This window comes from Apteryx mantelli, chromosome 2 (genome assembly GCF_036417845.1).
Source record: "Apteryx mantelli isolate bAptMan1 chromosome 2, bAptMan1.hap1, whole genome shotgun sequence".
Lineage (NCBI taxonomy): Eukaryota > Metazoa > Chordata > Aves > Apterygiformes > Apterygidae > Apteryx > Apteryx mantelli.
The window spans coordinates 142,884,283-143,152,293 of NC_089979.1; the positions used below are offsets into that span (position 1 = coordinate 142,884,283).

Below are 268,011 nucleotides of genomic sequence, written 5' to 3' on the forward strand. Positions count from 1 at the left end.
GGTATTTTATAATATTTCAAAGGTCTGTAAGAGGATCTATATGTAGAGCTATAAGAAGTGTGATCAACCCTTGTCATTCTGTTGTCTGAGCACACATGTGGAAGCTTGGACAACTCATTCCCCTGTTGAAAATTCCCTTTCACTCATGGGGATAGACTGGATCTTATTCATTTCTGCATTCATCATAGTTACCCAGTTGGTGCAAGAGCTGGAAGACCAACCCCAGCTGTATTGTATATTCAGAAGTGGAGGATCTGATGCACATACCAACAACTTCTAGTCAGTCCTTGGAAAGTCATTCAGAGGGTCTTCTGCTTTATCAGGTGTGTATATCATCCTGCAGACTTTGCCTGCATATAGTAGCCATCATCCTCTCAGGTGTGGGCCAGGTTATACAAATCACTGTTGATACTGACGTGTGCCAGTGGCCTTGCACAGACTCAGCAGAGATTCAGCAGATTCTTGATGCTGCAAGTTTCAGTTCTTGCAGATTCAATGGCCTCTGAAGCGTAGTTTGCGTAGACTTTCACACACCACTTCCTCAGCATGTGCTTTTCCTCTCTTTGGCCTGCTGTTTTCTGGTAGCTCTTCCTTCATCCACACTTACAGACAGGCATAGAACCATTCACAGAAAAATAGACTTTTAGGACATCCCTTTCTAGTAGTACATGCTCGCTGGAGATAGCGGTAGCCATCCACTTCTCTCATGTGATTGACTTGATGTAAGCTGCTATTCCTCAAACCCCTTCAGTTTGCTTCTCTGTTAATACAACAGCACAGCATCTCCAGGACTCAGTGGTGCTGTCTGAGGACAGGTATGGGGCAACAAGCTGGATTTGCACAAGTGTGATGTGCTGCGGGTGAGCTCTTTGCACAGCTGGGAACAAGTCCACTGGGCTGCTGCCAGAGGCAGAGGGAGCTCCCAGCAAAGACAATGGCAGTCACCTGGGCAGAGAGGAGGGCAGTATCCTGCTGGCCCTAAAACAAGAGATCTCATATCTGATTTATATGCTGATGTTACTAACTGCTCCTTTTCCTTACAGCTCAGTGTCCCAGTTTAGCACCAATGCTGGCCTCTAGTTGGAAGAGCAGGCCAAAACCGCATCAATTGAAAATCTCATGCAGCCAAACCACTAGACTTTAAATCGCAAGTCATAGTCCAGCTGCTTCTTTGAAGAGTCATTTTAGACTGCCATTTATGCTTGTGCATTTTATCAGCTTAACCTAGTGTTGCTGAACTCATAATTTCTTCTTTTTTAGAAGGAATAGCTGTTAAAAGGCAGCACAGCTGTAAGTACTCTGGAGAACCTAGCCATGCCAATAATTTGGAGGAGGGTTTCAGAACAGTGGCTTTGGAGTCTCCCTGCCACAGAGGAGGGAAGAGCAGTCTGATTTACCCACCCAGGTGGGTGATCAGACTGCACATACAAAAGTCGTTATCTGCATTCCAGGTGTCTGGGGAGATTAATAATCCACTCAAGTGTGTCTCTGGTGGCTGAAAAAGCACATCTGATTTCCCTGCTATGTCTCATGACTACACAACTGGGAAATACTCAGAAATACTAAGCACAAGTTTTGGATGATAGTGGCATGCATTTGTCAGTTTTGACTTGAATGACATGATAATGAAACCTTAAAACACACAAGTCTCAGGTTGAGATTCCATACTAGTGTCTGGAACAAAGTGTAAGGGGAATTTAAGGCACCTAAATCACAGAATCACAGAAGGTTGAGGTTGGAAGGGACCTCTGGAGATCGTCTAGTCCAACTCCTCTGCTCAAAGCAGGGTCAGCTGCAGCAGGTTGCCCAGGATCATGTCCAGTCGAGTTTTGGATGTTTTCAAGGATGGAAACTCCACAACCTCTCTGGGCAACATGTTCCCGTGTTCAACCATCTTTACAGTAAAAAAAAAATTTCTTATGGTCAGACAGAATTTTCTGTGTTTCAACTTGTGCCCATTGCCTCTTGTCTTGTCAGTGGATATCACTCAGAAGAGTCTGGCTCTGTCTTCCTTATTCTCTTCCATCCAATATTTATAAACATTGATAAGTTCCTCCACTGAACCTTCTCTTCTCCAGGCTAAACAATCCCAGCTCTCTCAGCCTCTCCTTGTGTGAGAGATACTCCAGTCCCTTAATCATCTTAGTGACCCTTCACTGGACCTGCTGCAGTACATCTATGTCTCTCTTGTGCTGGGGAGCCCAGAACTGGACCCAGCACTCCAGGTGTGGCCTCACCAGTGCTGAGTAGAGAGGGAGGATCACCTCCCTCAATCTGCTGTCAACATTTTTCCTGATGCAGCCCAGGATGCTGGTGGCTTGCTTTGCTGTGAGAGCACATGGCGGGCTCATGGTCAGCTTATTGTCCACCACGACTCCCAGGTCCTTCTCCACAGAGCTGCTTTCCAGCAGGTCAGCCCTCAGCCTGTACAGGTGCACGGGGTTATTCCTCCCTATGTGCTGGACTTTTCACTTCCCTTTATTGAACTTCATGAGGTTTCTCTCTGCCTTTTTCTCCAGCCTGTCAAGGTCCCTGTGAACAGCAGCACAATCTTCCAGTGTATTAACTACTCCTCTCAATTTTGTATCATCTGAAAACTTGCTGAGGGTATACTCTGCCCCAACGTCCAGGTCATTAATGAAGAGGACATTAATGGACACAATATTGACCTCTGGGGTATACCATTAGTGATTGGTCTCAAGCTGGACTTCATGCTGCTGCTCACAACCCTCTAAGACCACCAGTTCAGCCAGTTTTAAGTCCACTTCACTGTCTTTTATCTAGCCCGTCCTTCATCAGTTTATCAGTGAGGATGTTATGGAACAGTGTCTAAAGCCGAGATAAACAACATCCTCTGCTCTCCCCTCATCCACCAAGCCAGTCATTTCATTGTAGAATGCTATCAGGCTGGTTAAACATGATTTCCCCTTCATAAATCCATGCTGACTACTCCTGATCATCATCTTGTTCTTCATGCTTCTGGAAATGGTTTCCCGGATTAGTTGCTTCTCAGGGATTGAGGGGAGACTGACCCACCTGTAGTCCCCGAGATTCTCCTTGCCCTTCCTGAAGATAGGAATGACATTTGCTCTTTTCCAGTCCTCAGAAACCTGCCCTGATCACCATGAGCTTTCAAAGATAATCAAGAGTGATGTTGAAATGTCATTGGTCAGCTCCTTCAGTGCTTATGTGCATCCTATCAGGTCCCATGAACTTGTGTACGTCCAGTGTGTTTAAATATTTCCTAATCTGATCCTCCTTCAACAAGTGTAAGTCTTTCTTGCTCTAGACTTTCCATCTGGTCTCAGGGACCTGGGACTCCTGAAGGCCAGACTTCCCAGCAAAGACCAAGGTGAAGAAGGCATTGAGTACCTTGGCCTTTCCCTGGCCTTTCCCTGATCTTTGTCACCAGGGCCCCTGCCCCATTCAGCAGCATGCCCGCATTTTCTCTAGTTTTCCTTCTGCTGCTTATGTACTTTAGAAGCCCTTCTTATTGTCCTTCATGTCCCCCACCAGATTCAACTCCAAATGGGCTTTGGCTTTCCTAATCCCATCCCTGCACTCTGACAGTGTCTCTATATTCCTCCTGGGTCACCTGACTCTGCTTCCACCTCTTGTAAACTTCCTTTTTACATTTTAGTTTAGCCAGGAGCTTCTTGTTCATTCATGTAGGCCTCCTGCTGCTTTTTCTTGACTTCCTGATCATTAGGATGGATCATTCTTGAGCTTGGAAGAGGTGATCCTTGAACATCAACGAGCTCTCTTGGACACTTCTTCTCTTCAGAGATGCATCCCATGGGATTCTTCCATACTAAACTGTCATATAAAAAAGACACCAGTCAGTTAAGAACAGAACTCCCTGGACACCTCCCTGATGAAGGCTCTCCAGGTGCCTAGACTGATTCTGATTTGTGTACCCAGAATTGCCCCAGTCAGATCATCTTGCAGCCTATTCCATACCTAAGCCCAGCTAAACATCATACCATCTAAGTCTCCTGAAGGCATTGCCAGATTCCACCTCACACACAGGCATCAGATCAGGCTCCTCTGAACCTGTACTGACATATTGGCAGCAAGATGGTGTGGCTGACTCATTAGTTGACTCACTCATCTAGAGGGGGAAAATGGAATTCCCTCCTCTCAGAACAGTTTGTCTTATACATGAACAATCATTTTCCAGTTAATGCAGGGCTCTTTTTTTTTAACTTCCTAATCATTAATCTCCAGTGTCATATTCCCTCTTGTGTGTTCTCACTTTAGCCCAATGAACCTTACCTTTTCTGCACTGTGGGTGAGATCCACTGAAAAGGGAAAGAGTGCCCGATGCAGGATAGCCTGCCCACCCATACATTGTCCTGCACAGTGAAAGGTGGGTTTGAACTGCCTCAGACTAAAGTATGACTGAACGCCATCATCCATATAGTGGTGGCTATTGCAAAGCAGAGGCAGTACTGGTGTAAGACCTGTCCTCAGTATTCATGATCAGCTCACTAAACAGTGACTGAATGGATTGTGCTCCCATTCTAAGGCATCAGTCTTTCCCCACGTATTTTATTGGGAAACACAGTGCTTCTTACAGGACTCTGTATTTCACCTAAATCCTACAGTGAATCTGGCCTATGGTTATTTTTATTTGTCTGCAAAGAGCAATCACAGCCCTGAAATACACTGAGTGAAAAGGTGGGTAAACATCATCTTTTTAAAAGATCATCCTGTTAATAAAATTGCACTATATGAACAAAAGATGCCTGAAGACAAGATGATCTTCAATCAGTTTCTAGTAATGAGAAATACAAGTCAGCTGGACTTTTTGAAAGCAATAGCTGAACTTTGCTTTCAAATCTGCATGACATCAGTGCTGAGTAGGGTGGCCTCCCATGTTCATTCAGGAACAGGCTCAGAGCCAATATCATTGTTAAAATACATAGATCTTTTCAAGATTCAGGCTTTAGTTTCACAACCACTTTATCAGAAATAAAGTCAATAACTACCTTATGTGGGAATCCCTGCTAACAGTTATATTGATTATGATCTCTCTTGGATTTGGGAAACCTGCTCCATGCAATAAGATGACACTGTAAAGAAATCAAAGACAAGGTCTCTAATAAGTTGCTCTTACTTCCTTGTCCTAGTGAATGGTTCTAGCACATTTGGGTTTACCTGATAATTACAGGATGTTCTTAAAATATCAGTAACTCACTGTTTGTTCTAACTACTTGATATTGGCTTTTAGGGAAGAAGTTAACCTGTTAAATAGACCTTGAATTAGATATTTCTTTTCCAAACTCCAGTGTTAACACTTGAAACAGTGATTGTGCTACTATCACTGCTTTTGCTGTAGAGCTTAACTATGTGCACTTACATCATGATTCTTTTTTCCTCTCTGAACCCTGCCCGGTCACAAGTTTTGTGTGAATTGATGCTTACATCTATACTGAGTCTTGCTGAAATCATGATGGGGTATGCAAGGATTAGAGATGAGCAAACTTCCTCATTTTAATATTTTATTTATAGAATGTTATGGGATGAATGTCAGTGAATCTTAATGTTCATCAGCGTATATTTATGAATGGATGAATGTTATGTTCTTTGAAATTTTTCAGCCAGAGCTAATGAAAAGTTTTGAGACTGGTTTAACAAAAAGTAAAAAAAGAATATAATATTTCTTTCCTTTTCAAAATGTCCCTACAGTTAACTAGAAAAATTAACGTTAGAAAGAGCAACTTCTTTTTTCATTTGCTTCCTTTACAAAGAAAATTCTCAAATCTGTACTGAGAGAGGTTTTTCACAGACCCTTCTCCAGAATAAGCTCCTATGAAAAAGCTGTGCTATACAATAGAGGATATATATGTATATATGACACAAATTTTCTTGTATTTTCCTAATTTAAATAGGAGCAATCAAAATAGTCCCAAAGGTCCTTAGCTTCACTGTATTTTAGGCTGGATTTATAAATTAATGAAATTTTGTAAAGAATTCTGAGCAGTGTCTATTTTTTTTTTCCATTTATAACTGTGTGTGGATCAGAGTTTCAATTTTCTTTCATTATGGGGAAATCCATTTTTTTTTCCTTTTGCTATTACTTTAGGGAAATTATTATTTCAAAATTCAGTATTCTTTCCCCATTCCCAACATGAAAGGAACAAGAGGAATGCATATCATACATTGCTCTCTGAGAAGTCCAGATTTGCCTTTCCTTTTATTGAGGACATATTTTAGATTTGCTATGGTTTTCAGGGAAGCTATTGCATTGGCTTGTTCAACATTTTCACAGAACTTCTCTTTATTCTCGTCCCATGACTCCTGGCTGATCTGACTATACACATCTTCCACTACTCAGAGCTCTAGAGAAGGTCTTTGTATTGCTGTATTATATTAGCCTGTTGTATTATATTAACCTCCAGGCATTTCAAGTAATTAAAGAAATAAGCTGCTTTTGGAACAGCTCTTTTGGGGTGTAGTGACTGTGGCAGCTTGACAAAGACATAGGGGATTAAGCATTCCTTTCTTCCATGAGACATTTGGACTCCAACATTTTTCTGCTATTTGGAGCCTACTTTCTAGGATATTTCTTGTAGCAAAACCCTTGTCTGGAGGACTGGCAAGTTTTGAAGGTGAATAAGGGTTATGTACTCAGAAAAGCTATTTATAGTAATGTAGATCAGCTACCTATTAATTATGCTGGGTTTTTTACTTTCCTCACAAAGCTATAGTGTTTGCCTTAGAGTACAAAGGCAGTCCCAAGTTAAAGATAATGAGATACAAAAGATAATACTGGTAGCACCTGAAGAACCTGTATATGTTTCTAAAAACTGTTACATATATTCAAAAATTAATGATTAAAGCAGGTCAGAAAATGGGCTTTTTTCTCTGAAAATTTTTGTCAAAAAATCTGAAAACCAAAAATGTTTTTGTTTTCATTAATCCAAACCTGAAAATAGTCAATTTCTGGGAAGGGGAAGGGGAAGGGAAGGGAAAAGGGAAGGGAAAAGGAAAGGGAAAGGGAAAGGGAAAGGGAAGAGAAAGGGAGGAATACATTAATTACATTGCATTGTCTGGCAAAAAAAAATTCCCTTTATATGACAGAGTCAGATTACCCATCTGTATAGATTATCTATCTAATATATCTATAGCCCATCAGAGACTGGATATAGGTTTATACATAGATAATCTACCCAGGCCACCAGTGTACAGTTCTTTTGAGACCCTCTCCCAAAGCCTGATCTCTCCATCTTTTCAGTCCTATTTCTGCTCTATCCTGCCCACTCTCAACCTTATGATCTTATTTTCTTTCTGATCAGGTTATTTTTCTTTCTGCCCCTTTTTTCTATTCAACAGTCTTTCTTAAACAGAAGTGTTTGGCTCTCTAAAATATATCTTCAAGTTAGATTATCTGTCTCTAAAACCAAACAGCAAAATTGTTGTGGGATTAATTGCATCTACTTTTGCTTCATTAAAATCAATGAATATGTGCAGATAGGGTGACTGTGTGCAGATATGGTTAAAATGACTGACAATGGGGTTATAAATCTCAAGAACAGGAAGTAGAAGCTCTGAATATCTCAATAGTGAGAGACAAGAGAAGAGGGCACTGCCAGCTGCCTTACCAAAGTAGGGTAATGGATTTATCCCCAATTCATTCTTAAAACTGGAATGAGGAGGGGAAGGCTGGAGCAAGCGAATGGCATTTGTCTCCTGCCCTCCAGAGATGTAAGGGAGACTCTTTGGCAATGCTGATGATTCGGGTAAGGGACTTCATTGGGGACTAAGGAGCTTTAGCTATTTTGCAAATTTAATCTTCACCCTGCAGAGAGTATTCAGTGTGCTTCTGGCCTGGTAGCAACCACGAAGATGCAAATAGCTGCATATGATGGAAAACATGACATGATCAAAAATTATCAGCTGGAGCTGATCAAGAAGTGTGATATCTGTCTTATCAAAAAAAAAAAAAAAAAGCAGATTAGCCCTCAGAAAGCAAGATAATACTTATACCAAGAAAACACTATAGACTTGCTCTGAATGAACTTCACATGTTGGTTAATGAAACTATCCATTTATTATTGTCATGGACCAGCTCAGCTACAGCTTCACAGAAGGGAGACCCACAAGCTACATCTATGCTAATGTTTACAGATTACTGCAGAAACACCAGCCAGCTTTGCATTTGCAATTATATATTTTTCACTTGGAATTATCTATTTCAAATGCACAAAAGCATAGTTTGTTTGCACATTAGTCTATTTGTGCAAAATTTAGGCAGGCATGTTTGAAAACTTACCCTATATCATATATCCCCATGCCAGGACAGGGATTTTACCTAAGTGCGCAACTGAAAAGGCACTATTTGTTGTAGCGAAGGAAAGAATCTGTCGGTAACAGTATCAAAGGCCAGATACAACAGTTGTTGCCAGCAGGCTTCAGTGTTTTGTAAGTCGAAACTGAGTGTCCAAAGCTTGCAGTGGTTTGAGTCAGTTCCTGTAGAGCAGGATACAAGAAATTTACTACAGTCTCTAAACTACAGTACTTGTCAAAGTATTGTTTAATTTTCTACCAGTTTTACAGCTAACAACTTGTGAAAATGACCTGATAATAAAAGACAAGGCATCTATTTTCTTTGCATGACGTTTAAATGGAGAAGAGTTTTTTCTGTGCTTTGGTCCACTACTTCCTCTATGGAGAAAAAAAAATGCCATGCTTTTATCTTTCCCACTATTCTCCTAGAACCTGGCTATTACTTGGTCAGTGATTCTTAACTCCCTTATTGGAAACAATAAAAGATGATTGTTGGCTTTTTTGATAAATGGGAGTAATTTTTATGGTAAATCTGCAAAGTCTCTTTTGTTGCCAAACCTAATAAAAGCTCAAAAGGAAAAATATTTCTCCTAGCTGTAGGCAACCAGCTATAAACTTCTGAGATGAAGACAAAACATGTCCAGATTAGAAATTTTTTATGTACTTCTCAGCTCAGAGTGAGCTCAGTCACAACTTGGTCATTGCTAATCAAATCCTTACTCAGAAGTATAACTTCATGCCTTATAAGTGGGTAAAGCAAAACATCAACCAACTAATACTAGCCTGTGTTTCACTTCTTAGTCAAAAGTCATAGAGAATATAGATGTTTTCCAGATTTACCTTCCCTATTTTCAGTCAAATTCTAGATACTAGGTATGAAGCTTCTGACTGTAAACGAAGCAAGCAACAAGCAGGAAGAATATGACCAATAAAAAATTGAAGGTTAAAGATGTCTAAAAAAAATGAAACTGAGGGTAAATTCTGTTAGTAACAATATGGAGTGGGTTATTAAATCATCTTAAATCAAAACACATTTATATGCTCCTAGATGACTACTAACGCTTTTATACATTACAGTAATCTACAGATACGGTTATATAGTTTCATGCATCAAAATACATTGATTGGAAAATCCAAAGGGAATTCGCTGTCCACAGAACTTGCTGTGAGTAGAAGACAACGAGTGGCACTTGGTGATGAACTTCCAGCTCAGGAGGAAGACATGCAGTTTTCAGATGCTGAAACTAGCACCAGAAGTCTTATATGTTCACCCTTTCTGGTGGTCCTGTGCACAGGTGATGGTCTTTCTCAGGATATTTTTAAATTTAGATAGAGATGAAATGGAATACAGAGCACAGAGCAGGCTCTGCTAAACTGCTAAAGCAGTTAAAAACCCTTGCAATAACGTTTTCTATAGCGTGTCTGTAACCCAAATGGTAAGCAGAGGTAGGAGGCCTTATCAAAATGGAATAATTCTCCCTCTCCATTTGAGGAGTAAGGTTAATCTAACAAAAGCAGTCATATACACTGATTAACTTTAAGAAAAGCATCTGTCTGACTAAGTGGTTACCTAGAGAAATAATTCTCTGATCAGCTATTTACATTTTCCAAGCAGAAGTGGATCAGACATGCTTATCAGTAATCTCTCTTTTATTGAATTTCCACATTCTCTTCAGTGTGTGTATATATTCCCATAACTTACTGAAACGAAGGCTCAGACCTCACGACTTACACTAACGACAGTGTGATCAGCAAGTGACACACTGGAGCACACAACAGTATGACAAACTAGAACACAGCAAATGGCAGTATTTGAGGTGCTGCTTCTCACAAACAAAAGGATATTGCTTTAGGATTGCTTGAGGGACAAACTGTAACTTCTTCAAATACACTCCAGTTACAACAGGAACCTGAAGTTAACATGGATTTTTTCCTCTGCTAAAGAAGTGTGAGACCAGAACATTTGCTGCGATGTCAAAAAACTCAAACGTAATAAAAGACCATGGTATTCTCCCTTATTATATTGAAGAGAAAAGACACTGAACAGCTCTTTCCAGCCTGGTCTGTCTCAAAGCACATAACCAGGAATGAAGGCTGCATCATACTAAAATCAGAACTGCAGAAGAGAAGACCAGTATAAATCACAATATTCTTTTCTGCATTGCACGTACATCCTACTTGAGTCAAAGACACAAAACCAGTGCTCATTTTCTTAATGGGGACACAGAATTATTGTACAATAGAAACATGAGAGATGTGGAAAATAAAGGCACCATCCAGAAATACTATGGTTCAAAGACAGAATTTTTCAATATTTTTATTATTTTTTTGTCCTGATCCTCAAAAATATCTAAGTCATTTCTTTGAACACAGATAGATGGCTGTCTGCCATAACAAATTCAGTCAGTATGGGAAAGCATAACCTTCCATTCCCCTCTTTTCTTACTGTCTATGCCTTTCCTTCACAGTTAGGTAGTTATCATCATGATATTGGTGACCAAAACTATGGATATAAAAGATACTTTCTTTCTATCACACCAATTCAGGCCCCTCTAATTTTAACAGCTTCTTTCCCTGTGGTAAGTTAATTCATTCCCTAGTTAGCTGGAACTAGAGACTGCATTTTTGTGATACCCTTTTCCTCCTCAAGGCACTGTTTGCAAGTTTGCACTGTCAAGTGAGGCAGCTCCAAGTCTAACAGAGCCATAGCCTTGCAGTTTGGAGGAGCTACCCAACACATCCTTCCTCAAGGTGCCCTTTCCCAATAATTTCAGTGACTTTCAGTTTGTTATTCCATATTGTCCAATTTGTTTTAACTTCACTAATCATGGTAGCCCATTTCCTGACACCAAGTAGCCTGCCATTATAATTCTTTTAAGCAATTTAAAAAATAATAATAATAGTTGTTTGTGGAAGATGCTGGATTCATAACTTCAGAGACTTAACTTCTGTTTCTCCACTTTTCCCACATTATATGAAATAGCAGAATAGTGTAGCAATAACACTATATATTTTGTATGTAGCCTGAGACATATAAATATCAGTTCTGTACCCATATAACCCAGTTGTTCTGCAATTACACGATGTACATGCACATATTAAATAATTGTGTATGCACAATTGCATGCCTGTCCCTTTTGAAAGGTGGTCTGTAGTTTGAGAATAAAATGCTCAAGAAGTGAAATATATCAGCACACTCTCTTTTGCTATGGAATTCAGGCAATGATTTGGAATGTTTTTGGAAGTCTGTTGGAAAATGTGAACAAAATCCATTGCACTTGGATTATGAGTAAAACATTTCTCTTACAGATACTAAAGAATTGTACTGGAACCTGTTAACAGCAGGTGAAAACACATGAAGAATCAATGATGTTGAATCTAAATCAGCATAGAGAGACTTAGCTGGTATCTTGGTGTATTTAACTTCTGTTTCTTGCCCTATTTTCTCAATGGTAACAATCTCTTTTAAAACTGAAGTATGAATGAAGCAGCTTCTGTGTTATACCAGACCCTTTTTGTAGCTTTTTTAATTGTGTATATAATATTTCTCACAAAAATTGCCACTGCTGCTCTAAGATCTACTTGATGCTTTGCAGAGTATCTTGATTATACAAGTATAGACTGAGTACACTTATATTTCTGTGGGTCTAATCTCCATGTGTCTAATCATAGCCTATACTCCTTGCATTCTTGATTGATAATCAACTTCATTAAAGCAAAATTTGAGAAATTACAGGAAGCCTAGTTGCTGGATCTAGGAGGAGAGATACAAAAAGGCTGTGACTACCTGATGAGTGGAAGAGCCTGTGGGACAAGTAAGACACACCAAGAAGTAATTCAACCTCAGAAGAAAACTGTGAGGTGAAAAGTAATTGCGGTGAGGCAAGAAATGGGAACAAGAAATTAGAAAGAAGAATATTTCTAAGACATCACAGTGGGAGTTAAAATATCTATGGTTCATAAATGAGTTTGGAACCTAAAGTCTCTTGAAAAGTCAAATAAAAAACTGGTTAAAATGTCAAATTACTGCAGAATCTTTGGAGCAAAGACCTTATTTTAATATATGATGTATGGTTCTTAGTACAGCTTGTCTATGATCTGGTCAGTCTCAAGTCTGAGCAGCAGAAATCATGTTAAATAATAATAATAATAATAATGATATACAGAAAATCAATTAATAGGCAGGCTGTACTATGTTAAAGAGAGGCCAAGAGACAATGAATCTGTCTTTTTGAAGACTGACAACACTGTGGCAGGTAAATAATCTTTTATTAGGAGGAATGTGCATCTAGCTGAGCTATGATGAGAAATACCAGTTTTGAAAATATTTCACAGCCTTACAGACAATGCATCTCATTTTAACAACTAAAGGAAAAGAAAGAGGAGGTAAAAATGCTCATCACTGCATGGAAAGGCAAGTAGCAAATTTCTCCATATTAAACCCACCCCAAGTGGGACTTTTACAACAAGTATTGCATGTGTAGCCTGTAATGGGGTAATTGTTGTAATTAAGTCAGGAAGTGTTGCTCCTGCAGCATTACCTGCTCAACAAGCAGGCACCAGCCGTCCAGGCCCTCCTGTCTCCCTCCTTGGACATTAGTGACAGGTTTCGGCATGTGAAGACTCCTTCCATGGAAATGCAGTAAAAAACTGAGCAAAAAATATTGCGGCATTTACGATCTAGTAATGCTGTGGTCTTTAAGTGACTGGTTTGCATGCAATTTCCCTGTGACAATGTTAGTGGTCACACAGCAGGATTTTTGAGCTGTGGGAAGAGCAAATCTGAAACAAGACACATGGATTTTTTAAGTAGTCTTTTTAAAAAGGATGCATTACAGAGTGGCATTCTTCCATGTATATCAGTCAGTGAGTCACAGACTTTATTTCCATCTCATTTTATAAATTTTTCCAAAGATAGACCAGAGCAACTTGATATAATGTGGAAATTGTTCCATTCTATCTTTTATATTAAAACAAAGGAAATACCTCTGAGATATAAAATCAATTGCAAATGAATAAACCAACATGTAAGGAACAACCAGGTAATGAAGTATCAGTTCTTAGTTAATGTGTATATAAAACCATGAATCAACAAAATAAAATAATCACAGAATCACAGAATCACAGAATCACTGAGGTTGGAAGGGACCTCTGGAGATCATCTAGTCCAACCCCCCTGCTCAGCAGGGTCACCTAGAGCACATTGCACAGGATTGCATCCAGGCGCGTTTTGAATATCTCCAGAGAAGGAGACTCCACCACCTCTCTGGGCAACCTGTTCCAGTGCTCCGTCACCCTCACAGTGAAGAAGTATTTCCTCATGTTCAGATGGAACTGTCTGTGTTTCAGTTTGTGCCCATTGCCTCGCGTCCTGTCGCTCGGCACCACTGAAAAGAGTCTGGTCCCATCCTCTCGACACCCTCCCTTCAGATACTTGTACACGTTGATAAGATCTCCTCTCAGCCTTCTCTTCTCCAAGCTAAACAGGCCCAGCTCTCTCAGCCTTTCCTCATAAGAGAGATGCTCCAGTCCCCTAATCATCTTTGTGGCCCTTCGCTGGACTTGCTCCAGTAGTGCCACATCCCTCTTGTACTGGGGAGCCCAGAACTGGACGCAGTACTCCAGATGTGGCCTCACCAGGGCTGAGCAGAGGGGGAGAATCACCTCCCTCGACCTGCTGGCAACACTCTTCCTGATGCACCCCAGGGTACCATTGGCCTTCTTGGCCACAAGGGCACATTGCTGCCTCATGCTTAACTTGGTGTCCACCAGCACTCCCAGGTCCTTCTTGGCAGAGCTGCTTTCCAGCAGGTCAACCCCCAGCCTGTACTGGTGCATGGAGTTATTCCTCCCCAGGTGCAGGACCCTGCACTTCCCTTTGTTGAACTTCATGAGGTTCCTCTCCGCCCACCTCTCCAGCCTGTCCAGGTCTCTCTGAATGGCAGCACAGCCCTCTGGTGTATCGGCCACTCCTCCCAGTTTTGTATCGTCAGCAAACTTGCTGAGGGTGCACTCTGTGCCTTCATCCAGGTCATTGATGAAGAAGTTGAACAAGACTGGACCCAGTACTGACCCCTGGGGGACACCGCTAGCTACAGGCCTCCAACTAGACTCTGTGCCACTGACCACAACTCTCTGAGCTCTGCCATTCAGCCAGTTCTCAATCCACCTCACTGTCCACTCACCTAGCCTACACTTCCTGAGCTTGTCTATGAGGATGCTATGGGAGACAGTGTCAAAAGCCTTGCTGAAGTCTAGGTAGACAACATCCACTGCTCTCCCCTCATCTACCCAGCCAGTCATTCCATCAGAGAAGGCTATCAGATTGGTTAGGCATGATTTCCCCTTGGTGAAGCCATGCTGACTACTCCTGATCACCTTCTTTTCCTCCACATGTGTGGAGATGGCCTCCAGGATGAGCTGCTCCATCACCTTTCCAGGGATGCAGGTGAGGCTGACTGGCCTGTAGTTCCCTGGGTCCTCCTTCTTGCCCTTTTTGAAGACTGGGGTGACACTGGCTTTCTTCCAGTCCTCGGGCACCTCTCCTGTCCTCCATGACCTTTCAAAGATGATGGAGAGTGGCTTAGCAATAATGTCCACCAGCTCCCTCAGCACTCGTGGGTGCATTCCATCAGGGCCCATGGATTTGTGGGTGTCAAGTTTGCTTAAATGATCTCTAACCCACTCCTCCTCCACCAAGGGAAAGTCTTCCTCTCTCCAGACTTTCTCTCTTGCCTCCAGGGTCTGGGGTTCCTGAGGGCTGGCCTGAGCAGTAAAGACTGAAGCAAAGAAGGCATTCAGTAACTCTGCCTTCTCTGCATCCTTCGTCACCAGGACACCCACCCCATTCAGCAAAGGGCCCACATTTTCCCTAGTCTTCCTCTTGCTGCTGATGTATTTGAAGAAGCCCTTCTTGCTGTCCTTGACATCTCTAGCCAGATTTAATTCCAAACGGGCCTTAACCTTCCTTGTTGCATCCCTGCATACTCTGACAATGTTCCTATATTCCTCCCAAGTGGCCTGTCCCCCTTTCCACTTTCTGTATACTTCCTTCTTCTGGTTGAGTTTTGCCAGGAGCTCCTTGCTCACCCATGCAGGTCTCCTGCCTCCTTTGCTTGACTTCCTACTCATAGGGATGCACCGCTCTTGAGCCTGGAGGAAGTGATAATAAACCCTCCTAACTCCTGAAACAAAATACTTCCTCTTCTGCAATAAATGTTCAGACATTTGCAAGTCCTTAAACAAGTAGCTTGGAAAGCTGCACAAAAGAAAAAGAAAAACATGGTCTAGATATAACTGTACCTTGGCACAGAAATATCAGTTAGCCCACTTTCAGGCAGCATTGCTACCCAAAACTGTAATTGCTATTTCGAGACAAGATAGCAACAAAACCTGATAAGTAAAATGAAGTCAGTCATTGTTTGCACCACTTCAAGGTTGATACCCTTTTTGATTTTTATTTTTTGAGATTAGTTCTTTTATGATCAATGTTACTCTTTGCATTAGGGAGCAAAATTTGCTCCTTCATAGATTAAAATATTGCATGTGAAGAAGCAGAGGGGAGTAGCTCTAAAAAGTCATGTTGTTCTTTATGATTTAAACAGAAGCTTGAGAAACCAATCTTTCTCCATTGTGGTTGATGAGGCTGTTCAGATTTCTAGCTATTTGATGATCTGGTCCTGAAAGTGAAAAGGAAACAGCTGAATACAGAGAAGCTGGAGATTGTAAGTAAACTTTGTGGTGCCTTGAAGCACAGTTTCAGCCATTTCAAGCTACTGATAAAATATGACCATATCTGTAGAAACAATCTGTATGTGGTCCTTCAGTCAATACCATCAAATCTGCTGCCAGTTAATAGGATCAGCTGGCAGAGGGATGTCTACAAAGGAGAAACATGAGAGAAGTAACACACATTAAGTGAATATGGCAAATGGAAACTGAAAAATATTTGACTGTTAAAATTAATGTCATGAGGAATAAGGCATTTCAAAGACATTGCTTTTTGTTGGCTCACCTGCTTTCTTCCTTTATCAAAATTGATCACACAATAACATGAGCAATATGATACTATCATGGCATTAGATTTAATAACAAAAAGGGATTTTGAACACAGTGGTTCAATTAGCCTTGAGAAAATGACTAGATAAGTGAAATATACTGAAACTGAATAGTACATTAACATAAATATTTTGTGCTTTTTCTAGATGGAGTTAGAGAGCCATTGTTTGAAGGGTGACATCAATATTCAAGGAGGATTGAAATCTGAGATTTTACAACTGCAAAGATAGTTTTTCTGATAATAAGAAAAGTCAGAGTTAGCTAAACTGAAAAAGGGAACCATATGAAGTTGTTCTGAAAGGAGAATGGTCATTACTTCTGGTGTTCCTTCTCAAAGTAGTCTACTACTTCCAGGCCTTACTGAGAGTGGATATCAGTACAAGAAGTTGCAGATTAGTTCACCTACTTGGAAAGGCATATTAAGATTAATACATTGACTGTGTGATAGAAAGTAGGTATTACCAGTATGGAGTATAAGCTAGATCCTCAGCTTCTCTGACTAGAGAGACAAATGGGAATGAGGGGAGCAGCTCGTAAGGGTCTGTTTCTCATCTTATTTTTCTTTACAAAATGCATCACTTACAAAAGGATAAGGGCTGAATAAGGTGTTACTAATTGCCCAGTCATTTCAAAGCTTGTAAACATGTAGTGAAAATGACTTTAAGAAAATCTAATTTTGAATCAAAAATTGACAACTCATATTAAAATGTTTGAATGGGCAACACTTGTGAGGCAACATTTGTAAGACTGTATTCTAGATGACACAGCTGGTAAAAAGAAGAATGCTTTTCTGTGTTCGAAAAGAGGCACATGCCTTCAAGTCTGGAACAGAACCAACACATTTCAAGCAAAGTACAGATTGTTCAGAGTTGAAGGAATGATGTTAATCAAGTTAAACAGCTTGAGAGACGAGGATAACTAGCATTTGTGGACAAGGAGTAGATACGGTTTACAGAAAAAAGCAAAACAGCAGTCCTAATTTGTAACTTCAACATAGTAAGCCAAGTGGAACCACAGAATGTAATAACTTATACAAAATATTTATCCAGAACTGAACTCCAAAACTCTAGGTCTTGCAGGCAAAGACATTTCTGCATAACTCTATTATGGTATTTTCCATAAAATACCATGATGACTGATGAATAGTTATCATATCCTCAGAGAATAATTCCATTGAGCAAGATTATATGAGCTTGTGGAACTGAAGTCAGTGAAATTAGCCTGAAGTAAAAACAAAGAGGGATTCCCATCTAACATTATAACTTTTGGGCACAACTCATAAACTACTTGTTTATTGCTGTAAACAGCAATAATGACTATAAAATTAAACAAATCATCATATCTTTAATCCATTTTCTCCTTAAATGTTCCAGGGCTGAACAATCAAAAATACAATACCAGTTGTTCTACAGGCAGTGGTAGCAACAGATTCTGGTTCCTACTGTCCTACATCTCCTGCACATCTCCATCCACACCCAATACCACTAAGTCTCATGTCTTGTCTCCTCGGGTGGTCCGAGCTCCTTCACATGCACCTTCACACTCACATGCATTTAGCTAAGTAAGTACCAGCATAGCTAGTACTAATTCAAAGTTACACATGCTAATTGGTCTGCTGCTCCCCCTTCAAATATATATTGGACAGAATTAAAACATCCTTTTCTTCAGTGGTATCAGTAATTTGGATCTTGCTTCTCTACCCAACCACTGATTTTCATCACAATGGTTAGAACTTAAAATTTTTGAATATACTATCCACTGTCAATTTTGGCTGAAATCAACCTATTATTTTAAATGTTATATAAGGGGGAATAAATGGGCTAACAAAGAGACAATATCTCTCTCTTGTTTTGTTAGGGAACCTGACTGAGAAGTTATCACAAAAATATTCTAGGGCATCTCACACTCTTTCCTGTTATACCTCATCATCTCTGATCCTACCTGCAGCTCACCACCAGAGCAAAAGACATCCAACAAACTTGAGACATGTTTTGCTATCTACCTGATGTATTTACCATACGTGAACAGTTTCCACATCTGTATCCCAAGCACTATACTTACCCTTCAAAATAATTTTTTGTTGCTAAGGTAAGGGCAGAGACTGGAAGCTAGATAGCATTAACTGTTATTTATAAATTGCTCATCTAGCAAAGCACTTCATTACCAACTGAACAGCTAAGACACATGATAAAACCCAAAAGTTGTTGAGGGCCAAAAGCTGAAACACCTTCTGAGATCAAGATTCAGATATACAGAATGTTTTACTGACAAAGCAAAGATGGGTCTTGGCCTCTCAGGGTACTCTGTAATAAAGAAAATGAAGAGGGAGCACCAGCTGGAGGTAAAATTTCCAAAGCAAAAGGAAGTACAGTAACATTTACAGATTTTTATAGGTTTTTTTTTTAGTATTTTCCGATAATGTTATTTTTCCTGTTAGCCTGAGACATCAGTATGGCCTGAACATAAATACTAAGTGATAAATGGAGTTTGGTAACAGTATTTTGAAGGAGGGAAAGTAAACTATAATGGTAGAGGGCTCAATAAAGGACAGTAGCATGGAGAAAAGCTCAAAAGTACTTGTGGAAAAAGGATGTGAAAGGGTGTGAAATGAAATGACACAGAATGAACAAAAGATGACTGAGAGTACCTAGACAGAGGCAGGGCTTCCCAGAGCTCTGAATACAAAGATATGTTGTCTGACCATTTCCGTATCACGGGAGTCAGCGTGCCCACCTTGTACTACTGGCAATGGTAAGGAGCAGTGGATCTTCTCTTCAGCACATTGCCACCAGACAGGTACTTCACTGCTTAACTGCAGATACAAGTTCCTCTCATACACTAGAGAGAAATCTTTTTGTTAGGAAAAGGAGACTTTTGCTGCCAGAGCTGTTGCATCTCTTTTATCCCTACATACACATCTCAACATTTTAGTGAAAAGGCAGATGCCATAAAAGTGCAGCTGTGTGGGCCATGTTGCTCAATTTTACGGAGTCTGCAACAACTCAAATAGTGTTGCTCCCCTACTGAAGCTACAGAGAACTAAAATCAACCAATATGATTCTCTTTCAGTCAAGGCTTTTAGTGTGCTGTTCAGGTTGGAGATGTTAAGAGGTGAAACAGCACATGAAGAAGAGAAGGGAGAGAGCACATGCAATAAAGCAAGGAAGAAGAGCAACAGCTGAAACTCTTAACCAGCTTTGAAAAGAGAACATAAATTTAAATGAGTCTTTTGTCAAAGGGGCTCCACAGTTCAGCAAAATTTGTGCAAAGAACACCGACTACCTACTGACTATCTGATCAGAGGGAGCTCCATTTATTGTTAATCAAGAGCTTGTCAGAGGGCTCTAATGTGCAACTGACCTCACCGGAAAGTAGGTGTAAAGTAGGTCAGACTCCCCCCATGAGTTTTAAGAGTCCCTATACCAATTTGCTTAGGAGCAAACATTTAAAAGCAGGTGAGAGGTATCCTATCCTTGATGCTTTGACTTGGACAACCACTATCAAAATCCATTTGTCTGGAAAAGTGCCTTATATACTCCACTTTAATCTAACAGGTCAGACTCAGGTAGTCCTCATGAGAAATGAGACCCAGTTGTTTTGAACTAACTTGAGTAATATCCAAAATAATCAATGTAATCCCCTATTTTATCCTCAGCTTGGTTGTTCTGAAGACTAGAATACAAAAACCGCAGAAACATTACTTCTACACATCACCTTCTGTGCGCTGTTGTCTGCCCCTCAGTGCAGGTGCCAGCATTTCCCAGAGCAGCTCTACAGGACAATTCTGCTGCAAAAGGGGACCAGCGCTCCAAAAAGCCACCTCACAAAAGGGAGGCTCTGCAGCCCTTCACACTACAGAGCAGCATTCAGTATTTTCTTAGGGGAGATAAGGGAAGATGCGTAACAGTCGTGTTCTCATCAAGAATCTTATCTACCTTTTGTGAAGTGTTACAGGTTATGACTCAACTGCTTGAATATCTCTGAGGCAAATACAGACTGGTTTTCCGATCACTTTGTGTCCTGGCCATAAACTAAGGGGAGAGGATTCTGTCCATAAACCAAAATCTATTCATTTAGTTTCTGTCTGAAGGATAGAAATGAGACCCTGAAAATGATATTTTTCACTGTCTACAGGATACACCTGTAGTTTCCATACTTCAAATAGCATAAGTTTTGTTTGCATTTAGTCTTTGTAGCTTTTTAAAAGGCCAGCAAACCACAGATGTGTCCCATATGAACTGTGAAAAATGTAGCTGTGAGGCGTGAGTTTAACCTCGAAGAAAATTTGGCACAGCCCACAGGATATTACACTGGATCAAGCCACAAACCAATATAATATCCAAAATGCTATGAGGGTCACAGTTGTGTTTGTTGGAACAAAAACAATCAGCCATCTGATTTCTGTTGGGAACTGACAACCTGATTCTGACATTCTTAATACAAATAATGTTTTATTTGGTAGAACAATACTCCTGAATTCAAGCATGTAATTGGGGTCCCAGAAAACACGAGGCTAGATCTTCTGCAAATACAGTGTAGCTCCAGTGACTACAAACAAGCAAAAATCTTTCAGGCACAGACACTGACAGTGGAAATGAGACTTGGAAGAAAAGAGGAGACATAAAGGTAAGTGATGAACATAGACCCTGATGTTTAAACAAGAAGCACACTTTGCTCATTAATACGGACTCTTACTTTCTGCACAATGTTATTTTTTGTTCAACACCATTTCTGTTTAAAAAGGTATTTCAGCATATATGCTGCATATTAGCTGCTGGAGAACACTGAGCTGACACCAAGTATATGCCTGCTACTGATGGCGAAGGAACAAATTATGAGTTTCAAAAAATGTTTTAAATAAAAGACTAATTCTTATTGGGAAAGAGGTCGATCAAAATAAGTTTTCAAACAAATTAGAAAATTAAGTGAACAACAAGGTGAGCAATATATTCAAAATCAGCTGAAAGTCAGAAAGAGTTTATGAAAGATTGATTAGTACTCCTAACAAAATTAGATACTATGATATCATTCAATACAATGGCAAAAACAATGAAGAAAAATGAGGACAAAGTTGTAATATTTTAGATTCAGATTCTATCCACAATTTTTTTTCAAAAATACACACTTTCTCAGTTTGTCCTAAATGTCCATATCTCACAATCTTCATGCAACATAACAATGGGTTTTTGGTAACTAAGTTCCTGATTTTAATATATATTCTTACTTCTTTTACAAAAATAGAGATAGAGAACTATGGCCCATGACATCATTTCATATGCTCTGCAGCCCTATCATTTTTTTCAGCATTAATATTGGGTAACTTTAATATATGGGCTGCCAAAGGAGTTTGAAAGACATATACGTTCTCTAGCGATTAATAGGTTGCTAACCCCTGCTTTAGATTATGCATTGAATTGCATTATGAATTTCTGTGATTCCTAGTCTTTCACTATTTGAATTTCTTTCAACCTAGCTGTAAGAAATATAGTCTATTCAGGTTCACTCTCTGACTGTCTGGCATTATCAGAGCATTGCAATGTAAGGGTTACAAACACTTTAAGAAGTTGATTTAATCCAGCCAAAATATATGGTTGTTTTGAATATTTTTTTCTTCTCTTTGGGAAGGACTGCAATAGATTATTTGTGGAGATAGTGGAGTCTTCATCATGAGAAATCTTTAAGAACAGGCTAGGCACATACGTCAGAATCACAGAATCACAGAATCACAGAATCACTGAGGTTGGAAGGGACCTCTGGAGATCATCTAGTCCAACCCCCCTGCTCAGCAGGGTCACCTAGAGCACATTGCACAGGATTGCATCCAGGCGCGTTTTGAATATCTCCAGAGAAGGAGACTCCACAACCTCTCTGGGCAACCTGTTCCAGTGCTCTGTCACCCTCACAGTGAAAAAGTATTTCCTCATGTTAAGATGGAAGTGTCTGTGTTTCAGTTTGTGCCCATTGCCAATCACAGAAGATTTTAATTTGTAAGGGACCTCTGAAAGCCATCTAGCTCAACCCCCTGTTCACAGGAGGTCTAACTTCAGCTTTAGATCAGATTGATCAGGGTCTTGACTAGCCCGACGGTGAATATCTCCAAGGTCAGGGAAGTGACAGTCTCTCTGGACAACCTGTTCCAGTGTTTAACAACTTCCACTGTGGAAAAAATTCAGATGAAACTCTTGTTCTTATCCTTGACTTGAGTGCTGTTGTACTTTATATTAGAATAAGACCAATAATGGGCCGTTTATCATGTACATGGACCTGAGCCTCTTTAATTATATTTTAAACTTTATCAAGTTCTCCTTTAAAAACACTTGTTCCTGTAATAGCTCCCTGTCTTAACATTCACTCCCTAACAGGTCTTAGACCTTAGAAAGACTTCAGAGGGCTTTAAATTCAATCCCCAGCAGTACATAGCAAAAAGATTTGCTCTCATGCAAAGCATAGATGAGTCACAGCAAGTTTTTATCAGTGGCAGTTCTCCCTGTGCTGAAGGTCTTTAAAGTCATCAGTTTTTCTAAATTGTGCTGGCAGATTTTTTTTCTTTTTTTTCTTTTGTCTAACTTATGGTGCACAATAATCTGGGAGTTGACAGTGTGGTAAGAGTGCTTTTAAAAGGATAACTAGGGAATGAGAAAATGATTTTGAGTTTTCTGAGTGTTTCTTCAATGCCTCATTTTTAACTGATGGAGTGATTCTGGAGTGGTCTCCAACAGCAGATACTGATACTGCAAGTATTAGTTCTGAAGACAGCATTTTACTGCTGCACAGGTTTTCAATTTAGTCTCCCAACTTTTGCTAGATTTGGAGACAACTTTTGAAGGAAACAGGACAACGAAGGACAAAGTCCTTGGAGACATTTCCAAGGATCCTAGGGGACTGAGATCTTTGCTGAGGTATCCGATTACCTTATATGATCCCCTTCAAAGCTGTTAGAGAGGCATGAGTTTACCAAGGGGAAGAAAGGAAGCAGAGAGGGAAAGGGTTAAGCAACTTAATGCATATCTTCCCATCCCCAGAACAACCGCCCAATTTAATTCACTTCACACTCCAGAGGCTGAATTGTAGCAGGAGAGTCTGAAATGATTTGCACCAAGTGCCTATTTATTTAGACACGCACCTGTGACAGTTCACAGGCATTGCCTACTTTCTGCTCTTGCCGCAGCATCCTCAGGGCTGTCATGGCCTCATGCACTATTCTGCCTTCTGGATGGGGGAGCAGGACTGATGTGTGTTCCTACAGTACAGGGACCTCTGATCCTACAGCTGACAATAAGCTATCACCTCCACACAGTTATATTGTGGGCTACGAATGTTGTGTTAGTTCATGGGGTTTTCCAACCTTTGTATAAAAGAGAGTGACTAGATGACCAATCAGTTGGGATGCTAGCTCAAACCTGTCTCCAATTATTTTTCACAGAAAATCACAGAAAACAAAGACTGAAAAGAATCTGGAGAAGTCCCCCAGCTCATCGCTCTGCCTAACAGAGGATCCACGGCTGTGGCTGTCCAAGAGCTGCAATCCACAACGAACATTGATGGCTCTTTTGGATCAAGGATCTGCTGAAAATGCCTGTGCCTCCTTTGTGGCCTGCATACTTTGCTTTACTTTGCTTGGAAAACAGGTCAGGAAAAAGGAAGAAGAGGATGATTATTTTTTCTTGAGATGGAGCCAGGGCATAGGAAGGGCTCACATTCAGACTTAGGAGTTCAGAAACACTCCTGTGTCCTGCAGTGTAGACCATTTTAGACTGTATAACCAATTCTTCAGATTGTCCAGTCAGAGAGATGTGACACCTCCACAGGCAATCTATTCCTATACTTTACCCTGCTTAGCATCAAAAAATATTTCTTGATGTCTATCTCTAAATCTCTGTTACTTAAATTTAAGACTATGATATCTTATATCTTACCAGCAGCAAGTAAGTAGTCATAATTTACTTTCCTTTTTGCAGCTGCCTTATATTTGGAGGTCCTTATTTTTTTTCTCAGTCTTTTTTAGACTAAAGAAATTTCCTAAAGTCTTTCTTCTAAACGCACATTTGTTCAGCCTCTGACCGGCTCTTTCCTGATCTCTTTGCATCCGACCATTGTTTGATGGACGCACGGTCTTCAAGAAGAAGCAGCTGCCTCATTAAAGGCTACAGTCACGGTTCACCTTCCTTTCTGTCTGGTTATGACATCTGAAAGCTCAATGACCATGGGAACAGGATAATTCCTCACTACACTTAGCCACCTAAAGAGGGCTAAGCAGTTTCTTCTTATTGTTTGCAGAAAGGTTTGAATCATTTTTTTCTTAATGAAACCTGCTTTGAGTTAAAGCAGAAAATATTATACATTTATATATATATAAATATATATATACACCAAATCTCTGGTCATTTTCCATTGAATCAGAACAGCTATTCAGGCATAGCATTTTTGCACTCCCCTACATAATCATTAGTTAACCAAATCTCTCCTCAGGCCTGAACTCTGGACATCAGCCATCAGCTGGCATGCAACAGCATAACTGCACATTTGAGACACTGTATGTTCCTGTTTTCATCCAATTTTCATAAAAAGCTTTTTCTGTGAAGGTTTTTCCCTTAGTTAACTGTACTTAAAATTTACTCTTTTCCATTCTTTGTACTGCCTGGATCCCGCTGGGTCCTTTTGGTCTAAATAAGGGTGGCCATTTTAACCTGTTATATTCAGCATTGAAAGGATTCCAAAGCAAGTGGAAACCCTTCTTTCTTGGGACAAGATGCTTGGGAGGTATTGCTGGCTGAAGACCAGGACCTGCTGCCTCTCCTCAGAGCATGATCCACAGTGTCCTCCCAGTGTGAAGGAAGCAATCCAAAGGGAGCAGCTCCACAGCACCAGCAGGAAGCACCTGATTGCCCGGGTCTTGTGTCTGAGAGGCAGCAACTCATGCTGAGCTCCTGCAGGCATCCTGAATGCAACCGCTTTCTCCCCCAAAAGAAAATAGGCCTAAATTCAAATAGAGAGGGTGTAGAATATTGTGTTTCAGTCTGCATGTGGATCATGCTGACAGGAAAGTGTCAGATGTACAGATTCAGTGAGTGAATCTACCCTCTCATTTATACTGGTGCAAATTAGACAGAACTCCTTTGAAGTTAATAGCACAATACCTATATAAAACATCAATATAAGGCACACAAACTGACCCCAGTGAAATAAATCCTGAGTCCCATCAGCAAAAGCCAGGTCAGAGTGATACCCATCAGCACTGAGGAGAAAAGAGACCCTACAGAGAGGTTTTCTCAGCTGATGCATTCTGAGATGCTACAAGGAGCAGAGCAAGATCATTATACAGAAGTGTGTGGGGATTTCTATTTTTCTGCAATCACGGGCTGCAAAGATGGTTCAAATTCACTCAGTTTTGCATATGCTTTGCTTGAAAGCATGCATATAGAGCACATATTGACTAGTTTTTATTTCCAGTCACCAAATTTACCAATTATGACAAAAACTGTCCGAACTACCCAGCATTTTCCACAGAAATATCTCCTATGAGTATAATGGCAAAACTTCCTGTAAGAGCTGCATCAGCTGCCAGATTATGACAATGTTAGAAGAAGACAATAGAAATCTATATTTATGAACCATAAAACACAAATGCTACAGAGCTAATTTTGAGGACCAGGGCATAAGGGGGAAAAAGGAAGGGAGAGAGCACATCCTGAAGTTGAAGGAGGTACAAAATGCATATATTTGGGGCTTGAAATGCAAGAAGAGTTGGGAGACCTCTAGAGGCAAATTCACGCCAGGCTGATATGAGTCCCTTGGGTTGTCCCTCCACAATTTAGGGTGTGCTCCCTGGTGGTTTCCACCCTGACTTGTTCACAGCAGGACACAGAGTAGTTGTAGTTCAGGAGTCAGAAATCATCTTCGTGAAGAGAAAAAGCCTTTGGCCCATAAACAACTAAGCTTCTCTCTTTTAATTCCTATCTTTCCCAAGAGCTTCTCCTACATTGCTAGCACACTATTTCTTTCTGACCTCAAGCAGCTCCAAAGAACATTAGGAGGAGAGGAGGGCATAAAGAGAACAGGATACAAAAGAATTCAAATACAATGACAAAGACATGTTAGAGAGATCTTATATGAATGGTGATGAAAATGAAAGGTTATGGGTCTTTCAACTCATGAATGCCAAATTGGAAAAAAATAAACTTTTATTTTAAAAAATTTACCAAATCCTATCAATGATCTCTTACTGCAGGTCTGGATTAGGATCTTCAGAATGGCAAGCCAAAGCTGATGAGAAAATGAAGAGGAAGCTACTACATTCAGCATGTTCAGTGTGAAACAGCCTTTAACCAGCTAATGCGTAAATATAAAAGAATGGGATGATTTCTAAATCATTGCTTATCGGGGATCTTAAGTGTTACAGGGAAATGCACCCAGATACTCAGATTCCACAGTCCTGAGCCTTCTGCTGAAAGGAGTGGTACTGCCTTTTCTTCCAAGACCATAAAACCTTTAGGAGGAAGACGTACATCCAAGGCGTGAGAGTCATGTGTTAGGTTCTTACCTTTTCCTGGGAACTTTCAAAACTGTATCTCCCATCTCTTTTATTATCTGCTCAGGAATCCTTAAATCAAGAAGCAACCTAATTCCTAGAATAACAGGCAGTGATGGGAAAACTTGCTTTCTGGTCCGTGTTCTAAGGAATAAATGGCATTTTAAAATGTATCAATCATTTACAGAAGCAATGATACATTTCCAGGCAATAGTAACTACAGGGAGCAGAACCTAGAAAGAACCTGATTTTTGAAGCAATTTGCTTTTTAGAGCACTTGATACATTCACCATCCAGCTACAGTCTGCTATGATTGCAGACAGTATTGCAATTAATGCTCAGACTTTCAGCTAATCAGAACCCAGATGTTTTATGAAAATGTTGAACAGCCCATTAATGGCCAGCATGCAAAATGCTGTTTAAGTAGTTTGCTAAGCATTATCTAGTAACTCCCTGACAGCAGCAAGAAGAGTATGTCATTCTCCAGAGGCAACAGAAAAACATCTTTTATAGGAATTTACATGCTGCAGAAATTTGGCAGTGTGGAGTAAAAGAGACTGGTTTTATAAACAGAAGATAGATGTTCTCCCAAATTTGGCAAAAGGGGAGGTAAAGATGCTTTCAGGAAAAAAATGAAAAAATGAAAAGGAGATAAATAGTTGTAAAAAGTATATTCGGTGGTCTAAAGTTAAAGTTGCCCAGAGAACTATACACATTTCTAAACTTTGAGGCAGCTGACCATATGCAATAATGTTATAATATTTGACTCCAGTTTGCTATATAAATATTCTATATCCTGTGTCCTGCTAGTAAAGCAGTGATGATGAGCAGCAGGGAGGAAGATTTATGGTGTTTTTGAGCCCAGGGCTGGAGAGCAGGGGAGTCCCAAGAAGTGACTAAGTATGCTGAGCCTGGACAGCCTTCTGCACTGAGGCAGGTGGCAAGGGAGATGGACTTCAAGCAGGAACGCACAAAGGGAGACCCTGGCCTGAGCACAGGGTAGGTCTGAAGCCAAGATGGCAAAGTGACACAATGAAAGATTTCTTCTGGGCTCCAAGGGGGCTGCTGCAGTTTGGTTAGCCCCGGGAGGCAGTGAATGCTGCTAGACTGCAAAGAGGGACTGGAGGAAAGGACCCAACCTTCAAGGACACAACTGGTCCCAAGGAGCTTTCTGTTTAATGTCTCACCCAGAGCATCAATATTTACCCTACTTGAAGGGGAAGCTTATTTTACTTCAGGCTTTTTCGACCTAGCAAAAAGATAGTAATTGGAAGCCTTTTGGTGTCATTTGGGCATCTGTAACTCAAGAAGGGAGAAGACAGTGTTTTCACAAGGTGCTGGCAGAGTCAGGTCCTGCCACACTTTGAAACACATGAGTCTCAGATATAGGTGAGAGTCATCTCCTGCTGTTGAAAAATCAAGAGAGTAAAGCAGACACAACATTATCGGAAACTTTACAGAACCCTGGGTAAGAAAATAACTAGGACAACAAGGAAGGCAAATTCTGTTCTCCTTTGCAGCACCACTATGGCCATGAGCACTGAATGACAAAGAGTGAGGAAGCAGCATGGAAAAAGGAGAGCAGAGAAAGCTTATGTACATCCAGGATGGAGCACGCACAGGCACTGTAAGGATGCCCAGTTTGGTTAGCACACAGGCAGTGAGAAAGGATAGAATGTGCTTGCTTCAGATGATATCTTCAGTGAATTTACTGCTAACCTATTAAAATCCTTTCTGTAGCATGCAAGAATGGAGATTCTTTCCATTCTTCCATGGAGGTTTATAGTTTATTCAATATTAATTCTTTTTTTCAGAAGGACAAGTAAATCTCTGACATCTGTGCAGATCATAAGTTTCAACTCCTTTCTCCAAAGCAGGAGAAACTCCTGTCCTATTCTCTGGGCAACTTTAACTTTAGACCTCTGAATGTGCTTTTTACAATGATTTATCTCCTTTTTGTTTCTTTTCTTTTTTTTTTTTTCCTGAAACAATACTTATCTCCTCTGCTGCCAAATTTGGGAGAACATCTGTCTTCTGTTTATAAAAACAGTTTGCCCAGGACAGGAGTTCTGATCAGTGGAACAGTCACAATAGCTGAACACTACCAAATCAATGTATTTTTCCCAGGAGCATAATTTTAACTGAAACTCTTTCCCAGCTGCCCAGAAAACTCAGCTTAAGGCAAAGCTGAATAGGTACTCAGCTAGCAAGGAAAGTGTCAACACAAATAATTAAGGAATAGCAAAGGGTCTGGGATCTGAAAGCATAGTGTGAATACAGAGTGTGCTGTCAGTTCTATCTATAAAAACTGTCTAGATGCCATTAACTTGAAAAGCAAAACTGCGGTCTTAGTCATGAGAGTACTAACGCAATACAAAATTGGATAAACTAGCTTTTAAAAATCTATCAGATAGCATGGGTTGTAAGAGGAACACATTAAAAGAGTGCCAGGAGCATTCTTCAGGATTTGACTCTACTGTTAAAGAGGGAGTTTACAAGTATGACATCTGTCATCAAAATGGAGAAAAGGAGGAAGAGAATAAGACGGAACAGAAGGGAAAACATACTACAAATAAGCAAAGAATAACAATCTGTAGCTAGAGATCCCACTATGAAAAACAAGAAAAAAAAAAAAGAAATGGATTCTTTATTCTGAAGCTTGTCTAACCTACACAGCTTTTATACAAGCATAGATGGTAGTAATTTGCACATGAACACAGAACAGAAATGAAGTGCCCTGTCACGGAAGCCAACGGGACACCTATGAAGAGAAACTAGTACACAGGAAACTGCAGCAAAAATTCACCATGCACTCACGAATCCAAGCTAGAGCCTTAGTGACAGCTTTAGTGCAGTGAGTGCCTTTGTGCCAGGTCACTTACTGTGCTTTGAAAACAGAGAGAACTATCTTCCCTTTTGCACGGTCTAAATGAGTCTCAGGGGAAATCACTGTGTCTAAAGTAAGAAGTGAATATTCAGCACAATAGCTACTTCAAATGAACTTCCCTGCAAGACAGGCCCAAACAGTCAAATTCCAGGCATCGTCACACATCATCATGCCTCTTAAAAATAAAGAAAAAAAAATGTTTTGATTTTATCCCAAAGTTATGAAGCAACAAAATGATGACTAATGAATTGATTCTGTTCCAAGTGAAGTCAGTGTTAGTTTGGGCATGGGCTTCAGGTGAATCAGGACTGGAGATGGGTTACATAGCTTAGTTTAAGATCTAGCAATAAGTTACAAAAATCATCACTGGTACAGTCCCCAAGTTCTACTATATTAAGGAATAAAAGCATCATTTAATTCAATGAAATGAATTTTCATCTAGGACTAGCTCCATACGAATTTTCAAAAATGTTCATTCATTTTGGAATATATACTTCTAAAGCAATATTGTACTGTAAAACATCATGGAAATCTTTGCATTTTGTTAAAGATGGCTGGCTGAGGCACTGTGAACTATATTTTTCTTGATTCATTCAGAAATACAAACACCTGGAATAACCAATACATTCCAAAAACTTGAAAAGAAAGCAAGTCCCGGTGGACTTTGTACTAGGCAAGAATACCTACAATATGGCTAAATTCCACCAGCCTAGAACTTGGGAGGGGAGGCAAGAACAAGATTTCTCTTCTCCCCGCTTTTCCTTTTCAATGAGTTATCAGTATTTGTTTCCTACATCTCTTCTTTTTGTTGCATGTTAGCTAGTAAAGCACACATGCAGTTGATCTGAAAGCTCACCAATGAGTTGGTAAGATATGTCCAGTTTCATATAAAGATCTTCAACTGGCTTTATTCGTCACCCATTTCCTAGAATACAGCAATATCAGTACTCTAAAATACAGCACATTTCCTGCTCAGCATTTCCATATTCCTCAGTTCATTCCTCTATACAGACATAATGAATTAAAAGGAACAGCAGAAGTTACGTTCTTGACCTACTGTTCTCAGTAGGGCACCCAAATCTATTTTTAGGTAACTAAATAAAAGTGCCTTGTTTTTCAGAGGTTGTCTACCACTGATGTTAATTGTCATCTTTTACTAAGATATCTTAATTAGATATTTTTGTTTTGCTCCACTAGACTGATGATTATTATGTTTTGGGGCACTTTCTTCCTGCAGAGCACTTAATGGTAACGGTTGGTGGATCAAAAGATAATCTCCTGCTGTGATGGTTGTGAATTCAGAGAAAAAGTTCCTTTCCCACAGTCCATAGAAATGGTCCCCCTATACAAACCTCCAATATCTGGATTTCTGTATCCTCTGAACCGAGCACATTTTTACAGTAAAACAATTCATCTTGATATAATGACATTCCTCTGGATACAAAGATCTCTTGCTGCTGGATAGTAACTACTAAAAAGCAAAAGATAATCCCATAAAGTATGTCCTGCAGTCTGCCCTCCTAAACATTTCTGTATTCTAAATCTTATCCTGCAAAGAAATCAAAATGTAAAGCAAAAGCAGCAAAAAGAGTAGAGTCCTTCACTTTACAGGAAAAAGCTTTCTTGAATCTAGAAGTGAACAGCTGAAAGAACATCTCATCAACAACTTATAGGCTGTGTTGGAAAGTAAAATGAATTTACTGCAACAAGATCAGCCCACCGAAAATCGTGGGCGTACTGTTACTAAATGAGATATATGATACTGTTGATGTGTGACTAAAGTTATTTTGGGAAGAGGAGAACTATACACTGTCTGACTTCCCTTGGAAGGGATTGGAAGGAACTTTTACATTCATTTTCAGGTTTTTAGAAAGAATTGGGTCATCTGAAACATATATCTGATATGCTTTGCTTTGTAAATAACAATGCCTTTAGAAAGAACCAAAATCATAAATGCTTCAGCTTTTCTTTCTGGTTTAATAATTACGGAAATAATAGTAGTATTAAATACTTTATCTGGATATTGAAAGTTATTGACTAGTTTCCAACTCAGCTTCTAATTCTCAGATCTTGCAGAGATGTGGTTAGCCAATTTCCATGTCTCAACAAGATTCATCAATGCTGAAATCTGGTTAAGTAAACCACTAGCCTGCAAACAGATACAAGCAAAGGGAATTCAGTGAGGTTCCATTCAGACAGATGATGTTCACATGCACAAAGGATCAGGATTTGCATTGGATTTATATGCATTCAGACTGGTCATGTTTTATATAAAATGTGGTCCTTGGAATTCACCATGTTCAAAAGAGAGCATGAAGACTCTAACTTTTGAACTCATACTGTGTCCTCAGACTGGGAGCAGAAACTTTAAGCATGTCTCTCATAAATTTCTGTGATTTGCAGCCCTCTTTGAGGACCTAGCCATCACTGACTACATTTAGTTCGCGTTCACAGTTCAGCTGGTGAGATTTAGCTGGACAACTGTTCCTGGAAGAAAAAAATCAAATAATGGATCAATAATACTGCTGGAATAAAGATGTAGTTGTGTATGTGTGTAAGCCTGAGTGGTGTGAAGAGAAGTGAGAGCCACTGGCATACTTGCTGTTTGAATATGAATGATTTTCACACTGCTTTGTAAAATTGCAAGTTAAGTGATAGGAATTGGGCTATGACCAACTTGAAAAGATGGACCTTGTTAAACCCCTATGAGGTGAAGCATAACTCATAACATAACAGTGCTGAAAAACATGCCATATTTTTATTTTTAGCACATGGCTGCAAACAGCAACAGTTGAGAAGAGATTTCAGTTTTAAAAATCCATTAAAACACATCTTAGAGTAAGTTATGGCAGAAGATTTATTTTCCAATTGCAATTTTTTGGCTGAATAAAATAGAAATGTGTAATTTAAGTAAAAAAATTATATTTTTTCAAACTTAATGGTATCTGAAAAAAACCCAAAAGTTTATGCCAATTTCTTTAAGAGCCAAGGTCTAAAACTCAAATAGAAAAGACATGGGCCAAGACTAAAATGCATTGGCAAACCTCCGATTGAAAACTTCCAACACTCTTGCTTCTCAATACATGGCAACAGCTAAAATGATTGTTTTGGACTTACCAGGTTGAAAGCTCCTGCATCTCCTCCATTTCTAGTATTTGTTTTTTCCTTTGGAATAAAAATGTGTTCAGAAATGTAACGCCAAGGATTATAAAAGACATGAGTAATGGCAAAGAGCTTATGAGCAAAGAGCTTCCATCTGAACATGAGGAAATACTTTTTTTCCATCTGAACATGAGGAAATACTTTTTCACTGTGAGGGTGACAGAGCACTGGCACAGGTTGCCCAGAGAGGTTGTGGAGTCTCCTTCTCTGGAGATATTCAAAACCCGCCTGGATGCAATCCTGTGCAATGTGCTCTAGGTGACCCTGCTTGAGCAGGGGGGTTGGACTAGATGATCTCCAGAGGTCCCTTCCAACCTCAGCGATTCTGTGATTCTGTGATGATAAGACGTACTAAGGAGAGGGCTGTGGCACAAAGCCATAAAATACATCTAGAATGGGACCAGAAAAAGCAACAGAGAAAACGAGGTTCTTCTTGTTATATTTTAACATCTGGGAGCTCTAGAGCCAGACTCTTCTGTCCACTGTGTCTCTGAGTCTCCTTTAACTGGCTGAAGAAGGACCAACCTTACAGTGCTTTCTCAGAAATACAGGACTGACATAGAAGCTTTGTATGTGATTTCACTTATGAATCATGAGGAAAGGAAATACAATTAAGGTAGATCTCAGAGGCACAGTGAGGACTGCATACCAAGTGAATCATTAGGTTCAGATGAAGGTGAGTAAGAATTTTATGCTCAGACATTTCCCTCAAGACTTTTATTCTGTGATTTGCACCATCTCTGAGCATCCGACCCTCAGTGACTACATTTAGCTTCTGTTAACAGTTTGGCTGGTGAGATTTAAATGGGCAGCTGTTAATGGAAAACAAATGTCAAAGACAGTGAAACAACAGCATTCTGGAATAAACGTGTATGTGTGCATGTATGTATGCCAAGTGGTGTGAAGAGAAATGAGAGAATAACACTGCAAATGAGAAGGTGAACCTTTAAGTTATATGAATCAATACTCTCAGCAGACACATCTTGTCTCTGGAGTGCTTTCCTGTTAGTTCCCTTCTCCAGGCTGGTGTTAGTTCATATCACATGCAATCCCTTATTTGTCCTGTCATCAGATCCTAAACTTAAGTCCTTTGAAATGCAAATATTCTCATTCTACTGTCTTTAACATGTGCTGTATATTTCCAGACCTACTCAGAAGTGACATTATGCTTCACATCCCTTACAGAAAGGTTAAATATAAAGGTAGTAAATGATCTTCTTACGCTAAGCAAACTCAGACGAATTATAATTATGATGTTGGATGTGGTGCTGCAAATTAGTTCCTATTCCACAGATTTTACAAACTGAAAAAGAAAAGACTACAAGGGAAGACACAGGTGTCTGTTCAGAAGCATTTGACCCTTTACCCTTTCTACTCAGCTCATCTGTCAATATTGTATAAAGATGTTTTTGCAATACATATAAACAGCAGAATATGGAAATGATTTGCATTCCTGTTGTGAAAAGAAAAGCAAACTAAAATCAAAATTAATTCTTTAGAAATAGCTGCATCTCAGCTTAAGCAGTTGATTAGAGGTAGGTCCACAAACTACTAGCCCATAAGATGTAAGATCTCCAGCTATGAATGGTACAGTTGGCTCCTGTGTAATTTATATTTATGCTCAAGTAGCCCTGAAGTTCACAGCTAGATATAAGTCATGCTGATTCATTTCTACTGCCTATATTAGAAGGCCTAGCCAGACAGAAAAGTTACCAATCTGAAATGAATTCTGCCAATTTCACCTGTACTTAAAAGTTCAAAAAATAAGCTGTGAGTACTTGAACAATATGATCAATAGCATTTGTAGGTGACCCAAGTCTCGAATCATTAAAAACAGTTGTTTGGAGGCAAGAAAAAAATCCAGAGGATTTCTTTTCTAATATTTATTTGTGATAACAATATAAACCATTGCTGTGGAACAAAGGCAGATGAAATATCTTCCTGCTTTCCTATGCTTTCATATAAAGACATTCTTATATATCCTTGTTTGGAGGGGCAGCACTTCATTTTAGGCATGTCAAACTGAGTGACAAACTGATGGTGACAAAAAGAATGATTAAGCCTACACTTACTGACAAGAGCCTGGTTTTAGTCAGTTATGAACCCATTACAGTTATATTTTCCTAGTGACATGAATAACATGCTGGTCAGAATTACAGACGTAATAAAAAATTCTTGCTGTTCACAGGAGCACACAGCAGAATAAAGATTTGAGGTAAAATTCACCAGTGTTCACAGAACCAACATAAGCCTATGCACTACTTTAGTTTTACTTAAAACTTATTTTGAGGGCATAAGTAAGGCCTGAATGATGCACAGGCCCCGGGCCATTCTTACAAAGATATGAAACTTTACCTCTATAAAAGTACTTAGATGTATTTAGGTATTAATAGGTAGACTCTTGCATTGTGTATAACTCCAGATAACATGAAGTTTCTCATATGAAAAACATATTAGTGAAGCAATGAATGTAAAGGTTATGCTAATGGGACTTGCAAGTATGTTTGATTTATGAAATATGCCTGCCAGTGGTTTGTGTAAACTTCATAGCGCTCCTGGAATAATTTCCGAAGAAGACTTGTGTAACCTATAATATTTAATGATTTATATACTGTACATGCAGTAGTGAAGACATTTCTAGCTGCTGTCGGTGTATTTAATTCCCCTGAAAAGCTCTTTTTGTGATGCTTGGCTCAGATTGTCTCCAGAACACAGGCATACCTACTCACCGGCTTGAGTGGCCCAGAATATGAGCTCCTGCAGCGTGGCTGGAAAATACCTGCTGATTCCGAGGGAATCAGACGCTCACTCTTTGGAAACCGTCCCATTGCCTAGGCTTTCATTATCCTGTTTGCTTTCTTATTCCTTATTTCTCTTCTTCCTCTGTAGGGGCAAGCAAACCACGCTCTGTTTCTGCCACCAATGAAAGCATATATTACTATCTACTAAATTAAAATAGTCTCTTCTACATGGAAAACTGAATAGAGTATAAATACTAATAAATGAAATTTCTACATTAGGGAATCTATTCATTTTTTCCTTGTCCTGTGAAAACACGCACGCAACTAATGTTCTTGTCTTTTTCATCCACCCCCCTTTATTTTTTTTAATTTCTCTGTTTCCTAATTACTGATTGAAGAGATTTGCCTTCAAACCAGATCTTTCAGAGGCATTTGTCTCTTTTTGCTTTCATTTCAAAACTGTTTTGGAAATCCTCTAGGAGTGTCCTGAGATATGAATTGAAGAACCAATACTTTGATAGAGTAATTAAGGTAAATTAAAACCAGACATTTAAGTAAGGAGGAGAATGTAAATACCCACGTTTTACTGTACATTAAGAAGCTGGTTGAAATAAATCTATCATGAGAGAAGGCAATTTGTACATCATTTTAATGAGATGTTTGATGTTGGATAAACACATAAACCTTGAATTTTGAATTTCTAAAAGCAAGGCTAACATAAAATTAATCCATTAATTTTGAAAAAGATTACCTTAAAAAACAGTTACTTGGAAGATTTGATGGTTTCTGGGATTAGTAATAAAACACCCACAATATTCCCGTCACTAGGCTGTTGTTTGCAACCCAGATAAGGTCTCCTCCTGATGCTTCCACAAGGCTGTTTCCCAGTTACACCGTTTCTTTCCTCAGAATATTTCTAAAAATCAATGCTTTTGTGTGTCTAAATAGTTAGAGGAATTGTCCAGACATGTATTCTTTTCCATTTCTCACATCCTTTATTCTAACTTTCTCTTTTGGTTTCTCTAACACCAATTAGCTCTATCACATCTCCAAAAATGCCGTTCCTGAGACCTTCTTTCTCCATCTTTGTTACCTTACTGTGGAGAATCAGAGTTTCAAGATGGATAATGTTTTACAGAGGCTACAGCGGCAGTAGAAATAATATGTAAGTTATAGCATAACCAGAATAAAGCATTACCCAAGCACAGTGGTTCCGATATTTCAAGAACAGACATTTGGCTCAATGTGACAGTGCAATGCGTATGAAAATTAACAACATTTTGCTGTATGGGAACTTGTTTAACATAATACAGAGCTTCAAATACACATGAGGCTGATGACTGTTATTGTCTACTTGCTGAGAGAAGAAAGATATGGGGAAATGTATCTTTAAAGACACCTTGTATTATGTCTTGCAGTGGCTCATCTTACCCTGTGCTAAACTGTTAGACTTGACAATCTAAGCGGAGCAATGTATCAGAGTCCTAGACTTCTGAATAACTCACACACTGTGCTTCATTTCGATTATCTCTATTCTCCTTTTCTGGTTTTACTCCTCTCCGTTCATCAAATGTACTCACATGCCTGCCTGTAACAACTTTGCTAATTACGTTTGTCTCTTAGGGCACAGCACCGCTCTGTCCCCCTAATAACGCTGGTCTGAGCTGTCCGTATGCCTTCCAGCCACCTCAGCATTTCTACCCTTTCCCTGATACTGCCCTATATGCTTAGAGTGGGCTTCCTCGACTGGCAGTAGCTTCATGAAGCTGATAACTTGTCATTCCTCAAATCCCTGATTCCAGAGTGACCTCTTTTCTCAAAATTAAAATAAGTTATCCAGTTACCCAGAAGTTACCCTGGCTGTGCCAAATGCACGGCCTGAATGGCAGCTATATTGACCGCACACATTTCCCTCTCACAGGACATATTTGCAGGCAGGCATGGTTAGGAAGCCTGCATTGCTGCTGATAGTGCTGTAACTATTCTCAGATTTTTCAATCCAGTCTATTCTAGGAGCGCAAAGCCACGATTACAAAGTCATACTTAACTTAAATATTCTCATGGAAGACCTAATGGGTCTGATTTAACTTGTACTCAAGGTAATGGGAAATTCCCCATTCTCTTCACCCTGAACTGGATTAGGCCAAATTTATTATTACCATCTTTGTTTTGACTCCTATTCCTTCCATTTTGTCTTCCAAAACAAGAATGTAGCCTGTAATAAAATTCAATATGTACAATCTGCTTATTGAAGGGTACAGCATGGTTATGTGGTCTTTTGGAGACAGCTCAAAGCTCACTATTCTTATGCTCCAAACCAACTAGATGTGAACAAATCCTTATCTGAAGGCACTAAACTCCAGATAATCCCTGTGTGGTGCACCATGCCGCTTAAGGAAGATGTACAGACCATGGGTGGAAATTGTTCACCTCCAAACAGCTTGTAATGCAGGCCTCTTCACACTAGATTGTGGAAATACATCTATCCATAGCCTCACATGAAAAGTTTGTGGGTTCGGCTGGGAACCGCTTTGATTTTCATTCCAAATTCTGCACCTGAAAAATAAAATCAAGGCAGTGTGAAAAAGTACTGTTATGACTCCTGAGCACAAATAGAAAAAAATAAAACTATCAAGGTGCGGTTGATAATAGATTTCCAACAATTATTTACAGACCTGGTCAGCACTGCACGTGCATGCCAAATAGCAACTATTCATGCCCATGGGGCACAATGGAATTGCCTACAGCAGAACAGACCAAATCACAAATTGTTGCTTCTGTGTGCAAAGCAACAGTTAACAAAAGGGAGTTTATGTAAATTAAAAAAAAAAAAAAAAGAAAAGCTATTTCCAGATGATGGGATGACAGATTTATACTTCAGCAGATCTACAGTACTCAGAAAGAAAACAGAGCAACATAAAATCTGTTCTCAAATAAGTATAAAAACAGTCATTGAGAATGTGACATTTTCCAACCATAGAATGAAAACTATTAGCCAAACAACACAAAAAAATAAGATGGATCCACTGTGGAAAAAGCCTTTGGTAAGAAATCAGTTTCTTGCCTTCAAACATTGAGAAAAGCATGTAGTCCAGCTGCTTTCTGTATCTTTTAAAGCAATCTGTACTTAATTGGTTATCCACCCATCCACCTACCTCTGCAACCACTGAAAAAGAGAAAATATTCCAGGCTACCAGGTATAGGAAAATGTTTCCTCTGTGAGCTTATTGTTACAGTAAAAGGGAGGGGAATTCTCCTGCTATCTCTAGGCTTCAGCTCATGGTTTTGCTTCAGTACTTCAACAGTTCTTCCTACACAGACATCTCCAGCATGTAAAACTGTGACTTAACTGAGCTCGCCTAAGGTCAGCTGGACATGACTTCTAGTGGTCCATAGGGGTGCTCTGCAGTAGTTCTAGAATGAACGAAAACCTCCCTTAACTTCACTGTTTCTGCCTGAGAAAGCTCTGAACAGTGAAGTAATCATGGCATTTTGAGATCTCATAAAGGCAGCTCCCACTGATTCTCCTTGTTGTCTCCACAAGAAAAAGTGTGGAACCTATGGTGAAAGTTTAAATCCAGGGATGATGGTTTGGATCAGTATTCCTTGAGCGTCTCATCACTGTAAGTCTCTCTCCAACCCAGCGAGGACAGATTTCTCTGACAGTACTATCTAGAGCTAAGCTTTTATACAGTTGCTGGAAAACATGGCAATGGGTTCTCCTTCATGGAAACTGCAGTGTGCTCTCACAGCCCAGTGTCTCCTTCTCAGTGCTAAGTTCCCTTGCTTCCCTCTCTCTCTCACTCCTCAGCACAGCTCCTAGCTATGTGGAAGCAGGTAGAAAGGCAGTCTGCTGTGTTTGCATGCAGATTTCTAGAAGGACAGGCTGAATTTTGCTGCAGGCTCTATGAGCAACTGAGTAACAGAGTTTAGCAGTTTTTAAAATTGGGAAGCATGGAACACCTTTTCCAAGAAAAGCATTTGAGAATCACTGCAATAGGAGCTAACTTTCCCTTCACAAATAAGTCAGAAGATTTAAAAGCAGATGTCAAAGCTCCTTTTATTTTATAGCTGAAACGTCCTTCTTGCAAGGAAACAAAAGAGTAAAGCTATTCTTAGCTGGGTGGCGTTACCTTTTTAGCAAGCTTGTTTGCTTCCTGACTCCATCTGCTGGGAAGACACTCTACTACCTGCTGTCTGCACTGCCACATTTGGAAGAAGTGCAGAGGTGAATCACCATGCTTTCTCTCAGACTCTCTTACTGTGGCTCAGTGGATATTTAAATATTAGGCAGCCTGGAATAGTTAAGACAGAGAAGAAGTCCTCCCGGAATACTTCATGCACAGTCACTAGATGCTCTCTTGCAAAGCGGGCGTTATTGGGTCAGTTCCTTCCTCTGGTTTTCCGTGTAGCAGGGGAATGTTCTTTTAAGGAGGCTAGAAGCTATCCCCAGCCTCTCTTTTTGTTTAAAATGCTTACATAACTTTTGGAGCAGAAACTGGAATTTAGATGTCTTTGCTGGCCGGTGAATGTTGTAGCCACCGCTTGTTCTTCCTATCTGGCTCAGGGAGCGGAGAGGGAAATAGTTCGCGCAAACGGCAGCAAGCAGAGAGGGCAGCGAGCAGACCGTCCTCCCCGAGCGCGGCGGACGCGGGACGGCGCCCCGGGGCCGGCGGGGGCTCCCCGCTCCGCTCCGCTCCGCTCCGCTCCGCGCCCCGCTCCGCTCCGCCGATGGCGGCGCCGCAGCCTCCTCGCCCCCCGCCTCCCTGGCTTTGCTCCTCCGAAAGATGCCCGCAACGGAGCCGGCGCGCTGCGCTCAGGTTAGAGGAACTTCCCTGTCCGCCGCGAAGGGGCAGCGCGGGTGGCTGCGCCGGGCCGCGCTCCACCGCGGAGCCGCCGCGGAGGGGAGCCGGGCGCCCCGAGGCGGGCAGGGCCCCTCGCAGGCCCGGGCGGCGGGGCCGGGGGCGCCCCCTCCGCGCAGGATGGGCCAGCAGCTCCCGTCCCACGCGAGCTGAAAGCGCGCGCGGCCGCGGGGAGCCGAGCTGCGCCGCCGCCTCGGCGCGGAGCGGAGCGGGGCCGGTCCCGCCGCCCCGGGAGGCGCCGTCCCCGCGCCGCAGCCGTGCGCCGCTCCCCCGGGGGAGCCGGCTGCCGCCCGGCGGGGCCGCGGGAGGCGGGCGCGGGGGAGGCGCTCGCCGCCGCCCCGCACCGGCGTCGGCGCGAAGCCCCGGCGGGCAGCGGCGCGGTGCGGCGCGGGGGGCGGGCGCGCCGCAGCCGAGGCGGGCGAGGGGAGGCAGGTGCCTCCCGAGGCACATCCCCTCCGGAGGGGCTCGGCCCGCCCGTGCGCCGGCTGAGGCGCTCGGCCCGCCGGCCCCGGGCCGCCGCCGCGCCCCGAGCAGCCCCGGCGGTGCTCCTGCCCCGGCGCCGGCGTTTCGGGAGCCGCCGTGCCATGCTGCCGGTCGCGGACTGACTGACTGACGAGTGAGTGAGTGAGCGAGGGGAGTGCGGGAGCTCGTCGCGGAGCCGAGGCGCTGCCGAGGTGGCCCGAGGTGACGGGAGGCTGCGAGAGGCGCCGCGCCAGCGCCCGGGAGCGATACGACCGTAAGTGCCGGCAACTTCGCCCGCCGGCCCCGGGGCGGGCTCCGGCCGAGGGACCCCTCCGCGGGCAGAGAGGGGCTCTGCTTCGGGGAACAAAGCCCGGTTCCCAGCATAGCGAAAAAAAAAGAAAAGAAAAGGTGGGGGGAGGTGTAGGAGGTGTGAGCGGGAGCCCCAGGTGCAGCGTGCGCGGTGTTGCCCCCTCGGAGGAGCCGGGGGCTGCCGGCTCCGGTGCGCGGCGCTGCCCTCCCGCGCGTGGGCGGGAGCCGCCCGAGCCTCCGCCGCGGGCCGGGGCGGGCGGCGGCGCTGTGCGGGGCCGCTGCGCGGGTTCTCCGCGGGTGCGCGGCGCCGGCCGGCGTGCACCGGCGGCCCGGCCGAGCGGTGCTGGCCCCGGCTGGGTGCCAAGGGGTTAAGTTGCGGAAGGGCGACGGGAAATTATGAATTCTCGAGTTTTACTTTAGCTTTTGCACTGAGGAGCAGGTCGCTTCCAATACGGTGTAAATTGTAGATAGTAGCAGTTCTCCATCCTGGAAGTACAGGGCATTTAAATGACACCTGAGTCACAAGTCAATGTTTCTCATTCATGTCAGATGTCATTTCCATGTTATTTTCTGTCTGCTCAGCTGATATCTGTATTTCCTTTGTCATTTGACACTGAAAATGTAAAAACATTATTAGGTTTCAGAATATTGCCATTGATGACAATACATTGATGTATGAGACTATTTACTTTATGTGTGCAATTGCAATAGAAATGCTTGCCGGTTTTGTCTTTAAATTGCAATATTGATTTCATTATTGTGGGCTTCTTGACAAGGTTAAGGAATTTGACAATTTGTAAAGAAAAGAGAAAAATTTCGGTTTTATTTCAGTTACAGGATGTCAATTGTAACTGAAACAATGGAGGAAAAGTCATTGATAAAAAAGAGTAAATAGCAAGATGTGTATCCTGAGACTTCCTGAAGTCGATATCTTCAATATCTAGCAAATGCCTTCCTGCCATGCTTTTAAGTTCACTGGCTATAATTTCCACTTCTTAAGGGTAGTACAGTACATGATATTCTTCCCAGGACCATGCTCTCTCCATCTTAAAGGGAGTTAAACAATCTGAGTAAAAGGAGTTTCGAATGAATTAATCAAGTCAGTGCATCAAAATGCATTTGTCTTTTTGTTGGTACTGAAGTAAATAAAACTCTTGCTTCTCCTTCTTTGGGGGGAAAAGTGTTCATAGGACAGTATTCAGGACCCCTGTGCTTAGGACAGTATTTGAGTGGAGAACCTGTGTCACTGGAAGGGACCTTGCATTTCTTGAGGGCTGAAAGAGTATCAGTGCTGACCAGGGTGAGGTTTCGCTGTCACAAACAGCTCAAGCTGCAGGTGATATTTAGCTAAAGAGGGAATTTAATTCATCACTCAGAATCCTAAGCATAAGTGTGAGGTAGATAAAAACATTAGAACAAATAATTCCTTTAAATTTTTTCAGACATCTGACAACCTTTAGCAGTAGGTAACCTTTGCTAAGTTATCTTTGTGATGCCTGCTATAGCTGTCATATACTGGCTGACATGAAATCATTTTGAATGGACTAAAATGTTTCAGTACTCAGCTATATGCACTAAAATATGCTAACTTTGTAAATCTTGACTAAAATTTGGCCCTATTAAGATCAACGGCAAAACCCCAATTAACACCTCCAAAGACTGGGTTTCACCACCTGTCTTCATTAGCATTTTATGGCTCAGTGCCAGCCAACTGTGGTTAGAAATTCAAGTGGCAAAGTTTAAAATGTGGGTAGTGATGTCGCATACAACAGCGCTCTGTAACAGTGCTTTATAATTTGGAGGAATAGCCACACAGGTGTTAACATATTAAAAAAAACACTGTATAATAAATTGTATTGTGCTTTTGAAAAGAGTAGGCTGTTCAGATTTGCCTTATACTTAGATTTTTGTGAATACTTTCATCAGAATGGATCGTAAATAAGTCAGATTGCAGTTTGGGTATGTACCATACTTTAAGAGAGGTATTCAGACTGTGTTGAGAAATATCATCAAAATATGTTGATATGGTAAATATGTTAAATTTATGACTTATTATAAAAATGTCTGCAAACAATAGAGCTTTCTTACAGTGTAGCTCTCTACAGCTTATAAGCTTTTATGTGAGATGAAGGAACAGAAGCATCTTTTCTAAAGAACTTGTTGAAATATTACTGCATAATATTTTTGCAAGAATAAGCTTATTAAACTGAGTGAATACAGTTTAACAAACTTTTTCCCCTATGTCTACAACAGAATGGTTTTGAAAGCATCTGAAAAAGTTGAAAATTTTCATTAAAGATGAAAATGATGATCTACAGAATGTTTTGCAGAATTATTTTTCTTCCAGCTCTCCTCCCAGATCGAAGTAGAATGGAACAATGCTTAAAAGCTAGCCATTTAGTATTATATGTTTATTTAAAATCTATATCTATGGTCCTGTAGGAAACTAAATGGGCATTTGCTTATATACAAGTCCTGTTATATAATAATACCAACATGAACAAAAGAGCTGCTATTAATTCCATTAATTTTGTATAAGCAAAAATGGAAGAAGAAAAAGCATATCATGGTTTAGAGTTCCTGAAAATCATTAGATAAAAGAAAGACTTTTCTATATTTATTTTTAAAGTGATGTGTGCAAATTCAGATCTTGAGAAAATGAATGACTGAATCTTGTCAAGTGAGCTGCACTTGCCTGAAACCATGATAGCAAGTAACATGAAATTCAGTTCTGAAAATGCCCATCAGTCCCATATGTTAATAAGCTGGAGAGGTCATTTTTATTCTACTTCCGATTATTCAGGTTTGAGGTCCTGACTCTGTTGGCATTAAAGGCAACTGAAGTCAAGCTGCTAGCTCAGCTCATGCCTGAGCCTTTCCAGGGTGGTGTGGTTATGTGCTGAGCACTTTCAACCACTGCCCTTGTATTACAGTGGCATGCAGTCAGATCCCGGCCTGGGAGGACAAGCACCCACTAGGATTCACTCCTTTGAAACATTCACAATCGAAACAGCCAAGAGGCACCAAAATGCCCTGCCGAAGGCCGTGCAGTAGGGCAACAAACAACCTAGGTCTGAAGCACGAGTGCTCTGTACTTAGTGAGGGTACACTGAGTGCCTTTTAACAGGATTGAGCATTAATTGATCCTTTGATGAAGGCACTGAGGAAGGAATAACTAGCCCCTAAGGTTGTATGTTATTTCCGTCTGATCTTGTTTACTTCAGTATGAACATCAATGTTTACTTATAATAGCCTGCCAAGTAACAGCATATAATTACATATTGTTTGTTCTGTGCTGCTTTTTGGTCTTTACACGCACTTTCCCTTTCGGCATTGCTTTTAGTCACTTCGCTGCGCAGCAAGGGGCGGGTCTGCCTGCTAGAGGCCTCTCTTACAGCAGCGTGAGGCACGTGCCGGGGGTGCGAGACGTGCCCCTGTGGCCCAGGCCTGAGGAGCACAGCACTGGTGTCGGGGCGGCTGCCGTGCATATGTGACAGCGCTGCTTCGAGTACCTGAAATAACTGCTCTGGAGCTAGCCCTGGGATCTGCGTGGCACCCGGTTGTAGAGGTGGTGTTTTGTCTGAGGAGTACTTCTACAATACAGATGTTGTAACAAGTAGTTCTGATGTATAGTAAGCCTAGCTACAAATCTCCTTAAAATGTAATTCGCATTCTTCTGAAGTGCCTATGAAAGATTAGACTGCTAAATAGTGCTGTTAATTTAAATAAAGATCTCTGCTTGAAGATCAGTAACGCATAGACCATAGATATTTCGGGCTGAAGCTTTTTTGTTGTTGTTACAGTTATGCTCCGTGCATGGCTTTTGATGGTGCGATAAGCAAGTGGAAAGAATAGAGAATCTGTGTACAAGACTGTTTTTAAAAGTCTGTTCTTCGTATTGGATGAAATTTGAACTGGATTTGCCAATGAACTGGAGAGACACTGGATTGCTTGTATGTAGTACTGGCTAATACAATACGCATATAGCACAGTGATGTTGGCCTATCTCAGTTATTCAGCAGCAATAGTAGCAATGCTGGATTTGGTATTCACCCAACAGTAACAACTGGGAAACCCATGCCTGATGCTAAAGTTTGTATTTATGGACATGTTTTACCTGGATACCTTTTTAATTAAGATGACACTCATAAATGTCAAAAGAGTCTTATTTTGGGTGGTCTGCTGAACAAATTGGTGACTTTTTATGCCTCACCAGTGAGCAGATGAGCCATTTAAGTGGCTCCATAATTTTGAGGTGAAGCTTAGATAAAGATATGGGTTCACAGGGTGGGGAGGACTTGGGGCTAGTAGTTACCTTTTCATGGAGGGCTCGACTGCCTGTGCACTAGCTTGTATGGGCGTACACAAAGACTTGCCATTAAACAAGGAAGAACAAGAAATGTTGGTACTCAACCACAAGGTGAAAGTGGAGCCATTTAACATATTTGCTAATAAATAGCACTGAGAATGAGAATAGATATAAAGCACGTCAGAGCTATGCTGCCATGGATTTTTCCATGGTTCCCAAAATACCTTCTGAAACAGGATTATATTGCAGACAGGCGAGTCAGTACTGGCTTTTAGAAAGCTGCCTCCTGAAGTGCTGCAGTCCTCAGAGGTGGATTACTGCAAAGATCAGCTTAGTCTCTGCACCTCAGACCCAGGGCAACCTGCAGGGATCTCCTGGATCCAGGAGGAGGTGGACTGACAGTGCGGTGCTGGTGTTCCTGCTTGTACAGGTAGTAAAAAAAAAAAATTGAAAAATATGGTTTATGCAAATGCATCTCATCCACTGCATCTGAATACAATTGCATTGCACCTGTTTATTCACTGTAATCCTGTCATGTTCAGTAAAGGTGACATGGAATGGCATCTATTTTAAAATAAGCTTCTGCAGTGTGACTTCTTGATGATTTATTTCAATTATACGTAATAGAAGACCTGGCACAGATTTGGCAGAATTGGTTATTTACACCACACTTTAATAGAGTTTTTGAAAATAAACATTTTGTTTCATGTGACACTGTCCAGCAAATGTTTTCCTCTTTGGTTATATACAGCAGTGTATATAAGAACCATATCACCCTTTGTCTGTGGCTTTTGATGAACATTATTTACTATTACCAAGAGTTAGATGAATAATACACTTGATAAATTTTGCAATATTTTTGAATCTATGGTTTCACTGGTATTTTATTTATAGTAGCTCTGGTAGTATATACTTTAAAAGAATATAAAGATAGTGATGTATGCTTGTTGGTGGCTTTCACATGCTCACTGTAGTTTGCAATATGTTCATTAACTTGGGGCAAAGCACAAGTTAGAAAATTGCTATTGTTCAGAAGCAGGTGTTTGAAATGCCTTTCTCTTCTGGGATGTGCTACTAAGTGCTGAACTGCCTCTCCACAATTAGAAAAGCAGATTTTTATTCTGTTGTTTTGTCCTAGAAATTGGACACTTCTGTGGGCAATGCCAAGTGAGTTCGCAGACATATTTTGAGGTTGCTCGAGTCAAGATGAATTGTATCTTCTCACAGCTAAGCTGATAATAAAAAAACTCTTTTAAATGATGTGAAATACTACTTAAAACACAATATTGTTATTAGAAAGATGTCAAAGCTCTATAGTTAAGATTGTGCTGAGATATACTTGCAAAAGAAAAAGAGGCAAAACTTCTATTTTACTATTTTATTAGTGACTGGAATAAGACTCCACATTTGGCACAGTATCTCTTCAAATGTTGACTGAATTTTATGTGTGTGTTTTTTATGGTGAAATACTTACTTAGTTTTCTGTGCTCACATAACAGAAATTGCTGTAATCCATGGCACTATTTACAGCTTGATGGAAGAATGAGAAAGGTAATCAAAAACTAAATAAATTCATGGGAGTGAATTGGCCACTTCCATTTCTCTCAGGCAATGTTAAGGCCTAAATATGGGAAAGCTCACATGACTGCAACGTTGTAGCTGTGAAGTATGCCAATGGATTACTGTTAGTGTATTAGTTCTGATTTCTCTCCATCTTCTATCAGTCATGAGTGCTAACTGCATAGAAAAATCATAACATGTTTCATTGATATTGTTTGTACTTGGATCGCCACTGCAGGATGTGTGTGCTAGAGCAGTTCATCTGTGGCAAATCAAGCTATCCTCATTGCAGTGAGTTCTGAACAAGTAACATGATCCCCCAAAGTGATTTGCCCTTTTAAATTTAACCCTCCACAAAGCAATACTAACTTGGTCATGCTCTACAGTGTCTTTGGTACAGAACGCATCTGTGTCTCACTTTCTGTTGCACAGGCAATGTTCTCCTGTGCAGAGCTCCGGCTCTTCCTTATCTTTGTCTCTCCATTCATGTGTCTATAGTCTTTGTTACTTGTGGCTGTGTAGCTGCTTCATCGCTTGGATCATCTCTTATGTTGCTCTCCCTTTTGCTGTATATCAGCTAGCAAACAGATGGTAGGCATCTTTTGAAGGATGAGTGTAATTCCTTGCAGAAGAGGAACAAATGATGTCCATAAAGTTACTGTTCTTCAGCTATTAAGGAATGCTGTCTTCCATTCACTGGAGCATAAGGAACAGCAAAAGTTATTTGATGCTCTTTAGATTGTCATGATAGTCCTCCAAACTACTATGCACAGCCTGAAACACCCTGTGAGCATGAACATTTCCAGCCCTTAAACAAGCTAAGTGCTATCTCCTCCAACCATATATGCTCAAGGCCAGGGGAAAGAGGTTACTTACACCTTCGATACCTCACCCGATTACCTGGAGAAACTTTTCGTAATTGTTCTTGGCTTTGGTAATGAGAAAGGTATCTAAGACTGATGACTTTCCTCATGAAAGTAGTTAGATCTTTTCTGGTGAGAACTCCTGTTCTCACCAACCAGTCCAGCTCCTACTGGGACCCTCATTTTCTTTTCTCTGCAAATCCCTGCTCCCCAGAAAATATGAAAGTATAAGTGAGAGGGAAGGTTCACTGCTGTTATCCTTTACTGTGCTGCTGGTGTGGGAACACTATGAAGACTGAAGGGTATGAGATGTAGAAAGAAGCAAGTAGAGAAGACTAGACAGAAAAAAAGGAGAGGTGAAACACTGGAAAAGAGAGTGCATCCAACAAGAAAAATATAGAGAAGGAGGTGTTTTGCACAACAAAGAGAACACTGTCAGATGGAGGGGGTGCCTTAAAAAATATGTGCACTTATGCATTTAATGGTAGTCATGACTTTCTGGAAAGTTACATTACAAAATGCCTAATTAATTAATAGAGAGCATTGTCTTCCAGTATATATTTTAGCAAAGGAGATTTTGTTTGTGCTCCAATATTAAATTTTGCATTTACAATGTATTGATATGACATATCATTCATACTGGTTTAGTCACTTACACAAGTGTTTGAAGGGATTATTGAATCTCAACATTTTATATTGCAGCTCTTCCAGAAACTGTATTTCTCACAAATGAAAATGGCAAATAGGACTAGCATGAGGGTCATCCAAAGGATGGTTTAGTCTGACCAATTTAGAATATCTCCAGTAAGTCCAGTGGCTTTGCTTCAGGCCATTTAAGAACATTTTTTGAGAAACTGAAAGAGTAACACATAGTCTGCTGATCCTGTTTCTCCTCACTGTGCAGAGTTGTAGGGCTTAGAGTTTAGAAAATCCTTTAAGTCCTGGTCTTGAGAAAGACTCAGTGATGAGGAACAAACTGGGTGTAGGTAGACTTTCCTTTAATTTTCTGAGGGCCACTTCCCCTACTACAAGCTACTTGACTCATTTAAGTCCTTGAGCTGTGTGCATTACAATATAAAATTTTCCCCTGTGTTTAAATGCTGCCAAGTACATTTTAGGTCAAAGTAGCATCAAGTAATAAATAATAATCATTGTTACCATATGTTCTCACAGATCTAGCAGCCTCAGTATTTTCTACTCTGCTTTTTTATTGTAGGTCTCATGGTATTTGGTAGTATGTGCTTCTTAAAGGCCTAAGTCTGGAGTCATCTCAGCACTGAAAAGAAAGCACGTATCCATTTAGATTTATAAGTGTTTATACTCCTGCTAGCTTTATTGACAGTGCAGCCAAATAGTCAGTGTTTTGCATGGAATATGTTCATCCTGTGAAATGCCTAATATAATCAGAATTCATCACTGGAAAAACCTATAGATAGTTACCGCATAACTGTATCATTTCTTCTCTTTCACTTACCATCCAAAATAATTCACATCTCCAAGATCCACATCCAAAATAAAAAAATAAAAAACTCCTGCCCACTACAGCATTTTGTCATTGCTGTATTGCAACATCATTGCAACTCAAAGCTGTTTGAATTGTCTGCACAGTGACAGAAATGAAACAAATCTTTATATTTTAGACCAGTCTACGGTGAAATAGGTTGTAGAGTGGCAAAATGGCAGCAGGGTCCCTTTTATTAAGGGGGAAAGAAGTGGGGCTTAGTGGCCTATGGAGTCTGAGAAATGGGTACGACTAAGCAGGAAGAAGGTGTATAGACACTATACACAGAGTCTTGTGGAACCTTGACGATTACCTGAAGGTATCTTCATACACTAACAAAATACTGGGACAATGTTTCATCAGTGTCAAAGTCTACCATTTCTCTGCTTACATAAATAACTTGTGCTGTGTGGTCAATATCTTACTTATTATAATGCAGCTCATGAGATGCATTATAGCCATGTGACATGTATTCAGAATATGACTGATAACAGATTTCTTAAAGCGATGAATTGTGGTTTTCATCGCATATATAACTCCACATGGAGAAATCACAGTGGATATAACAATTAAAGATAGTTAGATATGCCAATTACTTTTCTGTGGATTTTTATAAAATATGTTTCAGAACTAATTTTACTGTTCAAAATGATCCATTTTTTCAATGAAAAAGGAAACATTAATGAATGGCAGGAAATTTTTTATAGCAACTAGATTTTTATTTCTCACTGTAAAATTACTTTTGCAGTTGAGGGGAATCTCAGCTATGCATAAAGGTATTTTATTCATTGTAAAATACTATTTTAATTCAAACAAACAAATGCACCATAATGTAATAAGTGTCTTGCACTCTGGATGGCTATAGCTTTGGTGGACAAAGATGCAACAGCCTGGAGAAGATACCCAGCCCTATTCAGGGTGCATACTTACAACTTTGTTTTGAGACATCTGAGATCTACTGTGTGACTATAGTAAGGCTGAATCTGGTTAGCATTATGTTTCCTGTACAAACACAGGCACGTAACCGTGCATGTGTGTGTGTGTGTGTATATATATATGTATGTATGTGTGTGTGTGTATATATATGTACATACACACATGTACATATATGGTTATCTATATGCAGTGTACAATGGAATTAATGCAGATTCATACTTCTTATCAGAAGTCCCCGGTTTCCTCAGCTTACCACTTTGCTAAACTTTCAGCTTTTGGGCTAAGAACTTCTGCAATCTGCCTTTGGATAAATTTATTTGAAAAATTTAGTCAAATAATTTTCATTGTCTCTGAAAATCTTGTCTAGTGCAGGATATATTGTTTTGCATATGTCCACAAGTTCTGGTCACTCTTTTTCTCTGAGAAATTCTTTTACTACCATGCTGCAGAAAATGGACTTGGCAGTAAATAGTTTCTGAGTCAGGGCTGAATTATTTTTTGTGTAAGAGCACACACACACACACACACGTGCGCACATGCACATGTGCACAGACACACACACACACACACACACACACACATTTGTACAGTCCAGAACATTGTAGAACTTTGGTCTGCAATCACAGTTTTGAAGTCCTGTAAGGCAGTCTACGCTGCCTAATTGAAGGCATATAGAACAAGAGCCAAAGCACAGAGGACGAGCAGAGAGAAAAGGAAAGTAAAGGAGATGATGACGACCTGAGGGCCGGGCAAAGAGATTCATACCTGTATGGCAGAAATCTTTGAAGGGCCTAGGGTCTGGCTGGGAATGGTGAATGGTATGGATGAATGGAGAGATGAAATGAGGTGAGAGGAAGCAGCCAACACCTGGGAGACAGGAGTGGAAGAGAAGAAAGTTTATAACGGAGAAGATCAAGATGAGGGAGCCAATGCCCATGACAATGTCTCTAGTCGTACACGCTCTTTCTGAGTCCTACCAGTCTTCTGATATTCGCAAATATTTGTGAAGATCTCTTGTAGTGTTTCATTTTCCTTCAGGACTTATTTATTAAAGGATGTCAACCTACCACTGCTGTGAACAACTCAATGCCATTCACAGAGACCTGTTCAATGTACCTAAAGGTTCCAGTCCCTTTCATGAAATGTTATATTGTCAAGTGTAGTTAAAATGCTGATGCACTGACTGTTAAAACGCTGGTATTCACTCATGTATTTATTGTACAGAGCTTCAGAGGCCAAGGTGTAGACACAGAAAATCTGAATCTCTGAACACCCAATTAATTTAAGCAATTCTGTTTAGTTCACTATATTTAGTGACCAAGACTGTGAGTCTCATTGTCTTTCTGGGAAAAATCTGGAGAAAAGTTTCATGTTGCTCACACGAAGAAAGGAAAGAAGTGTACAGCTTCTGAACTTCTAAAAAGGATGCATGCAATGCACAGGTTGAACTGATGGAATCAGTTTGGGTTTTTTTGTTTTTTTGTTGTTTTTTTTTTTTGCAGGGCCTCAGGCAGAGAGGGTGAAAGCTTCTCTTTTTCTCATATTCTTTTGTACAGACAGATGACAATGTTTACAGATGCCTGTAAGGGAGAGCTTACTGAAGCAAACAAGAAATTTGGATGTACTTTTGGAGCTATTTGAAGCATACTGTTTCAGAGAGAAGAGTTCTCCATTCAGAGAAGAAATCCTAGGAAAGCTGAAGACCTGCTGAGTCCTCTGATGTGAGTGAATCAACTGGCTGTAACAGATTAGAAAAAGACTGTTATTGCAGAGGAGAGTGGAGTGCAGGAAACTCTTAATGGGATGAGGCAAAAAAGAAATGGAGGGATGTATGTTAGTGGAGGGCACTTGAACATCCTAAGATACCACTAGAATGGCTAGAGCATAAGCCATCCAGAGCAGATGAAAAGACACCTCAGTAATGATGACATGTAGACGATAACATGCAGGAGGTCAGCAGTCGCTCATATGCACAGTCCCAGATAGAGGCATCAATCACAGTTCATGTCAGAAGAGAAGCCTACTGTAAAGGCACAAAACCAGCAAATTGCCAGTGAATGTAGATAGTATCACACAATCGAAAATGAAAGCTGAGTGCTTGAGAAGATTTCTGTTACACACTACAAAGCAAGCTGAGGAGAACAAAGCCTTCAGTGCATGCAATTGAAGAATGCCTCTGGAGAAAGCAGCAAGCAGCAATGCTGCAGAATTCTTTTTTGTCTTCAGTATAGAAAAAGGAGAATAATAGTGGTGAGACAAGCAACTTTTCTAATAAATCTTGAAGAAATAGCTGTAAAAATCAGCATCAACATTGGGGTACAATTTTGGGGACTGACTATGGGAAAAATTGAACCTATGGCACAAAACATAACAAGACTAGTAGAGTACAAGAATATCTATTCTATGTAGATATAAGTCAAGGAAAAAGTAAATATCCAGGTGTCTGTATAATAGCTTCTCCAGCAGAATTAATTTTTGGATTTCAATTTTAGCTATGTATTAAATTTGTTAAAAACCTTAAGGGCAATGAAAACTGGAAAAGGACACAGCCTGGCAGACCTGTGTAGTAGGAAGTTTTCATGTGTGTTTGAAGACAGAGAATGTCAACTGCTTACTGCAAAATCTATCTGTAAGGCAGTACCAGTAATGCATACTCCACTGCGATAACTATTATCTCTACTTTGAGCCCCTTGGCAATAAAGACCTTAATTAGAAAAGTGAAGAAGACATGGGAAAGTGTACACTTGGTGATGACATTAGAGAAGAAAAATGAGGATATTCCACATATGCTCAGATATTAAAGATCTTTAAGGCAAAGAATCAGGAACAAATCAACACTAGAACAATCAAGCAATGATACAGGAACAAAACAACCCACTCATGCTGGATGACATCACTTCCAAACCCTCTCTAACAAGCATATTCATTATGCCTGATGCACAATTTGGTATTGGAAGATGAGCTAGGACAAGGAGGGCAGCTAATTAATGCCTTCCAACACTCTATCTGGAAGCCAGCATTTCAAAAATGCCTGCTGACGTGTCATCTGCACAAGATACGTGGAAGAAGAGAGGCCTTGCAATAGTAGAAAATCTTACCAGAGTGAATGCCACTAAAAATCAATAGTGTTAATCACTCAATACAGGGGTCATTTCTAAATCACAGTCAGATCCAAATTGTTAGAGAGCAGATGAACGAGAGGCTGTGAAATTTCCATCCTTGGAGATTTTCAAAACTAGCCTGGATGTGACCCTGAACAACCATATCTAATTTTGAAGCTAGCTCTGCTTTGAGCAGGAGGGTTGCTAGATTATCTCCAGAGGTTCATTCCAGCCTAATTTTTCCTGTGACTCAGGGAACTACTGTGGTCTGGAAAGGAGGCATCCAATCGGATCCTAAAGAAAGGGAAAGAAGAAAGGGTTGAAAGAGCCAATCACCTCAAAAGAACTGGAATTCAGATTAGGGGTAGCAATTTATCTACTAAATAGCAGAAATAATAGCATTTCTATAAGAACTGGAAGGGGGAAGAGAATCTGTTGCATGGTCCAAGAACTTGAAAAAATGAGGGCACAGTTCACCTGGAAATAAAACTAAATGTTCCAAGGGGAAATGGAGAAATAATCTGCAAGAAGTGCTTCATGAGCTGTGGGACATTGTGCTGGTGGTGCTCACACCAAGAACCTGTATGACAGCAACAATACACTGTCAAATGTCTTCTTAAGCATTTTTCCTCCCATGTCTGCATCCCATATTGCATCCTCATCCTTCATACACATGCTGTGCTGAGCTACAGAGAGCAGGGAGTCCTTTTTTTTAATGAAAAAATGTCAGGGTCTCAAAAGGAAATGCATTGGCTCCTCATCTGTGAAATCATGATAATACTATCTCTCCCCAAACAGCGGTAGTTTGAAGGTAAATTGTCAGTGAAGCATTTATACTGCAGTAATGAACACCATAGGAAAAACCATATGGGGAAATTAATAAATCAGTCTGCCACGCAAGGTTTGATGAGTGTACAATAAATGAAATTCACTGAGTACCTGTAAAAAAATAAAGTATTGAATCACTTATTCAGTGGACACTGTTCATCCTTAGCAACCCAATGAGGAAAGGATTCATATGGAAAAATAAGTGCGAGGACAAGAATTAAAAATTGTAATGCATATCCCTGAGAATGCTAAGCTAAGGGTACATAAGCAGTTTCTAACTTTTGAGTTACCTTTAGTCATGTGACTTTATTACATGCATTTAGTTTTAATAATGTAGTTTCAAGAGATTCTATATGAGATGAGGGCACCAGCACTTTACAGACACAGGCAAGTATGGTTTGTTTTTGTTTAAAAGATCTTGTAACATCACTGAATACAGGGTTTTTGCTAAAACTTTAATACATTCGTAAAATTAAAGGTGGAAAGTAAAGACAATGCAGGTATTTAAAAGCTTTAGGTTACACTTAAGCACATACAAGTTTCGGAAAGCAAAAGCTGATATATTTAGGACACTACTGAGAGCTAATATTAAAGTGGTCTTAATGCTGCTGAATAGTTAAAACTCATCAGTTTTAAAGAAGATGGCAGTATGGCAACCAATCTATTATTTTTCATGTCTAATGCTAGCCCATGAAGAACTCTCATTTTCTCTGTGGAATATTATCATTAGACTGATCCAAGAGGTACACCTCTGTTGTTCATCATCTGCTTCCTTGTAAGTTTTCTTCTTTTTTTAAAGAATCAATTACTCACACTGCAAACAAAATGAATTAATGCTAGGGCATGAGTTAGCTTCCATGACTGGCAGCACTGCTATCATGTCAGTGTGACTGAAGTGTGTCAGTAGCTAGTTGCTCCATGACAGGAGAAAATATAAGAAGAGATCTGTTATTCAAGTAGTTAGAAGATCTAGTTGTCTAGTAATTAAAAAAATACATATTTTGCGTTTCTCTTCCTATAATTTCTGTCATCTTCGTGCAGAACCCTCTTTTTCAGTGACTGGCAAACAATGAATGCATAATGGGCATTTCCTCAAACAAGTCATAATAACTTAAATCACTGTCCTAAATTAATGCATTTAAATCAATGGCTACATAGACTGGAGTCAGACCACCTACCTTTTATGCCTGGAAGTAGAATGGTAAAATACAATAAAAATGCATGTCACAAAATTAATCTCCTTAGTGTCTAATGAGGTGCCTGGACTGATCTGAGGTGCTGTCAGTACTGGGACTATGTGTGGTGACCTCAGAAACTTCAGCCAAGGTGAGCTAGATACCAGGAACCCATTTTAGATTTTGTCCAGGTGGACACGAGACACACATGGGCCTGTTGCAGCAAAAGTGCTCATATTAAGGCCTTAATTCTTATGTAAAAAGAGTTGATTTATATTAAGTCCTCTTTACACTATGAATGTAATGAAGAGTGACCATAGTGAAAGTGAGAATGGGGCCTAATGTAAAGAAATATAGTCTGCTTATTTAATTAAGGTCCCTTTGCATTAATCTGTTAGTGAAAAGGAATCTAGAGATGGTAGGTGTAAGTATAATCTATGTTTGCTTCAAAGCCTTTTAACTCTGCTAGAATGGTGTAACTGGTCCCCAGGGTAAACGAGAATGTGGCCCTCTGTTTTGTTAGTCCTTTAACTAACAAACCACACAAAGAACTGCACACATTTCTGAAGGTTTATATTTAATCTTAGAGACTTTTTAAACTCATGTCAGTTCTGCAATTTTTTCTGGTATTTTGCACTCCATGGTTGCAAGGCAGTAGTTCCCTATGTGCCTGCTAGTTTCCTGCTAAAGAACAGTATTTTAAATATAGAACAAAAACAATAACTTTGAAACAGAATGTAGCAGCAGAACAATTAAATAACACAGCTAAGACATAATTTCCACACACACCCCCAAAAAAGGAAATATAAACTCAAAGCCAAACCTCATTTTTAACTTTTCTTTTTGACTGCATGCCAAGTAGAGCCTAAAGCAGAGTCTGATTTTCCCTTGAAGTACGATATTAATTCCATCATGTTTGCTTGTGTGCATCTCCGCATGTGTGTGCATATATTACATCTTTCAATTGTTTTCAGTGGAAAGCCTGGACAATGCCTGTTAGCCTAAAGCAGGGAGGAGACAGGAAAAAATTGCTGAATAGATTGTTAAGAGGCAGCCTTCTCAGTAGGAATATGGGCACCAGGAGGGGAAGAGTTAAGAAGAGAATTTGATGAATAAATGCTTATGAAGTATTGGTATTGTTGCTGCTATTGCCACGAGGAAAAAAAAAAGAAAGGATGCATCAGAAAGCTGGCAGAAAAGAAATCAAACCATAGGCTTTTGGGAAATAGAGCACAGAGAGCTATTACCTTATTTTTTTCAGCTTTAGGGAACTTTCTTGCAAGGCAGATTTTTTCACAGTTTTCTCAGTCCCACTTGCTTACCTCTAGTCTTATTTTGGAGGTTGATAAGATGTCCAGTAGGTGGCATCCTATTAACACAGTGCTAATGTGTCTTCACATTTTTTCTTAAAAACATTTTCCTGCAGAATTTAAATCGACTATCACAGGGTCAGCACATGCAGAAGTTACATTTATGTGAAGACTTCAGGTCAAAACCCTCAAATCTGGATTCCCCAAGCTGCAGAAAATCCATATTTGGATATCTAAATGAAAAAGAGAGCAAGAGAGAATGTGTTTCCCCCCAGAGGTTTGAGGGGAACCCAGCTTTGAGGGAGTTCACCACAAATGGCAGCTTCACAGCACCTATGAAACCACTCCTGTTTAGATGTATGAGTTTTACCCTGACCGGTCTAACTTAAGGACCAGTTTTAGGGATGTGGCGATTAGGACTTCATGTTTACATTTAAGTGATCGATTATAGAGATTGTAACATCTTGTTCTCCACATTTAATCTACCTCTGTTACATGTTGATCATTTCTTGAAATGTGCTTGTTTTTTCTTCCTAAGAAATAGCCTTGACAATGATAGCTAGGGAAACAGGTGTTGTTAAAAACTATATCTGCTTATGTATCTACATATACTTCTGATATGAATAATTGTCATCATTACAAAACACATATGCCAGGTCACTGGAAATGATTTGAACAGGCATATGCTTCAGGCTGCTAGTGTCCAGCATGAGACATCAGTACCACGTACCAGCTAGCCATTTGATTAGCCAGTACCCCGCCTGACACCACACTAGATAATTCACAGACTGACTGCAGGTAGAACACCAATGTGTTAAAGTGTTTGGGAATGTGTAGTGAATCAGAATACTGAGTAGTCAGGAATGTCTCTGCTTGGCATGAGATAGCATTTTTGGACATCTGTTCTTCAAATTGAACAGCCACCTACGGCTCTGCCTGCAGGTCCACCTTCCTTGGAGAAGTGCTTCACTCCACAGTGCCTGGAAACAACCAGAAAAAATCACGGTCACTATCTAATAACACAAGATCTGAAATAAACACAGTTGATAGCTGAGTAAGTCTTGCTAGTTCTAAAGCCCTCTTTACACAGAATAAAATTGACAGATCTTCATCAAATGGATCATAGACTGCAATTTTTGAAGCATTTTTCTCCAATTGAGTCCTGTGAAGTTTGCGAATTACCCTGGGGATAATGATGGCGTGCTGTACTGTATCCATCTGCAACGGATCAAGTGGTATCTCCTAGTCCTGGTGCTGTAACAAGTCAATTATCCAGTTAAGTTACATGAGATTGCGAGGTCACTCTGAGAAGAAAAGTTTAAGAAAATTAGGTTGAGTTACTGACGTATTTTCATTCCTTCTTTTATTTGGGTGAAAATTTATTCTGAATGTTTTTCATCCCAAATTATGATGAGGATATTGTTTTAAGGGGCATAAAGCCCCTTAATATTCACTGTACATGCTTGTTGAGTGTTGTGCTTCACGCATGGAGACTTATCAAAGAGTCCATCTCTGTAACTTCTTCCATCCTTGTCTACTCAGCCTGAGACAATCCTGTTTTCTGTCTTTGCAGAGGTAAAACTCCCCAGAAAGACAAAACTAAAAAAAAAGTTGTTGAGTTATTGCTGACAAATGTTTAAAGTGAAAGAATATTTCCAGGGTTAGGAAAATCCCTTTTACAGCAAGAATATGGGAAAAATTTTCCTAGTGAAAGTGTCGAAAAGCAATACCACATTAAATGAATGTCTCTGATGTTTACAAGGGTAATCTTTTAACCAGGTATAACCTGCAAAGTCATCTTCCAGAGTCCACAGGCACCATCTCAGTTTATCTGCTGCCAACCATAACTCTCTCAGGTTGTAGCAGACTGAAATTCATATAACGATAGCTTCATACCCACCCTTCAGCATGCAAGTGGCAAGAATCATGCTGATTTAGAAAACTTCTGCCACTTCTTGGAAAAAGCTCAGAGGAGCTGTATTCATTTCTAGGGTCAGAGGAAAGAACCCAATAAACAAAGTTTAAGACTTGGATAACCTAATAAAGACACTGCCCTTCTAAAATAACCAGGAGACTGGAGGAAAGAGAAAGGGCAAAATTCTTTCTCCCTTGCAGCTTACAGTAGGGGTGGAGTTTCAATATCTTAGATGCATGTTAAGGAGAGAGAGATAATAATGCGAAAAACATCCAGGACAGTCCTGTCTTAGAAGTCACAGCATACACAGTCACAACAGACTGACATGTTTGTCTCAGTACTTGCTGACTGATCCTCCAAAGTCTCTTTAATGACACATTTTCTGTGCTGACGTCAAACTGATAGGTGTCTGGTAACAAGGACTGTGTGTAACCATAACTCAAACTCTGGTGCAGTCAGCACATCTGTCACAGGTTAATACATAAGCACAAAGAGGACCGCACTAACACAGGAACCTCCATAGTTCCCCAGAGATGTTTCAGGTCTCTGTGTACTGGAATTTGCTCCTATCTTTAGCGGAGAGATGTGCAGAACCAAACCACTGCCAAGCAAGGGCCTGAGGAGGGCCACATGAGGAAGTTTCTTTCCTATGCTGTGTAAATAAAAGGTATTTATTGCTATGTTAATGAGTGGTGTGTAGGACTGATACCCCACATTTTCAGGTAAACCAAGGTCCACTTTGAAGAAAGGAACATTTTCTGATGTACCTCAGTGCATTATTAATTTTGTCAAATTCTATAGGAAACTGTTACTCCTATGTAGTATTATTACATATTTAAATTACACTATTGTCATGGGTTTGAAGACAACTGTTCAGGGCTTTACAAACACCAAACCAAAAAACTGTTCCTATGCCAGAAAATATACCAGCTAAGCCAAAAGACCGATACGGTTATGTTGATCAGAACAGTGCTAGTTAGGATGATAGGCAGCAGATAATAGGAACCTTTTCAGTAGTACTATGACTTTATTTAGAGTGCTTCTTTCCTGCCAGATGTTACAGAAAATATGACAAAGTTTAATTATATAGTTACAGAGTTAATTAAGAAATTATAGCAAGCACTGAGTGAAATTAGGAACTGTAATCAGGAAGAAAAAGGTTTTTATAGATCAGCTTTGAAAACAGAAGTGTGAGTAAAGCCAAGGAACAAGAGATAAGTAAAGGAGACTGAGTTATTGTCAGTCTGCTGTCCTCAGTAGGATAACCTAAGTGGACTCCTGATGCAACATAGGCCAGTTTGGATAGAGGAAACATGAGAGATCTAGTACTAGATACAAGCAAATGTGAATGTTAAAGAAATCCTAAAGTTAAAAGAGAAAATACAAAAGTCATCCAGAAGATAGTCTGGAGCAAGTACCTGGAAGGTTTTGAAACGTGAAAAGTAAGTTTGAAATGGATCCAGAAGTGAATTAGCAGTCAATGAAGTTATAGGAGGATAGAGGGAATGGGTATGGCTCTTTAGACATGTCATAGCAAAAAAAATCTCTAGAAAGTTAAATTTTGAAGAGTGAGTCTTGAAAAGAGCTGCAGTAAATAGTTACACTGGATAAACTGACAGAAAAAAAGAGAATTGTGTAGGCAGTAGTGGCTTCTACGGCTGCAATCCAGTATTTACTTTTTCACTTATGCTTTTACCTTTTTTTTTTTTTTGCTTGACTATAATATTTCTTTTAAAACATTTCAGTATTTGTTGACCTCTAGGTAGATCTGTGATTGTTGATTGTGATTTTATACACAGTAGACTACTGTGTTTTTTCCTATTTTGCTTTTTTGAAAATGTCCCCCAAGTTTGTCTTATGTGTTATACCCCTTAGAATAAAACTTTGTAAAAGTATACTTCATGAGTGTAGTAGCATCTGCTTTATAATCAATATTTGATCCTATATTTTTCCATTGAACCTCGTAACTTAAATTACTAAATCTAAGTAATTTTCAATTACTTTATCTTGTTGGAGAAGATGGCATGGTCTTGACTCACAAAGGGCAGCTATGGATGGTATGGTTGCAAAGTGGCACATGGTTTAGAGATGCAAATATTTACTTCAGCTGGCATGTTTGTTTTCATAATATAAAGCACTGAGTATTTAATAATTAACACTGGCTAGATTAAATTAGATACGTCATGGTCTTCATTTTAGACATACTTCATCTTGTTCCTGCTTGCATATTGGATTTGCTGTTTGATTACACCTTAAGAGTCTAATTGTCTTCCAGCTGAAGTCAGCACTAAAGACCAACACAGTTACAGTAGATCAGGCAGGTTCTTAACAGCTCCGTACCACTCCCACAGTAGATAATTCTGGACAGAAGTGATTGACCTTATTATCAATTTCAGTTATGGATCAGGAAGTATGCAAGGCATAAGTTAACCATAGAACTGGGCAGTGTAGAGTGCAACTTCCCATACTTTGTCACGTTTATCTATTAATTGCATTTTCTACAACTAGCGCTGCTTACCAGATTGGCAATACATAAGCAAAAGACACTTAAAACCATTTTACCGCAAACAGACAGAGATAATGAGCTCATTTCTATGGAAATCTTTCCAATATTGTTATTGTTGTCTCTGTACCAACTGATTTATAAACATACTTGTCCAAATTCAGTAGCTTTTCATTTATCTTGAAAGACTGAAAAAATAATAGCATAAAAAATGGATAGAAGGTAGTTGATTCATAAATATGAATCTAAAGTTTGGCTTTTTGGAAGATAATTGATCTGACCTTAATTCAGAAGAAGGATTAATGAAATCAGTTTTAGTGGGGTAGAACATGTAAGAGAGAGAACTGTCACCCATAAGAGCAACAGTTACGTGCCTTCTGTATTCTATTTTTTTATCAGTGTAAATCCATTAATCTTTCTGAAGGTGATCTCACTCATTTTTGACAGAATACATAACTGAAAATACAATACAAAATACCTTTGCCTTGAATATTATGATCTGCCTGAAAAAAAAAAAAAACACGACAAAACCAACTCTAAATCTAATCATATTTGTAGTTTTTGTGACATTTCATTCTTTCTGAGGGTGAAGGTATGCATCACACTATCTGTCTGGAAAATCAGAGTGAGAGTCAAGCTATAGATGCCCAGAAGTGAAGGCATAAAACACAGAGATTAAGGGGCTCATCCAAATGAATTAAGTGGTGCCTATGCACTGTTCCAGTTTTAAGTTAGTATGGACTGTAGTTCCCAGTGGTTCTTCAACCATTCATCTTTTTAGAAGCAGAATTGCCTCTGCCATTAATGAAAGTTAAGTCTCAGGTTAAGTCTCAGAAGGTGGAGTGCTGAGCTGATTTGACATCTGGTGTCTCAGACTGTGATTTCATCAGCTTTCAGGGTTTTATTGGGTACAAGCTTGTTGAAAACACCATAGAAAATCAACAAAGAATACAAGAGTGTAGTGGGTGGTTCATTAGATAGCATTTTTATTCAGAATCAATACCGAACTAGTGCTGCAGGGACTGTTGGTGGGTAAACACAGAGAGCAGCCTAGGATGAGATTCTGATCATATATCAATGGTAGTTAAGGACACTACCTAGTTTCTTTGTTTGTTTGTTTGTTTATGAGATTATTGGTGGTAACTATGCTGTCTAAAAATAATTCCCAGAAAGGGAGCATACAGCAAAAATCTGCAAAACATTTGATTCCTGCACTGTCTCCCTCTGATCCAAGCAATAGTAGGCAGGAAATTTTTGAAACTTTATCAAAAAAGATTTTTATGATTCAAGATTCATGACTTTTTCATGATTCAAGATTCATGAAAAAGTATAGGATCCATCTCTTGTAATTACATAGCACCTCTATATTTCTTTTCTCCATGCAGTTTCAAATGTGAATTGCAGTCTCCTCTCTCTGCCGTCCTAGTTCCTGGCCCAGTGAAATGTTTCCTGTATTTGAGGGCTCCCAGTTAAGTGTATGCAAAAAATATTTGCAAGATTAGTCCTTAAATCATGATGTGGTACTGTTGTGAAGCATTAAAAGTCTACATTGATACATCATACTAATAGCAGATGGAAGGTGAGAGATTTTGGTATTTAAAGGTGTAATTTGGAAAGCACATTAGAACCCTTTGAAATTAAAAGTGGCATACAAACTGATATTTTATCTCTCCTGTACAAACAGGTGAGGAGGAAGCTTCCTCTGCATAAACTGCCATAGTGCTTGCTGTATTTTATCATGTGTGTTCATAATACAGCAGCTAGTTTCAATACAACAGAATTAGAATATCAATTGCCTGTTTTTATCGGAGCACATAAAAGTGTTTAACCAAAGTGAAATTGATTGCATTGAATTGCAAATTTCAGATGGGAAAAGCAGTTGAAAACAAAATTAGGATCACTAGAGAGAAGTTAACATGCTCTTTAGCTTTACTGTGCAATAATATTCTATTATGAGTTTGAAATATGAGTGCCTATTCTGCTAAAATTGGGTTAGAATGTCAGCTTTGCATAGTCAGCTTCACACAGTCTTTAGGCTGTTTCCTGAAACATTTCCAGGTTATACTGTCACCAGATTTGGCCCATCCATGTCTGCCAGAGGGCAGAAACATGTCGTAATGCCAACCCTGCCCTAATCTCCTTCTGGTCTTGCCTTGAATCCAGAACAGCTGGAATGAATTTCTGGTTTTAGTTTACTTACACGGCAGCTAACTTATAAAATGTTCACCGGTAAACCTTACTACATGCCTAGTATAGACACAAACAAGTATAAGCAGGCAGCACATTTTAATCTCATCTACTGTTTAGAGATCTCCAAAATACGATACTCTTCAGCTTTGCCAATTACTGGCTCCAGCTCTTCTGTCCAGCCTGCTTTGCACTCTCCTGATATTAGAGGTATCCCAGCCAACTGCTCATATGATGGAAACACAAATCTCACTGAAGGTATTGTTGAGTCTGATGTAGATTTTTCTCCAGAAAATGGAAAGGGAGTGTTGGCTGGCACTTGACTGACCTGTATTAGAAGGAAAATGAATCATATCAAAATACTAATCAACTAGAATGACCTTTCTATTGTGCTCGTTTGTAGCAGTCAGTAAATAGTTTTAAACTTATACCATATTGAAAATGAACAGCAGAAAAACATGGACAGTGAACAACAATATTTTTAGGGCACAGAACTGAAGAACTGCCATTTTAAAACTATTGTTAATATGAAAAGTTTTCTAAATGTTTGAAATAAATAGAATAATAGAAACACTGAAGAAAGAGGTACAATCCTTCCTACCCAATTGTTTTATGAGGCTTTGGTATTTCGTACATCTCAACTTTGCATCAGGAATCATCTAAAACCACATCTGAACAGTCTAGCTAGCTTAACTAATTGTGAGTCATTTACATGTTGTAAATTGCTATAGTACATTATAAAGGTTGTTACATTGGCTTATAACTATTTTTCTGCTTGCCAAATTAATTAAGGCCTACAGCCCACAGTTTCTGTAACTGTGGGCCATTCGCTGTCTATAAGACTATAGAAGGTGAAATAAGGTAGAGTGTGAAATAATGGCCATTTTTGCCTCCAGAGTCTCACACATGCAAAAGAAACCAACTGGGGAAAATGCATGAACATGCAAAATTGAACCTAGTTTTCATCTGTAAAATGAAAAGCATTTTTTTCCAAGATGACCTCCAAGTATTTCTTCAAAAGCTCCTTATGCAAATAACAGCCAGCGGTCTACAGCATTACAAATATGGATTAGGAGTACCAGAAGAAAAAAGTGAAGAAAAGTGTGTCCTAAATGAATATCTATACATGCACATATTTGCAATTTACATGAAGGTTTACAATCAAATATTACATACTGCTAGGAAATAGTGTCTTTATTCATCTGACATCTCAGGAATTGTTAAAGTTACATAAATATGCATGAGTGTGCATATATATATATATGTATTTACTTTATAGTTTGTCTGAACATATTATAAAATTATGAAAAAAATGACATAATTTCTAATGACTTATAACTGCAGGATTTGACAAGCTGAAGTTCTCATTACTAGCTGGCAAATTGCACTGTCTTGGAGTGGTCTTGCTCTCCCACATTGACATCATTTTCCAAATGTGATTGTACATATATAATTTTAGATATTGCAAAACATTGCACTTCTGTGGTTACTTGACTAATATAGCGAATTTGCTTTAAGTAGAAATATAGCACATAGGACATGCTATTTTTTCAATTTTTACAGTTCAGTTAACATGGAAAGAGCTATATTGTTCATTGTTCATGCTAAGGAAAGCACAGCATTTGAAATGATTGCCAGCATATCAAATTAGTTAATAGCTAATTAAATAAAATCTAATTAACATATCTAACTTGCTGGAAAACACAATTACCCTGATGGACAATATGAAAAGTAAGGACAAGAAAGATGATAGTAACTAAGTTGACTAATTTAGAGATGGAGATGATATTCATGTCAGTATTCAGTGGAGTGAATATAATCAAAATAGGCTGTTTAATTACAAGCCCATCAAACAATATGTCTTCCATTCTTGGCAGGCTTGAGCACATACTCATGTTCTTATGTAAGACCAGGAACAAATCACCGCAAGGAGGAAAAAAATCTGCAAGAGATGCTTCTTAGTGTTGCTTGTTACATCCAAAAAGTTGACATGGTCCCTCATCAGTCTTGAGGAAAGGATATCTTGGAAAAAAAAAGCCATGGAGAACGTACCAGGAAGGGGTGTACAGAACGGTTATTCATATCATTGTCTTTATTCCCTCACTGCCTATTGAAAAACCCATCACAGAACAAGCAGAGTTCTTTTTCCTGTTCTATGACAGATTTCTCATATAAATCACTGACTTCTAAAAATAGGATGATAACAGAAGCCCTACTTCATGGACAGATATGAAATGAGTCTTATTGCAGTTGATAAGGCAGTCAGATGCATAATATTAGAGATATTAGCAATTATTCTTAGTTTTCAGTAAGATAATGTGAAACACTTTCTTTAATATTCCCCATGAACTGTTATAGCTGAGGGTCTATGAATCAGAGCAAATAGTCAGCACCACTGCAAATCAGGTAGTGAACTTTGGACAGAGATTTTTTTTAGAAGTGCTTTCAGAGTAAATGTAAAACATGCAGCTTGTTTATACACTTTTCAGGTTTCTCTTCTCTTTTACTATTTCTTACCTCCTGAGAGCTTTTTGAATGCATTACTGCTGCCTAATGGCAATTACAAAAAAGCAGAAGGTATCCTATACATGTTTTGAAGAGATATACAAGTATCTGATTCTGTTCATTTTAACTTTAAAATTGCGAACAGATTCTTTTCATTCTTTCTAGAAACAATTAAAGTGCATGACTCATATTATGTTTACTTATTTCCTTCATCTCCTTGCATACTATGTGATCCACCATGGAGTGGATGGCCTGCAGTACTTTCCTCTGCTTCAGCACGGAATGGCTTATCGGCTGATGTGGGAGCACTTTCTTGCTGACAGCTGTGTGAGAGGAAGCTGTTACAGCTGAAATTACATGGTATGTGAAGCCTGATTGGATCTCTGGGGATGGCAAAAGTTCCTGGAAAGCATGTCTGGCTGGAGAAAGTTATTTAAAGTTGTACCAATACTTTCCTAAGTGATGTCCGTATGGAGTACAGGGTGGCGTTCTCATGGAACAAGCTGTCCTTGTTTCCAGCTGCTAAGTCACATTACAGTCAGCTAAAAATACGTTAGTTTCCTGGTATTAGTTTTTTCCATGTGAGCAATTGATGTGGCTATCATAGGGTAAATCGGATTGTGAGGAGGAATAGAAGTGTTTTTTGAGGTTGCAAACAGTGTAGGATTCCAGCTGTCAGATTTCAGAAATGGGAAGGAAGATGAAGTCTGTGAAATCTTGAATAGGAAGGAAGTTGATCTTTCAGGTCACACATAGGGAAGTCTGTTCAGATTCTCTTTATGTTCAAAATTTGTTCTGGGAAAAAAAACTACCAGGGCTTGATAGCCAGAAATCTAAAGTGCCTATTTAATTTATATGCTGAAAGAAAGGTTTTGCTCAACCCAAGCAGTTGTTGTTGTGCCTGGACTGGGGCAAGGGAAGTGGTCATTCAGTCAGTGCAGCAGTAAGAGCTAGTCAGGTTCATGATCAGAAGGGAAGCTGGAGTGTGTTTTTGGCATCTGTTTTAGGTGTTTGGTTGTAATTGATTCTTAATTAATAACAATCTGTTTACATCAAAATTTAAATTGAAGACAACTGGCCATTATTAGATCACTGCAATTGTGATCACTCACCTGTACAAAAAGTACTTTTTGAAATTCATTTTAGCAAAACTTGTAGAAATTATAACTAGCCTCTTGAATGTCTAAACAGCCTCTCTGAAATCTTCTGTCAGTAAAAGCTCATCAGAGCTCCCTGCTTATATACAAGGAGTTAGATCATCTCTGCCAGAACAAACCATTCCCAGTTTGTGTCTTGCACCAAATCATCTTGACCAGCTAGGGACTCTGGTGCAACATTAACACAACTGGATTTCTTTTGACTTAGAAAATCCTTTACTGTTGAGAATTGAGGGGACATATGTGACAAGGTTGCCTTCCTTGGAAGCATATGACCAAATTGTCCCTAATTTGAGTATCTGTCCATGTAACACAGTACCTGTTTTCAGTCTGTCAGGCCTGCCTATGTGCTGTCGTTCCTCTTCGTTCCCAAGGCTCTTTCTGGTTTTCCCATGTGGATTACATCTTTTTGACTCCAGTTTCTCTCCTAGACCCTTTTCCCTTTATTCTCTTATTTGTTAGCTTCACTGTAAAGCATTATATTGCATTTATAGTGGCCATCATACTCATCTGGTATAAATCATGGCTAAAGCCACAATATTGGTGGATTTTTGAAATCTAATCAAACATCAGATTCACATTGGACTCTTAGGATCAGATTGAATCAAAATAACAAAAATATCCTTAGAACTTTTCAATGTTTTTTAAGAGCTGTTCAGGGGAACTGGTTGTAACCTATGTCCTTACACTTCCATGAACATAAGTTTGATAACAATTCTTACCATGAAAAAAAAGTCTTAGAGAATAATGTTGTTATGGTGACTACTGCAATTTTGTATTTTGGGTGAACTGGTGTCTGGAAATGTTATTACAAAGTTACTTCCTAAGTCACCCTTCTGTATCACTGATAGGTGACATCATCAGCATTAATGAACATGATTTTGTTATTAACGCAAGTTGAGAAAATGGAAACTTGACCATTTCCCAGCTAAGGATCAGTAAAATTAGAATTAAAATATCTTATATTATCCATAACTTCTTTTTCACTGTGTATCAACACTCAGTCTTGCAACAACTTATTAACTTCCTCACAGCTAAATATTCTGGGGTAGTTTAGATTATATTTAACCTTGGTTTTAGTTTGACTGAACTCTTCATTTTCAGTTTGGTAACAAGAACTATTTTCCCCTCTCATCAAACAGTGCAGATTAAATTTATTTTGATTATTATAGAGATTTCTCTGTAGTATCATTTACATTCAGGTTGGGCTTGGATGATTTAATACAGATTGTGTCTGAAGCTAAAATAAAATATTGAAATCAGGTAGTCTGATTTTAATAAGTTTCTCTAGGGAATAGGTTACAAAATCTTTGACATTTTTTACTGAGTGTAATGTTACTGGTGAAAAAGAGCCCCTGTGGCTCATATTTCTCTAATGAGTGTTTCTAGTTTAAAGCTTCTGTCCATCATCATAGTCATGGTTTTTATTCTATAATTATATATGTTGCTCTGACAAGAATACTAAAAGAGTCTGCAGGCATGGCAAAAGATTTGTATTGTACATAGTGATATCAATGAAATGAGTATATCTTAATTATAAAAAATATGTCTTGCTGAATTTGCTATGGTGAAAGATTTTATTTCTACCATTTTCTATATGGATCATGGACAGCATAGAGAAGAAAGCTTCTGTTTGGGTTTGTGCTTGTGTCCTGGTAAAACTATACTGAAGAAAAATGGTTTTGATGGCTTGTATATGTCATAGGGTCCTATAAAAGCCTAAAAATTGTTATTAATGACTAGCTAAATTTGCAGAGTTGGAAAATTTGTCTATAACATCTGTGTGCTTGCGTGGATTTAAGTGAATATATTGGATGCCAGCACAGCAGAGTGGCATTAACAGTAATGTGATTCAGGTTGTCTTTTTGACCTGCTTTATCATTTTGCACAAATAATTTTATTTCATCAAGCCTGTCTGTTATTTCTTGTGCTCAGAGGAGACTTGTGATCATATAATCAATAGACTATTTGAAGTTCTCTGAGTAAAATTTGATCATGTTTGTCCATTCTGCTTCTTTCTTGTCTGTCCTACTAATGAAGTGTGTTAAAGGGAAACATTTTGCAAGTTTCTGTATTAATTATAGGCAAGATAATTTGATATTGGTATTAATGTAATCAAAAGCAAAAAATCATTTGCACTGATAAACCTGGACCATATCTTTGACTTTTCTAAAGTGTCATAGGTGTAACTGAGATCAGAATTTTGAACAATGTACAATGTTACAACAATAGAATCAATAATTTTGAGAAGTCTATTAATTTCCTTTCATGGTTTTACCAGACAGATAAGAAAAATGGGTCAGAAAGCTGTTGGGCAATCAGATTTTCTATGGTGGAAAATTATGTTAATTCAGAATATTCATAGAAGTTTATAGGGAGTGAAAAGTTCTAAATAACCATAAACCAGAAATGTCAATAGTTGGCAGAAACAAAACCTTTTGATATCCCCAAATAAAATGTTTCAATGGTTTATTGAATGGAATTAGCTCATAGAGGAAAATAAGGACATGGGGAATCTGATCCACAGATCACATGAGAGTACGGCAGCTCGGCCAGCTACAGATAAATGTCAAGGTAATCAGACAAGAAATGTTTCATTTTAATTTAACAACAAAAATAATTTGATACTTCTTTTCCCCAATGTGTCCCCACAAAAAAGTATTTAGATTTTCCTAAGGGAATCATGATGTTTCCCAATGAAAAATCAAAATTCTTTGCTGAAATAACAATTTTGCCGTGGAAAAATTGAAGACAAATTCCTGACCCACTCTAATTCTAGAGTAGGTATAGTATTCTGTGGGTAATTGCTCTTAGAGGGGAGAAAAATCTTGAAAGATTGAAATTAAGAGTTATTGTGTCTTATCTAAGCAAGACTTCCCACCTCACTCAGATTATATCACCCTCCAGTGGCTTCCTGATATGATAAAAAATTGCATGCTTGATTCCTATTTATGTGGTTCTGACACTTAATTAACTTAGAACTTTTAAGGCTTTTTGCGTGTGTAAACATTTCAGCCTATGTTCCTGGGCACTGGAACGTCATCATACTTAAAACTGTTAGAGCAGCCCCTGGCTCAGTTTTGGCCTCAGCCAATTTAGACCTCTCCCAAGAGTTGCTGGGTGCAGTTTGGGAATTAGCATGGGCCAGGGACATTCACAATAGGCAGTTGGGGTGTGGCCATCCTCTTTTCAAAGATAAGAGAGTGAAAAGCAAAGATGAAGGTTATTGCATGCCTCAGTCCCAGGGAACTGTCTTGGGCATGTTTAAATTACTGGTATAAAGGTAATCATGGTGTCCTGAATTGTGCTACATTTGCTTCTTGCTCATTCCAACATTTCATTAACAATTTTCTGTTTCTATAGGCTGTGATCTTGAAAAGAACATTTTTAATATTGCTATACACTGTGTACATATATATCCATCTTTTTAAGTGATTCTTGCTAATATTGATCCAAATTCAAAGCCTTACAAATACCCCATGGAATACAGCATTCTACAATTCTAATTCAAGGACTGGACTGATAGGATTTTATCATAACTTCTGAAAGGCAGAATGAATAGGCTGAATTTGTCATGCTCAAATAAATCTTACCCTGGAATCCTGCATAGAAATTCTGTCAAGTTTAGCGGAAATGTGTTTCACCACTAAGTCAACTATAATGAGGAGGATCCATTTCTCTTCTTTGTGTCCATATGGATATCTGCCTTCAGGGGAAATGAGACCATCATGAGACTGAGAGGGTAAGATTTAGAGAGATTGTGCAGGAGGTCTCCTGCCACTACAATTTGTCTCATCTTTTATTCTCAGTAAGAATGATTTGTGAATACCAGAGACCTGAGGACTAATTCTTTTTCACTGAGTCAAAAATCTTTCTTTGCAAGCGTTTATTTTAAATGCTTTCACTCAGCTGCACTGGGTAGACTGACCCAGGACTGGTGGATCAGAAAACCCAAGAGCTGAGGCACTAAGAGAGCCACTTGCATGAGGGCTCCCACTTGTTTTCTCCCAGAGTTGAGAACCTAAAAGCTCTGTGGGTTCAATCTCCATAGTCTGGAGCCTGAAGGACCTGGGAATACCTGTTGGGATCTTGGGCTGCTGTGAGATCAGGACTTGGAGGCTGTACCTCCCAGGGCAGGAACCCGAGCGCGTGTTTCTGGGACAGTCAGCAGGGCCTGGCTGTGCTTCCGCTGGCCGGAGGAGCCCCAGCAGCTGCTCCGGGAAACTGACATTGGTTATTAGCAACCGTGAAACTAACAAGAATGTCAATTTCACCGAGCAGCTGCTGGCTGCAATGAGATTATTTCCTTTAGGAAGTCTCGTGTTGGTGTTGTCAAAAAGAAATGCTCTCTGAGTTTCCAGTTCATGGGAAAATTAAAAAATATATTTTTGGTCTGATTCAGACCAAAACCAAATAACCCTCCCTGCTTTCCCCCAAAACTTTTCCACAAACCAGAAGTCCTGCTATTCAGCCAGCTTCACTCAACAAACAGATCAGAGTCTTCTGAGAGAATACCTGTTTCTCATTCTTCAGCTGAGATCCAGTTTTGCAGGCCAATGCAAGGTTGAAGATGTAAAACTGATCTTAGGCAACTTATCCATGTAATACTGACCTTCTAAATCATCTGGTAATTTGTACATTAGATCAGTTCTTTCCTCTTCACATATGGTATTAAAAGTCAGCTCAGAAAGCAATACAGAAATGCTGATCAGAATTCATCCTGATGCTTTTCAGAAAACCAAATTAACATTTGGATTAGAGAGCCTGATACCAGTTCCCTGAATGTTTAGAATATTAAAACTCAGCTCACACAGTTCTGTTTTTAAATGTCAGTACTAAGAATAATATCTAAATTACTTGAATCCCAAGCAAAGGAGATATCCAGCTGATGGATGCCTGCTTTCATCTTGTGACAGAAAGGACAATCACATTCTTTTAGGGGGAAACCATAGGTGTGGAACAAACTTCCTCAATCTATAAATAGCACCTAAGTAGCAGCATCTTCAGAGTTTCTTGCAAGCGTGTTTGCAGAGCTCACTCTGTGCCAGCCAGTAGAGGAGATTCATTTTTACACCACTCACTATAGAGGGCTGACTTTTTAGTTTAAACTGCAGTGTTTATATTCTTGGCCTTGGCCATCCCTGGTTCAATGCCTGATGTGTTGGCCAAGAAAACAGCCATTCCCATCAGTAGGGGCTTGTTTGGGATGCATCTGGGATGCATCTTAGGACAAGCTTTTTTTTAACAAAAGAGATATGTCGCTGTCTGTTGAATTTGTGGTCTAATTTACAGAAGGTGTGAATTGTTATACTCCTCTGCCATAGTAGATTATGCATTTAGTTCCTGAGGTCTCAGCTCAGTCCTATATCCCAGCCAGGAGAGTGTTGTCAAATTTGCAAGACAAACATGTCTAGACAAATAGCTTTTACCAATTATAGTTGGAATGTACTAATTACATTAGCACTGAGAAACCAGCCAGTAAAATGTTGTCGTTGTCAGAGATTGTTTGAAAAGAAAGTTAAGTTCAATGAATCATCAACTATCACAAGATATGAAACTCACAACTGAAATTCCTAATATGTTCAGAATAAGCATCGGGAGTTCTTGGAAGATGTGGAAAAGGTGAATTCTGGTGTCCTGGGGACCGCGACGGGTGCTATGCCTCTGTTCTCTGGTGATGCTATCTTGAATCTGGGAAACTGCTGCTACTGCAAGCAACCCAGGTCTCACTTGCAAAATGCATGATTGTCCTAGATCCCTGACTTCGTGCTGAACTGCGCCTTCTTATGCAAGTGCCACTGGCTTCAGGCAGAATATGATACTGCTAATTTAACATGGAAAGTGGGCAAAATCCAGCTTCAAGTATTTTCAAATATTCAGGTATTTTGGGGGGTATTTTTGCCAGCCTTGGCACCTTGATATTCTGTTTTATTTGGGAATAGTTTCTGATCTGTTCAGGAAAAGAGCATAAAAATAAATCCCTTTCCTCCAGAAGTAAAGAGACAGAGAGGAGACTTTTCTGTATATGCATTAGTTGCTACAAGGCAGTAATCAGCAACATCCAGAGGGTACAATAAGGAATTCTTACTTACCCTCAGAGAGCAGGTTGAAGTTATGCTGCCCCCAAAATAGGACAGTAACATAACACAGCAGAATCCTATGTGGACTCATCTTTGCAGTTTGCTGATATATTCCAGAGGGTTTTCCAGATTTTATTTTTTGATGTGATAATATCAGGGGTTTGCAGAAGGTAAGACTAGATCTTTTATGTGTGTGATTTGGTTTGAGTCTGTGGGGTTACTGTTTGTCTTTATATTAGCAGTGATTGGTACAGCCATGTACTACTACGTGACATATGTTTCTGCTGAAATGAACAGTGATAATTATATTTTTCTAAAAATTATGGAACATTATTTGGCTACATAATGAGCACCAGGAATAGCACGCATTCTTCATGGTTACTCTTGGAAGACATTTAATTTTACACAAAATTTAGACACTTCAGAAAATTAGCTTTTTGAGTTTCAGATGCCTTCCCACTTCAGTTCACTAGAGACATACCTCTGTTTTCTGGTTTTGTTTTCAAAATCAGTATTGAAGTGATTGCTTTTTGCAGGGAATCTATGGCACAAGCAGATATCTTTTTCTAAAACTCCTTGAGATATTTTTATAAAATGTCAATGCAAATCCCCTTTCTCTGCCCCCCCGCCCCCCCCGCTATCAATCCTAGAAGAGCTGAAATCTCTTAAAGCTTTGAAACTCAAACCAAAGTTGTGTTGGGGCCTAAGGAGTCATTCTCAGTCTACTAAACTTCAGCTCCCACATAACTGCATGGCTGATTCAGCACCCCCTGATGTCAACGGAGAAGAGTCCATCCAGATCCTTACATAGCAACCTAATGACATCAGAAGATGACAGGTGCTATAACTCATGTGCAGATTTAATACAACAGCTGGTTCAAAAATGGAAATGCACTAGTATCTGATAAATTGCCTTTTAAAGTTGTTCTCATGTTGGAGGTTTAAAAGTGCAGCCACTTTTGTGTGGGGTTTTTCCAGCAAAAATACTTGGCAAATTGCTTAAGAAAGCAGTTTTGAATTTTCTCAGCAAAATGGTTCTGAAACATTTTCATTTTTCAGGGACTCACTTCTGGATAAATAAGTCTATAAAGAAGAGGATATTGAAAGGCCAACACTTTGATTAAGAAAATAGAAAAAAAATCACAATATATTTAATTGTAAAAACAAAATTGAGATTTTTTTAATGACATTATTGGATAAAATGACATTTATCCATTTGCTGGAGAAAGTACAAACAGCACTATTTAATAATGGGAATCACTCAGTTAAAAAAAACAAACAAACTGAAAACACTGCATTGATCTGACTTTGCATGCCTTCCCATCCCATCTGTCAGCTTCCTAATGCTGATTGTGAGAGCTGTTTTAGAAGTCACAAGAAAAAGACAAAGAGGAACTGGTATTCAGCTACAGCATCTTTTATTTGCATGGAGATAACTGAATTGCATCAGCACAGGGTGTGGTCCACGGTTGCCTTGGTGAAGACATATACTGCCTACTTACTTCCAACTCAGATTCCTACATTTATTTAGCTGGTAATATAGTAATCTAATGTAAAGACATAAAACTCTTGGGATGACTCCAGGTACATAATACTCAGAAATTCTGTTGTAGTTCTTAGCAAAATATATTTTAGGATTATAACTCTGAGTGTTTATAATTGTAATCTTCAGAGTAGCTCAAAAGCTAGCACTAGTTATACCTGCTAAGTCTTAAGGGCAGGTTCTTCAGTGCTTATTGAGGAAAATTGTTCATTGGCTTCAATGGGAATTTAGCCTCATCAGTAAGCACTGCAAAGTCAGGCCCCTAGAGAGTGACATTTCATAAATCAATTATAATTAATTCATCAAAGAAAAAAAATACTAATACTGATGCAGTTTATAACACCCAGTCTCATTTCAAATCATTAGTTACCTAACCATGAAGGAAATTAAAATATTGTTAGAATTAATCATGTGTGACTCAGCAGCCTGAAAGACCTTCAGCTAGCAGATCGAGTTAAAACTTTCCATTGATGGAATATGCTAAACATAAATATGACTGGGGATTTTGTTAGATCAGATCATCTTTTCTGCGTAAGCTGTTGTGAGGTAAGTCAAATGTATCATTCTTGATAAGGCACAATGAGGAGAAAGCATCTCTGATAAAGGATGTGTTTATCTGAGGAAAACAAATGCTATTAAGATTAAAATCCTGCCTTTCCATGGGGAAGCTGTGTTGACAGCAGAAGTGATGACAGCAGTGTCTGTCATACCAATGCCATCATAAAAGTGATGAAGAAGCTGCCTCTGCTTTGCAGTGATGATCTTTGCTTATTTTTTAATAAAAGTACTGCATGATGTTTAACATAGGAGATACATTATGCAGTGGAGCAGACCGGTCATATTGCTTTAGGACTATAAAGCAGTGGTTGATGCAGCCATGCTCAGACAGGAATCTGCTGGGCTGCTTGTCCTTAAAAAAACTTTGTCCCCTTTTTAGAACATCTAGACAAATGCAGCAGTTTATGGTCCTACCTGTAAACAGGACAACAAGTCAAACCCATGGCAACTTGAATCCGCTTTATTTTTTCTTTAAAATAATTCTCCACAAACTTTCAGAAAGTCAGAATCAACCTCTGTTTATAAAACACATCAGAGCTGCACAAATAAAATGTCTTCCTCCAGCAATTATATGGACATCAGGACAAAAAGCACTGTTGCTGACTTCTGATTTTGTACTATTGCAGAGTCTCTGTTTGCTATGGAATACATTTGCAGCCTAACTGTAATGCTGCACTGTGAGTTTGACTGTAAACATGAAAATAAAATACTTCATGTGCAGTGTGGCTGAACATCCTACTGCACTGGAAGAGGTTTTTGTGTCTAATGAATCGCATTTCTATTGAATGAATTCAGCAGGTAAATACTTCGCTTGCATTTTGATGTCCACATCTCACTGAAGAGATTGGGATTTGTTCTTTCCTTTTGTGCTGCTGTTGGATCAGATAGTTTTCCATCCATAAAAGAGAAGCAAGAAAGTGACATCATGTTACAACCTAAGTTTAGCACATAGTAGTTTGTATATTCAAGGGTAGTAAGAAAGAGATGTGCCTAAGAATTTGTAATTACTAAAAATGTTGCACTCGTTGCTTGCTCTGTTTTCTGCTAATGCTCATGGAATGTTAGCAGCATGGCTGCGGTTCCACTAAATACACATAACTAATTTCCTAGGACATTGGAGGTAATAAAGCCTTCATATGAGTGTATGCTTTCTTAATTAATTATAGTTGGTTCTGACTAGTTAGCTTTAGTTTCTTTGGTATCGATAACAACAGAACCTCAGAAAGTGTCCTTGCACTTGAGGTGCTATGGATTTCTGCATGCCCAATATTAATGATGTCCCATGGGAAATATCGTAACACTCGGATATTTTTGTTTTGAAAATAAAATGTAGGATATTAGCAAGCAGTAAGGAAAAAATGTGCCAAGAAAAATCCCATTCTTCAGTGAGTATTGCTGTCTGTGCTTAGAAAGTTAGATGAGGCCCTTGCAAAGATATTCTGAAAGTATGCTCAAAGATGTATGAAAGTATACATACTCTACACAAAATCTAAATACTAGTTGTGCTTTACATTTTACCAAGGAGGTCTAAATTCAGATCTTCATAGTAATGAACTTCTTTGTTAATCAGAATTAGCTTAACCCTCTTGAACCTGAAGCAAACCTAGTCCAAAATGATATAAACAGCTGCTGTCTGTACACTCCAGTGGCAGGGACATGAGACAAACACTTTCAGGAGGGCTTTCATCCCAAATTTCTGTTCCTGGAAAACAGGTCGTATATTTAAGGTATTCACAGATAAATTTCCCAGGAATCTCAGGTCATTTATAAAACTTTTCCCATCTCAGTAAGTCCTATATACATCTTATGCAGGAAATAGATACACTACCTAGAATGAAATCTACCATCTACTCTCTCTTTCTTGGGACGAGAAAAGAGAAGGGATCAGGATCTGTCTTCTCCCACTGCTGGGGAGGACAGGAACTTGAATTCTTTTGTGCTTTCCTTTTTCATTTTTAAATGTATATTTATGAGATTAATTGTCATTTTCATTGTAACTTTCCTTCTTCTTACTAGATGCTATTTTGAAAAATAGCTTTGAAACAATAAAACTCTACAAATTTTGTGTATGTAACTGACTGAATGGCATATTCAGGTCTAAACAAAGACTTGTGCCAGTGAACAAGGATTCAGCAATCCCACTTTCAGCCACGCCTGGAAAATGTCAGTCAGCTAAAGTCTCTTCTTGACGTCTCTTTTTGGCAGTTGTGTTGGCTCTTAATAGCAGAATTCTGATCGTCACCCAGAGCCATGGGCTCCATCCCGCATTTGATGAAGTCAACAAGAGCTTTCTCATTGTGTTTGGGTGTTGACTGGTTCCATTATTCCTGCGTAATAATAGTCCGAATACAGCATTGGAGTAATCTAAAGGCTACTGAAGTCAGAGAAAAGATTCCTGATGATGTCAGTGGGCTTTGAATGAGGTTTCAGAACTTCCAGCATAAAGCCAAATAGCAGCTTTCACTGGTGACAGGAGACTGCTTACAACATAGAAATAGTCATTTGAAAATTGTTAAAATCTGACTGTACACCAACATTCTAGTGCACCTTCATTGCTAATGAATTCAAAGGATATATTCAAAGGATATATTCGACAGATATATTGCATCACACACATATTGCAAGCTAGCTATTCAGTTTAAAAGGACGCTTTAAAGTTTTCCTGAGTTATAAATCAATCACAGCTTCTTTAAAGTGTCTGAAACAAGTAGTTTGTACTTGATGACTTCAGTGAAAAAAAGTGAAGTTTCCCAAAAAATCCATACTTGGAAAAATAGATTGATATACTGCCACAACTTGTTTTTAGAAGGTTTTAGTATGAAATCTGAATTCAGCTAATACTTGTGTGACACACTAATGAATGCTATGGGGCTTCTTGTATAAGCAAATATTATTTCTGTGAGTAATGGTTGCAAAGACTGAGGCATCTGGCAGCATCTGACTTCCTTTTGCTTCTTAATGTTTCAGTTCCCCTACTGTGGTAGCTAAATAAGATATTATAATTAGGTACACTGTACCAACAATGTATTCATTTTTGGAGGTCAAGTTCTGGACACACTCTTCTGATAAATCTCCCACTACTGTCTGTGGGAATGTTATTTATGTCAGGATTAAGGTCTTTATTTGACTGTTCATTTCATGGCACTGTTTTGCAGAGCCTGATAATAGGAAAGCTCATAAAATAAAGATGCACTTAGCTCTATGACTAAACTCTGAAATGCATGTGAAAATTGTTTTTCTTTTTATAATTACAACTGGCATTTCAGTGCTCTCTGCCAGGTGTCACTTTCCTTCATCCACATCCCCTTTATTTCTTCCCTGGTATTGTCAAAGAAATTGATTTGATCACTCCCAAGACATTTATACAAAAGATCTTCCATAATTTATAGCTGGTCCTGACAGGACTGCTGAAGCTAGACGACAGATATATGTCCGTATAACTGCATTGACTTTCATTCTGGTTTATGTTTGCAAAGGGTACGGGTCTAGATCGGTGTTTTCTTTCTGTCTAAACAAACAGATAAGGATATTCTCTTTTTAATGCATTATGAAGAACAGCAGTTACAGCTGGAAATGTTTTTCCTACCAGCTACATATTGCAGCTGTAGGAATTATTCATCACTCTGAAAAGCCCACATTATTTATCTTTGCTTCTGGCACACAACAAACACACCCCTCCATTTCCTGCATCTGCTGTAGTGAGAGACCTGTCAGTCCCCTTACTGATACCTGCGTCTACATTAGCAAGTAATTTGGTACAACAGGAGTAAATCAGTAGATCAAAGTAGCTGGTGCCGAAATTTGCCACATCTTGCATTACGTATGTTTTGGGGGGGTTCTTCAGTTTAGGGATATTCTGGTTCCCTGACCAAAATTCATGCACCACAGATGTTTCAAAGCTATCCACAGACAGATGAATGACATTGGGAGACAAATCATCCAGACACCACTGTTGCTCACAGAGACGCATTGAAGTGCCTTTTTTTCTGTTGCTGCCCATGATATTTCATTTTTTTACTATTTTTTGTTCTTTTCTCAGGGTCTGTGTCTTCCTCCTCACAGTAGTGCTCATTCTGTACTCTTCAGGTCCTCTTTGTCTATTCATCTTCTTCTCTTCATCCTGTCCTCAGATCTTGCCTGAATTTGATCATGATTTCCAGCTGCATCTCTATCTAGTGTTCAGGCGCTTTTTTTCTACGGGTTCTCTCAGGCAACACTTCATGCATAAATAGCTCCTATTAAGTACCCACTTGATGGTTAAGTACATCCTGCAGCTTCTGCATTCAGTCATCTGCAATTATTTGGTCTCATCTACTGCTACCTTAGTTGACATTGGCTTTTCTTCCCCGTCTCTCTCTTTTAAGGAAAAAACAAATGTCAAACACATCTGTTTACTGCCTCCTGTTTAAGGGGTTCCCATATTCAATGTCTGCTTGCTGGTTTAAGCATGTTGCACAGGACAGCCTCACTCCTTCATTTAGACCTGGCAACTAGCTGCTGGCCTTCTGTGTTCAAACAGCACGAGCTTTTTCATCCTTCTACCTGTGAAGCCTTTATTCTGCTTGCAATGCACAACCTTCAGAGCACTGTGCAGACTCGATCCAGGCCATGCACTCTGCAACCTGCAGCTGAACAAACCTCAAGGACAGCTCTTTTCTCACCACAGACAAGTCCAGTGCAAACTGTCCTGTTTACACTTTTGCATTTGATATTTTTATTGGACGCTGAATTCTTGTGAAGCTCTGATGTTGGTTGAATAAGATGCTTTATTGTAAAGCTGTGGAGAAGCTGTTTGGAACTGCTGGACCTGCTTATTGTCCGATAGGTGAGCAATGTAAGTAACATCACAGTTAAGAAAGGGATAACCTTGGACACAATTCTTGGACATGGACAATAGTAGTTTTTTCCTCCTGAATTCAGCATGAAAAAACTTAATTAAGAAACTGTTTTTCTTGCTTAAATGTCATGATGTCTGCCAGGTTTTCACTGGGAAAACACTTGTCTTTTTTTCCCCCAGATGCTGATTTTCAGGTAACGTAAATTGGATCACATCTACTAATATTAGCGGGTTTTGCTACCTTAAAAATATGCCAGAATTCTTAAGAACACATTCATATGTTCTTTCAAACCACCCTTTACAGTTTGATAAGTTTGGCTGCAGTTTTAAAATTCATGTTTTGTGTTATGGGAATATAGCTCATTTTCTTAAGTAAAATGAGAAAATTAAGTCTTCTCTTTGGAGACTTCCTTAGTTATAACATGGGTTTGATGATATTCACCCTTTAATAATGCATATAATTTATTTCAACATTACTGTGACGGCTGAGATATGCAAACTGACAACTCATAAAGCATCTGCTTAATTAGCACTTCCAGTCTTCTTTGTCAAAATGAACAATTCCACTGAGTCTTGGAACAATAAGATGATTCTAATTCAAACTACATGACCCAAAAGAAACTAGAAGAATGCTGAATTCTTTCAGTAAAGCCTACAGAATTATATGCTAAAACTTTAGCTTTAAAGCAATGAAGAATCATAGAACCATAGAATCACAGAATAATTCAGGTTGGAGATCTGAGGAGGTCTCTAATCCAGCATCTTGCTCAAAGTAGTGTCAGCTAGGAGATCAGACCAGGTTGGTCAGGGCTTTATCCAGCTGAGTCCTGAAAACCTGCAAGGATGGAGACTGTACAACCTCTCTGGGCATCCTGCTCCACTGCTTGACTGTTTTCATGGTGAAAAGGATTTTCTTATATCATGTGAGAACCTCTCATGTTTCAAATTATGCTCATTGTCTCTTGTCCTCCCACCATGTATCACTACAAAGAGCCTGGTTCTGTCTTCTCAATACACAGGAAGGCTGTTATTTGGTCCCCCTGATGCCTTCTTTTCTTCAGGCTTAACAAATCCTCTTCCCTCAGCATCTCCTCATAGGGCAGGTGCTCCAGCCCTTGACTGCCTTGGTGGTCTTCTGCTGAATTCACTCCAATTCATCAATGCCTTTTTTAATTGGGAGCCTAAAACTGGATGCAGTATTCCAGATGTGATCTAATGAGGTTCAAGCAAAAGGAGATAATCGCTTCCCTCAATCTGCTGTCTATGCACCTGTTAATACAGCCCAGAATACCATTCACCTTCTTTGCTGAGCACACTGCTGGCTCATGTTCAGCTTGCTGTCTGCCAAGACCCCCAGGTGCAGGACTTTGCATATGTCCTTGCTGAATTTTATAATGTTCCTCTCAGTTCACTTCTCCAGTTTGATTAGATCCCTGTGAATGACAGACCTGCCCTCAGCATATTGACTATTCCCCCCAGTTTGGTATCATCTGCAAACTTGATAAGAGTGCACTCCATCACCTCCTCCATGTCATTGATGAAGATGTTAAACAGGACAAGTCCCTGATGGACTCATGTGGTAATCTACTTGTTAAAGGCATCCAGTTAGTGTATAACCCCTTAACTATTAACCTCTGAGCCTGACCATCCAAACAGTTTTTTTATCTCTCTAGCTGTCCTTTCATCCAGGCCATAAATTCCTAACTTAGATACTAGAGACAGCATGGAAAACCTTGATAATGAAAAGTTGTGCTTAAAATAACATTGTGAGACAAACATTCACCCTTCTTGTAATTTTTAACTTAGGACTGAGTTGAGTCAGTAATGCAGAGATTGAAAAGTTAGCAGCTCTGGTATCTCACTTCATGTGCTGGGCCTGTAGAGGGAAGCCCTGATCCCATGGGGTAGAACTGTCCCTCGAGATCTGCATCAAGACGGTCTCGGAGAGTGTTAGTTTACAAGAGTCAAAATCATGCCAGGATACATTCAAACAGTTAAGAGAATGGGTGATTGCAAATCAATGCTTGGACTCATGCTCTGGCCCTATTTTAATTATAAATACAGATATAGTCACAGTGGACTCTGGCAGAGGAATTAATAAATTTTGAATGTTGATTAGGCTTAGATCTGAGATAGGCACCAAGTTAGTTGTTCAGGCATGTCAAGAGTTGGATAGTCACAGGCAGGCACAGATCCACAGTTCTAGGTACACTGGGACTTGTAAAGCACGTAAGAACAATGTCTGTGAAGTTCAGATGCTTCTAGGAAGTGCAGGTTTTTTCAGACTGCGGTTGTGCCCAAAAAATAAATGTCTGAATTCCACTGGATCATGCTTTGTGCACCTAAGTCCTTTTCTGACTCTTGCCTCAGTGTCCACTTCTTTTTGCCCAATATAATAAGTAGCAGTGGAGATAGAGGGTGTGTGCCTGTGAACAATGCAAAGCCAGAGAAAATTTCTGTGGATGAAAATGGGATTTGGATAAATTCTGGATCAGGACCCTGCTCATGGTTTACTTTCCCTAACTGATTCAATATATTTTCTTTTTAGTGCATCTTTATGGATATGGGAATAGATACATACTTATTGGTGTCAGCCAATGACAGATGTATTTCTAAATTGACAGTCTTCATTGATGATATACATAAGATGACAAGATGCTTTGTATATGACAATGCTTCTTGTGTAAAGAAATGATTAGATAAGGAATGTATTCAAACAAACTTCCACAAAATAAAAACCTGTGCCAGAAAGGACTCTGGAAACCATAAAATGTAACAAATGTTCCCCCAAAGTATATCAGCTTTGTTTCTTATTTGGTATTTGATTTTACAGCTATGTACCTTTCCGTGAGTGTTATAGGTTATAGATACACAGAACTTAAGGGGCAAAAGGATATGAATAGTGGCTAAAATTTAATTATTTGAAGATTGCTGAAAGATGTAAAATGGTAGGTCTTAAGCTAAAAACAAAAGTAGTTTTGTAGTAGTTTTGTGTGCTTGCAGAGCCAAACATCTTATCAGAATGAAATTCCATGAAACTTTGTCAGTAAAAATAATAGACCCAGAACCTTAGGCCAGCAGGCCAGCTGATTGTCTTTCTGTATTTCTTCCATCCTAAATGTTGTTGCACCAAAGCATTGCTAATCACTGTCACAGCTTCTGTTTTTGCAGAACCAACATGCAATTTAATGCTACAGCAATAAATGATTTTTAAGCTTAGAGTGGTGTGATAGTTTAAAACTTTGCAGCTGCTGTATAGCATCATAATTGGGCTTCCCTCCACCTGCCTTCCTCTCACCTCCTCCCCCAAAATTCACAATGAGTGTCTTAGGCCAGAAAGAACAATATTTTTCTGAGTTTTGAGCTTCTGATGTTTTGAGCTTCCAAAACATCCACAGAATTGATGAGCATAATAACTGCCTGCCATCTCTGAAGACAGAAAATTATTTTTTATTTATTTTAGAGCTGTGGACAACTTAATGGTTTATTCCTTGTTAGTCCACTTGAGTCCTTTGCTTGCTCACCCTTCTTCACAACTGGAGGTGTTTCACCATGAGGATGGGATGCAAACTCTTTCAAACTTTAGAAACTGGCACAAAATGACCAAGTATCTCAAAATGCTTGTGTCATTGGCAATTAAAAAAAAAAAAATCTTTTTTGACACGCTTCAAAGTGACAGTCCTGTGAATAAGAAGTAAACCTGAGACATGTGTATGTGCTTAGTACAGCAGGGTTAGTTAAGTGCATTCAAGTTATTAATTCCAAGAAGTGGAACCTTGCTATTCTCCTAGGCTTTTAATGTCATTTATAAACTGTTCTCTGCAGCTAAGGGACACTCGCACAGTCTGTTGTATTCATCTGTCATTCATCAAGGGACAACAAGGATAAACAAAAGATGGTGTCATGGCTGTGCATCCAGCCATCACAAAGCTACTCTGCTAAAGTTGTCATCTCAATATGTCATAGAAATAAAAAGTACACCACCACTTGTAGGCTAAACGCTTAGTAGGCAGGGACTAGGGGACTTGAACGGCAGTACTGTTTTTTCCCCCATTATGTGAGATGGAGCAAAGCTGATGCTAATCAGGAAAGCCAGAGCCCCATCCAGCCTCAGAGCCATGTGTCTATACAAGTCCACACCTTCATGGGATGCTCTGTAACTGTGGTGATACAAGTCCTCTTAGTATTTAGCTTTTTTGTAGTAAACTCTTAGAAATGATTCTTAAAACTTCACATTTTGTTTCTTCATAGGAGTTGCCAACATTATCCCAATGCATTATTCTGAGGATATTTCTTTTCATTGTCAGATCCTTTATATAACATGGTTTGGAAGTAAATTTGGGAGATGTTTTCTAATGCAGTTCCTTATTCTTTTTCTGCTACTTTTGTCTCTTACTGGTTTGGGGGATCTGATTTTCTTTAACCAAGAAGTCTCTCTCAATTTTTAGGAAGTGTATGTGCTGTTGTGTCCTCAACCTGTTTGCTGAGACTGCCCACTTGTCACTCAAGGGCACCTTTCATGTAATACCAGAACTGCTTACCTAAGTACTAAAAATATGCAATGAAACTTAGTGTAAAACTACAGTGAAAACTGCAGTTAGGAACAGGACTAGCTTAAATGCTCAGCAAATGCAGGGGGGAAGCTATTCAACCTCTACCATTTCATATGACTTCTTCCCCTGGCTGAATTGAAAATGCTGATGGGGGAGAGCTATTGTTGCTTCAGCTCCACTCCCATTATCCAAGTATAATTCTGCATCTGGTTATAATGCTGCAATGCCCTCTTCTGTTAGTTCTTAGCAAAGGGATATAAATGGCATTTTTTTTTCTTAAGGAAGTAGGCTCAACTGATATTGTAAACAAAAGGCCAAAAGGCAAATGACATGAAACCCCCAGCCACAATATTGATAGTGTTGAAATGGGTTATATGAAGTGTTCCTCTGAAATGCAGTTAAAGGTAAATAGCATGTTAAATAGTTGAACAGGAAGATATGCATTCTTTGACATTATGTGTGTGGCTTCGGCACCATTTTTGCTTATTATGTTTTCCCTGAAATACAGAATTGTATGACAAATGTGGAAGACAAGCCATCGTTTAGCTCAGCATGGCTACAACATAGTTTGTAGCCTTCCCCACCCTTCAAATATGTTAGGCCTTGTCCCCATCCTGCCTGTCATCCGAATCCATTATCCAGCAGAAGGTAGATGAAGACCTAAGTGACTGAAGCAGCCACCTTTTCAGGAGAAGCTAAAATAATTGGAATTCTTCAATTTGGAGAGGAGAAAGCTGTGGGGATAGGTTCCTGGTTTACAAAATCATGGAGGTGGTTGATAAGATGAATGCCGAACTCTTATTCACCAAAACCCACAAAACTGGAAATATGGAGCAGTACTTTAAAACAGATAAAAGCAAGTAATGAACTTCTGGAAGTTCACTGTTGTCACAGAAGGCTATGGAGCGCAAACAGTACCAGCAGGTTCCAGAGGTATGAGATCTATTCATGGACAGCAGGTTGCTAGACACTAAAAGGAAGAGAAATGGATAGGGAGATATGTGCTAAACATCTCTACTACAACATCTTGGGTAGGAGGGAGAAAGAAATGAGGGAACAGACTGCAGAGCTAAGCTAGATGGGCCATTGGTCTGACCAAGCAGACCATTTCTTATGTTCTTATGTCTTCTTCTGGAGTCACCTCACTTTTAGGTTTTTGCCTGGGTCTTGAAGATTCTTTGTTCATGCATGGCATCTGTGAGTTATGACCTTTCCTATCCAGTCCCAAAGCAGTACTTATCATGTAGTCTGTCACCAATGTGCTTCTCAGATACTAAGCCCGTAATCTCTTTTCTCATGCAAAAAGGCACACCTCTTCCTATTAATGTAGAATACTAAATGATTTTCCATAAGGGCACCAGGATACCTACCATAAGGATACCTATTCCAGTGCTTTCTAAATGTACAACTGGAATACTTTTTCTGCTATGTAACCAAATCGCTGTGGGATACTAAGCTGATTGCCTCTCACCCTATCACTTGTGGACAACAGAAAACTAGACTCTTTTTATGTACTTTATGTATTTTAAAATGCTCCTGAGTCTTTGCTTTCCTAAATTCTTTCACCAGGTCTCATGAAACAGCTTTCTAAAACTCACTCTTTTACATCGCTCCCTCTGAACAACCGTTTGTCCCCATTTTTCTTAAAAAGCTGGGCTTACAAATTGTTGGTCTAGTACCAGTATCTTTTTGTATATTGAAGTTAGGCTGACTTGTATAATCTCTCCAGTGTCTTCCTATTTCCTATATTTATGAAGAGGTTTTCTTCCACCATCTTATGGGACATCAGCCCTGCCCCAGTTTCTCAATGGCAGTTCAGCCTGCTCACGCTCAGAGGTTTTTTTCCTTCACTTTCTCTTCTAGGCCTGTACTGTGTAGCAGTCTGATGTGAGTCTCATCTCTCTGGCATTACCATTCTACTTTTAAATAATCCTGGTGCATTAAAGTACTGCACCAACCACTTGTTATGTGTTGGGAAAAACCCTTCATTCTTGTTTCCCGTACTGTCTCTCCTCCTTGGAAGGATCCCCCAGTGAATACCTGTTTTGCTGTTTTCATAGAAATCCTCCTCTTCTGTGATTTTATTTAACTTGGCAGGGGCTAGGCTCTTGAGACCACTGGCTGTTACACTGACAGTCTTCTTCCGTGTACTACACAGTCCTTCTGTACTGAACTGTTTCTCTTATCACATACTTAAAGTTAAGTTGTTTGGTGCATGGACAGATTTTCCTTTGTATGTTTTTACTTTGCTAAACAGAAGGAGTTACTGATCTATGACTAGGTCTCCTGGATATTACAATAATACTAATAGTGGTTAATAATGGTTAATAATAGGGGAGTTGAGAAATCAGTCTACAAAGTGAAAATAAAATAAGATATGATTATAGTAACTTGCTTAGTATATTAAATCTCATAGTTTCACAGTAAAAAAACAAACAAACAAAACAAAAACAAAATGTGAATTCAAAACAGAAGGTGTTATTTCATTACTTCACAGTGTGGTGAAAATGCACCGTTATCCATAGTACATCCCTATTTCTCTAAAAATACAGTTTGAGTTCTTTCAGAATTCTTCTGGATCCCAATAATATCCAGGTGATTTGGATAAATCACACCATCTCCTAACACTACACTGTACCTTTGTAAATCAGTTAAATCAATTATGACATGATATTTCAAAGCTTCTATATCATTTAAAATAAATTAGCTCCTGGCAATATTAGTATATCTGACATATATTAATATATTAATATTCCTGGGAAAAATATTTTCTTATAATTTGTCCCTCTCATGACATTTCTATGTAATCTCATTCCCTATCTGTATTTTTGCTTTCAAGAATTATTGCAGTAATAGTTAAAACAAACAGTCTTAAAATCTATGATTGTAGACATGTTTTCTACGCTTTTATGGCAGTTCTCACTGTTAGAAACACAAAATTTTCCATCCTATCCTAAATATTATAGATAGCATAAAAATGCTGTGCTCCACTACTGTAAGTACCATAGTTTTTCTCGCGTATTTCTTTAAAAAAGCATAAATCTGTCTCCTCAGAAAAAGAGAAAATAAGTGATATTTCTGTATCTTTTATACAGTTGCAAACATCAGAAGATCATATTAATAAGACGTTTACAGCACAGTTGTGTCTTCTCTAGCAGTCAGTCAGCTTTTGAGCAAGTAAAGTTTCAATTAAGTTGTTTACAATTGCAGGTTACTCTAAATTCATTTATTTTGAATTAAAAGCATAGAAAACAGAACTGAACCTATGATGGCAGCTTGAACAATTTCGGTTCTGCTGTGGGACAGTGTTTTCCCTTTCTTCAACATCCATTATGCCATGTCTCAAACCTAATCTCTGCTGTTCAAAAGTAAAGCTGCTCATTTATTCCCCACATTTTTTTATTCATTAATAAACTCTTTTAAAGATTAAAAAACCTGTCGTTATAATGTTCTGGTTTGGTTTTAAAAAGATAATTATTCCTATGATCCTGAGAAACAGTTGGATGAAATATCTCTGTAGGACTGACTGAAACATTTTTGATGAAGTATTTTTCTGTTAAAAAAATGTTACTCTGTCAAAATCCAAATATTTCATGGAAATGTATTCTCTTAATGGAGTTAATTGGGAATTGCCGAACATGACCAAGGTTTCAGTCATTCTCATTCTATAAAATTCTATGGGTGTGTGGATAACTGCTAATTTGGACTGGCCAATCCAAAACAAGCTTTCTGATTATCCTTTGTGAAATATGACCTCTCTCTGTATGGCAATTGTGAAGAACATTATTTGTGTAATTAAAAAATACTCAATTGAAAATGTCCTTGACTGCTTGAATTTACCACTTTCAGAGATTTACATTTCAAAAGTAAATATATTCCAGAAGTTTTTGTTTTGATTTTATCTGAGAAATTTGTTCTTTTCCTGGGAGTAGAGGACCACAGATAAGAGTTTTAAAATTACTATGTTTAGAGCAACTACGAATAGCATGCAAATTTGTTTCAGAATGAGACTGGCATTGTTGACAACCAATTTGAATGCACTGTCATGGCAGTACTAAGAAGGCTTCTTTCAATCTTCCCAATAAATTAAAGAGAAAAATAAGGTGTCTGTGACTCAGCGGTGGGGGAATTTTTAAAAATACATTGTTTAAGGCAGTTCATTATTGACTTTAGGACAGTGCTGTAATCAGGACTTCCATTTTCAATCAAATATGTGCTTCTGAGCTCTACATGCATGACTAATATTAGTCACCTGCCTAAATTTGTTGTCTGAAGACTGAGTCACTCCAAATCAGAAGTCACTTTTGGAAACACTGATCTAAGTTTTTATTCTTTGTGTGGAAAGAGTCTGCCTTTTACACTTCTGCTTCCCCATGGGGACCTGCTAGAAGACGGCACTTCTAGTTCCCAGGCAGTGCTCCATGGAAGGCACCAAGAGTGACTACCAGCATCAGTAGTGAAAATTAATAGCTCTGGATATAGCTGGAGAAACAGCTCTTGCATCCCTGTTGTGACATATCTGGTCTCTCAGCTCTTCTGCCTGACTGCAGGTTTCCTGGTGAAATGAGGAAAAGCTAATCTAGTCCAATTCTTCACTGACATTGTCTTTCCAACAGGGGTGTTGAAATATGGGATTTCAGAAAATTCCATGGCACCTGCTGAAGTGCAAGCCATGCTTTCAAAAGATGTGGGGTTTGGTAAAAATAAAGACTGGAAATGTGGAAAGAGTTTCTTTTGCAAAATCTTGGCTCTATAGACCACTTCTTTGCATGAGGAGCAAAATAATAAAATCTGCCTTCCTACCTATTTGTATCCTGTTCCCCTTACTCCTCCTCCTTGCACACCACTGCCAACACATCTCCTTTAGCATCTCTTCCAGGTAGCCACATGCCAGCTTGCCACTGCCAAGCAGATGCAATGGAAGCTGAGTTGTGCCGGTGTCTCCCTTCATGAACCATTCATTTCAATCTTTCTTCTCAGATAGACTACTAGTAGTGACAACACTGGTAAGAAACAAAGCTACATCCCTAGGCAAATTGAAAAGGGCACCAGAGACAGAATTCAAAGGTAGATCTTGGTTTCCCTTGCTATGGAGGGATAAGATCTGGAATTCAGGTTGCAGGATATTTCAGTAGACAGTAATATCTAGAATATTTCCCCTACCCCTGAAATACAGGCCAGTCATTTTCACATTCTTTCCTTTTATCGGTGTACTAAAACCAATATTATGGCCAGACATACACCATTCTGCTCCAAATATTTGCAATGAAAACATCAGGATTATGTAATTCACACTCCTTAGAAAATCAGGCTTAAAAATGTTTGATGTTGACCTGAAAATAAAACTATTAGTTGTATTAAAGAAACCATCATACCAGCACCAACACATTATTGCAGTTTGATGAAAGCTTTTCTTTCTTTTTTTTTTCGGGGGGGGGTGTCATTATTATTGCCTCTAAGCAAAATTTGAAGAAAAAAATCGTTTTAAAATAAAAGGTTGAAACCTTCTATTTTCTCCATTTTTTTCAGCCCAAACTACACAACAGAGTCAACTCAGTTTTGCAAATAGTGTAAATGAGCTAAAAATCCTTTTTCTGGTGAATTAGTGGTTTGTCGGAAAAATTTTATGCAATTTTAGTAATTTTAATGAACCTATTTTGGGGTTAAATTGACTTTTTTTTCTCCATCTATCCTTTGGTTAACAAATGTCAGTATCCAGCCCAAGAGAAGTCAATCACTGTGCTTTCTGCTGCTTCTTCTCTGGCCAGCCCCCTCAGCAGTGTTCCCCTGTTTTCACAAATGCCACACTGTTGAACACTGTTCTGGACCCCACTCACCAAGCTAAAATGAAGTTTGAAAAGCCCATTCATAATTCTCCTTAATTTTTTCAGTGTTCTTCTACTAAATATCTAAAAGATATTTTGGATTTGCTTTGGATTGTTTGAAAAATAGTGACAGGGTTTCGGTGACTCCAGGAATCTCTCATAACAATTCTAAAAAGATGGTCCTCCTTCTAAGAAGCTGAAAAATTTATAAGTATTATACAATTTTAACAGGAGGGTGTCACTGAATACATGAAAAGCATGCATATGGGGGATGTTTGCTGTTCTTCTTTGGTTTGGTTAGGCTGTGCGAGGACTTGTAGACTGCCTGTTGAAGGAGGTGTCGTGCAGCCATGCAGCTGAACTGATGAAAGCATCATGTGTGTGCCGCAGCTGGCCCTGTCCCATGTCGCTGCTCATCCCTTCCCATGCCGGAACTCAAGGTGGACTCTGGCCCCAAGGGAGGCATGGGTCCTGTGAACACAGTGTGCCAGGGAAGCAGGCCAAGGAGGGTGTCTGGCTGAAAAGAGCTAAGAACAGACACCGGGGTAATCCTCTGTGGTCTTCCTAGTCCTCCACAGGGGATGGATATTATAGCTTTTTACTTGAGGATTTGGTCCCATTTCCAAAGTGACAGTGCATAAAAAGTATCAAATCCATTTCCTTCACTTTTGCCTCACTTCCCATTTGGACTCTCACTAACCTCATATAGTATCAGTATTTGCTTCAGATAAAGTCACTAAAAATTTTTAAATGGACTTCATAGCTCTCCTTACAGTTAAAACACTCTCAGTTATGACAGAATCGTGAAAATTTGTGCAACTACTTTGTCAACAACCGTTCATTCAGCCTCCCGGAAGATTTTAGCTGTTTCTAAATTTATCATTCATTGTAGCCCCAAGGCCACTGAGCATATCAAACTTTTAAGAAAATTGATATTAGAAATATAGTTAAAAGGGAGATTTCTTCCTCAGTTAGCTTTAGCACTTGTAAAGGGAAATATTTCTTTCCAGGCATATCAAAACTAAAGCAATGTGAAGTGTGTCTATTGCTTTTCTAATATATCTTCCTTGGTGTATAAATATTTACAAATAAAATTCCCTCAGTCAAACCTCTGTGTACAAATTCACTTTTTGGAAATATAAATAAAAACAAACCAACATGAAAATAGGAATAAAAAATGTCCTATAGCATGTGGCGTTCACTGAACACCATTCCTGGCTCATCATGTCTATCTTAGTAACTTACTCTCCATCAAATCTTGAGCAAACAAAGGTAAAATAGTGTATTAGGAGACCAAAATGTTTGCTTTAGCAGGCTGATCGAAGGTATAGGTCTGAAAATGAGTGGTCTGTTTTTTTGGAGGGAAGAGTACTAGATACTACTGTCTAACTGAAACACTGCAAACTAAGTCCCAGATCTTAACTTTCCATAATGTGAGAATCCAATGTGTGGGTCAAAATCTACATTTGAATCCTGTGGCTAGAGCTCTCTTTGATTTTATCACAAGTTGAAAATGTAAATATTTGTTGTTTAGAGACTTGACATACTGGAGAGAAAAGTGAAATGCCCATCAGATGCCATGATGCATATTTGAAAACAAAGTAATTAAAGAGCCTAAGTGTGGTATGACCTAGGTTTAATTTCAGCAGAAATCAGCTTCAAATTGTGACCTTTTAACACTCCTGTGCTAGTTTTATGCAAATAATCCTTATTATCTGTGGTCATTTAGCTATTTCCCACAAGTGCTTTCAGTCACATTATAAACAGTTCGATGTGACTAGAGAGGGGCATACTGGAAAGAGCTGCACTCTGCCCAGGCAGGCCTGCATTCCCAAAGCTGGAGGCAGCTCCAGCAACATCTTCACAGGCTAACCATTGCTTTGGCACACAGAGTGCTTCTATCCAGCAAATAAGGGTTCCTGGTGACATGAAACTGTGGAATCAAAACAGTTGCCAATACACTTTTAAGGAAGAGGTTACGGATCAATATAAAAAGAGTATTTTGAAGCTGTGCTTGCTGCCACTTCTTAATACTGGTTTATCTTGGCCTACTCCCTAACACAGAGAAATGCTTTCTTGAGTTGCAAAGCACTCACAGGGATTCAGGGGCCTAAGAGAGACTGCATGAAAATCTGCCTGATTCATGGTTAGCACCATGAGTTGCAACTACAAAAGTTGGATGAGGTTAAACAAATAGGAATAGTATATGCATATCTCCTAGTTAAGACAAGCAAGTTATTTAACTATGAGACTTACCATGCATGCAGAAAACAATGATGGTGAAGAATGGCAGCTGAACAGAACCTGAGTACTGTATGTGTGTATTAAATATTTCCTATCTCTAAATTAAGTCAGCTGTCATTTCCTCTACTTATCTATTAATTGATTCTTACAAGCCCTCGTGTTGCATGCTCAAGGAAAGATCTCCAAGGAAAATGTGATGAGATAAGAACGTGAAGTACAGAGCAGACAATGCTGAATTCAAAAATATACAGTAATGGCCCAATTCATGGTCAATAGTACTATTAAATTTGGCTCCTATTGGTTCCAATTTAGGAAAGCACAAACATGCAGGCCTAAATCTATCTCCCTTGAATTATCTCTGTCTTTGCTGATTGCAATGAGACTTCAATGCATGGTTAGATTTAAACATGCATTTACATCTACTGATTAAGGTTTTCTTTTTTCCTTTTTTCCTGAACAGGACTATTTAGTAAGAGTATGCAGAAAATGGCTTTGTGACATCAAAATCTATAATCCTGTCCCATCTTTTACTACTAGTTACCGTGAGTTATAAAAGACTTAATCCTAGGGCAAGGGATGTCAGCATGTGGCTTTCTCTGTAGTCAGTGAACTGCAAATCTGCAGGTCTAAGGAGAAGAACTGAACTCCTTCTTTGTCTGAGAGGGTGCTTTGGCTGGTAGAACAGGCAAATGCCTTTCCAAATCTGCTTTTACATTAATCAGTCCTTAGTCAACATGGGGTTATATCTCTACTCATGGTCGTCACCACACCGTGGAGACAAATCTATTTCCCCAAACTGGTATTCCATCTGTGGCACAGCTGGTTGAATGAGTTCTGCATGGGTAGATGCTAGCCTCAGAAGGAATATTCTTACAGAGCAGCTTCCAACTGACTTCAACGGATACTGGAAAATGACCAAAAACATACAAAAAAGGCCGAGCTTTATTTAGGCAGTCTCACTTTTTTGGCCTTCACAGTTTCCTGTTTTCTTCTGAATAAAGAAAGAGGGGGCAAGGCTAATGAGGTACAATTTCTTCTGCTCCACTCAGAAGGGAGATCAGTCATGCTGTACCTCTGCTAGGGATTTCATTTGAACAATCAGGTAGTTTTGCAGCATCTCCTTCCCCCTTTCTCCCTCTGTCCCATTGTCTCTCTGGTTTGGTTCTCAAATGTAATTTTGATGTGCATGAACGAGGTGTCCTGCACAAGAAATGAAACTGGAAGCTGTGCTCCAGTGCTTGAGGGGACATTAGGGTCTGAACATATGAGTAGGCTGTATACCCACAAGGTCCCCAAGGGCATATCTAATGTGCATGTGTCCACAAAAGGCTCTTTAACCATCAGCAGCTCCCAAGACAACCTCTTATGCTCCATAACAAGATAAAGAGCCATGTATGCTTTCCTCATGTAAGTCATGTATGCCCTTGACCTTAAGAACTCAGTGCTTTGAGACTACTGCTCCAGCCTCATCCATCCATCCTTCTAATCTGAAATCTTCACCCTTCTTTACCTTCTATATCTGTCCTCACATGCTGAACCTCTTATTTTGTCACTTTAAAAAAAATTATTGCTCTTTTTCTGTTCCTTTCCTGGAATGGTGATATCTATGGCTCCGTCCAGTCTCAGAAAACTCATAAAATGTAGCCTACATCCTTAGGGAAATAGTACAGCTCATAAATCTGTACACTGAGAGAGCCAGATATTTCTCCAGTGGCAGCATAACCCTGTGGCAACAGCGGGAGGTTGCTCCTCATGAGCACCAGGAGATACGAGAGGACAGCTGAGCAGTGCCATGCTGCAGTCAAGAAAATCAGCAAGATTGCATTCTTGATGATGCAACTTTGAACTGCACTCTGGGACTAATACAGCAGACATGCCCATTATGGAGAGACTGTAAATATCTTTGCATGGGAGCATACCACAATGCCTCCTGCTCATCTGTAATCCCATGTACGGGGCCCCAGGACCACCGTGCAGGAAAAACTAGAGGAGAGCATGTCCTCCAGTGCCACTCCAGGATTCCTCTCTTCCTGGCTCTCTCTGAAGACTGCTACAAGGCACATCGAGGGACCCCTCTTTGGCCAGCTCCTGCCACTGCCAGCATCAAGAATCCATGAAGCAGCACTCCAGAGTCCAGACCAGGTAACTGAATTATGTTTTTATGCATGGCTTTGGATTGAAAGGATAGGGCAATGCCTGAGGCTTCTAGTGGAATTTGGGTTTTGAGCTTAGAGCTGTGGCAAACAAAACTCTGTATAAGCTGCGTGCCTAGCAGGGATGCTGTGCATTTAACAGCATAAAAAATGCATTTAGAAGCATAAAATTCCCCTAGGGCTGTGAGCTATGAAGGAAATCTTAGTGTAGCTATATTAGAAACTGCCTGCTATGTCTGCCCAGCTCTGGCCTTGCCCTGTGCAGTATCTTGTGATAATGTAACCCTCCCAGGTTTCCATACAAAGATCCTGTCTAATGGCTCCTTCTCTCTCTAACACAGAAGGTTAAGGACTGATGACATGACATCACATGTGGTAAAATTGCAGACCCCAGTCCTGTCCCACAAATGCCAAGAAGAACGAGCAGCTTGGGAGCTGCTCTTGTTTTGGAGTCCTAGGCAGATGGAGGGTAGAAATAGCACTCAGTTGTATTACTGTTCTTCCCTCTCCCTGCAAACACATACCATCAGAAAGTCCCAGGGTCACCTTCCTTGAGTCTGCAGCTGTGGATAGGCAGCAATAGTGCAGCCCTGCTCCTGAGACCTCTTCACCCATTCCCATACCTCCAGAGATGTTAGCTGGCACTGAATAGCCATGACAGTGACAGGGGACCAGCGTTTCATGGGAGGCCGCTTCAGATCTCCCCCCATGAGAGAAGGAGATGAAGGCAAACTTTTGTGTGGGCAGAAATACCAGGTAGTTAATTGCTTGAGGGCTGCGGAGAGCCAGCCCATGGTGTTGCACGCAATCCCCAAAGCACAGCTTGGTTGTTCCTCAGTTTGGATAGGCAGTTAGGGGTGGGAGCAGGGTCACAGCAAACACTTGCATGGACACTCTTGCTCACTCAGGCCTTATCCACTACCCCAGGAGCACCTGGAGCGGCAGGAGGCTCCTGGTCCCCTCTCCATCTAGTACAGGTTAAAAATCAAAGTGAGGTTTCAGTATCCCTCTAGAAGCCTCTTGCTGCTCTCACTGATAAACACCTACTTTCCACCCTGCTGTTTCCCCAACACCATAATGCCTGAAGCCTCTAGTTCACCTATCCCTTGCTACAGAGGACAGCAGTTTCACAGGATACACAGTCTTCTGGGGCACAGCACTGGCCATGGCACAGAACTAACCTACCAGTACATGGGGGTTGAGGGCGAGAGGGTCATCCTATTCAGAGCCAAACTTCATCTGCCCTTCACAGGGGCCGATCATGGCAGAAATGGTTTGACCCCACTCTGCCCACACCGAGTCTTTGAAAACCTGGGGGCTGTGCCACAATGGCCACAAACAGTAGAGGGACACTCGAGGACCAAAGGTTTGCTTTTCTCTCCTCTGCAGGTTCTTCTGATGAAGAGCAGGGTGAAAGGAGCTGCACTTGCCCCTTCTCTTACGTCATTACCTCAACTCCATGCTGCTGCAGGCAGTCAACAGTGCCTGCACCAGGAGGCTGGAGCCTTGCAGCTGGGGATGCACTGCCAAGGCAACAGGAGAGAGGGAGAGAACATGGAAGCTGTGAGTGAAAGCTCCCTCGAGACCCACAGCACAGCTGGCAGCAGTCCTCAGCCTACCTTGATCCAAACTGATAGAGTCTCAGGAGCAGCAGGATCTTCAAAGGTGGCAGAAATAGCAACTTTCTGTGGATGGCCCTTTGGCCCAGGTGTTGGGACAGCAATAAGAGGTATCAAAAGAGAAAGAAGTTTGGCCCAGAGCTGAGGAAAACCTCAGCAAGCTTTGGTGGTGGCTGCATGGGCTCACACCAAGCCCTTACCTAGACAGTATCCTTAGGCCTCTGTTGTTTTTTCCAGACCTTCAGGTGTTGTGCATCCTCCTTTAGTTAAGCCATAGCAGTCAAGATTCTGTTAATACTAGTCCTAAGTGTGGCATGTTCCTGTTTGTACTGTTTGGCCATGTTACTTCCCACACGCTTCTCCTCTGGACTCCTTCCTTATTTCTCTTCCCCTTTTCCTGGTTTCAAAAGCTCTAACACTCGCATTTTCCAGTTCATAAGTTATGGGCATGTTCCGTTACCCTTCTATCCCTCTCTGACCTTTTAATAAAGTTTTTCTGTTGACTTGAACAGTGTTGGAAACCCATTTCTGTTTGGGTAAGGGATTCTTCCTATTCAGATTCTTAGTCTTTGCTCAGTTTTTACCTAAAGCTATGTGCCTTCTTTTCTTATATCTTATTTGTGAAAGACACTACTGCAGGGAGCATTTTGCTGTGGAGTATTGATGCCTCAGTATAAGGCATAAGTCATCCTCGTAATATTTGGAAGTTGGCCTCTAAGCACAGGAGAATAGGTAGTTTCTGGGACTGAAGAGATCCAGTTGTAAGAACTCTCTGAAAAAAGGACCTTGGGCCGTGTGCTGTTGATGGGATACCAGGAGGCCCATCAACAGGTCACTATTAAAGTATAACAGACTATTCCAGCTTAATGTCTAGGCAAAGGACAGGTAAGTAGTTTCTCCTGAGAAAGTCTGGGACTAGATATCACAGGGGAGGCAGGTATTAACTCTGGGTTTATTGCAAACAAGTTTATTGAAGATGGCAATACAGTGTAGTCATAGTAAGCAAATCTTACTGCACATTTGTTACTGCCTGAGTCTCGGTTTCTTACCACTCCAACGGTTTCTTGTCAGAGGTTCTCTTAACTCTTGGAGAGTAAGCTTGAGAGGCTTCCCAACTCAAGGGGAGGTTCACCACCATGCAGCCCGCTGCCATGCAGGAGAGCTCAGTGGACTCTAGGCTGCAGTGCTATTTATGGGCACAGAATTTGACTCATGGTCATACAATATTTGGTGTGGAGATATACCTTTTTTGCTGATCTCATGCCATGTTGGGGAAGAGGTACCTTTTTGTTGATCTCATGCCGTGTTGGGGAAAATATACCCCTTTTGCTGATCTCATGCCTGTTTCTGGCCTCACCAGTATCAACCTGTATCGCCTCATTCCTCCTGGTCAGTACTGGGCGTTGTCAGTTATTTGTGGTCAGCTGGGCCCAAGATGGGGGAGGGAGAGGGTAGTTGCGCTCCACGACACTAAAGCTGAAAAAGATATAGGTGTCTCGAATCCTTGGGGGTGGGGGGAGGAGGAGGCTGCTGCAATAAATCTGCCCATGTCATTCATCAGAGCCAGCCTGACAACAGGGTGGTAGTTCCTGTAGTTGCTGTAGTCATAGCTATCCCAGGCTGGCACCAGGTGGGAATGTGGATCCCATAAAAGCTTTACAGAACTCTGTAGACTTGGATATGGGAATATGGCAGCTGAATTATTTCCTCCAATTATTTAGATATAGTATTTATATTCCCAGAAACCATCCTCAGCATTTCTACATAGGTACAGAGATATAGTCTGCATGCACATCAGAAGACTGCTAAACATAGCAGCATGTAACTCAAATAAAGCTCTTCATTTTAAAAGTTGTGGCTTCCTTTCCTGGTTTCTTCCAAAGTACAGTGTGAATTCAGTATTGTTTTCAGCTATTCCACATCATAAAAATATGCAAGTCTTTTTACCCCTTTGTCTTATTACCACAGTCTGTTATTTTGGTAAGGCAGCAGCTTCAGTTTCATCTCTGACTCTGGTTAAGAGGTGATTCTCCTGTGAAGAGCAGGAGAAGAGCAAGTTATAGGTCACTACTTCTACAGGATGGATATTTCTGATGTGCCAGTAGGGCAATATGTTACAGAGATTTCCCACAATTCAGCTGAGGTTGTGGTGGGAAGACCCCATTAATACTTGTTAAAAGCAACAAGTCTATATGCAGTGTTCACATAGAGGTCCGGGATCTCCACTCTTGTTCCTGAACAACAGTCAAAGCAACCCAGAAGCAGAGGTTTTTTTCTGTGAGATATCAGCTGAGATCTGGTCCTGCCATGCTTTGCTTATCATTCATCATAAGACGAGAAGAAAGAAAAGGAGATGATCCTGCATTATCTCAGACCTCATTAGTTTTCCTGAGTTATACCAAGAGCAAAACTCCTCCCATGAATTGTCACCTACCAGTTCTCTAAACAAGTGAAAGTTCACTCATCTGAATCCAAGGTCTCTAGTCTGCTACTTGTCTTCCTCACTTCCCTCTGGATCTTAAACTCATGGTCAACTCATGGCTGCCATCAGCTGTTACATCCCTGACTATTTCTTCCTTATTTCTGAGTAGCAGAGCCAGGAGAGCACTTCCCCTATTTGGGCCATCCAGCACCCACACCAAAAAAATTGTCCTCAGCATTTTCCATAAATCTCATGAGTAGCTCACACCTCATCATGTTGTCCTTGCAGCAGGTATCAGGATGGTTGAATTCCTCCTTGAAGATCAAAGCCTGTGACTATGAGGCTTCTTCCAGTTATTTAAAGAAGGCTCATCCACTTTTTCCTCTTTATCAGGCAGTCTGTAGCAGACGCCTACCACTTCTCGTCAGCTTCCCGTCTGATCCTGACACATGAACTCTTGACTGCTTTGTCACCAGTGTCATCGCAGAGCTCTCTGCATTTGAAACACCCCTGTAGGGCATGACCTGTGCCATGTCTTCCCTGGTCTTTCCTAAAGTTCCTAAGTCTATCAATTGCAGCACTCCAGTTATGCCAGCTATCCCACCACATCTTAATTTCTTTAATGCCAGTAAAATCATAGCTCTGCAGCTGCACGCAGACTTCTGATTCCTCCTGTTTCCAGTGCTGTGTGTGTGTGTGCGTGTGTGTGCAGGCACTTGAGATGGGCTCTCAGTGACATTGTTTTCATGTGGGAGTGTGAGACCCTCCTGTCTCACACGTGCTCCCCCCATTGCCTTTTCCAACCATTTATCTGTGGACTTTAGTCTCCATTCCTTGATGAACTTCATTTAAAGCTCTCCTTACTACTCTAGTAAGCTTGTTAGCAAAGATGTTCTTGTGTTGCTTTGTCAGGTGGATCCCATCCCTCCCCAGCAAACCTTGTCCTCAGAGAGGTTCTCATGCCTACAGAAGTTAAAGCCCAAGGACCAGACAAGTCCCACCAGTCTCTCTGCCATGTTTTGTGCTCAAGCCTGAAGCAAGCATCAGACCTGAGTCAACGGGTCTGGTCAGCAGGTGGGTTGGAGTCTCCAGCCACAAGCATCTGTCACTTTTTCTGATCAGCAGGTTGGGCATGGCCAGCCTAGACACCTCACCTGACAGATCCCATTCCTTCTGTTGTGGTATCAAGGCCCCATACCTGTTTGAACATCTGCAGGTGGAGGAGCTTCCTTGTTGCCAGAAGTCACATGCTTTCAGCTTCACTCATGATGGAAGTCCCCATCCTCAGCCTCTGGCCATATGTCCTCCTGTGCAACATGGGCCTTGGGCTCTTGTCCCTACAGAACCTGTCGATCTCCTGTGCATCCTCGCTGATGCTAAGCACCTCCCTCAGCTCCTTCCTCTGGCAGATCACCTCCCACTGCTGAGGCCACTGTCACCCTGGCCCCGGGGTGAGGGAGGGCCACTGGGCTCTCCCTGTATTTTGAGATGTGGATGGGTGCATCTGCTCTGAGGAGCTCTGTCCCAGTCTAGGACTCTGACTTACCAGGGGTGTGACTTCTGCCACTTCTAACACTTTAAATGGTACACACTTCATAGCCTCTTATTATACTACATCAGTAATGCTGATGGTTTCCAGAGGCTGCTGTATCTCATTTTTCTTTGGATTTGTTTACAGTAAATACCACTCCCATTCCTAGAATTATTGCTGTCATATTTAGTACTAAAATTACATATTAAATGGTAGAGCAATGTATTTTTACAACATTCAAAAATAACAGGGTACCAGACTTACAAGATATCAATCTAAATATACTGTGCTGAAATATATTCCAGTGATTCAATTCTTCAAATCTGCCTATTGCATTAGAACTGAATTCAGGCTGTGATAGGCTTTGGGAAAGGATGGAGATTATATCAGTGTATGGTAGAAGATAGTCTTGTAGCTGAGGGATAGGCTGAACCTCTGAAGATAAAGATATATTTCCCTGCTGTGCTAGAGATTACAAGTACAAACTGAGATAAATCATTATAAAATGCCATTGACTTCAATAGACTGTTATAACGGCTAGTTCCAGCAAAAGGATTTAGGCATTATAAACATGAGCAGCCATAGAGATTGCTTCTATCTCACCTATTTGTACCTGTTCTGAGGGCTGTCATCCGTCCTTCTTCCCTTGAAACCTTGTCTTAACCTGCTGCTGAGACACCTTCTCTTCCTTTTTGTGAGGGTGTTTAGGTTCTGGGGAAAAGGCCTTAAGATGCAGGATGTTTTCAAAATAGAAACCTGAGTGTTGAACTCTGAGGCATGGATCAATAGCTGTTGAAAACTCAGCTTACTATCATATTTTGCTAATATTATCCCTCTCCACAGGTTCTCACAAAGTTCACAAAAGTGTCAAAAGAAGATGCAGTAAACAAATCTATCTTTAGGTCTTTCACCTCCTTCCCCTATTTGCTCCAAAGCTCTTCTAGGGAACAGATGAAGTGATATTATGCTGGACTTTTTTGGAAACCAACCTACCGGAAAAGGGTTGTAGGTTGTGCTGACTGTAGTTCTGGCTCAAGATATGAATTCTAATTTCTTGAGGAAGTATCCTGAATTCACAAACATGAGCAGGCTCTGTCTGGCAGGGCAATACACACACACACACACACACACACACAGACTCTTGTATTTGTCTTTCAGGGATCAGTAAGTCCCTTTTAACTCTGTTCACACATGCTTTGTGCTCCCCAAAGCTCATCAGGGAGGGCTTGAACTGTCTGTACACCATTCTGCCTTTCTCTGAGGTTGTGGAGAGATGTGCTCTCACTGCGTTGGATGTAGCAGAGGTATATCAGCTAACCAACTTTCTTTTGATAGTGTGTCAAAATGTGAAATTCTTCATGAAGGCCATGATTTCTTTTTCAAAGAGAGATCTGCCACTCTTCCCTTTTCTATATATATTTTGATTGCCAATTAGGGGGAGTTCAGCAAACTCTTCTAAGCAACTTTGGAAGTTTTGTAGCTAGAAGCAACTCAATAAACTTCAAGGCAATGAAAAATCTTTACCAAACGCTTAATTTAATTCAATATAACCTCTACATCCTTCAAGTCTTCTTAGGCAGCATAGTAAATACAAAGGCATTGTAGATTACACTGTTTGTTTTGAGCAGCTCTGAAATGCATCCACTATGTATAACAATAAACAATGTAAACAACCAGAACTGAATACTACTGTTATAGAATTTGTGTAGCTGCAACCATCTGGTGGGTTGTGAGCTATGGTTGTTTTATTATTCTCTTTTCTTCCTTTATTTTGTCCACTTGTGTCTTATATAATCTGTGTCCTGTTAGTTATTTGGTGCTCTCTAAAATAAGGTCTACACTAGTTTGTATCACAATTATCGTGGTGGGGCTGTGGTCCTAATTTTGAGGCCCATGTCATTACTGTAATGAAAAATTAATAGCCCAGTAGTACTCATGTCCTAATACTGCTCACATTGTTTCCCACCCTGAAGCAGAACCAGTCATGAGCTAAATGACTGTATCATTTGGACTGACAGCAAATTGGTGAACTAATAGAATGAAAAGCCATTTCTAGAAATAAAACAATTCATTTAATCTATTCTCTGACTGTTTTTCAGGTCTACAATGCTGGAGTTACGAATCTGTCTTTGGGGATAAGGCAAACTCTTTGTTTTGTTTTGCTTTGCTTTATTTTCAAATATTCAGAGGCTGTCTAAGGATTAGTAGTTCACACTTATTTTGTATCCCTCTGAGTGTAAAATAAGAACTTTGGGGATACAAAGTAAGCCTTAGAGACAGCTAAATATTTGAACTCCTCTTTCCCTTCACTGATCTACCTTATCCCGATAGACAAGTCCCATTACCCAGCTCTTTCCCAGGGAGGAGCTGTGCACAGCAGCCCATGGGAAAGCCCATGGGAGGAGGCTGAGCAGAGCAGCTGATCCGCCCCGGCAGGGCGACCGTTCATGGTCTGGGAGAGAAAGGGTGAGGTGAAGAGCTGTTTGGCTGCAGGAGAGTTCATGCAAAATGATCTTCTCACATCTTGGGTTACAATTGTTTCACTGGCTGGTTTTATCACTCTGGGCTGTACCTCCAGGAATTAAACAATTCTTCCACTTTTCAGGGATGGGTATACACATGATATGGACTTGATGTCATGCACAGGTCTAGAATTTTACTAATTATGTTATTAGTAGCCAACAGGGTGTGAAACACTCAATTGTGTGTGATATGTGGTTTATGCACAAAAATATAGCAGCAGTTTCTCTGGAAATGTTTAGGCCTTTTCTTTCTTGTCTGCATTTCATGTGATCACTAATACTCATCAGCCTCACATGATTAGCCTAACAGCAGATTACTTATTTGCCATCAGAAGAACATAAAAATGCTGTATTAGAGATATTCCAGACATGAATGTGCAAAATCTTGAACTTCTTTGGGACCCCTTATTTCGTGTGCTTTTTATTTTTATATCTTACTTATGTATTTGACCACTGAAATTGTCTCTAAAAAGTTATCCATGGATTAGCTGCTTATTTGAATGGCTTTGTTCAATGAAGTTTCATTTACTAATATTTGAATTGATTTTCTTTAGCGCTTCCAGCCTACTGAAGATAGTTGCTCATCACTAATGATTTAATCAGAGTATTATAGTACAAATGCTATATCTAATCAGCAAAGTAGCATTAGGATTGCTGTTGGGTAAGCTGTTAAAATACTTCATTATAGTTATAAACTTATACTACATATACTTACAGATATTGAGGAAGTCAGTAACCAGTACTGTGGTGCAGCAATCTCTTTTGTGTATCTATTCTTACAAAAGCTGAAATTCAGTTAAATGATAATTTGAATTAATTTATGGCTTCAAGTTCTCAACTGGCACAAATTAGTAAGAAACTGTAGAAGTTTGCACTGAAATAAAATTTGCTGATGACATGTAGAGGATGCGGATAATCTTGTATTGAAAATATTGTGAAAAGACAAATGAAAACATGTTTCTTTTAAAATAGTAGTTCACCAATAGCAGTTAAAAATGACAAAATGATAGAAAGATTTAAACTAAACAATTTATTAATCACATTTCAGAAGTAGCTGATATTTGTATTAGAAAATTCATTCAATGTTATTAAAAAAAAGATCATTTTCCATGTCTTTTGGCCAAATTAAGGCCAACCAGTTCTTTCATAAAGCAAAAAAATGAAAATCCAAGTTGTGATAAATAAATGCTGCAGGAGGACTATTCTATTTTATTATCCTTGCAATCACAAGGATTGTGTCTTTTAGAGAAAGATAAATTGATTTTGTTAGATTGATTTTTGTCTGGGAACTTTATGTGGAATTGTTTCAATAGGTCAGAAAACATAGTTCAAATAAATAACTCTAGTAAGAATAAAATTAATTTATAAATATAAGACATTTAACTACTCTGATGGACTTATTTAAATAAGTGTTGGATCTGAGCTGTGCTTTAAGAATAATATGCAGAATATTTTCTTCTACTTTGCAGAACATTAGACTTCTGAAAGAATTTTGCTTCTTCCATAACCAAGAAAAGGTCACCTTTCTGAATACTTTCTGTTAAAGGGAACATAATCTTTATATTATGTTAGAAAAATCATCAAAGAAACCCTATGTGCTTGCTTCTGGCTTGTTCTGAATTCTCATAATTGTGCTTAGCAACATTCTGTTTTTCTCTTTTCTTAACAGCTCAAGGCTTTTCCAGTTAAAATAGGCAGGTAACATTTATAAGAAAGGAGGAAAAAAAAACCCAAACCCACAACAAAAAAATCTCCAGACTAACTTTTGCAATCTCCACGACTATTCATGTTCAAATACCAAAATAGATACAGAAGTGCTTGCAGATTTGAGGACTAAAAATGCTCTTGGCTAAATTCTATTCAGGCTTTACAGATTTTACTAAATTCATGCTGAGAATTGCTTCAGAACTGAGTAAAGACATTAAGATTTGGCCCTTGTCACGCAATCATCTTTGTCAGAATACAAAGTGGTATTAAGAATAACTACCCTGAAATAATCAGAGTGTGAAAGCTGGAATAGGACTTCATTATAGCATTTTGTTCTCTTAAAAGGAGGAGCTGAAGATATTCCTATGGAACTGATATGACTGACATTTATACCTTCCAGGCTTTCAGTTCAGGCACAGGTTAAATATATAATTTCAAGGGCTCAGTGCAGAGATAGTGTTAATGAATGAAACTTATGCTGACATTATCAACAAGAAATTCATCATATGACATTTTTATAAATACGTTTCTTGGAACTCACTATTTTTCAGACAAACCATAATTAAAATGAACTCACTTTCATTTCTAATTTTTCATTTTTCCTGTTAATAGAACCAAGACCTGATGCCAGTTATTCTTGGTCTAAGCCAGGCACACTGCTGATGTAAGTTCAAGGCAGCCTTGTCTTATCACATCCTTAGCAGAAACTGCAGGCTTTACACCATAACTCTGCCCCATATGGAAGTGTACCTAAAGTACAAGAGTCTTGTATTACAGTCTGTTCAACTAGCAAGTGCAGCTATTTAATATCACAACATATGTCCTCTTGTTTACTTCAAAATAAATATACCCCAAGCTTGACCGAACCAATGGCTCCTAGGAGAACACTTGACTGATTCATGAAATGCAACAGCTGACTCCAGAATGAATGTTGCTTTTCTCTGGAGTACAACTGTCACTTGGCAGTGTTTGCCTTTCACTCTTTGCAACTTCTTGACATAAAGAAAATTTCTGATAGGCAGGGGTTGGACTTGGAGAGAAAAATAAAGACTAAAAAGATGAAAGAAGGTTAGAAATGGCATACCAATTCTTGGTCTGGTAGTTCAGCTTGATGAACAGTTATTAGCAAGCAAGAAAAGAATTACTTTATCTCATTGGTCTCCCTTAAATCTCCTGAGATGGAGCCAATTACAGATTGTATTACTGAGTTTATATGCTATAGGATTCTAATCTAATGTTTCACCTAATTAAATTCCAGCAAGATAAAAGAAGAGCACTGTTCCATAGAGAAGGGTTGGTGAATATTTATAATATTTGTGTATAATATGCATCACTGACTTTAAGACAAAGCTTGAAGTAATTGGAAAGAAGTTCTGATAAAGCTGTCTGAATATTCAAAAAGCCTTTCCTATATCTATGATCAAATAATTGTTTTATCGCTCATGTCATAAACCTCACCATGATCTTTGTTACAGCTGGAGAATGTGAGCCCTGGTCCAGCTTTCAGTGAAGCAGAAAGGCAGATTCTGACTGAAGGAATTGGGTAATGCCTGGAAATGAAGTCAATAACCAAAATATTCTCCAGATCACACAAATTCAAATTAGCAAGTAAGGCATGAATTAGATGCCGGATTTAGGCAGTCTCACTTGAGACATCTCTTGAGAGGTTACAACTAAATCCTCCACAGGACATAAGTGTCTTCCTGTCTCATGGGTAGCTCCCATGCACCTGAGGGGAGAACTGGGACTCAGAACCAGGTATCACTGAAAGGTACTGAGAGGAGTTACCTGTCTTAGTGGGAAATGCCAAATGTCAGAGCCTAGCTCTGTGGTAAGATGGGAACTGACACTCTTCACTGACCAGGAGTCAAGTCTTGAACAACCCCCTGCGAGCAGGGCCTCACGCCAACTCTTCCTCACAAAGTTCGGCTGATCCAAGCCTTACACTGGTTGCAGCACGTTCGCGTACAGACACCATTGGACAACAGGCGATCCTTCCACTGGAGTAACAAGTAACATCTTGCTAAAGATGGCATCCTCACAGTGCTACTGATATTAGAGGAACCCAAACTTCTACCAGTGTTCTTGCATATTTGGCACTGTGGATAAGCATCACTTACAAATATAAAAGCCCAGAATACTGGTTTTCCCATGTATCTGTGGTAGTTTGCAGCACGCTGCTTATCTGTATATTTACATATCTATAAAGTCCTATCTATGACTCAGATTTTATAGGTACCTAAGTATAGAGATAAGCAGTATGCCACAAACTAATACAAATGCATGGAAACTTTGCCCATAGATACTACAGTTTTATCCCAGTTTTATTTTACCACAAGTTAGCAGCACAGTCTTTACCTCCTCTCTTGATCTGATCTGACAGAGTGAAAAGAGCTGTTCACAAACCATTCAGATATTCACAGATATGTCTCACAAATGCACTTGAAAGAATGTGCTATACTCAACACCATGCACCCATCAACCATGGGATGAAAGCAAACCTGAAAGCTGCCAATATCTTTATGTACAGCTGTTTGTCCAGCCACTGTGACATGTTGTTCTGCTTTTTTTTTAATCTTCTTCATCTGCAGCAAATAGAGCTTGAAATAGAGCTTTATTTCCATAAAAACAGAGCATCCAGAAAAAGCTGCCTACTCATGCAGGCCTGCTGGAGCACAAGTTTCTTGTCTGCGGCTTATTGTAGATCACAGAGTGGGAGCATCTGAATCTCCAAAAAAAAAGCAGTATTAAAAATGGTTTATTTCTTAGGAAGTTGTTCTTTGATGTTTTGGTTTCCAGATTTCATGAGCTGAAATATAAATAGGGAGAAACAGCTTGCTTATCTTTATGTTTCACCAAGTGAAATCTCAGTTGACTGACTGAGGTGAAGTTGGAAATCGATTGGAGGCAATGCCAATTTGTTTGTTCAAGTGTTTTCAGCCAGTCTGTTTAATTTCAGCGTTATTGTTACACTTTTCAAAGGATCTGTTCTGACAAGGGGCTACTTCTTCAAGAAAGGAACAAAAAAACAAAATTCATAAGAAAAAGGAATATTTTTGACAGAGAACCCTGTCTGTAAAACTCTGCTTTTCAGTCCTTGAAAATCCAAACACCAATATATTTCTAATATTAGAATAAATGCCATGTTCCAGAAATAGCATCACATCCAAAGCCCATGTTTCTGTAAGTGGAGTTCTCTATAAATTGCCCTCAAAAATTGCCAGCAAAAGTTTACAAGCTGTAGTTGCCTGACTAAACAGCGTCATAAGAACTTAAGTTTATGGGAACAAAGCACCAATCCTGGAGTCAGGACCTGCCACCAATTTCATTTTGGATTTCACACCAGCTTAATACATAATGTTGCATTTTTCTTGGACCTCAGCTTCCACACCCTAAAAATTAGTGCAATAAGTTTTGCTATTTTTTCCACAGTGTTCAAGGAGAGTAATGAACTAAATAATGAATTGTGTCTCAACAGGGAAGACTAAACTTTCTCATTGGGGTTAGGCCACCCTGCTGGGACTCATGACCACGTAGCTGCTCCTGCCTGCTCTGGGAAAGCTTCTAGTGCCACAGAGCCCTCTTGGAGCTCCTTCAGCTGCAATTTCAAGCATAGAGATGGGTGGGGAAACCCCAAATCCTGCTGGATGGCCCCAGAAGATTCTTTTAAGCAGGGGTCTGCAGACTGTTCTAGTACCAGCGCAATATCCAGCAGCATTTATCATGGAGGAATGCAAAGATGCCTTTGAAGCTATTTTTGATCCTGTCATTTTCACCGCTTTGCACATTTTGGCCTCCCCATAAAACTTAATATCATCATTGGCACTGTGACCTAGTTTTCAGTGTTGCATATCCCACTGTGCCCACTAACGCTTTGCAGCTGAAAATAGATATATCCATGAGACAGAAGGGTAAACAATGTCACATAATGTATAATGCATAATTGCAGTGCAATGACTTTCTCACCATTAAATGGCATAGAATAAATAAGAAGATTGCCAAGTCATCCATTTCTTGGTATTTAATTGGAATTACCTGCAAAATCTTGAAATAATAGACCTTGTGAATTAACATTGAGAAGTCTGGACTGCTGTTTGTTTATTAGAGCTTCCTTCCTGCAACACTCATAAAATTGTAATTTTAATGGAAATTGTTTCCACTAGGAACATAATAGGCTAGGTGAAATGAATGAATGAAAGCTCTGTTCAAAACAGTTCAAAAGGGTATTGGAAATCTTTGATAGAAATACAGCTTCTATGCTGTGCAGTCTATTTGAAAAATGAAATGAGTATTTTTACTTTAACCAACAAACAAATTATTGCTGGACCCTTTGACAGTTGAGTGTGGTGATGGAATGCAACCATTTCTTTCATGTATGGTCTACAGATAGCTCATTTGAGGTTTTAATCTCATAAAACTGCATTGTAGTAAATTGTTATAATTTATTTGCTGTCTCCTGAGTAACCCTGTATACCTGAGAATGTAAATATACTTCTAGTCTGAATCAGGCATAGTGGGATAATGGGACTTTCTGCTATTTCTAAAACTGTTGGGGTATTTTTATCAAAATGTTTTGATAAAACATTTCTGCTTCATTATTTTGTTGGACAATGGCAATTTGTTGAAATAAAAAACCTGCAGGAACATACAAGTTTCAACAATTTTCTTATAGAGAAAAGTTCCTCAGGTTCAGGACTGACCATCTATTCAAAAACAGAAGGGGGTAGAAAGACTACATGTCTTTGCTAAAATACTGGGATGTGACAGATTTCAAGGGTCTAGTATAGTCAGACAGGTTGGGAAGCTGGAAATAAGTCACCTACAACCTAGGTGCATGTGCTAACCACTTAGTTCTTAGCCAGTCTTAGTCCTCCTTGCTGAAATTCTTACCATTTGTATAAGCAGTGAAATATTAATTGGACCAATTGAGAGAGATGGATTCTCATGACTGCAGAAAATAATATTTCAGCCTTGTAAACAATGGATAGCAAAGCCCAGTGTGAGATCTTATGGGAGGGGAGGGTGATTTTTTTTTAAAACAAAACTGATTTCACTCAGTCACACTCTCATACCACTTACACACAAGCCCCAGATGCATGTGCCCAAGCAGTCTGTTCAGCATGCAGACACCACATTGTACCTGGGTGCTCTGTCCAAGATTTCTTGCAATTATATGGAGGACAAGGGATGGCAGCTGTCAAGTCCTTCTCATGTCTCCTGGGTGCTTCTTAGCTTGTAAACCTTGCTCATATTGGATCTGTCTATCTGTACCCTTTAGGAGCTGACAGTGATTGTGGGTTTTTTTGTCTCTATTCTGCCATCTCTGTGAATCATCAGGGTTTATTCACTGTTTTTTGTCTCCTTCTATGGGTGTCTTATGCCTCCTACTCTGTTCACTGTCTTCCCACCATCATCTCTAAATGCACTGAGTCTTTGCTTTAGTCCATGTGTAGGCTGCCTTTGTTTTAGGATGTCCCTTCTTTCGGTCTGTTCCTTGCTGCTGTCATCTTGCTAACCTGCTAAATAAGTGCCATCAGCCCATGCCATTCCCATAGCCCTCCTCCTGTCAGTTGTTCATTCTAGTTCTTCCAAACCCAGATATTCCCAATCATTCTCCATTCAACCAAACTTAACATTTCCATGGCAATTCTCTACATGATTGGGTCCTTGGTCTACCTAGCATGAAAGATGTTCGGGCTGCGCTGCTGTGAAATGAAGGACAAAGGGCTGTAGCTGGGCTGCTCAGTCTGGAGCTCACAATAGGCTTAGCTGTCAGCTGTGGCAATCAAGTTCACATGTATGATAAATTATTTAAATACCTGCCCCCTATTAAGAGAAAGAAAAGTTCAGTGGTTAGATGCCTTGCCTTCCCCAGTTGCCTAACTTAGGGATTTTCCCTTTCTCATTCAGCTGATGGTATCACAGTCCAGGAGTCAGCAACCTTGCGTAGTAGGTAGAAGGAATTAAACAGCATAAGAACGATGGCCTAAACTGGTCTTTATTGCCCTATTAGGGGAATTGTATAGAGCCTCATATCACTACATCTTTAACCACATAGCTGGCACTCAGTTGTCTGGCTATTCTCTTGGAAAAAAGTCTGTTATTTGAGTAAACTCCAGTTTGACATCTTCAAGTCTATTATACTATTCAAAACCTTGATTGCAAACATTGGTATGGAATTTATTAAAGCACCCTATAGTATCAATCAATGACAATGCTTGCACAGAGGTCCCTGAGTAAATGCTCTATTGAAGTTTCATCAAACCCAGGGAATGGTGTTCATCTGACTATTGTATTTGATATAGAAATAGACACTCAAAGGGACTAATTTATATCATCCTAAAATAAACATTTAAAATAAAGTGTGAATGAATCATGTCCTATTTATGCCCATTTCCCTTGACTGTGTCTGCCAGGAGATTTGGATGCATAGCTCAGCTATAGCCAACTGCACGGGATCTGAATCTCACCTGGAAGTTGTAGTATTTCTAACATTCCCCTTTTTAAAAGAACTGTAACAAGAAAGGACCTCATTGTGCAAGCCTCATTCAGAGAGGGGCATTTAATACTTCTGGGTCCATATCTTAACTTCAGGCATCCTTCAAGAGTGTCTTTGTGAACGGAAGAGAAGAGAAGGTGCAGAGGAGGACAGAACATGATCTTATAAACATAAGGGATCAGTCCATAAGATCAGAGAGATCAGGTCCAAATTTATTAGCCTAGTCATTTGAACATGCCTGGTTTGTTCTGTAATTTTTAAATTGCTCAGAAGTGTTACTTATTAGAAAATGACTGCTAGGAGAAGCATTATTTCTTTTTCTTATAATATTGTACTTTTCTTCAGAGAGAAATGGACTTTCTCCCTCTTCCACTTTTGTTGAAGTATAAGGCAACACAAAGCTGCAGCTTTCTTTATTGACTTACTACCATAATTTGCATTACCACTGATGTCAGGCACGTTATGGGAAGACATTTTGCTGAAAGAAATTGTGCTCTTTCTAGTATCTGAATACTCTGACTATGTCTGAAACATCAGGAAAAAAGAAATGCTGGCCAGATCTCACTACCTTAGCTCGTGCTGGATTGGCCTTTGTCCTTTAAATGGTGAAACTGAAATCAGTGTGTCTGCCTGGGAAGTAAAGTACTCTTCAGCATGAGTCACAGTGTCAGAACTCAACCTGAGAGATCAGTTCTATTATGTTGATTAATCATCTTCATTTAGCATTAGATTAAACCTGCGCGCTTATGTCTGGATAAGGACAACATCACAGGTGTTTCACAATAGGAGGAGCTTTGGGAAGGAACAATGATTAAGACTGACCATACCAGCCAGCCACTTTTGTTTGTTCTTGAGAAAGAGTCTATTGCATCCAAGTGTTTTTTTCCCCCCATCTTGGTGAGGGCACTGCTGCTGGTCCACTGAAATGCTGAAGCCAAGTCTCCAACTTTCCAAATTCAGCTCCTTAAAGAAGGAAGGTTTGGGGGTGTACCGCCTCTGCTTGTGTCCAAGCCAGGATGTATCAACATTAACCGCATTGCAAGACAGAGATGTAGGATTTCAGAGATAACATTAAAAGTTAAAGCAAATGAAAATAAATTAGAAAGGGTAAGGGACATAAAATCTAAGTAGTATTAGGTCCTCACATTTCTGCCGGAATCAACTGCTGTCAGAGAGTTTTTCCCACCACTGCCTGCTGTGATAGCCAGCTTTTGACACTAATTTGAATTTCATTGCTATTTTACATTTATAGGGTATACCACTTGCCAAGATTTGCTTGCTATGAAAACAATGCACTGACTTCCTATCCCAATTACTTAAATCTGTCTCCTATGCAAAATAGTAATAAATGATAGTTAACATAAAGTCCCCATTATTTTACAGTCATGAGTAGGTGAATTCCCAGAGATTTGTCATGAGCAGGATTTAGGATTAGATATACAATGTAGCTATGATACAGTAATCAAGATGATAAGCCAGCACAGTTTATGTTTTTATTCTGGAAAAAAAACTTATTTAAGCCATGTCCTTTTCTTGGCTGGGAAAATTCTCCAGTGTATAATGAATGGATTACAACATGCTTTACATTTCAGGGGGAAAGGAGGAAATCAGACTGTGAAACAGCGGTCTCTACTTAGAGATTCATATCAGAGATTGTAATTAAACCCCAAGGAAGATTTCTGAGAACTACTCATCATGCCTTCATTACTCTGGACATGCATATTCTTAGATATAGCCAGAGTTTAATTAAGGGATCAAGCACTCTAAATTGTGTGCTTTAGCCTAGCTGAAAAGTGGATCTCTGCAAGCAGTGGGAATACCACCTTGTATGGAATTAATTCCCACCTTACCTAAGATAAAGGATGAGTGTCTGTCCTGTTATATTTCAGATTATTCATATCTTTTTTTTCAAAGGCAAAGATTCTTTGTGACACTGCAGGACTGGTACTTTTTGACAGGTTGTAGCACTGATTTTTTAAAAAAAGATTTTGGCATTGGATGGTGGTAGTTTCTGAACAGTGCAGTTTGGTCGGATGGATATACTGGCAGGAAATTGAATAAAGCATGTCAGTATACATCACAAACCCACTGAAGCAAGCTTTCTGTGCTGATAATTCACTTTACCCTGAATGTACAGAAAAAGAAAATAGAGCTCCCTTGATTTTTCTGTAATTTGGGGATTGACTATAGCTGGAAACTAACTGATGTTGAGGGCTCTGACAGATGAATTAGAAAGAAATGTTAGAGAGAAAGAGAATAAATTTGTTTAACAATCTGATAAAAAATGAATGCCTTGGGGGACTCTCTTTCTTCAGCTCTCTTTGATCTGCTTCCAGAAGGAAATCGTCTCTTTCTTGCCTTGAGTCCCCTGCGGGTGAGATGTTCGCCATCCCGCTGCAGCTGCAGTGGTGCTACACCATATGCTGGGGAGCCCAGGGTGGCCTTGCTGCATCCACTTCCACGGCATGGGCACAGTGCCCCCTTCAATCCCCTTATACAGCTCTCATCGGGACCACTTGATGTGGGATGTAGCACTGATCAGCTGCCTCCATATAGGCATGGACCTATCCATGCTTAGATGCATGGTCCTTAGATCCTGGTCCTGGTCTTCTCTCCATCTCATAGTGCAAGAAGAAACCAGAGCAGAAGGCAAATTTTCTAGATGAGGAAAAGGAGAAGTTAGGCAGCTGGTGCCCAAAAAAGCTGAATTACTGTTCTGTTTTTGATGGCCCTCATGATGTATAACTCCTCCTTCTCCATATGTAAAGCAAAGTAGATGATCTGGACTGTTATTACTCGTCAGCAGTAGGAATGACTGCGTATTAGGAATTAAATAGTTCCCATATACACCACCCACAGAAGACAAATGTTTTTTTAGTCAAGATTATATTTTGGAATTTCCTACACTAGGTCAAATACATTTCCACTAGTTCAGTGACTTTTCTGCAGCTTTTACTGGCAGTAGATGTTTCAGGAGAAATAATGGCTGTCCTTCTGCTGTACAAAGGAAAGTAGTTAAATATGGGCTAGAGACATATAGGAAAATTTACACTGTTTTTGGTTCCTAGCCTGTCCAAAAAAGCAGGAGTCTTACTGACATCCATGCCTTACACTGTAATTTGCACCACAACTTCTGCATGCAGAATAAAAGCCCCAAACCATGGGACTTTTATTGGGGCTTTATTAAAGGGCATTCCATGGCCTTTTCATGTGTCTTTTCCTGCCTCACCAAAGATAAGGTTATGCACAGTGTGAGAAAGGTATGTAAATCAAATGAGACCAGGAGATTCACTAGTCACCTAGCTAAAACCCATCGGCATCATCTGAGTAAATCTAAAGAGTGCAGGTGAGGAGACTGTGTTGAAACAAAGTAGGGAGCAGTCATGTCCCTTGCGCTCTTTATGGCTTGTTTAGTAAAAAAATAAATAATTTTCAAAGAGAAAAGATATTGATCTCAATCAGGTGTACGAAGCCTCATTGTGTTTACAAATAACAGGTGAACAGGAAGAAATTTTCAACTAGCCTCCAAAATGTCCCTGTTACTTGCAAACACATTTATGTATATACCCCAACACATCTATTGGTTCCAGAACACTACACATAAAGTGCTAGCTAAAAACATGGATCGCTACATGCATAACATTATGAATATTAAAGAGTTTGCAGATAGAAATTTAATCACTTTTGACTGCATGTTTGTAAGTCAATTTAAAATTTGACCCAAAAAGTAAAAAGGAATGTGTATTCAAAATTAGAATAATAGGGAAAACAGTACTCTACTTCTTGCTTGGGAACCAAGTCTCCTGAGATGATACTACCAGTGTGCACATGTATGGACCCATCTGTCCTCTATTGATAACTTTTGAATCTGTTTGTCGGTTTTTCCCAAACTGGACATGCCCCAGGGGTCAATATATTTCTGTACAAGTTTCATGAAAGTAGGTGGATGAGTAGTTAAGAGAAATCCCAGTATGGGTGTCCTGTGAGTGTATTGACTGAGGAGAAAACTGCAGTGTGTGTTCTTTGTTAGAAAGTACAGTATCCACATGCAGCATAGTAAATGTCTCTTCATCGCAAAAATCTATGTTCACAAGTTGTGATTAATCTTAGGACATGGAATCCTTGAGGAACCAAACATCATTAATTCTGACAGTTCAAGAACATTTTGTTTGTGGTTTACTCTCCTCATTTTAGGTATACATTCATGAGGTAGAATAAGGATTGTTTTTCTATTAATTTAAAACTGTTTCAGTTAATTTGGTTAAATTAAATAAAAATTTGCTTCACAGCGGCACTAAAAAAATTAGATTTCACTGTTAAAAATTATTATTTATTCTGTTTTGAGAAAGCAAAATGAGCCTTCTATGTCTCTCACTTGGCTTATGTTTATTTAAACATTTAACTTTTTCCTCTCAGCTGTCTTCCTGGCATATTTGTTAGTGAAAAACATGATTTCAAAAGAGTATGCTGGATTTTTTTTTCAAGGATGGATAGAAACCAGATTTGACAAGAATTTCTTATATTGCATAGCAATGCTATATGTTACAGATGTAATTTTAGTTAAATAAAAGGAAATTATTTAAAGATAATTTCAACTTATTTTGGTCTTAGTTTTCAATTTCCTGTTAAAACTCATAGCTCATTGTATCCTGTCCTCTGTATTTCCCATTCTGAACAAGTGTCTCTGTAACGTACAAAAAACAGATCAGAAAAATACCACCTTTCCCAGCATTATTCCCTCCTCAGTCAAGAGCTCTACCCAGTCCCCTGCCCCTCTGTTATGCCTATCCTGAAGTAGCTTATCTCTTTCCTTGTATAGAGAGAATAACTGTGAAAACTTTAAGACGATATTGGAGTATGAAGGTGACACATGATTTGCATCCTTTATTGTGAAAGAACTATGTCACCATGGGTGGAAAAGTTATTGTTCTCTCAGCGTTCATACCTTCAAAGAACATATAGTATGCCTGAGTCCCACACGTGTTTTCTGCAAGAATGCTTTTTTCCCATGATTTAATTCTTTAAACGATTTTAGTGACTGGACTCTCTAGGTAGCCTGCTGTACCTAAGCAAGATATATCTCTGTCTAACTTTGTCTGTCTTTGCCAGGTTGTTTTTGAAGGTGGCATTGTTATTAGGAATGCTTCAAATGCAAAAATAACCCTTTGGTTTTATTTGCAAGGGAAAGCAAGAATTTTACACAACTTTGTTAAAAAACAAGCATCAAGGCAGAAATCACAGTCTGTTCATATGAATTTAGAAAGGAGTTATACAAGCTCAGATGAATTTAGTTTAACTTCTAGTACTGATAAAGTATGTTTAATGTTATTATCTGATGGAATTATATCAGTGGAGAATTACATTGGTTTTCATGGTACTATTTCATTCCCACTTTGGATTTTGTTTTCAATCTCAAGGCTGGTTGGGAAGTTTTTTCAATATTTTTTTACTGACTTATCTTGAAGTAAGGTACAACATCCTGTTCAAGTCACAGATAGTAAACTGAAAAAAAATCCTTAAATTGTAGTCAGGAAAGCAAAAGGAAATGGCTTATTTCATGTTGTGTGGTGGTGTTAGAAATCATAACTGTTCTTTTTAATATTATACTGTCACAATCCACAGAGTCTTTTCATCTTGTCTTCTCAGAATAAAAAAGAGTATTTCCATGTCTGACACCAGACTTTGGAGAGCTGCCAGCAAATGAGTTTGGCTTGTGAAACAGAATTTCAAGAAAAAGGCCAATACAAGGATTCGCATAGACCCATCTGCCTCTGCCTGAGAAACCTGTATCACCACTGATAGTTTGTCCCATGATTCTAGCAAACGGCAGGAACTAAACTCTGGCTCTGGAGCCTGTGTGGGGCTTTCCTGGAGCTGCAGTTTGCACAACATGTGGAAGGAATTGGGAGCAGGAGAACAAATCTGTTGCTGAGTGGAGTGGCAGAGAACCTGTATGGAAGTTTTGTTAAAGTTTGTAAGACTATTTAATTAAACAGGATAGTTAGCTCTCTCCCAAGCCCTCATTATTAAATGTGATTGAAGCAAGGCATGGTCATTTCTGCAGACAGTGTTGTGTCCCCCAGCTCTGAACTGCAATTACCAGGGAGAACAGTTTAGCCAGAAATCCATGATGAGTAAAAGTGTTTGTCTTTTTGTCAGTTTTGCTCACTGCTGGAGACCATCCACCTTCTTCTTTTTCTCTGTCTGATCCAAACTTCTTTCCATTGAAATCAATACCAAATATTGATTTTGAATAGCACCATTGGCCCAAAGCAAGGCCAATATTTCTTATAACTTCAAAAGTGATAGCAATTAAGAAGTTGTTACATTTCATTTACATTTTATGGGTCAGATGCTTATTGCTATTTAATCAGCAGTATGTGATATCTTTAATGACTGACACCTGGGATTAAATCCTGAAACAACAATGCAATTAAAATCACTTAGAAATTAATCTATTTTAAAATAGTTATCAATTAAAAATCAGTTTAATTAAGAGCATATGTTCATTCATTTGGAAATAAATAGAAAAATAATGTATCCCAGAAAACTGGCAATATTTCAGATATTTTACATGTCTTACAGTCTTTATTCCTCCTTCACAAACTTAGAATCAAAAGTTCATGCTGCCATGCAGTGTGTAAAGTCCCATACTGAGATTGACTTGAAGAACTTGACATTAAAATTGAGGTTGCCAAACAGTCTTGCCTAAGATCATTATTTCTATAATTAAAATGTCATATGAGATATTTATAGAGCTATAAACATCTGCTTGAAACAGTGACCTCTGTCCTGGCACAAAAACTCACAGTAGGACCTAGTATATATTGTCCTGTCAGCAATACTTATCTTGCAATGGTTAATAGCTCCTGTTCAAATATATACAGACTTGCTCCCAAAAGATCAGAGCTCTGCCCTTCCAAAAATGAGTCCTATCAGATACACCATTTTTCCAAAGAGCTGTCACAGCAAGCATTTGAAAAGGGACTCAGTGTTTAATAAAGATGCAACACTGAGGAGTTCTGCTAAGAAGGAGCTCTATATTCCTTCCAGCATCCAACATGCATCATCACTCCAAAATAACATTATCCCTTGTGAGGGATAAGTATTCATTGCCCTTCCTTTGAAAATAAAAATGAAATGCAAGTGCAACTTAATGTTATTTAAAATTAACAACACTAAGTATACATCATAGGTTGTTTACACATTGCAAAGGAAGTTTCCTAGAAAAACTTCTAGGTCCCTTGATAGACAAAAGGATTATTTTGCCACTTTTATCCATTTGTCAGTAGCTCCTAAAGTATCTCACAATAGCAGAGAAATTTAATGACTTTTTAATCAAGAGCTGTAGAAACAAAATTAAAAAAAAATTCATCATGTAGGAAGGTGCAATAACGTGACCCTTTAAATAACTCTGTCCGTGGCAGAAGTGAGAAGACTGATCAGATGCACATCTTTCAATAGATCAAATCAATAGAGATTAGTGTCTCCTAGTAACCTGTTTCTAATCCTCTGTTTTTAATAGTCTTTTATGTTATTAATATATCAAAACACAGTGAGATAACTGATAAGAAAATAACACATTTAGACTTAATTATTTATCTGGCAATACTACAAACTTCAGATCTCATAGTAGTAGGTGCTGTTGGAGGACAGTATTTAGAGCTCTCAGCTAACCAGTGCAGAAATACAGAAAGCTAACAAATGTGCCACAAGGTAATACCAGTTCATAAGTAGTCTGAGCACCAGTTTTGTACCAGCTTAATGTCACTAATTTCAGAGGAATTACCCTAAATGGAGAAAGGAATATCTAAGTCCAAATCAAACCAGGAACATTTAACTGAAGCACTCAGTAAGTGCTTTGGTTGGAGCTTATCAGCACAAATATTTAAACCAGTCTATTCATGAAATGTCTTGCTCACATTGTTTCTGCTCAAGGGCGTAATGTAGGATTATTTGATCATGTCCAGATTGATATTATCAGTCATACCTACCTGAATGAAAAAAATAAGTCTTAGTCACAGAGGAATAGTATTGCATAAAGTCTCACAACTGTTTTTACTGAAATCCAAGGGAAATTTACTCCTCCCATTTCAAAGAGATTAAACTCATCTACTTCTATCTGAAAAGAAATAGGTTCAGTTCTGTATTACTCTAAAACTATTGAATGTTGCTTGAGCTACAGTATAGGACCAAAACAAAAATTTTAAAGCTAGTCTTTAATGGAAACTTGTAATTGTCTCTAAACTTTGTTTCACTTATTTGGGTTTTGCATTTATTTAATTTGTGAAAATTGGACATATGCAAGATGGATACAGGGCTAAATGATTTTCCCCAATCATTTGTTATCTAATCCTACAGCCAAATTGTGTTTCAATGTCTATAAATTCAGAGTGTAAAAATCTCAGCTGAACTAAGTTGAGCATGTTTGTCTTGCTCTGTATTTTACAGAAAAGGAAAAAGATAGTATCATTACTCTGTTTCAAAAGGGATCTGAAAAGTTTCTAATCTTCCAAGCTGAATCTTTATCTTCATGTAAGCTTTGCTTCATGTCTTTTGTTTTAATCAACAGTGCTCAGTGTCATAAAACCAGGCATTTTCTACTTTCAGTTATGAATTATTAGTTAAAATTTATTTGATATGTGTGGTACTTATAGTCTAAATTATATTAAATAAAAAAGGAAAGGTAAAAGCAGTTAATTTTTTATGAAATTTGGTTGAGGACTAATACTCTTCTCACAGCTCAGGGACTGAATATATGATTGCATAGGATTAATATTCAAAGCTTTGACACATCTGCGTTATTGTAATGTATACTTGGAGCTTTTATTAAGAACTCTTTTGAAAGGCAGGACCACTGCCTTTTACACCAAGACAAAAACAGCAGATGTATTTCATATGCAATAGAGTACCTTTGCTTAAACATCCCACTGAACAGCATCAAAGCACTACCATCCTGACACCCAGACAAGCAACCACGGTCCTCTGATGTGTTGGTCAACCCTATGTCCTGCCCCTTAGTGGGCAAAGAATTTAAAGCAGGGAAGTCTTCCATCCAGTAACAGCAGTGAACACACAGTGTACTCACAGTCAGGCAATATCCTCTGACCTCAAGCAAGCGAGATCAGATGTCATCAAAAACAATAGCATCTGCATGTGATGGAGCCTGCCTAATTGTTCAGTACTGTAGATGGCATTCAGCTACTGATCTGCTTCTGCTGCTTCTACCCCGTGAAAGGTCTACAGCTGCATAAATAGAAAGGGATAGAGCTTGTAATGCCGGGCCTGGTGGGCTTGGGGTCACTTCAGGAAGCTAATGTAGGATACAACAGCCATGTGTACAATGTCTACATCTCCAGAAATATCACCATCATAAACCAGGTTAAACCTTTAAGACAGGAACATTAGCCATATCAGGATACCAGCCTGTATTGCATATGTTTAGCTGAGCCATCAACTTAAGGAGTTAATTCAGTATCTGCTACCAGAAGCCTTGGCAGTGACTGGGAGGTCCCAGCCACTGTGGACCCTGTCTAGTGACAAGAGCTCCAAGTATCTGTCTTCCTATCTTCTTCTTCCAGGACTTATGCACCTGAATTTCCCTGTGAAAGTCTGGTCTGTTGTTATTTGTCTTCAACTCAATATTTTTGATGTTGCTAAAGCAGCTCCTGTCAAGGATTCTCATTTCAGCATGAAAAACATCTCTTGATTTTTGCAGTTGTCAGCCTGAATGCACAACCTCTCCCAGGGTTCCTTCCAACCTCAGCATTTCTGTGCTTCTGTGCCTCCAATATAGCCAAATGAAACCTCCACTATATCTGTATTGTGTTGCTGGTATTGGTTCTCTTTCATGTGTGGTGAAATTGTCAGACCCTGAGCATGCCCTGACACCCTCTTTCTATCTATTCAGTTTCTGGTGAGGCACCCTGTGACCGCAAGGTGGGCAAGAGAGGGTCAGATACCAGTGAAGAGAGACACTCAGAGTTTGCGAGGGGTTAAACAGGACAGATTTAATAAAGGACTTTTACGCTCCAAGCTGCATGGGGAGCCCTGGGAGCTGTGTGGATGGGTCGCTGATGGGAGGCTGCTAGAGGCACGGGTTGGTCTCCCAGGTCAGATGCCCAGGCGGGGCTCAACTCGTTGTTCCTAAGGGCCCCTTAAATCTCGTAGAACTGTTTCCTTATCTCAGCTGTGCTAACCTGGAGTAGCTACTGCCCAGGAAGCAACTAGACATTGTTGACCGAGTAGAATATGCATGCCTGGCCCTGATGGCAATTTGATCAGTGTGTAGTTTCACACACTGGGCCTGCTACTACCTACTCTGCCAGTCACTGACTCCTCGCCAGATCTTCTGCAGGTGTTCTCACTACACACCCAAAACTTCAAGAAATTTTTGATCAACTTGCTACACAGCTCAAGGCAGAAATAGATATAACATGGATGCAATCCTCATAGATTATTTCCCTACACAGCAGAGAGAGGAAAGGGTAGCCATTGTCTCTGCGTACCCTGTTCTTGACCAGGAGCTCAGCGTTGACCCTGGTAAACACCAGAATATGTAGTACAATGGCTTTCTCTCACGCAATGGTATTATGCTAGTTTCCCTAAATGCAAGCTAATGGTCTAACTTAAATATGTTGTATACACGTGATTTTTATAATTGTCATTGGCTGGGTTTGGAAGTAAGTCACAGTGGACAACCTCAGCTTTTCTGTGGCATTTTTACCAAATACCAACTGACTAAAATCTGTACTGTGACAATGAACTATATTAATGGCAGAAGTGTGTATTCTTAACATGTTTTATGCTGGTTTTGAAGTCAAAGGTGATGTTCGTAGTTCATTTCATGTACAGGTTTGTTTCATGTACCTTTTGCCTTTCCCGACAAAATTCAGGACGTAAAATCTTTCATGAAGATAATGTCAGATTTGTGCTACTGATTGTTAAAGACTAAGTCCATGATACAGTCACAGGTGTCACAGCCTTTCAGCCTACATATGGCATCTGTTGGGCAAAGTAATACAGAGAAAGAGCAGGTTTCCAGATCTATTCATTAGCTAGAGTTGTTATATTGGCAGTGCTATACCAAAGCAAAGATGGTTTTACTGCACATACATTGGATCACTCAAGAAGGAAATGATATGAAATCATATCATATTAGCGGGAAAGCAAAATGAGTTGATTGTTTGATTTTGGACCATAATTTTAACCCAAATGTCAAATAAGGAAGCTAATTAATAAAATTACTCAACAGGGATGAATGGCTGGGCACCAGGTCTGCTTACAAATTTGAGGAGCAATGAGGGCTCCATCTCTTGCATCATAGGAGCAGCATGATTTTTCAGATACTCTCCCATCACTATTGGCATGGTAACAGCAGATCAATGAAGCAATGATTGTCATAATTACTCTCCAAAACAGCAGCAAATCCATAAATTTGCCTAGCCATCTCTAAGCACCGCCCATTTCATGACTATGCTACAGTACAAGGGGAATTTTAGGCATCCAGGGCTGGCCAGGAGTGACACAAATGTGAAAGATCAGTATTTATATGATTTGTGGTAAATTAATGAATACCTAAAAGTAGTGATAACATTCCCTGTGCCCATGCCTGTTAGCTGTTCTGTCTATATTGTAACCTGTAATTGCATGACAATGATGGTGTTACAGTGGCTGTCTGAAAGCAGCCTCATGAGAGTGGCAGTTCTTACAGAATTGTACCTAACTAGACTGTCAAAGAAGGATGTACCTATTTTGCTACTCCTTGTATAACAGTTTTTACAACTTTACAATTTTAATGTCTTTAATCCCTTGTATAGCAGATCTTTCAGAACTCACTTGCCAAAGTAGGGTTTGCAGAGTTGTTCATTTGCTTGTTTTTTCTGCTATTAGTATTTTCACTGTTTCATTTGAACCGATTTCAAAAGGATTTCAGGATTCCTCACTGACTGCAACTGAATCTGCATTACTGATTCCATTTGTTAAGGGAGGAAGTAAATTCCATTGACTTAAGCGTGATGAGATCCCTGGAGCAAAAATCTATAACCAGAGTCCAATAAGCCAGCCTAATTCTATAGCAAAGGGCTGGGGATTTTGCAGACGCATAATACAGCCAGCTAGATACACTGTAAACTTTTGAAACAAATTCCACATGAGAGATTTACTGAATTAATATGGAAATCAATCAGCACAACATTAATTGACATTAGATGGAATTAACGTAATGTACCATATTTTCTATTTCCATATGCTATGAAACTCTTACGTTGTCAGTATAGGACTGCATTATGAATATATGTAAAGAAGGTGGCAGTAGGATCTTCTGGGAAGAATGCATCTGAAAAACGAGATAAAGGATAATGAGAAAGTGCTAAATATGGGGGAAGGAACTATGACTACAAGGTCTGGAAGAAGAGGTTTTAGGACATCCTTGGAAGACCAAGTTCTGCTACTTGCTTCTTTGCTTTGAGTTGGATTCCTGAATAGGAATGTGTAAGATGTTTCTCCACAGCTAAAATATTAACTCTTGTGCAAGACTCATTCTGCAAAAAACACTGCTTTTGTAGATGCCTCCATTCCTTCCTTCCCAAACAAGACCACCCGTTCACTCTCAGATCCAGACTATAGAGCTGTGCAAACAGTATTGGCATACAACTTCATTTGCCAGTGCTAACCCTGCTCCTGAGATCATTTGTAGCTTTACAGTGATGTTTTCCTCTGTTAAGCATTACTTTCTCTTTTCCTTATAGCTCTGTAAAAAAAAAAACCACTTAATTGGGGTCAGTGTGTGAGGCTATGCAAGTGACATTACCTTGCACATACAGATATCAAATGAGTTTACCAAAAAAAAGTGTATTTTTCTCTCAGTAAAAAAAGACAAAACAAAACAACCAACCAGTTGATGTTTGTGGTCATTACAAATGAAATATGTGGCTTTTACATTGCATTTCTGCCTGTGTATGTGTGATGTGTGAGCTATATAATATGCAAAGCTAGATTTTGCTCCAAGAAAACAGTGAGAGCTGGGCCTCTCAGTACCTTGGTGAAGCTGGCCCTGTAAGTGTGGTGCAGAAGATACCTAACTTCCAAAATTAGAAATGTTTATATTATTTGAGAAAAATACTCTTTAGACAGCTTTTTAAACAGCTTGTGTCTGAAAAACATTCTGCATAGAAAGGTCAAATGCTTCACCAGGATGAATATATGGCATGCTTTAGGCAAAAGCTAAAAATTGCTTGTAAGCAAATAAAAACCTGAACTCTCTGGATCACCAAAAGGCCAAATCAACCCCAGAAGAAGGGCAAAAAGTCCCCAGATGCAGTCTCCACATATCCTATATGAACTAGGTTGTGTTAAACTGCCTACATCTTGAGATTTTGCACAGCCCTGCAGAAGCTTACACATGCATACACACACACACACACGCCCTGATTCAATGAGACAGTCTGGTTGTCAAGCAAGGTCAGTCCCAGCTGCTGTTGAAGAGACCGTTCTGACTTCTTTCCAAAGCCCTTAGAAGATTTTTATGAAGCTCAGTGCTCATCTGAATGGACTTTCCTTTTGTCCTCTATGTGCTATATAAAGTACTTTCCATATGAAGACACTTTATCTGGCAACATATTTTATGGAAGAGACCATCTATTATTTTTCCACATGAAGCTTTTGATCATGGATGGATATTTCAAGTCATTAACAGCACCAAGAGGCTAAAGTTTCAGGTCTTTTTACTCATTGCCAGTGAAATAAATACTAACTTTGACAACCTATGGTGTAACGGGAAAGATCTTGTGGAGAATTACAGACTACTTCCAGGTTTTTATTTTGAAAACTCTACAAATAGGCTGCTATATTGGAGGGATTTCTTTTCCTATTTAACTGTATCATTTTTGGTCCAGATTATTCTTTGTTTCTGCAGCTAGAGTTGGGAAGAAGATACTGGGGCAACCCTAAGCATAGCTGTTACAAAAATGTCTGAGTGCTCTATAGGCTAAACTGGAGAACAGCCCCATGGCACCTGCACGGGTCTGGGCTGTGGTCAGAAAAGAAAAATTGATTCAATATTTTCAGCTGACCCAAAACTCGGAGGTTAGTCCTCATTAGTGACTTCAGCAGACATTTTGGGGTTAGGTCCGAATTCCTTGTGTAATGGAGCCAGAAATTCAGTTTTGCAGCCCCGGCAAAATAAATCCCTGCTAAGGACAGACTGTAGCCAGCATATCAAGATTTTACCAAAAGCAAACCTTGGCACAAGGAAGCGTTCAGAGTTAGTTTTGGCAGCTGTAAGAAAAACATGATGTTGGAAGCGATCATAAATGAGCTTTGACTGACTGAGTTGCTTGAGAATTGCAGTAGCCCGAGAGGCTTTCGGAGACCTAAGAGCAGAGCAGGTACTAGCAGGTACTATCCTGTCTCTTCGTCCCTGGCTAATAAGATGCTTCAGGCCAGTTCTCTGCTCCCCTCTGGTGCCCTGACCAGGACAAAATTAGGCTGTATATTTATCTGTCTGACTAGAATCTCATGTAAGAAACTTATGCCTGAAAGGAGAGTAAATCAGAGAATGAACTGAAATAATCACAGTAGTAGCAAATGGGACAGTGGCAAAGCCAAGAGGCTAAAAGCTTTTCTGCATTAAAATTAGCAGGTTCTGAGGAGCCACTTTTGCCAATATTGGTGACAGTAAATATTCCCAGACTGTGCCATTTTCCTGTTTAAGGTAGGTTAGCTTCCCAGTGCTGTCCCACAGCTCTACTTAACATGTATAAAGGAGGAAGGAAAACCCAGGGCTCACAGAAAACCGTCCTGCTGTTTTGTGTCTCTGTTTCAGACACACTGTTGAAGGCAATGAAAACCTTAGCACCTTGCAGGATCTATCACTGAGATTGCCCCCAGCATAGTGGGAAGGAAGAACAAAGTGTTAGTCTGTAATCTGAGAGATTGCCCAAATTCCCATAGTAATCCTGAGCTCCTGTTGTCCTCAGAATGCAGGATAGGAAGAGATCTTCAATAACTATGGTTTAATACAAGCAGAGCTTCACTAACTCCTTAGAAACTTATTCACAGTAACTCATCCTGGGGAACACTACCTAGATAATTTCCACCTAGTAGAAAGATGCAAAGACCCACGAGTTCAAAACTTGTACTCTGCCAATTGCAGGATCCAGCATCTTCCCCATCTGGCATGGTTCTGGTGCAAAGGCTTGTTTCCTTGTTGTACCGCATGTTCCTCATGCCTACTTTGTGATTTTTTGGGGGAACACTACATCCGCCTCTGATCCACCAGAAAATCAAGCCTTTCTTCCATGAACCTGAATACTCATGTGCCAATACAACTTCCATGAGAGGTGTTTGGCCATTGATATTCAAGTGTATTCAGGAGCTGTGAAAGGTGTCTGAAAAGACTCTAAACCCCACAAGTGGATAGGCTAATTCCTCTGTTTATTAATATATAAGAGCGACAGGACAGATCTGTTGTTTGCCTGGCATGTGGACAGGCAGCTGATTTCGCCAGAAGATTAAAGATGAAGTTGGTAGTAAGTCGTGGCGAACCCTTCAACTCAGAAGGCATGTGCACATGTTCAGCCACCATCTATTTTAGCCATCTCTTGGTCCTGTTTACTTGTGAATACTTTTTGTCTCACCTGGACCCAGCTATCCCACTGAGACACCTGGATGAAACTCTGGACTCCAGACTGCAGGCCTGAAAGGGTGTTTGGGATGAAGGATCAAGGGTTTTCTATAAGTTTTTCTAGGAATGTGTGAGTTACTAACACACGTAATGACTTGTCTGGCTGTTCCGGTGATTTCCACTCCCTCATCTGTGTTCCTTGCTAATCCCCTCTAATTTGCAGAAGAAAAGAGGAACCTTAAAGAAAATACTACCCTTCTCTCTGTAAGCCTATGAAAAGACCCATTTTCCCCCATTTACTCTAATCTAAGCACATGTGTGTTCATTACAAACATTGCCTGCCTAGTTATCGTGAAAGTCAATCTTTCAATGTAAGTTTCCTATAGAAAGTCTCCAACGTTCATAGTTCATTGTTCATAATTCAGTTCCATAGAATTGTTATTTAAGTGGCTAATAGCTACCTCTTGGTGCTTTCAGAATTAAAATATCAGTTTGTAGCAATTTATCATATGTAAATCACCCTGTTAAACTTCTGTAATGAATGTGCAATGCCATAGTGAGTAATGTGCTGATTTTGCCCTAATTGAAACTGGGAATTTAGATTGTTGCACTCAGTCTACAGTGCTGTAATTCCTGACAGAGACAACACAATAAACAAGCACTACAGATGTGATATTTAATTAATCTATAATTCATGGAGATAATCTTATTGTTACTGGCTTACCTGTGCTTCCTTATTTCTGCATTTTTCAGAGATATCATTAGATCAGTTGCAAAAATATGCATAAAATGCAAAGGCATCTTTGGATGACTTGCTATTTATCTTACTTTTTAGTGTAGGTGTGGTAATAGAAATATCAATGTTGCAGTAGCTGTATTAGTTTAAGAACATAGGCAAGGCAAGATTTGCCATTAGAGATAATATCTATTTCAGTAGACGAGCTGGTGTATCTGTACTACTTTCCAAACTCTCAGACACACAAAGCCGTCTTCAGACTCTGTCCCAAAATGGCTTGCATGCTCAAAAGCTTGTCTGTCTCTACTGGTTCATTTAATATGTTAGATACAGCCTTTCCAGATCAGTGGTAATGCATCTTTACCCTGACTTCAAATCATAATCAGGATTTCTATTCCTTATTAGCAGACCTATAAAATTAGAACCAGACTTAAGAAAAAAGTGTTAGTGTTTCAACAAAGGCTCCTTTTTGTCAGGATGGAAATGAAACCCACATCCAGCTATAGCATAGGTTATTCTGTTGCCAAATGGGAACAAAATGGTGTAAAAGTGTGTCATGTGTCTTTGATTTATAACAATCCGCTCACATGATTTTTCACACATGATTTTTCACATGATTTTTTTGTATGATTTATATAAAAACAGTGACATAATAAGAAGGTATATTTTTCTTGTTCTTTTGCCCACCCCGTAAAATATTCACTTTCCTTAAATAATCTACAGGAATGTATGGTTACAAAAAAAGGACCAGTGGGAATTTGCCTGAAGAAGGATAGAATGGAAAGCTGAGAAGGAATTGGCCAAAAGTGAATATTAAATAACTATTTTTCTTTCTAGTATTTGATCTTGTACATATATGCTGCAGCAGAAAGAAAATTTGTAACAAAAATCCCAATATATGGAATCAACAAGGTATTGACCCAAGAAGGGAGGCTGTCACATATGAGGTTATACTCATCTCCAATTAAATGAAGATTTTTCTAATGTGGAGAGAATGTAGGAGCTGGGAAAAGGAATACTCTTAAGTTCAACCCTCATCCTGCAGCTTTTCTTACCTCGTTTAAACTCTTCACCCGTGCTTCCAAAGTGCATCTACAACAGCATTGTCACTGTATTCTTGTTTCACTGAACTCAGTTACTTATTAAAATATTTCTAAATGAATTCACTGGCATGGACTGTACTGTACATACAGCCGAGGTCTAATGTACAGTGCAGTCATGATGCAAGTCAGATTAAAGTCATAAGGCAACCATGAAAGTGACTTTTTCCTTAACTCACTTAAACAGTTTTGACTTAACCACTTGCAGTCACTTTCAGTTTATTTAGCTCTCCCCCTTATAATTGTTGTTGTAAATTATACTAATGTTATTAATATTAGCCACAAAGATTATTTTGCAGATGATAAATACTCTGAAATCTCTAAGAGAATTATAGATACAGATGATATGTTAAAGATCTGCTTTAATTTTGCAGGCTATGCAAAAGATTATGATCTGACATAAATGTGTGTGACTGTTGAAGTCACTGCTCTACAGCAGGCTGGTACTCATCCCAAGCTTCTGGATGTGTGCAAGCTGAAGTGTGACCACACTTAGGTAATTGTATACCTGCTTGTTTTACAAGTACTGCTGCAGAGACCTCAAAAAATTGTAAGCACTTTCCAAAAGACCTTTCACAACTATGCCTAAAAGACTAAAATTATATTGTCTTACTGTGTGAGATCCTAAACCACAGCTTCACAGTGTGACTAAATGGCATGCTTTGAGGAATGCTTAGTGATGAACTTGGCATTCATGCAGTGCGGTTGCTTTCATCCATCATGTGGTAGACCACTAGCCAAAACTTCTTCATTTAATCCCTTTATTCAAGCACTCTTAGAGTAGCAGAAATGCTTTGCTACAGAATTTAGTCCTATCCTTTGTTATGTAGCTTTCTGCTGCTTTGTTCTATAGCTTAACTATATTTGACTTTAACGTGATAACATGTTTACTGGCATTTAATAGTTGGGGTTTTTTTATCTTATTATCCATTACTGAAAATAGAGCTGCTAAAATCTGAAGTGATGCTTCAGAAATTTACAACTTCTTATTTAACATTAGTAATGCAAATCTGAATGTAAAAAAAGAAAACCCTCTGCACCGGATATGAATGAAGGTGCTGAGAGCCTGACTTAATTCTCATATGAACTATCATTGTTTCATTACAATGAGTTTGTATTAAGAGCATATCCTTGAATATTGACTGAGGAGGGTGAACTCGTTTTCAAGAGAGACAGTGCGATCCGCTGTCTGTAGCTCATTGTGGCTTGAGTACAAAGTGTAATCACACACGTTGTTCAGTCACACACTGCAAACACGGTTGCTTCTTTCACCGTGAAAGCACAGAAGTCAATTTTTTTTAGTTCAAATTCCACAAGAGCTTAAACTGATCTATACCAGGGCTGTTATGTTCCTGCTACTCTCCCTCTCTTCCCAGCTAAGTATATGCGCCCCCTTCCTTTAACTGGTGCTTGTATCACCTGAGCCTGTGGTAAGTTCAGAGAGTTGCAGAGGCAGAAAACCAGTCACTGGCATATGGCAGTGTTCAGTTTCTGCTGGGATAGCTACTTGGACCAGGTTTTCACAACACCAGCACAAAGGAAGGCTGGAAACATGTAGCCAAGGCCAGAGTACTCCAAAAAGCATGAGATGTGTTATTTATAGTAGCATTAAGTGCCTAACATTTAACTTTAAAGATAAATTCTGCAATATTTTTTTCTTTTAAATAAAAGTATTTCTTACCTGGGATAAATTGATGTCCAGCTTAATCTGAAGACCCATTAGTATTATTACAAAATAGGGTCTTAGGCATTGTTCAGACACTTACTCCTAGGTAAAACAGAATGGTTTTACCAGCTTCATAGAACTGAAAGTGCAACAAGGTTCAGGGAGTCCTGAGGAACCTAAAACCCAGAAATGCTAGGAACTCCTATCTTCAGATACTCCTGTTAACACTTTGGGCTAAAATATTTTATGCTTTATACCTCCCCAGAGTGCATTTGCAAAAGTTAAAAAATAAATCCTTTTGTAAGAAACCACACAGTGTACTTCTTATAAATGCTGCAAACTTTTGCTACCATCAAATCCATTAAAATACTTGTCAGTCCCTTCCTGGAATTTTCTTTTCTTTCACTTTCTTTTAAGACGCCTAAAACCTCTTGAACAGCCAGAAGGGGGATTAGAGATGCCTTCCTAAGTACTGAAAAAGTAGTAATTTTCTGGCTACTAGTATGGTAGGAATCACATCCCTTAGCATTAGTTATTAGAGGATAAAAAAGTACTGTACCCAGATCAACATATAATACAAACAGGATTCATCTAACTTCAGGGACCTGAAAATTAGATACTCGTATTGAGCTAGTTATACTGCCTCCCCTTTTAGTTAATGGAAACCTCCCAGGGGCCCCTCACCCCAGCTTTCAGCAGGTGACTGTGACAGGTAGACAGTAGAATCAGCTTCATTTAATGCTTAAGTGCCTTTGGCCTAATAAAAAGGTTCAATCTTTTCTGAAAACATTCTGGGTAATTTGCCTTGCACATTATTAGTTTCACACAAATAATTCTCATTCGAAGCACATTCTTGTGATGTGGCATCTGTACTTTTTGCCCTTTCAAAGTATAATCCTGTCATGTGACCCCATCTAACAATAATAACCTTCAGTTTTCTCTGGAGTGTTTGTGATCACCATTGGCTGCTCAGATCTGTAGTGTGGGAGCTTTTCAAAACTCTGTGATTACCTTTAAAGTAAATACAGCCAAGTTTGTAGCTGCTTTCCTGTTTCTTTTGATTTTTGTCTGGTTTATTGGCAAGGATTTGCAAAAAAGAGAAGCCTAAGGTAAAATAGCCCCTTCTTGTTAAATAGTTTTCATTAAGAAAATGAAGCATCAAACATTGCCACTTCTATGTAATCCAAATGAATCGATAAAGTAGTTTTATTTAGTCACTTGATCTGTGTAGCTCTGAAATTGCCTCTTTGCCGTAGCTAATAGTTTCCATTTGCATCCACTCAGCATTGCAGACGCATTTCACCATCTGAGCCAGGCAAACTAATAGAAATTAATGGTAATCTGCTTCAGTAACAACTAGTTAATCGTCAAGAAACTGAGCATTTCACTCCCTGACAGTGAAATCACAGAATCACAGAATCACAGAATGGTTGAGGTTGGAAGGGACCTCTGGAAATCATCTAAGTCCAACCCCCCTGCCCAAGCAGGGTCACCTAGAGCACGTTGCACAGGATTGCCTCCAGGCAGGTTTTGAATATCTCCAGAGAAGGAGACTCCACAACCTCTCTGGGCAACCTGTGCCAGTGCTCTGTCACCCTCACAGTGAAGAAGTTTTTCCTCATGTTCAGATGGAACTGTGTTTCAGTTTGTGCCCGTTGCCTCATCTCCAAGACTACCAAAAGGAATAAGATAAGATCCTGCAAGTGGCCTAGATGTCTATAAATTACACATAGCAGTGCCTTTATGTGCCTGACACCTGAAATGGAGAATCTGGAGCCTATATTTCTTAGGATATCTCCTGAGATTGACAGTCTCCAGCCTTCCCACATATTTGAATGAACTGAACAGGGCTCACCATTTCCATTGGAAATGTGACTGTCGCAAGATCATGGTGCCAGTTAAACATTTTGCAGACCATTGCAGTCTAATGCCTAGAGCATGTGCTTAGGAAATGGTAGGGTGCTATTTCCTTCTCTTAGGTTTCTAGGAGTGTGATTGCACAGCTGATTCCTGGCCCAGAAGGTGAACCATTAAGCAGAAGTCTGATTTAGGAACCCAGTAGTAAGATGTACAGCTGGGAATGAGGGGATGATTTTAATCCTTTCCCCCAAACTGTTTGTGCATTTGGCAAAACAGATGCAAACAGACCTGCAACCCCCTCCTTGGACCCAAGTTTCCTAGATACTTAGCAGCGTGGTCTGCTGGCTTCCCTGCATCTTGCCCAGGAGCCTCTGCCTTGCATTCCTGCTCCAGGGTTAGCACAGGCAAAGCAGGTTGGTATCTGTCTGTGCCAAGTGGCAAGATGCTCCTGAAGAGGATCTGCAAGCCTTCCTATAAGCTTAGAAATCCTAGAGACCTTGGGGCTGGAGGAGGGTACACAGCTATTCACAATGGGAAAACTGCCCTGAGCTGGAAATCAAGGCATGGAAGGAACTTGCAAGCCAAATAAGGAGGTAGCAAGTGAATTGTAAAAGCTCCTGGGGGTAAGGCAACTACAGAGGAAGGGATATTTTTGCATCACACTTCTGCACTTAGTCACAAAACCCCCAATCCTGTTTCCTTTTCTTCATCCAAAGGTATGTCAACAATATTGTGAAATATGCATGGCAGAATAATTAAATGAGAAGCTTCTCCAGTTCTTCCTCCAAAAAGCCGTTCTTTCTTGTATTTCTTCAGACCTCAGCAAAAAAAAAAAAAAAAAGTTGCTTTACTGCCCTTCCTTGAATCTTCTCCCTTACACCTCTCTAACTGAATTTGACCTTCTTTATTGGCCAGCTCAGGCCACTTGTGCAAATGGCTGAGGGGGGAGGGTTGTCCCACCTTTTGGGTAGTCCTATAATAACTGTAATTAAAGCCCTAATTGGTTTAGTATTACAGCTTTAAAAATCAGGGTAGGGCCAAAAGAGATGCCACTACTAAATAGGATGCTGTGCTGGTCCTCAGATGAGCTTCAGGACCAATCCAAAGGGGTCAATGATATTATTATAATAATTGAAGCAGGAGGAATATCTCAGCACATGATAAGCCATGCTACATTAACAAAGAAATGAAGTACAATATTCTAGTTTTAAAAGCAGACTGGGATTTCATACATAACTATTATAACCAACGGAGGATGAAGTTAATATGATCATGGAAGAGGACTGGGCTTTAACAATGTGCTTATGATTAATCACTAAATATGGATGTTATAAAAGTTAAATATGTGAAGCACATTATATTAGCATCAAGCAAGGATATTGCTAGGCTTATGGAAAATAGGATAAATAGTATAGAAACAGGAATCAGAACAACACATAAAATCCGCTTGCGAACTTCAGCAAATGAAACAGATTTTTGTGTCACTATGAACCATATTAAAGAAAAATCCCCATTCTTATGTTCACTCCATTGACCACAAAAACTATCACTTTGGCATTTATAATTCCTGTTGTTTTCCTGCAATAAGCATCATCTGAGGAAAACTTCATGCACACCTAGAAACATCTGCAATGTGGAACCCTCTAAAATACCAAAGCATAAAACAACTTGAAAGATTAGAATTTATTGTTCCATCTTCTGTACTGGTAACAAACATGTATTCTGTTTAAAAAATATGCATTTTTAAATTAATTTCCCAATCTGCTTCATGACATTGCCCCAAACAGCTGTGGGAGTAACACAAGTCAGGATGCAGCACATCAAGAGATGCTGCTGCAGAGGGGTTGATAAACAGTGGAGGTGGGCTCTCACTCCTTTTGAGGTTGCTGCCACCAAAGGCGGTATGTGGCTAATCATGGTATGAATATGGCCGAGGGACCGGATTCATTTCTGATTTATCCCTCCGTGTTCAGGGTAGCGCAGCCTCAGAGCAGCTACACTCTGCCTGAGGCTGCTCTAGGCTGCCCAGTCTCTATCAGATTTCCATTAGACTGTCCATAGGTAGTTGTGTGAGTTGCTATAAAAAAGTGATATGTGTAACACAGGAGTCCCTCACCCCAGCACACTTGAGTGTGCTGCTTTGCACATCCAAGTCTACCTTTTGTGTCAGACTTGAACATGGGTGGCAGGAGATGGAAGCAGAGCTGTGGTGATGCTGATCTCCTGGTCCTCCATCTGGAGGTTGACAGAGTCTGTCTCCCAGGGCTCCCCTTTCTGTGAACCTTTCTGCTTGCCCATTGCTTCTGCCCTGTCCTTTCATCAATGCTTTTTACCTGCACATACCTTTTCATCTCAATGTGATCATCCTCCTTGATTCAATAGTGATGCTAACCCAAGTGTGTTGCAATGCTAGGGCCATTCTCATGGCCCATAAAGTAATAAAAAGTCACTTCTCAGTCAGGAGCTTTTTTACTTGTGTTGTTAGAGTCTATTCTATTTAAACTGTTGTCACTGGAAAAGACTCCTGTGGAAGAGGAAGAAAAAAGAGGAACTGGATTTTATGTAGCGTGTCAGCCATTCCTGTGGTTAAAGTTGGCTAGAACAAGAAAGACTAGAAATATCAAGACTATATAAGATTTAGTGTGGGAAATAATTCTTACTCATTTACTCAAATATAGTAGCATATGGCACAGTCATTGTGGTTAACAGAGGGGAAAAATAATGTGTGAAATATTTTACAGATGACTTTTTCTTATTTGGGAGGAGAGATGGGAACAAGAAACATTTTAAATAGTTCTTTTGGCACATAATAACGAATGTTTGCTAGGATCACTATCTCACTAGGGTAAGATTTACCTGCAGCTACAGCTAAAACCTCAAATAATGCTGTAAATACTTCCAACACAGAGTACAGAAAAAGTAGATATGTCACTGATAACTTCAACTGCTATTGATTTTGCACGTGCTTTCTAGATCACAATGTAGTGTTGATCTCTAGTAGTCAATCAATAGTGTCATTGTGCTATTCATAGCAAATGATGCATATTTTAAAACTATCTATGAATCAGCAGCTTGTAAGGAAAAGTCCTTTGCCCACAATTTCTCACCTCCCTGCAGATGCAGCAGAAGTACATGAGACAAGAAAGAAGAATATAAAGTCACCTACAAGACTGGCGTCTTTACGCTACACTACAGAAGCATTACATTACACTGCATAACCACGTGGACACACACATCCATGCATGTGTATCTGCTGATTGGGCAGCTGACCAAGGCCCATATTTTATCCACTCATGAATCTTTTTTACAATTTTGAACCAATACACATTGCAGTGAATATTCTGAAGAAGATGCAAACAATTCCAAGCATTTTCCTCTGATATAACTGTCCAATTTTTGCTTCAATTCAGTTGCCTGTCATTGCTGATCAAGTACAAATATGTGGCTGACAGTGTAATTGCATATTACTTCTGTGTCATAAGCCTGTCCCATTACCTCTGGCACACCAGAATGGTTCTGGCAAGGCTCAGACAGTGATAAGGCTACTTATTATCAGAGGCAAATCCTTTGAACCCTCTTTTTCATCAGTTTGTTTTTCATGTAATCTCAGTGACGTATGACTGCAACACTTCCATTCTGATCTGGTAGGAGATTACATCCACTTAAGTTACATTGCAATAGAAGTGCTTTACACTCATTACATCTTGAGATATTTCTTCTTTAGATGAGAAAGACTACAACTGATCTCATATTTTACTTCCCCTCTGTAAATGGGTGACTTTCCAGACCATTTCAACATGAGAAATGTTGTTCCAGTGCTGTTGTTGAGACAAATGTTGTATGAGTGTTTGTATTCCTCATTACTTGTAAACCAGACTGAGCGTCCAAGTCTGCGTGCCCTTTTTGCATTAAATTTCTGGGTTTCAGATACTTAGAGTGCTCACTGGATTATTTGCCCAGGTATAAAACACCTCACTCTTGTTTTCTAAGTTGTCTGAATAGCTAAGGTATGACAGGCTGCTTACTTTCTTACTGTGGCAGAAGATGCTCTATAGTCATGTTGCTCAACTTGTGGCCTATGCACCATTGGTGGTTCATAAGATATCAGAAGGTGCCGTGCCTTCACAAAAGCGGTGTTTCTGACTCTAATATGGAAGTTCGGTTTTTATGAAACTGAAAAGGATGTGCTAATGCAAAGACCTTGACTTGCTTAAACTCCCACAACTGCCAAACAATACGGTGATATAAGGTGACACATGGATATTGTTCCCAGAAAGGCCAGAGGGGTGTTGATTAAAGAAAAAAGAAAGAAAAAATGAAAAAAATCCCAAGAAAAAGGTTGCCAATCCAGTCCCATCCAAGCCTGCGGAGCCTTGGCGATGCTCTGCTTCTCCTGTCACTTTGTGCATCTAAACCAGTCACTCTGCATGGCTTGAGGGTTATCTGTAGTGTGTCTATCTGCAGTCAGGCTGAGCCAGACGCATCGAGGAGGGTGAGGTCCCACCACAGCATTCCTTTGTCCCTATTTCTCTCTCATTTCCTGCCCAACTTGCTTGTTCATCTCACTGGAGTTTACCCAACCCCCGGCTTTATCTAGCTCCATAAATATGCCTTTTCTGCTGCCGTTAGGCCTTGCCATGAACCAGAGCTTTCCTTTTTTTTTTTTAGGTCATTTTTAAAATATCCAAATTTTTCATAGATCTGCAGCTGTATACCTAGGTTAGGAGCATCTGAATCAGGACAGCCAAGGTAGCCTCCAGTAAACAGGGAGAAAGAGCTTAAACCAGTTCTGCTGAGGGAGTAGTAACATGGAACCGTACCTTAAATCAGCTGAACTTACAGCCAGGACATCCATAGAGGAGGCGGAAATAAAAGCACACCAGGCTCCGGTGAAATCAAACACAAGCACACACAAGGGTGGAGGTGCGCACACACACACATGCACACACATACACACACATATACAGTGCACTTTAAGTCTAAAAAGATGCCCACACATAAAGAAAAGGAGATTATCAGAACAAATAAAGTCTAATACTGTTTTGTTGTTGTTGTTTAATTCCCAGAAGTGTCAGCTACAACGTGTCTCTCCAGAAAGAATCCACAATGAAAAAAACAACCCACAGTTGCTTCTTACTGATTATCCTTCTAATTGTAAGTATGAGAAAAATGAACTGCTCATGACCCCTGCCAAATTTAAACCTGTGGTGACGTTCAGAAAAATAGAGAGTACCGAGTTATATTTCTTGTACATCACAGGTCAAGGAATGAGTTCCATTACTGAGAAATTTTTGAATAAAGTTAATAAAGTTCCTAAATAAGATATCTCATAAAAACTTTAACTTGAAATCAGTGTTTCTTGGTGATACAGAAATGGAAGCCTGAAGAGGTAATGCACGTGCTTTTTGATTTCCATGTTTTACAGACTAAAAAGTATCAGTGATGTGGAAACTTATACTTTTGAAAACATGCATAACATTAATGTGTGAGACAGACTGACCTAATTAATTGTGGGTTTTCCCTGTTTATAGTTATTCTGCTCTGAGGAAAGCAACCAAAAGGGAAAATAACAGTATAAAGATTAGTTATTCACTTCAAACTCTATTTTCAACTGTTTAATCTCAATACTTCTGTTATTCCAGTATGTGCAACATGGCTGAATAGCTGCTGTTCTAAATATGTAGCAAATTGGTTTCTATCTCACTGAATACCTCTCCTGTAAGTGGAATGCTTTCTCTGGTCTCTGCTTGATAAACTTCAAGAGATTAATAATTATTAGCCTCAGTTGTAGAGCAGCAGGTATATATCTGAATGATGCTACTGGGACTAAGCACCTCTCTGCCTCAGTGTTGTCTGAGTTACTTGGATGCCTGGTGCCACCTTATTCCCCAACTAACCATCTACCTTTGTGTTCCTGAAGAAAACTTCGAATGCCTGCTCTTCTTAATTGCGCTGTGTTTGTTAGCTACTCGTGCCCCAGTAGCTGGGACTCAGTAGCGTACCCTCGGTGCTGGAGCACTCTGCGCTGTGCACAGTCTCAGTGCTTTGCAGAAGAGTCTCTCCCATGTCCCTCATTGAATGTTTTATCCTAGACCCCAGTTATAGGGTGTTCTTAGACCCCCCTCCCCACACTCTGCAGCCTTAGACTGATCACCAAGTCTTTTTGGTACTTTCTGATAGAAGCCATCTCTCTTACATGTTTCATTTTTGCATAGAATAGATGATAGCACTTTACTCTTCTGTGTAAAGGCCACAATCTCTCCTTTGCCAAACAAAAGCTATTTAAAAGCTATTAACAGAAGCTATTAGTTCTGGAGCACCAGTTGCTCCAAAACTCATTTATTAGATATAAAGCTAATTTCTTATTGCCTTCCTCTTTGATGACTTCCCTTGTTTTGGATGCAGAGTAATGCTGGTGTGCCACCATCACCAGGTATTCCCCTGCATTTCAGATAAAGTGAATTCCATTAGAAATTTTAACAATTCTTCTCAGAGAATATGTCTTAGTTCACTTTATGCCTGATATTGTCATTTTTTCGGTTAGTATTCAGAGCCATAGAATCTGACTGAGGATGTGATCTTATCCTGTAAAAGAGGATTGATGAAGCAGGTTTTCTCACATAGTCCAATTTTGTCATCCTGGGCCAATCACAAAGTGCTTAGTAAAGACAAAATGAATGCTCCAAATGAAGGTCACACCATTATTCAATCAGATCTGTTAGACCAAGATTGTATTTTAAAATAGATTCATTCTGAGCAAGAAACAAGTTGCACAGGTTCATTAAGTCCAAATCTGTGTAATCATTAGCAAGCCTCAGCCACGACAGAGTCAAGTCAGATCCTGAAAGGCTCATGAACTCTTGAAATAATTTCCACTCACAAAACAAGGAAAAATAGTTAAGTGAAAGCCTAAAAAGCAGCTTGTAATTTTATGCAACTGCACAAACTGGCGTATTTTGGAACATGATTACAAAAGGTTTAAATCTCCAGCAGCCGATTAGTAAAGCATTTGCCATTGAATGAGGGCACTGCTCATGGTGTATCCATCTGATCGCTGCCGCTCACAGCTGTGAATAGGATAGATGCCCAGGAGATGGCAGCCCACCCGTGCACTCCACCAGGCTCCTGCCACCTTCCCAGATCAACAGCTTTACCATGAGTCTCTAAAAGCCACATCCGCATGGGCGCTGTGAGGCACATAGCAGATAATTATTAATGAAGCCATAAGCCTTTCCCTGCCTAGACAGCAGCTCTTCCAGCAACTAGTCCAGAGCAGGTCTCACCCATCGCTGGGCCAGAAGGAGCATTGCAGATTTGTCGCAGTCTCCCCTGGCTTCATGAAACACCTTCCTCCCCTTCTGACTTTGTTCGGAGCCCAGCGGTTTCTCCCCTCAGGACATATCCAGCTGACAGTCTGGTTGGTCAGCTGTGCTGGCACATCTCCATCTGCCGGCATCATCAGATCATCGACTTCTTGTGGTCTGTGGGTCACACCTTTGCTAGCTGCCTTGTTGCCCTCCCACCTCTTCTCTGCAGGGACAGAGCCTCATTATCGGGGATACTGCCTTTGAGAGGGATAGTCTGAAGTGCATATTTCCCTCTGTAACTGTGGATTTTTGCCAGCTGTAGGGAAGTGGACTTGCAAATTCAAGAGCTCTGCTTACACAAGGAAAATTTGTGAAAGTAAATATGTTACCTATGCTTTAGAGTTGTTGAGATTTAATTTCAGAACCAAACTGGTCATGGCTTTCCATCAGGGAGAGGAATGGCAGCTTCTAAAAGCACACAAGATTCGGGGGTGATCAGTTTTGTCTCCATTTTTACCTTAAAAAAAAAGAGTTAATGTTGCTCTGCAGCTGATTACCCTAAAAAGGACTCTTAAAAGATGATAATCAGAGCTTCAGCCAAAAGTTATGAAGCCTCCTGCAGCCTTCCTTTAAGCCCACATTTTCCATCAAGTTGCCCTGGGAGTAAAGCTTCCTTGTGTGCACAAATACTGCAGCACTGGAAAAGAACTGTAAGAGATTCATGAGTTGTTTTTAATTAAATGTGTCTTGTCTTCATCTGCTCATGATGTCTTCCTTGTTTAAACAGCTGCCAAAATCTGCAATATAAGTTGGATGGAATCTCAATATGAGTTAACTTTCCATCCTGCTTCAACAGCAATTGAGTATGCAAAGATTTTAACATTCAATGGTTAAACAAAACATACCGTGTTGAGGTATTTCTCCAAAGAAATTGTCTGCTTTTTTCAAGCACATTTGTGATGGATAAGAAATTATTGTTATGTTTACTGATTACCATGCACTAATGACCTTCCTAAAGCATCACAGTGTTTGGTTTTTTTCACTGTGTGTTTTTTTTTTTTTTTTTTTTACTACTGCTAGTAGCTGTGAAAAGCAGTTCAAACACAATCAAGGTACAACAGGGCTCTGCAACTGGGCTGAGTCATGCTGAGCTCTCACTCAAGGATACAATGTTTTGAGGAGCATGAGTTTAGTGACCCACAAGGTGGTGACTACTTATGGCAGTTTTAAAGCAAATGTTCAAAATGTATTTTTGAGCTCTCAAAATCAATAACGAATAGTTGCAGCATCCAAATTTGAAATATCTTTTGACCGAGCTCAGCAATGAGTGTTGCAAAACATTTAATGGAAGCAGGAAAAAAAAGAAGGAAAGCAAGCCACAGATAAATACTTTCCTGTCCTAAATGTCACATATTGTTAACAGTTTGTACACTTTAAAGTTCTTCATGGTAAAAGAAAAACATTTGGGGATACTTGTTCATCATGTCCATGTTTTGTGAAACAACTGAATTTTATTCTTGCTTTATCTGGATTATGTCTTTCAGAAATGGGGAAAGTCTTTCATGGGTTAAAAAGAAGTGTCTGTCTTACAGAAACTGGTGCACTAATTGGTAATTTCTAATATAGATTAATAACAAATCCAAATTGTTTTCTCTAGATTGCTTCATCAATTCTAGGTATAAAGTGATCTTCAGCATTCCAAGCAGTCTGTTCTTTCTCTTTGTAATGATAACTCATCTTATAACAGTCATTTGTCACGTGGTGGCTTGGTGGTCGTATGTATGACGTCATTTACTTGGACTTTTAGGAGTGACATCATATGTACGGCTGCTAAACTGCTGCATGGGACATCACTTATACAGTTTTCTTCAGAAGAAATCATACTAATCATTTTTAAGCTATGCAGCACATCCTGATTATTAAGTTGTAATTTATTTATTTCTCTTTAATAAAGAATATTTTTAAATGAATGAGGCATTCTACTTTATTGTATCAACAGCGTTTACACTTCCATCTGAAATAACAGATGGAAGAATGGGAAAGGTTTTTATCTTGCAGTAATGGACTATGAGAATTTAGAATTTGTTCAATACTGTAGGTACTAACCAGGTGAAAATGGTTTAGTCTTGGCTTTTTTATGGTAAAAACATATGCTTTAAAACTTTATTCCCAAAATATCTAGGTGTAATCATCAAAATGTAATAAAGAGGTGATTCCTAATCATTTTTTTCACTCGTGTGTATGTGGGCAGAGGGACATTCCCAGTGTCTCACATGAGCATGCTATGCATTAAACTTTTCCCCCTGTGCAGTCATGCCCAGGCTTCTTCTAGTTCTGGTAAGAGAATAATGACACAGATGAATGAAAATGAATTCCTTTCTGCTTTATTTGCCCTTTCCAGACTCCTAAGGTAAGGAGCTGAAGAAAAATAAAATTAGTAATAATATCTAACATCACAAACCATACTAAGATTTTTGGCTGATTAAGTCCCAGATATTCAAGGTTGGATCCTAAGCCCGCTGAAATGAATGGGAAGACTGCCATTAGCTTCAGGGAGTTTAGGTTTTAGGCTCTGTATATCAAAGTGGTAGTGGACATTATTCTCCTGTGTACTTTAGAAACCACTAATATTGCAAATGGAGGTCTTACTGCTTCAAACTCCAGCAAGCCACTACATTTACTTTTCATTGGTTAGCTGAAATGCTCATCAGATTTTAAGACAGAGAAAATATTATTCAGACTTCCATGGGCCAGCTTTTCAAATGTAGCCAAATAGAAGAGAGTAATAGATATCAAATGGAGGAGTACATTCAAGGGCATATCTGTATGAACAATACTGGTAAGACACCTATGTATAACTCTTAATTTGACTTCCCACACAAGATATTTGATTACATTAAAAGTGCATGGAAATATTTATGTGTGACTACCTTTAAAAATCCGATTCTTTGTGTTTGGTAATAAGAGAAAAAATAAGTTAATTTAGGAGATAGCTGTAATCTAATATTAAATATTCTAGTCTTTATCCAAACATGCTTTATATTTATTGTAGGCTGTTAAGTAATTTCTGCTGGTGAAGTAATTTCCATAGAGCTTTGGTGACACAGTCTCTGTCTTTTTAATCTCTCTGACTGAATTCCTGACTGAAATGTGGGCAATAGAAATTTTGCTAGCAGTTTCAATAAGGCCAGCAATGCCTTTCTCAGAGACCATAGAATCATCTTCATTACATGATTGAGTACTTTAAATAATTTGGTGCAAAATACAAAATTCTTATCCCATCCACCACCACATAAACCTTCTGCCGCCAAATATGAAAATATTCTCCTCAATCTATACCCAGTGAGAGATAACTTCTTCAGGAATTAGATTAGCCTCTTACATATAGCAAGTTATGGAACTGGCTTTTAAGAGTAAGGTGTCTTCACTCTCTGAATTGTATCACACCCTAAAAAATTATGATCCCCAGTAACAAACTGTTACATCCTCACCAGTTAAAAGATATAATTAGACCATTTCTTTTCTGCTGGCATTTGTCACTTTTGATGTCAGTTTATGATATGTTTCTATACTGTGCAATCTTGTGGGAGTGCACTGTCATTTTAAAAAAATTCTTTGTAAAAGAGGATCCAAAAATCAGAAAAAGGGAAGGATGTTCTGAAACACTTAACAAGTACTTATACTTTCTGTCTGTATATCTGTAATTTGTGAATTATTTTGTATGTGTTGTGCTTTATTCTGTACAGATAAAGCAAATGAAACTGCAACAGCATTTATGAGCAGGGACCCTGACCTTTCTGGTCTCTTTGTCAATGTGAATTGACTTTCTTTGGTCAAACATATCTGAAGAACAAATAAACTCCTTCCTAGAAGAAAACAAAAATCAAATGAAAACATTGTTTCAGGGGAAAGAAACTTGGTGAAGTTTTCCCAGCATAATCAGATGGTTATGCTTTCAAAATACAGACGTCTTCCCAAACTCACCGGGAATGACAGAGGCAATCCCATGGAAGCCCTAGCTTTCTTGGATTATACTGCTATTCTATTCTTGAATCCAAACAACTTGAAACAGGTATTATTCAAAATAAGCATGAAATATCTGTGGATCATTTCAGGGAAGCACTAAAGCCCATGGAGGTACATGGACACAAAGGGCTGAGACAGACTCAGGGTGGATAACCTGTCTGAGGTCCTCTAAAGGGCATCCTTTGAAACTTGTCTGCACTTCCCTACACCACTTGTTCAATATGGGACATTGCTCATTTGGTCTTTAAATGATCTTTATGGACTCCAGTCATTCTCTTTTATCTTTTCTTGAATCACGGATCCCAGATATGCTTGGTTTTGCTTCTGCTGAATTCTTCTGGCTTTCTAGATGCTTGATTCTTCACTTGAGTGGCCTGATGAAATGATCCAAATAGCTTCTCTATCCAAGCTTCTCTGGATATAGTTTTATATAGTAATATATATATACATATATATAGTTATATATGGCTATATGTAGTTCTACAGATATATAGATATATACAGTAATATGTAGTGATATATAAATAAAACTGTATCTACTAGAAAGTATCTTCCTTCTTATTCCTCCCATTTTATATCAAGTAATTATTAAAGTTCAATGATATAAACTGCCTTTGCTATCCTCCACGGTCTTCAAATAGCATACAGGAGAAAATGAAAACGTCAGTATCAGAAGAGATTAGATTAGATTAGATTCCAGAAAATATCAGTTAAATTTAAAAGTATAAAAAGATTAAACTGTGATTATTTGGCACAGAAGTATAATGATAAAGTAATCACTTTATTTTGTCTAAGTCAAACATATTGTCTTTGTTATGTATTTTACCAAGATGTATTAGTTGTTCTAATAGAAAAGAAAGTAATGTATTAATGGAATTGTTTGTGGGATGAGATAAAGAAAGGAAAAGCACCAATTTGAGAAATAAAATGATGTTTGTGCTTTGAAACCTGTCATGTTTTCAGTTTGAACAAATGCTTGCTTGAAGAACTATGTACTCATATTTGGTGCCAATATAAATCTCACAAATTTGAATGTGCTCTGAAGGTGACCAATATAATCTGAAGAATACTAGAAATCCTAGACACCCCTTTCACACTGGGAAAATATTGCAAAAATAATAATGTTAATAACTCTGTTTACATGACTGTTGTCTAGGGAAATCCAGGCTTTGAATAAGAAAGATTCCCAAGAACATCAAACCTGTGTGCTTGTGTGAGTCTCATGTTTTAAAGCAGCCTACAGATGACTCTGTATGTGTTTGTGATGGCTTTAGTACAGCTTTACAGGAAAAAAAAGTAGCAGATCAGGCAGGAAAAGTGCCACAGCAGCTTTGCTTTTGGTTGTGGAAGCAGAAGGACTAATCCTTTCCTATCACCCTCATGTGGAGAAGTGGTCTGACACAGGATTAAGGCATAATAGAATTGAACCAAAGCTTCCCTGCCTCACAGACCCGGGCTGTGCAACAGAAAGACAAAGCAAGCATCTAGGGATGGAAAAAGGTCAACTCTCCTCTAACTGACCTATCTACCTGAGATTTTGCCTACTGGAGGCAATGATCCTTCTGTATGCCCTGCAGGGAGCTCAGAGTGGAAAAGGTCAGAAGATATCAGTTGATTGAAGGGGACTTTTTCATTCAGACTCCCAAATTTAGGAACACTTCGCTTAGGTAATTACCTAAGAGCTAAGGTCAGACAGTGAGGTTTAAACTCTTTGCCTTATGTTTCTATTACCTTAACAGCTGAAGGAGCTCAAAGCAGGTGATGTAAAATATGAAACAATCAGACAATTTCTAGGCTGTGTCACTGAGGTATTGTCTGGGTAGCCTGAAGAGGAATCAGTACCAGTAAGAGGAAATAGATGGGTGTAACTTTGGTGAGATACATACAAAATTTTTTGCAGACTTTTATGCCAGATGAAAAGATTTTAAAGATTTAAAAAGGGCTTGGTTAAAATCTTGCATTTATAGTGAGGTAAACTAGTAAAAATTCAGCATTTCCGTTGCAAGCAGTAAAAGGCCTATCATAATGCTAAACAGATGTGCTTGATAATGCATAATAGAGATTTCTGATCCTCACTTTGTTTATCCTACCTTTTATTCACTTGTACTAACACTTTTTCCTTTCTGTACAGAGAATGGTTCCAAGTCTTACCTCTACGGTAAATTACACTGATCCTACATTAGAGCCTGTAGTAACTGAAAATTCAGTCATACGACAGAAGATAATAGATTCGCAGTTCAAGTGCTATGAGAGAATGAACAGAGCTCCTCCATATAGGAAAAAAGGTAAAAAGCAAAAAAAAATCTGTTTGTATATTGCCATGTTTGCTTATATTTACTACTATAAAGAAACATTTTCTTCTGTATATTAATACATGGTCTTCCTAAGGATGACACTTCCTTCCAGTAAACAGTAGTCAAATTCACACTAAGTTAGCATCCTCTTATTAGCCACAGAAAGAAGAAGCCTAGAATGAGCACAGGGAGTGAACAGGTTTTCCTTCCTCCCCATGCAGAAAATACCTCCATCGCATAGATGAAGTACATTTCTGGCTCAGTGTTTTGCAGCTTGAATATCCAATGTTCTTGCTTAGGGAATATGATTCTCCAGAACTGTCAGTTCGGTACCTTTCGCTAAGCTCACACAAAGACCTAATTGTGACAAATGGTCTCTTGAACATAAGTGTCATTTTATTTGCTACCCTCACCATTTCATTTTACTGTCATTTGTGTATTGACTGATACCTGTCTGTGCTCTGTACTATCACAGATGGTCTATGTATTCCACATTCAATGGTAACACTATTAAAAAGAAGTTTATAAACCACTGAGGACATATCTTTACTGAATATGAGGCACACATTAAGATTAATAAGGGAAATGGCAAATAACAGTGATGTTACAATGGCATGATATAAATCAAGAAGCATTCCTAGCTGGGACTGAGTGTTCTGTTCTGGTCACTTTTTCTCACAAAAAAAATGGAAAGAGTTATGAGGAACTAGAGAGAAAGTATTGGAGGCATTGTGGGAATTTATGCAAGCAAAGAACAGAAAGATTGAGGTAACAGTTTAAAGAGAAGATATATTAAAGACACATGATAAAGGTACCCAACATAATGAATAGGGTGTAGAAAATGTGTTTTTTTAATAATACAAGAACAAAGACATTTCTATAACTCATTACCACAAAGATTTTACTGATTTCTGTAAGACTCAAAGAATGATTAGACGTTAAGATGCTCAGGGTTTGATGTTTTGGAATGAATAGAGAGATTCCCATTGCTTTAAACAGGTTTTCATTCAGGCCAATAATGGGAAAAGCCCACAGGTATTCAGATAGTGTTATGGAATAGAAACCTTCATGTTTCAGACATAAACAAGCCTTTAGCTGCTGGGCTTGATAAGGAAAAAAGTTACTATCTGCTCAGATTACTCTTTCAGTCTCCAGCTCTATAAATACGTAATTTTTGCACCCATGGATAGTTCTACTGGATTCCCCTTTCTTTTGATCCTTGATCATGTGAGTAGTTGCTGAAGCATTTGCCCTGCATGAACTAATTCTCATTAGATATGAATTCCTTGTAGTTTTCTCAAGGGAGATGTTGCCTCAGGACAGTTATTGTAGCTATTGTAGATCAGCAGCAACCTGACACAGCACAGCAATTCTTGCATTCCTTTAATTAGCAGCTAGATTTAAGAGATGCCATTGGGGACTGTTATGTTCATCGCAACATGCTCTTAATTAATTTATATCTCAGAATGAAGATAATGGGCAATTAGAGAATGATGCCAACACTACTGAAGCCATCTTTTCACTGTAGTTTCTATAAGTCACAATTAAATCCTTAACCACCCTCCAACATTTATACCTCCTGAAGTGCTGGAAATGAACAAGGGTCTAAATGTCTTGCCTGCAAATTTGAAAGAGAGGATGGGATGAGATGGGGAATTTTCCTGATGCAAAGAATAACTATGGGACAGCTGAGGAGAAGAGCCTGACATATTGGTTGAAGGGATATACCAATTACAAGGTTCCAGCACAAACAGCTGTGGAGTTTCTGTCTAACTGAGGCTCCCAGGAAAGCTCAGGAAGGCTGGTACTGCTCTGAGAGACCCTGTCCAAATGTGTCCACATTTTTTCTGGGGCCTCCGCAGCCCCTAAAGTAGCCAATTTCTGTACTGGCACAAAGGTGGTTTACATCCATCATAATCCTGGGGCTCAAAGTTGATGAGTATGAACTGCAGAGAACTGCACAGTCTCACACTCAAAAGCCAAAGAGTTGGTGTAACATAGACGAGTCGCAGCAGATTAACAAGTGGCCATGTGTCAGCAGGGTTGAAGTAACAAACCATGTGTACACATTTGTCTTGCCGATTTGAAGGTAGAATTGATTGACACCTGACCATCCCTCTGGGACGGTGCTGCGTTCCCTCCCTCCCCATCCATCCAAAATTGTAATCTTTTCAGCCAGTTGCAAACCAGTATTCTGCTCCTCTTCCTTTTCTGTTTTATTGCTTATACTGGCTTATTTCCTGCACCAGTTCTAAAAATAAGTATCTATATCCATTTATCTACCTTGAAAGACACATTCTACAATGTATAGATCAACACCAATGAATTTTTTTTCCTTATAAGGCAAAGCAAAGACTTTAAAAAAGCCAGAAATTCCTAACAAACTCACTCTGCGGTATCTCTCAGATACAATGCTCAAGTTGCATCCATTTTCTACTCATCTTTTTCATTGATATTACAAAATAATCCCTAAAAGTCTTTCAACTATATCTCAAAGCCAGAGCAGAACATGAGAATGCCTGAAAGAAAGATAACAAACTGCTGATATCATGGTTTGTTAATGACCTGAGCAAGTAGCATTAGCACATTTAACTTGGCAATGGGAAAATATATGTCCATAAAATCTTAGCTAATGATGAAAAAGTCCTCATAAAATATCTTTTTTGCTATAAACTAACCTGGAAAACATTAATTTAGAATGTTTTATGCTTTTGATTTTTAATCCAAAGCTCTTTTGATTTAAAATAACAGGCATCTTTTTACAGCTTTCTAAATCTGTTGTAAATATTGTTTCTTAAAGAAAGCTTAAAGAAGAAAGCTTATCTGAGGATCATTTTAAAGGCACCAGGAGCAATTAGCTGCCTATGTTTTATTAACTTTCAATGGCTATTTAGATACTAACTTCCTTATGAGTCTTTCAAAAACAACTTACATGATCATAACAGCAATTCTAAAACTCCCTTGGGACCAGAGGATAAAATGCAAGATGTGTTTTCTCCCTGTATTTCTCTTTGACCTGATAGTCATGATGATAAATATCTTTTCTCCAGTATAAACTGATTTTAAATGGGAAATAATGAAGAAGTACAATTTTTCAAATGTGTTACTTGACTAAATCTGCAATGACTGAGGCAAGTGTGTTACAGCAAACAGTCTTATCATACAATTTCAGTTAAGCAGTATGTAACCTCTCTGTAATGGGAATCAGGAATGAGCTGTATAATGTATTTCTAGCATGGTGGGGAAAAACAAAATCAAGGATATTTTCTTCTCTTCTTCTTCATCTTTTCGGGGGCTGGGAACAATGCTAGTAGGGGACATAGCCTGGACAGTGCTACCTTCCCAGAAGGGGCATGACGAGGACAGGATTTATGTGCCTTCCCCAGGCAACCTCAGAGGGCAGAGTTCGCCTGTTGCAGATAGCTGGAAACACCCTTTGATCTTATGTCTCACTTCACTGGATCTACAAGTTATCACAGCCCACCTGTGGTCTTGGTATCACAAGCCATGACTTTAAAGACACACGCTAATCTTTAGCGTTGGGCAATGCAACAAACTTACAGGGACCAGTCTTTGCAAATGTTGCCTTTATGTGGGACAGCCTTGCAAGCTCTTCCTAACTTTGCATTTCAAAGACTTGGTCTTCAGACCTGCTGAACAGCAGAAAGTGAAATGAAGTGTGGATGTCTGTAAGGATCCAGGCAGCTGAGGCCCCTTCACCACTATTGCATGTGCTTAGGGCTGAAAAGGTATGGGAATCAGGACCAGGAATCTATAGGATCAGACCTACATTCAAAGTTCAATTCAACTGGTTTTAAAACATTACTTTCCAGTAAAATTAACACCACTGATGACAGGTCAGCAACCACAAGTACCCTGTAGCATGTGAAGGTCACTCAAAGTGTAGTAATAACAAGGTTTTTTTATTGCAAAAAGAAAACACTTTATTATCTGCAGATGCCACTGTTCCTTGGGAGAGTAGAACAGAATGTGTTCAAAATGACTATTAAATTAACTGCTGAATTCCTCTTGAATGTCTAGGTTTGTTCTGTAACCGAACCTGGGACGGATGGTTGTGCTGGGATGACACACCTGCTGGAAGAATCACTGCTCAGAATTGTCCAGATTATTTTCCAGACTTTGATCCAACTGGTAGAGTATTACTTTTCATCATATTATCTTTCAAAAGAAGCCTTCAGAACATTCATGCTATTAAATGTAAGCATGTTTCTAAAGGCATTTTTGTGACATTATGAAATCTCCGAGAGTTTGTCTGAAATGAAAACATATACAGTCATTGGGTTGCATAATTTATATATTTTAATTTTAAAAACATTTTAAATGCATTTATTTTTATATAAATTTTACTCATGGATTTCTGAAATCTATTTTATGAAAACATTGACTGTTTAGTAGCAATATCAAAACAGTTTTTAAAACTTAATTCTAATTTTTTCTGATGAAGAGAAAATGCTGAAAATATTATTCTATGCATGAAAGATATATCAGCATTTTCTCTCTCCTGTTTTTATTGGAAAAGACAGTTTTATGGAAGAAAGCAAGCAGAAATAATGTTCTTTCAGCCACAGAGCTTCTGTTGTTCATTGAATTCTTCATGCAGATACTTGCAGCCTTTTAGACTAAGAGAAGTAAATCAAGAACATTTAAAAGCAAATGAAAGGAAAAATCAAGGTTAGTTACCTTTGCTGCTGATAAATACTGATAATGCTGATAAATAGGTATGAGGAAATATTAGATACAGTTAAAATGCCACAAAGCATATTATCTGACAAAAGATACAGTTGCGTGTTCCAAACCCAGGACATATTGCTTATGGGCAGTGTTTCATGCTACAATGTGCTAGATCAAGCACAGACACAGTCTGCCAATTGCAAATAAAAATTACTGTGGGGAACATATATATCTAAATATTTTCAACAAGGTTAAAACAAAATTTATGTGCCTGATTGGAAAGTAAATAGACTACTGCATAGCTGTAAGATAAAGTGTTAATTATCCAGTCCAATAGTTAAACTTTTGGTTTGGGTGAGCTTTTTACCTGTTTAGAAACAGAGGAGTTTCCATGTTGGATCAGACCCAGCATGTATTTAGTTGAATTCCATTTGTAGTAGCAGCCAGATTTGTCAATTTTTCTGATCTTTAAAAATCAAGCTAGCCGTGGTTAGAGAATTCACCCAGCAGGTGGGATATTTCAGTATCAGTCCCAGTTTGCAGGGATTCAAATCCCCATCTTCACTTGGATGAAGGAACCTCCCCCTTTTCACTGAAAATGGTCACTGGACAGGAAAGATTGAAGGATTCATTGTCCCAGAAAGCAAGTGAGTGAGGCTGCATGGGAATATGCTCTTATGGAATACCCCGAAACCTACAGCACAATTCTTACGGTAACCAACATTCCTGGCGTACTTCTTGAGCACTGAATCACAAATTCTTGTCTTTTGTGTCCCTGTTTACTTTCTGACATGCTCATTCTTGAACTCTTTTCTATACATTGTCATAGTTTCAAAAGGGAATTGGAGAGTCTTGCTGCAGGGTCAATCTCACACACTAATCCCTGATGCACCCTGATGGGAGCTGAGACCCCTCCAGCTAAGGGGAGCCTTTCACCTGTGTCTCCCATTCCACAGACAAATGCTTTAACCATTAGGCTATTTGCACACAAGATGCTAGTAAGAGTATTTTGAAAGAATTGGACAAATTTCATTCAGTTCTCTAACAGAAGTGCCCACGTTCAGCAGACTGGACAGCTCTGAAGTCCCAGAAGTCTCTCCACAACTTTTAGATCATCATCACACAATGAATGAGAGTGATAATAGAGCAACTCTCCCCCTAGTTCTCAGGACACCTATTACTAGCTCTTCCACCAACCTTCTTGTCTCCAAAGCCTTGTTCTGAACCAATCTCTCCATTACAACAACGTTCTTCAAAGTAACACTTTAAACCATCCATAAAGCACCTCACTCTTTCTATTAATGCTTATTAATGCTGAGGTCTGTGACTCATCCAGCTGATTGCAAATGACTCCTTTAGGTACTTACACATGTGCTGCAGAATCTGGCCCTCACTGTGTAGGTACTATTGTTATTCTTTCTCCCATTTTTTAAAGCTTGCATATTTTATAATTTTTTTTTAAATTTCTGTTATCTCTACACAGCCACAGGGGAAAAAAAAAGCCTCTGGTAATTTCTTGCTATTTTTGCTGCTGTCCTGTTTAGGAACAATATCTTCATTTGTCATATTGACGTACTGACAAATACTGTAGCACCTGCATTTCCCCCCCGACACATTTTTCTGCTCCTTTGTCAACACCTCTGTCTGCCTCTTTGCCTGCATCCTAGTCAATTGACACTGTTTCCGTGACACAGTGGCAGCTCAGCAGCTCCTGCTTCAGCCAGAGTCACTTTCCTAGAGTATCTATTAAGTACCCCAGCATGTATTACAGCTACTGCATAAAAACAGCAGGTAGTCGGCCTTTGCTTTACAGATGCCTGATTGTCACATGGGGATTTAGTAAAGTGGGAGGGAGACAAAATTTTGTGGTGACTAGAAATCTTCCAACTGCTAATGGAAGTGGCTGCCACTTAGAGGTGACCAAAAGCACAGGTTCAACCATCTTGTGAAAAGTCTGTCAGATTTTGTATCACAAGTCATTATTTTCTTTGGTAATTTATGCTTGTTAAGCAAAATACAGCTAGATTTGCTTCTGAGAAACAGAAATTTAATCCTAAAGAACAATAGTTTTACAAGGTGTAAACTGCAGTGCCTGTCAGATTTCCTTCTCACTAAGGCTCCACGATATCAAACCATCTCAGCATATATTTTAGATATGCAGGTAACTCCATTGACTTCAAAAACAAGTATTTCGTACTGTGCTGCTTTGGGCTGCACAATCTGCAAAACTAGAATATATCAGACCACTGATATCTAAGCTTCTTTTGCTTGGGGCCATATATAACTTTGAGTCCTAGAAAAAAATTCTTTGTCAAGCTTTCTTTTTGCACTTTGATACTTACTTCATTCATAACCGGAAAAATGAAACAATGTCAGGCAACATAAGGTCTGATCCTCCAAGCCATCTGCACCTGTGAATGTTATATAACAGACCTCCATATCCAAACCCCCAATAACATCCAGTATCGATGCCAAGAGAAAATTCTTACAGTACGTTAGAAAGTAAATAAGGTGAAATCATATTCTGGAGGAAATTGTTACAGTATGTTAGAAAGTAAATAAGGTGAAATCATATTCTGGCAAAAATGGCCCAGAAGCAAAATGAGAGCTCCAGCATGCTTAGTGCTCAGTCCATTTTCTGCCTGACAGCTTCACAACCAACTCAACCTGATGTAATTCCACTTATTTCACTGAACTTACATTAGTTCATACTAAATAGAAATCTGAGTTCTGAAACAGGAAAGGACCACTGTAATAATCTAGTCTGTTTAATTAGCTAGGGCTTCCTACACTTCTTTTCCCACCTGATGCAGATCTATTCCATGAAAGGAAATTAGTATCTTAAAGCAAACAAACATACAGAAATCCCTCTCTACAAGCTGGGACAACTGTTGCCTTTTGCAGTGATCTCTATCTCACAATGACCATCATGCGCAATATGATAATGCATAAAAACAAATCAGTGTTTTGGGAGAACATACTGAGACCTACTGGGTTAACTCCAGTGACAGCAGGAACTTCATCATCATCCCTGTCTGTGAATGTCTGAGCAGGGCTGGATTTTATACTCCCATGTTCAGATATCATATACAGTTTCCCTTGAATTATATCTTATATTCATATTTTATCGAGGTTAATCTTTAGTGTAATTCCTTGGAATAATTCTCAGTCATGCTGAAAATGATACGAATTGCATTTGATAAGAATATAGTACATAATTCATTCTGGTAATATTCTTGCTAATAAAATAGAATGAAAATATATCGTGGATATAATGGCCTTCCACCAAGATGGATTTACTGGGGGCATTATGAGGTGCAGATCATCATTGCCCCATGCAATGCACAGGCAGTTTGCTTTATGGTAGGGGAATGTTATATTACCCACCTCACTATCCGAGCTTTCTGCTCATGGTCAGGATGAATTTGGTTCAATCACATATAGCAATACAGCCTAATGTACAAAGTGCATTATGATAGTCACACCTTTTCACTTCATTTTCACTCCCTTTCCTCTTTTGGCAAAGCACATGGTTAAGCTCAGTAACAACCCAACGCGAAGCTAGCCTGGCTGGCTCACAGGCAGCTGGCTCACCCAATGATCCAAGGCCACTTTTACCAAAGCTCCATTCAGTTCTCTGCTTAGTTGGGTTTATTTATGTCTTTGATTTCATATTACAAACTAATTGCTCATAACTCTCCACATGGCTCCAAGAGCAAAGTTTTTACAATGACAATTCAAAAACATATATATATACATAAGCAATTACATCAGAGGAGGATTAATATCTTGTTATCCCTTGTGACTGAAAATCATGGAAGTAGAGCCTTACCTTATTACTCTGACACTGACCGGAAGGAATGAGGTCCTTTCACTCTGCAGCATGGATCGTGGTTCACTCCCTACTTTTATTGGGATCTGAGGAGCACCCTGGCAGTGGAGATGGCAAAGGCACAGGCAGTATTTTTGTTCACTGCCACTCTCTTCTTGTGCCATTTGGCAGTCTCTGAAACCTTTTGTCTTCTGTAAAAAATATCTTCAGAGGAGGATAAATGTCCTGTGCAGAAGAGGGGGAACACACCGAATAGTTCTTGTGGCTCCTTCTGGACATAGCAGCTATGACACCGATGGCTTGTGGCTACAAGAGATTGGATATGATGGGCACAGACAGGTCCTTTCCTCAGCTGGCAAAATGCATGAAGCTGAGTAAGATACCAAACCGACAGGCACAGTCATTGCAGATGAGAAATCATGACCTTACACAAACCAGAAAGAGAGAGACCTTCTGGGTGCCAGCTCCATCCCACACCCCTGGCTCAGGGCAGGCAGGGAGGCCATTTTCACAGGTATCTCCCACTTCAGGCAGCATCCTGACCGCAGCCCCCTGGCTGGAGGCAGGAGGACGCAGCCTCAGGTGCCCTGGAGCCACAGGGACCTGCTAGAGTGCACTGAGCCACGCAGGGAGAACTGTGCCCTGGATAGCCCTTCTCTTCCTGCCACAAAATCTGATATTATCTGCTCTGACAAAAAACATTCAGCTCTGAATTTCTGCAGGTCCTATTTTGCTGTCTTGAAGTGACATCATTTAGACAGTGATAAATAAAACAAGTCTGTTTCTTCAGCTGGATTCTTTGTCCAGCTGCTTCTTTCTCCACTTCCCCTTCTGTGTGTTTCTATCCTGCTTCTTAGCAAGCTTGATAGCTACATTTTAAACATCTTTTCTTATCTCCACAGTGCACAACATGACTCTGTTATACAGATTCCAGTTCTACTGACTGAGGCATTTTGATAATATCAGTCTTCAGTTATAGGACCCTGGAGCTGAAGTTTTCTAGGGGCTCCATTGTGTTATATCAGATTTTTTTTGTTTTTGAAATAATTTCTTCTAGATATTTTACCAAGGATATAAGTAAATCAGATGTGCTACAGAAGTATCAGCAATTCCAATTCCTCATCTGAAAAACTAAGTACTATACAGCTCTATCTAAAGAATGGCAAACAATCCAGTGTCTGGTATGTGCTGAGCATTCACTGCAACAGAGGAAAACTTCTGTGAGCCACCAACATATAATTCAAAAATAAAAAAAAGGTGTTGACTCTTTTAGCATCTACTAGCCATAGAGTTGATCTAATTGTAAAAAAAAAGTGACTGATAGAAGTGTCATGTTTATTTCATACTCATTGGGGTAAGATATTTGCTATATATAAATGACTGAGTTTTGTATGAAAATATGATTCATAAAAGTACTATCGGTAGCTCAAACCCCATGCAAAATTATTCTTACTAGTTAATATTTTTAGACATTTTAGTACTCCCAAGAAACTTTCATTGTGGGTGAGATTTTTCTCATCTGGTGCCCAGATAACTCTTAAAGTGTCTGTCATTTCAGGGAACTACAGACAGCCTGCACAACTACCTTTGAATAAATGTATAATTTAAGGTACCTAAAGTCAGGTGAGATGAATCCCACCCAACATCACAATTCCTACACTGAATAATGTGATACCCAAGTGATCCAAGCTGATAGGCCATAGTCACAACCTAGAGGATTACTGTTCGCATAATATTTTAATAATCTTAGAATACATACTTCTATTTTCCCTTGATAATATTGTCTTACCCATCCTTACACATTTGTGCATTTCTTCAGAGCTTACTACAGCTTCTTATGTCAACTTCTTCAAAAGCCAGTCCTACTGACTAAGCCCATCGCATCTCAGGGTTACCCTGAGTAGAGGAGACACAGGTGCCCAAGACTGATTCTCTTTATTTATAATCCTCCAAGAGCAGAGAACAGTAACATAAAAAATTATCCTTCGTCTGAAGTTTAGCCAGTGCCATTTATCAAATTAACTACCATCTTACAAAGAAAATTTGTAAGAAGTTATACATCATGGTTAGCGAGTCTATCACAATCCCATATTGTGATAACATCACAGTAAGAAATTAGTGGGCTGTGGCAACACAAGCAGCTTCCAAACTAGGCTCAGCTATGTCTGTCTGGATTCAAGGAAAAGTATGAGGCAACAGATTTACCTCTAATTTACAGAGGCCATATCGAGCTGAGGCAGAAAGCCTACCTAGACGTTAAAGTACAGAGATGATAGATGATATCAGCATTATGCTCTATAGCATATTAACAAAAGCCATGTACATTGCACAGTACATAGGAGAGTAGGTACAATGTTTGTACACTGTGTTCCATGGTAGAGTAACCATTAATCTTTATCTGTGACTGAAAACTTTTTCCAGCTTTAGATAGTATCTGGCAAAGAGTACAAGGGGAACATTGCTGCACAGGCAGTCTAAGATTATCTTCAAGCTGAAGTGATGGAAGGCTGAGATAACATGTGCTGTTCCTCTCGTTGTTGAGGCACGTATTGATTTTCAACAAGTCCCCCCCTCCTCCCCAAAATGATTTGAAACTCACACTAATTTCAACAGCATGCTATTTTCTGGATGACTAAATTGTCCTTTTTTTGCAATGGTACTGTATAAAGTTTATTTCTAGTCAGAGGAAGGTAGCACAGCTTATACAAACTTCACCTTGCCGGTATGATCAATAGCTTTTCTTAATTAGGGTATAAAGAGGGAATATGAATCTTCCAAATTAATAGGATCATAAATCATCATTAAGAAAAATAAATGCACATCTTGAACAGAAAAAAGGCTTGTGTTCAGATGGCAATTGGCTCTGTAAAAGTATTGTGACTGGAAATGCTCATACGGTATGTATAGAACCAATACAGTTATAAAGATAAAATAGGTGAAGGGAAGTCAAGGTAGACTTTTTGTACTTTTATATAAAAAGTCAAACTTGCAATACTTTGTTTTCATAAAATAAAAAAAACTGTACCACTATCTAAGAAAACATCAACTAATTAACATTTCTGACTTTATGCACTTCCTGCTTTTGTTACTCAGGCAGACTTTTCACTGACTCCCATGTGGCTAAGTTTGAGTAAAGGCCAAAGGAACAAGTCCAGATCTTGACAGGTGATTAGAAGTGACTGCCTGCGCTTCAGCTTCCAGGGTTTCCCAGGCAGAAATTAATGCATGGCCGAGAGGACACATGTACAGCACACATCTGTGCTTCCAGACATCCCTCAGCCTAGTCAGAGCTATATATTTCTGAAATCCTTAGAGTCCCTCTACCATAGTAAAAGGACACGTACAAAGAAACACGAACCTGATGAGCTATCTGTACTGCACAGCTCTAGGAAAGGATGTCAGAGCTACCTGTGGTGCAGAAGTCAGCCCCTGATGCACACGTGGTGAGGCCAAAAACATCAGATTATTTAAACGGAGCACTCTGCAGCCATTTGAAATTAAACTGAACACTTGGGACCTGTGCCAAAGCGTCCTTCCATTGCAAGTATGCTTCTCTGTATGTCTGCATGCTTTACAGTCTCAGGGCAAATAAAAAGTGCTCCCGCTGGCCTCTGGCAGGCTGTAGCCAGCACAGACGCTGGGCAGGACTCTTCACCCATTTGCGTAAAAGCGGTACTAACAGTGGAACTATATCACCATTTCTCTAATTCCTGGGCTCCACTTTAAACCACTGCTTGCTACACTTCCACCACACAATATTTTTAACTATTGATTCAAAAGACTGTTTCAAACCACCGTGGCACTTTGTAACGATATGTAATGTTTGCCCAGCTCAGTCTTCCAGGGCACCTCTGTGCAGAGAGCTGCAGAGCATCGCGTCAGGACTAATGAGAGCTAGTTTCACTTATGGCTTCTCGTTAGGTCAGGTATTCCCTGTAACACATGAAACCCTGCTACAAGATTCAGTCCATTTGTGTTTGTAGTGATAGCAGTGTCTTCTTGTGAATGAAAAAAAAAAATTTGAAACCAAAAACTTTTGATTTACATGCTAGCAAGTGCATGCATCCATTTTCCAATGTTAATATTGTAGGCTGGCATGAAAACTGTTGATATGCAGACACCACTGTGTTTCATGTGTACACCTTGTACAGGTTCTGTGTCTGAGCTTAACATTACTTTTTCTTCCATAAACAGTTTTAAGAGCCTCTTTAAATTAATTATTATCACAGAAATGATTGATTCTGAATGAAGGCTGATAGCTATGCTCTACTGCATTCATTCAAGACCAAAGGAGACAGATAAAAGACAAGGACATTGACAGATAAATCTCTGTGAGGAAAAAAAGAAACATAAAAATATACATTAATTGGACAAGCTGAAAATCCTTTGGATTTTGTTACACAGGTGTTTTATTTTCAAACATGTTACTTATTTTCGATGAATGCTTAAAGGCATTATATGCACATGCTAAAGTAACTATTATTGCAATTTATCTTCAGAAAGGGCTTCAAAATATTGTGATGAAACTGGAAACTGGTTCCGACATCCTGAGAGCAACCGAACTTGGTCCAACTATACTCTGTGCAACTCTTTCACCTCTGAAAAACTGAAGGTATGCTACAGTTAAAAAGACAGCGATTGTCTGACAATGGTTTGGGGCTGGGCTAGCAGCGAGATACATATGAGAGAAGTCAGAATAATCCTAATCATTCAGCTTTATTTGTTGCACAGGAATTTAATAACCTTGTCCTTGAGATGCTAACTTATTAAAATTATTTGATGAATATTCAAACCTAAATATGGGTTTGCTACAGGGTGGATAATTTAGTAGCAATTCATATAATCAGTTTTGCAGTATTTTTCAAATGCATTTTTAATTACTGTCATTTTCCCTGATTGTCCAACAGTTATAAAGTGATCCTTTAGAATTTCATTTTTGCTTTCTGTAAAAAGCATCTCCCAAGCTGTTGATGCCTTCTCTGCAGGTTTACAAATTTTGACATCATTTGAAATTACTTTTTATAAGCAAAGCGTATCACCCTATGCTCACTCCCTTTGAAAAGAAATATTTATGGAGATACCATTATGGTAGAAATCCTACAAGCCTGAACACATTTAACTTTAACAGTTTGACTGAAGTCAATGAGATTACTTACACTACTAAATTAAGCATTTGCATCAATATTTCCAAAATCAAATTGCTCAGCTGAAAGAGGAGAACTAAGTATAAAAGCACCAAAAGAAACAAGGAGAGAGAAATCTGAGAAAAGCTTTGAAAAATTAATTTAGGGAAGGTCATGAAAATAAACATATTTCTCAAATGTGAATGGAGCTCCAGGAAAATCTGATTACAGATTCATGACAGAATAATTTGTGACTTTTTGGAATTGTGGAAGGAAAAGAGTCAGAAAGTGATTTGATTTGGGGTTTGTGTTGGAGGATCTTTATTTACGCAGCCAAAAAGCAGTCTGTCGTTATATTTAGTAATGATCCAGCTTAAAGTGCCTTGGAAAAGGCTACTGGACTAGATGGGAGGTAAATCCTAAAAGTTCTTGCGGTATGAGGAACCTTTGTGGTAAAATGGGGCTCACCTGTGTAACAAGGAGAGAATAATAGTAACAATCTGAGATCACAAAGGCATTAAATGGAAACACCGTAAAAATTTAATTTTTCCAGATGTTGGCCCATGTGGGGATGCAAAAAATGTACTTCTGTTACCTATTATCCATGCCTTCCAGAAGAAGAATTTTGAACATATTTCAAGCAAAGTGGAGATAGAACACAAAGGAAAATTATACGTACATTGAGATTTTTCTGAAGCAAAAAATAATGGAAAAAGCAGAAAGAATCTAACTTTACAGTAATGCCAAGTTGGATTATGACCTTTAATCCAAGCCTTCAAAACCCAGGAGTATGCTTTATTTCTAGACTATTTCCATGTACCTACAGATAATTTAATTAACTGAGTAGGAGGCATTTCTTTTGGAGAATTCTCTTTTCTCAAGTGGAGAATTCGAGGGAAAAAGGAACATTTAAGTGTTTCTTTTAGAAGTTTTCCAAACCCAAGATGAAAAAAGCTGCATAAACTGTAAAAAATTGGTGAATCAGCATGTTATAAATCCTATATGGCAGAAGGGATATGACAGACTGATGTTTTAAGGAGTGCAGGAGCTGACATAACAGTTTATTATTTGTTTGAAGTTAGTAGGAAATATCAATATGCTGTATTTGTGAGATAAATTATTTAAAAAAACATATTGCAGCCGGTTCTTAAAAGTGCAGTGATATACCGTATTCTTTGTTATTTGACAATTCAGTCCATTCTGGTCTGCCTTTGTTATTATTTTTGGAAAGCTTTTTTGAAGCTTACAATAGTAAGTTTACATGGAGTAATCAAAAATGCTATTGTTGAGCCCCAGGTATCCAGTTAAAATGATTTAGCAGTTGTATGATGAAAGACAGATAGTTTGAATAACTATGAGTCCTTCGTGATGCACACACATATACACTTGCATGTAACTACCCAGAATCCTTTCCTACTTTATAGCTGTTTCAGGCAACACAAAACAAAGATTATGAACAGTTGGTGTGTAAATAAAATTCAGACTTGGAAATTTTATTCAATTTAACATAGTGAAAAACCATAGCAACCATTTAATGTGCAGTGAAAGAAATGTTATGTGCACACATGTATAAGCCTCTCCTGCTACACCATATTCGGAAGTTGTCTCGTCTTCCCTGCAGGCTGGTTGACCCTACCTGCAGTTGCTGGTGCTCTCAGAACAACTTGTCAAGCATTTGCACTCATTAGTGGTACTGTGGTTAGTCACTGCAGAGGGAAACTAGGAAACTTAGAGTTTTTCCAGCTAATATTCACGGATTTCCATAACTTTGTGAACGGTATTTATACTCATGTCCACTCTACACGCCAGAATGGTGTAAATGTGACTTTGGTGTAAATATGAATCAGACCACCACATCACCTATGTTAATGAGAGCAGAAACTGATTCCAAAGTTGTAAAATGACAAAAGAATAAACTAGAAGCTTTACACTTGTGCTAAGAAGAATAGATTTCTTTTCTGAATTTTATTCATCCGTGTTTCCAACTGAAAGTTTAAAATGAGTTGGAAACAGCAAAAAATTGTGACTGGCAAAACTCAGGACTACAGAAAGCAATTAGAAGTTAGCCAGATATTAACTGAAGATGTCTGAACTGAAAAAACTGCATGAAACATGCCTTATCCCTTTATTCTTCTCACTTTGCTGAAGACACACAAAAGAAGCGAAGGAGGAGGAATATAGAAACAGTGCTTAAAATGCTCAATGGTACTTGCAAGCTTTTCAGGGAGGAGGGTGGTCCTAAAAGGATTCATCTATTCATTGAAAAGAAAAATTACCCATGCATAACACAAGAAAAATGAATGAAATTGAGCTAACAAAATAAACCCAGCAGAGGAGCTAAGACCTACTATCTAGTAGTCTCTTCCACTACAGGCTGATAATATGTTAGTGATCTCAGAAAAGAAGAGAACGGCAAAGCCTGGCATGCCATTAGCCTCCTGCAGCCTTCTGACAGCTGGATGATGCTTAAGACCTTGACTGAGACCAAAATATGACATTTAAATACCTCATCGTTCTACAGCCAAGGTGCTGTCCTGCGATTTTGTTTCACTGTTGGCATACAAAATATAGATGGGCCTATCTTAGATTTCAGTGATATTAGTTAAAGTGAAAGTCTGATTCCCTGTTTATGCACAACAGTTTTACAGCAATGTAAGACTTATTAGCTAGTTGCCCTCTAGCTAGATTTGTATTAGTCTCAAAAACAGAATTTGTCACAGGTCTGTTGTTCTAGAGTGGTAGGAGCTGCATAATAGTTTTCACTATCCATTGCCTTCACGACTTTGTGGGCCTCGGCCATAAGCCCCCTCTGATTTCTTCTTTCCAAATGGGAGAATCTCAGCATTTACAACCACTCATCATAATGGAGCTGCTCCAGCTCCTTAATTATTTTAGTTGCCTTCTTTGCACCTTGTCCAGCTCCACTGTGTCCTTCTTAAGGTGCAGAGATCAGAAATACACAAGCATTTGTGATATGGGAGTGCCAAGTTTTAAACAGCGACAAAATGTTGTTCTGTTCTCAGTACCTTTCCTGATTATGTCCAACATTTTGTTGACCTTTTGACTGTCACTACGCATTGAAGCAATGATTCAGAACTGTCCAGGATGACACCAAAATCTCTTTCCTGAGCTTTAGTTGTCAGTTCTGAGTTCAACATTGTGTAGGCATTGTTTAAGTTATTTGTCCCTAGATGTATTACCCCACATTCGTCTGTTTTGAAGTTCATATGGCACTCTAAGCTCACTTAGTTTTTTGAGGCCTTTCTGAATTCCCTCTCTATTATCTGGAAGAACTAAGCATCATGTAGAAACTTAAAGATTTCTCTGCATCCTCCTGTCACAGGTCGTTGATGAAGATCATCATGAAGATGTTGAAAAAAAAACAGCCTCAATACCAGTCCCAGAGGCACCTCACTGCTGACTCATCTCCATCCCCAAAGTAGCCATTAAGATTTTTCTTCCTGTTGTTTAAGCAGCTTTCAGACCATAAAATGACCTGACAACCTGTTTTCTTTAATAATTTTTTGATGTGGAATCTTATCAAGGGCTGTTTTGAAAATCCACATAAGTTATGTCCACTGTGCTTTCTTAGAGCTCTGGAAAGTTAGTGAGGCACAGAGTTAACGGGTATCTTGCCAGTGGCTTCAGTGCAGAAGACAGCAGAAACAGATCAACTTATATAAGAAACACTTATCTCATCTGTAGACCTTAACCAATGCTATTTAATGTATTACTGGCATTTAAAGTATATTGCAAAAGAACCTTTGAAAGTAAAGAAATATAAAACAGGAAGTTGATTTTGTAGATTCTTCCTCAATGAAAAATAAATGAGTGCCTGCAAATTGTTCATGTTTGCTTTGTCTTTTTGTTAAATTGCAGATGGCGTTCATACTTTACTATATGGCGATCGTTGGCCATGCTTTGTCTATAACATCCCTGTTGATTTCCTTGGCGATTTTCTTCTATTTCAAGTAAGTGTTTTTTACAGACACTCTTCTTTCCCTGAGGGATCTTAAGTGTTAAGGAAAGAAAAGCTTGGAAGGGGACATGGCAGTGAGAAGCAGCTCTTCTCAGTACTTTTTTATATAATCCTGGTAGAAAAGCCTCAGCACAGGGTCACCTCACCAAAGGGACATCTCTCAGTGGGGTGTGGCCAAGAGCATGCAGTTACACTTATCAAGACTAACATAAAAATGAGAAACAGTGTGACTGGGGATTCAGTAAGCCTCCTTCATTTATCAGTTGCCTGTAGATCCTGGAAGGGTATGGCCAGCTGCTGCAAAGTCAAACGACAGTGAGGGCAGTAGTTTGGAGCCCACTGCTCCCTGAGGGATGGGAATATTCCCATCCATTGCTGAAGGACTGAGGAGGCATATCCAAGACTCAGCAGTAAGGGGTGAATGTGAGACCTAGTGTGTAGCCTGTCAACATCATTAGGAGGAAATAAGTGATGTTTTTTATGAGAACTTTAAAGGAGGCTGAATTATCCTATATTCACAAAAAATATTTGCAACTACTGTATGAAAACTGAACTAGAGTATTTAAGTCTTATCCTTTAGAGAACCTGCTGCACACTATTTATCAGAATGTGTCTGCAGTGAAGGAGCAGAGGGAGGCCAGTTTTGCCCTCAGACATGTAGTCACAGATTCAATTGCAATAAGTAGTGACAGGCTTTCTGTGAACGGCCTTCTGTTTCCAGCTCAGGGAAACAGTAAGCACTAGAAAGCAACAAAGCACCACATTTCTAACAGATTAAGGTCTCCAGTTATTTCTTTTTTTCAAATCACATGAAAAGCTGATGTGTCTAAATCATACTCCAGCCACAGAGGATTTCTCAATGGCAGTCACGGTAAACACATCTGTATGTTAGATGACAGTGGGAGATTACTATGGGGAAAATATTCAAGAATAACCACTTGGCAAATCCCTGAGCCATTGTACACAGAGAGCTGTGAAGACTTGGATAAAGTATATACTTCTCGTAGCTCTTAGGCAATCTTTTTGTGGTATTACACTTTCATTACACCACTATAAACTGTAAGCTTCCAGGACTGATAGCAAAGTTCAGAAATTGGTGTTGTAATGTCCATTTACAGATATTCTGATGCAACAGAATGACAAAGACAGGATTTTTTTAAACCTGGTAAAATGACCCAGGCAGGATGGTATTATCTTGCTGATTTCAGCAAAGGTACATCAGTTATCTGCAATCAGAGGGCCAGATATTCACTTCATGACCAGAGACAGGGAAATGCTCACCATCAGTAGAGGTTTGGAGATGGTAATTTAGCCTGCCTGTAAGAAATTATTTCAAGTTAACATTGTTGATTATATCAGAACACAGATATGCCCACCTGCAGATGACAAACTATCATGTCATTTTTAATATTCCTAGTCCTGTGATGTGTTTGGAAGACAGTTTTAAAGCCATGGAAGTTGTTTTGGAAGACTTGTTCAAAAAGATGAGGCAAATCTTATGACAAAAAACAATGGGCTGAGGAAGAGAAAGTAGTTATTCAGGGAAAAAATGGGAAATAGGTGGTTTTGGAAGGTAATGACAAAAGTAGTTTCAAGCATGGGAGGAAAGGTCCAGTTAAACAGGGACTAGCTCACTCTTGGTAGCAGTTATTTGAAACTTTTGCTAAGAGGAATAACAGCTAAAGAGAGCTAAAGCTTCATTTTTTAGACAGATACTCCGTGCAAATCAGCATCTTCTTTAACTACTTTGATGTTAGGCTAATTTACACTAGTTAAGATTTTGGCTTTGTATCTTTAATGGGCAAATTAATAGAATTATGCAGATACATGAACAAAATTAGGTCTGAATTTGCACATACTTATTCGACTGTAGCATGACTAAATTTGTTCAGGTCATGAAACCAAATAATCCAAAACACTAGATTGATTCAATTAATTAGTGTGGAGGTACTTTTATTTCTAAAGTAATTAAAATTAAAGAGCAGATATAAAGAAGGCTGAGGGGGTAGAAAACAAAAAGTAAAGTGCTCTGAGGATGGAAAAATGCGTGATACTTCAGAGATGACAGACTTTTGAAGAAACTTTGTTACAGGTCAGTATTTCTTCCTCATACAGAGAAAGTAAATTGTGCAGAAACCAGAATGAGTGGTTTTAATATTTTTGTTTTCTAGGAAAAGCTATACTCACCATAACAGGCCTTAATTTTCAGGCACAGCCTGATCCTGTAAGAAGGTGCTGTGTGTTATCTCCTCTCACTATCTCTAACGCGGGTCAGGTTATTGCAGTCAGACTATTACAGTAGTACTAAGCATCCATATGATTGTCAACAGGATCGAGCCTTGATGAGCAAGCACCTCCTACACAAGGGCAATGAACTACTGAATCCCATTCCCATCTATGTAGAAGTTAAAGAGCATGAAAGCACAGCCAGAGAAATGTTTCAAGAAACCTGGGAAGAGCAAAGTTTAATCTGATTTGAAATCCTATACCCACGATTCAGAGCTGTGTGGGACAGGAGAGATAGGATCTGGTTAAACTAGCTATCCAGAATGATCCCAGCAGGTGATTATATCCTATTGAGACCTTGCAGCTAGGCAGGCGGGGACCAGGCTGTCTGACTCACTCCTTGGCCTGAGTCATGGGCAATTCACAAGCCTGGCCATTCCCAGACTGCGCCGAGAGACTCATCTCTTCAACAGGCTTCCTGACAGGCATACACCTCCTCCTCCTCCTCTCTCTCCTGCTCTGCTTCTCCTCTCCCTACCATGACTAATCCCTTCTACAAAGGTTATAGGAAGAAGTAGAGAAAGGAATTAAAATAAAGCACTGCAAAATGGGAGGATGAAGAGGAAACCAAACTAAGAAAATGAGAATCAAGCTGTATGGGAGCAGGCCTGATGATACGTTCAATTGTTTTCTATCATCTGGATATGACAGTGATGGATTATTTGAACTTCATTAGAAGGTAGGCTGTCAATCAGATAGCAACATCAGGTTTCAGAGCTGTGCAGCATAGCCTTTGACCATAAGGGCAATGGCTTACAGAGGTTGTTTCAGAATGTGAGAGAAAACTCTTCCCACATATAACAAGTCTTTCCTGGCAGAGATTTATTTTCTTTTCAGTTTTGGGTATCAAGTTTCATAATGATCTGGTATCACAGATGTTGCAGTACTTTGAGAAGGGAATACTGAAACGGTAGTGACTAGCTATATTAAGCAATACTAACTCATAACAGAAGACAGAGTATTCATAAAGTGGAGTCTCTAACAGTTACATGCATCATATTATCATTGCAATATTTTTATAATTACAAACTGAGACCCTATTATCTTATATGATAAAACACAAAAGAAAAAAAGGACTCCTGGCACCAAATCATTTCCAGCTGAGTTATTAAAACAAAGACATTTGAGCACAGACAGATGGGGAGTACTATATGACTAGATTTGCCAGAATAATAGATGGTGTTGTCAACACACCTCCAGTCTAACTGTTGCCAAAGTTTTTAAAGGGATTTGAAGAAGGATAATGAAGTCAATAGTTTTGTAGACTTTTTCAGTGAGTTTTCCCCAGGAATAAGGAAGAGCATGGTAGAAAGCATGAAAATAATTGTTTGAAAACTAAACAAAAGGCTAGAAGATGGAAAATAACTGACTGAGGGTGAAAATCAGTATTCTGGATATTCATGAATGAGAAGTAATGACAGATTCACAGAGCAGAAAGATGAAGAAAATAATTGCAATAATGCCAAAAGTGCCTTGGAAGTCAATATATCATAGATGAAATAGAGAAATGAAGTTAGGAACTCAAAAGGTAGGGTGATTCTGGAAATATAGGAGGAGCTGTATCTTTCAGACGAAACATAGGAGACTCAAAGTCTGAGACACAATACATAGTGGCATAGTGACACAGAGAAAGCCACAAGGGGAATCTAGGTTTTAGTCCTGAGTAACTGGCTTGGTGATGTCTCTTTGCATACTGATTAATAAAGCACAGTAGGGAACATACAGAAAGATGGGTAAGGGATGAGGAGGATCCTTCAAGGATGCAAGAGTGATTAGGGAGGCAGGAAGAGGCAAGAAGAGAGCCAAGAAAGGTGAGACAAGGAGAAAATCACAGCTGGTTGTCAAAAGCAGCAGAGGGACTGAACAGAATAATGGTTTGGGTTTTGCCCAGAAGAGAGTATCACAGACTCATGAGAGCAGTTTCATTTGTGGGGCAAGAAGAAAGGAGATCAGAAAGATTAGAACTGAGGAAGAGGATTACGAGGCAGCAATTGCAGGCAATTTGTTGAATGAGCTAAGAGACGAATAGGAGAAGGGACATAAAAGGAAGGAGGAGAACAGGAGATAAGCTGGGCTATGGATGCAGATGCAAAATTAGAAAAGATAAAGTAAATTTCCATTATGAGGGGAGATCTTGAGAAGGGGGAGGGATGTTAAAGAGAAGACTGAGGCACTGAAGGGGATAGGATGAGATGGGCTCACAGAAGTAAGCGGGAAGTTAAGACAAGGAGAGTGCCTGTAGGCTATTCCGTATCTGTGACAGAGAGATGCTTGTAGAAGGAAATAAGGAGGAGAAAGAAGTCAATGACATGGGAAGGTCACATTGTGTTTTGTCGGTTTTCCAGGGAAAAAAGGGTACAATTCTGTGCCCAGAAAGATAGAAAGGAAGAGGGAAAAAATAGATTGGGAAATAAAAGTAGGTGTAAAGATAGTTTGGGCTGGAAGTAAGGGATTAAGGAGGTGGAATTGTTTAGCTAGGAGATAACAGAAATGAGGGCAAAGAGAATGATTTTATAGTGGGAGAATTCAGGTTCACCAAAGGATTTCCGCCAGAAAACTGTAGTACCCGAGCAAAAGCAGAAGTAGTAAATATTGGGGGATAGTGAGATTGGGGAGCTGGCAGGGTGGACTTTGAAGTGGGAAGAAGAGCAAGAGTGAATGGGAAGAAAGCAGGGGGAGAATCAGTAACCAAACATCTCAGCAGGATTAGTCTGAGCATAATTGATGGACTGGGAAGGGCAAGTGAGAAGTCACACAGAGGAGAAGAGAGACTGTGAGAGAAGGAACTGCAGCAGGCAGAGCAGAGGAAAGGAAGTTTTTGTCTCAGTGCAGACCAAGACAGGCAGGTGCCTTTGCCATTTTGATGACAAACACTCAGGGTCAAATGAAAAAGCAAGATATGGAACTATACATTTAATGAGTCAGATGAATCCTTAACATAAAAGCTGGAGTCAAGGAAGAAAAGTAGGGGAGACTGAAGAAAGGAGGAGAGCAATCCAGGAGTAATATTAGGAGAGGAAGACAGACAGGGAAAAGAATCTGGGCAGCAGATGATGGCAACATGTAGGGAAACACTGTTCAATTTAATAGAGGAATAAGCCAAAGAAGAGCCAGGAGGAGCAGTGATAAATAACAAGAATGAGGAAGGAGGCACACATACATGGCAAAGACTATCACAAAAGACAGTTTTGCTATACCAATAGCCACGTAGAAAGGCAGCTGGAGAGGGAAGGGTCTGTGTCTCTGTGGCCAGGAGCTGAAGAGACTGCTGTAATTGATGGGGAAGTTCTGATTTCTTGGAGATGGATGGGAGCTGCCAGAACAGCAAGAAAAAGACAGGAGGGGTAATGGGCACATGGTAGTGTCCCAAGACAGGTGGACTCAGTAGTGTAGGTGGATTATGATGATGGAGATCTGGGGAGAAAGGAAGTACCAGGACTGGACAAATATCACCTGAGGAGCAGAAAAAGAACATAGGTGTGGATTTGTGCTGGGGGGAAATACAGCTGGAGTAAGCATGAGAACACACTGTAGGAACAGTCATTCCAGAGAAAGATCTGTTTGGCCTAGTATCCCATCCTACAGTGGATCAGACTGAAGGGGCACCTGGCTCCACATCTGGTGCCCAGCAGTCACCAATAGCAGATGCTAAAGGAATAACATAAAATCAGGGCAAGTGTAAAGTGATACTCCCCCTCCTAGCAAGTGACCAGCATCCCATGGACATCCTGAACCAAAGAGGATCTCTTGGTAATTAAGGAGATCAACAAAAATGATAAGCATTGCAGGATCAAGATGTGACCAGCAGGATGGTCTAAAGTTGAAGGAAGCATTGTGTCCAGTGACTCAGAGGAAAGGTGTGAGGAGAACCAAGAATAAATGGCAGATGACCAAGGAACCAGAAAGGAGAAAAAAAAAAAAGATAAACATAAAAGAGTGTAGCTGTTTAGATTAGCTTTCTCTTTTTTTATAAAGTGCATTCTGCACTAACCTGCACACACCCAGCAGCAGAAAGTCACAGCAGCAGTCAATTCCAGACTGTAAAAGACTCCTAGTGCACAGGGTGAGGTTTTTCTCAGCGAGGCAGCAATATTTGCTCTTCTCAGCTGTTCTTTTACCTACTCGTTTTGCCTGCTTGCTCCCAGTGATCACTGAATGCAGACATCACAGCATTATCTCACAGCTCCATGACTGCTTTTCTGCAATCACCTCCTGGCAGCCCCAGGCTGAGCTCCCAGGCACAGAGCGCTGTGGAGGCGTTCTCCGCATCGCAGAGGTAGCTGAGGGGGTGGCATTAGGATTCAGGTATGAATTAGAAAAAGGAGATGGTTCAGGTTTGAAACTACAGCCATGATTTAGTTGGACAAGAATTCTTTGAACTTCTCTTATGAAATTTTGCTACCCAGAATAGCAGAAAGCCTGAAAAAAAATCAGCCATTCAGAAAAGGTTGCCGCTCCCTCTGAACAGGAAAACAACCTCTTCTGGTTTGGGATCTCAGCTGGACTCAGAAACATGCAGGATACCAACTCAAATCTCCCTGAAATTTAAGGGGATTCCAGTCCAAGTTTCCCATCCTGTCTCACCACTAATTCCTAAAGTAGCAAATAATTTTCATCTGAATATTTGAGATATTGAGTCTCCAGGGAACAGTTACTTATGAAGCAGTATTCCTAAGGTTCATTACTTGCATCATGCGCATCTGTAATAATTCTCAGGGTTCTGCTTCACCACTTAATATCTCAATTACCATGAAATAAAGAAAGGCATCAAGGGCTGAGAATGTAACTGGATGGCTCTTTACAACATGGTCTGAAAAGCATGCGGTACTAAACAGGTGTAAAAACAAAAACAAAGAAATTGTCAGGGGTTATGGCTGCAATGCAAGGCATGTATTTTCCGACTATGCCTTGCCAAAAAGCATTCTTGAGAAACTGCTGCCAGAATGTGCTTGCTAAAGTGACATCAGAATTAAAATACTAATTTACAACGTGTGCTACATATTTTTCAGGAGCCTCAGCTGTCAAAGGATAACGCTGCACAAGAATTTGTTTTTTTCTTATGTGCTGAACTCCGTGTTTACAATTGCCCACCTCATTGCTGTTGTGCCTAATCCAGGCCTTGTAAAGAGGGATCCTGTAAGTACTGCATGACTCCTCTCTGTCTTGACACCCAAGTAAAATTACTACTGCCACTCCAGAAACAGCCATATCCCTTCATCAAAAAATGATAGCCATCTGGTGAACCCCCCAGCAAGGGCACAGGTTATGTGAACTTCACTCAACCCTACTCAGATCTTCACTGAGCGATAAAAAAAATCTTTGAACAGGAGCAAAAAACCTCAGACTTGCTCCAGCCTGCATGTCCATACGGACTTGTGTCAGATCCCCATTGACCTCATCAGTAGCTACCTGACATTTGCCAACAAAGTCCCTGAGGGGAGAAATCCTCTTGCTGACGCCCTGTCCTTTCTCCCAAGCAAGTACTTCCTGTAGGGGTAGGGATGGAGAGCAATCTGACTTCTGATTCCAAAATTCCAACAAAATAATCTATTCACTGCATTTCTTCTCCAGAGGTGGTAAATCAAACCAGTAGATCGGTTCATTCCTGTTAGCCTGTGATGCAAATTGTGCCAACCCCTCAGCTGATAAATATGTATAGCATCTCTAGATCTCAGTAACCTAAATCTGATCTGGCTCACTAATGGAGCAATCGCATTGTGCTTGACGTTGTTACAGCATCCCAGGCTGATATGAAACTAATGGAAGTCTGGGAACCTCTGAAGTTGTATCACAACACTGATCAACTTGTCTTCTAGTAAGATCATTTGCTTATGGTTTAATCATTTATCTGCTTCTAATTTTGTGAAAGCAATTAAGCATCAGCACCTGATATTATCAGGTCACATGTGTGTTTCTCAAACATATGCTACCAGGTAAGTAAGCTAATTAAAGCAGAAAATGTATAGACTAAAGAAAACATCACCAGTTCCAGGGACCATCTGGAGATCAAAACATAGAACAACAAAAGAATATTTTAAGAAATCACACATTTTTCTTCCTTACTGCATACCACCCTATGTACCTATCTCATGCAAAAGATATGATGAAAATACACTTAATATTTGAAGATAAAAAGTTGGCGCATGATATCAGACACCTGAATTCAAGTAAGATCTTACCTCAAGGCTAAGAATGGTACTTCCTGATAGCAGAAGTAAATTGTCTGAACTGAAGTGGTTTAAAATAAAAGTTCAGGCCCCAGCCAGGACTCTTGTACTCCAAGACTTCATAAAAAAGCTGTGTTGTAGTGCCTTTGAGCTAGATCCTTATTTGGAATGAAATTGTGACCCCAGTGAAGTCAATGACAAAGCTCCCCCTGGCTTCAGTGGACTGAGCTTTCTTGCTGTAGATCCACATAGCCACAGGACAGAGAGCAGGACATTGAACAGCACCCACTGAAAACCCCAAACTCCATTACTACAGCAACAGACACTATAGAAATGACATAAGTAGCTACCTTTGGAGCCGGCAGAGCCCCACAGCAGTGCAGAGGTTTCTCTTTGCAGACAGTTTTCAGATCTCAGACCATAACGTAAAGAGGACCCTTAACGCTGAATACAGGCTGGAGCCAAAAGAAATAGACAAACAGAAATCATCAAAAGCAGTATATTTCCGCTGATATTGAATATAGTCATATTAGCAAGCCTGGCCTCAGCAAAATATCTAGGAATATACTTAATTGCTTTGAAGAGCAAAGATCTTATTTTGCATTTTCTTCTCCCAAACAAATTTGCATGTGTTTGACAGTGAACTCCTGTCAAGAAGCTGAGATTTAAAACCTGGGGCCAGAAGACCCAGGATTTTCCATTTTTATTCTACAGTGAAGTATGGGATGAGAGCATGTGCATTACTTGATCTTACCCTACTCTCTGTATCTCCCTTCCTGAAAAAAGGTGATATGCTAATATGTGCAAAGTCTCTCAATATTACTAGAAAGTGTATTCTGCTCTTTTAGTAACATAATAAATTTGCAAATACATGGTTGGGAAAAGAAAATGAATTGCTGGGGTAGGTCCTTAACACATAATGATGACACGTACAATCTACATATGATTATAGGAAGAATTAAAGGATTTATGTTTAAATGTTATTTATTTCACCAGACAGATTCCCTTAGTATTTTCATATTAACACTGCTTAACAGAGCAAAAGAAGACTTTGTAGTTTGCTTTTGTCTAACCCTGTTATACCTTCCATTCTATTAAGTCCATTTGAAGAAGACTACTACTGAGTTTTTGTAGTTTGCTGCATTTATCCACTTTCCTCCTGTGTGTCTTCCGAACTTAACAGGTTCATGAGTGCGGGTCTCCTACCTCAGAAATACAGAGAAATACGGAAGTGGGTAGAAGGAATTTCAAAGTCACATATACCCCTTATTTAACGGCAATATACAGACATGAAGTTGGTGGTATTTATTCTGCACAATAATAAATGTGTTTCCACCCCAATAGCTCCTGCTTTTTCCCTGCCTAAAGTTTCAGAAAACAATTTAAATATGCAATACTAGGGGAAAAATGCTTACCATGTATACATACTTATGAGGATATCAACCAAATCCATATTATTTTGAAAGAAGAAAGAAATTTCTGTTATATAATGAACACTCAGGAGGAAAGACAGGACGAACAAGAGATGAAATTCATCCCTAAGACCAACACCCCAGATTCTCTCTGTATCAAGATACAAAAAATGTGAGACAATCCAAAGAATCAGTTACATGAAGAGAGGTCCTATCCTCACTCACATATATTTTACTGTCATGATCATTCTACTCATGCGAAATGGTAAGTCAAACTACTTTTTCCATATATCTTAATTTGCTTTTTTTCTTGTTTGTTCCTGCTTTCTGGTTATATAATTATTTTCTCTCTCTCTCTCTCTCTCTCTCTCTCTCTCCCTCTCTATTGGATTTATATGGACCTGAAATGATGGAAGAGAAAGAAGCTGTGAGTCCAGGTATCTGTATAGGAAGCAAAGCAGCAAAGCAAAACGTCCAGAGACGTGTAATTTTTTGCGTGTTGTATCTAAATTAACAACTGCATTAAATATACTGTTACTGACACAGATATTACAGGATGGTGTATCTTCTATTGCATTCTTAAATGAGACTGACTGGCAGAAGAAGGATGATCTGTGAACAACACATTATGTTCTCCATTAAAAAGCCTGGAAATATAAATAAAACTCTTGCTGCCTAATCTTTTAATATAGTCTTGCACATCAGGTCTGTATTTTTCCTTTTTCTTTTTCCACAAGCCTAGTAATTTTAATACTGAATACTGATGGAGGTAAAGGAAGATGCAGCTAATGACTAGAGGGATATCTCTGCTAATGAGAAACTGAATAATTGATCAGCTAGCACAGAGTGCTCCATGGGCACTAGTATAAATATGTTTGTAGATGGGACTAAGCTTGGTCACTAATTAGTAATGGCTGGATGATTTGAAACTCTTCCAGAAAACCTTTAATAAATCATACTGTATTTTTATCACTTTGTCCTTCTAATGGAGAGAATATCTGTCATCTGCTTTCTACAGGCTATTCTGTAGCCTCTTCACAGTTGGTGCAGTAGTTTTCCCCTTGCTGTTTACTACGCCTGGCACTGTGTGGTATGAAAGTTTAGATTTGTACTGCAGTGTTACAGAGTCCATAATAAGGGCCAGTGCTCCACTGGGAACTCCTGGGAGCCCTGTGTGGGCTTTCATGCATGGCCACAGTATATTAGAGAGTAAGTCCACATCAGCCATTCAGGCATGCTCCAGTCTCACTATCAAGTCCCAGCTCTCTGCCACACATATTATTTATGCCTAAATGCATAAATCAAGTTGTACCCCACAAGCAAGGTCACAGCACTAGAGCTGGTAAGGGGGAGTTCAAAGCAGTCCATGTTTTATTACAAGCACCTTACTCTCATTTTCTCAGCCAGGACAGACTGGGTATGGGCTGGGCTGAGCATGGTTCAGTCCTTCCCACCAGCAGTGCCAGTAGCTCAGCTCGTGCTAAGCAGAGTGTGAACAGTTTGACACTGAGTTCCAGTGGGGCTGGCAAAATCTGTTCTTACATCCTTGTACTTAAAGACTTTAAAGAGCCTGAGCTAGTTTACAGCCCTAACTGATGGCGCAGCATGTACCTTCTCCCTCTACCAGGACCAGCAGCATGTAGTCCCTTCCCTTCTCAGGCATTTTGCTGAAGTTTCTGTTACTGTGGGCGTGAGGTAGGATGACAAAGTGCACGCAGTTTGTCTGTACCGCACAAGACCCATCTCCTGGCAAGAATCAAGTGTTCAGAAGAAAACAGTAAACTACTTCCAACTCAGCAGTATTAGTAAGATCAATAGAAAGTGAAAAGGAAAGCACAAAAAGGGGTGTCCACTGAAATTACAGTCTTTAAAAGCAAAGCCATGGTAGAAGTAATATTAAAAAAATTAGTATCCTCATGCACACTAGAGTGCTATAAATAATCTCACAATTGACTAATTCAAATGAAAACTATGACTTATCTAAGCATATTAGTCTTTCCTCCCTATCAGAGTAAAACAATGGAAATAAAAGATCAGCTGTGTGAAGACAAAGAGCAGAAAAGGGTAGTTACTGTGATTTATGGGGTTACAATACTGTTGATTTCCCTTATTCTCAGAACAATAGACAGGGAATTAAAGCCAAGAAAACCAAGAAGATTCACAGCATTTCAGAAACTGTGTTAATTTTAGGTCTTTTACCATATAAATGTTATCTTCCTTACAACAGAATTTTGTGCCTTGTTATTTTTAGTTCCTTCTGATGTAGCCTGGTAGAGCTTGGGGATTTTTTAAAGTATATTTTTCTCAAAAGAGGGGCTCATGACTGGTGCCACTGAAGATAAATGGTGAAAATGCTGCCATCTGTGACTTGTGTTGCCTCAGTAGGCTCAGCCTTTCCCATGGTGCAACCCCCACTGGATGCAGCAAAGAGGGAGCTCCACAAAGGAGAAGGACACGTTGATCCTAGGAGTTGTTTCCTGCATTATGTTTGGGGAAAAACTTCAGGAGACATCATTCTTGTTAAATTAAACTGATTCTTTATTCAAGTATCTATTTCCAGAACTTTTCTGTCACTCTCAAAGCATCTCCAAATCCTTTCATCTTAGTACATCTGTTCCTCCATCCTGTTCCCAGGTTACTTGCAGGGGCCTCTGCAGCCAGTTTACACCCAGAGATGACTCAAAGCTATCCTAGTATATATTCCAGATCCAAAAGTAATCAAAGACAAAAATGCTAGCAGAGAACTACTGACCAGTGCCTAGTGGTCATACCTCCTAAATCTTCTAGCATATCTTCTACACTAGGAACGGGTGGGTGTTCTTGTGAAGCTATGTGTTATCTTGCCTATTAGGGGGCCATTCATCTAATGAAGGCTCCAAATGGCTGTTTAAACCACTGTCCTTCTGCTGTTTGAGGCACAGGAATGAAGAAGCTTGGTGAGATTGGGCCCAGTGTTTGTAATTGTATTTGTGCATTGACTTCACTAGGACTAACTGGCTCAGCAAGGCTGTCTACCTCACCCAGAGAAAAAAGTATATATTAGTTGCTTTTGTGTAAGTCAAAGAGGGCCAAAATCATTCTCCATTTACACCCATTTCAAGCCTTACTGAAGTCAAAGGGTTTTGCACCAGTTGTGTGTTTCTGACCACTGTGTTCTATGATAAAATTAGCATTTTTTGTTCAGCTCCAAAATAAAGCAAAGAGCAAAAGTGCCTGCAAATAGATTTGTTTCTATTTTTATTTTAATCAACAACTACAGGTTTCTATCCTAAACTAAATGAGCATCCTCTAACAACATATGAAACTCAACATAGAGAGGAGCTCAGAATGTGCTTAAAAAACAGCTAGGAACAAACAGGAAACTGAGCCTCAAAAGTAGAAACATGCATACTAGGAACCATCCTCTCATCTCTACTCTCTGCTGAATACTGAATTTAGAATGAACCTTCCCATTTCTGTTCCACTCCGCTCAGGAGAGGAAGGAAATACCAGCCCTGGATGTTTGTCTACCTCTGAGTTACTTCTCAGAAAAGACATTTGCACAGGACAGCGGACATCACTGCTTCCAAGAATTCCTATGGCTTCTCCCCAGATGCAGTAAGATATAAATGGTCAAGCGGAGAATTTGTGTCTGGGCTGAGGAGCTCACAAGCCAATGCCCCCCATTCGCGTGAAGCACAGCATCGCCGTATGCACACTGCCTGCTGCTGTCTTTGATTCTTCACTGTATAGGTGCTTTGGGCCTGTCTGATTTCCACAGTTTCAGCATCACTCCCAACTATGAGCATAGGATAAATGGATGGGGCTGCCCTTGGAACCCATTAGCTCTGATTTCTTTTACTAATAGAGGCAAGACTTGTTGCAGAATGACTTGTAGCCCTGTATTTGCCTGAAACCATTTTCACTCTGCACTCTGAACAGCTGATAATCAAAGCATTGCTTCTGCAATTCCAGTTTTGTCCCATCCTGATGCAGCAGAAAAGTGCTCTAGTCTTCTGGGTCTAAATACAGTCATGTAATGCATTTTGAGATGATGGTCTCCAGTTTCTGCTCCGGAGGGGCAGAGTTCTTCCACAGCTCATCTGTCACAATGGCCAGACCCTTGTAGATGACTCAGATATCCAAGAGCATCTCAGACAACCTCAGACATTTGTTGTGGGCTGGTAAACCATGCACTTTAATCCATCAAGCAAAGCATTGAGGCTGTGCTTCAGACTTTGTAGATGCCCCAGGATAATCATTTTTGACATCTAAAAATAAATACCCAAATCCCATTAGTTTTCCTTTCCATGAGCTGGTACACCAAGACAAGCATTGAAGCTGGTTGATGCATTCAGAACTCAAGTCTTCCATCACTCTCCTTTCCCCAGTGACAGCTACCTGTCTTTTAATTAGCTTTTGCCAGTAAGGCAGAGAAGAGGAGCAGGCACTCACAAGACACAAGTTCTTTCCTGACACAGCAAATGCTGTACCATAGACAGGAAAGTCACAAACTAGCTTTTGAAATAGGAACCAGCGTTGTCACTAACATCCTTCTAAGATCCATTTGACTATCTTTTTTACCTGAAGAGGATCCCATTGCTTGTGGGGAAAACAATAGAGAGGGAGAAAAGGAAGACTGGTCTCTAATGCTCAGGTTTAGAGAGAAACAGGCCCAGCTACAGAGCTTTTATGAATTAGACTACGAAGCATCTGTATCACAGCCCTGAGGTTCTTAGTTACGGTGGCTGAGATCGTGAGAGGTGCAGGCCAGCACAATCCCCCAGTGATGTTCCTGCTGTGCATATGGCTACAGAGGAGTCATTCACTGTACCTGACTCTCAGGAGGTGATGGGGAGAAGGAAATTCCTGCTCTATTTTCTTCTGCCATGATCCACGGAACAGGACTGACACATGAAGTGCAACAACTCACCTTGTTACCATTGCATTTCTCTAGTGTCAGCAGAATTACACTTCTTGGGGTATAACTCTATTTCTTAACAGCATTTGCTATGTAATGTCCAGACCTGTCCAGCCCTGCTAAGCCACAGGAACAAGTGAACTGGAGCAGAGCTCTGCAGGCTGCCCAGAAGCAGGATCTCCCACTCTCCCCTTCTGCACCCAGCCAGCGCACGGTCGCTGTTCAGGCCTGTGAGCAAAGGCAGATTTCCCTCCGAGTGAGTGTGACCCTCCTTTGAGGGAGTGAATGACTGTGACCTAGGTCTTCAATATCCTTGTTTATATCCTCAAAACTCTCAGGGAAATGGGGGAAACACAAACTTCTAAGTAATCCCAGTGGTATCAGATTTACTTTTGGGGTAGCATGCCACACCCAGGATGCAAAGTATGGACGTTAAATGGTCATTTGTGGCATTCATAAATGCCATCTCAATGAAGAGCATTTGTGGTTCATACAGAACTACTGAATTCTTACTGAAAAGAAGTCAGTCAGTTATCATCTCTGAGAAAGATCTGAACTTTCTCAACTAAGTTATTACAGTTGCTTTCTCAAAGGGAAGGCACCATCAAGTTAAGAGCTGCCATAAGAAGGGAAAAAAGTGACTTAAAACTCTAAGTATGGATTTATTTTGGGCCAGATTTCCTCATCTTACTTTCCTCAGGAATTATTCTATCCACATTGCAGTTTGCTTCCTCTTTTGGAAAAGTGTTAGCTCAGGCATCTCAAAACTGTTATAGCATCATGAAGGGAGAGCTTTCAGGTAGCCCCATCCCAAAGTATCTCATGTCAAAATAATAAAAATTACATCAGACTGTGTGGAATGTATTTCTGCAGTGTAGTCCCTATAGTTTAATAGGCTGAGTGACCCTTTCTTCATAAATCTGACTCCAGAAGAGGATTTTGTACTGCAAAATGTGTTGTAGTCCCCAGAGCCCTGGAGATTGTTTCCAGGTTTTTGGAGCATGGGCTGCATCTTTTCTGCTTGGGTGAGGAAGAACCATACTCTCAGCCACAGCATGGATGGAGGCTGCAAATGTGGGAACACCTGAATGGACCACACAGTCCAAACTTCAGATTTGACTGTCTCTGTGAAAAGACTGATTTAACCTGACATTCTGCCTAATTAGTATACATCTCCACCATCTCTGTTTGACCCTGAAGATGCTGCCACTGTGGCAGAGAGAAGTGTGTGCTTCCAGGACAGCCTTTTTCAAAATCAGCAAAGTCACTGCATCCCAGTCTTGTCATTTAAGAGCTTTCTTTTGATTTCCTGCTGTTATTTCCTGAGAAGTCCTTCCCAACATGCTTCATAGTTAGATCCATTAAACTCTTGTGGGATTAGGCCAGAAGCCAGAATAAGAAGCCTGCTCTCCCATAACTCGTGCCAGCCAGCCATTTTATCGTCAGCTGAACCAGCAGCTCTCATATCTGGCAACAGTGGCCATGTGCAGCCACTGGGGTTTTTATACGAGGTTGCCGCACCAAAGCACATGCTGGCTGTAGGTGTAATATGACTGAATCCACTTTGCTAAAATTCACGACATTCATTCAAAACTGCTGCACAAGGAAGCTGTGCTTATATTAGCCTAAGAATTGAACAGTAGCTGTCACTGAAAGGCTGTAAGAATTTCACGATTTGGAGATGTGGTTGACCGAATTCTGACACTAAGCCAATTCTCCATGCTTTACTGAGTTTTTTAATCATTTTTCCCTCTGGCTTTCCTCAAGAGATTGGAGATGTTTATAACTACATAATGAAGATGCAAATGTAGGCTGAGATCTGGGTGACCATAGATTTCTATTGATTGTACTGTCTCCTTACGCATTTGGGAGACAGTTAAATAGGTGGTATGTAATTAGCGCTTAAACATTCAGGCATGAAAGTGTCATTTAGCAGCTTCTTATTCTTAAGCTCTGTCAGAGCAAGAAGCTCAAATGCTAACAGCTGCCTTTTTGGTGAATTTTGTGCTGTGCTGCATGGACTTGACATCCTCTAATAAACTCCTGCTCCTGTGCTTTCCACACAGGCCTCCTACATGAATGGGGTGCTTAAGCACTTTAGGTTTTGCTATTGTTCTGGGAGTATAAAGCAATTATGTTTAGAAATTTTACTGAGGTAGAAGCAACTCTTAATTCAAGATAATTCAAATTAAACTTGAAGTTCCTCTCTAAGTGTCCATTTAAAAGAAGCCATCTGAAATATAGGAAATTTGAACCTGAACTGGGCAGAAAGCAATTTTTTCAAAATTCCTCAAGAGATAGACATTTCCAAGAGGGATTCCTCACAGAAGGACTGCAGCATGCAAGATTATTTCCAAAACAAGATATCCTCCCTGATACAGACCTCCATACAGAAAAGAAAATAGCTGCCACAGCTATTTTCCTCACTGGGATTTGTCTGATTAAATGACAGTCATCCCCGTGTATGCACCCTTATCTGAGTCTAGGAGGTGATTTACCTCACTCTAAAGCAAATGGCTAAAACAGCTCAGAGTAATTAAATGAGGAGTGCTCTCCAGGGCCTAGCTTGGTCTATACATCTATACTGCAAAGTTAAACATCTAAGGTGATATGAATGCTATCCACACTAGTTCATTGCCCTTGGTGACTGCTGTACAGAGCTGTATTACTGCCCATTTTCAGTCAGGACCCAGCCACCTAGCTACTCTTGAAGGTATTTAAAACCAAACACAAAGCAGTCTGAAACAGAAGAGTAATGAATGGAAGGGCACCAAAGTATCTTTACAGATGACAGCTAGGCAGATGGGGTAAGATCAGGTGAGAACAAATAGTAGTAATGACTTTGAGCAAGAGGAAAAAGGCTAGAGGCTTGGGCTAGTTAAGTGCATGACCTTTAGCTTAGTTATTTGGCTCTAGGCAGAATGACTTATCAGACAATAACAGGTCAGTTATTTGGAGGATTAAGCTCTTTTTCTCAACATTTCCCCTCTGAATTGCTTACAGTAGCCCACACTCAGCTAGCTGGTCTCTGAATTTCCTTATGCTCACTCTCCCTATCTACTAGGAAGTGACCCTGTGTCCTTCAGAGGACTGGTAGCTCCACCCGGCAGGAGGTCACCCCAGGAAAGGCACTAGAGCAGAGTCTAAGCACGTCTAGTAAGTTTTATAGGTGTTAAAACACCCATAAGCATTTAAAGTCAGATTTGTCTCACCTGCATTTAGACATCTGCGTTGTAGATGGGTACAGCTGAGCTATGCTCATGCTCCTTTTACAGCTAATGATAGACATAGGCACAACTAGGGCACAATCCAACTGATTTATTTTAGGTATCTCATTTAGGATGAGCTAATTTATGCTCTAATCTCCATCAACTGTATTGACTCTATCTTTCAACTAGAAGGGAGACAACATAGATATCTATATTTAGTCTGACAAATTCCAGTCCTATCATTAGAAAATCCCTGAAGTATTTCTCTGAATCATGGATTGGTTATATCGATGTCATCAAAGTTATCTGTGTACCTAGCCCCCAGGAAATGCCTTTGCAGTTCTATATCTTATACCTCAAACCTAAGCATAAGTATCATCAGGTATTAGATGCATTCCACATAGTTTTAAACTAGTCTGGCACAGGAAGTGATAACAAAATATCCATAGTAGAGCAGAGCTCAGGCAGGGCTGCAAAATCAGCACAAGACACTGCATATCTGAGTAACCTGTGCCTTGCTCCATCCTCCTGTGCCTGGTGACTGTGGCATAGGTGTGATTGCAGAGGAGAGGCACCTGGGGCATGCAGCTGGAATGATTTATCCCTCTTCATTGGGGATTAACCCCCCCCCTCATCTGAGAAGACAGTAGCAGACCTTGTAAGTACCTTGCATGCTCCTTGCCAGTGAGGAGTCAGGGTTTCCTGGTATGTTAGAAGTGGGAAGCAGCACTGCTGGAGGTATCCCCTGCTCCCCAAGGGAGCTTGGCCTGGTGCAGCACCATGCAGAGTTAAGAGCATGAATCGCAGAAGAGCAATAGCTACAGAAGCTGGAAACTCAAGGTTGTGTGGGTACAGCTATGGTAATTCCTGTCCAAAACTCCTAATTCTGAGATGACTCAGTGACTGCTTCTCTATAGCATAGACGTGGGCACAGATGCTGTTAAAAATATCCTTTCTTGTTTAATTTCACATTTTACTTTCTTGTAACACAAAACCTAGGGTCCCTCTGAGCAACTGTGTACATTTTGTTCTGTAAATGGTTTAAAAGTATATTAAAACATTAATCTTAGTTGGAGCCCCTGAGTGCCTGGTATTCTGACTGGAACACACTTTAATGGATGACTCATAGTAGATGTATTGTATAATGCTATGGCGTTCTGATAGTCAGTGATTTACAGCTGCATTACTTAGCACAGTCTTGCTTTGGAAAGTCCCTTTACTGCTTATTTGTGTAACATATGGATACTTGGAATTTAAAAATATTTTCATAGAATAGTGATCTAATAACCAGAAAAAAAGTATAAGGCAGGTCAGTAATCAAACTTCAAGTTACTCCTTGTTAATGTTAAGTGAGGAATGCCTGAGCATATATTTTATTGCCTTCAAACTGAATTCAAATAAATCATGTCTGGCCTCTGTGGCGAGCAGTACAAACTCTCCATAAGGAGAGCCCTTTGCTGCTATGTACTAAGGAGTTTCACAAGAAAAGCCACACTAGTTGATCCTAGGATGAGGTCAAATATATTTATTTTCCTTTAAACAAAGAAATGAACAGCTAGAGTGGTGGTCCATGTGGCTGGCTTGTTTTAAAATTAATAACCTTGTTTGGCTTATTCTCACCAACTTCTTTCAAATGTCAGTCTGGGGCATTTCAGCAGCTATAGAGCATTTGAAAAGAGGTTTTATTATGCACACTGACAAACTACGCTGCTTTCATTTTTGATAGACCTTCAGAGTTGGCAAAGTCTGGCGTAAAACACAGACATCCTAATTGCCAGCCTGAGCCGCTTCACCAGGAAAAACATCAAGGGAACAAGGGCACACAGGAATCCACCTTTCCTATGCCAAAATTGAGCTCGTCTTTTTATTCTGACTGAATTACTAGAAAAGCTGCTCAATAACAATTTGTAATTTATTTAATATTACATTTTGTTATTACCATTGAGGACAGTATTCTGGTTTTTATGTAGTCTGAGTGTTTTGATTTGATTTGCCATAATGGCTAGTAATGGTAATTAATGGTGCTGCTCTCTGTCCATAAGCTTTTAACCAATAACTAAGGAAAGTCTTAACAGAGAAGTGGCAAATATATGTGATGAAGGGCTGTTGAATTAGCCAAAGAAAGTGGCATGCCAACTATGTTACAGTGCAATTGCTGGGTCCTGCGCTGGCAGACGAACCTTTGAGACTCCAGGGATGAAACATTAAATAGTATTTATAATATGTCAATAAATCCTGCAACACATCACAGACACCAGTTGTAGCTCCTCCTTATAAAAGGAAACTTTTTCTTCTTTGTGAAAAAGCTCCAGCATCCTTTTGAAGCACTTTTATTATGTATCACAGCTGAGGTGTTCCCAAGAATTGCACGAGTTCTAGCAAGATTTGCACAGTGCAGCGGTGCAGTAGGAACAAATAGCAAGCAGCAATCTCCTTGCTCACAGATCCAAGTTTCTTTTCAGGCAGCATTGCCGAAAAAGGGTTCATTCTTGGCCTTCTTCCTAGAGCCACCAAAAAGCTCCTTTCTTAAGTGATTACTTGACTTTTCTGGTTGTTTTCCTAATAATTGTCCATATCACACTTTCCTTTCCTATACAGCCACCAACCGGTGCAGCGCAGTGCTGTCAGTGTCCATACTCTTTAAAGAAAGGAGCATTTTGTTATTCCTCTATTTAGGAGACAGACACACCAGCCCAAGCAGCAGTAACTGAACTGCAGCGGAAAGGACTGGCTATTTCCTATCAAAATTCCCTGCTTATGAATTACAAATTAAAGTTTAAGTCACCTGCACACCCACAGACTGAGGGCTAAGGACATTGTACTCTCTTTCATAATATGAGTTGTAGTGGTAGTAGTAGCAGTAGTAGAAGTAATAGTATTAGTGTTGTGATAACCATTGAAGTCCTGGATTTGACTGTGCTGCATATTCTACAACATGCAACAGGGCCAGAGACTCTGCCTCAGATAACTGGCAGCAAAATATGTTTGACTTCAACAGAAGACAAAACACATAGACATATCTTTTTTGTCTCAAAGTTTACAATCAGTCTGTTATCAAGCATAGGAATAATGAAAGATTTGCTTCTGTATCATCTTGCAGTTTCATTTTACTTCTTTCAGTAAAAATAAACACTTCATAAAACTTACTAGTTTTTTGCAGTTTTCCCAGCTCAGACTAACGTACACTGAGATGAGCTGTAACGTTTGTCATGTTTTGTTTGTACTATGAATGGCTTCAGGTCGGGACTTCTGCAAGCTAATTCTCTTCATCAGTAGCAGGTTCTTTTCTTTTACATACTCTGACCTCAGAAATACACGCTGTTTTGATTGTAGGAGAATATTTCCACTGCACAACTTAGCCACAGATGAAAACAGGCTGCATTTGTTAGCTCATCCTAAGCAAGGACTGATTTTCACTATACTTTGATTAATATGAACTTAATGTAATTCATCTTGATGCATTGTCGTGCTTAAACTATTCATGCTAACTTTTTCACGTTCATTCTCAGATTAATATGATGTGGATCCAAGTACTAATCACACCCATCATTCATGCCTTGCCAATGGTATTCTTTAACTTACTGCATGGAAAGTGATTGCATTCCTCAAAGCAGTCATGAACTGTCTGCGTGGCCATTACTTTGAAAGATAGATATATAATTTTGTTTTAAAAGCCACAAATGATAGTTCACATGGAAGGCACAGGAAAGAAAGAAATATTGAGGAAATGAAGTCTTAGATATATAGTTCTTCAAGAAACAAAGATAGTTCTTGTTCAGGAAATGTGCTTTAAATGTATATATTTTGTTTGAGCTGCAGATAAAAATTCAACAAGGACTCATTTTGTTCAAATTACATGTTCAGTAAATCTCTGTTTAGAGCGTTGATGAACACTGCAAACAGCTAGCAAAGAAAGGCAAGAATACACCATATTCATCTCCTTTTCACGTGAGAAATATGAAACAGTGAAAGCATTAAGTTAAAATGAAGAATCCGAGAATATGTTGTAGATTTTGTTGCAGAATTCACCAGTGCAGCTCTGGCCACCATGTGTTGTTGGGACTGCAGTGCGGTGCTGTTTCCAAAGCCCACATAGCTGCATGGAAAGGTGAGGCTACTCGGACTCTTGAAGAAAATAGGATCGGCCTGTGTGCAAGTTGTGGGCACCCCGAGTTGTTCCCAAGGGAATAGCTACCATCTCAGACCATCACTGTCATGCCCTTCAGTTGTCAGGGGAAATAGTAGCTGGAGCCCTCAGACTGACTTCCCAACCTGCAACTTCTGCTAGGAAATCTTCACAGGAGAGTGTTTGACTGGCCCAGGTCAAACCTGAGGTGTGACTGATTTTATCAAACCTGTCCGGTAAACTACTGTGTTCACCCAGAAAGTTAACTGACTTTTTACACACTGGCATTAACTGGCTCATGTCAGGGAGAGTGCCACCCGAATTAAGTTCAGCCTTTGCGAAGCACTGTGTATCTGTCAGTCAAGGCGGCTCTTGAGATGATGGGTGATTCACAAGGGGAGAATGGAGAAAGGCTAGCCACCAGCTGGGAGCCTGTACTGAGCACACAAGGCAAGAACCATATTGACCCAGACCTGTGAAAAACAGCCCAAGGATGATTTAAGAGCCTTAATGAACACATTTGCCAACAGAGAAAGAAGCAAATATTGGTTCATTTTCTTCCTTTTTTTAAATATTTTCAGACCACTTACATACAATCCTTTTTTTTGCATATTTTTCAGATGCACTGTTGAAAAAAAACTGTGACCATCCGCTCTGCCCTGTATAGTGAGTGGAAAAAAACAAATGATAAAAAAAAAAATCAGTCTTTCGTGTTAATCCTATCAGTCCTAAATTTTCATGAGCACCAAACTGCACTTTAAATATCAAAGCAGAAGTAAATGTATGTCTTCTGGCAATTGTGGTTGGAAGGGGTATTAGCAAAAAAGATGGTTCATTGAATGGCTATGAAACAAGCTTTTCTGGTCCAGAGCAGCAGCCTGGATCCTCCGCACAGGTGCAGGATGGGCAGCGCTTTACTGGCTTACCAGATGAAATGTCCCTTGAAATAGACAAGTAAATCCTAAAAACATCTCAACAGTCCAAGTAGTCAACATGGAAATGAAGGGGAAGGAGTATTTTCCCCTGGCCGCAGATGACAGCTGTCACACCACCATCACTGCTGTGACCAGATTTCTGATGAGCATGTGGTCGGCCCCAAGGACCGGGGCCTTGGCAGGCCCAGCAATGCCTTCCCTCGTGCTGAGCCTCTGGGGTGCTGGGGGGCAGGAGGCCCACGTGTACAGTACCTGTAGTCCGCGCTGTAAAGTGTACCATCAATGAGCCACTGGGCCTGCCTTACCTGCTTGGAGGAGGCGGGTGGACATTGTCCGAGGAGAAACGATGTTGTCCCACACCAGCTGGCTTTCTGGGAGAAAAGCAGGTAATGGACATGACATTTTCCCCCACAATCTGCCCACTTCTCAGCAAGTCAAAGCCACGATCTCTTGTTGAGGTGTATCTCTGTAACCTCATCTGCACTGCAGGCAGGAACTGCTTCCCACCTCCTGGTTTCACCTAGGAACTTTGTCACGTGTGAACTTTATCACGACTCTGTGTTGAGCAGGCGTCCTCATCCCATGTCCCCTGGTTTCCATAGGAAAAAAAAACAAGAAAGAGCCCAAAAGGAGTAAAGACATGTCCCAGTTGTGTCCCCAAGGCGTACGTTTAGCAGACCAGCAGGGCAAGGCCGTCCCTGGAGGGCAGTGCTACTTTCGCCTGGGTGTAACCCAAGGGTGCCGCAGCCCAGGTGTTTTCAAAGATGCCAAATGAGTTTCAGCTCCTGCGCAGCAACTGCAAAGGCAAGAAGAGCCTTTTCAAAATGTGGCACCAAAGCTGGACTCAGCCTGGCTATTTTTACCTCACTGACTCCATTTATCTTCATGTGTCTTATTGCTATGTGGACAGAATAAAGTAAAGCTGTCTTCTTGCAAAGAGGCCAAGCCAGTATTCCTGATACCTTACCCAAAAAATCTCCACTGCCAACAGCACCTCTCCTTCGCTAAGCAGCAAGCTCTGAGCTGGCTGCAGTTTAAAGAGTGAATGACTCTGACTCATATGGGGGAGCTGAGCAAATCTTAGAAAACTGTGATTAAAAGTAAATGAAAACATCCAGGCTGGAGTTCTAAGTCTCCTTTTTGCAGCCTTTCTTGTACTTGCAGAACAAGTTCCTTGCTTCAGTTCTAAAATCTATCAGACTGCCAATTTTTGAAGTGGATATTTTTTTACATAGTACTTTTTGGACTGCTGTTATTATATGTATGTATATTTACTATTTTGCAAGGTTTATTTGTTCCATTCATCTCATTTATTAAATTTTAAAATTCCCATCATTGATATGTGCTGAACAAACCCAGCAAGAGTTGGGAATTTTTATTTCACTTTATTTTCTTATAGTTTAACATTAGCATTTGTCTTTGCCTGCTTAGATGAAAAATTCAGGTCAAGTGCATAACGTTATCTCATGTGTCTAACAGGTAAGCTGCAAAGTGCTGCAATTCTTTCACCAGTACATGTTGGGTTGCAACTACTTCTGGATGCTCTGCGAAGGCATTTATCTTCACACTTTAATTGTGGTGGCGGTGTTTGCTGAAGAGCAGCGTTTGCACTGGTATTACCTCTTAGGCTGGGGTACGTATGTTGTAATTTGTAGCAATTTGGTCATTTCTTTCAAGCATTTACACTCACTCCTAAATGTTGTATTTATACTACTAGATCATAGCCTAAGATTGAACTCTTAAGTCCTAGATTTGACTGCATTTATTTGGATGGGACCGGAGACTCATAAAAATCAACAGGAGTTAGTATCCATTATTTGCTGGATCTTGGGATTTGCTGAAAGAAATATTTAAGGTTTGTTAAGCAAAACTTCAGGAGAGAAACAGATTTCTATCCAAAAACATCTTTCATCTGAACAAAACTTTTCTATTTTTGTCATGTTATTTGCAAAAATATTAATCCATCATAGGACCTATAAAAGTATTTATTCTGGAATGAAGAGGAGGAAAATCAGTATTTATGTCTCCCAGAATGAAAAAACACAGCACATACAAAGGGGAACCAGAGCCCTTCTGGAGCTGAATCAAACTATCAGAAATACTTTGGCAGATATTATTTTAAAGAAGATACCATGCTACCTACACAGAGTAGTGCTACTCTGCTGTGGCTCTGCTGTAAGGGCTGAGTTTGTCTAATAACAGTGGTCTCTAAAGCATTTCAGAGAAACATACAGGTGTCAATTAAGTAAATCTCAATTATATTCTTGGAGAGAAGTTACAAACCCATGCACTGGAAATACAAACTATATATACGCCCATGCATACTGGCCTTCGCTAAGTCTTGTCCTTCATTCCCAAATATGCAGGCCTCTAGTTTTTTCACTAAGGGACACCTTGCCTTTTAGGTAGTAGCAACAACAGATATTTAACCTTTGGATGGTCTGGCCCAATAGAAGGCCGAGTAAATACAACCAATATATTACAGTGAGGTGCAGACCCTTTCACATTTAAATCACCATTGGCAATCCAGTCCACAACATCGTTGACATTAAGTCGTTACTAACAGTAGCTTTTTTCCAGTTTGGCAACATGACATGAATTTCTGGCCTCATTCCAATTCCTGGTGAGCCCATCCCAATATCTCAAAACCTACTGGCGCAGCGAAGCAGCAAGCAGTGGCTGTTTATCCGTTGTCCCACTGCACTTAGGGGCATTCACTTGCGTTCATCTGAAACTTAGCTCCTTTTTTTTATGAGAATGCCATCTTGATTTTTTGTATGAGAACGGCATCTTTCCTGAGAAGAGAGGGACCTGCCATGCTCCTAGAATTAAAAGCGTGTCATGAGATCTTAAATGAAGAAAACCTTAATAAAGAACCCCAAATTGACTTAACGTCTCTGGAGCTCCTCTGTCAATCTAAATAGCTGAGCCCTCTCTGGAGCAAGAAACTGTGGTATCACAAAGTTTTCATAGTTCAAAATACTTGAATATACAGAGTGAGATCAAGCCCTGCTTTTGAAATGGAACCCCTACCTTAAAGGTCATTTAAAATATTTCTCTCCAGGTAAAAGTTTTGCCATTTTCATGTTTTGTAGTGTAAGTCATCCTGAATTTGTGGCATTCTCTGTCCAATTATCATGTGAAAAATGGTCATAAACATGTATCTTTAAGATGACATTCAATTTAGGCAGTGCAATTTAATGCAACTGGTACAGCTAGCCTGCAGTGAAAGCTTATGAGGTAGCTGTATTATTGCTGAGAACAGCACTAGCATCATGGTAGATAATTCAGCAAAGATGTCTGATAAGATCTTGGTCAGTATCTGCAGCACTGCCCCAAAATAAACAGGGCAGTGGCTGTGGGAAGAGGATGACAATATCTTGGCAGGGAAAAGGTTAATAAAAATGGACACAAATCTTTGACTAAGACATCTGCAGCCTTATTAACGGATACCTACCACAAAAAAAGTAGTCATTAACACCTTCTGAGGTAGAAATCATTAACAGAACTATGATCTGACTAAGACTGTCTGGCTGTCCCTTCAGTTAGCATAAATCAGTGTAATTCCACTGATTCCAGAAGTGGAAGTCACAGGGTCTAACTTTAGGCAGCTGGCTATATTAATCAATGGAAAGAGATGCATTTCTCCAAAGGACAACTCAGAGCACCCAGAGCAGGCTGTGCTCTGAATTACTATTGAAAGGATCAAGGTAAATGTACAACACAACATGAATATAATCATTATTTGCTTTTATGGCTAATCCCTATGCAAGAATACTTGGATTATTTTATCTGGAAAAATCACTAATGACATTTTAAAAACAGCCTTATAAGAAAGATGAAAATTTAAGCAAATATCAAACACTTCCCCAGAAGATTCAGATGGCTGAATATAATCTGAGATCAATGAACAGATGTACTTCAAGCCTGATATATTCAGGTGACACCTTCTCTGGCATATGCAGCTGGGGATGTCCTTTTTCAATCGTTATTGTTTCTGTGGCTTAGGAAATCACCCTCATATGGGGCAAGAAAATAGTATCAAATGTTTGCATCCAGTTACAGTCCCTTTGGTTCAGCTGCTTCAAGCAGCTTCATCCACCTATAATTCAAAAGGGAATTGTTTATTTGGACAGTGCTGACACAGAGTGCCTTCTAGATTCAAAAGGAAATGCAATTAAGCGTAATTGCCAGTTTGTGCCATAGAGGATCTGGCATGACTTAAAGGGATATGTCTTACCTGTTCCTGTGATGGCTGGGGTGAAACCTTTTCTGCATGGCTTACGCCCCTGATGTGTAGGTGGGATGACTGGTATGATATCTGTTCTGCCTAAGGATGTGCCCCACCTCTTCAATGAGCGTATCAGCTGCAACATCTGCTTTATTTCCAAGGATTATACAGATTGTCCCTCTCCTCCAAGCTGCATCTAACTCACTGTGCTCTGAAAAGGTGGAGCTGAACCATCATCTCCTTTCTTCACAACACTTTTCTGGGAGTTTTGCCCCATGAGGCAACCAAGACCCAACAGGCCTTCTTGGTGCTCTACTTCTCATTACTGCCACCTTTTGGCCCTTTGCAAGGGAAGGTCAACATCCAACCCTACAGACTGGCCTGCAGCTGGAAATTTGAGCTCTAGACAGTCATGAGCTTCTTGCCCTGTAACTGACTAATGAAAACTTTCCGTCACGTTCTTAAGATATGCATGTGAATCTGTTGAGCCAAATATCCTAGGCTAATGCATTTAACAGAAGAAAAAAAAAAATCCCTTCATCATGTGGAGCACTCTACTTAATACTACAGGCCAGGGCTTTCAGAGGAAAACATTTTGCTATTACAGAATGGTCCCTTACAAATTGCACTTCCATCTATGTTTTCTGTCAACAAAACTGTCTCAGACTTGCTCCATTTCCAAATCAAAGGATTTTCTCAAGCTGTCAGTCCCATAAGCTCCCCCTGAGATTGGAAGCTCCTTTCTTTCTGAGCTTTTGTTTTTCTGCTATGCATCATCACCCTAAAAAGGCATTCTGTAAAGAGAAGCCAAGGATTCATTTTACTAACAATATACAAGGGAGAAGGCAATCTGTGTGCTCTCCCACAGCTGCATTGTCATCCCAAGCTAAATTATAGTAAGAACTTCTTTCGGCAGCAGAGTAAGAAGCTATTGTGTAAGGATAGCTGGAGACAGAAGTGCTCTATTTACATACTTTTTTGACCTTATTCTCACTCTAGTATTAGCTGGCCTGTGCTCTGAGGTAAGAACTCCTGAGAATTTGGCTAAGAATTCTCTACCCCTTCTAAAAGTATTTATGAAATTGCCAACACCTAAGAAAACAGGGAACCACATTCCTCCCTCTGTGACTAATCACAGAATCATCAGGACAGTTTCACACATTTTTATTTATAGCTGTAAAATATCCACAGCTCTGCTCAAGCATGCATGGTTTATAGGGAACAGGCAGCAGTTACACCAAATGTGTCCACAAAGTACTCTGCAAAAAGCAGACTAAGCAGTATAACTTCTGCCTGCTGGCCAGCTCGTGGTATGTACAGGGTTGTACAGACTGGTGTATTTTAGGACAGACGCCTTTAGTCCAGATTTCTAGCCTATTGAAATGGAGACAACATGCAAGCAAGCAGAAGGAAGAGGGGCAGGAGTGGAGCTGACTGCCACTGTTAATGTCAGGGTGGAAAAACTGCATGGCAGAGGTGATTCAAGATTCGGAGGGGCCAGGCCCCTAGGGCTTGCAGACAAGCATTTGGGGGTTCAGTTTATTCAAGGGCTGTAGCCTGTTCCTCCAGACGCTGCTATTGCCTCCCATGCTGGCAGGAGTGTAGGACAGCACGTGCCCAAGCCTTCGGCCCAATGCTCCCTGCAGCCCTGCATCAGGACAGGGACCTCCCCTTGCGTGCCAGGTGAGACTCACAGCCAGGGCAGGAGATGTGGCAGCAGAGCACCCGCAGCTCCCCGTCTCTGGGACCAGCACGCATGGATGGGCCGCCTGCCTGCACGGGCGCTGGGGACTGGCAGGATTCGCAGAGAGCAGACATCCCACATCCCATTCCCATGCAACGCCTGGCTCCACACATTTTCAGTTGCCACAGGCTCAGAAAGAGCAACTCTTTGCTCTGTTGTTATTGCTCCATGATCTGGCGTGCAAGTTAATTTGCCTCTGTCTTGCTCAGTGGTGATTTACATGTTTTTAATAAGTATCCGTGGTTTCCGAAGGGAATGCTCCACAGAGAACCGAATGCTCCCTGCCTCCTTCCCACGCCCCTGCTCACACCCCTTCCTGTACGATCCGCATCAGATCAGGGGCATCCAGCAGCTGCTTGGGAAGCACTGTGAGAGCGTTGCCCGTGTGCTTTGCTTCTCCCATCGGCCTGCCTTGAGTGTTATTCCCTCTTGTATCTCACTGTCAAGGTAATGCTAAGACCCTGAGTGAAAAGGGATTATCATTTTTTCGTGAAAGCTGTGATTTCACATATATATATGTTTTAAAGAGAAGAGGGGTTATTTGTGTGTGTGCCACAAGAAATTCATGCCAAAAAGATTCATGCCAAGACTTGATTATGCCTTTAATTGTTTCAGGGTTCCCTTTAGTGCCAGCATCTATTCATGCCATTGCAAGAGCCAAATACTTCAATGACAAGTGAGTAGTATGTCAGTTTTTTAAGTAACTTAGCTTTATTTAACTGTGTAACACAATTCATTTGAATTAATGGTATATTTTTAATGGTGCATTTCCCCTCCAGCTGCTGGATGAGTGTTGACACTCACTTGCTCTATATTGTTCATGGACCTGTAATGGCAGCTTTATTGGTAAGAATATTATTTTCTATCAACAGTTCAATAATTATTTTAGAAATGCTGGTAACCTGCATAGAATAGAAGTTTCTGTACTTTAAGTATTCTGGTAGAAACTGAAAAGTAGCTGGTGATTTTCTCTATTGCAAAGGACATACATATTAAGAGAACAGGTTCTCAATACTTTTCAAAAATCACCCCTGTAAAGGGACCTCCCAAAAAGGAATGAGATCTTGAGGCAAAGAGAATCACCAACTGCTTTTGAAAATCACAGCTGTCGCTCTCCTCCATGGTAACTTATTTTTGACAAACATACAGCACTGAATGACAGACTGTGAGTGAATGCAAGCCAGTTGGTCAGCACTGGTTTTACTGCTCTCTACACTGTATGGTCCAAAGGTAGTGAGCTAAACTAGGCCAGGAAAGAGTCTAGACTGGGATGTCTGAGTAGGAGCAACACGGGACAGGCACAACTTGCTAATGTGCATATACAGCATGTTTTATGCCAGCAGTGCCCTGTTTTGTACAGTGGAGCTGACCTTCTTGAAACATGCAGAACGGTTTTTATCCACCCCAAGCCCCAAGCCCATCTCAGTGTCACCCAAGATGCACTTTCAGCTTTCTGGCTTCCACTTGCTTGCAAACATCTGCATGGATATACCTGCAATAATTACCTGGGAGATCAAATGGTAGGGCGACGAACACTTTGGAACATCTCTAAATAAAGAAACAACCCTCCATGTAAGAGCATCTGAAAAATCTGAAAATCTTTCTACCCTTTCTTGAGAAGCAGTCTTGCATGTTAGCAATACCAAGAAGCAGAAACCTTTCCCCATATTCACAGTCTGCCATTCTTTGAGAATTATATTTATTATGGGTTTATTGGTTCAATGTGGATTGCTTCTGCTGTTGCAATGCTAGCTTCTAGGGGTGACCATTCAACCTTTTTTTAATCACCCTGCTCCAAGTTTGTACATCTTAGCCACAAAGAAAACAAAAAAGTCTATATTTTATGGAAAAAGAACAATCTTTAACTGTTTTTAAAATATGGCTTTAAAATTTCTGGCTTGTGCTTATGCCATTTCCAGTCAGATTTTTCTTGTGAAAATGATAATTTTTACAGAACAACCTACATGATTTGCTACAAGAATCTTATAGTGACAGACTGACTCAGAAGAGCTGAAGAATTTTACCTTTGCGAAGTCTTTTTCCACCTTTCATAATTATTTCAAGAAATTCTAAAAGTGAAGGTTAAGCTGAGTAAATGAAGTCAGAGGAGGATGGAGAATAAGTTTTAGATTTAATGCTGAATGGGACCTCAGAAGTCATTTATTATTACTTTTTTTCAAGTAGAGCATGAATATAAAACATTTACAAGATTTCTCATTGGCAAAGAATTTATGAAATGGTTTATTAAAGCTTACTGATTCATGGTTTATTGTTCTGAAAGGTCCAGATGAAGTTTCTCTTGTATTTATGGCATATGGGCTATTAAAATAACTATGTAACTTATGCAATAAGAGAATACTTATTTTAAAACATTATATGAAAAGAGTCCTTTAAAGTTCAGAAGCATATGTGCATATATTGTTGTAACAGAGTGGAAAAGAATGATCTGAGTACACTGGAGGGAGAGACAGTCTATGATATCTATGATATCCACCTGGTACCCACCGGCCTCATTTTCATCATGCATCCACCCAGCTTGCTCCTGTCCCGGGTTCCCAGCACATCCTGCAAGGACCTCTATCTGTGAAGCCAGAGTCAAGAGCAGGTTTTCATATGCTGAGCGTCTGCAACTGAACCCGAATTTCCAGAAGTGACTCGGAAAATAAGATACTAAGCTAGTCAGAATACCCAACCAAAAGAGTCAAAATTTTTTGAAAAGTTCAGCCTTTCTGCCTTGAGCCAGCAATTTTAGCTTTAACCTGTGGATGAAGTACCTAAGCCCAGATTTTTCTCAAGAGCACTTGCCCCTTTGTGCAGGCACAAGCCTGAAGTATTGGCCTATGTATGCCAGTTCATGTTGCTTGGAGAATGCATATGCCTGCATATGTCCCATATGCCCAGGGACACAGTGGGGGATTTGTCTCACCTGGCTATAGACCTCAGTGCAGAATGAAGCAAGACAGCTAGGCCACCCTCAGAGTCAGGAGAGAGAGACAGTCAGTCCTGGGGCAAATCATCTGCACTGTATTAGACTTCTGGATAGACATGAGGTGAATTGTGCTCTGGAAGTCCTAAATTTGACCACAGTAGTGTCAAAATCTCAGGGCTTTCTAGAAGGGAGCCCAACCTGTCTGACACATCTGTTCAGGCAGGTCCTGGGGGACGCATATAGAGCTGCTTGACACCTACTGGCTTAAGACATTCAAGATTACTTTCCAAAACCAGACTATCAAGGAGCTGCCCATCATGAGTTCCAATGAAGCTAGAAAGTTATACTTTACTGTCATTTATATGCTCTATATTTTTATTTTGAATGCCTGCTTAATTTGAATGCTTTGCCAATAAGTTCTTTGCTTTTGCAGGTCAATTTTTTCTTTTTGCTTAACATTGTCCGAGTTTTGGTGACAAAGCTAAGAGATACCCACCGTGCTGAGTCCAACATGTATATGAAAGCTGTCAGAGCCACTTTAATCCTGGTGCCCTTACTAGGAATTCAGTTTGTTATTATTCCCTGGAGACCAGAAAACCGACTTGCTGGAGAAATATATGATTACATCATGCATATATTAATGCATTACCAGGTATGTTATATAATAGCAATTTAGGCTTAGGTGAGGTACTTGTGTTAGGTTAATGTAGCCAAAGATGCTGTTGCCAACTGTTTTGCCATGAAAATGAGTGTGATTGTGGTTTTGTGGTTTTGTGTTTCTTTCCCAATCACTTTTACATTATTGGATTATCTTCCTCTGCAAAAGTAGTATTGTTGCATAAAGAACAATCACAAGATAGATGAAACAATGAAAAATGCAGCAAAAATGATCAGATAGCACTATTTCTAAATTAAATAGAGAAACCTGAGATCAGAGAAAGCTTTAAATAATGTTCAAAGCACTATTCTTGGCAGAGCATTCAAATTGACTGAAACTGTTGCCATGAGGTTAATATTAAAATTAGTTGTGTATGAAAACTGTTATATGGGGGGAATGTCCGATGAAGACAGTGGAAGTTCATTTAAGAGTTAAAATTCTAGCATTAGGCAGTATAAATTAAAATTTAATACTGACATTTTGATTTTATAAATGCTTTGAAAATACAGCATTATTCAATAGATCTGTTTTGTTTTCTCTCCTTTTTTAACACTAAATGATTTTAAATGCTTGGTTATCTGGTTTACTGGCTGTAATATATCCAGTCCAATATTTACTAGGAAGGGCGGATTTCAGATGCAATTCTGAGTAGTGGACAACATAGGCAGGCAAGGTGACCCAATTCTTAGTTTCTTTTATGCAGAAGATAAACGCAGAAATTGTTTTAATGAAGTAAGCAAACAACTATAAAAAATCAGTGGTGCTTCTTTCCTTAAGTGATAAATTCTACTAACAAAAGCTATTTATCCTGTCATCTTAGGTTATATTTTCCGCTGCAATAAAAATCCCCCTTGCCCCTCCAAAAATGTGGTATGCTACTGCATGCATAGAGTAACTGAAGTAAGAGGCCTATTTTTGCACTTTATGTCATCTTTATTTTACAGTTCTTAAAGTAATGACAGTCTGTTTCTTCTATTGCTACCTGTACCACTGTGTTATCACTTCAGGGATCCCAAGGTTGTTCTCAAGGAATGTGTCCAAACATGCTTTTCTGGTGTCAAGTTGCTTACAGTTTTAGCAAGTTAGGATAAGATAGAGCGTTAAAATAGTCATTTGACTCTAAAGCAATTCCGATTCCTGAAAGGTTTTCAGAGAACCACAAAAAGAGTGTTAATTAGCAATCCTAGTTATGATCATTATGCAAGAGAAAGTAGCCCGGCTGGGGCCAAAAGGGAATGAGCAATGGAAGGAAAATACTGTGAAACTCGGCTGTAACAGGGGATGGGATTAGATGAAGGAGTGATCTAAGGAGACCATGTTTTGTCTCCTGTGGGCTCCTTCTACTCTTGTCCCAGCCATCGAAACGGCAGTCTGTCCCAGGCTTAGTGATCCCAGACGCCCAACAGCCCAATCCTTGTGGTCCATTTTGGCAGCAGTCTCAGTGCTGGGGACACCAGTGTGGACAGGATGGCACCATCCAGCGCTGTCCCAGCAAGAGCGGTGACACAGAGCTGTAGCTGTGTTTCTCTAGTGCAGACCAAGCTCCTGACCTGACAGAGGAGCTCTTAAAACCCTCAGGAAAGTAATCTTAGTGTGCTACCTACCAGCATGTAAAAATCGGTCTTTCCTGAAAGCTATGCAGTTTAACCCACTAACTGTATTTAACGGTGACTCCCCTTTTCTCCTTAAAGCAGAATTTTTAAATTGTATTCTAAAATAAACTTTCTTATTCCCTTCCCAAACATTTCTTGTATGCATATTTAAAATAGCCAGCTATATTATCCTTCCTCTGGTGCTCGTTTTCTTCTAGGAGTGGTTATGTAATTAGCAGATACCGTATTAGCGTGTGTAATGACTATATTCCCCCCTACCACTTTCACCCTCATAAACTGCAGTGCAGCCTGCCTCTCCATAAACTAGCAACAGTCTGTTAGCTGCTGCATACAGTGGTATGTCAGTCATATACAAACAGACATTATATGTGTAGTTATGATATTTCTTCATGTGGTTAGTGCAACACATGCTCCATTCATCTCTGAACTGGTTAAACAACGATTTTTTCTACACCTTTTCTAGAATAGAAAGAGAGGCAGTTTTTCAACACTGCGTCCCTGCTTTAAGTGACCACAATGATTCAATATATTATCTACCTCTTCCATGCACACAGGAAAGGTGCAAACCAGCACTGCAGTCTATTGTAATAATCAGATGATTGAAGACAATGAATGCGAGAGAATTTGTTCCCAGATGAAACTGTGTAATAGTATTTCCTTTAGAGAGTGGTGTTCCCAGCTGAAAAAAAATGCAATGAGATGTTACCTGCTAGACTTCCTCTGCTAAAGTCGATTTTGCATAGCAGAAGCCAGTCTGGTTTTGAATTGTTCTGCCCTCTTTGCAATATTACCCTCAATGCTCATCATTCTAAGCAGAAGGGTTTTTTCAAATATGTCTATATGAGCAAATCACAAATGCCTCACTTTCGTCAGATTGCGTTGTTTATTCCATATGGACCTGATTCCCCTTAACAGATCTGTGGAGTGGATCTGTAATAAGTTATAAAAATTGAAGACTGGCTTTTGAGCTCCCAATATGAATGCATATACTTTTTCCACCCTGCCCAGCAGCCCCTGGTGTAATCTGTAGAAGCAGAGATTTATAACTCCCCTCACCATCACTGGGATGGGTTCTTCAGTCTCAGACTGTGTTGAAATTAATGTTACATCAGGCAAAAGAAAGATACTTCAACTCTTAAGTGGAATAACTTGTGCACAGAGTAAGATGCTTTTGGTGGATTGATGAACACGCAGCTAGCTAATTAAACAGACAGAGCACCTAAAGTGGGCACCATAAAGCAAACATTTGCATTACAGAACAGCAAGTGATTTGCAGATTTTCTCTAGAGGACCTGACTTTCAAAAGCCCATTAGATGATGCTGAAAGCTTATGAAAGATGCTCTTTTGCTCAGCGTGTAAAACATTACAGCACGGGATGCACTGGCTCCTCGCACACCTCTCACATAACAACATATCCATCGGATTTGCTTAAAAGCCTGAAACGTCCTATTGTGCTGCCCTGCAAAAACAAAATGGTACAAATAGGTTGCCTCCTGTGAAGGACTGGAGCAGCAGCAGCCCTGTTTCTTGTGTATAACAAGAATATATTTAACAATATTGAGGAGCCTGCTGGGTCTCTGTGATGAGAGAGGGCAACACGGACATGGCTCGTGCCTCATACCCCCAAGAGGCTTGCCTGTGCCTTGCGCCTCCGGAGTAGAGCTCAGCAGCCCCCCTGCAAGGGCCTGGGCCTGCAGGGTGGATGCTGCAGATCCCCCCAGCCTGGCACCCACATCTGGTTTGGGGGATCCCAGGCAGGCAGAGAGAAAAGGGAGTTGAGGTCCTGTCAGAGGGTCTGCCACCAGCAAGCACATCCAGGTATTCCCTTCCCTATCTCTGATGTTGAGCGATAAGAGAGGCCTCACAAAAAAGAAAGATTATGGAAATGCAATACCCCCAGGATATATACGTTAGTCCCACACCTAGCCCTCCCCAGCCAGATGCTCTCCAAGGAGCCCCTGAATCCCACTCCCAAGCTCGTTCCACCAGCTCTCCCCTCTCGCTGACTTCGCTCTCCAACATGATGCATTTGGGTTTGGAGACAGTATCACACCACCCAGCAAGGGACGGCCTCCTGTGCCAGAGAAGATACAGCCATGGAGGTCTGCTTGGTGCAGTGGAGAAATAGCCCCCGAATCAACAGCAACATGCATGCATTTAAAATTATTCACGTTCTCAATTCCTTGCTGACTAGGATCCTAAAGGTGCAAATCTGCCCCTAAGAAGACGTGATAATGCTATTCAGCATATGGGCCTTGCTGACCTTGGCAAATAAAATATATTTTCTATTAAATGGAGCATGATCAAAGTTCTCATTCTCCTCAAATAAGATTAATCCTATGTCACTCAGCAGCCTCCAAGAAATACCCTCAGGACTGCAGCACCTGCCCTGCTGAGCAGGAAGATCCAGCTCACAAGAGCCTGATTTGTATAAAAATTATTTTGTCTTTTTTAGGCATGGGTTTGAGACTTATATATCTCTACCCTACCTCAAAGTTTGACATTAAACATTAACATTTAACTCCAGCTGATAATCCTTGTGCAACTTTATGCAGAAAAAAATTAGCCCACTTAAAGATAACCTCTCAAAATATTGAGATACTTCTATCCATTTTACATTCAACCTGTTTCTTCATTTAAGGGGAAATAAATATCCTCCCTGATGCCAAACCAGACAAAAACTTCTTCTCCAGCTGTGTAAAGTTAAGGGCATAGGACTGCTTTTGACAACATAAATCTTTCTTTCATTTCCTATTCTCTTTTTCTTTGAATTATTAATAATTTTAAAACTTTCTAGTATTTTGAGCCAATAAAAATTGGGGGAAAATGTTTTCTGAAAGCTGGATATTATAAAGTGCCATTTTTTATGAAAAATTAGTGTACAAAATGACAGGAATGAAACCTCCAGCAGAGAGAGGGAGAAGCAAAAGCATGAGCTTTTGATGACGGGATGTCTCCATCATTTTGCAGCAGGTGAACTGCCATCTTCGGCCCTCTCGTGACAATCATCTCGCCATTTCAGCAGCAGTAGAAACTGCACAGACATATTCTTTGCTTGGCTTATTTTTTTTTAAACCTAGCGTGATTGAACACTTTGTTACACAATCATTTACCTCAGTGGTACTGTATGAGAGTGCTGCGGACAAGGATGATCAGGAACACGGCATTATTTTTCTCAAAGTGTTTTCTTTGCTGAAAAGTTCCTGTGGAGAATGGCTGTGCTTCACTGAGCAATTTTTCACATTTTCTGGACATGGAAGCACCTTGGCCATGTTTAATTATTTTTAATGGACCAAAGCCTTCTCCAGTCTCCCACACAGAGAATCAGAAACTGAATTTTTGTATTGTGACCATCTGTACAATTATCCCTGCCTTCGGCTTCTACCATCAATCATGAACACAGCATCCCACTGAAGCCTGTAGGGCAGCACAGTGTATAACTAGGGCAGAGGCTAAGGCCATACAGGTGCTCAGTCATAAGCATATATAGGATCTTTATTGCTTTTATGGAGACATGAGATAGAAGAAACCCAAAATGAGGTATCAGAAACCCACCTAAATTTGCAGTATCTGCATTGGGAAACCTTTTTTAAAAAATCGTTCTTAAATTTTTAAATCTAAAAAAAAAAAATTTTTTAACTGAGCCAATTATTGGAACATTGTTTCAAGACACACATCCTGTAAGAGAGTGAAAACCAAATCAAATACCTGTCAAACAAAGAATGTCCTTGGACCAATACTGGCATTTAAATGTGCAGGAAAAAACACACTATCCGGTCAATAAGGTACATTAAGTTCTCAGACCTGCAGACTCTGGGCAGTCCCTAAAGCATGATTCAGTAGAAAGCCATGTTCATCTGGTCTTCACAAAGTTCCAGCAATAAAATAAAGGATTCCAGAAGGCCTTAATCTCAAAGTAAATGTATTCCTCATCTCTGCTTTCAATCCTACAGCCATTGTTATCCTACTGTCAGCAGCCAATATATCACAGGTCAGTTTAACAACTCCACACAGTGGCAGAGAGATATAATTGACCTAGAGATCCCATCCCCGACAAGGATTGCACTCTGTGCAAAAAACAGCAGCAACTGGAGGAAAAAGGAAGACTTACGTAAAAGAAATATAAGAATTAACCTGTGGGTCACCATGAAATAATTAATCCACGTTCAGTCTCTCATATGTTTTGATATTTTGTAAAATCCTCTCCAGCCCTCTAGCTCAGAAAAGACAAAGCTACTATCTGCTACTGATGTAGTTCTGTAGCTTTACAACTGAAGGCACACACAGTACTGCACTGTGGGCAGAATTTTACATATAAAGCAGAAGAAACAGAAATAGAAATAATTGTTCATGTAGCAGCGTTTTTGGACTGTGATTGAAAGCATGCTGGATGTTATGTTAAAGGCATCATAGAGATCAATAGACATGAAGGATCTGGCAGTGCCAGAACTACACATTGTGTAGTGATACATACATTTTACAAAACCCAGTGAGATGGCAACTCTCAATCAAGATAACCATCCTGAAGCCTTGAGTCTAAAATTCAGGCAAGATGCAGAACCACTTTAGTATTTACTCTAATTGAAAACAGCAAGCAGTTTATATGCAGTTTTAATCTGACAAATGTTTGCTGCATGTATTCTCCCACTCTCATCCTAAGTGCTCACTAGTTGTGTGAACATTACTTCTGCATTTCCACAAAAGTCTGGCAGATCATGTAGTCGGCTCTCTGTAAACCAGTAAATGCTACATCGGCTATTCATTGTTCTCCTTCAAACATCCTCATTCAACTCCCATCTGCCATGAGTCCTCATCAAAGTTTAAAAAATGTTAGCTCATGCCCCCTGCATGGTTACAGTCCTTAGTGTTCCCCCAGCATTCACCTGGGTTTTGTGTTTGATTGTGAGATCTTTGGATAAAGGATTTTGTTGTAAAACATGATGTAGGGACCCTAAATGCACGGACATACTGACGTACAGCAGAGGCTGAGATAAAAAATTTACCTCCAACCTTATTCCAGGGGACCTCTTACTGATTTTACTGCTAAACAAAGCATTTTAATTTCAAAGGCAACTGGCCCAAATTCATGCAAATGACAGTGAAAACAATTTCCCAGAGAAGCAAAATAAATTTTATTCTGGCCACTTGTCATTTCAACACAGGTCCTCAGATTCATTCAACCCAAGGAAGAGCAACAAGTGCTTAAGTGACACTCAAAAAAGAAGAGCAAAAACTGAGCATACTTTGACATTTGCAAACAAGAGATCTCTGCCATGATCCCTGGGCACACAGGGAGGCACAAAGCACTCTTACACATCTTTTTTTCTCAATTTGGCTTTTCTTGTATATTACTGTAGTCCTGCCAGGAGGCAAAGGGAGAAGAAGGACTTTGTGCCCAGGTTGTACCTCCTGTCAGGCTGTTGAGCTGCCCCTGCAGAGCCACAGAAATGGGATCCCCATGGCGATGTGGGCAGGGGGTCCTAGGGACACAGTGCCAGCCCCCGCGTTTGTCAGAGAGCAGTGGGCATGGCCTGTTGTTCCCTGTATGGCTGCAAGGAGGGCACATTTAACATATAACACTTTATACCACAGATTTTCCATCTCTCCGTTTTCCCCTCTTATCTTTTGAGCCTTTCAGGGGACATACTGGGGTTCTGAGCTAGTTTCTTCACTATGTTTCCTGCTTGTCCATCTTACATAGAGGGTTAATATATAAAAAGTTCAAATGTAAATATATAACTTTAAAAGAGGAAAACTGTTCCCAAATTGTAGATGAACAGAGTTCTGGTCATCATCTACATAAAGAATTTTATTCTGTTGAAATAATAGACTTGTTCTGAGATAGAATCAGAAGTAAAACTGCGAGACGTTTCATATCCATTTAGAAAAAAGAGACAAAATAGTGGAGTAGCATTTAATGTTGGAAATATGATAGATAGATAGATAAGAAATGAAAAGGATAACATGTAAATTGTCCCCCGTTTGCTCAAGTTCACATATGGCTGTATTCACTTGTGCGAGAAGTGTGTCTCCTGGAGACCTCCAGCATCATGTGTGGTTATTATGGAGGTTTCTGACTCACTGTAAAACAGGTTCAGGAACGATCACGAATCATTTCAGATGGCAGATCCCAGGGGGCTACAGCTCTTGGGAGAACAGCAGGGAGATGTATGTGGAGCAAAATGGAGAAAATAATCCCTGCAGCCAGCAGAGACATATAACATTCACAGCCTCAAAAGAATGAGAAACTCGATCTGTTCTCAACTTACTCCAAATCAGAAGTGCAACAGAAGAAAGATGAGGCATCACCATGTCTTCCTCTTCAGCATTGTTATCAGAAGCTGCCTGGAAAAAACATTCATTAAGGGAACTACCCACTGAAACAAAAGAAAAGAAGTAGAGCAACTATAGGATGTAACAGAGGACTGCAAATACCATACAGGAACCTCAGCTGTTCAGATTCAATTTCTGCCTTAATGTGAACTCAAGTTCCCAAATTCTGGCTAAACTCTCCAATTAAAAAAGAATAGACTTATAAAAAAAAGCTCCTCTGCTTCTTTCTCTCTGATTAGTGGTTTTTATATCTGTCATGCCTCATGTGGATCACCCACTGGCAGTCTCTGATTCCAAAGGAGTTCAAGGTCCATCTCATTTCCCATCATGGCTGACTGTTGTCATTATAAACACTTATAGTTTAGCAAAATGGTGAAACCCCTAATATGACTATGTATCATACGGTTCAACAGCAGATGTTTTGCAAGGCTCTGTGCAAGTTAATGCATCACACAGTGGTAAAGAATATTTGATATAGGCCACAGTGATGTGCAATATTTGCTTCCCTTGCATAAATTTGGATTTAGGTGTCTGTGGTCTGCCAAAGTCCTGCTTTAGAGGCGCAAGGTTTTGGAGAACGTCGTGGTGTTTCTCAGACAGGGATTTTGTTGACAAATTATTGCATATTGTGAAATGGGATTTGAGATTTCTGAGAATATTCACGTTTTATTCCAAAAATATGAGAAGAAGCTTTCTTTTTCTCTCCCTGTCCATCCTTCCTCCTCCTCCTCAGACATGCTTTTCCATGTTCATATTTTAAATCATGTCAAATTACCCATTTTCATAAAAGCAAATTTATTGGAGTAAAGTAATTGCCCACATTCAGGTGGTTAGCACATCTTCAAATCAGCCTCTGTGTGTCCCTAATATATAAGCATTTGGTAAAAAAGAATTATCACTTACCATAAGTTTGTGGTCCAAAATACACTCTTGAGAGTCCAAGACCTGTTTTACAAAGTGTTAGTTACAATTTAACTTGTAAACAGTTAAATGAGGTTTTATAAAAAAGATACAGCTGTAACACTCTTCAGAGCAGCCCTTGGGAATGCAAGCTACTGTATTGCAGTTTTCCCCTCAGTTTCACAAACTGCCATAAGTTTAGTTTATTATAAATACTTTAAGCAATTTTAAATGAATGCATTTGACTCCCAGCGTTGTTATGTAATGCTATTTTAATAAGAGCTAGTATTATTTAGAACCTGGGCAAGTTTAATTACATGATTCTGAATGGCAGGCTCTATATATGAGAATTTTCTGTTATATTAATTTTGTACTTTCTACCTCCTCACCTGATGTTCCTGGCTTGGCCCTGTTTAATCTTGTAGATGTAGTGAAATGTTATCATCTGAACTACTGTTGCACTATTTAAATTAATTTTAAGCAGTTTAGGACCAAGCTGTGATCTGCAGTCTCTCTTTTTCTTTTTTTCTTCCACACCTGTCTTCTCAGCTATTACTTTTTTCCTTTTCCCATTACTAATACTTCTTTTCACATCCACCCCATCAATCTCACTGCACCCCAAGCAAGTTCCCTTATCCTAACATGCACTTCAGTTTAAAGGCTTTCTGAGGCATTTGATTCTCCTTGGCTACCTTCAACTGGGTAAATGCACCCTGACAAATAAATGGCATCATCTATGCCTCTATTCCTCTTCCGTCTCTTCAGAGAAATCAGTATCAGTGGGGTACTCCACAGTAAGATATCTACCTTAAATATCTCTTAATTTCCCTTCTGTAACTCTCCTGTATAAAAACAACTTTACAGTCAAAACAGCTGATCTAGAAATGTTGGTAATAAAAAAGAAAATGTTAAACACAGTGAAAATACAGAAATCAATACATAAGTGTAACTGTGAACAAGGGGGAGGTTAGGAGAAATAGCTGAGATGGGGAGGAAGTGGACTAATGTTTTTATCCTGTAACTCTCAAGTCTAAACTTCCAAACAGTGCAGTAACAATGATGCATTCTAAAACTCTCTTTTCTTCCTCTTAGGGCTTGCTTGTTGCAACTATATTCTGCTTCTTCAATGGTGAGGTAAGCATGTGAAATACAGTAAATGAACAGAACTTCAGACTCTTGATAAATAGTCACTTTGTTGTTCATTAATACAGAAAAGAAGCCTGTCCAGCTACAAACTTCAAAACAACACGAAGTCTTTGTTTTAATCTATATATGCAAGCAGTACTGTGCATTTTTCAAAGCTCCATACAGCACCTGACCTGAATTTCTCTGAGGGGGTAAATGAGGAGTGTTATCCTTACAAAGCAGACCACACTAAGTGAAGTATCGTCAAGAGATTCTCACCCCTACCCTCCAGAATTTCATCCAAAATAGAGGTCAAGGTAAAGGAGAAAAGCAATCTATTTCATCTCCTTTTCCTACTATTTAACTTTACCTCTAGCCCCAGAAAAGCTGGATGAATGACATGAAATAACTGCAATATCCTGAAAGAAGCAGTAGGGCTCTTTGAGAGGGGTGACCTGGAGAACTGGCATGCTGGGTTAAGCCCCAGAGAGTGGAAAGAAAGGCCATTGCTAGTAGTGCTGCCAGATCAGAAAAGCCTGAAGGAGTGCAATTACTTTCGCTCCTTCGAGGATTAGCATTGGCCTTTTTAAGGTCAGTGTTTCTCAAGTAGTAATTGAGAAATAAACACCCTTGAGTGAAAGACGCCTCCCATTCTCTTACAGCTGGATCAATATTTTATATTCCTACAGCTTGTTTTAGGTCCACTTCACTACTTTTTCTTGTTTTAATAAAAATAGCTGGTTAAAGCATGTCAAGAGCCATTTAAATTCCTACAGCAAGCAATTTTCCAAAGACGGTTGGCAGGAAAATGTTTTTCAGAACATCAGGAGCATTTAACTGTAGCGAAGTGAAACACCGCATATCTTAGAAAAGCTGGAAAGCACTTTAAAAAGTTAATTTTCAGACCAGTGCAGATGAATTAGATACACATGTTCCTTTATTAGAGCAAGATTTGTGATGCTAACATTCAGTATGTCACCCTAAAGAGATATTCGTGTTTGTATTTATCCCTGTATATTATCAGTAAGTAGCAAGTTCCCGGTAATGATGTAAGCACACTGATTTTTTGTAGTGACTTGAAGTGAGTTATCTTATTCATAAGGTGCTACTGACTGGTTTGCTATTTTTCAAGAGGGCACAGTGCATTAAATCCTGCCACCACATCATTATACCTTTGCTTCTGGCTTGCTCGCCGAGTAAAGGTACAGAGAAATGCAATACTACAAAAGATTAGATGCCTCCCACTGTAATTCTGTAGCATGGCTTCTCAGAAGACATAAAAGAGAATAGGAAACCATGAGCAGTTAATGACACCAGCACCTAAAATGAAATGATAGCCTTAAATATCACATTACAGTAGTTCACTCTTTGATTGCAGAGACAGCTCCAATTAAACAAGGTTTCAGATATTTACAACTCTTTATTCACACCACATTTCTGTCCCCAGGATCTGCAGGCTACTACCATGTTTCTCCTTCTGCCTTACTCATCACTTCCCAGCACAGTTGAAACATGAAACATGGAGATTAAAGGGTTCTGATTCTCTCCAGTAGGGAAGAACTGGCATGCAGAAAGAAGAAAGCAGCCAGGAAAATTTTGAAGCATTCTCTCCCTATAGAAATAACTGCATAGCTATGTACAGGCAGTGGTCCTGCATATCATCACTTGCCTCTAAATAATGTGTTGCCCCAAAATCCTGGTCCTGAACATTGCCTTCTTCCCCCCTTATTCCCCCAGCATCATGGGAAAAGTATTGTAGATTAGTTTTTGCAAAGCATATTTGTTTAGTATTTTACGACTTCAGGGTAAAAGATCAATTCTTCTGTAATTCTCCAGCTATGATGAGAACATATGGATCTGTGCCTAGACTAAAGGCTGTAGCAATGCTAAAAGTGAAAATAAGCAGCAAGAAAATGCACAGAAAATATAAAACTTCTTAAAGGCTGCTTGTTTTTTAGATATGGTTCAGCAGATATAGCTCTAATTCTAAAGTACTGTTGTCAATGCTGCAGTGTCAGAAGAACATATCCACCTTTACAATTCCACTAATACAATTTTCAAGGTACCCAATAATGATGCCAACATCATGACCACATGTATCAATTAACTGAAAATTAGATGCTAGGGTATGAATGAGTTTACTTGTTGTATTAATTAAGCTATAGTGTGCTAGGCAGAAAAACAAAAGCCACATTCCAGAAATGAAACTGAGTCTAAAATAATACACAACTTTCTTTTATTCATTAAGTATTGGATTACATTTAATTTAGGATGCAGAAGGCTTAAGGAAATACACCATATTCATATATGGTACTCAGATGTCCAGTCTCAGAGTCACTCTACACTTTGTGGACTTCTGCATCAGACTGAGCTGCTGTTAGGAAGCTGCAATAACAGCAGCTGGCTCCGTATACAGACTGAAGATGCACGGTCTGAATACAAACCCTGAATAATGGCAATAGTCATCAGCACCTAGTCACCTCTGAAAGCCTTTCTAACACATCTGGCAACCCACAGGAGAAAGAATTCCTCCCTGTGAAAGAACGTGACCTGGACATCTGCCTTTGATACTTGAGTTGTCAGCCTGGCACCACTAAGGGGACAACTCAGAGGCCCACTGCGTTTATAATCCTGGTGATCACAGACACATATCTGTAAAGGATAGGGCACAAAATGTGATAAAATAATGAATCTTATATTGAAATGTGTCTTCCAGACCTCTACTGTATTGCTCCTGTAAGTAATCACATGGATGCCTTGGCTACCCCCAGGTAGTTACAGACTGCATGAAAGATTAATGAATCCTTCATGGCATGACTGATGAGAAATGTTTGTCAGCATCAGGTACTAGGAACAAACAGCTGTGGGGATTCGGATTTCTCAGTCATGCCGAGTGCAATTTTTGTTGGTGCTTGGGTGCTTTTCACCATTACTCCAGCTTCCAAAATTGTTGTATCTGCTGCAGACATGCAGATTGTCTAACAGCCAATGACAGAGGTGCTTAGAAACCCTCTCATTATTTTCTTATAGGAAATTATATTCACCAGACAATAAGGGAAGCTTTTTTACAATTTCCCATTAAGGTGAACAGAGACCCAAGATGACACCTCTATCATACAGAGTCAAGACAATCTGGTGATACTTGCATCAGCATTTTACCAATAAATAACAAGCATAATAACTTGCTATACAGTTCATGTACTAGAGCAGCTTTGATGGACTGTGCCAGAAAAGAGAATGAAAGAATTATGACCCCTTTCTTCAAAGTGTCATTTTTTCTTGCAGATGCACAGGGGCAGCTATATAAGGCACAAAACCTATAGAGGAGTAGCAACAGACTGACACCAAGATGGTGTTAGGAACTCCTGAAGGGAGAGAAAGGGGCTGTGTCCATCCCCCCCATCATGTACTGATCTGAATTAGGCTGTCCAAGAGAATTAAGCTAATTTCCCCCAGGACTTTTGCTGAATGTGGTATGAACGGACATGGACCAAAGCCACAGCCTGGTCTTCAGTCATGGCAGGAAATTGTGCCAGCTGCTGTGTGTGTCCACTGCCAGGGCCATAGAGCATGGGAAAATTCAGTGTGGGTCAAGAAGATTAGTTTTAGTAACACAGGAGGCTGTATCCTTAGTGATTTATTTTTTACTACTGGAATATTTAACTTCAAGGCTGAAACTAATGAAGTTTATCCAGAACAAACAATGCTAAACTCAGTACCACCTGGCAGTGTTTTATATCAGTGTTCGCAGCAAGCTACCTCACCTACCTCACTTCAGTACCAAACAAACCCATCTACAGAAAGAAATGTCTAAATACTGAATAAGAAGCTCTCTGCATTAATATAGAAAAACATATAAACAATGGCTTTTTTAGGACTTTTTAAATGATAGATCTTCTCATGAATTTTCATATAAAATCTCATTGTCAAGTAGCACTGTAGTTTCTCTGTCCAATAAAAATAGCATTGCACAGATGATATAGGGTCTCTGCAATTGTCTGCTCACCAGACCATATTTCCAGTCCTGAGATTACTTCTAGACTGGAAGGCTGGCCAACAAAACAGAAAGTCTGTTTGGAAAAAAGAAGTCATATATCCTATGTGCCAAAGAGGCATGAGTGTATAATAGAGAACAGAAAACACTTTAAAGTCTTAAAGAGCAGAGTAAACAAACTTAGGCTCTTCTTTTCTTCAGGCTTTATTTTCTTCCTTCTGCCATCACAGAGAACAGCACAGCAGGCACTGCCCAGCCCCTCCCAGTGTCTTTGGTTGTTAATACATTATGGTTGTGCATGTGATTTTCAATAATGCTGCTTACACATTTAAAACCCACACATGAACAGTTTTAGTTGGCACTGAATTATGATCATCTGAGATCCTTGGAGTTAGCACAGAAATATAGATTAACACATTGTTTTACTCAGGCTCAGCAGCTTGTATTATCCTTTACCCATTTGTGGTGAGATTCTTGTAAAGGCCAGCAGTTCAGTGGAGAATAAAAACACAGCTGCTTTGACCTTGTGCTCTCACAATCCATGGAGCCTTTTAAACCTGACAACTGGAACTTCTAATCGTGGGCTGAATTGGAAGGGATATGCCTGTCCTCTCCCAAACCATATATAAGCATCACTCCTGTCTGAGACACAGAGCCATGAGCTTCTCACTGCAGCTTTTACACGGCTCCATCAGACTCCCATTGCCCCCTCTTCAGTTGCCCATGTTATTCCCAGACCCATGGTTGCCTGATGGCCCATCAGACCGCAGGTCAGCAGAGAGTGGGGAGCTCCTCAGGGGCTCATCACCACCACAGCGGCCACTCTTACCACACAAGAGCAATCAAAGCCTTCACCAAGACCTTGGGGTCTATGCAGGGTATGGAGAAAGAGTGGGCTGGGAGGGGAACAGGAGGGCTACAAGAACATCTTCTTAGCACCTTTACCAAAGACTCTGAGATTAATCTGAAAGGATAAATTCCTGCGAAATACAAACACACTCAGTACTAGCCTTAGGGGCAGCAATGGCCAAAAGTGCTCGTGGTTAGAGACACTCATAGACCACTGTTGCAGCATGAGAGCACTGGCTCCTGGCAGGCAGAGCCGGTGTGCAGACATCAGATTTCTGCATTATCCTCATTCTGTCAGGTCCAATAGGTTTCAGAAGCTGCTGCCCAAGAATGATATTGGGGAAAATTCTCTGACTTAATCCTTGTGAAGATTGTTTATTCCAGTTCCTTCCTATAGATTTTAGGATGACAAAGCTACAATATTCATGTGAAACACTATCATGTCAAAAAACAATTTTTAAGTGACTAAAATCCATGCAAGATTTGCCTTATGCATAATGCTTCCCTATAATGTACTATAACTGTGTCATTCCTTCATGCAGTAATTCTTTCTCACTAATAAATTTTGGCGATGGTGTGACATGAAACATCCCCACATGCAGCCATTTAACTTTCAGTCTCGACATTAGCATAGGAAGCTTTGTTCACAGCACTGGTAATTAAAGTTCCATTGTAACCGTATGCCTTTTCTGTGCTTGATATCTAATTAACCTACATTCAGCTATTTGGTTTCTTTTCTTTATCTGCTATGAGAAGGTGAATAGCAACACATTCTTCTAGATGAAACGAACTCTAACTACATTGTCTTGAGAAAATGATAGCAAAAAACAGCTAGTATTGAAAATTGGGCATGGATATAGTTTTCAGTGAGTTTTAAATGACTAGTCCAGCAAACGACTGTTTACTCAAAAAAGTAGTCATACTGAAGTCAGTGCAACTACTTGCATGAGTAAGGATTTATAGCATCAGTCCTCATACCTTGGCTTGCTCATTGGCATGAAAATAAAAAGCTTAAGCAAATGAAATATCCATTCTTGGCATGCTGCATAGTCCCACTGCACACTCAGTAAGCATCTCAGATTTATAGCAATTCCTTATGAAGCCTTGTCCTTATGTGACATGAAACAGCTTTCTTGCAGGCAGCTGTGGGTGGTGAGTAGATAGCATTTTACTATATACATATTAATAGAGTGATTAGAATTGTGGAGACATGGGAAATATTAAAGTCATTCAAACTCTTCTATGTGAATCAAAGATACCTTTCTTCATAAAGCTTAGAGAGTGGCTGCTGAGCAAACTCCCTGAGCAAAAAGTGACATACAACACCCACCTCAGCAGGAGTACTGTAACTCCAGGACACTCCTGTAAGTCCCAGCACCTCACCTGCTTCTCCCTTCCTCTGGAGGAAGTAATTTACAGCAGATTATTATGGCAAACTACTCCTGTTCTTACATTTTCTTGGCTAGCATAGCGAAACTGAAGGTGCGGAGCCAGGGTTTGCCCACCCCTTGCTCATGTCTGAACGCTTCCTTTGGGAAAGAGCTAGCAGGTTCCAGCACACCTGAACACGCAACCTGAGAAGGGGCTCTTATTCCCTGGCACAACTCAATAGCTTAAATCATATCCTAGCTCCGTATAAAACATCATGCTTAATGTACATGTTGAATAAAAGACTTCTTCCCAGAAGATGAATGTCCAAAGGTTGAAATTCTCTGCTATGCAGAGGGCTATGACCAAGGCTAACTTTTTGCCAGCACAGAACTACCAAAACCTGTTCATAAATTACCAGGACACAATCCCTGTTCATCTGCACTAATCCTCCAACTCTTTCTCTGTACAAAAGTAGTGCTGGCAAGTCTGTAAAGTGTACTTATGTTCTGCCATTCATGGCTAGTTTTACTCAAGGTTAAGTTTCTTCAAGACAGAGGTTCATAAGCCATTCCAGGGGCAAGGATCCAGCTGCAACATCAGTTGAGTTTTAATCTCCATCCCTCCCTCCTTCCACAGCAGCATCCTACTGCATTCCTGTACAGCAGTCTATCTCACATTTACCTCTTACAGGAATAGCTAGCCCATACCCTCTCTTTGCATGCATCAACAATTGCAGAAAATCTGGTTGCTGCCATAGGGTAGACAGGAAGGGACCTATGGCAGAGAGCTGAATAACTGTGCTACTCCTGCTTCTGGAGCTGGGGGGAAAGGGGAGGAGAGAGACAGATTGAACCTGATGGGATTGGTCCTGGAGCTTGCAACCGATGGCTTAGCAAAGCACAGGCCAGGTGTCACTGCAGCAAACAGAACTGGCTTAACTGCAGTTTTAGGAGTTACAATTATGCCTCACCCTAACTATGCATTTCTTTAACAGGTACAAGGAGCTTTGAAAAGACAGTGGACACAGTATAAAACCCAGTGGGGCCAAAGGCGCCGAGAGCACTGTTCCACGCGATCTACCTCCTACACGGCAACATCAATCACAGAGGTCCCCGTTTACTTGTACCATCATGATTCCAACAACGAACAGTTAAATGGAAGATACATAGATGACTCTGAACTCGTTGCATTAAAATCTGGAGAGACGTCTGCCTAGCTCAGCAGCAACCATTGCAAACTCATCATTTCACATTCTGCTTGTGAACAAAGTGGGGAGAAGGGTGGAAGTGTGGAAATCCAAACCATGGTGGGAGAGGGCATGACCAGATAACAAGACACATTATTCAAGCCACATCAGCCTTTTCCAGGGATGACATAGAGAGAGTCTGATGCAGAGGTGGGAACAGCAGTCCATCCTACGTGCTGCAGCAGGGACTCAACATGGAACTGCTCCCCAGGCTACATAATTTCCACACTTTCTGGTACCAGCCATATGAAGTGACGATACAACAGAAAGAACAGTGTCAGGTGGCCCATAGCAAATAGGAAAGAAAGAACCAGTACATGGCATTCAGAAACTTTTAGCACTTTTTGCTTTAGGTACTTTTCTTCAACCCTAGATTTTGAACTATCAGCTTTCACAAGAAGTAACTGGCTTGGAATCCTTTCCTTTTCGCCTTTTAACGAGCTTGATGCCATCTTAAAAAAATTTGTACTTTGCAAGACAAAAAAGATTCACTCTAAAGTATTCAAATCTTGATGATTTCCAAAGGATACCCAAAATATTACCATCCCATTATCAGGTGCATAAAGCAAATGGAGGTAAATTAATAGTCACATAACAAATTCTCAATCATCATTACAGAAACATACCAGTTCTTTAAACTGCTTCACAAAAGTCCTGAAGACATCTCAAAATAGTTTTTATTTAACATTTGGTAGTTCCTTAAGAGTGTCTGTTTATAGGAAAAACTGTCACCCTATTACTCTGCCCAGAAACTTCATCATTAAGGCACAATTATTTCACTCCAAATAAACGGTGAAATTTGTTTGGAAATGATGATTTTCTTTAATAGCCATTCTGAGATGAATGCTAGATGAGTGTTTGCCTCTAATAAAATTATAGCCATGGCAGTAAAGAATCCCAGGTAAGAAATAAGAAAATAATGTCACAGCACAAGAAATATCTATTTTTAGAATCTGGATGCTGCTGTGAGTCCCTGACAGCTTAAGATAACACTGTCATGTGTGAGTCTGTCATCAGGAAAACATGGTGAATGTACAGTCTTGCAAGTAATAAGCACCTTTTATCACACATTCAAAGCATCATTAGTCTCTGTATGATTACTGAGACAGAAATAGGGCCAGGGAGAAGTTGATTTGCAGGTAGGAGTTACAGTACTGTCACTGCACAAGTTCTACAAATCACTAAAGGAATAGATGAATGTCCCACATAAAGCTAAATGTTAAGAATCTGCAAGCAGAATGGCCAGTGCCAAGGAAGTTTTGAACACCCATGACTGCTAGAGAGTTTTGTTCATAAAACTTTCAATGAATATGTCATTCATCTCTCTGAAAGACTTTTCCTACAGATCTCCCACTCCTTTGCCTTTGTTTTAGACAAGCATGGGATATTTCAAATGCTAGCAATGTCAAGGTATGCATCACAGCCTTTACCTTTGAAGGAAGCTGGAAAGTTATCCATCCCCCTCTTTCTCCCTGCTCATCCACTTACATCTGATGCTTCAACCCCAGCCCAAACAGGGAAATATAGTGAGAGGAGAAGGCAGCTGCTAGATAGCAGCCCTGAACTGGGAGCTGTTAAAATACCAACCTATATGGCAGGTGAATAAGAAGAGAAGGAAGAAATAGGAAATTTAGCTCTTAAGCTGCAATTCAATTAACGTGGGAATTCTTTCACAGGTGTAAACTTTTCTCTCTTTCCTTTACTTACTTGCTGAGATTCCATTCATAATGTTTTTTTCTCCTTAGCACTGCATAAGGTACTTAAATTAGTTAGAATAGTCTTAAATTCAGATCTTGACAAACAGCAAAAGAGAAAAGAAAATCTGAAATAAAATGCTTGAGCTAAATTTAAACTTTAAAGATTACAAATAGAGGCCGTAATCCTGCTGGTCATGCTCTGTCAAAGAAGGGCTGCAGGACAGACTTTATATTCCACAGCATAAACTGCTAAAGTAAATCCTACCATAAATCTTCAGATTCCATTAAAATTATCAGGCAAATACCTGTTGACTTAGATGAGTGTTGGGCAACTCTCTTCAGTATTTAGGTACAACTTCTGCAATACAGTTTGGTGTAGACCTTGAAAGCTGGAGACAATTTTAAATACTGTGTTCAGCTGGGCTTCATTTTTCCTTCACTGTTAAACCCTAAGCTTTACCAGTTATCAGTAAATTTTAAATGGAGGTCTGCTGTACATATCCACATACATGAGTCATCATCTAACTAGAAAAGTCCCTTTGAGGAATGAGCTTGTGAGGGAAAGGTGTAACCCAGTGTTGGCAGAGGGACCTGAATTCCCCCTCCAGGTACAGGAGGCAATACCTCACAGTGAGGACGTTTGTGCTGCGGAGGCACACACCTCGCTGCTGCGCATCACTGAAGCTTTCTCCCCATTTTGGAGAGTGAGTTGCCAATGCTGCGACAATCGAACAAGAGTACGGGAAAAAGAACTAACTGCCCACTGACGGTGCAATCCACAGCATGATCAATCTAGTGGAATATTTACAGGAAAACACAATCCTGTGTACTCATTCAAACCACATGCCTATTTTTCAGACTTCAAGGAATATTAAGGCAGTTATTTTTTCAGACAACAGTATTTTGCATATTGCTATTTCTATTTTTGCCAGTGAACAACAGGAAATGGAAGATTTAGTAGCTAAAGACAATAAGGCAGCTCTACTATGAATATTGTATTTCTGAATAATTTTGAGGCACGCTGTGCTTCCCAGGAGAGCACCAGAAGGCATTCTTAATTTCTAAAGACACAAATGAGCTGATTGTAAAGGAAGTGTGCATAATACAGAAAGTTTAATAATCATCATGTACATATAAGTACAGGTTGTTTTGCACTCTATTATGTTCACATGGATGTACAAAATTGATGTGCTTTGCCATTATCGTGGTTGTTTTCTTCATTCGCTGATTTCTTTTTTTTCTTGCTCTATTTGGTAGAATGTTCTGAAATGCCAAGTTCAGGAGCTTGGTTTGGGGATCTTGGTTTTAGCTTCAGGTGACAGAAACACTGCATGGTTATGGCAGTCTTTGCCATAATTGTGATAACGATTCAGAGCCACTAGAAAATTCACATGCTGAATTCACTGCTAGCATTGTCCTGGGGCTTTGAAGAAAAGGCTGCGGTTTTAGAGCTTTTGTTAATTTCTAATCAAAATATTTTTCCAATGGAAAATGCTATTTTTCTTCATATCAAAATGGTTTGAAAAGTTGTCATTGCACACATGAGGTAAATTGCACTTCTCTGCTTTATAAATAGCACCATACACTAATGACAGTAATACTGAGAATGCTGATATGACCTGAATAATTACAATGTCTTAGCATTAGAAAATTTGTCTCAAATACATATCACAAGAACAGCAGCTTCTTTGTCTCCATTCCTTAGAAATGCACAGTTCAGGTATCAGTATACCAAAAAGCAGGAAGGGAGCATTTTCAAAGGAAACAAACCTTACATTAATCAGCTCTGTAGTATCTACACCACACCCAACACATGAAAATCCAGTTTAGTGAACATTGGCTCTGGCAGAAGGGGTTTTGTTCCTTTGTTTGAACAACTAAATTTATCAGGAAGGCTCTGGCTGTTCTTTTTTATCAAGTACAGAAACTCAGCACAAATGAAAAGACCTCTGGTGACATGGGGTGCTGAAATTAAGCCTTGTTTTTTTCATTTAATTTACTTAATAAATATGTTTTAGCTGAAATAAAACATCAACAAAGGCAGAACAGACTGTTTTTTCTGTATTAAAATTCTTAGCAATAATACTACCTTAATTAAAAGTCTGCCAGCATTTCCATTACAAAATGCTCTTGCGTTTATAATATAGCAACATAACTTCATTTGGGGATAAAACCAACCATGCAAATGTGGTGAATTTCTATCCCCTTTTTCCAGAGCCTCCTCCATCCCTTGCCAATCTTAGCAAACAAAATCCAAGCCATTTTTTCAAAGATACAAATCCTAAACACTAACAATGTGAAGGTGTCTGCATTTCCAGTGTTTGAATTCTAAAAGTCAGATGTGTCTTCATGAAGCTAAATATGTATATATTTTTGATTATTGCTCAGTAATAGGAGCATTTGTAACCTTAAACTTTTTTGCTTGGAAACAATAATTGACCACAAGCCAATGAGGCTCTGCTCAGCATAGGACTGTGGTCTGTCTGCCCTCTGGCAGCAAGGAGGATTGCACAGGAGACCTTTGCGTGGGGAGCCTGAGCCAAACTGTGCATGCTCTCTGCACCCGCTGCTAGCCACACCAAAATCAATTTTGTAGCAAATGGTAGTGGCAAACTGGGAATTTTAAGTTCCAGGGACAGATGGGCCATTGTAATGTGCTGCTGTCGTTGTCCCAGGAACACAACACCCATTTCAGAGGGACTTGGCAAAATGAAAGCGTGAATTATATGCAGCAAATGTCAGAGACCCTCAGTGAGGGAAAGTCAGACCTCAAGCTAAAGTACCACCTCCAGAGGGAGGCACATGATCGGCTTCTTAGTCAATTATCTAGAGAAATTTAAGTCCCTGAATGACCCTGAGATTAAGTATGGTGCCAGAGTTATGCTTTTTTGACAACTCTAGTTCTTAGGAGAGCTAGTAATTAAGGTACCTTTAATGATTAATTTAAAAGCATCCCTTTTTCATGAGCTCCAGATGTTCCTGTGCAGCACAGTATTTTGCAGGTAGTTCCAGATGAATACCAGATCTACATTTAAGCATCCCTTTGGTTGAGTACTCAGACCATCACTGAGAAAATTAAAAAAAAAAAAGTATTTCTCAATGTTTCAAATAAAGATCAGTACATTCCTCTCAGTCTAAAAAAGAACAGTTGCTTATAGATTTAGTTGTTTAAATTAAGTGGGTGAGAAGGTTATCATTATTGAGCATGTTACATTGCTGCAGAAAAAGAAAGCATATAGGTGAGCTGTGTAACTATAGTGTTGTATTAGAGACTCCTGAAACAATCCTGCAACTCTCTGTGGCAATGGTTAAGTCCTTGACTGGGATGCTTAATCGACTGTTCTTCCTCCCAAAAGAGGTGGACAAAGCACAGAGAGCCCAGAGGACAGCAGTGAGACCAGTCCAAGGTCTAGAATACAGGATTTGTAAGGAAAAAGAGTGGAAGAGCTGGAATTGTTTAGTCCAAGGGAAAAAAAATCCCCCCCAAAATGTATAGTAACCCTCTTCAAGAATGGAAATGACAGTCATGAACTTCCGTGTTCATGGAAGAAGTACAAGAATTAACAGACTTAAAATGTAGCAAGGAAGGTTTAGGTTGGACAATAGGAAAAACATGCCAACAGTAAGGATAGAGCTATGAATCTCCCTAGCTGGATGTTCAGGAATAGTGTTAGGGATGATTTCTGCCTATCTGCAGAGGGACCATACAGATGACCTGCAAAGCTCCTGTCAAGACTTTTTTTCTATGATTTCATAACAGCTGAGGTGGGCACTGTGGGAGAGGAAGGTCTTTAACTCCCATTATATATCATCTGTGAGCACAGAATCAATGTTTGGGATTTTCTTCATAATCCAAGTTCTCTCAAGGCAATCAAAAAAAACCCAAAAGGTTAATTTTTAAAAGGTATCAGATAGCTACAAGAATTTTAAGAATCTGGTTCCTTTTCTCTCAGTACAAGTAAATATAACTTTAAGAAGTGAGTGCAGCAGGTTACAGTGCGTGATGCGTTAAATGTAGCAGTGTGACTAGACGTGACCTCTCCATTACTAGGCTCTGGTGCTCTTAGTTTGCATAAACACTTGCAAGGGGATACAGCTCCTTCTCTCCTCTGCCCTCATCATTTCTCTCCACCACAGTAATGCCCCTACATGAAGTGTTTGCTCTCCAATCTGTGCATTCTATGCATTTTCATAAGGAACATTTCTCCTTTACAGTTTGCATCTTCCAGTGACGTGCTGTTAATTCAGAATGTACTTGCCACATTTCAGACTGGAGAGTGTGTGTTTTAGACCAAATCAGTTCATGGAATTGAGACATTTGGCTCATGTTGTTTAAAAACAAATATAAATGGGAGGTGCATATTTAAAACTAAATCAGGGATAAAATTTTGAGTGCACAGACCAGTTATCTTTAGAAGTAGAATAATGTCACCTTTCCCATTATAACAGAATGTAATCCTGTTGAACGTAACAGGTGTTTTGTCAGCTGAAATAACATCTAGAACCTCTTGAGAAGCTGAACATTAGATAAAAGGGACAAAAAGCCAAATATCTTCTGAAAATTCTAGGTATCATGCATATGTATTTACTATAATCTTATATAAATGATATATGAAAGAACTCTTGTTCAGATGGAGAGTGACCCATAGTCTGTCCAAAATGCACCCAGCTTAAATCATGAGTGGGAGACACTGTGGGGCAGAGAAGGCATATAGCCTCCTTAAACTACTTTAATATTTTCCCAGGGCATTTTCTGGGGCCCCTGTGCTGAGTGCAGGCAATCAGTGTCACCTGTCTGCCCACTCCCGCACCAGACAGATAGATTCATAGTGGGAATAACTGGGCCGAGAGACGTTTGTTACACTGCATTCCCCTACCTGGTACAGCAACACTGAGCTGCTGAAAGGGGCCCATCAGGAGTGAAGCAGAAATAATTTTTTTCCCAGCTTTATGTCTGATCTCCAATAGGTAACCTCCTTTATATCACCAGCATAAAAACTATTATTGTGAAAAAGACTGACCTGAGATCAGACAGCTCCTCGGTATCAAAAACCTCTTAGTTCACAACACCCTGGGTTACACAGTGGTAATTCCCGCTGACTTCAGCGATGTAGCTAAGGGCAGGATTTCTCTCTGCTTAGTTTAGAGATTTTCTAAATATCTAGCAACATTGAAAAGACTTGGTAAAATATAGTATCATCTGAGCATTTAACATAAAAGATCAAAATTTATCAGCATTATTCTACCTATAGACTGTTTATGGTAATAACATGCTATTTTTCATATTTCCCTGTTTTTTGTAGTGAAATATCTGATCCCCATTTGCAGTATATGTATGTGTGTTAGATATATTTGACAGACTTCATAAATTACGTGACTATTAATATACATTTTTCAATGTCATATTTATAGGTAGAGACTAACAGTTGTTTTACACTGAGCACTTGGCACATAACAACTGCTGGAATATCAAAATAAAAAGGACAAAAAAGTCCCTCCCCAGGTCATGCTGACTATGTAGAAAAACCTATGAAGTGACATTTTTTTGGTACTGTAATATCCTCCCTTATCTCCCAGTTATTACTTTAGCTTTGAACATACAAGGCCAACATATCTCAGTGCACGTGCACGGGCACGCGCTTCTGAGAGAAGGGAGATGTACAGCTCTTCTCACCAACCACTGCAAGGGGATGAACTTCTCCCAGTGTGTTTGTGTGTGTGTGCACACATGTGTGTTTGTAGTAGCTAGTAAATGCTACATGAATAAATAACATCATGATTAATGTTCCTTCTGAGAAGGGCCTGGCAGTGAGAGCTCTGTGCAAATTTAAGCAATCTGCAAAATAAGAAAAAGGTTACCATATCTCTGGCTTTAGAGAAAGCATCACCAGTATCGGCTTCCACAGGGGAGAACAGAGAATATCTGCCTGTAATGAGCATAGCTCTGTGAGTTGTGAGAGCACACATCTTTGTTGCTAATTATTGTGCGGGCAGGTCTATCAAGTTCAGGCCCACAAGAAATGAACAGGACATAGCTGAAGAAAAGTTTTACTTATTGAATTATACTATATTACAGGGTTTTTATTTTATGAGCTCTTGCAAATATTTAACTCCCAAGGACTTAGCCATCATTCTCACAATTGGCTAGCCAGCAACTGAAGGGAGGTACTGTTCTGGCATATGCTGTAGCTTTGAAGAGGCAACAATTCATAGCATTCACAAGAATTTTAATATGAGTATTTCCAACACAAAAAGTAAATACAGTCCATATTGCAGCCTTCATTTCTGAAAGGAGGGATTTTGCATTTTGTTCTTCTCCTGTAACAATGAAATACTCTTTAGTAAGTCAGAATTAGTAAGGATGTGGAAGGATAATGAATCAGTGCAGATTCACCATCACCTGCACAATTGTTACTACCCACATGATGAACTGTCTGTCATGACTAGTGAGGTTTGGGAAAAAGGCCAAAAATAAGGAGAATGTTTCCCCTTTCTAGCTATAGGCCAGATAGGATTAACGGTATAACAGTTCTTCTTTATGCGAAAGTACTGTAAACAAAGGTCTCTTCAGCCATAAAGTTCACTTACATTACACTGCATGAATACTCAAAATCTCAAGCACAGAATGGTGTATCAGTTGCTAACAATGCACTTAGGCAAAATAAATGAATGCAATCAGGAAAAAGAAGTATCAACAATATTTTATGCTTATCACATACAATCTTTGTAAATTAGCAATAGACCTTCAGAAATCAAAACACGTACAATAAAATCTGAACACATTTTAAATGATTCCTCATGCATATGAAAAGTTTTCTAGAATTTTTTTTTAAGGTTCATATCTAGATAAAATTTCACTCTGTTCGTGACAGGGAAGTTTGATGCAATCAAGTTCAGTTGCATTATGCTCAAATACATGGTCCACAAAATTGAAGAGGCTTGAAAATTCAGCAAGACCTTCTGTGCTGGTAATCTGAGGGACAGTCAAAAGCCACAAATTCATTATTTATGACTAATATGAATGAAAACACAATTTTAACTGAATTATCCCTTTGTTTTCACATAAGCCAGAGAACTCATGTCTACTTTAACATTTACTGCTTAGTGTGTTTTTATGCCATAAAAAACCCTGATGATTTTCTATACTAGGAAATGTGTATTTCTGAGTGTAAACTAATTGTTCTTTTGCATTGTGTGCTGTATATAAGCTGAAACTTGATGTAAATAATTCACCAATAGATTATGTAGAAAATCTTTTTATAAAGAAACATTGACTGAAGATCTGAGTGAAATCTTGACCTTACTGAAATCGAAAGGAACAGCTGCTGGAGTCCTGTGAAAACCAGGATTTCACTCTTTACAGCTCCCATTTCACGAACATTAATCATTACCGACACATTGGAGCAGAGATGCTTGGTGCTGCCCCACACAACACCCATGTCGCCCAGAGAGACCGCCGATGAGTAGGTGCTGCTGTCCTCCTCTTAGGGCATCCCCCAGAACTGGGGAGATTGCACAGAGGGCAATATTTGAGGGAACAACACAGAAGTTAAGCCAGGCTCTGATAAGATTTTCTATCACAGATGGTACGGGAAGAGCTAGCCCTGAAGGTGTTTTCGGAAAGCCTGGTCTGCTCTAGCCCTCAGATCAAGGGGTTCCTGGCAAGATCCAGGCTGAGCTGGCTGCATTATAATTGTGTCGGTCTGTAGTCCTCTTAAAGTTTTAAGTGTTGCACGAGAGTGTTTTACATGCCATTTCTTTGGTGTAGAACTGAGTGTTTGGGATATTCTGGCTTTGTGAGAGGCTTCTATTTTTGCAATTAAAGAAAAGTCTGACTCATCTTAAAACCATTGGGATGTCTTCTTCCTTTAGGGTCCCAGTAAGGTTAGGGTAGTCAGATACAAATGGATACCAAACAGTTGGTGTTTTTCTTAAACAGTCAGATCAAGGTTTGACTCACCCTGTCAAGATCATTCTTAAAGTCTCTGAGAAACCCAGCTATGAACTAGTAGCACAATGCCATTAAAGGTCCCAGAAATATCTGAAAAATCAAGCAAGAACCTGTGGTTAAGACACTGGACTTTTAGCAGACCTAGGTTCAGGTCATGGCCCTGCCGTAGACTTACTGTGTGTTCCTGAGAAAAATATTGCAGATGAAGTGCTAGCATCACTGATTCCACTGAAACTGCCATCAAAAGATTTAAGTTCCTCCACTGAAAATTTAGACTTTTCCCCTAAGCACATATTCTTGAAAAAAAACTCCAGGCAGTGAAATCATTTTATTCTAGATACATCCAAAACTGCCTCAAAGTTCTGATCACACTCAGAACATATGCTATTTAAATGCTCCTGGATAGGCAAACATGCCATACCTGTGACAGTTGGCTCAGCATTTGCAGAGCATGCCAAAGGTCCAGTGGGGAAAAGCTCTTCCTCCCTCCCTCCCTCCCTCCCTTCTTTCCTTCCTCCTCTTTTCTTCCTTCTCTTTTCTTCCTTCTCCTAAACTGCATATTCTAGAAAAGTTACATGTAGAGTGACTGACCTGCCTTCCTACTCTCTGACAGGAATTTTGTATCAAAATCTCCTTTCTTCCAATAGCACGTTAGGTCTCCAAAACTACGGATTTATTTTCATTTGGTTAGTGAATATTTCAAAATATTTAAAACATTCTGAAGAATTAGAGGTAATTGTTACTGAGAGAGCCCTGTCTGCCTTCGTGAATCCTCTAGTGTGCTGTGTTTTAGAGACTATGCACACACACACATGAAAACAGACATGTATAATACAAGATACCCACATAGATGCTACCCCTATAGTGCCAGTCATCTGACTGGGACTCAAGTGATGTTACTTCAAACCCTGCCAAGCAGGGAAGGGATCCAGCTCTTGTACTTTACTCAGTGCTCCAACAAATACTTTGCTAAAAGGCTGCTGATAGTCTGGGGTGCGGCTGGTGCCAAGAAAGGCCTGGCTAAGTTGCACATACATACATTTTTAGGCACTTCATGTAGTTGAGAGATCTGAACCCTACTCCCTGAATTAGTCACATCTATTCTCTAAGTAAATGAAAACAATGAGCATACCATCAAATGCATGCAATACATATAGTATTATCTGCTTGTTCTGTTAGCAACCCTTTGCCTGATGTTCCCAGATTCGACTGTAAAAAATGCCTCTTTCTGGGCAACTAGACAACACAAAATCTCTGTGGGTACTATCAGTGATAAAGTCGCCAAGAATGTTAACATCTCCTTAGTGTCACGGTAACTGAATGAATATATCTCTTTGGCAAAAGGACAAAACAGACAGAGGCAACACATCCCTACAGTATGTGTGAATGTCATCAGTCCTCGGTAAGACAAAGCCCAAGAACCCAGGTTGGTTTTGCTCAAATGGATACCGTGATAATAGATCAAGAGTGCTTTGTGTTCAGACTGTTTGACAGAGATGTGCAGAATTTGCATGAAGTCTTTTACACGATATAGCGATAATGAAAGCCTAGTTCTTCAAAGACATTTTGGTGCTATGAATTCCCTCATTCAAAGACTAGGTCTATCTTAGAAAATAATCCCACTGACCCTGGTAGGTCAAATATCAGTACTCCTATTCCTCCATTTTCACAGCGTCCCATGACACAGCATGAAAAAGATTATCAGCATTATGTCAGTGTATCTCCAAAGCAAGACCCCAATCCTTAACAATGTAGAAGTAATGAACGGAATACAAGCAAGTCTAAGCTTAAAATAAGCCACCACAGACATAGCAGGATGGATTCATACCAGATGCTTCTCTCTTTCATGACTACAGCTCTTTTCTTCTGTCCCCAAACAGCTGCTTCAGTTCTCCTCAAAGCCCAAGATGTTCCCTATCATGAAAGCCTTGAAAGTCATGAAAAATTCCCACTAGTTCGTGCTGGAAAGCCACCATCATTTTGCCTTTCTCACACATTGGCACATTCTACTTCTCATCCCAAGTGCTGTTTTGTGCTTCACTGACAAAAAGCATAGCAGTAAAAGTCCTAGTGAATATTCATCAGCTTTCTTTGGTTTTGGACTCTGTGTCCACCATTGCTGTATTAGCTGTTAGTAATTCAGAATAGACAAGGACCAAGGTTGATCTGCCTGCACATTTCTATTTTCTCAAAACCAAGGTGTGTTGGATGTAGCACCTTGGAAAATATATCTGAAATCAACAGAGGTTTGCTATTTTTATTGCATTTCGAAAAACACAGCTTATTGAATTCCTTGGGAAATGAGTTTGAGTAAATAGTAAAGCCAAGTTTCAGTGTGGTCAAATTAGAAGCAGCTGAAATATTAAGGCCTGATTTCCAAAATGGAAACTACAATAAACAGAATACAATGTTACAATTGGTACTAAGAAGTAACTGGGATTAAAAAGGAGCTGTGGTGGGATACAGTGGTAGAATACAGATGTTCAGGTTGTATTTTTTGCAAGGAACCCAAAACATAAAAGCCATACCAGAATCAGGCTTTGCACACATTTTCTTACAGCATAATTTTTGATTGCTTCATGAATATCTCCATCTTTCAAAAAACTGGCATTGTCTTCCTAATCACTTCATTTTTTTCTGATGCTGAAAGAAAGTATGGATAGCAGATGAATTGTCTTTTCCTATTGACTTGGTTCTGGTTTCAGGTTCTCACAGCCCTCAGAGAAGTTTGGGGGGTTTTTTCCTTCCTTGGTGATTGTTCTGGTGTTATTTGGTTCTGGGGCAAATGGAAAAAGGCAAGATTGTTCCCTCACAGCCCAAACAATGCAGATTAAGATTACAATATGCGAAAAACAAACAGCTGGAGCCATACGTCAAATTCTCCTGTGCTATGAGGTGTTTCTGCTGCCACTGGCCCGCACTGTAGATCTGAGAGCAATGCAAACACGTGTTCTTCTCTCCAAAGATGTTTTTCACCCTGTTAATTACATCACCACAAAACTAGAAAGAAACTTTCTAACACAAGCACCTTTTCTCACTATAAAATGTGTGCCATGGTATGAGCAGCAGTGTGCCAATTTCTTTGTGTAACTTCCTTTCATGGGCTTGGCAGGGACTCTTAAAAGGAGCATCACTACCACTTTACTACACAATGCAGAGACTTTCTTACCCATCCCAGACGTAAACGATCTGCCTAAACCTGAGAACTGAGTCACAGTTCAATTTCTGACAATCTGACTGTAATTGGACATACAGGAATTATCACTTATTTGAATTTATTTGCCTTTGAAAACATATAGGCTCCGAAGGAAGACTGTTTCCCATTCAAGAAGCCAGACAGGAGAGCCTTCAAATCCCACTTGCATCAGTGCTCTCTGTAGATTTTTTGGCTACATGAAAATGGTGCTGACAAAGTTTGCGTTAATCTGTTTTTATTTTGTTTGAGTCAGAAGTATCTGTAAATAATCCAGAAAACACTTCAATACATCCGAACTTCTTCAACAGCATTATCCCTGCTGCCTTTCATCTAACTGCATGGTTTCTGTTTTTTTTACTGATGATGTAAGAACAGGAAATTATGAAATTTGCTTTACCCCTTTCAAAAATGAGGATGACAACATCCTTTATTGCTTTTCTTTATCCTTCAGATTCCATCTGGGCTATGATGAGGGGAATCATAGTCTCTTTTATGATTATCTATTATTTAAATATTTTTGTTGCCACTAGATCCTACACAGTGACTAGAAACACTGTTACCTGGGCACAGTAACTCAAAAGTAAAATGGTAGTCTTTCCCCCAAAAGAGTGCACGTTCTGCTCACAGAGCCTCTATTTTCACTCACTGTACTATAATACAGTGCCGAAATTACACAGGGCCATTGAGTTAGGGGGGGATCACAGAATCACAGAATCACAGAATGGTTAGGGTTGGAAGGGACCTCTGGAAATCATCTAGTCCAGTCCCCCTGCTCAAGCAGGGTCACCTAGAGCACGTTGCACAGGATTGCCTCCAGGCGGGCTTTGAATATCTCCAGAGAAGGAGACTCCACAACCTCTCGGGGCAACCTGTGCCAGTGCTCTGTCACCCTCACAGTGAAGAAGTTTTTCCTCATGTTCAGATGGAACTGCCTGTGTTTCAGTTTGTGCCCGTTGCCTCGCGTCCTGTCACTGGGCACCACTGAAAAGAGTCTGGTTCCATCCTCTTGACACCCTCCCTTCAGATACTTGTACACGTTGATAAGGTCCCCTCTCCATCTTCTCTTCTCCAAGCTAAACAGGCCCAGCTCTCTCAGCCTTTCCTCATAAGAGAGATGCTCCAGTCCCCTAATCATCTTTGTAGCCCTTCGCTGGACTTGCTCCAGTAGTGCCACATCCCTCTTGTACTGGGGAGCCCAGAACTGGACGCAGTACTCCAGATGTGGCCTCACCAGGGCTGAGTAGAGGGGGAGAATCACTTCCCTCGACCTGCTGGCAACACTCTTTCTGATGCAGCCCAGGATACCATTGGCCTTCTTGGCCACAGGGGCACATTGCTGCCTCATGCTTAACTTGGTGTCCACCAGCACTCCCAGGTCCTTCTTGGCAGAGCTGCTTTCCAGCAGGTCAACCCCCAACCTGTACTGGTGCATGGGGTTATTCCTCCCTAGGTGCAGAACTCTGCACTTGACTGTTGAACTTCATGAGGTTCTTCTCTGTCCAGCTCTCCAGCCTGTCCAGGTCTCTCTGAATGGCAGCACAGCCTTTTGGTGTAGCAGCCAGGATGCCTGCGTATAGAGCACTTTGAGGAAAGAACACTGAAAATTCAGTCTGCAAAGTGCAGGAGTAATATAAGGCAAGAAATCTGACACATTCCCTTACAAATATATGCATATTTACATATAAATGTGTGTGTCTCTAACTCTTTGGACAAATGTCATCCAGGCCTCGTGTATATTGTTCCCTACATGCATCCAAACAAATCTGAACATATAATAAAATGTCAGGGACCTGCCCTGTTTGGAGAACAGATCGAAGCAGGTAAAGGGGACTGGATCTGCATTAGGATGCTGAGCAGCCAAATACCTTCTCAATGAACAAAGCGGTTCGGTGGACTGAAATTATATTTTGAGGTAGAGAAGCTATTTTCTGTTTAAAATAACTGTCTGGCCACCCTCCAAGTATTTTTTTCCTTTGGGGGGCTGTTCGTAATTGGCTTGTACTTTGGCTTCAAGGAGCTCTTTGCCTCTGCAGCAAGAGGGAGGAGAGCCTTGCTCCCAGCCAGCTCTCCACCCCGCGCTGGGGCTGGCTGCCTCTCCACCTGACATGATTTGTTTTATGGAAGTGCCAGATGAGGTCAACACTTCATTAACAAATTCCACTTCCTCTTTAAGGAAACATTTTGTTTTCTAAGATCTGTCACTTCCTAATTAATTCCCCTGTCATTTCTTTTTCGCAGTGCCTCAGTCAGGGAAGTATACTCTTTAATGAATTGAACTGCATTGTATTTGTGTCTTAGGGCTCCAGGTATATTGGCTATTTCATACTAATGTATGCTAATATATTCCACCCTCTTCTTGGTCCAGACTCCTTATCTAGGGAGAACAGCAATTGTTACTAATGAGACTAATGCTAATATATGAAAGTACCTTAAATGTTCCCTCTTTTCCCTCTCCCAACCTAATAGCCATTTCTACATGGTCCAGGTTGAATTGTGGCATTTTGACTCTTTTCCCTAAAAAGAAATAAATACATATGCATTAAAAATCTTTTGATTATGTCTTTAGTTCTGTGATTCAAAACAATCACAACTGTCAATCTCTGCAAAGTAAGACTCACAAATAAAAAACTATTGGTTTCTATAATAGTAAAGCATGGGGCAGGGGGAATTTTATGTCACTGAAGCTGATGATTGCAACAATCAGAATTTGTTGGGACTGAGAGGCTGAGACTCAGTCTCATAGATTGACCCTCCTAACTATCCATTTCATTAATTTGTTGTCTGGAGCTTGCTATGGTTTCCATCTTGAGAAGTTTCAATCTTAAATTCTAAATAGATCCAAAAGCCAATCTGAGGCTAAGTGAAACATGTTCCTCTTTGACAGTCAGAGTAAAATTCACTGAGGAGTTGGGACAGACTGGAAGGACCAAATTTAGTTCAGGCTCTAAGCACTGAAACCAAAAAGGTTGTTGGAGGGGCTATAACAATTGTTATTATTCCTATGCTGCCTACCACTCCTTCTGCCAGAGGTTACTGGCTGCTGCAGGCAGCCAACACAGTAATATATCAATTTTTCAGTCGGCATTAGATCAAACCACTATCAATTTCAGGTCACAGGCTAAGCTGCAGGCAGTTCTGCTGTCTTTGATTTGGGTTCAGTACCCTCCAGCCCCCAAAACACCTGCCAATGTTTTAAGTGTTATTGAAGAGAGAAGAGCATTAAATAAATTTTCTGTCAAATGGAAGAAGTTCAAGAAAACTGAACCTAGGCCTACCAGTGCTTTTCCTTGAGTTGTTTTGTCAGATTTACTAATAAAATAGAACAAAATAAATAGTTTTAGACACAAAAGTAATTATATCTTGGCATAAAGTTACATTCAAAAATGGTAACAGAAAATTACATTCTATTGACATATTTGCTATCAATTTACCAACTTGGAAAACTCTTAATACAATGCCAGAAAGTTAATACAATAAGTATTTTGGATATAGTCTCCAAATCTCTATTATTGCAATGGAAAGAATCTCATAATTTCATGAAAATAAGTAAAAGCAACTACTTTTATTCAGAAATCTTGTAATGGAAGCCAATAAATAGTATTTAATCTCTTTGGTTACAAAACACACAATATCCAACATTAAAATATCCTTACTATGAAAATAAACAGCAAATGAAAATGCTTGTATGATTGACTTTTGTGAATCAAGAAAATGTATTTATGTATGTCTTAGGAAAGACCTGGAGGGTTTTTCTTCAGGAGTGATTAGCAACTTTGGATGACTACAATCAGTGTTCCCAGATTTGGATTTGCCTTAAAAGAGGTATGATTTCCACAGGCCAAATTCTCAACAGAATCAGATCTAGGTACATCTGCTCTGAAGGGTGTCTCAAAGAAGGCACCAAAATTACTTGCCTTTTTTTAAAGTGGGTTGAAAATGGAGTGGGAACAAGCCCCATCACATTCCAGGAAGAATTTTGCTTTGGAGAAGAATACACAAAAAGAAAGCTAGAGTAAGGTAAAGAAGAGAACCGCAGAGTAGTTTATCAGTCATGCTACCAAGAGAGAGAGATTGTGGCTGAAATTAGTCAAGAATTAGAGTTTTCATTAGAAGCCTGGGAGCTCCTGAACCAGAGAAAACGGGGCAGAGCCACGTCCCAGCAAGCCCCGTGTCCCAAGCAGCCTGTAAAGTCATAGCAGCTCTCCATTTGAATCCTTGCTTTGCTGCATGGGGGGCAAAAGTTTCCTTGGAGAATTTCTGTCAGTTCCTGACCAGATGGGAGTACACGATAGCACTTCTGGTTAGCTGCTGAACCACTGAGGGCTTTGACCCCTTATGTAACACTTTTAGTTGCAGTCAGGCAAAAGCACCAGTAATACAAATGAGAGCAGGGGAGGAAAACCTGTATTGCAGCTTTTGCAAGGAAATGAAAATACACATAAAAAATAAAGTCTTATTTCATGGGCACAGCCTGAAAGCAGCAAGTCAGCAGAGCAGGAAGCAGACATTTTCTAAAAATGTCTGGAATAAATTGCACATAGAAAAGAAACCCACTTCAAACATATGAACAGGAGCATTGCTTCCAAGCCTTCTTCCCTTTGCCCGTACCCACCTGGGCTTCTGGAGATGAATTTCTTTGCCTGGTCTCCTATTCCTAATGAGCCGACCAAAGAAACGGTATGTGAATATTCTACACACTGGAGATGTTTAGATGAGGATCCAAGCTTTACAGCTGTATTGCAATTTGCTGAGTACAGTTTGGAAAAAAGAGATTTGAATATCAATGCTGCACTTGAGGGGAAAGTCACATCTCTCAGAGGAACACAAAGCTTCATTAAAATAAAGCAGAACAGGTAGATTCTCACTCTAGCATATGCTAGAGCAGGGAGTAGCATTAGCTGGAACATGGCAAAGCCTACTGTACTGTACCATACTGTTCAATGCAATATACTGCAGACAACTAGAAGGAGCTAGTTCTGAGCTGGGTCAGGAGCTGGAAACACATCCAGTTAAGAGACATTACAAAACAGTTGCATGCAACACTGCACAAAGCTGCAGTACTGCTTTCAGGAGCCACACAAGTAGATCACCTCAAGTAAGATTCAAGGTGCTGCTTCATGAACAGGATAGCCTGTCATTGAATACAGCAGTTGTTCCCATCCCAGCTGACCCATACATGCCTGCATAATGCTAGGTAAGATGTAAATTGTACCTGGACATACCAAGGAAATCTAAAATCAGTTCTGGTTTCCCCAGATGTGCCTGACTGCAAATTACGGCAGCTTGGTTACTGCTTCATGAATAGCCATCATCTCCATGGCAAAAGCAGGAACCTCTCCAAATAGGTGGGACAGATAGGAAGGGGCAGGAAAAACAAGGTCAGATATCTGCACTGAATCAGAGCCTTGGCTCTGGGATTCCTGCAGTGGAGCTGCACTGTGCCACATGCACACAGTAAAATAACCAGCTGTGGTTTCCAGCTCTTGGCTCTAGGTCACACAGCCTGTAGCAGTTTGGCAACTTCTTATGAAGGCTCAGCTGAGAATCGCAGGGAAGCAGAGCATGACACCATCTCTGCCTGCCCTGATATGCCCTTCCTGGGTTGCAAGACCTCCTGTTTTGGGGACTGTGCTGGCAGAAGTGGAAGAATCAATTTAGTTTTTTTCCTAGAGGCTCTGGAGCCATCCAAAATGAGGAAATCACAGCCTGGAAGTTAGGAGGTGTTTAGAAGCCCTTTATGCCACCTGAGCAAAAGTGCTTAAATCTAAGATTTGAAGAAATAAGTAACAGAAGTAACAAGTTCTTTGTATTAACTAACGAATACTTAATACATCAAATCCCATTCTGCTATAGCAGCTCTTTTCAGCTTTATTTAGTATGAAAAATACCTAACAGCTATCATCTGAAAGCAGATAACAGACACCTGTGAGATATAATATTCCCACAGGATCCCAAGAGTTTTTCTTGAAATCTCCAGAGATCTCTTGTATACACCTAGGACATATATCCCCTCATAGACTTGACAGGATTTTTGGAACCACTGACACAGAGTACTCCTGATATAATAGTGTGAGTAGAAAAACAGATGGATGAGATGATTAAATTGTCAGTACAGTTTTCTGTTTCAGACACAACAAGAACACCCACATGTGGATGTTGCTGCAGAGTATACTACCTTGATTTCAACAGAACAGGCTTAAATCTGCTTTTATATTCATGCAATGTTCTTTTTATCAAAGAGAAACAGCACCGCTGCACCAGTAAATATTTTTTCTGAGGTCTTGAAATATTACTTCAAGAGCTCAATTATTCTTAAAAAATTGTTGAAAAATTTCCCCCCTACCTTTAAGACAAATGAACAAGTAAGCCCTCATGATGGACAGAATAAAAGCAGATGACTAGACAAAGAGAAATGCGTACTTTCTGAGGTTTCATTTGGCCAGACACTGAGAGGGCTTAAGAATGATGCATCTGCATATTTCTTATGAAGTATAGTTACCCTCTCTACTTGCAACACCTTTGCCTTCAAAAATCCACTAGATTCAGCACCAAATATTACCACTAGTGTTAGAAAAAATAATGGTAATGAGAGTTCTTCTAATTGTTAATCTGAAATTCTTGTTTTGCCATTTGTTTCCAAGAGTTAATTAAAACACTGAATGTCAAGAGACTCACCAAAAGTGGTTCTGCTGCCTCTGCAGCAGCATCTCCTGCTCACACTTTTATTTGCTTGCTCTCTGTCTTTTTCCAAGGGATCTCTGGGCAGCTTTGCAGGCTCTTGAAGAGCACTTGGCACTTCTGAAGAGACTATAATATAGGAGGAGTTACAGTGTAGTAATTTGAGGCAGACCATAACTCCTCTCCCAGGTTATACAATAAGAAGAGTATATGAAGATGGCATCAAAACTGTATTAACTCTGGGGTTTTTCCACCCAGTTTCACTCAATCTGCATTTGGGAACATAGAATTTTCATTTCACTCTTTATGCACATTCACTCCTTATGTGTACTCTATGGACTTTTTCTTCCCTATCCAGATTCCCTGAGCTGAAAGTGCCCCAGAGCTACACGAGTTAGTAAGAAACAGGCATATTCATTATTTGGGAGGACTGGGCCCAGAAGAAAGAACTCATGTCCACCATAAAATGTTCATTCAAGACGTGTTTTTTTTTTCCTGATCTGTGATCTGCTTACAGGTAGTAGGGCAATTGTTTTTCCCTCCATTATAGCCAGGACCACAGATGTCTGCTTTGCTTTCCCAGGACCAACAAGAAGTGATGCCCCCTGCTCCTTTTGGTGGTCCCCCTAACACCAGTGGCCTCCCCTTGCCACCTCCCTCTGCCCCATGTCCCCCAGCCCCTTTGCCACAGGTTAGTTGTAGCAGGAGGCTAATTCATCTAACCCCTTTCTGGGCTTCCCAGTGCCATCTGCCTCCACAGCCTCCTGTGACAGCTCATTCCTGAAGCTCTGCATAAAGCGCCTTCTTGTTTTGAACACATTTCTGACTAGTTCCCTAAAGTGCCCCCTGTTTCTGGAATAGTTGGGGAGTAATATTAGCCTTGGCCACTGCCTCCACGGCTTTGCAGCCTCGGTCGTCTCCTCCTCAGTCCTCTTCTCTGCCAGCTGCAGAGCCCCAGCCCTGGTCGCCAGGCAGGAGCCCCATCCCCTCATTCAGTGGGAGCCAGGGCAGCTGCTCCAGCTCTTCCACAGCTTTATCACTTCTTCCCAGGTCCACCATGCTGCCAGGAGCAACACTGCTAACGTCGAAGAGGAACGCGGGAGGCAGGACTCAGCTCTGAGCAGGTCTTTCACCATGGGTTAGTTCTGGGTGAACACAAGTTAAACTCTCACAACTCAATCTTTAAAACTATTATTCCTTTTTTCTTCAGTTTCATAGTCCACAGCCCATTTTATTCCTATTCTTTTACAACTTACTCCACGGGAAAACATATCTTCTAGTGCATATGTAAGGAGTATATTACACTGTCATAAACAGCTTTAATAGCTATTCTGTGACCAACAGGATAAACAAAAACAGGACATTTTTAAGGACAAGTTATGGTTTTCCTTGAAGCTTGTAAATTTGATACACTTCACAAAAGTTACTGAGAATAGGGAAAGTTTACTGTCTTTGGATCATTTATATATAAACTTGATGACAAGGTGTTGGAAAAATGTTTCGGTTTTCTGACACCACAGTCAGACAAGTGGACAGACTCTTAGGACAGAAATTCTCTGCAACTGCAGAATTTCATTGCTTTTGGATCATATATGCCCTTAGGCAAAAAACAGCTCTCCATTTTTCCACTATCTTCAAGGAATATATTGACAGGCAAAATGTTGCAATTTTAATTAATGGGGCGAGGGGAAAAGCTGTCAATTTTGTCTCTGAGAAATTTTCCCAAATGGACTGTGTTACTCAATCACTGAAGAATACTATTGCAGACAGCGGTACAAAGTCCTGATATATTTGCCAACTCTGATCAAGACGGATGTCTTTAGCAACAAACAGCACAACTGGACACCTTCCAGCTTCCTGAGATGTTTAAACCACGTGAAGACAGTTGCCTTGATGCAGCAAGACTTTTTCTAGCTGTGAGGAAAAATGACACCGCTACCACCTTTAAGCTAAACAAATTTAAGGAAAGATACCATCAGCACAAGACCATGAACAACTGACGTAAACTGCAACTTGTAACACTCAGTTTACATCCTACAGATCCTTCAACCTGATATCTGCATTCAACACCTTGGGGACATTATGGCACACTAGTTCACAAATAATGTTAATGGATACTTTCCTCCTATTTTGTAAAGATGATGTATAAGAGTTTACCCCAGGGAAAGCCATTCCAGTCCTCTGGGTTTCTGTCTTCTGTTTCAACTTAAGTCCCTCTACTTAAGGATCTTTTTCAGGTGGGCTTTGTGTTAATCAGCAGAGAGAGAGTCTTCATCTCTGAAGAGCTATTCAGAAACTATATAAGGCAGTAAGCAAGAAACCACCTAGAAACAACCAATATAAAATATGAGGCTCAGTGATGTAGGTGTAATGTAGGGTGTCTGAATACAGCAATATCCCTCTGAGCTTCAGTCTTACATGTACTGCATTAACTCGCAGTAGTGAATTCAGAAAGAGTAACACATCACTAAAGTAGGTCTAAGGCAGGAATGGGAGACAGTGTAAGGAAAGGAACAAATCCATCTGTGCATTGTTTTTATTTTATTTACCTAAAAAAGGTAACTAATGAAAAAGACTCCAGCAACCTAAATTCTTTCTTTGAATACTCACCCAGTTCCCTTCAGTTCTATATTCAGTACATCTGAAGTCACAGTTTTGAAAACTGATCTGGCTGTAAAAAGAAGGTGCTAATTTAAAAGCAATTAAAATAAAGTAGTTTTGTTCAGATAAGCAATCTAATGGTCATTAAGCATTCATTTAATCTTTTCCTTTTTAAAGTTCAGTTAAGCACTTGGGACCCAAGTATTGCAGTGAGGCTTTAATTATTATTTTTCAAACTCCAGTGATTGTGTTGCAAAAATATACCACTTTTCCCTGCCTAGAAGCAAATGGAAAAAACTGATCTTGTTCAGCTCCTGAAGCCTCTACTTAGTCTGAGGAGGGACTAAGTTCTTGCTGACTTCACAGTGAATTTAAATTTTAATGTGTAGCATGACTTCTAGGATTTGGCCCATTGACCAATTCTGTGGCCTTTGGTGATAGGCTGCAGTCCTTATGGTTGACACAAAATATTCCCTAAAGGTAACAAAATAAAGGCTTACTAAACAGGCAGAGGAGAGACCTCAGGAATTGTCCAGTGGGTCTTCTGCGAAATATATCAGGAAATCTTGAGGAACGCTGCTAAAAATATATATTCTTCAGAGCTTTTTGGTAGCGATCTTAACCCTGTGAAGTAATCATTTTTCAACATCCTATTGTCAAAAGCTATTCAGACAGGAACAATTTCTCTTTATCTATCTGATATTTGCAGAGCAGAAATTCTATACAACAATGAGGAAAAATAAAGCACGGAACAATCTTCCAGAACTGCTTACTCTAGCAAACATTCTTCTTATAAAAATAAATGTCTTAAGGTTGAAATTTGATGTAAAGGCAATATTTACTAATTTCATTTTCTCATGATATTTTGAAAGGTTTGGAAGGAGTAATTCATTTAAAAATGTAGGGGGAAAGAGATCTCAGGTGGTTATCATTTGTTATAAGAAATCTTTCACTGTTTCCACTTTCTCAGGTCCAACTAATGCATTTTCTAATTTTTCATTAGTTCTGCCTTCCCCTCAGAGCTTCCATAATTTAAACTGGGAACATCATAAAGATGGTAATTATTTGCTTATGATTCTTTCCCTCTGAAGGTAGCCATTAGACAGCATCGATGCTCTAGGATGGCCTTCTCTAAGGGAGAAGGTTCATTCTGTGCTTGCACATGGACAGAGAAAAGTAAGCAGCTGTCTACGTTGTTCCCTGTCTGTCAGGGCTGATACAAAATGCTCTACCCCCATGCCTGCTTCAGCTGTGAAATAAAATTTTGCAGAGAGGCAGAGCAGTTAGGGTGTAAAAATGTCTGGAATATGGTCTGCCCATCTGGTGCTGCTCAGCTGTCCCTCGTCATTCCCAGGCCTGGAATGTGCCTCGCCTCCACGTCACGGGTCCCTGCTGCACCACGAGCACCTGCACTCCTGGTGGGTCCTGGCTTATTCTTGGTCCTGGCTTAGAACTAGCTCCAGGCAATTTATGAATAGGGTCACTGATGATACTCTCATGGTTAAATGAAACTATGGGTCTTATTCAACTAATAGTTGCTACAGGAGCTTGTGAGCAGTGAGTGTGGCTTTTGCTCTTCCTTTTCTAAAATTCCCCTTCAAACTACTGGTCGGGTGACTGATTTTGTGTTGCTACAATATCTAAGATATTCATTCCTTGCTGAGCCATGTTCAAACACCTTTATTCACAATGAGCCATGAACTACTCAGCAGCCGTTCCTTGATCTAAAGTAACAAGATATTTGGAGTAAGATGCTACTCATCACAGCGACTCACATGCTACATCTATCATGTGGGAAAGTACCACCCTCCTCCCAGAGATGGTGACAGCAAGTCCTCCTGCCAGCATTTTGCCACCTGCCTCTGTGAGTTAAGCAGCACGCTCCAGGGCACGATCGGCAGGATGATGAGCATGTAACAGTAGGACTGTGGCAAATGAAATGTGTTGCTTTGTCAGAATTAAACTATATCAGTTATGGGTCACTTCTCTGTGTACAAGAGTAGCTGTTACTCTCTCACATTAATTACGGCCTTTTTCTGAATCTCTGCATGCGGATACATTATTGGGTATTTTATCAGTATTTCAATGAACATTTGAATAGAAATGCTGGCTTAAAAATTCCCCAAAGCCAGTCCTGTTTTCACTAATATGAGATCCAGAAAAGTCTTTCACATCAGCAAAAGTGACAGTCAGGACTTATCACTCATTCACTCACTTTGTATCCCACAGCTTCCAGATGAGCACAGAGCTCATTTTATTGTAGCTGAATTTACCACTGCTGTCAGAGCATTGAAGACAGCGTATAGATGTCAGTAAGTCATTGACAAGTTTTGTCCTTGTCATTTTGCTGTACATAGTGCCTGCTGGCCACCAACTCTTTAAAATTTGTTTTCCTATGCATATTTTCCAGATGTTGAAGATGACCTGCTGATTTATGATCATTGTTCATGTTTTACTAACACTTGCCTCTCAGAAATCAAATGAAGTGTGGCAATACAGAACAGGCAGTGTCGAGTCTGACAGATTTCTTTATATATATTTACATCTAAAACACAACAGTGAAACTCAAAAAAAAAATCCGCTGAGTAAAGATAAAGACAAATAAAGTGATGGTCCTTTACACACAACGATAATCCATCAGACTTTACTGGAGTGAATAAAAACACTCAGAGGGTCTTACTAACTTACACGATCCTACTAGCTGTGTGAGAGGCATACATGAGATTTAGGTTCACTTCACTTTAGCTCCCTTTTAACTTAATTTTGTATCTAAGTTAATCATCTAAATTTCATTCACAGTCAGTGAAGAGAGAGCAAAGAGACTTTGCTAGAGCTTACTCATGCCCCCAGCTTCACATGGTTAATGCTAGAATATATGAACTTCTCCCTTATATTTAAATTTTTGTTTTCTAATATTATGAGGAGATCAGCATTCATGCTCTCAATCCCTTTAGAAAACACTAGATTTAGCTTATGTCCTGTGGTTTAAAGAAAATTTATTAAATTTCATAGCCCATAAATCTTTAGTTTCTCAAATAATATTCACTTATTTTACTAAAGAAAGCCTACTGACAATGCACCCCTGTCCCCACTCTGTGGACACAATAAGACAGATCATTTGTTCCAAATTCCATGCCTCCTTCAGCCACATCTCACCCAAAAAAGTTACTCTCCCTCACCCTCTCATCTACTTCCAGGTCGCTGTCGTTGCATTTGTTCTGGATGTTTTCTTGAGTTTCTTGCCTTTCTCTGCTCGTTCTGCCACTTCAACACACACTTACATGCATGGAGTAAAGTAAACCAATCTCTTGCCCTTATATTCAATACCAGGCCACTAAAGCAGTCTGTTCAGTCAGTTGACTGAGCCCCTGCTTAAACCTGCATGAAACTAATCTTCAGATGGTGGTTTCCCATTGTTACAGCTGTCACTAAAAGGAGCATACAACGGTTCCTTCACTTGTCCTGGAAGTCCTTTGTCGTATCCAGCAGCTTCAGTGAAGTGGTTTAAATGATTAACCCACAGTTAAATAGTATTTCAGAAAAAGTCTCTCAATGAAATGAAAGGTATAGAGGGATTTGAAAAGTTGCTGTGAGCATATGTTACTTTTTAACTAGGCATATGGAACTTCTATAGGACCCTATGCTCGGTATTATTTGCAATTTGTTCAGCTGAAAGTCACAACAGTCTAAAATTGCATCTTTAATGGTTGACACATGAAAACAGGAATTGTCAAAGATGACAATAATTTATAGATACTGACAGATTTAAAACCTCATTGTCAAAACAATTTCTCAAAAAGCTCCGTATTTCCTATACAACTTCCCACTTGCCTAAAGCCGAAAAGTTATATCTAGAAAAAGCAAGCACATCTATCGTTCCTTGCACAAGACATATGTAATGTGAAGTGCGATGCCCTGGCATACCCTGGCTATCTGTTGCCCCTCCAGAAGAGTATGGATTTCCTGCTTCCTCTCTGCCAGTCCTGGTCAGACATCTCTCAGACAGCTTGGGCCTCTGAGGTGACACAGAGTCCTCTGATGAGACCCCTGATTCATGCCCTTTTAGTCACATAACTTCTTTTACTCTCTGCATGCAATTTCTCTGCTATTTTACAGCTCAATCTCAACCCCTACTGTACTGGTGGACATGAAGCACTGAGGCTTTGTTCTTATCTCCTGTCCCCCATGGCAAAGGGGCCATAGGGCATAATTCTGCCTCCAGTGCAGAGGTGGGGTATTAGTGTTGTGCCTTGCATGTGCCATGAGAAAAGAACAGGCTTCTCAGATCATCCCCATATCTAACCTAACCCTTACGGAAGGCAGCAAGCTACATTTTATTTATTATCCTCAGACAGCACCTGGAGCTTCAACTGATAAAAAGACTTGGCCCTGTGAAAATACAGCTTAAGAAACTGTGGAATTCAACTTGTAGCAAAGTTTACCTGCAAAAACACCTTTACGAAGTGCTCAAGTGTGAGAACGTGTCAGAAACAGTGACTGGGCAGTAGCAAGAGGACTGTGTACAAAGAGCGAATGAAGTCATCAAGGCTCCCATGTTCCTAGGATCCCATCTTCAGCTTCCCCCAGAAAAATCTGCCACATAACAGCCTTTGTGTTTTAGTATGTCTAAGTACGTTGTCCTGGTGGGGTGGGCACTGGAGATGGAAAGCCCTTTTTAGGTGATGAGTCCTTAACAACCCATGGGATCAGGCCCATTATTCACATTGCTGACAGAATATCTCCTAGGAGTATTTCCGAATCAAAACGTATGATCAATAAGACTAACAAATGAGCTCCCTTTTTCAATTCATTTACAGTGGTGAGGGTCAAGGAGCTGGAGATTTTTAGTTCAGCTGAATCAGTGAACAGCTGTCCAGCTGACTCTGTGGCTGCCTTTGCCCCTTTAAGACAAGACTTTTAATGATCTGCACAGATTTCCACTGACACTTTGAAAGGCAAATGCGTTTTACCCAGGCAAATATATTATAGTCTGATATGAAAAAGGCAAGGTTTGTTGTTTTGTTTTTTTTATCTCAAAAAGTAAAGAAATACAAAATGTTATATGGGTGCATTTCAGAAGCACAGAGACCAAGACATCACTGACAAAATCAAGATCATGCATACATATGCAAAAATGCATTACTGTTCCTGTAAAATGCACTGTGTCTGTATAAAATAACATGTACAACAAAAACAGAAAATGTGAAACAATGGCATCAGTGGCAAACTTATGCTTAAAGCAATGGCAAGACCACTAGTCAGCAAAAGTCAGCAACAGCGCAAAGTCACTTGAAGCAGTTTGGGAGCAGCTTTCTCCACAGACTTTCTGCAGATGCAGCCATAGCCAGCCATTACAAGCAACCTGCATTTTTCAGGCCTGGCCTGGACTCCAGTTCTCCCCCTGAAGCACATGCCTCCAATCTGCACATCATACAATCATCCTTCCATAAATATTACAAATTATACTTGTCCTCTGCTCTGTGCTGTGCAACTGGTACTGAATACAGCTAAGCTCTTCCATTTTCCCCTCAGCTTCATTAATAGACTTTTTCTTTTAATAGCCAATCCCCTATTTTATGAGAGATATTATTATTGTTTTTGTGTTACATTGCTGTGTAGGTGCCGCAGGAACTCACTGCTCTCAGCACTGTAGAAGATAAATGCATGCAGAGAGCCAGGGAGTTCGAGAATACAGGGAGAAAATGCTAGTCACCAAGACTGACACATAATAAACCTAACAGTTGCCAAGTTTTATAAATGTTTATATATATATATATATATATATAGCCAAGGGAAGAATTTTGAGGAGTGATTTGCAAAAGAGCAGTGAAGTTGGTAGGAAGGTGTTATTGGTAAGTCATTCCCCCACCCCCCCCCAGACAGGAGGCAAAGTACAGGAGAAAGCAGAAAGATGGTCTTTTGGAAATTGGTCAACTCAGGGAGGAAGGCTGTGGCATCGTGGGCTGAGTACAGGCAATGGGAAACTTCTTGGGCTCAAAGTGAAGACAAGCAATTCAGATTTGATGTTAGAGAGGACTGGGGAGCAACAAAGCATGGAGAGAGTGAAGTCTCACAGTCACTGCAGAACCTTCATGCAGCCCAGGGCATGTTTAACTGTTGGTACCAGGAGCATTTTCCAGGACAGCTATGTGGGTCTCATTTTGCACATAGTCCCTGACTGACACATACACGCTGACTGAAGTCTGCAGCAAGGACATAGTTTACAGAACAGAAAAGGCAGGTGGTCTCCTGGAGAATTGTGTTGAAAGGATAAACAGACTTCATGAAAAGACTGCTGACATTTTTGGACACAGGTTAGCATCATTACAAACTGTATTGGCAGTCCCACTGTAAGGCTATGTATTGGGATAGTACATGGACATATCTACAAGTACTGCTGCTCACACTAGGTTGGTGTTTACTGCTCAGGCCCTTTAAAGCAAGAGAAGTATAGAAGCAATCCAGAAATACTGTGCAAAGCTAGGATGGATCTAACATTGCAGCAGGTAAGGTTGAGACCTATGAGCTAATGCAGCATCTGAGAGCCAGTAATCCTTGCCGGCTTTCATATTACAGTGATTTAAGAAGACATTTATTTAAAGTGTTTTCTCCAATATTTAATCATAAGGTTGGTTGCCCTGAGGCTTCAAAAGCATTCAAAACTCTTGGAAAAAGCCTCTTTGGACATTGCCTCTTACAGTAACTAAATACTTACTTATTTAGCTTTTTTTATCTAATACCTCAAGGGCAGTTATGTGAGAATCATATATACTAGGTAGTTCTTAATGTTACTAATAAGCTTATTTCATCATGTAACTTCTTGTATATTCTTTAACTCACTGTCTGACTTAACTATAATATCTAGTATTTCTGCTCTCTGCAGTATTTGGTAGAGCATACAAATGAATTTGTCTGTGTTATTATCCAATGCTCCCAGGAAAGGCAACTCCATTTTAGATCTAGGAATGATTCACTTTCAATCCAAGCTGTCCCTTACCAGCCTTACTTTTCAGCACACAGTCCAGTAAGTTGAGAGAACAGCATCTCAAAATATCCATACCTCAAATATGAGACCTTCCTCTGAAGCTGCAAGTGCAGCACCAAATTTTCATTTGACTGGCTGCAATAACGGAAATAAATTCTCCACACTTTCCTTGAACTAGTGCTTTTAGTCCACTGGTGGTCCCTTCGGTGTATGCCATGAAAGATCACCATTGCACCGTGGCTTTGGTATTGGTGGACAGAAGAAGAGGTTCATTGGGATTTTCTTGGGAGAAAAGAGTTACTAGGTAGGTAATAGGCCCTGTAGATAACCATACAAACCTCACTGAAACCAGTTAGGAGAATACTTCTAGGCAACATAAAGAAAAAGTTAGTAGCTGTTTTTCAGGGGTATAAGAGATGAGATTCATGGACTGAATGTGAGTGTTTGAAGTATGTTCACAAAATGCAACCAAATATAACAAAAAAATCCATTTTAGAGTCATGGGGATCTCTACGATTTTTTTTATCTGACTTTTTACATGACGCAGACGACAGAACTATATTCAGCGATTTCTGCATCAAGCCCATAAACTCTGGGACAAAGCTACAAACATATTTTTGGAAAGGCAGTCAATCTTGCTGTAGAGCCCTCCATTGGGAGAATATCCCACATCCTTTAATATTCTGACAGCTCATACGCTCAGAGGTCTTGTACATCTCTGTCAACAAATAGGCACAAATTCTGCTAAACAGAGATATAAATTCTAACAAGCAATATGTTAAAGGAAAATCAGAAGAACTAAAATAGCTTTTGCAAAGCAAACGATGGTAAGTATGAACATTCAAAAAATGATGCAAGTCCACTGTAGATGCAGAATGATGGAGTAATCTGTAAGTCTGTGGGGTCCATTCTGTGATTCTGTCAGGTTGGGGGCTGACCTGCTGGAAAGTAGCTCTGCGGAGAAGGACCTGGGAGTGCTGGTGAACAAGTTAACCACAAGCCAGCAATGTGCCCTTGTGGCCAAGAAGGCCAATGGTATCCTGGGGTGCTTTAGGAAGAACATTGCCAGCAGGCCGAGGGAGGTGATCCTCCCCCTCTACTCAACCCTGGTGAGGCCACATCTGGAGTACTGTGTCCAGTTCTGGGCTCCCCAGTACAAGAGGGATGTGGCACTACTGGAGCAAGTCCAGCGTAGGGCTACAAAGATGATTAGGGGACTGGAGCATCTCTCTTATGAGGAAAGGCTGAGAGAGCTGGGCCTGTTTAGCCTGGAGAAGAGAAGGCTGAGAGGAGATCTTATCAATGTGTACAAGTATCTGAAGGGAGGGTGTCAAGAGGATGGGACCAGACTCTTTTCAGTGGTGCCGAGCGACAGGACGTGAGGCAACGGGCACAAACTGAAACACAGACAGTTCCATCTGAGCATGAGGAAAAACTTCTTCACTGTGAGGGTGACAGAGCACTGGAACAGGTTGCCCAGAGAGGTTGTGGAGTCTCCTTCTCTGGAGATATTCAAAGCCCGCCTGGAGGCAATCCTGTGCAACGTGCTCTAGGTGACCCTGCTTGGGCAGGGGGGTTGGACTAGATGATTTCCAGAGGTCCCTTCCAACCCTAACCATTCTGTGATTCTGTGATTCTGTAATGAGAGGTTTCAGCAAATACTGCTGAGAGGGCAGATAATTTTCTAGCAGAGAGATATTCCCACTGAGTCTACTCCTCCTTTTCTGTATCAGAGGGATTAGTATATCCCCAAGAGTTCTGAAGGAGATGAAATACTAAAGATCTAGATTTAAAATGCCCATATGAGCCACTAAATTTAGTTATCATCAGCCTTAAAAGAAGGCATATGGTCCTTTCAAAGTGATTCAGAGCACCAATACAGAGAAATGAAGGATTTTCTAAAAGAGGATACAGGAAAGTAAATTTAGATACCAAGCAATGGTAGAGACAGTCTTGTCTGTCTGAGCTACTACCCTCCATTGGCACTTAAGCCCTTTTCTTATAGTACTGCTGCCCATTTGAGACCTCCTCTGAAGGTAAGTCCCCCAACCTGAGCAGGTTGGCTCTCCTAGAAGTTATGCCTAGCTTTACCTTTTGCAAGAAGTACCGTAGGAATTAAGAATTCTCTCTGGAATTGAGAGAAAAAGGATTAATTCCCTCTTCTCAGAAAGACAGATAGATTGGAAATGCTTCCCTTAGAAAGGGGATCACTAAAAAGATATCTGATGGACATATTTAAAACTTTGAGCAACAGAAAAAGTTAATCAGGACTTCTGTTCTTCTTGTCTCAAGATACAAGAACCAAGAAATTGAAAGGCAGCATATTCAAGCCCAGTTAGAAGAATACTTTTTCACATAAACCTTTTGGGATTCCTTGCCATACTGAGGTCAAAAGTTAGCAAAAGGCAAAAAAGAATTGGATATTTATACAGATAATGGAATATGAGAGTTTCAGTAGTTAATATTGAGTCATTTTTAAAGAAACACTAAATTGACAAACATTATTTAACATTCATGTAGGGAAACCTTCTGTCTTCCTCAAGAGCACGTGACACTCATTCTCTCAGAAATAGAGTATGGGTGAATTGTACAATATGAGTCTGTTTGAATACTCTTCATTCTGCATCAAGAAAGTAATACCTAGATTTCTATTTCACTTCAAGGCACTGTAACATTTTTTTCTTTATTTGGGGATGTTTTCCTTTTAAGAAATCCTAGACATGGGAAGCAACCGCAAAGTTTCTCTGGAAATGTCTTAGAAAATAGCAGACACACCTTTGGTCACCTCACCAAGACGCATCACTCATTTTCTTTGCCCTTCTCAACTCCACGGTGAGAAAGATCTGTGTCTGCCAGTGTTCTCTGAGGAGCTTTTAACAGGAGTTCAATTCAAAATTGGAGTGCATTTTCAAGATGTTTCTTCTTCCAAAGCTTGCTCGTTTATGTTTCATAATCATGAAACTAGAGAGGCTTCAAAGACAGACAAATCTGCAAGCACATACCAAATCTGCATGCAATTTTCATCCCAAGGAAAGCCTCAGCACTGCTCTGTGGTTTCTTATCTTGTTGATCTGTGGCTAATGGCCTGAAGCCTGAGCCAAACTCATTTACATCTGCAGAGAATGGCCCCGCAATGACTGTAGTAGCTTTTGGAGCAGGCCTCATATCTTCTGCTGTGTTGCAATATTGCTAACATTTGAAAAAGCATGCTGGAACAGAATAGAAAAAATCTATGGAACTACCAAAGATTTCATTCCAAAGTGAATGCATAAATTAAGTTTGGCTTAAGTTATAATGATTATCACTTACGCAACTTCTTCACTCCACATTTTTCTTAATGTTTATAGGAACTATGAATGTTATGACTCATAAAAAATGTCGATTATTTTTACTAAAGTAGGTTCAGAATTTAATAGTCTTGATATACTGAGAGGAGCATTTCTATCTACAATATGAATTTCAGTGTCTGAGAAACTGTTAGCAGTGTAGCATTCTAAGTAAATACATCTTGTAATTCTTTAAATGAGAATAGTATTTCTTCAGGCATAATAAAATATTCTGGCTCAATACATACTGTACACTAAACTATGAAAGGAATAAGGAATATATTAATGGTATTACTAATAGTAAAAGCAAGCATCACTAACTATGAAACATGCTACAGTTCTTTGAGCTCCACTTTAAGCACCTAAGTTCAAAGCATAGAACCTGAAAACCCATTCAGCCCTGAAGATACATTATGACTAGGTGCTACATTTTTGCCAGTAAATAACTTTAAGAGCTTAAATTTCTTCCAGGAGTTATGTGCACAGAAACCTGGCAGATAAGCAGCAAACTTTCCCCATGCCACAGGGCTGTGAAATACAGTGTAGAAGGACCTCTCAGAGTTTAAGGCTGTGGTCATCAGCTTGCATCTCCTTTGTCCATCCAGCTCTGGATATTTTATTCCAAGTGAAATGACACTATTTCTGTGTCTAACCCTGAAATAGGCGCTGTGCCACTGGCTTTCACATCACTGACATCGGTACGAGTTCTGACACTGATTTTAATAGGGACAGCAGCAAACCAAGAACTCCTGATTCAAAGACAATCAAAGAAAATGGAAAAATGCCTGTTGACGTATTCAAGCTTTGGTCAGGTCCTTATTCCTTCATCTTTGGCTGACTGTAGTTCCAGAACATGGATTATGGGCTAAATATGTCTGATAGTTTGTTTTAGATGAGTTGGCTTTACTTTTGTGCTGAGCGAGTCTCTAATTCTTACTTCAGAAGTAAATGTTTTTATTATATTTAGATTGCTTGGAGTTATGTCATATACCTTTGGTTTTATGTTAAATGTAGCTAATGTCTCTTTGTTTGGTCTGTAATCTGACAGCTGTTATTTGAGCAAAACTGAATGAAAGAATTTGTGGTCTAAAAACGTTCAACCTAGTAATAGAGACACCTACAAATCAGCATTCCAGAATGTCCTTGAAAATGAAAAGATGTAATGCACCACTCTGCAAACCAAACTCCAGTTAGATGGATGATAATAGGTTCATAATTTAAATAATGTCTCCTGATTTTTTTTCTGTTTGCTGCAGTTTTTGCTACCCAGTTGTGGATTTATCAAGAAGGAGGCTTTGAAAAGGTCACCATACACTTTTTTGGCTTACCCATCCTCCTCTGTCAGCTGAGGCCAATATAGAACAAATATCCACTCCACAAAAGACGCATTTGCATTCACCTAGCTATGAAGTTCCCCATTCAGACTGCCACCCCACCCTTCTTAAATCAACAACAGCCCTGATTGATTGTGCAAAACTGAGCTAATCCCTGCAAAACCTCCTAAAATCAGAAAAAAAGACATGCCACAAAGCCCAGTCCCTTTTTCCCTTGCCATATTAGTTAAATAAACCAGTATACAAATCTTGCACTGAAAAGAAAAGCTGTGGTCATTTGTTCACTTCCCAACTAAAGGGAATCAGGCATCTTAAGACATCAAGGGGTTGAAAAGAACCATACTAAAATGACTGCAAACTGAAAAGAAAGTGAGGAAACTTCTGGCAAATACAGGGATTCAGAACAAAGCAAGAGACTGACCATTCACACAAAAAAACATGTAAAATCAAAACTACCACAGAAATTATGAGCTAAGTTGCTATAGAAGTGCGGTGTGTGTTTACAGAATGGAACATGCAGGTGTTTCATTTGCTGTGCTAATCTCACCCATGATTATACTCAAGACACCAGGGCCTCATTTTTCTTGTTGCCTGGAAAAATAGATGAGGAAAGTTTTAAGACTGCTTCAACTTCCAGATGTGAAATGCAAAGCTTTTAACAGGGTCCATGAATGGCAGACTATAAATGACAATGACCAACATAAAGCCAAGGGGGAGGCAGCAATGGATATGCAGTATGAGATGAGAAATGGCTCTGTTTTGCAGAAATTGTCTCTCTTACTTCTAGCTAAATTGAAGAAGGTTACATCTCTATATCCGGAAAGTGACCTTAGAAAATTATTCTCAAAATGCAGTGTGTGAGTCCATTGCCCATAGTAAGCACTTTAATGGAAGCTATATTAGAGGACAGTGTAAACACTGAGGGCCTGACTCTGATGCTACTTGCCCTCATTTTTGACTTTATAGGGTCTACACCTGATTTTTACCCACAATTACTTCAGTCAGCTCTTCCCCTACATACTGCTTCTTCCTACTACATTAGGAAGCTTCTTGCCATTGTGTTATTCGCACTATAAAACAGTGACCGCCTATCTCCTTTAGTGTTAGACTTGTAAACTTATGTGTAGAACTGTTCTTTTCTGGCAGAGCACATTTTCACTGAATTGGCTCTTCGCACAAGTCTAGATCCCCAAGGGTGTTTAAGTATGTACAAAATAAATCTACCATTTGTCACCATTAAAGTTCTTCAGACTGTCTCTCATATGTTTCCTAACCCTGTAGGCCCCTGTAGGTGGTATTACACAGAGCACAGACCTTTTCTTACAGCTAATGAGCTGCGTGGAGCCTTTGCCTCGCTGAGGGAGTCCCACAGTGCCTAATCTGTATTGCCTGCCAGGCCCGATCAAGTACGCATGCTCGATGGGTATTCACAGCACATGCACAGAAGCAGTCAGCACTAACGGAAAGAAGTCAGGAATTTGGAAATGAGTGCAAGAAAGTTCCCTTAGAGAGATTCACACTCTCTTAGAGGTGTGAGTCCTGGGTTCCGCCCAAGGGGAGGAGGATCCAGAACACAGTCTCCCACCCTCCAGCTCAGAGAGCGAATCACACATTTAGAGGATTCAGGGTGGGGGTATCACTGCTAGCCTCTCTTCTTGGAGCTATTGCCCTAAACATCACTCGGCCTTTCTTCTAAGCTATAAATCTTCTAGATTTGTAACTCATTTTAGGATGTCTAACGGCTTGACAGGAAGGCAGACTGCTCTTACCAATAAGCTGCTATCTGCTCTACAGGGATAGTTTCTGAAAAATAACACTATGCTTCTGTATATAATATATACTTATATCATTAGAGTGCTCTAATACATGTAATACACTCTTACACTTGTTCCCAGAAACCTGGAATTAGGTACCTAACTGCAGGAGAGGTCCACCTAAGAGTGAGAAGCAGAGGACAACAGAGGCTGACCATAAGCTTTATCCTCTGAGTCCAGCCCCTTCCTCGTCATTCCACTGCTGTCTAGCCTACTTCTCCACCTATGGGGCTCTGAGGGGTCCTATATGCACTATATGGCATTATATGGGTAAAACCCATAACACAGAACTAGGGAATCCACACTGCACAGCAGGGCCAAAGATCCAGGCCACTGCCTCTGCTCGTGTTCAGTTTTGCCTCCTGACTCATGTTAGTTCACTTGTTTACCTGTGTTTATTTTAGTGGTGTTGCATACGCCAACATATTTTGCAGTGAAGGGTTTTGAAGATGCATTATTAGATAACATTTTCTCATTTAAATGATTTGGCACAGTACCTAAACAAACGCCTAAAGTTAACTGCTTGAATGGTTCCACTTCTTTCAGTGCACTTTTCTTGGGTAAAGTCAAAAGCTTTGAAGCATACACTTAAGTGCTTTGCTGTTAAGTACAAATGAATTTCACAAGTGCTTTTTCTCTGTTGGTAGACACTGGAGTTATTCCTTTTTATGCTGAACTTTTTTTTTTTCATAAAATGGAAACAGGAAGGAAAAATATGCTCTTATAGTAGTATCTTATAATGAGGGAAACATCACGATATGAAGCATTCAGATCTTACACAAATGTATATACAGGAAGTAGTTTGCATAAAGCATCAGAAGTACTTTGGAAGTACTTTACACTTTTGAATTTTGATTTATAAGGAACCATATTTTTTATTTGAGAAATAAGCAATATGAAGCTACACTAGACTTCAATATATGGACAGTATTCGGGGGGCAGAAAGCTTTACATCCCCACAGATCTGCTGCTTTAGGGTTTTTGTTTGATGTCTTTACCAAGCCCTAGCTCTCAGGGCTGGTTTCTCTCTCCATGGCTCCATAGGAGGTTTCATTCTGAAATCCAACAAAAGCCACATCGCTAGCAGAAACATAAAACACACTGGTGTCTGTCTATTCTGAACTTGTTTATTCTTGGTGAATATATACAAAACACCCAAACAACATAGAGGGGAAATGGAACAAAAGGGGGAAACATCCCTTTACATCCAGAAAATTATTCAATATCTGCTTCAAAACAGGGATTTGGATGGCAGAGAGGAAAATAAGATTCAAATATAAGACTGCAGTATCCACAAAACCTTGATATTGGCCTATTGCTAATACTTGGTATTAACTCTCCCTGTTACTCTCAATAGTTAAACAGTGAGCAGAACCCAACCTCTACAGTCAGAGGCAAAGGCTAGCAGATTTAAAACTTTGTGTGCCTCTCTCCACTGACTCAATGTATTTTGGATCAGGCACTCTGCAAATGATTGTCTACAGCGCAACAGACACAGAAAGTTTAATCATATTGTGTACTCATGGGACTGGGCCTTTTGAAATAACTAGCATTCGGCTTACATACATAAATACTCATTTTCAAAAGAATTGCAACAGTAGCCCATAAAATTATACAACCTACTATACATGTACAAATTTACTCTCAAATTGCAGACTGACTTGGAATTAAGTTACAAGAGGCTGGATACTATCAATCTGTGCCCGAAAGTGAAAAAAATCTGCATGTGAAATAGGCAAATACCACCTTCATACAGAGGTCACACTATAATGTACATCACTCCTAGAAAATTACTTAATACCAACCTACTCCAGACCTGAATGGTCCCTGCTGTTAGGAGCGAAATGGAAACCTAATGAACATGCCATGGCAATGTCCCAATTTCCAGTGGTACTGGCAACAAATTTTCGCATCAACAGAATCTCTCCCCTTCTGAATCCAAATTATGTTAGTGAGAAATCTGCAAAGATGTGAAGACTGAGATTCTTCAGGACTGCTTTCTTCACCTTGCCCTAATCACTGCCACATTCAGAGCCAAGTCTTTATTAAAATGTTGTGTGAAAGGAATGGCCTATATACAGGAGGCTTGCTTTTTCCTTCAAAAAGCACGGGGGACAATGGAATTGTATAGGGGACATCGTTTATCTGCATATCAGTAAAAGCTAGTAACAATACAGCACCATTTTTATGGTAGATTTTGCAGCTAAATAGCAAAATCACAAGTACCTAGAACTCATTTGACTGGAACTGATGATTGCTTTTCTCTACTAAAAGAGACTGCTCGCCACCTGTGACATGTGAGTAGGGAGATCATTGCACAGAGACTCCAGAGCATCCAGTCACTACCCATCAGAAAACTAACTATCCTTCAATATATTATGCACAATTAAGACCGTCTTGACAGCTATAAAAACTATTTATTGTGGTCTGCCTGAAGTTCACAGCTGGGTCTGTCTAAGCCCTATAACATAGCTTTCTACACAACCAAGCTGCTTTCTTAAGGTATTACACTAAGATTGAAAAATAGAGTCCAGATACATCAGGCCAGTAGATGTAGATTTTGCCATTACTACTTACAGGCTTTGTATTGGCCTGACAGTGCAGAATCTCAGGAGCTGTCTTGGCCTGAGCTGATTTTAGCTTGTTTTGCTGTGACAGCAATTGTCTACCAGTCAGGTAACTGCTGCCTAAACTTGTTTTAATTATGCTGTAGTTTATAGTTCTAACAAGTAATCATTCTGTGTGCACTGAACTGTCTATGAACTGTTCAGAATTAAATTGGTGAGGAAGAGGGCATATTGTAGGTCCCAGACTGTAAACACAAATCACACTGGTCAACCAGGGGTCCCCACAGGAGTGCAATTTTGTATTGCTCAGGTAAAGCCAGTTCTAGAGATAGCAAAGAGAATAGAAACACTGAATAATTAGGAACCAATGAACAGAAAGAGCACATAACCCAGCTGTGCTAAGAAAACAGATGGAAATAAATTCAAGGGGACCCAAGGCAGTGGAGTAAGAAATCCTCCACGCCATGTTCCTCCTGGAAAACAGGAGAAAGAATGAATATGTTTCTCTTCCCAGCAGACACCTCAGGATGCTGACAGCTCACTGTCACCCCTCTGTGGGCACATACTCTGAGACTGCTGGCCTGGGACCCAGAGGAGCACTGGAAGGATGAGCATAACTCCAAATACTCTAGGAAGCAGTTTTTCTGTATAACATTTTTAACTGTATTATTGAAGATTTCCAGTATTAATTTGAATACATGGATTATGAATATGTAGTATTATAGCTAGACTATTAATCTGTGTTATTATTTTACTCTAAAATCTTTTCATTAGACCAACAACAAATTCTTGGTTTCACATGTAAGAGTGTGTTCTGCTTTTTGCCTCTAAGAGGTACTGAGTGTGACAGTAATGTCATCCCAAGTGCTTCCCTACTGGTGACCCAGCTGGCTCCTCAGCTGATCTCCCTTCCAGATAAGCTGTACAATATCCTTTAAGAACTCTTATTCTGTTATTAGATTCAGTCAGCTTTGCATTGTCTCAGACTCTCAGGTGCCACGGTGTTGCAGAGAATGATTCATTGCACTGTGTAACAAATGTCTCAGGAAAAACCCAAGGTGCTCATTGTTTGTCACAGGACACACAGAAAGGAAAGGCAGAGGTAAGAATTAGGCCTTACGCACATAGGAATTGAGTACGGTACAAAGGCTTGGCAATTCCAGGAGATCTTCTCTTGTAAGGAAAGCAACAGAGAGCCAGGGAGCAAGAGCAACACACCAGAGCATGCAAGCAGATTCTAGAAAAGGGGATAGGATGTAGCAAATGAGACAAGTAAACTCTAGAACAGCTTGAAGAATTGCTCTAGATTATATGTTTTAAGCAGACAGAAATACTCGTGCTTGTGTTATACATTGTCCTGCATTCTTTGTAGATATGGTAAGCATAAGCTTGTCAATAGTCACTGAACAACTGAAAGCTAAATAATATGAATTAATATTAATAAAAATGCAGAACTATCCCATAAAAGTTAGGTTTCTGAATTATAAACAGGAAGCACAGAAACATATATAAATGTTAACTTTTAAAAAATACAGTTAATTTCAAAGTATTGACAGACTAATTTTATTCAGAACTGTTTCCCCAAGATTCCCAGAAGAATACACTATGTTTACAGTGAAAAGCACTTAGCTGCATTTTTTTTTTAACTTCTATCTTCTTCTCTAACAAAAAGAACACTTGTATTAAAACCAGAAGTGTTTTGTTTCCTAGAAATTCAGGAAATCACAGCTCTTATGAGTTCTTCTCTGAAAAAGTGAGTGTCCTTTATTTATGTTATCACAAATATTTCCACTGCACGTAGCTGCTGTGTCACAGAGAGAAGTCAGGGGAGGAAACAAGATCTGGCTCCATCCCATTGTATGCAGATGACAATAGCACATCACTGGTCCTGTCTGCTTTGAGAGAAAACACCATTGATTCATTTTATTTACTCTGTTCAAAAATCTAATCACTTTTACCCCAAGCTATCTAGATACAATATGCTTGGGTTTCCCATAACATTGAACAGTGAAATGATATGTAATTTCCTTGACTTTTTAGTGTAGTTTGTTTTTAAGATTTAAACACTTGGTCTTTTTAAATAGCTGATAACAAGATGAATTACTGAACTTCACAGAATCACAGAATGGTCGAGGTTGGAAGGGACCTCTGGAAATCATTTAGTCCAACTCCCCTGCTCAAGCAGGGTCACCTAGAGCATGTTGCCCAGGATTGCATCCAGATGACTTTTGAATATCTCCAAGGATGGAGACTCCACAGCCTCTCTGGACAATGACATTATTCTTTTTCTTTCACAAATGGGACAGCAGAGGAACTGGAAGGTGAACTGACTTGTTAACGCACTGAGGCTATTCAGCATATGGGCACCAAGCTACTCGGAGAGAACTTGGGAGAAGTTCCTGAGGCTTTTATTCTAGAATAAACTTTTATGGCAACTCTGCCGGAAGCTGTTGACATCTACGATCATGTCTCAGGACTTGCATGCCTCAAGTTCCACCTTTGTAGCAGGAGGCCTATACACTTTGAGCACATGAGTTAAGCAGTTTCAAGGCCAGAATCATTTATGAACAACATTATTATGATCAACAGCAAGCACATCTTCATGTACCTATTTTAGTGCTCTATAGCACTTTGAGGGGCAGAAGAACCACATTTCAAAGCTCAGAGAGTCTGGGCACAAGCTAAACACTCTTCTGCTCCACAGATACCCTAATCCACTTCCTAAGCACAATGTAGAAAACTCTTTGCCTGGGCTACACTTGGGATAGTAGCTCATAAAGAGGACAAAGCCCACAGCAATCTTGAGATGCTTACGATCATTACTGAACCCCCCCTGAAGCCATGATGGGGCTGCCCTAGATACGATAACACCATCCTGCGACAGACTAGAATCAGCCTTGTCTTTGATTCACCAAGTTCTTCAAAACCAAAATTTTTCTATGGGTTTGGGATAGAGCAATATTTTTACAAATAGAAATATTTAGCAAATAGGATTTTTTTTTCCAAAACTCTGTTTCCCCCAAAACGTCTGCTCTATGCTAGGTTTAACAGCACTGTAATAATCATGGAGAGAAAACAGTGAGACCTAGCTAAAGTAATGAAGTAAACTGTGCTGAGTATTAGAAATCCATGGATGCTTGCAGAAGTTCTAGGCATTTCTTTATTTTTAAAAGCTAAACACAAAATATTTTCTTTTCCCAGGTATAGAGCACCTCTTCTCTCTAAGAGAAGCGAGTGAGTAGCAGGAAAAGATTCAACCAGAGATCATCTTTCAGAGACCACTTCCAAAGCAGAGGGAAAGAGCAGCAACTGAGAAAAGCCCTGCTCTCCATCCTGGTGGATACATCTTCACACACAAAAGCTTTGGCAGAGTCAGAGCAGGAAAAGCAGCCACTTGTCCATTAGAGTTGATGCAGCTGTGCCTGAGTGCAGGAAGGCAGCAGGCAGGGCTGCTGTTGCACGGGTGCAAGACCCAGCATTCTGCTGCAGCCACCCAAAGCAAAAACACCAGGGAAAGGAAGCTGGGAACTTGGGAAATGGAGGGAGTAGAAGGGAGACAGCAGAAGAAATGGTAAATTGAGCTTAAGGATAAAAGGAAAACGGAAATCTTTTCAAGTTGCTATTAACAAATAGCCACTGATGGATCTGATCACACATTAATACTTGTTCCCTCTTGCCTTTATTATTAGTATTTTGTTCCCAGTGCTCCAAAGAGCAGTACACCATTTTTACATGGAAAATTTGATATTTCAAAAAGATCTGTGTAAAATACCTGCCACAACGGTGAAATAAAGGAAAGGAGAAATCTGAAGCTCTTAGCTCGCATGAGGTGGACCGATGCAATGAGAAAAAGCCGAAGGCCCCAGGTAGGTGCAGAGGGTTGGTGAAGCTGCTCTGCTGTGGTCCCAGGAGGGAAGGAGGCACCGGGGGCTGGGCAGCCCCTGCACCCCACATCCTCCCCACAGCTGTCCCACGCCGGGCAGGGCCGCCCTGGGCACAGGCGACCCTCGGCCTCCCCGCACCAGGGCCGGGCGGCCAAGGACAGGGAGCTGCGTTGGCAGCTCAGCCCCGCCGTAATCTCTTTGCCTACAGGTGGCTCAGTTATTTCGAATATAGACTCTCTGGAGGACGAGTAGCCTACACAAGACATATTACTGTGGTCTGCAGGAACTGTTCTAATAACCACAGTGTGTAAAGCCCAGCAAGGCACATATACATCAAATTAACTGCTCGATAGGTCTGAATCAATGAACAAAATGCTTTCTTTGGCCATGATCGACCATTTACATTAGCTATTTAATTAAATAAATGGCTTTAAGATTTGACACTGAACATAGACTCATATCAGTCCCTTTTGTCACGTAAAAGAAACAAGAGACTCTAACTGCAGGAGTCCATTGTTTTTTCTTCACAGATTTGTATCTTTACAGTGCTGTTCCTCCACATGACGCTGATGATTTTTCTCCTTTCAAAAGAAACCAAGCTCTGGCCTAATTGATGCTGCAAGCTTCTCCTCCCCTTCAGGGGGGTTTGCGAGTACTGCTGCAGACACTCTTCTCACCACATAAATCCGCCTCGCTGCTTCTTTCAAGTCTTACCTCCCTTCACTACTCCTCCATCCACCTCCCCAGCTTAAATTTGACCAAAATCTGATCAATGTGAATAAGCACCTCAATGGCTTTGCAGCATCCTGGTCTCCTATAAAGTCTCCTTGGTCTCCTATAAAGTAATAAATAGACCTCCTGCTTAAATGAAGAACTGTAATTTCCCATAATACTCAGCAATCCCTATGTCACTATTAAAAGTACTGGTAAGCACGCTTAAAATAGGCCGAACGGTGAAGTCAGCCTCATAAAAACATCTGGAACAAACTTCCCCTTGCTCAAGACTTCCAGGCATTCCGCTGCATGTCAGAAAAATGGATTATATCCAGAATGAGGAGGTGCTGACAAGGGGTCCCTAATCCAGTTGACACTATTCATTCCTGAAAGGTTTAACTCAGAGGTGGTCACTGAGCTGACTGTTCTTGAGGTATTCCCTGTTTACACAGGTCTCAGAAATTAAACACTATGGAAGAGCTAAATACTGCATAACAAACAGTATAGGTAGACCAACAGACACTACCAAGTGTTTAAAAAGCTCAGAGCAAAGGATCCCTTGGAACACTATGAAACTTAAGAAACATCCTATTTTTTAAACCTGCAATTAAAAGTAAAAAATAAAAAAAGAAATTAAAAATGAAATACAAAACCTAAAAATTTTGGAAAATCTTTAAAATAATTAAAATGAAATTAAAATAGAAGCATGAAATCAAAGAAACAAAAGCAGCAGGTTGTTTTCATAGATCTTGAACTCCTTTTGCTCCTCTTGTCTCCCCCCAAAAATAAAGATCATTTTGAAATATTGACCCACATTCTCTTCCAAGATAAGAGCTAGGACTTATCCCCCTCTAGGAAAATATCTCAGCTGAGGAAGTGGACGACAGGGTCCTGCGTAGTGCTAGATATTTTCTTCTCTCATGACTTTACTAAAAATAAAGCCATAGTAATGTGTTCAGTAGCTCAAAGGACGAGCACAGGGTTAATCTGAGCCTTGAGGCTGGTGCACTAAGAAAAACCATGTTGAAGGTAGAGGACAAAAGCAAGCTTCCCTCCCCCACAACCCATCACACAAGCTGAAAAAAAGAAATAGCAAAGAAAAAAAGAAAGAAAATTTATAGTGTATTTAAAATTAATGACATGAGGTTAATTGTTCAGTTCTTTCCTGACTCTCTTTGAGTATGGATTAGGAATGGAGAAACGATGCCTTCCAGACAGAGTTCACATTCAGCACTGGTCCTGAATACATGTATGTCTCTATGGAGTAAAAACTTCATTTGACTTCCTATGGAAAATAACATTTCTTTCTGACCTTATTAATGGTTTTCATCTCAAAGGCTTGTTTCAGTGTCTTTCGTATGTAATTAGAATTCAATCACTTGATCTATTATTTCAAGGCATACTTTGACAGAAGGTTGGAAGTCAATGTTTTGCTCAGTGTTTTTTTTCTCCAAATCATTTTCTCCAAAGTTAGTTTTTCCCCTCAGTGCCTTAGTGCTTTCTGAACCTGGGCTGTGTAACCTTTCGACTCCTTCTCTAGTCTGTCAGTATTTTTGAAAAACATTTTGGAGATTCAGTCCTCTTCTCTTTATCCCAGTCATGATGGACCCCTCTATATTTTGGGATTTATTTCTTCATACCTACAAAGTTAATTTTGAGAAACTGTGAAAGTTTCGGTCATACTCTTTTCTGGCATAAAGCAGCAATAATGACTCTGAAATTATACCATATCATAGCAGCTGTGATATTACCTAGCCCCTCATTGCATTACCCAATTCCTTGGTACGTTATCATCAAACTTCTTTCTAATATCACTTCTCATAAATGTTTCTAAATTTTCAGTAGATTGCCAATAATACCAATACTTACACAACCCCTTCCTCATTTATTCCCCTTAATCATCTGCCTCTCAAGAGTAAAGGTTTTTCTCATCAGTGAGACTATTTCATGGAATCATTATGATCATTTAGTCTGGTCTCCTGCATCACGTAGGCCACACCATCTCACCCATACAATCCTGCTATTGAGTCTTTAACAGTTGGTTAAATATAAAAAAAACTTTTTAAGGAAACCTGATGACCTTGTTTGCAAGATTTCAGGACCACAGACTCCTACCATTTCCTTTGATCTGTTTTCCTCTTGTTGGTCATCCTAAATGTTTCAATGTGAACTTTTCTTACAAGCTAACTGACTGGCTTTAGCTTCCAGACAGCTTTGCATATTTCTGTATTGGATTAAATGCCCCAACGTTTAGAAAATTCTCCATTTCCAGTCCTATTAGACCTCGCTCAGGTTTCCTCTTAGCCTCCTTTGGTTAAAGTCAAGAGATTGAATCCTGAGGGGGCATTTGAACCGGGTACAAAATTCTAGCAATGGTTCCATCGCTGCTGTTTGCAAGGGCAATAGCACCTGTCTAATCCTACTTGATAATTCTTTTTTTGTACAAGTAGAACTGTTTGGGCTGTTTATGTTTCATAGTGAAAATATATACTGTGGTGCTGTAATAAACTTTGAGGAACAGCACTGTGTCCACTTGCAAACACTGTGGATTGTATGCATGTACAGTCAAATTGCAGTTTCAGTCAAGTTAAAGGTTGGGGAGAGTGGCTGAGTCAGAGAAGAGCATTATCTGACACAACACATTGAAAAATGAATCCGTCTTCTTTGTCCAGGAGTTATTGTAGGAAACAAAATAAAGGCGATTTGTCAAAGCAATCTCTTTCCTTTTGAGGTTACTTTGCTCTTACAGACTGCAATGAGAGTAATGAAATCTACAGTCTTCTTACAGAGCAAAATGCAGCCTTTTCCTAGCACTTTGTGGCATCAGTATATTTCCTTCCTGTTACACCTAATTATTTGGGCCAGTATCATTTTCAGAGAAATAGACATTCTAAAGAATAGGCAATACACATACACCCATTCTGCAAGTGATTTTTAACTCATACACTGATGAGTGTATAATTCAGAGTGAAGAACTGAAGTTAGAATTTTTTTTTTTTAAATAAAAGAAAATCTTAACTGCTTAGAAAAACAAAATGCCTTCTGGGTCTTCAAGAATAAACTATTCAAAGTATTCTTCATTTCCTTTTATATAGGTTTGAATGAGAAATAATGATTCAAGATGAATAGTGTAAAGTAGGTAGCAGGCTGATTTACCAGAGTAGAAGAGAGAAACTAGAGGGATTATAGTTCCCTCTCCCTGCCATGTGAGAGAGGCCATTTTGCTTAGTAGGCCTCCTCCTTATCTTACATTGGGGTAGATTCGTAGGGAGATCCTATCAAACATGCAAATTATTCTCCCTTTCTTTTGTCCCACAGTGTACTAGCCCTGAGTCTCCTTACAACAAAACTATTAAGTCAATATCAGAAGTTTTCTATTTTGTTGGGGAGGGGTTCCCACTTGTTCCCCAATTCTTTGCCCCTCTCCAGCCCAGGTATGTGTTGGAAATATTGTCCCTGAAAACTCATGATCCTATTTTGGCCAATAGCCCAGAAACTCTGCCATAGTCTGCATCCTGGACCAAACTTATACCCTCAGTCAGCCTTGCTCCAAAGGTTACATAAAAATGCTTTTGTAGTTACAAGCCATGTTCCAGTGCGTGCTAAATGGTTAGTCCCTGGCAATTCCCCAGAGCATTTAATTTAAGTCAAGTTTAGATGAAACAAATTGGATTAATTTGTACTTTTGATTATACTTGCATCCTCTCATCTGTCACTAACAAAGAGAGCATGGCATTTTAGAGTAATGGCCTATTTAAACTCTGCTAATATAACAAGCCACACAGAACAGGGTGGCTTGTGATTTCATTAAGAAGGATGTTCCTTTTAGGACACTTTAACAAACAAGTCTGTAACTCTGAGAGAAAGCACCTGAGCGTGGTACATGGTGCCCTCTATGGCCTATCCTGTAGGGTGGCCACCCCTTCTTAAATAATAAAGGGAAGTAAAACAAAGATGCCTTTCCATTTTCAGGCAAGCGTTCTCTGTTCACATGCCCTGAGTCCTTTCTGCCCAGTCTGCTCTTAAAAGAAACTCACCCATGAATGTGTGCCAGGTGTCCTACTCATTGTGTGGCCTAACTCCTGCCATCAACTCCTACCAGCCCTGGGAGGGCTCAGCAGCACCAGCTGCAGCCTTTTCTTGCAAGTCACAGAGATAACAGCAGCTGGGGCTCTTCTCTCACAAGCATGAAAGGAGTCGGGAGATGAGGAACTAATCCCACAACCACGGCAACATCTTCGATGAAAGCTGGAAGGATCATACCTCCTGCAACACAGCGAACAGAGGCACCTTCCCATCGACGTACCCCTGGGAATGGTGTGCCCAGCACCCTCTGCTCCCATCTGCCTGAGCCCAGGGCGGCCTCCCTTTGCTCTTGTTAGAAGGGGTTTGCCTTGATGCCATTTCCTCCTTCCCTCTCATGTCAGTAGGGTATTTTAATCTTTAAATAAGGGTGGCACGATGCAGAGGGTTGTAAAGATACCATGGTGGCGTGGTTCATTATCACTGTATTTATTGCACTGAATTCTGCTTTCAGTTCCAGATTGCTACTTTCACCCTTGTTTGCATTGGTGCTAAATCTGATTTTCTCAGTAGAAGGTGTTCATACTACACCATACAGGCTCTTAAATTCGTCTCTTTAGACTCATGTAGTAAATGGGGAGAGAGGCTTCTCCACAGGGCAATTCAGCAAACCTGTTAGGCTCCTGAAATGAATCACCCTGAAAGGGAGTGAGGGGAAGGGAATGAGGCCTTGCTCTCTCAGTCTGATGGTTATAAAGAGGCCTAAGAAGATTAGCCAAACAACTCAGTGGCTAAAATCAGGCGATACAAATATCCCTTGCAGTCTTTGCTCTGTCTGTCTCTAACTACCTTTTTTATCTCATGTTATTCTTATATTGGAGCCTAAGGCAAGATAATCCATTTATTCCATAGCTACCAAGAGCCCAACATGGTAGTGTTGTGGACCATGGCTGGAACACCCAGGTGCTATTGCAGTACACATAAATTAGAACCAATGACAATGATTAGGATACCTTTCACAAGTTGGCCATTAAAATGTTCTTTTTCTGTTATGCAGTGCCATAGAGTACAAAAGAAAGAAAACGCAAAAAATTAACCTGCCAACAGGTAAAGTCATGTAGAAGCAACTCTAGATACTAATTCTTTAGTCTCTATACCACTCCTTCAACTCCACATTGTAAAATAAAGGTGGACATATTAATAAAATATTTAAAGAACCCCACAATCTTCTGCAATTTTTTAAATTTATATTTCCTAAAAAATGAATGTATGTAAATATAATGAATATGGACACTAGCCCCATTTTCAGGAATCCATGCAAGGGTACAGCATAGAGTCCAGCCTGAAAATCCTTCAATAACCTGATGAAACAGTGAAAGCAGAAAGATTCATCACAAAGTACCAGATACCCCTAAAGAGGATTTAACTTGTGCTTTTCAGGCTGTGACCCAGGCACATACTGATCTCCAGAAAATTTTACTTAACTTGAAGACTTTTTTCTCATTCCTACAAAGAGTAGGCTTCATAACTTCCCACATGCACATCATTCAATTCCCAGCCATACCAACTATTGATGAGAGCTTGGGAAATGGATTTTAATTATTCATACCATTCACTCCTTTCAACTGCAGAAAACAGAAATTTAATACAGAAATTAGTCCCAGCTTGAAGACGTGAAATGAAAACATATCAGTACATGGGAACTAATCATCAAGAATCTTAAATGGAGCCTACCAGTCTAGAGTCTGAATACCCACCCAGGCAACTGAAACTAATCAGATAATTTAGTGGCTGCAAAAAACTTGTCTCTAGAAATATAATCCCATAACTTCTCATTAATGTTTCATGAATTTTCCCAATACAGTAGCCACTGCTTGCAATGACATCAGACTAGATATATCACTGGCCTGATCCCATAGGACAATTCCTGAATTCTTATCTAGGAGGTAAAACATCAACTTTGGTAGACTTGAAAAAGAGTGCATAGATATCGGACAGAAATCTGACTAACAAACAAGTTAAGATCCCTGATCTCTTCACCTGAATTCTTTATTAGGAACAGCCTCAGATGCGGGCTTTGCAAAAAAAAAAAAAAAAAAAAAAGTTATTCCTAAAGGAAATAAGTACTCAAGAGTTTTGTTTTCTAGGTTTTCTGTGAGCAAGTGAGATCTTAAGTCTTGTGGATATTGCTGTTGCCCCTCCTGAGCCTACTCCTTTGCGCATTTAGATCATAATTCAGTGCCTGAAGAAAAAGAACTTGTGCTTTAAGGAAAAGGCCCTGCTGAGGCCACATCTGGAGTGCTGCGTCCAGTTCTGGGCTCCCCAATGCAAGAAAGACATGGCACTACTGGAGAGAGTCCAGCAGAGGGCTATGAAGGTGATTAGGGGACTGGAGCATCTCTCTTATGAGGAAAGGCTGAGAGAGCTGGGCCTGTTTAGCCTGGAGGAGAGAAGATGGAGAGGGGACCTTACCAATGTATACAAATATCTAAACGGGGAGTGCCAAGAGGATGGGGCCAGACTCTTTTCAGTGGTGCCCAGCAACAGGACGCGAGGCAACGGGCACAAACTGAAACACAGGAAGTTCCATCTGAACATGAGGAAAAACTTCTTCACTGTGAGGGTGACAGAGCACTGGAACAGGTTGCCCAGAGAGGTTGTGGAGTCTCCTTCTCTGGAGATATTCAAAACGCGCCTGGAGGCGATCCTGTGCAACGTGCTCTAGGTGACCCTGCTTGGACTAGATGATCTCCAGAGGTCCCTTCCAACCCCGACCATTCTGTGAAAAGAAAGTCTAGGAGGTCCCAGGAGTTTTCTTTGGTTTCTCCCAACAGATAAGAGGTTCTGCTGAGGAAGAACAAATGTTTGGTTCATAAAAGCAGCAGATCACCTATCACCTGAGATTTTGTGCATGGAGCCTGGTGCCTCCATTGCGGCTTTGGCCCCTTTCCCAGGAACAATTTGACCGAGCAATGCTGCCAGGGACTACTCCAGGTAGACCTTCCCCCAAGGTGGCCTCCCCGGAAAGGGTTCCTGTGTCTATTCCAGTTTCTGGATGCATAGGGAGGAAAACATGGGCTCCAGGTATGGGAATGGGAAAGGAGAGAAACTGGTGGGATGAGCCTGGGGAGAGCTCTGGTCCCAGACTCTGACACCTGGAAACACACACTGCTCCCGGGCTGAAGGGCAGCTTGTGCCCTGCAAACAGCAGCCGGCCAGCTGGCCTAACAAGAGCCTATGTGTCAGCAGCCCCAATACACCAAGAGGCAGTAATCTGTCACTGACACCACACAACACCAAGTGTGATAAAAATTAAGTGTTCTTATGCAGGAGAACAGGAAAATGGCTTGAACCCTAAACTGAACAATAACTTGATTTGCTCCCCAAAATTCTTTTTCCTCTACTGAGAAATCATGTTCAGCATCACAGTAGAGATCTTGTGTCTTGCCTCCTCACAGCTTGTGTTTCCCTGAAAGGCTGTGTCACACTGTCGACGCAATAAACCATCTGTCTGCATCCATGAGATGTTTCAAGGGGGCCTATCACCTTAGTATCTAACTACACCCATGATTCACAGGGAAAACGCGAGTTTTTATTGACAGTGTATAGTGGATAGTGACAGCCATCAAGAAGCATGTGTGTATGTATTTTTAATATCCTTAGGTACTTTCAGGAAAAAAAGATAAATCTCACTTGCATTTTATCCACGATCTTGCTTGTCTAATCTCTCCTGGCTGCCTTCTTATCATTTCTGGCAGTAGCAGACTGCTGCATAGGCAATGCATAGCTAATGCATAGGTTCATCTTAGAAGATTGCCACCCATACCTCAAGCAATACTTTCTGGTGCATAACAGGATCCCTCGCCAGACAGCCAACCGCACTGCCTGGTGCAGTTTGTAGTGCAATGTAAGAAGAGAAAATGTACAAGAAATTACTGCCTTCTTTCTTAACGTAAAGGAAACAGTACCTAAAAAGTCTGAGAGAAAAGGTAGGCACTTTCCTTACGCGTTTTCTTCTCCACAAAGATTTCATGCTTCCGCCTTCCCTGGGGTTAAGTCACTGATCCCCACTAGAAAGTACAGCATGCCTACATAACCACTGTCTTCTAGCACTTTATAAAACATGGCAAATAACTTCACTCCCTTTATAGCTAGGGGAACAGAAGCACAGGAAGATAAAACACACTTCCCTACATCACACGCTGAGACAGAGCAGAACCTAAATCAAAGCCCAAGACCAGTCCGTGATCTGGCCGCCGCAATATGCAGTTTCTCTGAGTATTATTAAATGTACAATCCACAGTGAGCTGGTTTCCCCTAGAGTCAGGGCAGCCGTTAATAGCAAAAGTTCTTTTAGTGCATACTGGGAAAAATACATATGCACCACCCAAAGCACAGTCTCTGTTGCAGAAATTTTGAGCAATACAAAGACAGCAGCAGCAAACATCTCACTAAAAATGAACAGCTCTCTTATTCCCAGAATAAAGGCTCTGTGAATACTTGGATGCAAAGCCCCTGTCAAATAACACAGAGACACCAGGACAACTCAGGACTGTGGTGTGTGAGGCAGGGAAGGGAGAGTTAACAGCATTATAGCCATGAGGCATTACTATTCACAGCAACAATTTTGTGCAGTTTGAAATGTAACACATTATAAAACACCCCCAAACATTCAGCTGGTTGGATCATTGGGGTTGCTTAATATTCGAACAGCTCCAGAGGAGACAGATGTTGGCAGCTCAGGGCCAGGAAGCAGCTCCTGGTCAAACTCATTTACATCAATGACATTTTCCTATGCTTAAAAAAAAAAGATCATGAAAACTGACAGGTGCTTAGTACTGTGCTAATACTTTATCCAACAATGACAATTCTAACATTTATTGAGGGTTCACATTTCAAGAGATCAGCGTATTAATCATATTGACATACTGTACCCGTTCAGTCTGATTCCGCCTGTCCTCTGACCCCCAAGTTTCATGTATCTGGAGTAGGCACTTCCCCAAGCAGGCAGGCCAGCGAGCGCAGCTATCCGTGACCCCTACTTAAGAGCATGAACTGTGCTATGCTCCATCAATAGTATCTAATCAGGTACTTGCAATATTTTCAGCAGGTTGGAGCTCCTGTTCAGTAGGCTTACACAACACGCTTGATATGCAATACGCCTGTAAGAGGCGCACAGATTCAGCAGCAGCAGTGGGAGCAGTATAACAACTCAAATAAATATTAACATGAAAACCAAGTTCTTAATTCAGACCTTGATTATGATCCTGTCATCACTGGACATCAGCTACTCACACAACAAAACACCTCTGCAGTAACAACCCTGGTTTAAATATCAGTTAATAATTTAAGTGGTCCCAGAGAAACTAGTAATTAGCTGCTTACTGTTAAATGCTGCCATATTTTTCCATGACCTTTGTGTTCAGTGTCAAATTACATCATACAGTGCTCTGTGTGTGTCTGTGTGTGTGCATGTATGTATGTGTATTTACACTGTAATACATGCACAAATTTCAAAGGGAACAGTTTTTATGGTGCATATTCTACATTAAATCCTGCAGCACTCCAGAGATCAGCCTGCAGAATAATCCTCTTTCAATTTTGTTCTTATACAAGGATCCATTATATTTTAAGACTGAGGTGAGATTTCTATTTTATTCTTCACTGAAATACTATGCATGCGTTGACTTTTTTTATTTATGAATAGTGGTATTTATGAATAAAAATACACATAAATTAAGGACAGGAGATAAACACAAGTATGAACTTTGAATTTACCGTACAAAAAAATCTTTAGAAATACCTTAAGTCATTTTGCACATCTGATCATCTATTAATTTTGTGCTCAGCGAGAAGCACCACCTCACTGCATCTCTTCTCCTCCACCTTCAGCTTGCTCATATATTTTGTTTTTCAAAGCTCAATACAAGTTTAGGCAGGTGTTTGCCAGTTTCACACTCTACAATATTGGAATCTATGCAAGAAAATCTACAAATCTAAGTGTATACATCTCTCCTCTAGAAGTTGTTTTTCTTTCTAGTAGCATTCACACATGCATGCAGATCAAAAGTTCAGACCAAACGAGCCCAGCTGAGGGGCTATTGGAGGTACCTTCTTTTACAGACAACCAAACAGATTCAAGTTTAGTTCATATCCAACTATTTTTAGTTTAGCTTATATATGTAGGTCTTAGGGACTGGATAGAATATGCTAATTAAAATTTAGCCATGGCATCCACCACATAATAAAAAGAGGAGGTTACTCATCTTCTCATTAGCTTCTCAGATGTGTACTTTATCATATGGCATGCAACTGATCTAATATCTATTAAGAAAAAAAAAATCTCAAAAGTCTCAGGTATAGTTCAGAGACATTGCTCCACATCGCACCTTGGGATCTCATGGAAGAGCAGGAGGTCTTTAAAAACTGAGTTTCCCCTATGGCGAGAAACAGGTCTGGCATTGCAAAAACACCTTCTGAAATATCCTTAAATAGCCAGCAAGAAGGGAAACACTGTGGTTTACAAATAGCATTATTTCCATACTTGCACCATAAGCAAAGTGTCTGATGCAATGTTTAGTTTTTATGCTATGCTGTTTCAAGCAGTGGTTGTAAATAAAATAGATACCATCACCCTCACCCAATAAATCTGCATTTTTTCGCCATCTTTGTTTGAATCATTCGTAATATAACAGGTGTCTGCTGACATTTGGCAAGAGACATTACATTTTGATAAGAGACAGCAGTATTTATCAATTAATTCCCCCCCATCCCACTGGTTTTATTCAAGGCTCGAGTTACCAAAGTACAGCTTGCAATACAGAAATTTCGTAAACATTAACCATGAGCCAGTTCTTGGAAGTAAAGACCTTAAACTTAACACTTTCACAGGAAGAGAAAAGAATCCTTATAATTTTGTATGTTCTAAGGCAGGAGATCAAGTCAAGAGGATAAACTATGCCCACCACTTTGCATTAAATAAACCCCCATCTTCAGCATTACAATGCATTTGTCATTCACAAAAATTAAAATGGAATGCAAACCTTTCACAGACAGCTTTGAGTCAGCCACTGATCACCCTTCCCCTTTTCTCCCCTAAAGGGGCAGGGAAGAAAGAAGGAATGGGGGGAATCTCTAGGTATAATCTACACCCCACAATGAGGCTTTGCTAAGCAGTTCTAGTCAGGAACTAGTTTTCTCATTACAGATCAGAAGAAAGCCAAGCAGTTTCTTTTACACATGTGAAGACTTTTGCCCACATGGGAGAAACAAAGGACCCCAGAGCAGTGAATAACCTGGAAACTTAGCTACTCATCTACAACATGGAGGGTTCACCAGATTAGACACCAGCTTCAGATGTCAAGTGGGTGCTCTACACACTATTCCATCAGCTGAACCAGTGCTGATCCAAGATGGTCTTTCCTCTCAATGGCTTTCTACTTTAACTAACTAATAAATAATAATTAATTCACTGGAGCAAGGACTTGAATCTTACATTATGGTCACAATCACTGATCAATAAATTTGCTCCCATTTTTGTCCCAATAGCTGCTGCTTTGTAGAACAGCATAACCATGAGATGTGACTGAGAGAAACTGACTGTAAAAAAGCCAGCTGTATACTCATCAGGGCAGGTATATGCTTTGCCTAACCAAGGGCTTGAAAATTCAACCATCTATGCTCCAGCTGAGCTTGGTGAATATCAGAGTACTTGTTTGGGGAACAGGA

General features: G+C 39.8%; 1 protein-coding gene across 3 annotated transcripts; it reads left to right on the forward strand.

The window, feature by feature from the left end:
* Positions 1–40,177: 40,177 nt before the first annotated feature.
* On the forward strand, positions 40,178–216,412 carry CALCR (calcitonin receptor). 3 transcript variants are annotated; one of them, XM_067291682.1, is made up of 13 exons: positions 40,178–40,488; positions 137,298–137,385; positions 145,696–145,849; positions 149,900–150,010; positions 158,882–158,994; positions 163,385–163,476; positions 170,780–170,906; positions 187,999–188,152; positions 193,110–193,170; positions 193,274–193,340; positions 195,857–196,075; positions 206,021–206,062; positions 213,262–216,412. In XM_067291682.1, the coding sequence occupies exons 1-13, from the start codon at positions 40,178–40,180 to the stop codon at positions 213,481–213,483; spliced, it is 1,761 nt and encodes a 586-aa protein (XP_067147783.1). In that variant the 3' UTR covers positions 213,484–216,412. The 3 variants fall into 3 exon arrangements, with proteins under 3 accessions (XP_067147783.1, XP_067147784.1, XP_067147785.1); XM_067291683.1 differs by lacking the exon at positions 40,178–40,488 and adding an exon at positions 41,010–41,266; XM_067291684.1 differs by lacking the exons at positions 40,178–40,488; positions 137,298–137,385 and adding an exon at positions 144,731–144,777.
* Positions 216,413–268,011: the final 51,599 nt, after the last annotated feature.

What these genes read in the sequence shown, in the direction of transcription:
- CALCR (XM_067291682.1), top strand. Translation starts at nt 40,178, where the DNA reads ATGTCTTTGCTGGCCGGTGAATGTTGTAGCCACCGCTTGTTCTTCCTA. An exon ending in AGCCGGCGCGCTGCGCTCAG is followed by an intron (nt 40,489 to 137,297) that starts GTTAGAGGAACT and finishes TTTAATTCCCAG; the next exon opens with AAGTGTCAGCTACAACGTGT. An exon ending in TCCAGACTTTGATCCAACTG is followed by an intron (nt 150,011 to 158,881) that starts GTAGAGTATTAC and finishes ATTTATCTTCAG; the next exon opens with AAAGGGCTTCAAAATATTGT.